General features: G+C 35.2%; 1 protein-coding gene across 2 annotated transcripts; it reads right to left on the minus strand.

Annotated features, from left to right (window-relative positions):
• Window positions 1–80,606: 80,606 nt before the first annotated feature.
• Window positions 80,607–214,189, minus strand: LOC143222439 (neurotrimin-like). 2 transcript variants are annotated; one of them, XM_076448965.1, is made up of 8 exons: window positions 213,760–214,189; window positions 134,699–134,901; window positions 120,034–120,244; window positions 116,969–117,265; window positions 104,071–104,249; window positions 90,860–90,983; window positions 83,931–90,508; window positions 80,607–83,791 (listed from the first exon to the last, which is right to left on the minus strand). In XM_076448965.1, the coding sequence occupies exons 1-5, from the start codon at window positions 213,890–213,892 to the stop codon at window positions 104,119–104,121; spliced, it is 975 nt and encodes a 324-aa protein (XP_076305080.1). In that variant the 5' UTR covers window positions 213,893–214,189; the 3' UTR covers window positions 80,607–83,791; window positions 83,931–90,508; window positions 90,860–90,983; window positions 104,071–104,118. The 2 variants fall into 2 exon arrangements, with proteins under 2 accessions (XP_076305080.1, XP_076305079.1); XM_076448964.1 differs by having other exon boundaries at window positions 80,607–90,508.
• Between the last annotated feature and the right edge of the window lie 74,169 nt (window positions 214,190–288,358).

A 288,358-nucleotide genomic window follows, 5' to 3' on the forward strand; every position in this document is an offset into this window, starting at 1 on the left:
GGTGGTGATGACTAGCTGCTTTCCCTCTAGTTTACACTGCTAAATTAGGGACGGCTAGCGAAGATAGCCCTCGTGCAGCTTTGTGTGAAATTCAAAAAACAAACCAAGCCTTGTAATGTGTTGTTAAATGTTATTTTATTAGTTATTAAGCATCTCGCTAGATGGCAATAGCGTAATTACACTCGTCACGAACCGACCGAATCAAAATTCAGCATCACAAAGAGTAAAAGAGGTCGTAAACAATATAGTTGTTAATGTTCTCGACTGTAGATCCAAGGTTCGAGTCCCTCTGCCAAAAACGATAGTTGATCAGTTACCTTCCGTTTAGTGAGTCATTCCAAAATTACGGAAGCTGTAACTTGGAAAGCCCACTTGTAGGTTTTTAGAATTTCTACAAATAAACTGCAGTAGTTTTTGTGACCAATGAAATGTACTGTAAAAAGTTCTATAAGTTAATACCTATCTCCTATTTCTTGATATATCAAATAGTTAATAAAGCAGTAATATATTGTTAATGACTAATATATATTTTATTATTATTATTATTTTACGTTCGTAACCATCAAGCTTTCTTTCGTTTAACATTTTAAAACAGTCTTTTGTGTGAAACCAGAATTCCATTGTTATTGTAAATAATATAAAAAGCTCCAACTCTACATTCAGAACTTTGTGCAAATAGTTTAATAGTGTCTCTTTATATCAACATTTTTTAGCATCTATTTTGAACCTGTTATTTATCCCTTTGCACAACTATGATTCTTCAAAAAAAAAAGACAAAGATGACAGAAAAAAATACTATTATTTTAAAGCATTTATAAATGTTATTCCTGAGCGACTTTTAGAAAATGAAACCCATTAACGTTGTCAGTTTCAATTTTCGTTGTTTGCGTTGAGGAGTATATAATTATTTTCCTCCTTATTTCAAATATCAGTACTAGATGGCAGCACAAAGAGCATATTGCATTTTTTTTTTATAAAATAAAATAATTATTTATTTGTTAACCAAATTAAATATTTTTAAATATTTAAATATTTATTATAAAAATTTACTTCGTTATAAACGTGTTTGATTAATAACACAAAACTTACTCACTGATGTTGTAAACTTAAATTACTCTTCATATAATTTAAGTATTGTAATGCGAATCGATAAAGAAACTTTGCTTTAACACTTTCTGTAGAACTGCAAATGAGACAAAGCATAATACTTGTTTATTATTATCAGATACAGCAGTGGAGCGATTTCTAAAATAGTTTACACAATACTTCTCTCACGAACGTGTCAACGAATGTGGATAACACTGGGAAAATGTGTCTTTTAATGTCTTTAATTATCAGTGCTTGAGTAAAGACGAATGTATACTGCTTTATATTACAGCCATAAAATCGGACGTTGATAAAGAGAGACTTACGTGAACATTATCAAGCTGAAAATGGTGATAATTAAACAAGAGAGACATTTATTGTTAGTGAAGTTAGAACTGAGTGTGTGAAGAAGGGATTATAAGGGTAAACACAATTTCGGACTATTTACATGAAAATCTCATCTACAGAATACAGATTTGACCAGTTAGAGGTTTGTTTGGCTTCGTTTGTTCTGAATTTTGCGCAAAACTACATGAGGGGTATCTGCACTACCCGTCCCTAATTTAGCAGTTTAAGACCAGAGGGAAGGCAGCTAGTCATCACAACCCACCGTCAACTCTTGGGCTAATATTTTACCAACGAATAATGGGACTTACGGTAACATTATAACGCCCCAACAGCTGAAATGGCGAGCATGTTTGGTGCGACAGGGACTCGAACCTGCGAACTTCAGATTACGAGTCGAACGCCTTAACCCACCTGGCCATGTCGGGCCTTATATATAATGATGATAGCAGAGGTTGAGATTACAGGTTTGATATACATCAGCATATTCCTAAACATTGTTTCAATTAATTATGTGTGCTTGATTATATGTTTGATTCAAAGTGATGTTGTGAAATCGAACCCCGGATTTTAGCATTGTGAGCTCATAAACTTAACTTTTACCCACCAAGAGTCTTTTATGCATACAATAAATTACTCTATAAGTTTATCTAATTAAGGACTATGTTAGTTTTGCCACTAGAAAACAACGTATTAATATACGCATGTATTTCGTGCATACGTATAACTAATAGTAGTTTCATTTTGATGCGAATGACCTGTGTATCAACAACACCATAATGACATACATTAGGACGCACCGAGTCGGAATGGCTAAAACAATAATGACGAATATTGTGACGTAATCATCCAAACAACCAGGATGTGCATTACAAGCTGAAGAAAAGAAAACCAGTGTTTAACTTTGCGTTTGGTATGGTGGGGATTCGAACCCGTGACCTTCAGATTACGAGTCGATCGCTCTAACCACGTGGACATGCCGAACCCGCTAAAGAGAAAGACTATTTAAATAAACGTTCTAAAAGTGTACTGTATCAGAAACTGCTACTAAAACTTGAATTAGACATTGTACTGTATCAGAAACTGCAACTAAAACTTGAATTAGACATTGTACTGTATCAGAAACTGCTACTAAAACTTGTCCTAGCTTTAAAATGATCTCTACAACTATCTTACCATGAACTAGTTTTCACTTAAAACTAACAATGAATTAATTTTACTGTTATATTACACAACGGTGCAGTCTACGAACGTAACAATGAAAGTTAGCTAATCTACGGTGTGTTTGGAAAGTCACTGTGCACTTATATATTTATTAACAGACATGTTTCAATATAGAATACAGGATGTAAATATGAATGACAATTATAAACAATGTTGAAAGTGACCCCTGTTGACATCAATACAGGCCTGGATTCTTCTTATTTTGTTTCTAAACACCGCTATCAGTTGCTGGTTCGAAATAGACTGAATAAAATATGATTACAAAACTGCACAGTGACTTTCCGAACACCCTGTAGAAAACTGATATTTATAATTTAATTTATTAATATATCGTTAATTTCCTCAAAATCTTGAAAATCAAGTACATTTATTTGCACAGAACCTTGTTTTGTAGCTTGGCGAGAACAATTTCAAACTTTTTCCATTTTGAAAAGTGTTAGACAAGAAATTTGCTTTTGTCGAACATAACGTGCAGAATAACATTTATTATTATTTTCTACGACTTACCACAGAGCCAGGGGAATGTAGTTATGAAAACTACAAATAAATTAACAAGGCTTAAAACAACCTAGGCCGAAAATATCTATTTATCTTTTAAGGACAGCATCTATTTTCTGTTCTTAACAAAACACGTACACTTCTTCCACGTTAGGCGCTCGTGAAGAGGGTAGTGCGAGCCCCACTTTCACGACCCACCCACACGATACACGATGTCTTTTGTTTGTGAAAAGCTATTTTTTTAATATTTAAACAAGACTCATAGAAAGAAAGTATTTTTTTCTATTAGTAAAAACAATGATGAAAATCGTAAGATATGTGTAGGATGGTGAAACTTGTAAGGCAGAACAAAGACATGTGTAGGATGGTGAAACTTGTAAGACAGAACAAAGACGTGTGTAGGATGGTGAAACTTGTAAGACAGAACAAAGACGTGTGTAGGATGGTGAAACTTGTAAGACAGAACAAAGATATGTGTAGGATGGTAAAACTTGTAAGACAGAACAAAGATATGTGTAGGATGGTGAAACTTGTAAGACAGAACAAAGACGTGTGTAGGATGGTGAAGCATGTAAGGCAGAACAAAGACGTGTGTAGGATGGTGAAGCATGTAAGACAGAACAAAGACGTGTGTAGGATGGTGAAGCATGTAAAGGCAGAACAAAAGATAGAACAAAGGGTGGTGCAAAGCATGTAAGACAGAACAAAGACGTGTGTAGGATGGTGAAACTTGTAAGGCAGAACAAAGACGTGTGTAGGATGGTGAAACTTGTAAGACAGAACAAAGACGTGTGTAGGATGGTGAAACTTGTAAGACAGAACAAAGATATGTGTAGGATGGTGAAAGTTGTAAGACAGAACAAAGATGTGTGTAGGATGGTGAAACTTGTAAGACAGAACAAAGACGTGTGTAGGATGGTGAAACATGTAAGACAGAACAAAGACGTGTGTAGGATGGTGAAGCATGTAAGGCAGAACAAAGACGTGTGTAGGATGGTGAAGCATGTAAGACAGAACAAAGATATGTGTTGGGTGGTGAAGCATGTAAGACAGAACAAAGACGTGTGTAGGATGGTGAAACATGTAAGACAGAACAAAGACGTGTAGGATGGTGAAACTTGTAAGACAGAACAAAGATGTGTGTAGGATGGTGAAACATGTAAGACAGAACAAAGACGTGTGTAGGATGGTGAAACTTGTAAGACAGAACAAAGACGTGTGTAGGATGGCGAAACTTGTAAGACAGAACAAAGATGTGTGTAGGATGGTGAAACTTGTAAGACAGAACAAAGACGTGTGTAGGATGGTGAAGCATGTAAGACAGAACAAAGACGTGTGTAGGATGGTGAAGCATGTAAGACAGAACAAAGATATGTGTTGGGTGGTGAAGCATGTAAGACAGAACAAAGACGTGTGTAGGATGGTGAAACATGTAAGACAGAACAAAGACGTGTGTAGGATGGTGAAACTTGTAAGACAGAACAAAGATGTGTGTAGGATGGTGAAACTTGTAAGACAGAACAAAGACGTGTGTAGGATGGTGAAACTTGTAAGACAGAACAAAGACGTGTGTAGGATGGTGAGCATGTAAGGCAGAACAAAGATGTGTGTAGGATGGTGAAACTTGTAAGACAGAACAAAGACGTGTGTAGGATGGTGAAGCATGTAAGGCAGAACAAAGACGTGTGTAAGATGGTGAAACATGTAAGACAGAACAAAAGATATGTGTTAGGATGGTGAAGCCATGTAAGACAGAACAAAGACGATGTGTAGGATGGTGAAACATGTAAAGACAGAACAAAACGACGTGTGTAGGATGGTGAAACTTGTAAAGACAGAAACAAAGATGTGTAGGATGGTGAACTTGTAAGACAGAACAAAGACGTGTGTAGGATGGTGAAACATGTAAGACAGAACAAAGACGATGTGTAGGATGGTGAAACATGTAAGACAGAACAAAGACGTGTAGGATGGTGGTGAAACTTGTAAGACAGAACAAAAGACGTGTAGGATGGTGAAGCATGTAAGACAGAACAAAGACGTGTGTAGGATGGTGCGAAAAAGTAAGACAGAAACAAAGATGTGTGTAGGATGGTGAAACATGTAAGACAGAACAAAGACGTGTGTAGGATGGTGAAACTTGTAAGACAGAACAAAGACATGTGTAGGATGGTGAAACTTGTAAGACAGAACAAAAGACGTGATGTGTAGGATGGTGAAACCTGTAAGACAGAACAAAGATGTGTAGGATGGAAACATGTAAGACAGAACAAAGACGATGTGTAGGATGGTGAAACATGTAAGACAGAACAAAGACGTGTGTAGGATGGTGAAAACATGTAAGACAGAACAAAGACGTGTAGGATGGTGAAACATGTAAGACAGAACAAAGACGTGTGTAGGATGGTGAAACTTGTAAGAAGAACAGAAAAAGATGTGTGTAGGATGGTGAAACTTGTAAGACAGAACAAAAGACGATGTGTAGGATGGTGAAACTTGTAAAGACAGAACAAAGACGTGTGTGTAGGATGGTGAAACATGTAAAGACAGAACAAAAGACGTGTGTAGGATGGTGAAACATGTAAGACAGAACAAAAGATATGTGTAGGATGGTGAAACATGTAAGACAGAACAAAGACGATGTGTAGGATGGTGAAACATGTAAGACAGAACAAAAGACGATGTGTAGGATGGTGAAACTTGTAAGACAGAACAAAGATGTGTGTAGGATGGTGAAACTTGTAAGACAGAACAAAGATGTGTGTAGGATGGTGAAACTTGTAAGACAGAACAAAGATATGTGTAGGATGGTGAAGCATGTAAGGCAGAACAAAGACGTGTGTAGGATGGTGAAACTTGTAAGACAGAACAAAGACGTGTGTAGGATGGTGAAGCATGTAAGGCAGAACAAAGACGTGTGTAGGATGGTGAAACTTGTAAAGACAGAACAAAAGATATGTGTAGGATGGTGAAAGCATGTAAGACAGAACAAAAGATGTGTAGGATGGTGAAAGTTGTAAGACAGAACAAAGACATGTGTAGGATGGTGAAACTTGTGTAAGACAGAACAAAGACGATGTGTAGGATGGTGAAAGTTGTAAGACAGAAAGAAAGACGACGTGTAGGATGGTGAAACCAGTAAGACAGAACAAAGATATGTGTAGGATGGTGAAACTTGTAAGACAGAACAAAGAACAAATGTGTACGATGGTGTAGGCAGGTGAAAGATGTGTAGGATAAGTGAAACAGAACAAAGACGATGTGTAGGATGGTGAAAGTTGTAAGAGTTGTAAGAAGAACAAAGACGTGTAGGAGGATGGTGAAGCCATGTAAGACAGAACAAAGACGACGTGTAGGATGGTGAAACTTGTAAGACAGAACAAAAGATATGTGTAGGATGGTGAAACATGTAAGACAGAACAAAGACGTGTGTAGGATGGTGAAACTTGTAAGACAGAACAAAGACGTGTGTAGGATGGTGAAAGCTTGTAAGACAGAACAAAGACGTGTGTAGGATGGTGAAACTTGTAAGACAGAACAAAGATATGTGTAGGATGGTGAAAGTTGTAAAGACAGAACAAAAGATATGTGTAGGATGGTGAAAGTTATAAGACAGAACAAAGATACGTGTAAGAGGACAAAGATGTGTGTAGGATGGTGAAACTTGTGAAACTTGTAAGACAGAACAAAGACAAAAGATATGTGTAGGATGGTGAAGCCATGTAAGACAGAAAAAAGATGTGTAGGATGGTGAAACATGTAAGACAGAACAAAGACGATGTGTAGGATGGTGAAACATGTAAGACAAGAACAAAAGATGTGTAGGATGGTGAAACATGTAAGACAGAACAAAAGACGTGAAACATGTAAGACAAGTGAAAAGACGATGTGTAAGACAAGAAGAACAAAAACAAAACGTGTAGGATGGTGAAACATGTAAGACAGAACAAAGACGATGTGTAGGACGGTGAAACCTGTAAGACAGAACAAAGACGTGTGTAGGATGGTGAAACTTAGGATGGTAAAGACAGAACAAAAGACGTGTGTAGGATGGTGAAACATGTAAGACAGAACAAAGACGATGTGTAGGATGGTGAAACATGTAAGACAGAACAAAGACGATGTGTGGGATGGTGAAACTTGTAAGGCAAACAAAGATACGTGTGGATGGTGAAACTTATGTAAGACAGAACAAAGACGATGTGTGGGATGGGTGAAACTTGTAAGACAGAACAAAAATATGTAAAGGCAGAACAATATGATGTATGAAAGTTGTAAGACAGAACAAAGACGATGTGTAGGATGGTGAAACTTGTAAGACAGAACAAAGACATGTGTAGGATGGTGAAACTTGTAAGACAGAACAAAGACGTGTGTAGGATGGTGAAAGTTGTAAGGCAGAACAAAGATATGTGTAGGATGGTGAAACCTGTAAGACAGAACAAAAGATATGTGTAGGATGGTGAAAAGAACAAAGACGATGTGTAGGATGGTGAAAACTTGTAAGACAGAACAAAGACGTGTGTAGGATGGTGAAAGTTGTAAGACAGAACAAAGATATGTGTAGGATGGTGAAAGTTGTAAGACAGAACAAAGACGTGTGTAGGATGGTGAAACTTGTAAGACAGAACAAAGACGTGTGTAGGATGGTGAAACTTGTAAGGCAGAACAAAGACATGTGTAGGATGGTGAAACTTGTAAGACAGAACAAAGACGTGTGTAGGATGGTGAAACATGTAAGACAGAACAAAGATATGTGTAGGATGGTGAAGCATGTAAGACAGAACAAGACGTGTGTAGGATGGTGAAAGTTGTAAGACAGAACAAGATGTGTGTAGGATGGTGAAAGTTGTAAGACAGTTGTAAAAAGAAACGCAAGTCCAATGTTCCCAGAAATGCACCACCTAGCAGATATTAATTTTCTATATGTATTCAAGAACCTGAGTATACATCACCTGTGACAGCATAAGTTTATTAGATTATGTAATTATTTAATATTTTCTCTCACGTGCGTCTATAAAAATATCTGACTAGGTTATCCTTTAATAAATGAGGTTGGTTGCGTTTCTTTGAGCTTCACTCAACCATATTTAAGGAGTATATACTGAGCTATTATTTATTTTATTTAGTTCGTAGAACGTTAACACCATTAATCACAAAATTTATTTTGCTACCTCGAGCAGAATATTAAAATTAAAAGTTAAGAAAGAAGGCAGTGATTTGACAACCAATTTGAGAGTGAGTCTTCTTGTGGTTTGATTAATTTCAAATGTATACGTAATGAAGTCCTCTTGCCAGAGACAAGACCAAAAGATGAAAATGTAGTAAACGATGAATATTAAAGTACAGTTACTAGAACTCAGTAGATGAAAAGAATCTATCTTTGTGTTAATACTTTGAATTATTCAACGAAGATTAGTAGAATACTTTTCATTACTTTGAGGTAATCAATTGAAAGACGTTTCCATAGAAAGAAAGTGGATGCAAAGCATCTGTTTTGTTTTACATATGAAAGGATGCGACTGAGAAAAAGGCTGATGAACAAAAAAAACGATTTTACCCACAGTTTAAGTTATCGTTTTCAATTTGTTTTCTCTAATAAGGTTCTCGTCGAACATATATTTTTGCTATTTTTTTACTTAACAATTCTACCCCTCATAGCCCGTTTGTTAGTTGTTGTTTTTTTGAAAAATTAGAATTTTTAATAATTGTGAAATTCTAATCATCCCATTACGTTTTAGAAGAACAAAGAGACCTAGTTACATTAGTGTGTAGAAAAAAAAAGACAACCAACGAACAAAATATATCAAAGGGACAAGTAAGAGTGTGCCTGTTACCTTCTTTGTAGGGATAACGAAAACAGAAGGAAATTATTACTATCTTTTAAAAGTAACCCTTCTCAGTTCAACTTTGAAAACAACTTAAGGGCATCCCTTTTATGTGTGTTGCTTTAGCAGAGTAGAGAAAACTCTGTCTTTAAAATATTTCACGAAAATAAATCGAAACAGATTCTCCTTTTGTTTTCACTTTTGTAATCACGTTGCACAGATCCAAGGTTAAAATTAGTAAGAGTAGAAAGGCATTAGTAATATAAATTAATGAAGTTTCCACCAGTCTGTTTGTTTGTTTGTTTTGAATTTCGCGCGAAGCTACTCAAGGTTTATCTACGCTAGCCGTCCATAATTTAAAAGTGTAAGACTAGAGGGAAGGCAGCTAGTCATTATCACCCATCGCCAACTCTTGGGCTGTTATTTTACCAACGAATAGTGGGATTGACCGTCACATTACAACGCACACACGGCGCATGTTTGGCGCGACGGGGATGCGAACCCGCGACCCTCGGATTACGAGTCGCACACCTTAACCCACCTGGCTATGCCAAGCCAGGGCTGATCTTAAAAGACACAAGTAACAGGAAATTCAGGATTTTTCTCTTTAGTTTTAAAGTTTACAAAAAACATGTACCTTCTCCAGGAATACTTTGATTGTAAGAACTTTCAAGGTAATCCGCTAATTAATTAATTGCTTCTACGATATTTTATTTAGTAATTAGCTAAATAGGCCTAACTTGTGAGGTGTTCTTGGGATAAAGGCCGAAAACACCGCTAACAGTAAAGATACTTGAATGGTAATTGGAGGAAGAGTGGTCGTAGAAGTTTTATGATTAAAACTAATTATTATTAATTGTGATTTTTACTAAATGTTTAAAGAACTATCCAGATAGTAGTTATTTTATTATATGAAGAACATTACTTTAACAGATTAATGTAATAACATGGGAAAGGAAATAACCGTGTCTATTAGAAGTTACTAATCCGAAGAGAGACAAGTTTTACTTCATAACATTTTTGGTCATATTTACCAATGAGACCATGAAAACTCGAGTTTATATGTAATAGCCTAAAAGTACTACTGAATTTCTACAAAACAAAACAAAACTTAGTAAATAAAAATCAGCAATCTTATATAATGGCTCTGCTTATTAATTCATAGACATGAACGTATGTAGGTCTTTGTTTTTAATTCGTGTTAGTTCGTGATGAAGACGTAAAGGAATTTAAATAAGTTTTACCAAAGGCCAACACCGCTCTCTTTCAGCAACTGAGTTGGTGTTTTTAATTAATTATTTGATTGGTATTCGCTGTTCTAGATATGTAATGAAAGCACAGTTGTAGTCAAGGTTATGTGACTATGTTCGGGAATTTATTCTTTGGTTGAATAAAAGAGCCTTAAACTGACCAGACTCAAAGTTCGTTGGAGCAAAATAATTTTGTTGACTCAAACATTTGATGAAAACGAATCAATCAATAGTCAGTCCAAGTTTGAATTTAGTATATGAAGAAGTAAGTAAGTCAATTGTTAATATTAATTATACATTCCAATATAAACTGGTGTTGGGTACAGTATATCAGAAAACTAAGATAATTTCTTGATTTTTCTACGTTTTATTGTGATCTGGTATACCGTGATGATTCCATTTTGATATACGTGGCTGTTTTTCTCTGGTAGTTCTGTTTTGAAATATCACACGTACTAATGAATGAATAATCTGGTTTCAACAACACAAAAATATATATTGTAGAAAAATACTATTGTAATTAAATTTTAATTGAATACAACTGGGAGTACAAAATAATAATATCACTTGGTTTCACCAGATGGCGCCACTACCCAACTTAGAAACGTTCTGATCATAGTAATAATAACAATATGTAGAAACATAAATGTAGGTCTATGTGATTGAATACTGTGTTATTATAGCTTAGAGTTCTTCCTCTTATGGCAGTAGTAAAAAACTTATACCTTTATAACCAATTGAAAATAATGAAATTAACAATTATATTTTATTTAACAGAGACAAATTAATGAACTACTTTTAATGAAAATCATGAATTTATCTTAAACTACTCGTTAAAGCTGTTTTTAAATCCCATCAGCTATAGTACGTTTGATTAACACTTCCAAAGCATTATAAACGCTAAGACATCACTAATTTACATGGGTACCGTATATTAATGATTGAATGAAAATATAAGGTCTAGGAGGTGTATGGTACAGTGTTTAACATTGCGGGCTGCAGACCGGAAGGTCAAAACTTGAGCCACGACTCAACGCTAAATACGTTTCGCACTATAAAAATGAAAATAAGTTACGATGTTTCGTTAAGTGCATGCTGTGAATGTTGTTGAGTGATTGTTCTTTCTTTAGTCAGCAGTTCTTTGTTCTGTTTACCTAACTGTTCAGCCCTAATGTAGTAGGTACAAAGTGCCGTTGGGTTGAAAATATCAAATATTATAATAAACTGTCTTGTGACATCACTTTATTATAGGATGACTTTACTGGATTCCCAATTCACTTTCCTTACTTTTATTTACTTATTTATAACAGGAATTGACCTTATCAAGTTTAATAATAACAAAATTTTGTTTATTTCTTTGTCACTGATACATCACAAACTAAGCAGCGTATTTTAATCTGTTTCTTTCTCTCTATTTATTTGTCTGATCTTACGTCTTATAATTCTTCTTTCTATCGTAGATATATTTGCTTTTTTATATCCTCTCTAAACCACACCAACCACACTTGTTTTCCTTATATCGGATTAAAATGTCTCGTAATTGTGTGGCTTCTAAATATACTGAACTTAGAAAGTACGCAGCTCTTTCAATAACTGACCTTATTGGACTGACCAAACGTACGGCACTCTCTTATCTTCCTCAATTAAAACCAATCCTTACACCGAACTTTATAACAAATATAATCCCATAATTCAACACGCTTGTTTTTGGAAAAAAACAAACTCCCTGAATAAGTTAAGCACATGCTTTGTAGAATGTACGTGGAAATTAAAAGTGTAGGATTGTAGAGAGGCAAGTTTTAATGAAATTATTCAATTAATGTATCGTTAAAGTGTATAAAACTTTAACTTACATTGGCTGGGTTTTAGAAAAAAGAAAAATCGATGATAGAGCATGAAAACTGTCAGAAGTTATACAGAATTGGGTTATCATAAAAAACATATCAAACAACATATTATTGAGCAGTTTAAACTCATTAAGAACGAAATTTTGGGATTGTTTGTTTGTTTTTGAATTTCGCGCAAAGCCGTCCCTAACTTAGCAGTGTAAGACGAGAGGGAAGGCAGCTAGTCATCGCCACTCACCGCCAACTCTTGGGCTATTCTTTTACTAAAGAATAGGGGCTGACCGTAACATTATAACGCCCACACGGCTAAAAGGACAGGCACGTGTGGTGTGACGGGGAGTCGAACGCCTTAACCCACTTGGCTATGCCGGGCCGTTGGTATTCTTTTCATTAAAAAAATATGTGATAATGCAGACAAATGTGCTCTCGTAAACTTTAGTGAAGTAGATATTACAATTAACTTCACGACTGAATTGTTTGTTTCCTCTCTTGTAAACATTTTTCAGATAAAATTAAAATATTTTTGTTTACAAAATAAAAGTATATTTTGGGCCGTGTAGCTTAAACCATTTCTTATTAAATATACAATTTATAACTAAATATAGTATACGTACTCGAGAATAACTACATCTACATTTATAGTTTTGCATATATTTATGAAATGTATTTTGTATGATGAACTTAATTTGTGTTTTAACATATTTTGGCTCAAATTTAGGTCTGATAGCTGCAAGCTGGAACATAATAAATTATTAAAATAAACATTAGAAGGAAGATAGTAGTGACGTATATCTCTACAAAACAAAGTTTTGTTTTAATCTAAATATCACGATAAACTTATGCACTTGTTTTTGTTTCTCAGATCAGGTTAATGTATATAACCAGTTTGTTTGTTTGTTTTGAATTTCGCACAAAGCTACTCGAGGGCTATCTGCGCTAGCCGTCCCTAATTTAGCAGTGTAAGACTAGAGGGACGACAGCTAGTCATCACCACCCACCGCCAACTTTTGGGCTGTTCTTTTACCAACGAATAGTGGGATTGACCGTCACATTATAACGCCCCCACGGCTGAAAGGGCGAGCATGTTTGGCGCCACGGGGATGCGAACCTGCGACCCTCAGATTACGAGTGTAAAGTGTATGTTTGGTGTTATATTAGCAGTGTATAAAAATAACTATGAACAGTTCATATACATGATGTTAAAAATGACTTTCAACTTAATGGTATACAAAATATCGAATCTTTATTAACTCTAAGTAGTTGTTTATTCCGAAATGTGTAAGAGCATAATCAAACAAAACCGTATTTATATCAGGATTTTTCTATTAGTTCATTGTATTTAATACTTAAGCCGAAGAGTTATCCATTGAAGACGTAAACTCTGAGTGTTTACCAATGAAACATGTTTTTAAACTGAACAGAGACAGTTAGCTCGCTCACATAAGTCGGTCATTTGGACGTTCATAGAAGTCATTTGTAATAAATTATTTAGTGATTTGTTTTCACGCAGACGAAAAGTTTCGTTTCAGGAACGTAAGTTTTGTTATGTACTTCTTTGTTGCGAGAAGACGAATGGGTTTGTTTGGTTTTGAATTTCGCGCAAAGCTACACGAGGGCTATCTGCGCTAGCCGTCTCTAATTTAGTAGTGTAAGATTAGAAGGAAAGCAACTAGTCATCACTACCTACCGCCAACTCGTGGGACACTCTTTTACCAAAGAATAGTGGGATTGACAGTCACATTATAATACCCCCACGGCTGAAAGGGCGAGCATGTTTGGTGTGATGGGGATTAGAACCCGCAACACGCGCATTACCAGTGGAACGTCTTAACCCACCTGGTCATGCCGGACCAAGACGAATGGGAATCTAATTAGTGTAATTACTGTTGTTAAGTGCAAACAGTTTTAAACTACATGTTTGTTTTATACACGTACAACTACCTACTGAAGGTGTTAAACATTACAAACTTAGACGTAATATTTACAAGTGTGCTTAACTTCTAGTGTGACATAACAACAAATTGTAAAAAAACAAAACCAAAATATATTAAGGCTTCAATCTAAGACGTCATAAGTTGAAAACAGATAGTTATATTTTGAAAAAATAAATGTAGATAGTATGAAACCAGTATGTAGAGGCATGGGACTGAATAGTTTGGAATTTATTTGACCTGGAGAATATAGGGTGTTTTGTTAGGCCCCCCGCTAGTACAGCGGCATGTCTCCGGATTTACAACGCTAAAATCAGGGGTTCGAGTCTCCTCGGTGGACTCCGTAGATAGCCTGATGTGGCTTTGCTCTAAGAAAAACACACAAACACACATGCGTTTTGTTAACTGGATCGTGCCAAGTGAGAAACGTCCACAGTGTTCTGTTATATTGGCTACACGAAATGATACGTATTGTGTTTTATTAAACAGTTGTACCAAGGGTAAAACATGTACAGCGATTTGTTAAATGTTCATGGGTTAATTTTGTCTGATAGTACAGTTGGATTTGACAGTCACACCTACAGTGCACTCATGGACATCAAGTGCAGAGTGAGTTTTTCCGGTTACAGGACGCGAAATCTAAATCTTCAGCTCCACAATCCGGCTCAGTTAACAAGGCCTGGGAAGAGCCTTTCAGAAAACGATTTTGTTTTGTTTTTGAATTTCGCACAAAGCTACACGAGGGCTATCTGCGCTAGCCGTTCCTAATTTTGCAGTGTAAGACTAGAGGGAAGGCAGCTAGTCATCACCACCCACCGCCAACTCTTGAGTTACTCGTTTACCAACGAAAAGTGGGATTGACCGTAACATTATAAAGCCCCCACGTCTGGGAGGGCGAGCGTGTTTGGCGCGACGCGGGCGCGAACCCGCGACCCTCGGATTACGAGTCGCACGCCTTACGCGCTTGGCCATGCCAGGCCTTATAGAAAACGAAATTAGCTCGTCAAACCTGCCTAAAATACATTTTGTTTTAGATGCAACCCTTCCATTCGGATCGGCGTTGTGCTCAAAGGCTCATAACACTCAAAAGTCGAGTTTCGATAATTGCGGTGGCCAGATTACTCATTGTGTAGCTTTTTCCTTTACAACAAATTAATTTTAGACACACAAGTCGAGTGTAAAATAAATAGAGGTCTCATAAAGTCACAAAATAAACACCACTAGTAAAGTCACTTGTCAGTGCACATGGTCGATTCTTCCGTGGCCATTTCCAACTCAGGAAATGGAACACAGCAAATGATAGTCGCCAATAAGTAAGTTTTACAAAAAATAACCCCAACGAAAACATGAATACAAATCATCCTTATGCTAGACCCTTAGGAACTTTCAAGAATTAAAATATAACACCATAATTATTAGGCCTATTATAGTTTTAAAGCAATATTTTACATCTAGACCCTTAGGGACTTTCAAGAATTAAAATAGTATATAACACCATAATTATTAGGCCTATTTAGCTAAATAAATCAAATACTACTTACTGCCATGGCATCAAAACAGCCGATATCGTACGATTAACAACGAATCTCTGACTCAAACGAGAGCACGTGCAGTATTTTAACTCCGGAAGGAACATTTCCGTTATTTCCTCAACCAAATAAGGAACCAAAAAAATGTCCGTCAATAACTTAAAAACTCGAGAAGAAACAATAATTGCATTTTTTCTGGCAAAACGAAGAATTTTTTTTTTCTCTTTTGTTTACAAAACTCTGCCTGGCGACATGATGTTATTATAAAACAACATTTAAAGAGATGTAGATGCAATTATGGAGGAACTGTTGGAAAGAAAACAAGGCGTAAAAAGTGGTCAAAGGAGAAATTCCGTTCGCTATAATAAAATCCCAAAGCGGTTGAATGAAGCGAGTCTACATGCAAATTGGATATGTTCGCAGAATCGGAGGAAGACGAGAAAAGTCAAGGCCAGACCAGAGAGAGTGGTTACCTTTGGGACACAGCGCAAGACTCGTCAGATTAAAACTGTAGGACTCTATGTTCTATTTCGACTTTTCTGCATTTTCGAAATTGCACAATTGGTCCAACTGACTCACAGATTTGCAGGTAATGCGCTTCTGTCCAGGAATTCTAAATTATGTGTATTTATTAACTTCATCTACATATTTTGTAAAGACAAAGCTATTTTCCTCAATTTAACTAAAGAAACAAATCGCTTGAGCAGGGGCTCTAATGATCTGGATTAAAACGTGGTTTAGGGCTCTCAGGTTTAATTGGACAAATCTTTCCTAAAACATTTGTCTTAATATGTGAAAAAACATTTAAAATGGTAGTCTACATTCAGTGTCTGGAAATTTTCAAATCTGAGTCTCCGAAGTGAGTATCAAAGTAAGTCTAGATCTTCTCACCTGTGTGAAAACAGACATTGTGAAAAATAACTTTTTATGTTTAGATTTTCGAAATCATCATACATTATCTCAAGCGAGGAATTAAGGAAACTTTTGGATTCTTAAGATGTGTTGTATGTTTTACAAGGGTCTGGCATGGCCTAGCGCGTTAAGGCGTGCGCTTCGTAATCTGAGGATGGCGGGTTCGCGCCCGTGTCGCGCCAAACATGCTCGCCCTCCCAGCCGTGGGGGCGTTATAATGTGACGGTCAATCCCACTATTCGTTGGTAAAAGAGTAGCCCAAGAGTTGGCGGTGGGTGGTTATGACTAGCTGCCTTCCCTCTAGTCTTACACTGCTCAATTAGGGACGGCTAGCACAGATAGTCCTCGAGTAGCTTTGTGCGAAATTCCAAAACAAACAAACAAACAATGTTTTACAAACGTGTGTTGTATGTTTTAGCTAGTCATCACCACCCACTGCCAACTTTTGGGCTACTCTTTTATCAACGAATAGTTGGATTGACCGTTCCCTTCCTTCTAGTCTTACACTGTTAAATTAGGAGCGGCTAGCTCGTGTAGCTTTGCGCGAAATTGAAAACAAACTAAAGTAAACCAATATTTATAACTGAAGGATGCTGCCTAGAAACCATTGTTGAAAACAAACATTTGTCCTTTGTAGATATTCTTGTTCTGAGAGATAACGTGTAGGAACTTTTAAAATAAAATAACACAAATACAACTTCCACTAAATAGTTTTATTTTGTCTGCCAATTGCAGTCTCTCCTATTACGCAACTTTTTATCACCCTATAAATTATTATGAAATATTCCCTAGTGATAAAAGTACTTACTAAAAGATGGAAATAAGACTGAAAGTTCCATTTAGAGGCGGTAAGAGTTGCCTGATTTACCACAAATCTATAACAAAGCTTTTAAATGTTAGCTTACATACAAACCTAGTGGCTGAGTTGAAAACCATTTCCTGAATTGCATTTTTGGTAAAACTAGTGGATCTGTCCGGTAATATCCATAATTTTAACCGACTGATCAGAGGGAAGACAACCAGTCAGCAACACAATTCTACCCCTCATCCACGTTAATGGACTGACTGTTACACTTATAGCATTTCTACAGCTTAAAATGCTGGAAACATTTGTGTAGCAATGATTCGAACATGGCTCGCTAGCCTCCAAATACAGAGTTTTACTGACAGATCCATCCCGTATCTGACTTCTCATTGGAAGTTTGTTTATTTGTTTCTTGAATTTCGTGCAAAGCTGTTGACATGAAATGTGACAAGAAAAGAAGCTACTGAAAATCACCCACCGCCAACTCTTGGGCTACTCTTTTATCAATAAATAGTGGGATTAGTCGTTATGTCATAGCGCTCCAACGGCTCAAGGAGCGAGCATGTTCGGTGAGGGGATTCAAACTAATGATCTACAGATTTTGAGGCTAGTACCCTTAACCACCAGGCTATGTCAGCACACTTATCTGAAGAAATATAATTTTATATAAACTGCTAAACAACTTAAGTTGAAACACAAGCTAAATAACGTAACCGTTTCAATGACATAAACACATTACACGCTTACTCTGTAAAATACATAAAATTATTTTAAATTAGTGTAAATATGTACATCAGTGATTACGCATCAATGTAATTTTTATTGGAAATCCACATATTTTATTTATGTACTATAAACTCTATTATATTTTATGAAATGGTGAAGAATATTTATCATTTACTGCGAGACCGTAAAATAAGTTTTAAAAATGTGCGTAATTAATGACAATAGTTTGAAACTTGATTTTCGTATTGAAATAACAAATTCTAATATTGTTTTTAACTGTTTAACTGTTCTATTGATAAACGTGAAGGCCCGGCATGGCCAGGTGGGTTAAGGTGTTCGACTCGTAATCTGAGGGTCGCAGGTTCGAATCCCGGTCATACCAAACATGCTCTCCCTTTCAGCTGTTGGGGCGTTATAATGTGGCTGTCAATCCCACTATTCGTTGGTAAAAGAGTGGCCCAAGAGTTGTCGGTGGGTGGTGATGACTAGCTACCTTCCTTCTAGTCTTACACTGTTAAATGAGGAACGGCTAGCGCAGATAGCCCTCGTGTGGTTTTGCGCGAAATTCAAAATAAATGATAAAGGTGATACGTTCTTTTCCCAGTTGTAACATGAAAGAAAATGTTGAAGCAAAGAAACGAAACTTTACAAAATTAAAAGTGTCATTTAATATATATTTTTTTTATTATTGAAAGCAATTGCTATTGATGTGCTATTAGCACTCGCTACGAGCTTCAAAGATTTCCTTTTAGTTTTTCAATTTTTTCCATTACATCTATAATTACTCCAAGAAGGGATCCGTTCCTTAAAACAAATGCCATTGGAGCACTCGTTTGGTCCCCTAGTGGTGGTGGTATAAACTCAACATTAAACATTTCGCCCATGAGAGAGAAAGGGTAGAAACATAAAATTCGGACTCAGCGACCAAGAAAACATCATCTCTTTTTAAATGTAGGGGACTACACACTACATCGACTAAAACACCTCCAGGCTTATCCTGATCCCACCTCCTAATTTTGAAGCAATATACTAGTGAGAAGGCAAATAGCCAACGCCACCCGGTTCTTAGACTGCTATAATCGAATAGCGTGATTGACTGTCACGTCATAGCACTCGCAAGTTTGAAAAAAACAAACATATTTGGTGATCGGATTCGAACCCGGATCAGCAGTCATCGAGAGGGGTATAAACAAAATAGATCAGTGGTTGAAGACTTTTTATGAAAATGACTCTATTTATCTTGATAACGAAGAAATGTTAATTAAAAGTAATTACTTGAGATACGTATGAATAAAATTAGTGGTAACAAAATAAAAAGAAATTAAAATTATTACCAAACTTATGAATAACAAGATGTACTATAATAAACTGGAAAACCTTTAAAAATCAAACAAAATTATTGTTCCAACTTTCTGCACTATTTCAGACCGCCTGTGGGAAAACGTAAATTAATATAAGGATTCTTACACGCAGGCAACAGAACACTGGGCAATGATGCTATTACTGATATTCCTTTCGGTTACCATGGTTACGATCATGTGTGCGTTATCGAAATATTCATATTACTCTTATATGACCCCTTAAACAAAAAAGTAGCCAAGCTGAGTACAACCGAAGGCTATTTTAACTTGTAGCAACTGGTTTAATTTGTTCGAACACAACATAAGTATTTATGCTACCATTAAATACAGTTGTAAACAGTACACACAACACTGCCCTCGGTGGATTAACAGTAAACTCGAAAGCTTATATCGTGAATATTCGGAGAATAGTTATCCCGTTACGTATCTTTTTGCTTCAGAACAAACAAAACGACAAGCCTTGTCCGAGAGAAAGAGAGAAAAAGGGAGACATCTACCGGTTACTTTTCCAAAAGCCACATTTGTTGTTAAATAATAACATTAACGTATAAACTAAATAAATGGGCAATTTTTCCAAACGATTTGAAGAAATTTCAGTAACGGACCCATGGAAATTCGGTAAGACGATTCAAGTGACTTTGATTCTTTATTTTTACATACCTTTGAAAGTGTCAATTTCTTTTTACAATTTGTTGGTGACAAGGAAGCAACGTCAGCTCTTAATAAATATTGAAGAGTCAAGATGCGAATGATATTGAAACACAATCTTATTGTGTTCCTTCTCAAGTTAAGGTGAAGACATATCCAAAGCTTATTCATATCTTAGTATTAAGTTTACTATTGTATTGCTTAATTTGATGTGTGTTGGTGAGTAACATTTTTAAAAGTTATTTTAATGAATTCGGGAAGAAGTTCTTTATGTTGTTTGAGTTTTGTAGAATGTGAGTGAAACATAGGTGTGAAATTATGAAAAGATGTTTCTTTATTCATAGTATAGAAAAAGATAGATACTAAAAAAAATTCTTAAGTGGTAATTAGAAGCCAAGTGTGGCCAAGTGGTTGTCTAACCTGATCTTTAGATCCGAAAATCCATGATTGGTTGTGACAGAACCACGCTCCGCCTTTCGTAGGTGTCAAAACAATGACGATCGAATCTTACTATTTGGGGAAACATGAACAACCTAGGTGTTTACGGTGCTGTTCAGTAGCCGCCGTCTCTTTGGTCTTCAGTCAGTCCAAAATTAGAAATGGCTATGTGACACAGCCCTTCTGTAGCTTTGCGCAAAAGTTCTGATAAACAACAACAAAAGTAAAATCATATTAGAAAACGTTGCATTCTACAGGATGTTATATGTACCTTGGAATTCATATAAAGTTGATCGCTTTTATATCTAGGACGAACTAGAGAAATAGAATTTTGTGTAATGGACCGATTTTCACTGATGTCAAACTTCGAGAATCGTCTTTAAATTTAAAACTAAGAAGACAGCATATAATATTGAAAAATCATATGTGTCAAGCACGGACACGTTTTAAATGTGGTAACTTTAACTGCAGTTATACCTTTAAATTCCTAATGCCTCTATAACTTCTTTAACTGTGCTTTTCGAGATCAGAAATCGCACGAGGCATATGGGATTTTGAAATTTAAAATTAGCTGATAAAAAATAAAATATGAGTTTTTTTTACGATCTCAACGTTTTATTTTTGGTTCAGCACAGCTGAATAGCAGACAATTACTGTGGCTCTGAGTGCTTTACATCCTTCAAGATATTAATATCAAATGAACGTTTCTTGCCTTGGTTATAACATCTGTTTCCCAACGTTGTGATGTATAGCCTAACATATATGTATTGACTCTAAGTTCTCTTATCGCTGAGCTCCGTGAGTGGTTTGTTTTTAACGCTTAAAGCTATTTACGAAACGAAAATGCATTGCATTTTGTTATCTTAGTTGCACGTGATAAACAGAAGGTACGAGACAGTTCGCTCGTAAAGGGTGCAGTGTGGTTCGCTTGAAGGTTAAAACCTTAAGTAAAGTAAAGCTTAAAACTAATCTTCTATACTTTCTTAACTTCGAAATCTACTGTACCGCAAAGCTTCGCCATTACGAGCAGTAACGCACCATGAACCATTGATAGCTGCCTCACTGTTACTATTAAACAGTAAATGCAGAGGTCTTTCGTTATATTGGATTTTAACAAACATAATAAAACAGCATCACAGGCGTTGCTCTTAATACAATAACATGTTACTTATAAGAGTTGGCCCTTGATTTATTAGTAAGGAAGATAAAATATGGTGAATCTTTTTAAAATTCCTCTTTACTTTATGCAGTGTTAGCCCCTAAAAACAAAAGCTCGAATTACGTTCTATTTCAACATGTCAGTAAAAACCAAAAGTGTCAGTACGAATTTGTTGTTTTAGAACAAAGCCGAATTAGGTTATATGTTGTGTCCATCGTATGGGTAGATGAACTCCGGATTTTAGCGTTGTAACTCCGTAGACAATTCATCTATGATAGTCCTTCGCTGGTACAGCGGTAAGTTTACGGATTTACAACGTTAAAATCAGAGATTCGATTCTCCTCGGTGGACTCAGTAGATAGCCCGATGTGGCTTTGCTGTAAGATCTCAGGAATTATAACGCTAAAAACTAGGTTTTGATACCGGCAGTGGGCAGAAAGTAGATACATCATTGTGTAACTTTTTTGCTTAACGACAAGCATTTATAATTTGCTCAATTTGAGAAAATATGACTTGTTTTTTACTCTCCCATACTTTGATACGACCAACTGTAATCTATTCGATACTTTGTTATTATTGTTTTCGTGTTTCTTATACAGCGTTGCCATGGTTGTAGCACGGTCCTGTGGGAGAGCTACGTGTCGATTATACCAGTTTTAATTTTTCGTTCAATTTTTATTTAACGTTATCACGGTGCTGTATGAGAACTCTCTACGTGTTGATACGTCAATTATATTTCTCCTTTTTTTCATTTACGTTTTAAATCTTTAAATGGATAAGCTTCGATTATGATATTATGAGCACGTACACCGTCTAGGCTAGGAGCTTTGGCAGATGTACATATTAAAGCAAATGATGTCTCTCTATATGGTTTTTGTCCTGATATTAGCCAGTATTTTTATTGTGGTAAATTAAGTGCATGATGGGATAATATAACAGACATTCTTACAGGACATTCTTCACATGACAGAAGCGGTCACGTTTTGATACTTGGTTTGTCCCCCTGTGACACAACGATACGTGTACGGAATTAAAATGCTTAAGCCGGGGGTTCGATTCCCGAGGTGGACACAAAATACAATCCGATGTGTCTTTGTTCTCGAGACAACAAAGGTTTTGGGGTTCATTCACTTATACAGAGCTAAGTTTACGAACTTGCAATGCTGAAATTATAAAAAAAAAATTGGCCCGGCATTGCCAGGTGGTTAATACACTCGACTAGTAATACGAGGGTCGCGGGTTCGAATCCCCGTCACACCAAACATGTTCGCCTTTTCAACTGTGTGGGCGTTATACACGACGGCTATCTTCGGTAGCCATCCCTAATTTAGTGGTGTAAGACTGGAGGGAAGACAGCTAGTCATCACCACCCATTGCCAACTCTTGGGTTACATTTTTACCAACGAATAGTGGGATTGACCACCACTTTATAACGTCTGCACGGCTAAAAGGGCGAGCATGTTTTGTGTGATAGGGATTCGAGCTCGCGACCCTCAGATTACGAGGCGAGTGCCTTAGCCACCTAGCTATGCCGGACCGAACTCAGAACTCTACAATTTCATTATTTAATTAATATATGGACACTTTCGGAATACTCAGTCACTCTTGTAATGTTACTGTATTGAACAGTAAGCAATCAAAAGCAAAATGACACCTAATTATCTGTTTTCGGGTAATTTTACGTGTTTCTTTATAACCCATTGTAATTAATAATTGACACATTTTTCTTTTATCAAACTTTACGAAAGTAAGATTATTTCTTAAAATTAGAATCGACTGGGTTTCGATCCCGGGAGACCGATTTGCGAAGAGAAGTTTTTTATTTACTAAAATACAGAAAAGCAGATAGGAGCACTTTTATTTCAATTTGTAAGTGAGGAAGACATTTTAAAGAAACGTTTTTTATTTACTAAAATACGGAAAAGCAGATAGAAGGACTTTTATTTCAATTTGTAAGTAAGGAAGACATTTTAAAGAGACGTTTTTTATTTACTAAAATACGGAAAAGCAGATAGAAGGACTTTTATTTCAATTTGTAAGTAAGGAAGACATTTTAAAGAGACGTTTTTTATTTACTAAAATACGGAAAAGCAGATAGAAGGACTTTTATTTCAATTTGTAAGTAAGGAAGACATTTTACAGGATTTTTGAATGACGCCAATCAACTTCAAATTTATTCTAGCTTTTTCAATATGGTGGAAAAACCAAGATAGTGTACTTAATTAAGGCACAAGAATGTGTACTCCAAAAAAGTTGTTGCACCAAACATGCTTGCTCTTTCGGCCGTGTGGGCGTTATAATGTGACAGTCAATCCCACTATTCGTTGGTAAAAGAGAAGTCCAAGAGTTGTCGGTTGGTGCTAATGACTAGCTGCCTTCCCTCTATTCTTACACTGCTGAAGTAGGTACGGCTAGCGCAGATAGCCCTCGAGTAGCTTTGTGCGAAATTCAAAAGAAACAAAAAGTATTTCACTGGAAACATCTTCCTTCTCAAGGTGAATGCAGATGGTCAACAGTAACCCTTAGATGACGACCGCAGTATAGTAATTTGCGCTTACATTTAAAAGCGTTTTTTTTATTTTTGTCTTCATTGTGTGTGACGCTTTCCGGGAGAAATTAAACCTGGCAGAATGTCCATACCGATCTGTAGGTTCTACTTTTGTTGTAACATGTACTTCTTATTTTATAAGTTGTTTTGTTTGTACGAGTTTATTCTTCTTTCCGCCATTTTTGTTTGAAAAATTTGTTTTAAAATATTATCAAAGACAAAAGACTCTTTCAAGCTTTCTTTCCTTTAGAGGTTAAACTTAGCATAACTGTTGTGTAACTTATACATGGAGGGTTTGCTCGCTGCTAAGCTCAAAGCTTAGAACGTTGGTAATCTGCTCACAGCAGGCATCGAAACCCGATTTTTAACAAGTCTTCAGGCTTACGGCTGAGCCATTGAGGAGGGGGGGGAAGGCTACATTAAAGGAACAATGTAGAAAAATGCCCTATTATTAAATAGAAAAAGGAAATACCGGAAAAGCTAGAAAGATAATTTCTTTTAGGAAACAAGACATCAGCTCCTTAATGACCAACTGAACCTTAGTTAACAGCTGCAAGACCGTTAAGCTAAAAGAAAAGTATTATAGGGTATAATATGAAATGTATCACATCATTTTTATCATCATTGTAACCGAAACAGAGAGAGTAAATGAAGATAAAAAAGGCGTTATTCGTGTCAGATAACTAACTGTTGATGTTTAATGTGCTCAGAGCTACTCCAGGAAACACCGGCGATCGCTTCTTAATGATCGAAAAACAACAACAACTCAGAAGTCTTAGAAATTATTTATTTTTAGAAGATTAATGGTCATTCTGCTTTGTCTAGATTTTCTTGAAAACTGACATCTTTCCGTGATCAGCTTGACATTTGTGTTGAAGAACATATTTTTATTAGTTCCTGAATCAAATTGTATATACTTAAATCACGTTTTTGTTGAAAACAATGTGTTAATTAATAAAACAGTCTGGTCAGGCAATTAGTGGTTTTCGTGTAAAGCCGGTATTTACAGTGATTTGAATCTCGGCTGTTCGGAACGGAAACAAATTTAAAAAAATCACAGTCAGTTCAATTATTCCGTCGAGTGCTGCAGACCAGCTGCTCTCTATCTAGCTAGAAGCAATTTAAAATTTAAGTCATCTGTAACAACCATAAGGTTTGCTTGTTTGTTTTTGAATTTCGCACAAAGCTACTCGAAGGCTATCTGTGCTAGCCGTTCCTAATTTAGGAGTGTAAGACTAGAGGGAAGACAGCTAGTCATTACCACCCACCGCCAACTCTTTGGCTACTCTTTTACCAACGAATAGTGGGATTGACCGTAACAATATAACGCCCCTACGGGTGAAAGGGCGAGCATGTTTGGCGCGACGGGGATGTGAACCCGCGACCTTCAGATTATGAGTTGCACGCCTTAACACGCTTGGTCAAACAACCATAGGATCTTTGACGTGACCTTTTATCGTATCCGCATGTGTCACACGAAGTGTCTTTCACGTTAAAATATACCTACATGAATTGGCTAGTATATAAAAAAATGTCGTATTTCTTAGTATTTGTTTATGTGCTTGTTAAACTACACTTAGTTTGAAAAGGTTAACTGATCGCTGAGAACCGGATTTGACAATAAAAACAAGAGAGGTTAATTCGTATTTTGAATTACTGTTAAATAGATGCTTTATTATTTTATTCTCTATTTAATATTACTGAACTAGTAAAGTTAAATGGATTTTACTTCTATGTTTTTACGATTTGTTATATATGAGACTGGTAATGGCTTTGAAATAAATCATCAGAGAGCTATATAATCATAGAGATAGAATAAGAGAAAATGATATAAAGAAGAATCATGGAGAGGATTCAGTTCAGTAATATTAAATAGAGAAGCCAGTCGAGGTGGTATGGCCTTGTGAAGCGAATTGTTAAAGAAGGGTACTCGACTAAATAAATGGAGTGGAAACCATTTGTAAAACGGCCCCATTAGAAGACTAATAGTGAGACAGAGACAAATTATTGAGTAATCATTGGAAATAGAGGAACCTCATTGGAGGAACGACAACTGTGTTTGGATAGAAATATGTCGCGAAGGTTTGTGGAATGCTAACAAATTTTAGCCGAACTGCACGACGAGGAAACGAATGATAAAACACTAAGTTAGTGAGCAGTTTTCAGGACCAGATGGTGCTCTTAGCGCCACCTAGATTATGGTGAGACGACTTAGGTTGGTCTTCCAAGCCTATTCACGTACTGTGTTGTTGGGAAGTACCCAAGGCTATTGGGAATTTTCTTGTTCAGGCTGTTAATTCAGAACACGAAAGGATAAAAATATATGTATTTCCTACCCAAGTACTATATTACACCTTTGATTTATATCGTATTAGGTGAATCAGGCTAGAGTGAAATCTTTGTAGTTTTAAAATGCACCCGTTCTACTTTGACCATAAGCGTATCAATACAGTCTGAGAGACTGGTGTAGGAAATGAACTTAAGTGGTACAAGAGTCCATGTGTATTAGCCACCCAGTGGTACAGCGGTATGTCTGTGGACTCACACTGCTATAATCGGGTTTCTGTACCCTTGGTGGGCAGAGCACAGATAACCCATTGTATAGCCTTGTGCTTAATTCTAAACAAACAAATCATATGGATTCCACCTAGATTTATCAGCTACGAAATGTAACTGTGGCCTTACATTCCGAGCGATGCAGTTGGTAAATTAATTAATTATAGTAACAATGCGCCTTATGATATAGTGCATTCCAAACTGTTGGGTAAAACACACGATATCGCAAGTCCGCACCGCAGTATGCAACAAGAACAAGTATAACTAGAGATCACACAAAATTATTATTTATTCCTTATTCTAAAAAATAAATAAAAATAAAAATAATGATTTGTATTCAGTTATCAGCCTGTTTAAAGAACGTTCGTTTTGATCATAGCTATAAACAACTACAGATTTTTATAAGTAAGATAATTATAGACAGAGGAAAGAACATAAAACGCACTTTAAGTAGACTTGAGATCATTTTTCGACTGTTTATACTTTCAAGATATAAAAAAGTGGACATATATTACTGATTAGCTTTAACACTTGTAAGACTCTTCTTGTGATTGGATAAACCAATTAGAAGTTTGCAATGACGTAACATCGATCTCTTCAACAGGGAACGGAGAGATAAACTATGAAAAATGTTTAAGTTTTATTTCATTGATTTCTTAAAAATTCTGCAATCGATCAAAGTATAACAAACTTGAAATAACTCTGTGTAATGTAACATATAATACTATATTGGAAGTAAAATAACTCTGTGTAATGTAGCATATAATACTATATAGGAAGTAAAATAACTCTGTGTAATGTAACATATAATACTATATTGGGAGTAGCATAACTCTGTGTAATGTAGCATATAATACTATATTGGAAGTAGCATAACTCTGTGTAATGTAGCATATAATACTATATTGGAAGTAGCATAACTCTGTGTAATGTAGCATATAATACTGTATAGGATGCAGAATAACTCTGTGTAGCGTAACGTATAATACTATATTGGAAGTTGAATAACTCTGTGTAATGTAACATATAATACTATATAGGATGCAGAATAACTCTGTGTAGCGTAACATATAATACTATATTGGAAGTTGAATAACTCTGTGTAATGTAACATATAATACTGTATAGGATGCAGAATAACTCTGTGTAGCGTAACATATAATACTATATTGGAAGTAGCATAACTCTGTGTAATGTAACATATAATACTATATTGGAAGTTGAATAACTCTGTGTAATGTAACATATAATACTATATTGGAAGTTGAATAACTCTGTGTAATGTAACATATAATACTATATTGGAAGTTGAATAACTCTGTGTAATGTAACATATAATACTATATTGGAAGTTGAATAACTCTGTGTAATGTAACATATAATACTATATAGGATGCAGAATAACTCTGTGTAGCGTAACATATAATACTATATTGGAAGTAGAATAACTCTGTGTAGCGTAACATATAATACTATATTGGAAGTTGAATAACTCTGTGTAATGTAACATATAATACTATATAGGATGCAGAATAACTCTGTGTAGCGTAACATATAATACTATATTGGAAGTTGAATAACTCTGTGTAGCGTAACATATAATACTGTATAGGATGCAGAATAACTCTGTGTAGCGTAACATATAATACTATATTGGAAGTAGCATAACTCTGTGTAATGTAACGTATAATACTGTATAGGATGCAGAATAACTCTGTGTAGCGTAACATATAATACTATATTGGAAGTAAAATAACTCTGTGTAATGTAACATATAATACTATATTGGAAGTTGAATAACTCTGTGTAATGTAACATATAATACTATATTGGAAGTTGAATAACTCTGTGTAATGTAACATATAATACTATATTGGAAGTTGAATAACTCTGTGTAATGTAACATATAATACTATATAGGATGCAGAATAACTCTGTGTAGCGTAACATATAATACTATATTGGAAGTAGAATAACTCTGTGTAGCGTAACATATAATACTATATTGGAAGTTGAATAACTCTGTGTAATGTAACATATAATACTATATAGGATGCAGAATAACTCTGTGTAGCGTAACATATAATACTATATTGGAAGTTGAATAACTCTGTGTAATGTAACATATAATACTATATAAGAAGTAAAATAACTCTGTGTAATGTAACATATAATACTATATAGAAAGTAAAATAACTCTGTGTAATGTAACATATATTACTATATAGGATGCAGAATAACTCTGTGTAGCGTAACATATAATACTATATTGGAAGTTGAATAACTCTGTGTAATGTAACATATAATACTATATAAGAAGTAAAATAACTCTGTGTAATGTAACATATAATATTATATAGAAAGTAAAATAACTCTGTGTAATGTAACATATATTACTATATTGGAAGTAGAATAACTCTGTGTAATGCTCGCCCTTTTAGCCGTGGAGACGTTATAATGTTACGGTCAATCCCACTATTCGTTGGTAAAAGAGTAGCCCAAGAGTTGACGGTGGGTGGTGATGACTAGCTGTCTTCCCTCTAGTCTTACACTGCTAAATTAGGGATGGCTAGAACAGATAGCCCTCGAGTAGCTTTGTGCGAAATTCAAAAAACAAAACAAAACAAGAATAATTCTGTGTAGCGTAACGTATATTACTGTATAGGAAGTAGAATAACTCTGTGTAATGTAACCTAACACTCGTAACATGAAAGGAAAAAAATAACATTATATGTTATATAAATGATATTATACAGCAAAAGGAACAAATAAATGTGTGTATATATATATATAGATATATTTAAAAGTCACGGCGGATGTGAAGAGGGAAATACAACCACTCCACTTCACTGTATACTTTACCTTCACAATTTATAGCTATCTGAAATAAGCAAATGTTGCGAAATGAAGTTTGTTCAGAAAGAGGCAAAAAAGTTCAGATGAGACAGCCAAACGTTAATAAATGTATTTGTCAGCCAATGAGAATTATGATCATTCATTAAATAAATCTGTACCCGCTTAATAGAATAATTAGTGGTAAGAATCAGCTCGATTAACCACTTCTATTATATAGAGAAAACAGTGCATTTTGACAACATAAAATGTTCCAACAATATCTGTTATGTCGTGTTGCTTATTATTGTTTGTATGTGTATCAAAACATACTCGGGTTTGAATCCCGGTCGCACCAAACATGCTCGCCATTTAAGCCGTGGGGGCGATATAATGTGACGGTCAATCTCACTATTCGTTGGTAAAAGAGTAGCCCAAGAGTTAGCGGTGGGTGGTGATGTCTAGCTGCCTTCCCTCTTGTCTTACACTGCTAAATTAGGGACGGCTAGCGCATATAGCCCTGGAGTAGCTTTGCGCGAAATTTGAAAATAAACAAACAAACAATAAATCGTGGGATAATTATATTTGATACTGCTAATATATTTGTTGTTTTATCAGAATTAATGATTTTATATTATAGTGAATTAAACAGCGCAAACAAAATTTATTTTAAAAAGGTTACTAGTTCATACCAAACTCTACTAAAGTTACTGAATTATAGCAGTTTGCAAAACTGCTATATGATAAAGCCGAGCTTAGCACTACACAAGTAAGCCTAACTTGGCCTCTACAATATAAACAAGTCACATCCGAAGAGAGAAAGTTAGTTCTAATTTTGACTTGTTTAACTTGGCTCATTATATGTAAACCTCAGGTTTTATATAGCTGACCCACTTTTTCTTCCAACTGTTCGTGTGAACAGGTTAGATGTTTGTATATTGTATTATAATTGTAAGTAACAATAAGAGTACTAGTTAATTTTAAGTTGTTTTTATTTTTAGTAGTGTCGTGTCTTGCAAATAGAATTATTTACTTATTTTAAAAGTTAATATTTAATATTTTGGACAGAATCTGGCCCAACAATTTGAGTGTCTGTCTGTAAATATACGGGGTTTATAGATTTCGTCCCGTTACAAAAAAAAATATCGAATTGGGCTCTTAAGGTGACGTCAAATCTCATTCGTAGATCAAAGTAGGTGATGACTGTTGTTGGTTAGCTGTCTCTTATCTAGTCTGTCAATGGAAAACTAAAGATGGCTTAAGCAGATGGCCTTTGAGTAGCTTTGCGCGAACTAATGGTAACGGAAACAAGTGAATTTAATACAGCATTGTGGAAATTTTAAGATAATATAAAATATGATTATAATTTCTGTGAATATAAAGGAAATAAAAAATAAATCATAACAGTTATCCCTCTTGTGGATAAAGCTATAAGTTTTTATATTTCAATTATTATATAATAAAACAATAATGCACTTTTCCTCGAAAGGAGTAATGCACTTGTTTGAGTGTTTTATTTTTAAGCAGAAATATGCACAATGGTTTATCTGTATTATGCCAACCAATCTGTACTATGTTAATCCAGAAATTCTGCGATACCGTAAAGTTGGGACTAAATTTTTATATCATGTCATAAGAAACTATTTCCTTTGCCTTCCATCAGTACGGTGCAATATTGAACGTGTAGGAAGACAAGAAAATTCATTTCATGTGCACTTAGGTTTTTATAATGAAACAGCTGTCCCTTCCGACCACATATTTTATAATTGTTGACCATACTTCGCCATCAGAGAGAACTTAGTACGCCAAATTACGAAAAAAGAATAAGAATACAACATGTTATATTTTGCAATGTAATGAGTAGAAAACGAAGTATATGCCCTTTTTTTATTTTCCAAGTGTACACGCAATCTGTACAGTAGTAAAAGTGATATATCGCTTTAATAAGAGGAAAAAGTTTACCATGTTGGTAACCTGTTTGGAAGTTCTTGAATTGATGTTTTCGTTAGGTAAACACGTGTTATGCTTATCTGTTTGTTTTAGAGCAAAGCCACATTGGGCTTGCTGCTGGGACCACCGCAGGGAATCAAACTTCGGATTTTACAGGGGGAATAGGGCAAGGAATTGAACTTCAGATTTATCAAACACTAAGAGGACGTTCACAGCATTAAATAAAAAGGCATTTTTTTTTTTTTTTTTTTTAAACAGGTTGAAACAGTTTCGTAAAAATAATCATAATAGAGTGAAAAGTTGACTAATTCTAATTATTTGGTTTCAGAGAATTATATTAATTTTGGTAAAATAATTTTGAACCAGGAAGTTCTGACGAGATGAGAGGCTAAATGTTCCTAATCACTCATCAAACAGTTGTGCAAACGCTTTTGTTTAACAAATTAGCTCCTTTCAACTTGTAATTTCCACATTCTTCAATTGTGTTCGAATACAGAATTAGTTACCTGTACAAGAGATACAGAATTTAAGAAATGTGTTGGCACTTTTTTTATTTTAATTAGCATCATTTGTGAAATATATTAAACAGTGATTTATCTTTTGGTTGATCTTTGTTTGCTGTTCCTTGAATCGCTGTCTTTAAAACAAGAAAGAAACCAATAAACTGCTATTTGTTCTTGATGCGTGGGTTCGGATCTTATTCGGTTTACTTCTCAGAACTTATTACGAGAAACTGTTACTGAGAACTGACAGTCCTAGGAAGAAGAAAAGTCTGTCAGTAAATGGATCGAGAGTCTCAAAATGATAAACAGGGCAACACTAACTTAACAATACTCTAACACTAATTTAACAATACTCTAACACTAATTTAACAATACTCGAACGCTCTGTATTATTTGCGAATATTGTAGGCCATTGGAAGAAATCACAGAATTGTGAAACTTCAGTATGTTCGTTCATGGCCCGGCATGGCCAGGTGGTTAAGAGTTCTTGATTCGTTATTAGAGGGTTGCAAGTTTGAACCCCGTCACACCAAACAGGCACTCCCTTTTAGTCGTGGGAGCGTTACAATGTGACGGTCAATCCAGCTATTCGTTGGTAAAAGAGTAGTGATGACTAGCTGCCTTCTCTCTAGTCTTACACTGCTAAATTAGGGACGGCTAGCACAGATAGCCCTCGTGTAGCTTTGCACGAAATTTGAAGAAAACAAACAATACGTTCGTTAAAGTTGGTAAAAATGATTATTTTACCCGATACATAAAAATATTTTTTTCAAAGCAAAACCATACATTTCTCATGTGTGTCTTCGTATTATACGCTTTCCTTTTTTTGTGATAATTTATACTGACACACTTGAGTAACGTGTTTTAAATAATAAAAATATACCAAGTGCAAAGAGATGATAGCAGGGCTGTTATTTATATCATAGTTGTATAACACTGAATATCTTTAAAACATCGTGTTACAATACAGTCGCTATCGTCAGACGGATTAAATGTCATAGTCTAATAACAGAATATGTAACGCTTGACAACAGTTAAAAAAGTAAGGTTGCTAATGTCACGTTCACACGTCAACGTAGAAATTGTACGTAGGCTATTGTCACGTGCATATCACAACGCCACCATTAATCTGAGACACTTTTAATTTTCCGCAAAATTCTGAAAGAAAACAGAGAAAAAATATCTTATCCTAAGTTGATTGTTATTGACAAACATTATTCATACATCAACTTCAGATATTGACAAACATTATTCATACATCAACTTCAGATTTAAACATTCAGTTTGATAGCCGAAACGTTAACATGTTTTTATCAAGACACAAACCAGCGTATCTATTTATATTTAATATGTGTAATACAGGTAGTTAGGGCGCTCGATTCGTAATTTGAGGGTCGCGGTTCGAATCACACCAAACTTGCTCGCTCTTTCAGGCGAGGGTGCGTTATAATGTGATGGTCAATCCCACTATTCTATGGTAAAAGAATAGCCCAAGAGTAGGCGGTGGATGGTGATAACTAGCTGCCTAAATTAGGGACGGCTAGCGCAGATAGTCCTCGCGTAGCTTTGCGCGAAATTCAAAACAAACAAACAAAAATCTTCCTTGGAAGAAAAGTACATACCTATTAAAGTATAGGTCTAAATGATAGAAATAGAACTTCAGAAGAGTTCAGTTAAAAAAAAACAGAAACCATACAAGCTTCATAGATCAAGACAAACGTTAAATTTTTGTCAGTTCGCTTTTTTATGATTCTAATAATAAAAGGTAAACGTGTGATTAAAGATATGATTTGAATATAAGAAGACAAACTAGTATCCCATGCATATTTGATAAACCAGAATCACTTGTAAGTTTCTCATTAGATGTTGCAAGCTAGAATTATTCCCAACGTATGCAGTGAGAGCGATCAATAAGTGTACATGTCCTTCGGAATGTACAAACTAGAAAATGCCTGAGGGCGTCAATAATGACAACGAATGACGGGAAATATATTTATCGTGGCGTAAACTGCTTCGTGAAACGTCCGATTGCACTTTTTTTCGGTACCATAACGTAGAGGTTACTTCATAACTTTACTTAAAATCAAATATGAAAAAAGTATATTTATTTAAGAAACAGTAAATATCGTTTTACAGCTGTATGGGGGTTGGGGTCAGTCGTGTCAAGTCATTGACAGTGCTGTCCAGAGGATTTCAGACTCACGCCCCGTTCCCGAAGAATAAAGGTGGAATTTGACTGTAATTCTTACACATGACCCCAAACTGCAGAGCGCTTTTTTTTTTTTTTTTTTTATTTCGCGGTAATAGGACGCAAATTACGGATTATCAGATCCACAGTCCGGAATGTTGACCACTGGGTCACGATCGAATCCCATTAAGACAAGGGTAACCTAAGAATTAGCAGAAGATAAGTGTTGTTAAGTTACCTCCTTTCCATCTAGTCTGTTAATTTGAAAATGGGAACAGCTGGCGTAGCTTGAATGGGTTTCAGTTTCGATTAAAACAGGAGAAATGATTGATAGAAAGATGTGAGAATCAATAACAAAGAAATATACTGATGGATTGATGGAAGTATATGATACGTAGATAGATGCATTTATGTTAAGAATACCTTGAAGGCAGGATATTTGCTTAAACGTTTTTGGTACAACATACATGTCACTTACCTAAAACATTTCACTGTATTAGCAAAGCAAAGAAAATAAGATGTTTACAAATTAAAATGGGTCAACTACGAAGCTTCAAATTTTATGACATATTTACGAATAAACAGCTATACTCCATACATTTATGGAGTATATAATATAATTTATGGAGTATATAATAATTTCTATTATACACAATTGTGGTCCTGTTCAGACTGCACTGTGCATGTGTTTTTTTTTTCTTATAGCAAAGCTACATCAAACTATGTGCGAAGCCCACGGAGAGGAATCGAACCCCTGATTTTAGCGTTGTAAATCCGTAGACTTACTGCTGTACTAGTGGGGAGAGTCTGTAATGTTAAGAGTATGATATGGAGAATACTAAACAACTAACATGATTTTAAAAGTAATCGATCGAAGGAGTGAATTATAAAAAGGCTTTCTTGTAACGTCAAAGGTTAGAGCTATATTGTTCTTGAAACAGATGTCAACCTAAACATGGCACGAGGCTTTTGTAATGTGAACCACATGTTCGTTCAGTTCCAAAGTTTGTCAGTGCAGAAGCTAGTCACTTCGCCAAAGATAACAAATCGAGAAACATCTACTCCATTGTGTGCTCAACCAGCTGTGTAAAAGAATGGTACGAAGCACATATATCAACTACGTGTTGTAAGCTTTACGAAAACAACAACAACAGCAGAAGCATAGGTGTGGATATAAAATAATCTCACTCAAGTGTTTTCTAAAGGCATAACAGAAGTAGTTGTTTGATTCTTATGTAAATTTTGAGACAATCAAACGAAATATGATTTATCGTAAATACGATTTCGGAATTTTCAAAACGTCATTTACGAATGAATTACTACAACCAAACAACGCTTCTGGTATTTTCTGAAGCACATGAATGAATGAATTAATTACGACAATAAAGTCATATCTTCGGTACCTTCCAATAGTTACACGTAAATGACTTACTGTGTGTGTGTGTTTTCCTTATAGCAAAGCCACCGAGGGGAATCGAACCCCTGATTTTAGCGTTGTAAATCCGGAGATATACCGCTGTACTAGCGGGGGCAAATGACTTACTACAACTAATCTACGCGTATGGTACCTTTTAAAGGTTACACATAAATAAATTATTACAATTAAGCTACGTCTCTGCTATCTTCCATAGGTTACACATAAATAAATTACAACAAGAAAACTACGTCTCTTGTATCTTCCAAAAGAAACGCATAAAATATTTTTTTTTATTGTTATAGTTTGCCCAACAAATACAACTAGGACGTAATATAAATACGTTGTTCTGTGTTTTTATATAAATAACAACTCTAGAATCCGAGCTTTGTTTTTCATACCTTCTACCACAAGTTCACCTACCATGTGTTTCTGCAGCTTTTTGTACACATCAACTTGTAGTGAAAGACTGTTTTGTTTCGCGAAAAGTAATGTTTGTTTTGAATTTCGCGCAAAGCTACATGAGGGTATCTGCACTATACGTTCCTGATTTAGTAGCGCAAGTCTAGAGGGAAGGCAGCTAGTCGTCACCACCTACCGCTAACTCTTGCGTTACTATTTAATCAACGAACAGTGGAGTTGACCGTAACATTATAACGTCCCAAAAGCTGAGAGGGTGAGTATGTTTGGCGTGATGGGGATTCGAACCAACGACCTTCAGATTACAAACTGAGTGCGGAAACTGATAATAGAAAATAATAAAGAGTTTGTTTGTTTGTTTTTGAATTTCGCACAAAGCAACTCGAGGGCTATCTGTGCTAGCCGTTCCTAATTTTGCAGTGTAAGACTAGAGGGAAGGCAGCTAGTCATCACCACCCACCGCCAACTCTTGGGCTACTCCTTTACCAACGAACAGTGGGATTTATTGTCACTCTATAACGCTGCCACGGCTGAAAGGGCGGGCATGTTTGGTGCGAAGGGTATTTTAACTCGAGACCCTCGGATTACCTGTCGAGTGCCTTAACCACCTGGCCATGCCAGGAAAGAAATAAAAATTTGAATAATAATAGAAAATAACAACCAAGAAAAACGAGTGTAATCTGTCAAGTACTTAGTAGTTAGAGGTTTCTAGATCTACTTATGTGTGATTATGTGATACCTTTTTTTACATGACGTTACGAAATCTAAACATGTACCTTAATATGTCATAGTTAATTTCTTGTAACACAGATGAAGCAGGTCTACTGTTTTACCCAGGAGTAATGTGATTGACCATCCATAATAACGCTCCCAACGTCTGTAAGATCGAACAAGTTCGGTGGTGGGTAGTCGAACCCGAAACCCACAGATTGCCAGATCCATGTCAGGTTTTTCTCACCTACAAACGCAGGTTTATGTTTTTTATTTTGTATGTAATAACTTGAAACTTTTTTGTTAAATTGTAGGTCGAAGAAAAGGAAGCTTATTAATTTACTGCTCGAGTTCTTTCAGCCAGAGGGCGTTAGTAGCAAAATGTAGATATAAAAAAAAAACAGTCTCAAATTATCAAAGTGGTAATAATTAAAACCTCGGTACTGTATATATATAAATATAATAGTACTGTCCATGTAACTACTTATCTATATAAATATAATAGTACTGTCTGTTTTACGTCCATGTAACTACTTATCTATATAAATATAATAATACTGTCTGTTTTACGTCCATGTAACTACTTATCTATATAAATATAATAGTACTGTCTGTTGTGTGTTCATGTAACTACTTATCTCTATAAATATAATAGTACTGTATGTTGTATGTTCATGTAACTACTTATCTATATAAATATAATAATACTGTCTGTTGTATGTCGATGTATCTACATCGCAGGGAACTTCACCCAAATTTGTATGAAAGCTCCTTAGGTCCATGATGGGGTACATATACATTTTCAACTTTACATTTTACGTTTTTTTAGTTAAGTTACTGAGATCTTTTTACTGCTTTGCACCCTGTAGATGTATCTTCACTGAATTTAATATGGAGGTGTATTTGAATCCTGGGAGTTATGCTTCCAAAGTTGCGGTTCTACATTTTGTTTTGCAGTTTTTATGGAGGTTTTGGTCTGATGTTTTTTACGTTAAATATAAGAGAAGCAGCCGTCCGTGTCCTGAGATAACCTTTCATTAACCGCGAATTTACGTAATTTGTGTCTGTGAGAGGATCACTTCAGCCGGTTATGAAAAGTAGTGAGTATTCGAACGGTATATAAATAATATAATTTTGTATTTATATTTTCTGTCAAGAGATGGCAGTGATCATATTATTATTGTTCACGAGAAATTAGTCTTTGTGATTTCAGTTCACGTGTAAAATAGAAAACTTTGTATCTTCATAGGATACATCATGGACCTAATGTCAGATTTAGGAAAGAAATGAAACTTACTTTCAGTGGAGTATGGCAGAATTTGCACTAATATATTTGTTTCATAGGGTTTTGATGTCTATTAATTATCTTTGCAACCGTGAGCGTGTGGTAAAATAAACCAACGTAAGATCACTCACAATAGTTCACTCTCAAGTATCTTTTTTTTTTGTGTTAACCCTTAAATTCAAAACCATTGAAAATTTTCAGTTACGATGGTAACCTATTTATAAACTGACTAAAACGTAGACTTCAACTTTTCAATAGTGGTGGTCGTGACCTGTTAATTATGGGACCGGACGACACGTCGTGAGGTCCATATTTTGACTCTTTGATATGCCATTGGCACGTTATAAAAGTGACAGTTAGTTAACATTTTCGTTTTATGGTATCTGCATAGGCAATAGCTACTGGTGATTCATTGCCCATTCTCAAGGTAACAGCTTTGAATTACAAACGGCTGTGCTTGAACCAATCAGGTGATGTCGAGAAAACCCACTTGTAGAGAAATATGTATGCAAAAACAGCTGGTATTGGTTGAGAAAATATTTTACGTAGAAGAGCGAACAACGTGATACAATGTGATAACTGCCACGACTTCTATATTGGAGAAACAAGTAGAAAAATGGAAACCAGATTCAAAGAACATAAAAAGTCACCTTTACACGTTTTCGAACACTGGAAGTCAAATAAACACAACATAACCATAGAAAACACTCAAATACTAAATAAAGAAACAAACATAAACAAACGCAAAAGTAAAGAAGCCTTACTTATACAACAACGTAAACCCAAAATACCTGTATTAAACCTGTATTTTATACCTGTATTAAATATAATAAAATAAAATTATATATTCAAACATCTAACACCGCCCTCTACATTCCAACACTCAGTTACACAACCCCTTCCAAACATGTGGTCAGCTTCCGGTCAGTTACCTCTTTCTTTGTGAACCTGACGATGACCGAAGAAGGTCGAAACGTTGTTCGCTCTTCTATGTAAAATATTTTCTCAACCCAAACGAGCCGCTTTTTGCATATATATGCTTGAACCACATTATTATAAAAAACGCCATCTATTTTGGAAACACCAAGTAATAAAATTCAAAGCTCTGTAGAAATAAATAGAAAGGTAATAATAACTACACTTTAAGTAAGTTTTAATTTTGAAGAAATCATATATTTACATGTTCTAGTTAAAGCTCAGTTTCGTTACAGAAATACGCATACATATATATGTACCAATGTTAGTAAGAAAGGTAAACTAACGCTCTATGAAGGGTATATATGTTTGTTTGTTTGTGTATCGACGTGACCGTACATTAAAATACGTAATTCACTGATTAATATTTTTGACATTATAAAGTTTATGAACTCGAAACAAATGAGGTTCATACCATCATAACTGTACTGGCTGAACAAAGAACGCTATTGGTCCTCGTTGTTCATACTTATACGTAACAACATTATTTATATATATGATAATAACTAACAGACATCCAGTAGGACAGCTGTAACTCCACTGCTCTGTAACGCTTAAATCGGAAGTCTGATTCCCCTCGGTAAAAACAAGAGATAGTCCAAAGTGTCGTTGCTATGTGAAAACACACACATGATAATTAACATGAAAACAATACTAATAAACATGTTATCTTGATGTCCGAGGATAGAATTTTGAAGTTAGCATAATAACCTACTTGTAAGACAGTATCGGTTTTAAAACACTTATTTGTAGAACTAAGTGTAATTCGTTATTAAGAGAAAAAAAGACCCAACAAAACCCAGCTCGTATTTCAAGTACATCTATTCCGCGGTCAATATGGTGGTGGTGGTTTGCTAAAAAAAATCTTCAATAAAATAGTAACCATATAGGAACTGAGGATTATTACGAGTTCTCTCAGAAGAACGCTCTCCGAGGATCAGACTGAAGTTCTGTTGTTGAATACATAGATCTCTATATGTGATCCATTAAGAGGAAAGATACATGGCGAGTGATAACCTCTCTCTTCACTCTTTCCACTTAAACTTCTGCCTATCTTAAAAACTTTGAAGTAAGTATGCCACTTGAATTTGGCACGCCGCCAAAGAGGCGGCGAAACCTTGAAGCCAGGCGCCCCGACATCTGTCGAGCTGTCGTGAGAAATTTATGGTAGCGCTTGATGTAAAGTCAGTATTTCGATATACCCACAACCAGTACGGATTAAAGTTCTAGGTAGGCGAGAATCCAGGCTGTAGAAACTGACAATGTATGGCTGAAGTGCATTCCGTTTAATATACATACGTTCTGCATAAATACCGTATAGAATCTGTGAAATGCTTCTAGTAGTAAGATATCCTTCTCTGGTTACATTCTTTAGACCAATAAAATGATTTCTAACCTTCCCAGCAGGTGGTCTAACGTTGTTGTTCTGATATTAGCGCCCTCTTCGTCAGCCAGTTCTTGGTGAAAAAGAGTCTTCATACATTTTCCTGGCAAGTTCACAAAATTTTACTTGGTATCAGGTAAGAACAGTCTCCAGGTCGTTTCCATGGTGACTAACGTGGATAATAGATTGTTCTCACGACATTCTCGTTGTAAGCAACATGTTATACTGAGACACCGATGAGATAGAACTATAAAACGTATCAGTTCCATTTGCGACATTTATTTTGTTGTCTTCCGCGAAGATGGCGCCCTTGTTCGTCACACGCGGACACCGAGCCGTATTATGAAAAATTGAAATGGCTGTCAATCAAATAAAATAAGAAAATTAGTAACACAAGGTGTTATAGAAACCATATGGACCCACCCAAGAGCCCCTAAGTTTTTCATGGCGATCAGAGATAGGGACGTATAGACACTAGCCGCTTTATAATATATACAAGGAATTGGATCGAAGACGCGGTAACGCTGGTTAGGTTTTCAATGAGGCGTGGGGACAGAGTTCAAGATTATTTGGCCATGACGAAATAAAACAGTTATTTTTGGAATAACGAAATTATCTCAGACATTCATTACTTATGTACGTAGTACACTATTGAAAACTTATTACAAAATTTATCACCAGTCCTACTTTTACATTCATACGAAAGGATCGTTCGTTAAATTACGAGTCTAACTCGTTATGTTTGCAAATCTTAATGAGATGATAAAATATCTAATACTCAAGTTACTCGAGGGCTATCTGCGCTAGCCGTCCCTAATTTAGCGGTGTGAGACTAGAAGGAAGGCAGCTAGTCATCACCACCCACCGCCAACTCTTGGGCTACTCTTTTACTAGCGGATTGACCGTAACTTTACAACGCCACCCACTAGTACAGTTAACTAAAACTGTTTCTTTATCCCTTATATAACGACTTATTCACTCTGTTTCCTACTTAGTGACTCACATACGCGTCAATTTCGTTTATAGAAAACATTGTTTGACTGATGTAGTGGATCATATAAGATATTTTGAGAGTTTGGTCAAAATAATATCGTGTTTGTTACATTTTATACTTTAAGTACAAGTTATCATCGGGTACAACAACGAATTATATAAGTTAATTGAAGAGCGTTTCTATTTATGGCCCCTTTTCACGTAAATAAGAAAAAAATATGTACCTATTAACTGCTTTTATTGATCCATTCACAACGAACACAGCTACGTTGTGCAAATTAACTTACCCCGCCAGACATTGCAAATTTGTTGTCTTCGTCTCAAACTCAATTACAATATTTACCACGCACATCATTTCGTTGAGGAAAACCAGACATCGTCCCCGCTTTTGATGGATAATTTTTTCATTAACTTTGATGAGAGAAGTGGTAAAAATGTATCGAGACACTTAAAAAAAATCTTTTCTTACGTCACACAACGTCAAATTAGATAGAGGGTAAAACAGTTTGGTTTGGTTTGTTTTGAAATTCGTGCAAACCTACAGGAGGGCTATCTGCACTTGCCGTCCCTAAGTTAGCAGTGTAAGATTAGAGGGAAAGCAGCGAGTCATCACCACCCACCGCTAATTCTTTGGGCTACTCTTTTACCAACGAATAGTGGGATTGACCCCACTATTATAATGACCCCACGGCCGAAAGGGCGAGCATGTTTTGGTGTGACGGGGATTCGAACCTGCGACCTTTGAATTACGAGTCGAGTGCGTTAACCACCTGGCCACACCAGGCCGAGCGAAACAATAGACGTTAATTCTATCTTTTCTTCAGTAGAAAACGCAACACATAAAGAAGGAAACATTAATTCTTGACAAGGGAGGATGAAGCCTAGAAAACATCAGTTCTCTCTGGTACACTCTGGACACAGTTCAGGATTATAAAAACCAAATTCACAACTTTTATTGGGGGAAGATTCAGTAGCTGAAGATAAATTGAGGATATCTGGGGAAATAGACCTCAATAACTAACTTTCTTCTGAGGAAAATGTATGATTGGAAACAACAGTGGATATCTAAACTCTTATACTGAACTCTTAATGTTATTTATTTCTTTACTGACTCCCAAAACACTTTGAGCGAGTTGAAAAAATAAAACTGCGTATTTTCACTTTCAGTGGGAAAAGAGAAGGAAACTAGAAGATCGAACACCATTTCTGTCTAGAGTCCATAATTCACTAGTGATAAGGGTATCCGTAAACTTTGAAATATATATATATATCTACAAGATGCTCACGTTTTTTTTTAATTAGAAAGTAAAGAAAGCTGTTTTTCTAAGGAGCACCTATCGAATTTGTTTGTTCATCACAGCCTATCGTTCTGATATTTCGTGGTTACTAGTTACTTCTATTCTAATAAAAAAACAGGTTTTATAAGACATATTACTTAACTAATAGGGTAAAGAAAACTTAGAATTTATATATTTATAGACAGATGAAATGTTTTCCACTGTTGTTAATAACCTATTGTTGTGGCATTCATGCATTCATTGTCACCTTGGATGATTTTCTGTAACGAAGTAGGTGCACATTGCACACGATGCTTGAGTATTGGTTTTATCATAAAAATGTTTGGTAAGTTCGAGATTGTGCACACTAGTAACATGATTGTTAAGTTTATTTGGTGATGTATGTAAGTCATTTCGTGTATCTATTACTTTAAATTGTCAGTAGGTAACACGTTAACGTATAATATTAGGATCATATTCAGGATATGTTAAAATATACGTAAATAAAAGGCTGGTCTATCTGCTACTAATTGCCTTTATTTAGACTGCATTAACTTTTATTTTTATTCTTCAAGTTAATTTACAGTTTTTTTATTTAATCTTCAATATTGTAATCAATTTCGCCTTGGTTTTTTTCATGTTTAGAGATATGGAGCTTTATTTTGAAAACTAGCTTCCAGAATCAAACTTTAATACGCCCCCCAGTGTCTCAGCAGTATGTCTGCGGACGTACAACGCTAAAATCCGGGTTTCGATACAGATAGCCCATTGTGTAGCTTTATGCTTAATTCAAAAACAACAAGGCCCGGCATGGCCAAGCGTGTTAAGGCGTTCGACTCGTAATTTGAGGGTCGCGGGTTCGAATCCCGGTCGCACCAAACATGCTTGCCCTTTCAGCCGTGAGGGCGTTATAATGTGACGGTCAATCCCACTATTCCTTGGTAAAAGAGTAGCCCAGGAGTTGGCGGTGGGTGGTGATGACTAGCTGCCTTCCTTCTAGTCTCACACTGCTAAATTAAGGAGAGCTAGCGCAGATAGCCTTAGAGTAGCTTTGCGCGAAATAAAAAAGACAAATAAAAAACAACATAAACAAACCTGAATAAAACTGAAGTAACCGTGAAGAATGGAAGGCATATGGAAATCAAACAGAAAGTTGAAATGTTAAACAAAAATAAACACAGAGGAAGACATTCAGTGATGTCGAGAAAACCCACTTGCAGAGAAAAATGTGTTTGTAAAAACAGCTCGTTTGGGTTGAGAAAATTTTGTGAACCTGACGGTGACCGAAGAAGGTCGAAACGTTGTTCGCTCCTCTACAGAGAAAGACATTGCATGTGCATGGTGAATTACAGTAGCTTCCAGGAACTTAAGACTAAATCGAATTTTATTCGGATACAATGAATAGATAGCATGGCTATGCGACATCTTGTATAGGAAGCTGAGATTTAAATAGGGTTATAATAGCATATTTCTCGTTCCAGCTCGCGCAGATGAACGAAGTTATGTCGTATGTTTCAGTGGCAAAGAAAGTACAAATCCTTTGAAACTTGCCTGGTATATTCTAGACAATGAAGTTTGCTGAATACAAGGCTATTGATTTCTATTAGAATATATGAGTAGCGACCATAAAAACAAACTAGTATACCATCCAGGAATGATTTATTAGATACTTGAATGAACACAAACCTTTGTTGGTTCTAATTATTGAACTTTAGAGCATCAACCATTAATTTTGGAGATCTAACAGTAGAATATTTTTTGTCACAGACAACGTTTTCGACGTTTGCATTGTTCGATGTTGTGTTCAAGCTTTTTAGATTACACATCATATTAGTCTGCAGACTAAAGATTTATGTAAAGGAAATTTCTACCACAATGCTTTATAAAGCCTTACAATGGCTTTAATGAATTATTTCCTATACAATTCATGTTAAAGGTTTGGAGGCGCTTAAAATATATCTCGGGCCCGGCATGGCCAAGCGCGTTAAGGCGTGCGACTCGTAATCTGAGGGTCGCGGGTTCGCATCCCCGTCGCGCCAAACATGCTCGCCCTTTCAGCCGTGGGGGCGTTATAATGTGACGGTCAATCCCAACTATTCGTTGGTAAAAGAATAGCCCAAGAGTTGGCGGTGGGTGGTGATGACTAGCTGCCTTCCCTTGAGTCTTACACTGCTAAATTAGGGACGGCTAGCGCAGATAGCCCTCGAGTAGCTTTGTACGAAATTCAAAAACAAACAAACATAAAATATATCTCCTCTTGATTGCGCGTGCTCTTGACCGTTTCAAGTCAGATTGTCTCGAGCCATACTTTGTGATAGCCATCTATCGTATAATACCTTCTACATTATTTTAAGATTAGAAAGTTAACCATTTCAATTGCAAATACTAAAATCATTCAACCACCTACAAACTGTAGCATCCCTCCCCCAAAAAAGAAAACAAAATATTACAGAGAAATAAAGAAATATCGAACTGGGCTATATAATACACGGATACTGTTAAATCCAAACAACTCAGAACCAGCGATAACGAGAAAATCCACTTGTAGGAAAAAATATATATGCATAAACGGCTGATTTGGGTTGAGAAAATGTTCATGTAGAGGAGCGAACTCTACATAAAAATTTTCTCAACCCAAAACCAGCCGTTTTTACATATAACTCAGAACCACTAGATTTTCCTTAGACAAAGTTTATTGTAATAAAGCAATATGCAACGTTCGCTGAACTATAAAGAGACCGAAATGATCAATAAACTTCGTAGAATAGCACAAGTTAGTTATGTAGTTTCGAGGACCATTTAATAAGAGAAATCAGTATTTCTTTAACTTCCTCTCTCTTACTAAAAACTGTTGTACTCTGTGGTTACTTTAGATTCTGCTCATTACAGCATATCAGAAAGACCTCCATATGATGATGATAGCTAATTAAAAGATATATATGAATAATATGTTTGAGTGTTGTGGCCCTTACATGGTATATTTATTTAATTATAATTATGAAAGAATTTAATTTATATTTTTGACAGATTAATCAAAAAATATTTGCACTGGGATAAGAAAAACAAAATTAATAATTTTTTTTCCAGTTTCAATTAATTAACAAAATATGTTTATTAATGAATTATAGTTGTCGCAGTACATAAAGCAGGAATGTCTGTCGAATGTTTTCTCCTTAAAACGAAGCAAGGAAGAAATAGAAAGTTTTAAAACAAACTGATTTTGTGTCGAATTTTATTCTTATAAAAATAAAGGACCAGGAGAGATGGTAAAAATGAAAGCTCATGATTTTCAAAATGTTAACGGTTTTGTTCTAAAAAAACTCATTCAAGGAGATGATGTGTGAGTTCTAACCTTGATTTATCTAGCGTTTTATTTTTCTTTAGAATTAAATCATCTGGAAGGCCTTATATAAACATTATCTCATTTAATAAGAACTGAACTATTTGTCAAAATACTGAAATATTACACAGGGCCTATCTGTAATAAACTGCAGTTATATTATCTTTAAATTCGATTAAACAATACCAGTCTGTTTGTTTGTCTGGTAATTAAGTACAAAGCTTCACACGAGGCTATGTGTGCTTTGTCCACCACGAGTATGGAAACCCGCTTTGTGGCGTTGTAAATCCGCAGACGCACTTCTGTACCCCTGGTGGGCAAAATAATATCAATAGATTTTTTTTTTGTATAAAATAATAGAACATGCACATCGTATTTATTTGAAGGAATTAATCCTGTTTTAGATTTTATTTTAAGTTATTTGTTTGTTTATTTTAGAAAAAAAGTTACGTTAAGATGTCTTTTGTGTCCACCGTGGAGAACAGAACCTCAGGATTTTAGCATTGAAAGTTCATAGACTGACCCACAAGGGAACTTTATAATATGCAATAGATTTTGACAAGTTTTATCACTCTTTCATCTGTTTTATTCTCTCGGATTTGTTTGGCACTTTCTCGAACTAAATGTGGAATAATGGTTAGCACTTCAGACATTCATTCTATTAGAAAGCTTAAGGTATGATTTACAATAATGTACTCATCACAGTCAATCTTACGAATCTATTGTGTTGTTAAGTGGGTGAACTACCTCTGATCAGTAGTTTAAAGTCAGAGACGACTGTCTGACACTGAGGTATTTGAACTGTCCTATGTGTCGGTTAAGGTGCTTCTTAGATTGAAAATAACAAATACCAAATCTTTCTCTAATCACGATCAGAATAGCCCAAGAGTTAGCGATGGATGCAATTGGTTAGCTACGTTTCTCTCTAGACTATCACTTAAAAATTAAAAATGGGCAGCGTAAACAAACCTCGTGCAGTTTCCAGCAGTTAAATGAAGTGTTGTGTTTGTGTGTTTCCTTACAGCAAAACCACATCGGGCTATCTGCTGAGCCCACCAAGGGGAATAGAACCCGCTATTTTAGCGTTGTAAATCCGAAGACATACCGCTGTAATAGCGGGGGGCTCATTTAAGTGAAAAAAAAACTAGAAGCTACTTTATTTTTGCCATGCTGTTCTACTGATCTGAGATGAAGTGATGAAATATAAATGACAACGATGATTTATTTGCAGTTGAGGACCCGGCATGGCCAGGGGGTTAAGGCGTTCGACTCGTAATTCGAAGGTCGCGGGTTTGCATCCCAGTCGCACCAATCATGCTCGCCCTCCCAGCCGTGGGAGCGTTATAATATGACGGTCAATCCCACTATTCGTTGGTAAAGAGTAGCCCAAGAGTTGGCGGTGGGTGGTGATGACTACCTGCCTTCCCTTTAGTCTTACACTGCTAAATTAGGGACGACTAGCTTTGCGCGAAATTCAAAACAAACTCTATTATGTAGATATGTTTGTTTGCTGTTAATAAATATTTCATCCGATAAACTTACTGTAAACAATAATTAACTAGCACATATCCTTACTTTAAGTTGTGTTATTCTACTGAGGTTGCGTGTGTGTGTTTTCATAGAGCAAAACCACATCGGGCTATCTACTGACTCCACCGAGGTGAATCGAACCCCTGATTTTAGCGTTGTAAATCCGTAAACTTATTGATGTACTAGCGGGGGATCGTGAGGTTGTGAAGAAATTGTTCATTTATATATTTTATTTGTTTTAAGAGATATTTTATGATTGCTTATAAAAGGTATTTATATCAACATCTGTAGTACGTTGTTGAAAAAATTATTTGGGTTTTTATTTATTCTGAAAATAAAACACACCAACTAAACACGTTTACGATATCCCAGGGGCATTTAATGCAGTTAGTGCTTTCGGATATAAAATGGTACCATAATACATCTTCAAGTTTTATCATGGCAGGTGTTTGATCAAACGGCTGAATAAATTTTGTTACCAACAAACATTTGACTTTGACACCGAAACGCCTTCTTCTTTAGTCTCAACTGCAAATGTTTGTTTTGTTTTGAATTCCGCGCAAAGCTACTCGAGGGCTATCTACGCTAGCTCTCCTTAATTTAGCAGTGTGAGACTAGAAGGAAGGCAGCTAGTCATCACCATCCACCGCCAACTCTTGGGCTACTCTTTTACCAAGGAATAGTGGGATTGACCGTCACCTTATAACGCCCCCACGGCTGATAGGGCGAGCATGTTTGGTGCGACCGGGATTCGAACCCGCGACCCTCAGATTACGAGTCGAACGCCTTAACCCACTTGGCCATTCCGGGCCTAACTGAGGTCGTTATAAAGCAATCTTTATGTAATAATAATAATAAAAACACGAAATTCTCCTTCATTATAGCAATTAATACTATCTCATCAAACTGACTCCCTCGGGGGATTGTACTGCAAATTAGTCTCGAGGTAACGCGCATTACCTAACAATTAATTAATTATTCAATGTTTAGTTACTAATTAATTTTGATGTTTTTAATCTACTAAAACGCAATTAGAACATTTTTCAAGATGGTTATCTTGCTTCGATGCTAATTAATATAAATTTGCTATCTATATTTTCACAGCGAACTAAGTCTTTCAGTGCAGGATTTCTTTGGCCTTGACGATTGAACGAACAGCACATTTGTAATTCTGTGTGGACTACAAATGTAATGAATGCCCAAAATGCTATAAATGCTTATTTTAATTAAAAATAACTTCTATCAATTTCCAAAACAATCCTGGTCGTGACAGATCATTTAATATATTTTTGAATACAACTTGCACATAATAGAATTAGAAAAATAAATCATAAATCAAAAGTGAAATGCTCTTAACATTTTTGTATTATTGGTTGGAAATGGACGTTTGACAGAAATTGAGCTTTGAATGACCTATAGCAAAATACAGCGAAGAAAACCTAATATATTTAATTATTTATGGCTTGTAATAAATTACAACTAAATAAAAAGGCAGAGCATTTCATTTGTAATGGCATTAAACAATGAAACGGCTTGTGTTATGATAGTATTAGTCCAAGAAGGTAAATGAAAAACGATCGAAGTTTTTATAGAACCAATATTTTCAGTTGCATATGAATTTACCAACAACTATATAAACTGTATCAAACTTTATGTGGTTCTTTTGTCCAAGGGTTTTAGAAGTTAGCTCATGACTTGTGAAAGATTTGTTGTTGGTGGTGATTGTTTAGCGTGTAGGTACACAATGGATTATTCGTTCTTTGTCCACCAAAAGGAAATGAATCCCACATCTTTGTAAGTCCGGAAAACTAACTACTGACTCTCCAGGGGGTTTTTAGAAGAAAGAGAGGAAAACTTTTGTTGTGAAATATGTATCGAAAGTCCTTTAAAACATCTGAACATTTCTCAAGATATAATTTTCTTAAATACCTTGCGCTATAAGGTTTGGATTGAGCTTCCAAAATAAAATAAACGATAGTGGCGTGTGCGAAAGCGACATTAACTAGTTGGACCTCAACCTGTATATTTATACTAAGCACTAAAAGTATCCATAATATAATGTTCAGAACAAAGAAATTTCAGTATTACTTACAAAGATTAAGTTTCACGATCTTGCAACCTCAGATGGCGCAGTGTTAAGTCTGAGAGCTTATAACGTTAAAAGTCAGGTTTCGAAACCTTCGGTGGGCAGGATACAAATAGCCCGTTGTGTAGCTTTTACAAGAATACTGTTTGTTGACATTGTTATTCAATTCTGCTAAACTACGCCAGCTATGATGAGGTTTTCAAAAGAGATTCAGTTCATTATCTTGTTATTACTGTTTTCACACACACACACGTAACTAAAGATACACTAATAATGTAAATCTAAACTTGTTCTTTATTATCACTGTCTTCACACGTACAACAAAGATACACTAATAATGTAAACCTAAACACATTCTTTATTATCACTGTTTTCACACGTACAACAAAGATACACTAATAATGTAAACCTAAACTTGTTCTTTATTATCACTGTCTTCACACGTACAACAAAGATACACTAATAATGTAAACCTAAACACATTCTTTATTATCACTGTCTTCACACGTACAACAAAGATACACTAATAATGTAAACCTAAACTCGTTTTTTATTATCACTGTCTTCACACGTACAACAAAGATACACTAATAATGTAAACCTAAACACATTCTTTATTATCACTGTCTTCACACGTACAACAAAGATACACTAATAATGTAAACCTAAACACATTCTTTATTATCACTGTCTTCACACGTACAACAAAGATACACTAATAATGTAAACCTAAACACATTCTTTATTATCACTGTCTTCACACGTACAACAAAGATACACTAATAATGTAAACCTAAACACATTCTTTATTATCACTGTCTTCACACGTACAACAAAGATACACTAATAATGTAAACCTAAACACATTCTTTATTATCACTGTTTTCACACGTACAACAAAGATACACTAATAATGTAAACCTAAACTTGTTCTTTATTATCACTGTCTTCACACGTACAACAAAAATACACTAATAATGTAAACCTAAACTTGTTCTTTATTATCACTGTCTTCACACGTACAACAAAGATACACTAATAATGTAAACCTAAACTTGTTTTTTATTATCACTGTCTTCACACGTACAACAAAGATACACTAATAATGTAAACCTAAACACATTCTTTATTATCACTGTCTTCACACGTACAACAAAGATACACTAATAATGTAAACCTAAACACATTCTTTATTATCACTGTCTTCACACGTACAACAAAGATACACTAATAATGTAAACCTAAACACATTCTTTATTATCACTGTTTTCACACGTACAACAAAGATACACTAATAATGTAAACCTAAACACATTCTTTATTATCACTGTCTTCACACGTACAACAAAGATACACTAATAATGTAAACCTAAACACATTCTTTATTATCACTGTTTTCACACGTACAACAAAGATACACTAATAATGTAAACCTAAACACATTCTTTATTATCACTGTTTTCACACGTACAACAAAGATACACTAATAATGTAAACCTAAACACATTCTTTATTATCACTGTCTTCACACGTACAACAAAGATACACTAATAATGTAAACCTAAACACATTCTTTATTATCACTGTTTTCACACGTACAACAAAGATACACTAATAATGTAAACCTAAACACATTCTTTATTATCACTGTTTTCACACGTACAACAAAGATACACTAATAATGTAAACCTAAACACATTCTTTATTATTACTGTTTTCACACGTACAACAAAGATACACTAATAATGTAAACCTAAACTTGTTCTTTATTATCACTGTCTTCACACGGACAACAAAGATACACTAATAATGTAAACCTAAACACATTCTTTATTATTAATGTTTTCACATATATTCAAAGTGAGGTTGTTTGCAATTAAGCATAAAGCTACACAATGAAGTATCTACAATGTGCTCATTAAGGGAATGTAAACCCAGTTTCTAGCGTTCCAAGTCAACAGACTTCTCGTTGTGTCACTTAGAGTCCAAAATCAAAAGTACACAAATAACTAATAACATTAATTCCAACTTATTTATATATTCCCACTGTTTTCACACACATTCAAAGACACACAAACACGAATAATATTAACTTCAATTGTGTTTTATTATTATTATGGTATTTTCACGTATATTTATTAAAACATCAACGTTCAATAATATGAATTTCAACACGATTTCTCTACTATTATAGTTTTCACACTTATTCAAAGATAGAACAGTTATCAGTAATATGTGAGAAGTGGAAAAATAAAACCGTGACAATATGGCGAGTTTTTGAATTATTATGCTAATATAAAACAATTTTATATTTGACCAAATCACATCTTTTTGTTTTACGTATTCATGAGTTCATTATTATTCAAACTTTAGATTCGTAATTAACTAAACTACATTGAATTATATAAACCTCATTTTAAAAAGACAAAATTTTTAATTTGATTACTATATTATTCGGGTAATTTGAGTAAATTTGTTTTACTTCAGTTTTCCATTTAAACACGTTTTGTTATTGAAAAATATCTGAGTTTAAAGTTATGAACTTTATGTAGTTTATTAACCTGAGTAACAAATTGCACAGATAATATTGATAAACAATAAAAATTGACGTAAAAAACCCTAACATAACACTATGTAACACAAATTTTTGTTCCTGGATAGTATGTGTTATTTCTTAACTGCTTGTGTTGTAAAAGTACAGAAAATGGCCATTATTCTCTTCAAACTTTGCTTATGTGGCCTGGATAATGAAATAATTAAATTAACCTGTTTTCTATGTGAAAACGGGCAAATTTGCACATTTTCATTTACATAATGTCTGAATAAAACAACATATGAATCAAGATTTACATGTATTTATACTAAAGTTATACAAAAATGTTTAGAAGTGAGTAGTTTTTCGAGATTTGCGACTGTAATGTAAATCACTTTCACGTATCATCCCCCAAATATAGTCTCCCATCATGTTTTGTTATACGCTCCCAGGTCACAAAAGCAAAGTTTGAAGACAGAAATAGGTCTTTTCCATTTACTTTAGGCATAAGTAATTAGGAAATAACACTTTCTGTCCAGGAACAATAAAAAATAAACATTGTGTTACATAGTGTAATGAAATTCCATAATGACATGTACTGTATTACACTAATTAATTATATCTCTCACGAATAACCATGTTAAATTGTAGAAATTAATGTTTTTATAACATTTGACTTTGAAAAATCACTCTATGTTGTAGACTAAACTGAATTAAAGAGAGTACGCAATATGGTGTACAGAATATTGGTTTTCATCATTTTTCACTTTAAGCGCAGATTTCTTTTCAGAAAGCCAAGCAATGTTTTCGACTATGTATTAATTTTAGTCTTCCTCCAACGTTGAATAAAATCATAGTTTGTTCACATTTTGTAATTTATTTTGCATCTTAATATAACTCGTAAGGTTAAAATAATGCGTTTAAGATATTAACAAAAACGATTTTTACTATATCTTATTTACGAAATGTGATCTAATCAAGACGCCATCTTTGTTCTAGCTCACGTGCCCCATCTTAATATGTCTACGTTATGAATTATTTTGAGAAAGTTTAAACTCGTTTTTTTATATAATTACCTTCTAACCTTTTTTTTATAATTTGAATAAATTCTCTTCGCTAGCTTCATCAGTTTGAAACACGAACAGTTATTTTGGAAACTTGTCACAGACCAAACTTCATTTCTTTTGAAAATTGGGCTGTTTATTTTATTTAGAAAACCTAGTTTAATATAATGAAGTCACTTATGACTTCTAATACTTACAAGGGGCCGATACATTATATCAAAACAATTTAAATACGTAACTCGTTAAGGTCCCCCGCTGGTACAGCGATAAGTCTACGGATTTAAGACGCTAAATTCAGCGGTTCGATTCCCCTCGGTGAACTCAGCAGGTATCCCGATGTAGCTTTGCTATAAGGAAAGAAAGAAACAAACAAACAAAACTCGTTAAGTCACGTCATAATTACAGCCGATACAAAGTCGTGATGGACATTTTGATCTTTTGAGAATGTTTGGCGTAGATTGACAGTGGGATGCCACAGATTTTTCATTGTTTTTGAATGGATTCGTGACAGTCCTTAACGCAAATGCATGTGCCAAATTGTTCATGTTCGAAATACAAAACTCTAAGGATTTTAGCAAATAATTTTGGCTACAGAAACGTTTTGTTGATTTTTAAGAAATTTGTCCTAAAATATTTTAATATTGAAAAGTGGTCAATCAGAACTCTGAAAACCAGAAATGACAGAGCAGTTTTCAATGGAAACTACGATATGTACTATTGTCTGGATGACGGATTGTCAGACAGAATAGGACTGGAAGCGGCAACATGAGCTGTAACAACATGATGGCACTCCAAATTCGTCATGTACTCATCTTCTTCATCATTAATTTAATTTAGGCCATTGAAACAATATCTTCAGTATCAGCAAGTATTGAGTTCGTAAATGGTTCACAAGTGCTATCCATGAAATATAAATAAAGAACAAAAACCAGATTCATGTTGTTCGTGTCAGTTCTCTACAAGGATATATTCTTTCTAAATAGCAAAATTTGCTAAATGTTTTTAGCTTCATCAGTGATTCCACTGTCAACTTTATTGTTAAGAAGAGAATTTAACCGAACGTTGCCAGTTTGAAACTGTTATTAGACTCATACCTTCATTCCAAAATGAAAGGTTTGCCAAGCGTTGTCAGTTTGCAACTGTTAAAGAGCATTATTTTCAGTTTGTTTTTGCTGACTAGAAAAGGACTTTCAGTGTGAATACACAACGTTTGAAATATTATTGGCCACATTATTTAACTTTCAGAACTATGGAATTGATAAACGTTGCTTGTCTACAGTAATTTGTGATTGCTATTGCTAATATGAGAATGGCCGTGTCCCACTGGTTACCTTTGAAATCAAAAGGTTAATACTTCATAACCCCTTGTTGCAGAACAATGTTTCTTACATTGAAGCCGAAGGCGCGAAGTAATAGCGGCTATCAAATCATACCTATCTGGCAGATAAGAGTAGCTCAAGAGTTGGCGGTGGTTGATGTTGACGAGAGAGAACGAACAGCTATGAGAAATAGCTTTTTGTAAAGTTCTGTCGAAAGTTCTGCACTGAACAACTGTAAATGTACAAAAGGTTTGAATAAAGTTAATTTATTCTCACGTGATGAAAAGTCATAATTGTTATCACACGATATTAAACAAAAAACACAGAATAGATGGTCACTCTCATAAAATAGAGGGATTGATGGTCACTTTCATAAAATAATAGAATGTAGGGATTGATGGTCATTTTCATAAAATAGAGGGATTGATGGTGATTTTCAGAGAATAGAGGGATTGATGGTCATTTTCATAGAATTGAGGGATCGATGGTCACTTTCATAGAATAATAGAATATAGGGGTTGATGGCCATTTTCATAGAATAGAGGGATTAAAGGTCCTTTCCATAGAATAGAGGGACTGATGGTGATTTTCATAGAATAGAGGGATTGATGGTCATTTTCATAGAATTGAGGGATCGATGGTCAGTTTCATAGAATAGAGGAATCGATGGTCATTTTCATAGAATAGAGGTATCGATGGTCACTTTCATAGAATAATAGAATGAAGGGGTTGATGGTCATTTTCAAAAAATAGAGGTATTGATGGTCATTTTCAAAGAATACAGGTATTGATGGTCATTTTCATAAAATAGATGTATCGATGGCTACTTTCATAAAATAGAGGGATCGATGGTCATTTTCAGAGAATAGTGGGATTAATGGTCATTTTCATAGAATAAAGGGATTGATGGAAATTTTCATGGAATAGAGGTATCGATGGTCACTTTTATAGAAAAGAAGGGTTGATGATCATTTTCATAGAATAGAGGGATCGATGGTCATTTTCGTAAAATAGAGGTCTCGATGGTCACTTTCATAAAATAATAGAATGTAAGAGTTGAGGGTCATTTTTCAAGAATAGAGGTATCGATAGTCAATTCACAGAATAGAGGTATCGATGGTTACTTTTATAGAATAGGGGTTGATGGTCAATTTTTATAGAATAGAGGGATTGATGGTCATTTTCATATATTAGAGGGATCGATAGTCATTTTCATAAAATAGAGGGATCGATGGTCATTTTCATAGAATAGAGGTCTCGATGGTCACTTTCATAAAATAATAGAATGTAGGAGTTGAGGGTCATTTTCATAGAGTAGAGGGATTGATGGTCATTTTCATATAACAGATGGATCGATGGTCATTTTCATAAAATAAAGGGATTGATGGTAATTTTCAGGGAATAGAGGGAATGATGGTCATTTTCATAGAATAGAGGTATCGATGGTTACTTTTATAGAATAGAGGGGTTGATGGTGATTTTCGGAGAATAAATGGATTGATGGTCATTTTCATAAAATAGAGGAATCGATGGTCATTTTCATAGAACAGAGGGATCGATGGTCATGGTCACGTTCGTAGAATAGAGAGATCGATGGTCAATTTCATAGAATAGAGGGATAGATGGTCATTTCCATAGAATAGAGGTATCGATGGTCACTTTCATAGAATAATACAATGTAGGGGTTGATGGTCATTTTCAAAGAATAGAGGTATTGATGGTCATTTTCAAAGAATAGAGGTATTGATGGTCATTTTCATAAAATAGATGTATCGATGGTTACTTTTATAGAATAGAGGGACCGATGGTCATTTTTAGAGAACAGAGGGATTAATGGTCATTTTCAGAGAATAGAGGGATTAATGGTCATTTTCATAGAATAAAAGTATTGATGGTCACTTTTATAGAATAGCGTGGTTGATGGTCATCTTCATAGAATAGCGGTATCGATGGGTAAATTTCATAGAATAGAGGGATTGTTGGTCATTTTCATCAAATAATAAAATGTAGGTCATTTTCATGAAATAGAGGGATCGATGGTCATTTTCATAGAACAGATGGAGGGATCGTTGGCCATTTTCACGTTCGTAGAATAGAGAGATCGATGGTAACTTTCATAGAATAGAAGGATCGATGGTCATTTCCATAGAATAGAGGTATCCATGGTCACTTTCATTGAATAATACAATGTAGGGGTTGATGATCATTTTCATAGAATAAAGGGATTGATGGTATTTTCATAGAATAGATGTATCGATGGTTACTTTCATAAAATAGAGGGACCGATGGTCATTTTCAGAGAATAGAGGGATTAATGGTCATTTTCATAGAATAGAGGTATCGATGGTTACTTTTATAAAATAGAGGGGTTGATGGTGATTTTCATACAATAGAGGGATTGACGGTCAATTTCATAGACTAGAGAGATCGATGTTCATGGTCACTTTCGTAGAATAGAGATATCGATCGTGACTTTCATAGAATAGAGGGATAGATGGTCATTTCCATAGAATAGAGGTATCGATGGTCACTTTCATAGAATAATACAATGTAGGTGTTGATGGTCATTTTCAAAGAATAGAGGTATTGATGGTCATTTTCATAGAATAGATGTATCGATGGTTACTTTTATAGAATAGGGAGTTGATGGTCATTTTCATAGAACTGAGGGATTGATGGTCTATTTCATATAATAGAGGAATCGATGGTCATTTTCATAGGACAAAGGGATCGATGGTCATGGTCACGTTCGTGGAATAGAGAGATCGATGGTCAATTTCATAGAATAGAGGGATAGATGGTCATTTCCATAGAATAGAGGTATCGATGGTCACTTTCATAGAATAATACAATGTAGGGGTTGATGGTCATTTTCAAAGAATAGAGGTATTGATGGTCATTTTCATAAAATAGATGTATCGATGGTTACTTTTATAGAATAGAGGGACCGATGGTCATTTTCAGAGAATAGAGGGATTAATGGTAATTTTCATATATTAGAGGGATCGATAGTCATTTTCATAGAATAGAGGGATCGATGGTCATTTTCATAGAATAGAGGTCTCGATGGTCACTTTCATAAAATAATAGAATGTAGGAGTTGAGGGTCATTTTCATAGAGTAGAGGGATTGATGGTCATTTTCATATAACAGATGGATCGATGGTCATTTTCATAAAATAAAGGGATTGATGGTAATTTTCAGGGAATAGAGGGAATGATGGTCATTTTCATAGAATAGAGGTATCGATGGTTACTTTTATAGAATAGAGGGGTTGATGGTGATTTTCGGAGAATAAATGGATTGATGGTCATTTTCATAAAATAGAGGAATCGATGGTCATTTTCATAGAACAGAGGGATCGATGGTCATGGTCACGTTCGTAGAATAGAGAGATCGATGGTCAATTTCATAGAATAGAGGGATAGATGGTCATTTCCAGAGAATAGAGGTATCGATGGTCACTTTCATAAAATAATACAATGTAGGGGTTGATGGTCATTTTCAAAGAATAGAGGTATTGATGGTCATTTTCAAAGAATAGATGTATCGATGGTTACTTTTATAGAATAGAGGGACCGATGGTCATTTTTAGAGAACAGAGGGATTAATGGTCATTTTCAGAGAATAGAGGGATTAATGGTCATTTTCATTGAATAAAAGTATTGATGGTCACTTGTATAGAATAGCGTGGTTGATGGTTATCTTCATAGAATAGAGGTATCGATGGGTAAATTTCATAGAATAGAGGGATTGTTGGTCATTTTCATCAAATAATAAAATGTAGGTCATTTTCATAAAACAGAGAGATCGATGGTCATTTTCATAGAACAGATGGAGGGATCGTTGGCCATTTTCACGTTCGTAGAATAGAGAGATCGATGGTCAATTTCATAGAATAGAGGGATAGATGGTCATTTCCATAGAATAGAGGTATCGATGGTCACTTTCATAGAATAATACAATGTAGGGGTTCATGGTCATTTTCAAAGAATAGAGGTATTGATGGTTATTTTCATAAAATAGATGTATCGGTGGTTACTTTTATAGAATAGAGGGATCGATGGTCATTTTCAGAGAATAGAGGGATTAATGGTAATTTTCATGGAATAGAGGTATCGATGGCCACTTTTATAGAAGAGAGGGGTTGATGATCATTTTCATAGAATAGAGGGATGGATGGTCACTTTCATAGAATAATACAATGTAGGGGTTGATGGTCATTTTCAAAGAATAGAGGTATCGATAGTCAATTCACAGAATAGAGGTATCGATGGTTACTTTTATAGAATAGGGGTTGATGGTCAATTTTTATAGAATAGAGGGATTGATGGTCATTTTCATATATTAGAGGGATCGATAGTCATTTTCATAGAATAGAGTGATCGATGGTCATTTTCATAGAATAGAGGTCTCGATGGTCACTTTCATAAAATAATAGAATGTAGGAGTTGAGGGTCATTTTCATAGAGTAGAGGGATTGATGGTCATTTTCATATAACAGATGGATCGATGGTCATTTTCATAAAATAAAGGGATTGATGGTAATTTTCAGGGAATAGAGGGAATGATGGTCATTTTCAGGGAATAGAGGGGTTGATGGTGATTTTCGGAGAATAAATGGATTGATGGTCATTTTCATAAAATAGAGGAATCGATGGTCATTTTCATAGAACAGAGGGATCGATGGTCATGGTCACGTTCGTAGAATAGAGAGATCGATGGTCAATTTCATAGAATAGAGGGATAGATGGTCATTTCCAGAGAATAGAGGTATCGATGGTCACTTTCATAAAATAATACAATGTAGGGGTTGATGGTCATTTTCAAAGAATAGAGGTATTGATGGTCATTTTCAAAGAATAGAGGTATTGATGGTCATTTTCATAGAATAAAAGTATCGAAGGTCACTTTTATAGAATAGAGAGGTTGATGATCATTTTCATGGAATAGAGGGATCGATTGTCACTTTTGTCGAATAGAGTAATCGATGGTCATTTTCATAGAAGAGAGGTCTCGATGGTCAGTTTCATAGGGTAATAGAATGTAGGGGTTGATGGTCAATTTTAAAGGATATAGATATTGATCGTCGTTTTCATAGAATAATAGAATGTAGGGGTTGACGGTTATTTTCATAGAATAGAGATATCGATGGTCATTTTCACAGAATAGAGGCATCGATGGTTACTTTTAGAGAATAGGGGTTGATGGTCATTTCATAAAATAGAGGGATTGATGGCCATTTGCATATAATAGACGGATTGATGGTCATTTTCATAAAATAGAGGGTTTGATTGTCATTTTCATAGAATATAGGGATCGATGGTCACTTTCATAGAGTAGAGGAAACGATGGTTATTTTCATAGAATAGAGGTCTCCATGGTCACTTTCCTGCGGTAATAGAATATAGGAGTTGAGGGTCATTTTCACGGAATAGATGTATCGATGGTTACTTTTATAGAATAACGGTTTGATGGTCATTTTCATAGAATAGAGTGATTGATGGTCATTTTCATAGAATAGAGTGATTGATGGTCATTTTCATAGAAAAATAGAATTTAGGGGTTGATGGTCAATTTTAAAGGATAGAGATATTGATCGTCTTTTTCATAAAATAAAAGAATGTAGGGATTGAGGGTTATTTTCAAAGAATAGAGGTATTGATATTCATTTTCATAGAATAGATTTATCGATGGGTACTTTCATAGAATAGAGGGACCAATGGTCTTTTTTTTTATGGAATAGGGGGTTGATGGTCATTTTCAAAGAATACTAGAATGTAGGGATTGATAGTCATTTTCAAAGAATAGAGGTATTGATGGTCATTTTCATAGAATAGATGTATCGATAGTTTCTTTCATGGAATAGAGGGACCAATGGTCATTTTCAGAGAATAGAGGTAACGGTGGGTCCTTTTATAAAATAGAGAGGCGTATGGTGATTTTCAGAGGATAGAGGAATTGATGGTCATTTTCATAGACTAGAGGGATCGATGATCATGGTCACTTTCGAAGAATAGAGAGATCGATGGTCACTTTCTTAGAATAGAGGGATCGATAGTAACTTTGATAGAATAATACAATGCAGGGGTTGATGGTCATGGTCACTTTCGTTGAATAGAGGAATCGATGGTAACTTTCATAGAATAGAGGTATCCATGGTCACTTTCATAGAATAATACAATGTAAAGGTTGATGGTCATTTTCAAACAATATAGGTATTGATGGTCATTTTCATAGAATAGATGTATCGATGGTTACTTTCATATAATAGAGGGATCGATGGTCATTTTTATAGAATAGATATATCGATGGTCACTTTCATAGAATAATAGAATGTACGGGTTCAGGATCATTTTCAAAGAATGTAGGTATCGATAGTCATTTTCACAGAATAGAGTTATCGATGGTTACTTTCATAGAATATAGTGGTTGTTGGTCATTTTCATAAAATAGAGGGATCGATGGTTATTTTCATAGAACAGAGGGATCGATGGTTATGGTCACGTTCGTAGAATAGAGAGATTGATGGTTACTTTCAAAGAATAGAGGGATCGATGGTAATTTTCATGGAATAGAGGGATCGATGGTCACTTTCATAGAGTAGAGGAAACGATGGTCACTTTCATAGAATAATACAATGTAGGGGTTGATGGTCATTTTCAAAGAATGTAGGTATTGATGGTCTTTTTCAGAGAAGAGAGGTATCGATGGTTACTTTTATAGAATAGAGAGGTTGATGATTATTTTCATAGAATAAAGGAATTGATGGTAATTTTCATGGAATAGAGGTATCGATGGTCACTTTTATAGATAAGAGGGGTTGATGATCATTTTCATGGAATAAAGGGATCGATGGTCACTTTTGTCGAATAGAGACATCGATGGTCATTTTCATAGAAGAGAGGTCTCGATGGTCACTTTCATACGGTAATAGAATGTAGGAGTTGAGGGTCATTTTCACGGAATAGATGTATCGATGGTTACTTTTATAGAATAACGGTTTGATAGTCATTTTCATAGAATAGAGTGATTGATTGTCATTTTCATATAATAGAGGGATCGATGGTCATTTTCATATTATAGAGGGATCGATGGTCATTTCCCTAGAATCGAGGTATCGATGGTCACTTTCATAGAAAAATAGAATTTAGGGGTTGATGGTCAATTTTAAAAGACAGAGATATCGATTGTCATTTTCACAGAATAGAGGTATCGATGGTCTTTTTTATAGAATAGGGGGTTGATGGTCATTTTCAAAGAATAATAGAATATAGGGGTTGATGGTCAATTTCAATAAATAGAGGTATTGATGGTCATTTTCATAGAATAGATGTATCGATGGTTACTTTCATGGAATAGAAGGACCAATGGTCATTTTCAGAGAATAGAGGTATCGATGGTTACTTTTATAGAATAGAGAGGTTTATGGTGATTTTCAGAGGAAAGAGGGATTGATGGTCATTTTCATAGATTAGAGGGATCGATAGTCATGGTCACTTTCGAGAAATAGAGAGGTCGATGGTCACTTTCTTAGAATAGAGGGATCGATGGTAGCTTTCATAGAATAGAGGTATCCGTGGTCACTTTCATAGAATAGAGGGGTTGATTATCATTTTCGTAGAATAAAGAGATGGATGGTAATTTTCATGGAATAGAGTATCGATGGCAACTTTTATAGAAAAGAGGGGTTGATGATCAGTTCCATAGAATATAGGTCTCGATGGTCACTTTCATAGAATAATAGAATGTAGGGGTTGAAGGTCAATTTCAAAGAATAGAGGTATCGATGGTTACTTTCATATAATAGAGGGATCGATGGTCATTTTAAGAGAATTGAGGGATTATTGGTCATTTTCATTAAAATAGAAGTATCGATGGTCACTTTTATAGAATAGAGGTTGATGATCATTTTCATAGAATAAAGGGATTGATGGTAATTTTCATGGAATAGAGGTATCGATGGTCAGTTTTATAGAAAAGAGGGGTCGATGATCATTTTCATAGAATAGAGGGATCGATGGTCACTTTTGTAGCATAGATGGATTGATGGTCATTTGCATAGAATAGAAGTAACGATGGTCACTTTTATAGAATAGAGGATTTGATTATCATTTTCGTAGAATAGAGGTATCGATTGTCACTTTCATAAAATAATAGATTAGGGTTTGATGGTCATTTTCATAAAATAGAGGTATCGATGGTCACTTTCGTAGTATAGAGGGATCGATGGTTACTTTTATAGAATAGGGGTTGATGGTCATTTTCATAGAATAGAGGGATTGATGGTCATTTTCATATAATAGAGGGATCGATGGTCATTTTCATAGAACAGAGTTATCGATGATCATGGACACGTTCGTAGAAAAGAGATCGTTGGTCACTTTCATAGAATAATACAATGTAGAGGTTGATGGTCATTTTCAAGGAATAGATCGATCGATGGTCATTTTCATAAAATAGAGATATCGATGGTCAGTTTTATAGAAAAGATGGGTTGATGATCATTTTCATAGAATAGAGTGATTAATGGTCATTTTCAGAGAATAGAAAGATCGATGGTCATTTTCATAGAATAGAGGTTTCGATGGTCAATTTCATAGGGTAATAGAATGTAGGGGTTGAATGTCATATTCACATAAAAACGGTATCGATGGTTACTTTAATTTAATAAAGGGTTGATGGTCATTTTCATAGAATAGAGGGATTGATAGTCATTTTCATATAATAGAGGGATCGATGGTCATTTTCATATAATAGAGGGATCGATGGTCATTTTCATAGAATAGATGTATCGATGGTCACTTTCATAGAATAATAGAATGTAGGGGTTGAGGGTCAATTTCAAAGAATAGAGGTATCGATGGTCATTTTCACAGAATAGAGGTATCGATGGTTACTTTTATAGAATAGAGGGGTTGATGGTCATTTTCATAGAATAGAGCGATTAATGGTTATTTTCAGATAATAGAGGGAGAGATGGTCATTTTCATAGAATAGAGGGATCGATGGTCATGGTCACTTTCGAGGAATAGAAGGATCGATGGTCATTTCCATAGAATAGAGGTATCTATGGTTACTTTTATAGAATAGATGTATCGATGGTCACTTGCATACAATAATAGAATGTAGGGGTTCAGGATTATTTTCAAAGAATAGAGGTTTCGATGGTCATTTTCACAGAATAGAGGTATCGAGGGTTACTTTTATAGAATAGTGGGTTGATGGTTATTTCATAAAATAGATGGATTGATGGCCATTTGCCTATAATAGAGGGATTGATGGTCATTTTCATAAAATAGAGGGTTTGATGGTTATTTTCAGAGAATAGAGGGAATGATGGTCATTTTCATGGAATAGAGGGATTGATGGTGATTTTCATAGAATAGAGGGATCGATGGTCATTTCCCTAGAATAGAGGTATCGATGGTCATTTTCACAGAATAGAGCTATCAATGGTTTTTTTTATAGAATAGGGGGTTGATGGTCATTTTATAGAATAGAGGGATTGATGGCCATTTTCACAGAATAGAGGTATCGATGGTTACTTTCATAGAAAAATAGAATGTAGGGGTTGAGGGTTGTTTTCAAAGAATAGAGGTATCGATGGTCATTTTCACAGAATAGAGCTATCGATGGTTTCTTTTATAGAATAGGGGGTTGATAGTCAATTTATAGAATAGAGGGATTGATGGCCATTTTCATATAATAGAGGGATTAATGGTCATTCTTTTAAAATAGAGGGGTTGATTGTGATTTTCAGAGGGTAGAGGGATTGATAGTCATTTTCATAGAATAGAGGGATCGAAGGTCACTTTTATAGAAAAGATGGGTTGATGATCATTTTCATAGAATAGAGGTCTCGATGGTCTTTTTCATAGAATAATAGAATGTAGGGGTTGAAGGTCAATTTCAAAGAATAGAGGTATCGATGGTTACTTTTATAGAATAGAGGAGTTGATGGTCATTTTCATAGAGTTGAGCGATTAGTGGTCATTTTCATAGAATATAGAGATCGATGGTTATGGTCACTTTCGTGGAATAGAGGGATCGATGGTAACTTTCATAGAATAGAGGTATCCATGGTCACTTTCATAGAATTGAAGGATTGATGTTCATTTTCATATAATAGAGGGATCGATGGTCATTTTTATAGAATAGATATATCGATGGTCACTTTCATAGAATAATAGAATGTACGGGTTGAGTCATTTTCATAGACTAGAGGGATCGATGATCATGGTCACTTTCGAAGAATAGAGAGATCGATGGTCACTTTCTTAGAATAGAGGGATCGATAGTGACTTTCATAGAATAATACAATGCAGGGGTTGATGGTCATGGTCACTTTCGTTGAATAGAGGGATCGATGGTAACTTTCATAGAATAGAGGTATCCATGGTCACTTTCATAGAATAATACAATGTAAAGGTTGATGGTCATTTTCAAACAATATAGGTATTGATGGTCATTTTCATAGAATAGAGTGGTTGTTGGTCATTTTCATAAAATAGAGGGATCGATGGTCATTTTCATAGAACAGAGGGATCGATGGTTATGGTCACGTTCGTAGAATAGAGAGATTGATGGTTACTTTCAAAGAATAGAGGGATCGATGGTAATTTTCATGGAATAGTATTGATAGTCACTTTTATAGAAAAGAGAGGGTGATGATCATGGAATAGAGGGATCGATGGTCACTTTCATAGAGTAGAGGAAACGATGGTCATTTCCATAGAATAGAGGTATCGATGGTCACTTTCATAGAATAATACAATGTAGGGGTTGATGGTCATTTTCAAAGAATGTAGGTATTGATGGTCTTTTTCAGAGAAGAGAGGTATCGATGGTTACTTTTATAGAATAGAGAGGTTCATGATCATTTTCATGGAATAAAGGGATCGATGGTCACTTTTGTCGAATAGAGACATCGATGGTCATTTTCATAGAAGAGAGGTCTCGATGGTCACTTTCATACGGTAATAGAATGTAGGAGTTGAGGGTCATTTTCACGGAATAGATGTATCGATGGTTACTTTTATAGAATAACGGTTTGATGGTCATTTTCATAGAATAGAGTGATTGATTGTCATTTTCATATAATAGAGGGATCGATGGTCATTTTCATAGAATAGAGGGATCGATGGTCATTTCCCTAGAATCGAGGTATCGATGGTCACTTTCATAGAAAAATAGAATTTAGGGGTTGATGGTCAATTTTAAAAGATAGAGATATCGATTGTCATTTTCACAGAATAGAGGTATCGATGGTCTTTTTTATAGAATAGGGGGTTGATGGTCATTTTCAAAGAATAATAGAATATAGGGGTTGATGGTCATTTTCAATAAATAGAGGTATTGATGGTCATTTTCATAGAATAGATGTATCGATGGTTACTTTCATGGAATAGAAGGACCAATGGTCATTTTCAGAGAATAGAGGTATCGATGGTTACTTTTATAGAATAGAGAGGTTTATGGTGATTTTCAGAGGAAAGAGGGATTGATGGTCATTTTCATAGATTAGAGGGATCGATAGTCATGGTCACTTTCGAAAAATAGAGAGGTCGATGGTCACTTTCTTAGAATAGAGGGATCGATGGTAACTTTCATAGAGTAGAGGTATCCGTGGTCACTTTCATAGAATAGAGGGGTTGATTATCATTTTCGTAGAATAAAGAGATGGATGGTAATTTTCATGTAATAGAGTATCGATGGTAAATTTTGTAGAAAAGAGGGGTTGATGATCAGTTGCATAGAATATAGGTCTCGATGGTCACTTTCATAGAATAATAGAATGTAGGGGTTGAAGGTCAATTTCAAAGAATAGAGGTATCGATGGTCATTTTCACAGAATAGATGTATCGATGGTTACTTTCATTTAATAGAGGGATCGATGGTCATTTTAAGAGAATTGAGGGATTATTGGTCATTTTCATTAAAATAGAAGTATCGATGGTCACTTTTATAGAATAGAGGTTGATGATCATTTTCATAGAATAAAGGGATTGATGGTAATTTTCATGGAATAGAGGTATCGATGGTCAGTTTTATAGAAAAGAGGGGTCGATGATCATTTTCATAGAATAGAGGGATCGATGGTCACTTTTGTAGCATAGATGGATTGATGGTCATTTGCATAGAATAGAAGTAACGATGGTCACTTTTATAGAATACAGGGGTTGATTATCATTTTCGTAGAATAGAGGTATCGATTGTCATTTTCATAAAATAATAGATTAGGGTTTGATGGTCATTTTCATAAAATAGAGGTATCGATGGTCAATTTCGTAGTATAGAGGGATCGATGGTTACTTTTATAGAATAGGGGTTGATGGTCATTTTCATAGAATAGAGGGATTGATGGTCATTTTCATATAATAGAGGGATCGATGGTCATTTTCATAGAACAGAGTTATCGATGGTCATGGACACGTTCGTAGAATAGAGAGATCGTTGGTCACTTTCATAGAATAATACAATGTAGAGGTTGATGGTCATTTTCAAAAAATAGATCGATCGATGGTCATTTTCAGAGAATAGAGGGATTAATGGTCATTTTCATAGAATTGAGATATCGAAGGTAACTTTTATAGAAAAGATGGGTTGAATATCATTTTCATAGAATAGAGTGATTAATGGTCATTTTCAGAGAATAGAAAGATCGATGGTCATTTTCATAGAATAGAGGTTTCGATGGTCAATTTCATAGGGTAATAGAATGTAGGGGTTGAATGTCATATTCACATAAAAGCGGTATCGATGGTTACTTTAATTTAATAAAGGGTTGATAGTCATTTTCATAGAATAGAGGGATTGATGGTCATTTTCATATAATAGAGGGATCGATGGTCATTTTCATATAATAGAGGGATCGATGGTCATTTTCATAGAATAGATGTATCGATGGTCACTTTCATAGAATAATAGAATGTAGGGGTTGAGGGTCAATTTCAAAGAATAGAGGTATCGATGGTCATTTTCACAGAATAGAGGTATCGATGGTTACTTTTATAGAATAACGGTTTGATGGTCATTTTCATAGAATAGAGTGATTGATGGTCATTTTCATATAATAGAGGGATCGATGGTCATTTTCATAGAATAGAGGAATCGATGGTCGTTTACCTAGAATAGAGGTATCGATGGTCACTTTCATAGAAAAATAGAATTTAGGGGTTGGTCAATTTGAAAGGATAGAGATATTGATCGTCTTTTTCATAAAATAAAAGAATGTAGGGATTGAGGGTTATTTTCAAAGAATAGAGGTATTGATATTCATTTTCATAGAATAGATTTATCGATGGGTACTTTCATAGAATAGAGGGACCAATGGTCTTTTTTTTTAGAATAGGGGGTTGATGGTCATTTTCAAAGAATACTAGAATGTAGGGGTTGATAGTCATTTTCAAAGAATAGAGGTATTGATGGTCATTTTCATAGAATAGATGTATCGATAGTTTCTTTCATGGAATAGAGGGACCAATGGTCATTTTCAGAGAATAGAGGTATCGGTGGGTCCTTTTATAAAATAGAGAGGTGTATGGTGATTTTCAGAGGATAGAGGAATTGATGGTCATTTTCATAGACTAGAGGGATCGATGATCATGGTCACTTTCGAAGAATAGAGAGATCGATGGTCATTTTTATAGAATAGATATATCGATGGTCACTTTCATAGAATAATAGAATGTACGGGTTCAGGATCATTTTCAAAGAATGTAGGTATCGATAGTCATTTTCACAGAATAGACTTATCGATGGTTACTTTCATAGAATAGAGTGGTTGTTGGTCATTTTCATAAAATAGAGGGATCGATGGTCATTTTCATAGAACAGAGGGATCGATGGTTATGGTCACGTTCGTAGAATAGAGAGATTGATGGTTACTTTCAAAGAATAGAGGGATCGATGGTAATTTTCATGGAATAGAGGTATTGATAGTCACTTTTATAGAAAAGAGAGGGTGATGATCATTTTCATGGAATAGAGGGATCGATGGTCACTTTCATAGAGTAGAGGAAACGATGGTCATTTCCATAGAATAGAGGTATCGATGGTCACTTTCATAGAATAATACAATGTAGGGGTTGATGGTCATTTTCAAAGAATGTAGGTATTGATGGTCTTTTTCAGAGAAGAGAGGTATCGATGGTTACTTTTATAGAACAATACAATGTAGGGGTTGATGATTATTTTCATAGAATAAAGGAATTGATGGTAATTTTCATGGAATAGAGGTATCGATGGTCTTTTTTATAGATAAGAGGGGTTGATGATCATTTTCATGGAATAAAGGGATCGATGGTCACTTTTGTCGAATAGAGACATCGATGGTCATTTTCATAGAAGAGAGGTCTCGATGGTCACTTTCATACGGTAATAGAATGTAGGAGTTGAGGGTCATTTTCACGGAATAGATGTATCGATGGTTACTTTTATAGAATAACGGTTCGATGGTCATTTTCATAGAATAGAGTGATTGATTGTCATTTTCATATAATAGAGGGATCGATGGTCATTTTCATAGAATAGAGGGATCGATGGTCATTTCCCTAGAATCGAGGTATCGATGGTCACTTTCATAGAAAAATAGAATTTAGGGGTTGATGGTCAATTTTAAAAGATAGAGATATTGATTGTCATTTTCACAGAATAGAGGTATCGATGGTCTTTTTTATAGAATAGATGTATCGATGGTTACTTTCATGGAATAGAAGGACCAATGGTCATTTTCAGAGAATAGAGGTATCGATGGTTACTTTTATAGAATAGAGAGGTTTATGGTGATTTTCAGAGGAAAGAGGGATTGATGGTCATTTTCATAGATTAGAGGGATCGATAGTCATGGTCACTTTCGAAAAATAGAGAGGTCGATGGTCACTTTCTTAGAATAGAGGGATGGATGGTAACTTTCATAGAATAGAGGTATCCGTGGTCACTTTCATAGAATAGAGGGGTTGATTATTATTTTCGTAGAATAAAGAGATGGATGGTAATTTTCATGGAATAGAGTATCGATGGCAACTTTTATAGAAAAGAGGGGTTGATGATCAGTTCCATAGAATATAGGTCTCGATGGTCACTTTCATAGAATAATAGAATGTAGGGGTTGAAGGTCAATTTCAAAGAATAGAGATATCGATGGTCATTTTCACAGAATAGATGTATCGATGGTTACTTTCATATAATAGAGGATCGATGGTCATTTTAAGAGAATTGAGGATTATTGGTCATTTTCATTAAAATAGAAGTATCGATGGTCACTTTTATAGAATAGAGGTTGATGATCATTATCATAGAATAAAGGGATTGATGGTAATTTTCATGGAATAGAGGTATCGATGGTCAGTTTTATAGAAGAGAGGGGTCGATGATCATTTTCATAGAATAGAGGGATCGATGGTCACTTTTGTAGCATAGATGGATTGATGGTCATTTGCATAGAATAGAAGTAACGATGGTCACTTTTATAGAATACAGGGGTTGATTATCATTTTCGTAGAATAGAGGTATCGATTGTCACTTTCATAAAATAATAGATTAGGGTTTGATGGTCATTTTCATAAAATAGAGGTATCGATGGTCAATTTCGTAGTATAGAGGGATCGATGGTTACTTTTATAGAATAGGGGTTGATGGTCATTTTCATAGAATAGAGGAATTGATGGTCATTTTCATAAAATAGAGGGGTATGATGGTGATGTTCCTAGAATAGAGGTAATGATGGTTATTTTCATAGAATAGAGGTATCGATGGTCATTTTAAGAGAATAGAGGGATTATTGGTCATTTTCATTAAAATAGAAGAATCGATGGTCACATTTGTAGAATAGAGAGGTTGATGATCATTTTCATAGAATTGAGGGATTGATGGTAATTTTCATGGAATAGAGGTATCGATGGTTACTTTCATAGAATGGAGTGATTGTTGGTCATTTTCATAAAATAATAAAATGTAGGTCATTTTCATAGAACAGAGGGATCGATGGTTATCGTCGCGTTCGTAGAATAGAGAGATTGATGGTTACTTTCATAGAATAAAGGGATTTATGGTAATTTTCATTGAATAGAGGTATCGATGGTCACTTTCATAGAATAATAAAATGTAGGGGTTGATGGTCATTTTCAAAGAATAGAGGTATTGATGGTCATTTTCATAGAATAGATGTATCGATGGTTACTTTTATAGAATAGAGGAGTTAATGGTGATTTTCAGAGAATAGAGGGATTGATGGTCATTTTCATAGACTAGAGGGTTCGATGGTCATGGTTATTTTCGTAGAATAGAGAGATCGATGGTCCCTTTCGTAGAATAGAGGGAACGATGGTCACTTTCATAGAATAATACAATGTAGGCGTTGATGGTCATTTTCAAAGAATGTAGGTATTGATGGTCATTTTGATAGAATAGATGTATCGATGGTTATTTTCATATAATAGAGGGATCGATGGTCATTTTAAGAGAATAGAGGGAATATTGGTCATTTTCATTAAAATAGAAGTATCGATGGACACTTTTATAGAATAGAGAGGTTGATGATCATTTGCATAGAATAAAGGGATTAATAATAATTTTCATGGAATAGTGTATCGATGGTCACTTTTACAGAATAGATGGTTCGATGGTCATTTGCATAGAATAGAGGTATCGATGTCACTTTCATAAAATAATACAATGTAGGGATTGATGGTCATTTTCATAAAATAGAGGGATCGATGGTCACTTTCGTAGAATAGAGGGATCGATGGTTACTTTTATAGAATAGGGGTTGATGGTCATTTTCATAGAATGTTTTGATTGATGGTCATTTTTATATAATAGAGGTATCGATGGTCATTTTCATAGAACAGAGTTATCGATGGTCATGGACACGTTCGTAGAATAGAGAAATCGATGGTCACTTTCATAGAATAGAGGGATCGATGGTCATTTCCGTAGAATAGAGGTATCGATGGTCATTTCCGTAGAATAGAGGTATCGATGGTCACTTTAATAGAATAATACAATGCAGTGGTTTTTGGTCATTTTCAAATAATAGAGGTATTTATGGTCATTTTGATAAAATAGATGTATCGATGTTCACTTTCATAGAATAGAGGTGTCTATAGTCATTTTCAGAGAATAGAGGGATTAATGGTCATTTTCATAGAATAAAAGTATCGAAGTTTACTTTTATAGAATACAGAGGTTGATGATCATTTTCATAGAGTAAAGGGATTGATGGTAATTTTCATAGAAAAGAGGGATCGATTGTCACTTTTGTAGAATAGAGGGATCGATGGTGATTTTCATAGAATAGAGATATCGATGGTCATTCTCACAGAATAAAGGTATCAATGGTTACTTTTATAGAATAGAGGGGTTCATGATCATTTTCATAGAATAAAGGGATTAATGGTCCTATTCAGGGAATACAGGAATAGATGGGCATTTTCAGAGAATCGAGGGATTGATGGTCATTTTCATAGAATAGAGGTATCGATGTTCACTTTCATAGAATAATAGAATTTAGGGGTTGATGGTCATTTTCAATGAATAGAGGTATTGATGGTCATTTTCATAGAATAGATGTATCGATAATTACTTTCATAGAATAGAGTGGTTGATGGTGATTTTCATATAATAGAGGGATCGATGGTCATTTTAAGAGAATAGAGGGATTATTCGTCATTTTCATTAAAATAGAAGTATCGATGGACACTTTTATAGAATAGAGAGATTGATGATCATTTTCATAGAATAAAGGGATTGATGGTAATTTTCATAAAATAAAGGGATTGATGGTAATTTTCATGCAATAGAGGTATCGATGGTCACTTTTATAGAAAAGATGGGTTGATGATCATTTTCATAGAATAGAGGGATCGATAGTTACTTTTGTAGAATGGATGGATCGATGGTCATTTGCATAGAATAGAGGTGTCGATGGTCACTTTTATAGAATAGAGGGGTTGTTGATCATTTTCGTAGAATAGACGTATCGATGGTGACTTTCATAGAATAATAGAATGTAGCGCTTGATGGTTCTTTTTAAAGGATAGATGTATCGATTGCATTTTCATAAAATAGATGTCTCGATGGGCACTTTCCAAGAATAATAGAATTTAGGGGTTGAGGGTCATTTTCAAAGAATAGAGGTATCGATGGTCATTTTCATAGAATAGAGGTATCGATGGTTACTTTTAGAGAATGGCGGGTTGATGGTCATTTCATAGCATAGAGGGATTGATGGCCATTTTCATATAATAGAGGGATTAATGGTCATTTTTATAAAATAAAGGGGTTGATAGTGATTTTCAGAGTATACAGGAAATGATGGTCATTTTCATGGAATAGATGGATCCGGGTCACTTTCATAGAGTAGAGGAATCGATGGTGATTTCCATAGAATAGAGGTATTGATTTTCACTTTCATAGAATAATAGAATGTAGGGGTTGATGGTCATTTTCAAAGAATAGAGGAATTGATGGTCATTTTCATAGAATAGATGTTACGATGGTTTCTTTCATAGAATAGAGGGACCGATTGTCATTTTCAGAAAATAGAGGGATTAATGATCATTTTCATAGAGTAAAGGGATTGATGGTAATTTTTATGGAATAGAGGTATCGATGGTCACTTTTATAGAAAAGAGGGGTTGATGATCATTTTCATAAAATAGAGGGATCGATGTTCACTTTTGTAGAATAGATGGATCGATGGTCATTTGCATAGAATAGAGGTATCGATGGTCACTTTCATAGAAAAATAGAATGTAGGGGTTGATGGTGGTCATTTTCAAAGAATAGAGGCAACGAAGGTTACTTTCATAGAATGGAGGGGTTGATGGTCACTTTCATAAAATAATTGAATGTAGTTTTTGATGGTCATTTTCATAAAAAAGAGGGATCGATGGTCACTTTCGTAGAATAGAGGGATCGATGGTTACTTTTATAGAATAGGGGGTTGATGGTCATTTTCATAGAATAGAGGGATTGATGGTCATTTTGATATAATAGAGGGATCGATGGTCATTTTCATAGAACAGAGTTATCGATGGTCATGGTCAAGTTCGTAGAATAAAGAGATCGATGGTCATTTTAAGAGAATAGAGGGATTATTCGTCATTTTCATTAAAATAGAAGTATCGATGGACACTTTTATAGAATAGAGAGATTGATGATCATTTTCATAGAATAAAGGGATTGATGGTAATTTTCATGGAATAGAGGTATCTATGGCCACTTTTATAGAATAGATGGGTAATGATCATTTTCATACAATAAAGAGATTGATTGTAATTTTCGTGGAATAGAGGTATCGATGGTCACTTTTATAGAATAGAGGAATCAATAGTCCGTTCCATAGAATAGAGGGATTGATGGTCATTTCCATAGAATAGAGGTATTGATGGTCATTTTCATAGAATAAATGTATCAATGGTTACTTTCATAGAATAGAGGGATCGATGGTCATTTTCATAGAATAAAAGTATCGAAGGTCACTTTTATAGAATAGAGGAATCAATAGTCCGTTCCATAGAATAGAGGGATTGATGGTCATTTCCATATAATAGAGGTATTGATGGTCATTTTCATAGAATAAATGTATCAATGGTTACTTTCATAGAATAGAGGGATCGATGGTCATTTTCATAGAATAAAAGTATCGAAGGTCACTTTTATAGAAGAGAGAGTTTGATGATCATTTTTATAGAATATAGGGATTCATTGTAATTTTCGTGGAATAGAGGTATCGATGGTCACTTTTATAGAAAAGATGGGTTGATTATCATTTTCATAGAATAGAGGAAACGATGGTCACTTGCGTCGAATAAAAGGATCGATGGTAACTTTCATAGAATAGAGGTATCGATAATCTTTTTCATAGAATAATAGAATGTAGGAGTTGGTGGTCATTTTCCAAGAATAAAGGTATCGATGGTCATTTTCTCAGAATATAGGTCTCGATGGTCACTTTCATAGAATAATAGAATGTAGGGATTGATGGTCTTTTTCAAAGAATAGAGCTATCGATGGTTACTTTTATAGAATAGAGGTATCGATGGTCAATTTTATAGAAAAGAGGGGTTGATGATCATTTTCAAAGAAGAGAGGTATCGATGGTCATTTTCACGGAATAGAGGTATCGACGGTTACTTTTATAGAATAGAGGGGTATGGTCATTTTCATAGAATAATGGAATGTAGAGGTTGAGGGTCATTTTGATAGAATAGAGGGATTGATGGTCATTTTCATAGAATAGATGTATCGATGGTTACTTTCATAGAATAGAGGGAGCGATGGTCATTTTCATAGAAAGAGGTATCGATGGTTACTTTTATAGAATGGGGTTGATGGTCATTTTCGTATAATAGAGGCATTGATGGTTATTTTCATATAATTGAGGGATCGATGGTCATTTTCAAAGAATAGATGTATCGATGGTCACTTTTATAGAATAAAGAGGTTGGTTAAAGATCATTTTCATACAATAAAGAGATTGATTGTAATTTTCGTGGAATATAGGTATCGATGGTCACTTTTATAGAATAGAGGAATCAATGGTCATTTGCATAGAATAGAGGTATCGATGGTAACTTTCATAGAATAATAGAATAGAGGGATAAATGGTCATTTTCATAGAAAGAGGTATCGATGGTTACTTTTATAGAATCGAGGGGTTGATGGTGATTTTCAGAGAATAGAGGGATTGATGGTCATTTTCATAGACTACAGGGATCGATGGTCATGGTCACTTTCGTAGAATAGAGAGATAGATGGACACTTTCGTATAGTAGAGGAATCGATGGTAATTTCCATAGAATAGAGGTATTGATGGTCACTTTCATACAATAATAGAATGTAGGGGTTGATAGTCGTTTTCAAAGAATAGAAGTATTGATGGTCATTTTCCTAGAATAGAGTGATCGATGGTCATTTTCATAGAATAGAGGGATGGATGGTGATTTTCAGAGAATAGATGGATTGATGGTCATTTTCATAGAATAGAGGGAACGATGGTCACTTTCATAGAATAGAGGAATCGATGGTTATTTCCATAGAATAGAGGTATCGATGGTCACTTTCATTAAATAATAGAATGTAGGGGATGATGGTCATTTTCAAAGAATAGAGGTATTGATGGTCATTTTCATAGAATAATACAATATAGGGGTTGAGGATCATTTTCAAAGAATAGAGGTATCGATGGTCACTTTTGTAGAATAGAGGTATTGATGGTCGTTTTCATAGAATAGATGTATCGATGGTTACTTTCATAGAATAGAGGGATGGATGATCATTTTCATAGAATAGAGGGATTGATGGTCATTTTCATATAATAGAGGGATCGATTGTCATTTTCATAGAATAAAGGGATTGATGGTTATTTTCAGAGAATATAAGAATTGATGGTCATTTTCATAGAATAGAGGGAACGATGGTCACTTTCATAGAATAGAAGAGTCGATAGTCATTTTCAAAGAATAGAGGTATTGATGGTCATTTCCATAGAATAGAGGTATCGATTGTCCCTTTCATAGAATAATAAAATGTAGGGGTTGATTGTCATTTTCAAAGAATAGAGGTATTGATGGTCGTTTTCATAGAATAGATTTATCGATGTTTACTTTCATTGAATAGAGGGATGGATGATCATTTTCATAGAATAGAGGGATCGATGGTCATTTCCATAGAATAGAGGTATCGATGGATACTTTCATAGAATAACAAATTGTATTGATTGATGGTCACTTTTATAGAAAAGAGCGGTTGATGATCATTTTCATAGAATAGAGGCATCGATGGTCACTTTTGTAGAATAGAGGCATAGATGGTCATTTTTGTAGAATAGAGGGATCGATGGTTATTTTCATAGAATAGAGGTATCTATGGTTACTTTCATAGAATAATAGAATGTAGGTGTTGAGGGTCATTTTCAATGAATAGAGGTATCGATGGTCATTTTCATAGAATAGAGGGATTGATGGTCATTTTCAGAGAATAAAGGTCTCGATGGTCATTTTCAGAGAATAGAGGTATTGATGGTCATTTTGATAGAATAGAAGGATCGATGGTCATTTTCATAGCATAGAGGGATTGATGGTCATTTTCATAGAATAGAGGTGTCGATGGTCACTTTCATAGAATAATAGAATGTAGGGGTTGATGGTTATTTTCATAGAATAGAGGGTTTGATGGCCATTCTCATAGAATGGAGGGGTCGATGGTCACTTTTATGCCCCCCCAACACACACACGTTAACAACTCGGCCCATTAAATTACCATGATCGAGAAACAACAACATATAATTCAGCCACATGTCGTTCCTTTTTGTCAGAACCCATGTTATTTGATAGCGCGCGTTTTTGTTTGTTTTTAATATTTTGGACTCTCTTTTCAAACACTTTAGTTTTTGGACTCATAATATATGAGGGAAATTCTTCAGTTTCATGGTTTATTCATATAAAGTTTAGCCAAATAAATTCGGCCACATAAGAAATTAATTTACCACAATAAACATAATTAAATATTGGAATAATGAATCATGGAAAAATTCGGCAAAATAATAACATATCACCTTACCTAGAGCATATTACAATAAATATTCCCTTATTTATTATAAGTATTATACGTATAAGTTTTATCCTGATTGTCCAATTCTCATATTTGCTTTTGAAATAAATTATTGGCTATTTATTTGTAAATGTTTTGGCTAATTTATGCTTGCTTTCTATGGAAAATAATTAATTAATTACAGATGGCGAGATTTTAAACCAACAATAGCATTAAATCGTTTGTCTCACGTAGTCCCCCAATGGTAAAAGGATATGTCTGTAGACTTATATTGTTAAGAATCGTGATACCCACGGTGAGCAGACCACAGATAGCTCAATGAGTAGGTGTGTACTTACCTTCAAACAAACAACTGGCCCAGCATGGCCAGATGGTTAAGGCACTCGACTTGTAATTCGAAGGTGACGGGTTTGAATCCCCGTCACACCAAACATGCTCACCCTTTCAGCCGTGGGAGCGTTATAATATTACGATCAATTCCCACTATTCGTTGGTAAAGGAGTAGCCCAAGAGTTGACAGTGGATGGTGATGACTAACTGCATTCCCTCTAGTCTTACACTATTAAATTAGGGACGGCTAGCGCAAATAGCCCTCGTATACCTTTGCGCGAAATTCAAAACAAACCAAACGAACAACTATCATGTATAATATTCGTGTTTTAGAGACAGTTCGTTCAAAAAAAATCAAAGCACTTTCGTTTTAAAAAGTCAACCATCAAATAACATTAATTTGAGAATAGTCATATGTAAGGCTTTGACAAAAGAAAACAATTTGTGTTCATTTTCCATGGCGATTCGCGCGGAATAACACGCAGACATGTTACCTTGAGTGATTGTTCACTTATTGTCGAATTAATCACAAACAGATTTCATAATGATTGCTGCAGATGTTTTAAGATGAATCACAACTAGTAATACCCTGATATTGTTATAGACTGATCATTCAAATCGTAGAGTACACGTCTATGTACGATCTACAATACCCAACACCTAAAACATGAACCTGGAACGGACAAACACGCAAGTCATGTTTGGACCAGCTGGAAAATTGCAGAACGTAGAGGCATGTCGGATTTCGAATAATTTATTTGTTTTGTTGTTAAGCACAAAACTACACAATGGACTATCTGCACTGTGCCCACCATATGTACCAAAGCCAGGTTTTTAACAGTGTGAGTTCTCAGACTTGTCGCTGAGCGAGTTGGAAGCGAGATTTCGTATCGTAACTAAAATCTATTCAGCGTCGGTTAAACGCCATCTGCGAAAAGAATGTTTTTAATTTTAATTTATTATCATATTTTCTTAAAATATCATTTTTTATTAATATATATTTGTATTTCATTCTAATTAACAGTTTTTATTCACCCTATTTCTTTAGCTAATGATGATTTGTAGTCCATTTTTATTTCTGTATTAGTTTTCAAAGTTTTTTTGCTACAGTTTTTCTCAACTTATTCTTTCACTTTATTTAATATTGTTTTTCTCACTTTTCATTTTCCGCGTTTTTTTCTCGTCTTTTCGAACTTTAGAAATCAGTAGCACCTGCAACATTCCCACTGAAAGCCATTTTCAGGGCTACCTTGTTGTCATGGTGAGCTGCTATAAACCTGTGACGTAACAAATCATTTCACTAATTATCACATCTCACTTATTGCCAATTCACCCCTCAAGATGAAATGACTATATTCCAAAAGCTCTCTGGTTATCGGGTTTCTTGATGCTTGAGTTTGAAGTGGACTTTTGATGTAATGTTGCTCATGGAATTGCAAACATTAAGCTACCAATTTTAATGGCACGGCATGGCCAGGTGGTTAAGGTGCTCGACTCGTAATCTGAAGGTCGCTGGTTTGAATCCTGTCACACCAAACATGCTCGACCTCTCAGCCGTGGGGGCGTTATAAGTGTGATCAATCCCACTATTCGTTGGTAAAAGAGTAGCCCAAGAGGTAACGGTGAGTGGTGTTGGTTAGCTGCCTTCCCTCTAGTGTTGCACTGCGAAATTAGGGACGGCTAGAGCAGATGGTACTCGTGTAGCTTTGCGCGAAATTCAAAAACAAACGAAACCAATTTTAATGGAGAACTTTATACCATCCTGAAGCTATAGCGTGATAACACAACCAATAACGTAAATAATCTACATAATTATTGTAATCTCAAAACAGTCCACGTTTAGTCTGTGTTTAGCCTACAAACCACTTCATTTCCTGAAGATATAGTTTGGTTTGAATTTCGAGCAAAGCTACACGAGAGCTATCTGCGCTAACCGTCCCTAATTTAGCAGCGTAAGACTAGAGGAAAGGCAGCTAGTCATCACCACCCACCGCCAACTCTTGCGCTACTCTTTTACCAACGAATAGTGGAACTGGCCGTCACATTATAACGCTCTCAGAGCTGAGAGGGCGAGCATGTTTTGTGTGACGGGGATTCGAACTCTTGACCCTCAGATTATGAGTTTAGTGCCTTAACCACCTGGCCATGCCGGGTCGGAAGAATATGAGAACAAAGTATTGTTCACAAACTTAAAGATCGAATGCATGAACAAATTTAAAAAATTTTGAAGAAAATATCAAACAGTAAGAAACTCTCTCTCTCTTCACACCCTGTTTTTATACGTACCTACCTTTCCGATATTGTGTTTGAGAACATTTACACCAAGACTTCACACCTTCTTATCATATCGACCTTTAACATAATTTATGCAGACGCTTAATGAATGATTCCACCAATAAGATTCGTCTTAATATGCCGCCTATATGGATATTTTTTCACACATACTTCTAGTGTAAACACGATCGGCGGTTTATTATTACGTCACTGTTCTTTTGTGATAATTGAAGCTGCTAAGGTGTTTATACTTGTAAATGTGCTGTTTTTACAGTTGTTCACATATCCGCTCGGCGCGTGAAGTCACTAATGCACTTTTGAGTAAGGTAATTTGCGATAAATATTCGCAAACATCAACGCAAAGCTACTTTAATTGATTGCGTTCATCGCAACGTCAAATTCTTATAAAAAACTCTTGTTTATTGTAAAGACGACGAGTCAATAAAACAAACAGATCTGATGAATATCTGGTTAAATTTAAATTTTAAAATTACTCGGCTTCCTTTTGTTGTAAAAGAATTATATCATTTATATTCTCAATAAAAAAACATTTTACATAAAAAATGTTCTCATATTTTATATAACTGACAACGTAAGAGAAATTTGAAAATCTATAATATTTCAAGTGGAAAAAAAAACGTCTTAACATCCATTGTGTTGAAAAGAGAAATTAACGCCAGGGGGATATAATTTTTCTCCATGTACCATTGGGTCACATGCACTTATCACATTTAATGTTTCAGAGAAAGCAATACCTTACAACATTGTGATAGCAAAGTAGTGAGGAGTTTATTTGAGAAAACGTTTTCAACGTAACGAATGCTATGTTGTTACACCGGAAGTCGTTTAAATACGTGTTGTTATGTCATTGCTACATACGATCATTGAAACACAACTGTTGTTCATGATTTTAATAAGTTACTGATGTAAAATGAAACAGGCATATATTTATTGACATATATGCTTTAATAACAAACACAAATATACACTTGTTGCTTTCCTTACTGGTAGTCAAGGTTCACAAAAGCAGACTCCAAGTTATACACCAACATCAAATTATTACATTATATATAATATATATTCATTCAAAGGTATATATATATATATACACACACATCTTAGCTGATTTATGATTCTCATCCTAATGACTTAAGAATTCTTCTTTCTCGTGTGCACATCTGTACAACGTATATTTCATTTGATAATATATATATTTCTTTCATAAACTCAATTTGGTATGATATATCTTATTTCGTTGTTGTTTTTTGTATCTGAATCAAAACAAATTAAACTTTATACGTTTTTTGCTTGTTTTTTTAGGATTATGTATTTCAAATGTTGACACGTTTAGCATTCATTTAGATGACTAAACAGGTTCGTCTATATTTTAGAAAATACAGATAACGATATAATAATTAAAACCACGCATTATTTTAGCAAATAATAACAAGTAATCGATTTTATTTAATCGATTTGAATATTTTAATTTATTTCAAAGTGGCTAATCTATAAGAAATAAAACTATCGGAAAAATATGGAAACCTGAGGAAAACAAAGGAACAGTAAAACATTAATCGTAAAGAACTATCACTTCTATTATAAAGCAAAATACTGTTTTGACTAACACTTGTATCTTAAAAGAAATAACTTAACTAGGATTTCAGCTAGTGCGTGATATTATATATATATATAATTATAAATACAAATATATTGCTTGTTTACACAACTAAAATACTCTAAAAACGGATATCTCCTGAGACAGGTTGAAAAACAAGGAACCTTGTGAGAAATATAACAAATAAAATGTTAACTCTCTTAACTCAATATTTCAGAAAACTTGATTAATTGTTTGTGCAAAAATCATGGGCTGTACAATATAAAATATTAATGTGTAATTGTAATTAGGCCTACTATTATTCATTCGGATCGGCAGTTTTGTGATGACAGACCAGAAAACGAAATACCACATTCGTGTGTCAACTTTAGGATGCACTGACTGTAGGTATGTCAGCAAAATAATGTTTGTGCTGTAGAGGTAGTGAATGATGTAGTAATGACGTCATCAACAAGTGAACTTTAATAAAAAAAAATAAAAATTCGCCTGGTGACGTCGTTCGCTAAAGGATGAAAGATTTAAAGCTGTGTTATGTAAATATTTTCAATTTCATGTTGGTGTTATTATTATTTTATATTTCTAAGTAATTACGAAAACGTGGAAAGCAATTGTGATACAACGGTTTGTCAATTTCACTTCTTAACTTCGTTCGATACACGAAGAATGTCGAATTAGCTTAATCTATCACACACTTCAGAAAATATGGGTTGTTAATGTTGATATGTATTGTCCAGTTATATGGAGCGAAACTGAATGTAGAGACGGACTAGAGTCCATCAGATAAATATATGACTAGAAACAGGAAATGTATCAGAGCATCAAACCTTCATGTTGTCACAACTGAAATTACATTATTTGATATCGAAGAACGAGAATTACGGGAAATGGTAATACAATATTACATTAATCAGTAAACACAAACAAAACAATACTAAAAATATTACATCGTGTAAAGGTAAAACTGAGTGATGAGACGGTAAAAACATTTATCCGAACTACATAATTTTGTAAATTAACTATATGATGCTTTTAAGTTTGCTGTTACCCGTATAGTGTGGCTTTACTGAGTAAAAAATAAATAAATAACTTAAACATGTAACCCATGCAGACTTTATCCTTTAAACGACCTTCACTTTGGGAGTGTAATACAAAAGAACTAATAAACAGAAAATGGACGCGTTATTTTAATTTTTCTTATATCTTACTTCATGCGTGATGTTCAAAGGTCACCTGTTCTTTATGTAGTACTGGAGACAATCATTCTGTATGTTCAGCCGTTCTTATAGATACAAGTAAAAACTTTTGACATCTTTTTATAACTTCATAAGGTATCACTGCAGAGGTATTTCTTGTAATACGTAACACGTCTACTTTCAAATTAAAAATACAAGCACACGCTGAAATACAAAGCCATATGTTCTATGTTTCTGTAGTTGAAAGCTAACCATAACTGATTGTTATAGAGGATTTCAGGTTGTACCCGGAATCTGTTATATTTTTAGAACATCTAAGAGAACCATTTGATTCTGAGGAGACCGAAGATTTTTTTTTTTTAGATAAATAAACCAAAGCTGAAACGTAGAGCTATTCATAACGTGGCAGTTTATTTAAAAGGAGTGATTTCGTATGACTTATCAGAAAAGAAAGTTTCACCTCTAGCGCGTTCTATTTCTTCGTTCGAACATTACCGTCTGGTGGACGCCGACCTCAAGTTGTCCTTCAAAACGGTTTTCCGTAGTTCTCGACGTCATGAAAATTTGTACTTGCAATAGTAGCAAATACAATAAACGCAATTTTGAATAAAAATTTAAGACCTGGATAAGATTATTAATATTTTTAATTAGGAAGCACATTTTCACATTGATTTAGTCAATGTGAATACTGTTTGATAATAAATTTGTATAAAAAAACAACAACTTAATCGGAAATCACAATTAACAACATTTCAAAATCACCGACAGCCATGATGCTGGAATACAAACCGAACGAAGCGAATGATAAAACCAAAATGTGTTCTTGTTCCAAATCAAACTAGCGAAATGCGTTCAAATCTATTCACTTTACAAAATCGCACCTTCAATACAGCATTTGTTTGTCTTCTTGGTTTCACTTATCAGTAAACGAACTATTTTCAGAACTTAATGGTAGAAACAACTCTAACGCTTTCACTTGGTTATATACAGTTCTCTCAAAAGGTTCTATGCAGTGAAGGAAAAACAAATTAATGTTGGTGATTCTTTTGTTCCTTAGATTTTTTTTTACAGGTCAAATGCGCGGTTCTTCAAGAATTTTGTCAAGGTCTATTATACTCCTTGTCATTTCGAAATGTATAACAAAAGTCTGATGTAATGATTCCAAGTGTATGATGGTACGCGTACTATTTGGTGGTACGTGGAGATAATGGTGGAACGCCATAAAATTAATGTTAAAGTTACAGAATTTGTAATAACGCTAATATGATCTTCTCGTACACATATACGCACAGCTTTCCTCACTCGCCCTATGCCTGCATAGTACCTCACTTCTAGCCTCGCCCCATGCCTGCATAGCACCCACTTCTAGCCTCGCCCTATGTCTACATAGTAACTCACTTCTAGCCTCGCCCTATGTCTGCATAGTAACTCACTTCTAGCCTCGCTCTATGCCTGCATAGTACCTCACTTCTAGCCTCGCCCCATGCCTGCATAGTACCTCACTTCTAGCCTCGCCCCATGCCTGCATAGTACCCCACTTCTAGCCTCGCCCTATGTCTGCATAGTACCTCACTTCTAGCCTCGCCCTATGTCTGCATAGTACCTCACTTCTAGCCTCGCCCCATGCCTGCATAGTACCCACTTCTAGCCTCGCCCTATGTCTGCATAGTACCTCACTTCTAGCCTCGCTCTATGCCTGCACAGTATTTTATTTCCTTCAAGTTGACAAAATTTTCGCCACAATCACATCCTTCCATTTAGGCCCGGCATGGCCAAGCGTATTAAGGCGTTCGACTCGTAATCCGAGGGTCGTGGGTTCGAATCACGGTCGCACCAAACATGCTAGATCTTTCATCCGTGGGGACGTTATAAGTGACGGTCAATCCTACTATTCGTTGGTAAAAGAGTAGCCCAAGAGTTGGCGGTGGGTGGTGATGACTAACTGCCTTCCCTCTAGTCTTACACTGCTAAATTAGGGACGGCTAGCCCAGATAGCCCTCGTGTAGCTTTGCGCGAAATTCAAAACAAACAAACAATTAACGTAGTATGCCCCAATCCAGTTACCTTCGGATGACAATACATATTTAGGTTGAGAGGAAGATATAAAAAAAGATATTGTACTAAAGATATGAGACATTTTGCTGGGATACAGGAATAACAAAAATGTCAAACGAGAAACCAGATCGTACATGAAGATTCAAAGTAACATCAGAATCACATGTAATAAAATGTTTTTTACTCTGGAATGATGTCCGCTTCGAACAATAAGTGAAAGGTACAAAACATTTCAATCTACGTAAGATAACACCACGTAACAAAATGTTTACTTTTTCTTGTTCCCGGGTATAAAGTGTTATTTCCCAGTTGGTTATGCCTAAAGTAAATGGAAAAGACCTATTTCTGTCTTCAAACTTTGCTTTTGTGACCTGGGAGTGTACAACGAAAACATGATGGGAGACTATATTTGGGGCCTAATACGCGAAGGTGATTTACGTTACTCACTTCTAAACATTTTTGTATGACTTTAGTATAAACACATGTAAATATTAATTCATATGTTGTTTTATTCAGACCTTATGTAAATGAAAACGTGCAAATTTGCCCGTTTTTGCATAGAAAATAGGTTAATTTCTATATTTCATTATCCAGGTCACAAAAGCAAAGTTTGAAGGGAATAATGGCCATTTTCTGTACTTTTACAACATAAGCAATTAAGAAATAACGCATACTATCCAGGAACAAAACTTGTGTTACATAGCGTAATAGTTAAAACTACTCAGAGGATATGGATGTAAAATGCTATTCAATATGCAAGGATATCGAACAAATAGCACGTTATTCTCTGGGTGATAAAGTCACAGAAAGCTGGAGATTCTGCTAGAATAATGTTAATTTTTTTTAAATTAATTAACTTTCTTTATTAGGTACTAAACATGATAAATATAATTTATTTGAGCTTGTTGCTACGGCAAGGAAAATAAAAAAAATGCTTTAAAATCAAATAAATAAAGTTAAAAGAATAAAGTTAATACTTTTAATGTGCATAAAAAAGTGACTTCTAAGGAATTTTTAACATACATAACTATTTGGAAAATTGCTCATTAAAGTAGACAGAGTTGAAAATTTGATTTAATATTCGACCACAAAAATGATACAAATTTGTACATAAGTTCTGTTATTTCTTCTTTAGTGCTCGTTTCAGTAATTTACAAAATTCTGGACTATTTGAAACTGTGTGAAACGTTATATATTCTGGTTATCACTCACTTTGTTCACACACAGTTTCAACCCGGTTGTCAAGGCTCTTAAGTTACATGACAGCGTTACCGAAGTTTTCGGTTCTTTGTCTACTGCGGAGATGGATCTCCGAATTTTAGAATTACGTAAGCTTAAGATTACCGTTAATCCATCGAGGGATGTAATTCAACTTGCTCTAAAACTGTATCATAAGACAGCTGGTACAGGTATTGAAACTTGTTTTTAAAATAAAGTGGAAAACAACATTTCGACCTCCTTAGGTCATCTTCTGTTGAGCGAGGCCCGCCATGGCCAAGTGTGTTAAGGCGTTTGACTCGTAATCCGAGAGTCGCGGGTTCGAATCCCGGTCGCACCAAACATGCTTGCCCTTTCAGCCGTGGGGGCGTTATAATGTTACGGTCAATCCGACTATTCGTTGGTAAAAGAGTAGCCCAAGAGTTGGCGGTGGGTGGTGATGACTAGTTGCCTCCCTCTAGTCGTACACTACTAAATTAGGGACGGCTAGCGCAGATAGCCCTCGAATAACTTTGTACGAAATTCCAAAAAACAAACAAACAGACTGTTGAGCGAGGGAAAAAAAAGTATATTGAATAACGCGAAGGTTCGTTTGGACATTCGACGTCAAAATAACCAGATATGAAATAATATATAATAATAATAATAATCCATTACGTAAGACGAATCAAGCAATGATTTATTTTCTTCGGTAAAAGTTTTTTTTTTGTTGCTAGAACGCACTACATCCTAAAAATCGAATGGTTTGCCATATTTAAAATAACCACAAAGATGTAGAGTAATTCTGTATTTCATACGTTCTAAAGAAAACCTATATTATGTTTATAAAAAAAAACCAGGAAGGTTTAGAAATAGTTATGTTTTTCATGCATTCTAAAGGAAATCTACACCAAGTTTATAAAAAACCGAAATGTTTTAAAGTAGTTCTGTATTTCACTGGTTCTAAATATATAACCTATACCTTTTTTTTAAAACGGAGAGATTTACAATAGTTCTGTATTTCACGGGTTCTAAATGTATAACTTATACCTTTTTTTTTAAACGGAGAGATTTACAATAGTTCTGTATTTCACGGGTTCTAAATATATAACCTATACCTTTTTTTAAACGGAGAGGTTTAAAATAGTTCTGTATTTCACGGGTTCTAAATATATAACCTATACCTTTTTTTTAAAACGGAGAGATTTACAATAGTTCTGTATTTCACGGGTTCTAAATGTATAACTTATACCTTTTTTTTTAAACGGAGAGATTTACAATAGTTCTGTATTTCACGGGTTCTAAATATATAACCTATACCTTTTTTTAAACGGAGAGGTTTAAAATAGTTCTGTATTTCACGGGTTCTAAATATATAACCTATACCTTTTTTTTTAAACGGAGAGATTTACAATAGTTCTGTATTTCACGGGTTCTAAATATATAACCTATACCTTTTTTTTTAAACGGAGAGATTTACAATAGTTCTGTATTTCACGGGTTCTAAATATATAACCTATACCTTTTTTTTAAACAGAGAGGTTTAAAATAGTTCTGTATTTCAAGGGTTCTAAATATATAACCTATACCTTTTTTTAAACGGAGAGGTTTAAAATAGTTCTGTATTTCACGGGTTCTAAATATATAACCTATACCTTTTTTTTTAAACGGAGAGATTTACAATAGTTCTGTATTTCACGGGTTCTAAATACAGGTTTATAAAAATATAAAGATGAAAATAGGTACATGATGCTAATTATATCATGCATGTTTTTGAAAGCAAAACCTTCTATCTTGTAAACCCTTCATCCAATTTTGAATTTTTAAAAGTAGAAATATACATTACTGTTGAAGACGATTATTAATTGACACCTTTATATATTGCACACAGTAAAACTATTAAGAATTTAAAGAAAACTTAAATAGGGAAATTGCAAAACATCCATATATAATCAAAACCAAAGTATAAGCATTGGGGTTTGGTTATGAGATATTTAAATTCTTTCACATTTAATTATTACTGCATTTAAAACAATATAGAGAGAAGTACCTCAGAGGCTAATGTGATATATTTTTGTCTTTTATGCAATAATAAAGATTTTAATTTGGATTAAAAAATTAAAACCAGCAACAACAAAGGGAGAGAAAGCTATCCGTATTAAGAGCTAGCTGCACGTGTGCATACATAACATCTGCTCTCTAGCTCTGCAAACTAGGACTTCCGTAATGCGGAAGAAATTGCCTTTAGTTAATGAACTATAAAGCTGTTTATTAACCAAGTACAAAAGGTGAAAAATGCGTAATTTGTTATTTCACGAATTATAAATAATTATTATCTGTGTGACAAGGATCGTGAAATATTTGTAAATTAGCGAACTGGAATGTACAATTACCTGTCTAGAGAACTGCCACGTTACATACTCATAATTATTAAAGGTCATTATTATTAATTACTATTTGTTATAATTAAGTTCGTTACAATCTCGAAATTATTCGTTTTTTTAAAGGTTTCTAGCTGAGATAGACATTGATTTTCAAAATAATCCTCTTTTAATTAATGAAATATATATTCAGTCTTCGTAAGTGGTTTCGATTCATTAAACAAACGACGAAGCGTAAAGTTATAATTAAAACTGATGACATGTAAGATTGTTAGTTACATGAAGTAGGTACCGGAGCGAATTTACTATAAACAATAAAACTGTTTCTTATAAACATACCATTTAGTCACATGCTTTCAAAGATAAGTCCCGAGGCTACTGAGTTATCTAAGAAACTGGGTTTGTAGAGTTTAGATACAGTTAATATCGTTCGGTTTCGTATTTCAGGTTATATTTAGTGTGTGTTTCTTTACCACTCGACGCTTTAACTATTCCCCAAAAACGTACTGAGCGTGTCATTCGTGGCTTCTCTCTTCATAATTTGCTTTGGAGTTTTAGTATTTCTTAACTTACTGTGAAATGACATTGTGTGAAGGTTTGATGTAATAATTTTGTGTTGTTTATTTTACCTTTCTTTATCTCATCAGTTATATCAAATGCACGAGCGATATGGTTCACTGTTCGCGTTCTTTGCCTACTTACAGTAAACATTAAATTCCATTAGAAAAAGCCAAAACTTTAGACTTACGTGGAAAGTTCGAGGGGTTTAATTATGTAAATCATACTTTATGTATGGGAATATTCAATATATATATATATATATATATATATATATCTTAAAGTACAAATATATATTAAATGAAACAATACTGATAACAAGTGAGAAGTTTGTCTGTATTTAGCTGTTTTTAACAGAATTACAAACTAGCTATTGTGTTAATGTAGTTAAATATGAATGAAATATATCCAGAATAAACTTTGGGGCACGTGTCAGTGCACTGTTCAGTTGAAAACTGTAAAACTGTACGTCTCGACTGTTTATATTTCAAAAAAAGAGAAATGATTTATATTCAAATGCAATAGGATAGTTCGTATACGCGAGAGGTGCATATTATCAAACAAACAACAATTTGTATTTCATATTTAAATTCTAGGAGCGTCCGCATTAGCATTAATAATAAACTATGACCACAAAACACACTGATTAAAATTCTTTAGTTTGGTTAACTTGTGCCACCTCAGATGACTACGAGGGTTTTTTTTAGTGTTTTTTTTTAAAGAAATAGATACGATGAAATGATTATACACACTGTATGCATACACAATACGAAGTAAAAATATCGTACTTAAAAACAACTAATGTATGATATAACATATTAGTAATACACTGAACATACAACTAAATAAAGTTATACATTTCCAAAAGCGCTAGTATTTTCTTAGTAACACCCATGTTTAACCATTTTGGAACAGGTTTATACTATGGACGATAACTGTAAATTCATCACTACACATTACCTAATTACTAAATTTAGATATGAACGACTGTGTTTTAAATGACTCATTTATTATTTTCTGCAGGTTCATATCTACATGTCTATTTCACCATCTGCAGGTTCATATCTACATGTCTATTTCACCATCATCACTATAGATTTTTTCCGCACCTTGACTTATCTTTTCCTCCAATGAACGTTATTTTCACATCCAATGCTTTTCTTTTCCTCCAATGAACGTTATTTTCACATCCAATGCGTTATTTTTTGAACGTTATTTTCACATCCAATGCTTTTCTCCAATGAACGTTATTTTCACATCCAATGCTTTTCTTTTTCTCCAATGAACGTTATTTTCACATCCAATGCTTTTCTTTTCCTCCACACTTCACAGACTTTTCACCCCAATCACTTGGAAGTGTTTCAGTGTTTACATCTTCACACTATTCTCCTAGAAACTACTTCAAACAGTTTCATTTTATCATGCATACAACGAAGGAATAAGATAACGTTTCATCGAATATATATATACATTTTCTAACAGTAAAATTTTGATTTCGAACGGTTTTAAAACCTTACATACACCCGCCTTAAGAAATGCATATTTACACTAAACTCAAGTTCTATTATTTCAGTTTTGCCATTTCATTTGAATTTGTAAGATGAATTTTACATAAGACCTAAGCTTGGGACTTTCTGCCTATGTAAAATAAACAGATATATTAACTTTCAGTATTATTCGTCATATTACAGTATTATACAAACAAACAGAAACTGGTATTAAACTAAATAAATCTCATCTACTCTAAGTTTCAGTTGTCAGGTTGTCGGAATTCTTGTAGATCTTATGCAAACGAAGTCAGTAATTAGAAAGTCCGGACAGTCCACCACTCCACAAGTAAAGACATCTGTCTAATAAATAATGTTCATACAATATAATTAACTGTTTAGCTGGTGCAGTTCTAATGGTTTGATTTCAAATATGACTATGACTTACATTTTATGCTCTATTAGACAAAACATCTCTATGGGTGTCTATTTACTAATTTTAATAGCATTTTGAAGTTAAAACAAAGGTAAGAAAATAATAAAAAATAAAGCTTTATAGCTCTGTTTCACCCGTATTAAATATAATATTATATATATATATTCCAAAATGGCCACCATTCTGTAATCGATTTACTTCTAAATTTGAATCGAATTATTATCATTTCCTTCCACAACAATTTATAGAATATTAAACAGTTTATAAGTAATTCTTACCTGCTTCTAGTAAAATAAATGGAACATATTGTTGCTGAGATGACAGAATATTAGTGACCTTGGAATGTTATATCAGACAACTCTCAAAAACCGGTCGTGTGCGCATCGGAATTCCAAGCACCATCTGTAGAAGAATATCGGTCATTAACAAGTACATTGAAGTGCCACCTATAGGGTAAGTCATTAACAAATGGATCCAAACGTTATCTATAGGATAATATCAGTCATTGATAAATGGATCTAAGTGCCATCTATAGGAAATAATCAGTCATTAACAAATAGATCCAAACGCCATCTATAGGATAATATAAATCTTTAACAAATGGATTTAAGTGCCATTTATAGGAAATAATGAGTCATTAACAAATAGACCATATCACCAGAATAAACAATTTTAACTATACGTAGAATATATCTTTTTTTATACCATTTCTTTTAATGCACGAAATGCACTGACAGCATGGTCTTGCTAGCCAAGACAGGTTAATCCCAGGTTACACCAGGTCTATATATTAGAAATAAGCATATGTCTGTATATTATGAAATAATTTACTGAAAATGATATATTATACATAAATATTTTTATATACTAAATACATATTGATAAATATATTTTTTAAAAATTTGTTTAATTAGTACCATGCACAATTTATATGAAAGTATCCGTATTAGAATATTAATAAATAAGCAAACAACGATCTATATAAATTGTAAAAAGATTTATTTTGGGAGAACTTACCAAACGTTTCTTCTACTCAGTAGGCATTTGAAATAAATAAATATTTAAATAAACAAATAAATATTTTTATTTCTTACTTCGCCTCAGGTAAGGAGATATCAGGTTAATGTATCTATATTTCATCTTTTGAACACCTTCTAGTGGCACATTGAAGAAATTAATTTTTATGTTTTGTTGTACAACAACTACAAGCTTTAATGATACAAATCTTTGTTTATTGTACTTCGAAAAACAATAGAAATTTCAACACGTAAGTGTACACTGATAGCTTTCAACTCGTAGAAAACGAGAAATGAAAAGTTGAATACCAATTTCCCAAATTCACAATTTGAAAAAAAACAAAAACAACTACTCACTGAAAATTGTACACATTTGTATAACTTAGTTATTTACAGCTCCAGAATACATGACTTTTTAATACATTTGTCATTACCTATAATTCACAATTCAGGTAACTGATTAGAACATTCTATACCAGAAGTTCACATCTAGAGAATAAGTCCAAACCAGTTTCAATACATTTGTCATTACCTATAATTCACAATTCATGTAACTGATTGGAACATTCTATACCAGAAGTTCACATCTAGAGAATAAGTCCAAACCAGTTTCAATACATTTGTCATTACCTATAATTCACAATTCAGGTAACTGATTGGAACATTCTATACCAGAAGTTCACATCTGGAGAATAAGTCCAAACCAGTTTCAATACATTTGTCATTACCTATAATTCACAATTCAGGTAACTGATTGGATGTTCAACACATGTGACCATACAACACCATGACCCTTCATCCTTCTGAACAAGGGTAGTCAACCATTCAGAAGTATTCGCGTTTTGGGTGTTGTTTTTTAATTCATTGCACCCTTTATGTGTGAGCCTTTGTGATAACCATTTATCAGAATATGAACATATCAGTGATTTAACGCAATGCTCAAAATAAAGTTTAACGCATGTATTTGCACCAAAATTCACACTTTATGGTGGTGACCAATCAAAAGTCTAATACAGTTTTCTATGTCAGCAAAATCTTTATGATGGTGTGCTAAAAGGCAGGTGCTAATTGATAAATAAAAGGACACTTTTTAGCATCTTAAAGCAATGTCTTTTTTTGCGGGGAGAAGGGGTTTAGGGGAGGCTATGCGGACTATGGGTTACCTCTGGCTCACGTGGGGTGAAAATCCACTAGAAGGGAGGAACGAAATCCTATTTTGTCTCTATTCAATCGTTCTTTACCACTAATACAAAATGGCGATTCTTACGTATTAACACGTAATACCTTATAACAATTATTTTTTACTGTAAAGACATACAAGTTCTTGTTTTAACCGACACCTTAAAACTGAAATATTTTTACGTATTAACACATAATACCTTATGACAATTATTTTTTACTGTAAAAATCTGCAAGTCCTTTTGTTCCGTTTACCTTAAAGTTGAAATATTGTTCTTTCAAATATCTCACAGCAGGAAAACTTATCAAATCAGGCTGTCGATAGTTCTTTGTGACAAAGAAAAGTTGATGTATTGGTTGTTCTGGTTCATGTGACAGAACTTTGATGACACTTTTAGATACATTTAATATATTATTTTTTTGTGTTCTAGCACTTTAGTAATAACAATACTTTAATGTGTATTGTTTTTACACGTTAAATTAACTCACTTTCTTTCAAATATATATTTATATTAATATCTAAAAAAACAAGAGAAGCAATTAACGTATTAATTTGTCGATAAAAAATCAAGTTAGAAAAATTGTTTGAAACAGTAAATAGTAAATCAATTATCGTGTTTATCACACAGAAGCTGAAACCTTGAAAGCAAAACCTTCTATCGGGCCCGGCATGACCAAGCGTGTTAAGGCACTCGTAATCTGAGGGTCGCGGGTTCGAATCCCCGTAGCACCAAATATGCTCGCCCTTTCAGCCGTGGGGGCGTTATAATGTGACTGCCAATCCCACTATTCGTTGGTAAAAGAGTAGCCCAAGAGTTGGCGGTGGGTGGTGATGACTAGCTGCCTTCCCTCTAGCCTTACACTGCTAAATTAGGGACAACTAGCGCAGTTAGCCCTCAAATAGGCTTATGCGAAATTCCAAAACAAAGAAGACTTATATTTTGTAAAAAAAAATTAAAAAATACACCCAAAAGCATCCTTATAATTGTTCTCAAGTAGCATTTTCAGTTTTACAAAATATACATTTAATAGCATAAATAATTTAGATATATTACACAGAAGCATGCTATGTAATTCCAAACAAACAAGCTCTCTGTGACTCGTTCATTTAAATTTATACAGTGTCTTGATGGCTTGTATTTTTAGGCGCGAAAAGTTGGCACACTTTACACTTCTTAATTTGTTTTATTTACGTAGTGTTCTTTTTTTTTTCTCAAGAGTCTCAATTTATTTACAAAACAAAAGGCGTATATTAGAACTGCGCCATTGAAGGTTAAATACTATTTTAATAAAGCAGTAGGTTTATAACCCTCGTCCTAAAATACACCTAACCCTGTTTAACTGCAGCATTAGTTTTTCCAGTACTACGTGTGAGTGAGTAGATTCAAATCTGTAGGTCAAACTAATTTGGCAAAGGAACTCGAAGATCAGGTTTAAATAAATTAGACAACTTAATGTCGCCAATGATGGCTATATGGATTAAGGAGTTCTGTAACAAAATATAATAAGCTGAGGCTAAACGGAACTGATGTTGAAAGCCATATGTTTGTTTTGTTTGCTTGTTTTTAAAGTTCGCACAAAGTTACTCAAGGGCTATCTGCGCTAGCCGTCCCTAATTTAGCAGTGTAAGACTAGAGGGAAGGCAGCTAGTCATCACCACCCACCGCTAACTCTTGGGCTACTCTTTTACCAACGAATAGTGGGATTGACCGTCACGTTATAACGCCCCCAGGGCTGAAAGGGCAAGCATATTTGGTGTAACGAAGATTCAAATACGTGATCCTCGGATTACGAGTCGAGCGCTTTAACCACGTGGCCATGCCGAGCCATGTAACGCGTACACTGGTTATTATACGAAACATTCTTATTACTGGAATGAGTTACAACTTTTCGGTACATAGAAAACAACTGAATTTGTAATTTTCATCTTTTTTTTTTGTATGTACAACACTATATCAGCGGTTGTGTGAGACTGTTGAATAGTATCATATTTTAAACATATTTGTTGTATTTGATAAAAGTCTATGTTTACATTTTTTTTAAATAACATAAACGGATCTCGAGGTTCCAATGACCAAATAATCCCGTTCGGTTCTTAGTTGTAAACGTCATGATCCGTACAAGTTTTATAAAAGCGTAGAATTCAGCAGCTGGCGAAACACACGCCATGTGGATGTTGTAAATCAAAGCCCAGATGAGTTACGCCATTGAGAGAAAGACCTTGTCAGCTACGACATGCTAGCAAAAGGTATAATTAAAGTGTTACCGTACATTCTACTTACTGCAATGAGGTATTAAACAAGTTAATAATAATGAGGCTTTCAATGTTACTGCTGTTGGTTATTTATGTTTTTATTTTTCATAACTTTCTCTCGCTTGTGGAAGTTGGCTGTTATAATGCTGATGGCAAGTGGTTATTGCGAGAATATATGTGCCTTATTCATTCCAGACATCTTTAAAACAGCAGTAAGTTATATTAGAATTTTCCTTCTCTCTCATTTATCCTATTTGAAACAGAATAATGTACTAAAGCGCCTGATATAAACATATTATCTCTTACTTGCTAATTTATTTATCACCTGCAACTTGGTTAATTAATTTAGATTAATGCGTGCTTAATTATTTTCATTTTATTTTATTATTCTAATTATGTTTCATTTATGGGACGTTTCATCGATTGCGAATTCTTTCTCTTTGATTAGGGAACTAATATGTGTGATAAATAACATTCACGTAACAAATCAGTACAGTTTGTAACTATGGCAAATCAGTTTTCCTGGAACCTCAGGTGTTTCTACGTCATTGTATTAACTTTATTGATATATGTACTTACATCCTCGGACTGGGTGAGGATCTGGAGGGCTACTTGCTCGTAATTAACGTCCAAGGATTAACGGGTTCGCGTCCGATGGAAAGAATGCATTCCATATTTTCAGACCGTAGATGTGTGTTACTAGAGTGACAGTCAAATCCCAATGTTAGGTTAGACGAAAGCACAGACGATAAGTTGACAGAGTGAGTTCTTGACTTCCTAGCTGCCTTCCTTCCAGTCCATCAGCTCGAATTTAGGAATATCTGTTTTGTATGTAGCAATGCGCGAAAATTATAAACAAACAAATGCACTAGTACTTCATATACAAGTCCTTTCACAAGGATCCGAAGACAAAAGGTGGAACTTACAAAACATCGTCCTCAACACTTGTGTTTCTACAACAGACAGTAGCCATTCATTCACTCAGTTTCATTTAGCCTTGTTCAGATGGTGCCGTCAATTTTACATTGACGTAAAAAAAAAAAAAAAACTCTGTGGGTCTGACCTTCACTTTTAATCTTTTGAAATGATTTTCTTACGAGCAGAAAATTAGGCGTAACTTACAAATAAACTTGACGTATTGATACACTAAGTGCTCAAGTAAATAGTTCGTGTATATGTGTGTTTTCTTATAGCAAAGCCACATCAGGCTATCTGCTGAGTACACCGAGGGGAATCGAACCCCTGATTTTAGCGTTGTAAGTCCGTAGAATTACCGCTGTTCCAGCGGGGGACAGTAAATAGTTCGTGTGTTCTTTTGGAGTTATTAAACTAAGTTTGTATTCATTGAATACACAAATATCTAACACTTAATATATTTCAATTTTATTTACAGTATTTCAGTTGCTTTAATTGTTTGTTTGTTTAAAATTATAACAAACTAATAATTTTATACGCAGTTTCGTATCTTTATTTCAGGTAGATAATACTGGATTAGCCAAACCATTTTCAGCGTGTCGTGTAATGTAATACCTGCTTATCTATAGATAACGTATAAGGATTTCTGTGACATTTCTGATCGATCTACAAACAACGTGCTCTTTCAACTTTATGTTTCTCACACTTCTAATTATATTTACTTCAGTTAACTCATCCACTCCGTTAATGGCGTTTTACCGTTAAGTTTAACAAGTTAAAATAAATTGCCAATATGAACGTGTTGTGATTTAGATTTCCGAAGCGTGTAATCTAGTTTAAAGTGTCCCTTCTTGATGCTGAATCTATAAATAGCTAGTCCGTTTCCATAGTGAAAAGTTATGTTTACACAGACGAAACTTTTTTGGATTTTATGTAAGAAGGGTTTAAAATCAAACGGTAGTAGATAAGTTCCTAAGTATATCTATGGTTTGAAGACAGTGAGGTGAGACATTTTGTGAAAACTGTGGTTAGAAATTTTCCAGTGTTTGTTTAGTTAGTCTTGGGTAATAGGTAAATTTTTGTGTCAAAAAACCGCGCCAGTTTTAAACTATGCTTTGTAACGCTGAGCATTATTGGTCGAACAGCTGATTTATCGAACATCTTTATCTAAGGTTTTAGTTATACTATACGTGTGCTACTAAACTATTCGTTGCAACGCTGAGCATTATTGGTCGAACAGTTGATTTATCGAACATCTTTATCTAAGGTTTTAGTTATGCTATGTCTGTACTAAACTGAAAACACCGTTGATCAAACAAATATGTTATTTGCAGTAAGATAAGTAACAACGTTTTTATCTTTCCACATCGTACAGGTCTTATTTTTATTATTTTGTATTTTAGACACTTCATTATAGAATATTTACTTCAGTTTTTATTGAAAGTGAATGCGAAGAAGACAGAATGAGGACCGACTGTATAGAATGTAATAAATTGTGGATATTAAATATGATGCCAATGCTAGTGTTGAAGAGCAGAGCAACTGAGAACAAGGTTTCGTTTCGTATCATATATTAGTGAAAATAGTTATATTTTAATGAAGTTAAATAGTAAAATCACAAGGTTTTGGTTTCGTTTTTGAATTTCGCGCAAAGCTACATGAGGGCTATCTGCGCTAGCCGTCCCGAATTTAGCAGTATAAGACTAGAGGGAAGGCAGCTAGTCATCACCACCCACCGCCAACTTTTGGACTACTCTTTTTACCAACGATTAGTGGAATTGATCGTCACATTATAGCGCCCCCACAGTTGAAAGGCTGAACATGTTTGATGGGACGGGGATTCGAACTCGCGACCCTCGCATTACGAGTCGAGTGCCTTAACCACCTGTGTATACTGCGCCAAGTTAAATAGTAAAATGACAAGAAAGGACTGCGTTAGAAACAGCAAATCTAAACCTCTCACTGGTTATATAATTTTTTATTTTAATTCAAATTTTGTTTTGGCCTGTTGTTAAATAAAAGTAACAAATGATACAGACACATAAAGGTGGAAAACAATTTTTGGGCTTAAAAAAGATGTGATAAAGCGTGTTGCTTTCGACGATTTCTTACATCTTAATTCACTGATAAACCACTACAATTAGTTTGTTTGTTTTGTTTGTTTTTTTGAATTTCGTACAAAGCTACTCGAGGGCTATCTGTGCTAGCCGTCCATAATTTAGCAATGTAAGACTAGAGGAAGGCAGCTAGTCCTCACCACCCGCCGCCAACTTTTGGACTACTCTTTTTACCAACGAATAGTGGGAGTGACCGTCACATTATAACGCCCCCACGGCTGAAATTGCAAGCATGTTTGGCGCGACGGGGATGTGAACCCGCGACCCTCAGATTACGAGTCACACGCCTTAACACGCTTGGCCATGCCGGGCCCACTACAATTGGAAAAATATTGTTCTGATTAAAACTGGGCTCCAAGAAAAGAATCATAAGACTCCCTCGAGTATATTAAAAGTTGTTGTTTCGAAACCGGGAATTTAAGAACACTTGGTCGCACGTGCTTAGCTATGCACGCTTACAATATTATTAAAGTGAGCAACCACTTAGTGAAGAATCTTACATACTCCCTTAGGCAATGAATAAAGATGATATCTTATTTTGGAATTATATTTTAAAAGTTAATTACTTTCGAAAGCGAGGCATATACGTAGATATGAGTACATTAAAAACAACGGACTAAAATTGCTTCAGAGATTTTTTAAAGGGCAATCAGTTATTATTCAATTTTCCATCATTCATTTCTGACAAGGAATATGAAAAATAGAGCGAACGTGTACTGTAGTCCAATAAAGACCTTTCTTGAGAGCAACATATTCTAAAAAAAATAAACAAACTTCCATCAATAATGAAAAATAGAACTCATGAAAGTAAAAATGTTTTTAAATAGCTTTTTTCAAGATTTTACGTATTGAAAAGATCCGGCATGGCCAGGTGGTTAAGGCTTGCGACTTGTAATCTGAGGGTCGCGGGTTCGCATCCCTGTCGCGCCAATCATGCTCGCCCTTTCAACCGTGAGACGTTATAATGTGAGGGTCAATCCCACGATTCGTTGGTAAAACAGTAGTCCAAGAGTTGGCGGTGGGTGGTGATGACTAGCTGTCTTCCCTCTAGTCTTACACTGCTAAATTAGGGACGGCTAGCACAGATAGCCCTCGAGTAGCTTTGTGCGAAATTCAAAAACAAACAAACAAACCACACCAAAACACTCTATTTTGGGTTGCTTTTATGTTTTACATTTTGGGGTGAAAAGAAAAGTTGCGAAAGCGAAACCTAAAATATATCGAAACACTTCGTTTTAGCAAGCCCATGACATTCCAATCAATAAGAAGTGTTTATCGCGGTATTACAAAAACGTTTTGAACATCGTGACACCAGTTTATCGAACAAGTTAACAGTAGACACTTTAATTAATGGCAGTTGTTTTCCTTTATCACTAAATCTTCTGCTAAATAAACATAAAAAGAAGAAACTACAAGCCGTGTATGAAGTTTAGATGTAACTCAGACGAGATAAGTGGTAATGATTTATTAGTTTTAAGTTTTTCATTTGTAGTTCGAATAATTTACATGATTAATTTTCAAAAAATGTTCTTACCCTAACATTATTTTCAACTACAGTTGTATGACAGACGTTTAGAATCTCACGGTCTATAAATGAAGTATTCCTCATGTCTCTTCTGAAGAGATACCGAGATTCTGTGAAGGTATTCCCTGTGACCTTATATCATTCCGTGATTATCGTGTATTCCAACAAACGTATAGAAATTTGCATAAATTTTCCTATAGCACTTCATTATTAGATTCAAAACATTCCCCAGTGAGGTTAATGTGATAGTTTAATGGCTCATCAAAGTGTTACCCAGCCAATATTTTGCTATTTACATGTAACTCGGTATAACCGTTCTGCTTTGTATTTTCCAGTTTATTTTTTTGGCGTAGTTTAAATTAGTTTTGTTTGGTTTAAATTTCGCGCATAGCTACACGAGGGCTATCTGTGCTAGCCGTCCCTAATTTAGCAGTGGATGACTAGAGGGGAGGCAGAGCTAGTCATCACCACCCACCACCAACTCTTGGGCTACTCTTTTACCAACGATAGTGGGATTTACCGTCACATTATAACGCCACCACGGCTGAAAGGGCAAGCATGTTTTATGTGATGACGGAGATTCGAACCCGCGATCCTCGGATAGTGCCTTAACCACCTGGCCATGCCGTGTCACCAGAGAAATATTTTTAAATTAGTTCGTAATGACGAGAAACCTACTAGAAGTAAAAATTTATTTCAAAGACGTCTGGTATGGGTGTTAAAAGTTTTATTAAAATAAAGTAGAGAACAACATTTCGACCTTCTTAGGTCATCTTCGTGTTGACAATGAAAGTTTGTTATTTGCTTTTAGCAGTTTTGTTTCTGTAAATTGTAGATTTTGTTTGTACACTGATTGAAATTCTTGGATAGTTTTACCTTCACAAAGTTAGGGATTAGTTTTTCCTTTCGGCATTATTGGATGAAATGAATATCATTTTTTCTCTTGATATATTTTTGGTTTACTTTTCTAATTTCTTTAGGATCGCATTAGTGTGTACGGTTAACCATGGCATAATGTAGGTAAGTCCAAGTGTAACGGTTTAACCTGTTGAGTGCCAAGTATTTCAGCTGCTACAATACAACTGTAATGCTTCTTCATTTTGTAGCTTTTTTGTGGCGCCATTTTGGATCGAAAGTGAAACAATTTGTAAGTAGGTCAAATGCGTGTATGGTGCTGACATCTCGCGTTGAAGTTAGGTATTATTGAGAATGAATTAACTCGTTCGTGGCACTGTGTCACCGATCGGCTTGGACGAGTTATCTCGTCTACGGCACTGAACCATGATGAAGTAATTGGTGATTACAAGAAACCATTTTGAAGTAAAAATGTATTCTTGAGACGGCTGGTTAATTTAAAGATGACTTAAGAAGGCTGAAAGTTTGTTCTCTACTTTATTTTACTAAACGTCTTTAGAAAACAGTTTAAAACAATGTTATTTCTTATTTTTAAGTTTAGTTTCTTATTACTTTGTTGTTGTTTTTCCTTCAATATTTTGCACAAAGCTTGACGAGTGGTGACATCTACGCATAGTGGTCCCTATTTCGAAGTGATAGCCTAGTGGAAAAGTAGCTATCCGACAACACTTTCACCACTAACTCTTGGTTGTTTAATTGTGATCGAATAATGATATATGACCGTCACTTTTGTAGGTCATCGATGACCTCAGAGCGCATTTTTAAAACAAAGGGGCACCGGCTATGAAATTTCGGATTCACAGTTTGGACTCTAACCCTCTTGTCCGTGTCTAGCCTCAGAGCAACTAAATAAATTAATTGAAAAAAGAACAACACTGATTTGTTTTTATTGTATATCTAAGGACTGTAAGGACAACTTTGTGGAAACAATTATGTCTCTACGAGGATAAGTCTTGAAATAGATAATGTTAACTGGAGACACGAAGTAAAGTACCATAATGGAAAAGGAAACGTAGGAACCCGGTTTTGGAGAAAGGGAGATCACCATTTTTAGTCGACGGAAACAATTAGAGCAGAACAACAGCTCAGTGACCTGGTATCTCTGGAGCCACGTATGCCAACTACATGGTTCTAAGTAATGACATGAAGAAGAAAGTGTTTCTTAGAATATGATTGTTAAACGTGTTTTACTGTTAATAGTTCATAATGTTTTGAGAGCCATCACGAAGTTTTAGAGACTAAACTCATGGAATTAGATTCATACTTAGGACAAAGTGATAGATCCTCTGAAAGGTATTTCATGATGTTTTAGAGAATTGTCTCTAAGTTTTCGTAAGACACAGTCGTGGAACTAGATTGCTACTTAGAGCTAAGTTCCTCAAACGAAGGTATATTGGGCGAAACTTCAAAACCATTAATTCATTGAAATAATATTTATATCTGTTAAGATTAAAATATGAAAAATAAGCAAACTTGGAGATAGGATTATAAGGAATAATTTAGGATTATAAGGAATAATTTAGGATTATAAGGAATAATTTAGAATTATAAGGAATAATCTAGGATTATAAGGAATAATTTAGGATTATAAGGAATAATTTAGGATTATAAGGAATAATCTAGGATTATAAGGAATAATTTAAAATTATAAGGAATAATCTAGGATTATAAGGAATAATTTAGGATTATAAGGAATAATTTAGGATTATAAGGAATAATTTAGAATTATAAGGAATAATCTAGGATTATAAGGAATAATTTAGGATTATAAGGAATAATCTAGGATTATAAGGAATAATTTAAAATTATAAGGAATAATCTAGGATTATAAGGAATAATTTAGGATTATAAGGAATAATTTAGGATTATAAGGAATAATTTAGGATTATAAGGAATAATCTAGGATTATAAGGAATAATTTAGGATTATAAGGAATAATTTAGGATTATAAGGAATAATTTAAAATTATAAGGAATAATTTAGGATTATAAGGAATAATTTAGGATTATAAGGAATAATTTAGGATTATAAGGAATAATTTAGGATTATAAGGAATAATCTAGGATTATAAGGAATAATTTAGGATTATAAGGAATAATTTAGGATTATAAGGAATAATCTAGGATTATAAGGAATAATTTAAAATTATAAGGAATAATCTAGGATTATAAGGAATAATTTAGGATTATAAGGAATAATTTAGGATTATAAGGAATAATTTAGAATTATAAGGAATAATCTAGGATTATAAGGAATAATTTAGGATTATAAGGAATAATTTAGGATTATAAGGAATAATCTAGGATTATAAGGAATAATTTAAAATTATAAGGAATAATCTAGGATTATAAGGAATAATTTAGGATTATAAGGAATAATTTAGGATTATAAGGAATAATTTAGGATTATAAGGAATAATCTAGGATTATAAGGAATAATTTAGGATTATAAGGAATAATTTAGGATTATAAGGAATAATTTAAAATTATAAGGAATAATTTAGGATTATAAGGAATAATTTAGGATTATAAGGAATAATCTAGGATTATAAGGAATAATTTAAAATTATAAGGAATAATTTAGGATTATAAGGAATAATTTAAAATTATAAGGAATAATTTAGGATTATAAGGAATAATTTAGGATTATAAGGAATAATCTAGGATTATAAGGAATAATTTAGGATTATAAGAAATAATTTAGGATTACAAGGAATAATTTAAAATTATAAGGAATAATTTAAAATTATAAGGAATAATTTAGGATTATAAGGAATAATTTAAAATTATAAGGAATAATTTAAAATTATAAGGAATAATTTAGGATTATAAGAAATAATTTAGGATTATAAGGAATAATTTAAAATTATAAGGAATAATTTAGGATTATAAGGAATTATTTAGAATTATAAGGAATAATTTAAAATTATAAGGAATAATCTAGGATTATAAGGAATAATTTAGGATTATAATTAATAATTTAGGATTATAAGGAATAATTTAGGATTATAATTAATAATTTAGGATTATAAGGAATAATTATTTTAAAGGCAGAATTTTACTTCTTGACAACTTGAGATTTAATGGCCGAAAATGAAAACAATCGTGATTCATTAAGTAGACAACACTGAAACAAGGGGGGCTGAAACAAGTTCGTATAACTATTTATACCTAAAGTCAATAGTAATAATCTTCAAGTACAAGAAACTGCTGTATGGTTGTCTATCATCAAATAAAGATGTTTGTTTGTTTGGTTTTAGATTTCGCACAAAGCTACTCGAGGGCTATCTGTGCTAGCCGTTCCTAACTTAGCAGTGTAAGACTAGAGGGAAGGCAGCTAATCATCACCACCTACCGCCAACTCTTGGGCTACTCTTTTACCAACGAAAAGTGGAATTGACCATCACATTATAACGCCCCCACAGCTGAAAGGGCGAGCATGTTTGATGAGACCGGAATTCGAACCCTCGACCCTCAGATTACGAGTCGAACGCCTTAACCCCTCCCCTGGCCATGCCGGGCCAAATAAAAATGAAAGCAAACGAAAACTTGCTAAAGAAAACACTTACAAAAACATTCAAACAGGTTACTTTCCATCATCTCAGCAATTGTTTTTGTCACCTCCAACATTCGTCATTAATCAGATAAGTCAAAGATAGAAGCATAGGAAATGGCATGGTCAAAGGTCGAGACACTCCTGATGGTATGGAAAGACCTCCATCATTCTGAACAGCAGCCGGCTCCTCGCCTGCACAAGAGGTGGAAGAAACCGTATTATGCTTTACATAGAAACTATTATTATGAACAATTCTCTGACAATATTTTAGGTGTTAAGCACATATCAACTTTAATTTGAAAATTAGTTTCGTTTATTAATGATGCCTGTGGTACATGCAAATAAAATCCGACTTACAAAGTCATATTGTTGATATCAGTTGATGACATAAAACTTAAATCAGATAGCTACCCGATTTCGCATAACAATTTAAAATCGAGAGATAAAGTGAAACACGTGGTTGAGCTGCACAGTGCATTTTCTAGAAAGGGATCAAAGACAATGTGTCATCCACGTGTTTTGACAGAAATAGATTATAAATAGTGTGTCATCTACATGTTTTGACAGAAATAGATTATAAACAGTATATAGATTTATACACCCATTTCGAGTTTGTGTGTTTTCCCACATTGGGCTGTCTGCTGTGTCCACAGTGGAATAGAACCACTGATTTTAGCGTTGTCACTCAATAGACTTACCGCTGACATGGATAGTGTGTCATTTACATGTATTGACAGAAATATATCATAGATAGTGTGTCATTAACATGAATTGACAGAAATAGATTAACAATAGCGTGTCATCCACATGTATTAACAGAAATATATTATAGAGAGTGTGTCATTAACATATATTGACAGAAATAGAAAGTGTGTCATAACATGTATTGACAGAAATAGATTAACAATATGTCATCCACATGTATTAACAGAAATATATCATAGAGAGTGTGTCATTAACATGTAGAGAAATAGTGTCATCCACATGTATTAACAGAAATATATTATAGAGAGTGTGTCATCCACATGTATTGACAGAAATAGATTAACAATAGCGTGTCATCCACATGTATTAACAGAAATATATTATAGAGAGTGTGTCATCTACATGTATTGACAGAAATAGATTAACAATAGCGTGTCATCCACATGTATTAACAGAAATATATCATAGAGAGTGTGTCATCCACATGTATTGACAGAAATAGATTAACAATAACGTGTCATCCACATGTATTAACAGAAATATATCATAGAGAGTGTGTCATCCACATGTATTGACAGAAATAGATTAACAATAGCGTGTCATTCGCATGTATTGACAGAAATATATCATAGAGAGTGTGTCATTAACATGTATTGACAGAAATAGATTAACAATAGCGTGTCATCCACATGTATTAACAGAAATATATTATAGAGAGTGTGTCATTAACATGTATTGACAGAAATAGATTAACAATAGCGTGTCATCCACATGTATTAACAGAAATATATTATAGAGAGTGTGTCATTAACATGTATTGACAGAAATGCATATGAGGATACTACTGATGATGTGCTCATAATCGGGGATTGGACCTCGAATTTTAATGTTGTGAGCTCTTGAGTTTATTCGTAAACCGTAGGGAAAATATGTTAAATAACTGTTTATGTATTTAAACTTCTAAGACAAGGGGGAAGGCATCTAGTCATCACCACCCACCGCCAACTCTTGGGTTACTTTTTTTACCAACGAATAGTGGGATTGACCGTAACATTATAACGCTCCCACGGATGAAAGGGCTTTAAGTTTTGGGATACTCTTTTACCAACGAATAGTGAGGTAGACGGTCACATTTCACGCTATCACGGTTGGAAAGGTTGGTATCTTTGGTATGGTACGGATTCGAACCCGTGACCCTCAGATTACGAGTCGAACGCTTTAACTCACCTGGCCAGGCCGGACCTCTTTAGTACTCAAAGTACCTTATAACTTCTTTACGCGTTTTTCTAGTGAAAATAAATTTGGAAGTAAAACGTTGGATTTGCATACAGGAATGTCTTAATTGTCTACAACAGTAAATATTGTGTACCAGTGTCAGTCTCCTCACTATAAAAACTAACAAATCGTTAAAATGTGTTTTCTCTCAGGTAGCTTTTTGATTTAACGTGTACACAAAATATATTACGTTCAGCCTCGTATCTAGCTTGGAGCGTCTACAAATCTGATGCTCATTTACAGACAAGTAATCTAGTTTTGTGTTTTTAGTAACGATTGCTCGAATCAACCGTGTGGCTAGCAACTTCACCAACCTACTAAAAATAAAAGTTATCACGTGACTAAACAGATGGTGTTATATGAAGTGAAACCTGAGGTTTCCCGTCCAAATCTTTTGTTCTTTACAGTTTTTGACACCTTAGGGGAAAATGTATGACTCACCTAATTCAACAAAAGAATGGATGTACCGAGTTGCCTGTCTCGTCATTAGAAGCTTGCGTTCGACAATTCTGTTCTTTTTTATTCTGTATATGAATAACTTTAACAAGGCATGTTAGCTTGTTTCCACCGATTCGTTTAATACCAAAATAGATGTCAGCAAACATATAGTATATCCTCACTTTGGGTTATTTACAGACACGATCCCAGGAGACATAATGCATGTACGTATCAGATGCACTAAAAAGGATACTGTCTCCTAGCAACCGTTGTATTTTCAATTTCATACAGTCTACGATAATATAATCTCAAGAGTATTTCTCTATCTGTTCAGCCAGGGTTTCTTTATTTGACTTTGACATCAGGTAAGCCTTCTCTCCTGTCATTTGTGGGACTGAGTAACGCACTTGAACTGATAATGAAATACATGGTCTCCAAAGCAAGTAGGACATCTCCGCACGAGAACCTCTATTCGTTAATATATTAAAGTGTTCAGTTTAGTTTTCTTCTCAAAATATTGGAGAAAAAGCACTTTTTCTGTTTCATTCAATTAGTCCATAACTTCAGTTTTTAAAAACATATTTTAATATATCGAATACGTAATTACGTTGATTTGTTCGTTTGTTTTCGAATTTCGCGCAAAGCTGCTCGAGGGCTATCTACGCTGGCTGTCTTAATTTTACAGTGTAAGGCTAGAGGGAAGGCAGCTAGTCATCACCGCCCACCGACAACTCTTGGACTACTCTTTCATCAACGAATAGTGGGACTGACCGATCATTATAACGCCCTCACGGCTGAAAGGGCGAACGTGTTTGGTGCGACCGGGATTACGTTGAAGGTTACTGAAAAATATTATATTGTTCATACTTTAACTTTAAAGAAAGGGGAAAATGTTACTTGAAGAAGTGTGTTAGTGATTCCCCACAGTATATTGTTATTTAATGTATATAAAGTTTTGCCAAAGAAGTGTGTCAGTGATTCCCCACAGTATATTGTTATTTAATGTATATAAAGTTCTGCCAAAGAAGTGTGTTAGTGATTCCTCACAGTATATTGTTATTTAATGTATATAAAGTTCTGCCAAAGAAGTGTGTCAGTGATTCCTCACAGTATATTGTTATTTAATGTATATAGAGTTCTGCCAAAGAAGTGTGTCAGTGATTCCCCACAGTATATTGTTATTTAATGTATATAAAGTTCTGCCAAAGAAGTGTGTCAGTGATTCCCCACAGTATATTGTTATTTAATGTATATAAAGTTCTGCCAAAGAAGTGTGTCAGTGATTCCTCACAGTATATTGTTATTTAATGTATATAGAGTTCTGCCAAAGAAGTGTGTCAGTGATTCCCCACAGTATATTGTTATATAATGTATATAAAGTTCTGCCAAAGAAGTGTGTCAGTGATTCCTCACAGTATATTGTTATTTAATGTATATAAAGTTCTGCCAAAGAAGTGTGTTAGTGATTCCTCACGGTATATTGTTATTTAATGTATATAAAGTTCTGCCAAAGAAGTGTGTTAGTGATTCCTCACAGTATATTGTTATTTAATGTATATAGAGTTCTGCCAAAGAAGTGTGTCAGTGATTCCCCACAGTATATTGTTATTTAATGTATATAAAGTTCTGCCAAAGAAGTGTGTTAGTGATTCCTCACGGTATATTGTTATTTAATGTATATAAAGTTCTGCCAAAGAAGTGTGTCAGTGATTCCTCACAGTATATTGTTATTTAATGTATATAAAGTTCTGCCAAAGAAGTGTGTTAGTGATTCCTCACAGTATATTGTTATTTAATGTATATAAAGTTCTGCCAAAGAAGTGTGTCAGTGATTCCTCACAGTATATTGTTATTTAATGTATATAGAGTTCTGCCAAAGAAGTGTGTCAGTGATTCCTCACAGTATATTGTTATTTAATGTATATAAAGTTCTGCCAAAGAAGTGTGTTAGTGATTCCTCACAGTATATTGTTATTTAACGTATATAAAGTTCTGCCAAAGAAGTGTGTTAGTGATTCCTCACAGTATATTGTTATTTAATGTATATAAAGTTCTGCCAAAGAAGTGTGTCAGTGATTCCTCACAGTATATTGTTATTTAATGTATATAAAGTTCTGCCAAAGAAGTGTGTTAGTGATTCCCCACAGTATATTGTTATTTAATGTATATAAAGTTCTGCCAAAGAAGTGTGTTAGTGATTCCCCACAGTATATTGTTATTTAATGTATATAAAGTTCTGCCAAAGAAGTGTGTCAGTGATTCCCCACAGTATATTGTTATTTAATGTATATAAAGTTCTGCCAAAGAAGTGTGTCAGTGATTCCCCACAGTATATTGTTATTTAATGTATATAAAGTTCTGCCAAAGAAGTGTGTCAGTGATTCCCCACAGTATATTGTTATTTAATGTATATAAAGTTCTGCCAAAGAAGTGTGTTAGTGATTCCTCACAGTATATTGTTATTTAATGTATATAAAGTTCTGCCAAAGAAGTGTGTTAGTGATTCCCCACAGTATATTGTTATTTAATGTATATAAAGTTCTGCCAAAGAAGTGTGTCAGTGATTCCCCACAGTATATTGTTATTTAATGTATATAAAGTTCTGCCAAAGAAGTGTGTTAGTGATTCCCCACAGTATATTGTTATTTAATGTATATAAAGTTCTGCCAAAGAAGTGTGTCAGTGATTCCCCACAGTATATTGTTATTTAATGTATATAAAGTTCTGCCAAAGAAGTGTGTCAGTGATTCCCCACAGTATATTGTTATTTAATGTATATAAAGTTCTGCCAAAGAAGTGTGTCAGTGATTCCTCACAGTATATTGTTATTTAATGTATATAAAGTTCTGCCAAAGAAGTGTGTTAGTGATTCCCACAGTATATTGTTATTTAATGTATATAAAGTTCTGCCAAAGAAGTGTGTCAGTGATTCCCCACAGTATATTGTTATTTAATGTATATAAAGTTCTGCCAAAGAAGTGTGTCAGTGATTCCCCACAGTATATTGTTATTTAATGTATATAAAGTTCTGCCAAAGAAGTGTGTCAGTGATTCCTCACAGTATATTGTTATTTAATGTATATAAAGTTCTGCCAAAGAAGTGTGTCAGTGATTCCCCACAGTATATTGTTATTTAATGTATATAAAGTTCTGCCAAAGAAGTGTGTCAGTGAAAGAAGTGTGTCAAAGAAGTGATTCCCCACAGTATATTGTTATTTAATGTATATAAAGTTCTGCCAAAGAAGTGTGTCAGTGATTCCCCACAGTATATTGTTATTTAATGTATATAAAGTTCTGCCAAAGAAGTGTGTCAGTGATTCCCCACAGTATATTGTTATTTAATGTATATAAAGTTCTGCCAAAGAAGTGTGTCAGTGATTCCCCACAGTATATTGTTATTTAATGTATATAAAGTTCTGCCAAAGAAGTGTGTCAGTGATTCCCCACAGTATATTGTTATTTAATGTATATAAAGTTCTGCCAAAGAAGTGTGTCAGTGATTCCCCACAGTATATTGTTATTTAATGTATATAAAGTTCTGCCAAAGAAGTGTGTCAGTGATTCCCCACAGTATATTGTTATTTAATGTATATAAAGTTCTGCCAAAGAAGTGTGTCAGTGATTCCCCACAGTATATTGTTATTTAATGTATATAAAGTTCTGCCAAAGAAGTGTGTCAGTGATTCCCCACAGTATATTGTTATTTAATGTATATAAAGTTCTGCCAAAGAAGTGTGTCAGTGATTCCCCACAGTATATTGTTATTTAATGTATATAAAGTTCTGCCAAAGAAGTGTGTCAGTGATTCCCACAGTATATTGTTATTTAATGTATATAAAGTTCTGCCAAAGAAGTGTGTTAGTGATTCCCCACAGTATATTGTTATTTAATGTATATAAAGTTCTGCCAAAGAAGTGTGTCAGTGATTCCCCACAGTATATTGTTATTTAATGTATATAAAGTTCTGCCAAAGAAGTGTGTCAGTGATTCCTCACAGTATATTGTTATTTAATGTATATAAAGTTCTGCCAAAGAAGTGTGTCAGTGATTCCCCACAGTATATTGTTATTTAATGTATATAAAGTTCTGCCAAAGAAGTGTGTCAGTGATTCCCCACAGTATATTGTTATTTAATGTATATAAAGTTCTGCCAAAGAAGTGTGTCAGTGATTCCCCACAGTATATTGTTATTTAATGTATATAAAGTTCTGCCAAAGAAGTGTGTCAGTGATTCCCCACAGTATATTGTTATTTAATGTATATAAAGTTCTGCCAAAGAAGTGTGTCAGTGATTCCCCACAGTATATTGTTATTTAATGTATATAAAGTTCTGCCAAAGAAGTGTGTCAGTGATTCCCCACAGTATATTGTTATTTAATGTATATAAAGTTCTGCCAAAGAAGTGTGTCAGTGATTCCCCACAGTATATTGTTATTTAATGTATATAAAGTTCTGCCAAAGAAGTGTGTCAGTGATTCCCACAGTATATTGTTATTTAATGTATATAAAGTTCTGCCAAAGAAGTGTGTCAGTGATTCCCCACAGTATATTGTTATTTAATGTATATAAAGTTCTGCCAAAGAAGTGTGTCAGTGATTCCCCACAGTATATTGTTATTTAATGTATATAAAGTTCTGCCAAAAAGAGTGATTCCCCACAGTATATTGTTATTTAATGTATATGTTCTGCCAGTGATTCCCCACAGTATATTGTTATTTAATGTATATAAAGTTCTGCCAAAGAAGTGTGTCAGTGATTCCCCACAGTATATTGTTATTTAATGTATATAAAGTTCTGCCAAAGAAGTGTGTCAGTGATTCCCCACAGTATATTGTTATTTAATGTATATAAAGTTCTGCCAAAGAAGTGTGTCAGTGATTCCCCACAGTATATTGTTATTTAATGTATATAAAGTTCTGCCAAAGAAGTGTGTCAGTGATTCCCCACAGTATATTGTTATTTAATGTATATAAAGTTCTGCCAAAGAAGTGTGTCAGTGATTCCCACAGTATATTGTTATTTAATGTATATAAAGTTCTGCCAAAGAAGTGTGTCAGTGATTCCCACAGTATATTGTTATTTAATGTATATAAAGTTCTGCCAAAGAAGTGTGTCAGTGATTCCCCACAGTATATTGTTATTTAATGTATATAAAGTTCTGCCAAAGAAGTGTGTCAGTGATTCCCCACAGTATATTGTTATTTAATGTATATAAAGTTCTGCCAAAGAAGTGTGTCAGTGATTCCCCACAGTATATTGTTATTTAATGTATATAAAGTTCTGCCAAAGAAGTGTGTCAGTGATTCCCCACAGTATATTGTTATTTAATGTATATAAAGTTCTGCCAAAGAAGTGTGTCAGTGATTCCCCACAGTATATTGTTATTTAATGTATATAAAGTTCTGCCAAAGAAGTGTGTTAGTGATTCCCCACAGTATATTGTTATTTAATGTATATAAAGTTCTGCCAAAGAAGTGTGTCAGTGATTCCCCACAGTATATTGTTATTTAATGTATATAAAGTTCTGCCAAAGAAGTGTGTCAGTGATTCCCCACAGTATATTGTTATTTAATGTATATAAAGTTCTGCCAAAGAAGTGTGTTAGTGATTCCCCACAGTATATTGTTATTTAATGTATATAAAGTTCTGCCAAAGAAGTGTGTTAGTGATTCCCCACAGTATATTGTTATTTAATGTATATAAAGTTCTGCCAAAGAAGTGTGTTAGTGATTCCCCACAGTATATTGTTATTTAATGTATATAAAGTTCTGCCAAAGAAGTGTGTTAGTGATTCCCCACAGTATATTGTTATTTAATGTATATAAAGTTCTGCCAAAGAAGTGTGTCAGTGATTCCCCACAGTATATTGTTATTTAATGTATATAAAGTTCTGCCAAAGAAGTGTGTCAGTGATTCCCCACAGTATATTGTTATTTAATGTATATAAAGTTCTGCCAAAGAAGTGTGTCAGTGATTCCCCACAGTATATTGTTATTTAATGTATATAAAGTTCTGCCAAAGAAGTGTGTCAGTGATTCCCCACAGTATATTGTTATTTAATGTATATAAAGTTCTGCCAAAGAAGTGTGTCAGTGATTCCCCACAGTATATTGTTATTTAATGTATATAAAGTTCTGCCAAAGAAGTGTGTCAGTGATTCCCCACAATATATTGTTATTTAATGTATATAAAGTTCTGCCAAAGAAGTGTGTCAGTGATTCCCCACAATATATTGTTATTTAATGTATATAAAGTTCTGCCAAAGAAGTGTGTCAGTGATTCCCCACAATATATTGTTATTTAATGTATATAAAGTTCTGCCAAAGAAGTGTGTCAGTGATTCCCCACAATATATTGTTATTTAATGTATATAAAGTTCTGCCAAAGAAGTGTGTCAGTGATTCCCCACAATATATTGTTATTTAATGTATATAAAGTTCTGCCAAAGAAGTGTGTCAGTGATTCCCCACAATATATTGTTATTTAATGTATATAAAGTTCTGCCAAAGAAGTGTGTCAGTGATTCCCACAATATATTGTTATTTAATGTATATAAAGTTCTGCCAAAGAAGTGTGTCAGTGATTCCCCACAGTATATTGTTATTTAATGTATATAAAGTTCTGCCAAAGAAGTGTGTCAGTGATTCCCCACAGTATATTGTTATTTAATGTATATAAAGTTCTGCCAAAGAAGTGTGTCAGTGATTCCCCACAGTATATTGTTATTTAATGTATATAAAGTTCTGCCAAAGAAGTGTGTCAGTGATTCCCCACAGTATATTGTTATTTAATGTATATAAAGTTCTGCCAAAGAAGTGTGTCAGTGATTCCCCACAGTATATTGTTATTTAATGTATATAAAGTTCTGCCAAAGAAGTGTGTCAGTGATTCCCCACAGTATATTGTTATTTAATGTATATAAAGTTCTGCCAAAGAAGTGTGTCAGTGATTCCCCACAGTATATTGTTATTTAATGTATATAAAGTTCTGCCAAAGAAGTGTGTCAGTGATTCCCCACAATATATTGTTATTTAATGTATATAAAGTTCTGCCAAAGAAGTGTGTCAGTGATTCCCCACAATATATTGTTATTTAATGTATATAAAGTTCTGCCAAAGAAGTGTGTCAGTGATTCCCCACAATATATTGTTATTTAATGTATATAAAGTTCTGCCAAAGAAGTGTGTCAGTGATTCCCCACAATATATTGTTATTTAATGTATATAAAGTTCTGCCAAAGAAGTGTGTCAGTGATTCCCCACAGTATATTGTTATTTAATGTATATAAAGTTCTGCCAAAGAAGTGTGTAGTGATTCCCCACAATATATTGTTATTTAATGTATATAGAGTTCTGCCAAAGAAGTGTTAGTGATTCCTCACAGTATATTGTTATTTAATGTATATAGAGTTCTGCCAAAGAAGTGTTAGTGATTCCCCACAGTATATTGTTATTTAATGTATATAGAGTTCTGCCAAAGAAGTGTTAGTGATTCCCCACAGTATATTGTTATTTAATGTATATAGAGTTCTGCCAAAGAAGTGTTAGTGATTCCCCACAATATATTGTTATTTAATGTATATAGAGTTCTGCCAAAGAAGTGTTAGTGATTCCCCACAGTATATTGTTATTTAATGTATATAGAGTTCTGCCAAAGAAGTGTTAGTGATTCCCCACAGTATATTGTTATTTAATGTATATAGAGTTCTGCCAAAGAAGTGTTAGTGCACAGTATATTGTTATTTAATGTATATAGAGTTCTGCCAAAGAAGTGTTAGTGATTCCCACAGTATATTGTTATTTAATGTATATAGAGTTCTGCCAAAGAAGTGTTAGTGATTCCCACAGTATATTGTTATTTAATGTATATAGAGTTCTGCCAAAGAAGTGTTAGTGATTCCCACAGTATATTGTTATTTAATGTATATAGAGTTCTGCCAAAGAAGTGTTAGTGATTCCCCACAGTATATTGTTATTTAATGTATATAGAGTTCTGCCAAAGAAGTGTTAGTGATTCCTCACAGTATATTGTTATTTAATGTATATAGAGTTCTGCCAAAGAAGTGTTAGTGATTCCCCACAATATATTGTTATTTAATGTATATAGAGTTCTGCCAAAGAAGTGTGTTAGTGATTCCCCACAATATATTGTTATTTAATGTATATAGAGTTCTGCCAAAGAAGTGTTAGTGATTCCCCACAATATATTGTTATTTAATGTATATAGAGTTCTGCCAAAGAAGTGTTAGTGATTCCCCACAATATATTGTTATTTAATGTATATAGAGTTCTGCCAAAGAAGTGTTAGTGATTCCTCACAGTATATTGTTATTTAATGTATATAGAGTTCTGCCAAAGAAGTGTGTTAGTGATTCCCCACAATATATTGTTATTTAATGTATATAGAGTTCTGCCAAAGAAGTGTTAGTGTTATTGTTATTTAATGTATATTTCTGCCAAAGAAGTGTTAGTGATTCCTCACTGTATATTGTTATTTAATGTATATAGAGTTCTGCCAAAGAAGTGTGTTAGTGATTCCCCACAATATATTGTTATTTAATGTATATAGAGTTCTGCCAAAGAAGTGTCAGTGATTCCTCACAATATATTGTTATTTAATGTATATAGAGTTCTGCCAAAGAAGTGTTAGTGATTCCCCACAATATATTGTTATTTAATGTATATAGATTTCTGCCAAAGAAGTGTTAGTGATTCCCCACAGTATATTGTTATTTAATGTATATAGAGTTCTGCCAAAGAAGATTGAAATCTTACAACACTGAAGGTTGTTACAGAAGTGTACGCTTGAGGTGCAAGACTGGCATTTTGCATCAGTGAGTCAGTGCACCTTGGAAACAGTCTAAAATGTCATTGAAACCGTATTAAAACAAAAGACTCAATAAACGTCTAAATAATGAATCAGTATTCAGTTGAAAAATAATTTAACAAGGTCATAGTATACAGAGAATATCACCAGAGTGCTCTGGTTGATGTTCGATCGTATGTCGAAAGGTTCACATGTGATCATTATCTCATCAGATGAAAGGAAATGCATGGCGGCTGCGTACTACAGACTCAGTTACGCTTAGACACAGTACATGCAGACCAAGAGTAGTAACTACTGATGCCATAAAGCCGCCTTGTTAATATTCGTGGCATTTGGGCAGTATCTATTAATTGTTTTCCGCCGTTGCATAATTGTATTTATTGTTGTTCTGAAGCAATTTTGGTAGTTTTGGTTTGAACGTTATATTTGATGTGAGATGAATTTTAGTCAAAATATCATCAACGTAAATGTATACGAAAATTACCTGGAATAACATTGTCTTTGGACAGCCCCATGGGGCCTCACTTCATACCACTAACATCTTTTTTTTCTGTCCTTGTGCCAAAATATATTATGTTTGCAACCATGGCACCAAACTTGAGTTTTTCAAACCGACAACATTTCAATAAAATGGAAACTAAATCATAGGTGAATATTATTTGACATATTAAATGTTGATATATAATGTCTCTTATACTGTTAAAACTAAGAAAATGTGGTCATAGGTATAACTCCACTTAATGTTTCTTTAGTATAAACAAAATTTATGAAGATGTATGTGTTTTTCTATAACAAAGCTACATTGGGCTACCTGCTGAGTTCACCGAAGGGAATCAAACCCCCTGATTTTAGCGTTGTAAATCTGAAGACTTACCGCTGTACAAGCGAGAGCCGTTATGTAGATGGATATGTGTGAAGTTACAACAAGAAGTTTGCTTTACCATTAACAGCATTGAAATTTAAGAATAATTTACCGAATTTTAAAATACAAATTGTGTTGTTTTAAGAACTTTAATCCTTGTCGATATTTTATTAACTTCGAACGTGAAGAGCTCCATGGCTTTCGAATAAGTAAAAAACTTGATGAAAGCAACCACATTCAACACATTTGTTGAAAATTTAGAAATGTACAAACTGTGTGAAAAGACCAGTTCTTTCTTTTCAAAAGTTTGACATTTATTCAGAGTTATAGTTATTTTTAGACTACTCGGTAATAAAAACCCTGCGCTAAGTGTACATGCAAACGTTCTAACCTTTCTTGATGTTTCCCAAAATAATTTAACGAAGGAGTTAATAAAAATATTATATATCTCTCATGCCCCTATAATTATATTCGAAATCCTTGAAAATAAATAGAACATCAAAATAACAAAAAACGTTGTTTATTAGATTATTTTATGTAACATGAACTACTATAGCAATAAAAGACATTTGTTCTAAGAAGCAAGTCCCCCTCTGGTGGCTCGGAATAAGTTTGACAGCTTATGATAACGCTAAAATTTGGGGTTCGATCCTCCCAACAGTCACAGCGCAAATATTCTAACGTGTAACTGTACGTTCAAACAAACAAATCTCTGAGATAAAAAAAATGTTATCTTATTCACCACTGTTGTATTAGCTAACGACGTAATAAATGAGTAGCAAAGATTTGGTCACAGCACGCTCACCTTTGATGACGTTCACAAGAATGCTGACTGGATTTGCGTTTGACGGTGAACACGTGTAGTTCCCTGAGTCAGAAAGTTGGGCATTGTTTATGTATAGACTACTAAAGGCTGTATTTTTGGGAGCTTTTCTCACGGTAATTTGTCCTTCAATAAAGTCATAGTTGATCATTCTTTCGTCATGATACCAGAACACGTACACTGGAGGCTCCGGACAATTACTGATGAAGCACGTGATGTTGATGGAACTTCCAGGTTTGAAGAAAAGTTCTCTACCCTCCAGTATCTTAGCAAGTGGAACTGCGTGAAAGGTTGTTTTTTTTTACATCACAGATATGTCATTCTGTTACCTTAAATGTTGACTGGTATCTAAACCAGTGGAAAATATACTATGTCTTTAAATACACAGTGTATCTGATTTTTTAATGATTAACAGAACAATGCGATTTAGAAAATATGTTAATATACCTACAAACAATCATTGGAGGATTGAACTGATAACGCCACTATAACAATGGAACTTAACTTATGACGACTTTTAGTTTTCATTACACGTTTTATACAAAAAAGTTTGTAGGAAAATCGTGAAGTTAAGTTTATTCTTGACGATTTAAAATATATGTTTTATTTTATCATCTTTTTTGTCATTATGAACTTCGAATTCTAAGATATTAAGGTTCGTTCCTTTCAGATAATTACGGTAGCACAATAACAAATGTTATTAGAAAAAAACAATATAGAAAGGACTTGAACTATCTTCTATTAGCTGTAATGTGAAACTATATGGTTATAGATTACACTATGTAACACAAGTTGTGTTCGTGGATAGTATGTGTTATTTCTTAATTGTTTATGTTGTAAAAGTACAGAAAATGACCATTATTTCCTTCAAACTTTGCTTTTGTGACCTGGATAATGAAATTTAGAAATTAACCTATTTTCTATGTAAAAACGGGCAAATTTGCACATTTTCATTTACATAAGGTCTGAATAAAACAACATATGAATCAAGGTTTACATGTATTTATACTAAAGTTATATAAAAATGTTTAGAAGTGAGTAGTTATTCGAGATTTGCGACTGTAATATAAATCACTTTCACGTATCAGGCCACAAATATAGTCTCCCATCATGTTTTCTTTATACGCTCCCAGGTCACAAAAGCAAAGTTTGAAGAGAAAAACAGGTCTTTTCCATTTACCTTAGGCATAAGCAATTGGAAAATAACACTTTCTGTCCAGAAACAAGAAAAAGTAAGAATTTTGTTACATAGTGTAACAAAAGCTTCTCTGTTATAGTTATTACAAGAACTAAGATATTATTTAAAACTATTTATTTTATTTGCTAAATAACAGGAACTAATGATTATTAAAACACGTGGCACAATTTTTATATTTTATTAACCAAATGTTTCACAAAATATTCTGCACAAATGTGTTTTCAGATGATTATACGCATAGTTGATTAAGCTTTTGGAAAACAAAGGTTTTGTTCGTCATGCGCATGCGTATAACATAAACGAGATATAAACGTCAAGTATTCTGATAAACATAAACCTACACACTTCTAATGTTGCGTGAAATATTTCTGTTATTCGTTTTCAGCAAACTGGCTTAGCTGAAATATTATTTAATATTTATTCTCCGCTCTTTGAAAATAGATTGAAAGAATTTGAAGAATTGATAGAATTTGGTAAACGGTGATGTCATAAAGGATAGCTTTGGATAGCTAGTAGGCTACAACACATGTTTGTGTCATGCAGGATAGGACTAAAAGGAAAATAGGATTTGACACGTGATGGTTTCATACAGGATGGGATTAGGATGGAAAATAGGATTTCACACGTGATGGTTTTATACAGGATGGGATTAGGATAGAAAATAGGATTTGACACGTGATGGTTTCATACAGGATGAGATTAGGAAGTAAAATAGGATTTGACACGTGATGGTTTCATACAGGATGGAATTAGGAAGTAAAATAGGATTTGACACGTGATGGTTTCATACAGGATGGAATTAGGAAGTAAATTAGGATTTGACACGTGATGGTTTCATACAGGGTGGGATTAGGAAGTAAAATAGGATTTGACACGTGATGGTTTCATACAGGGTGGAATTAGGAAGTAAATTAGGATTTGACACGTGATGGTTTCATACAGGGTGGGATTAGGAAGTAAATTAGGATTTGGCCCATCGTGGGTTCAAGACTTGGACAAATAGTTGGAGTTGGCGAATGCTGATGTCACACAGGATAGGAGTTGGCAAGAGGTTGTGGAATGGACAGGAGTTACGTGTTGTGATCCCAAGCAAGATAGGAGTTGAAAGGAGAATAACTTATGGATACTCACTGACAAAAAGATTCAGTAGAAATATACTGTCCAAAATACGACAACAATACTAATTATAAAGACATCACGAGAAAGGTATCTATTTTATTATTATTTGTGTTTTAGTTGATTACGCTTTTATTACATTCTGTGTAGCTCTAATGAAAATAGTTTAAGTTGTTTTTCACTCGTTCGTTATCACTTAATGTAGTAAAAACTAAATAAATCCATGATTTTAAATTTTACATTGTAAGCACTTATATTTTCACTTTGATAGTTATTTGTAGGTTTTCGAATAACTTCTATTATTATTCTGTTTTTGAAGGAAAATTTAAATATTTGAAATTAGGATAAAAGAGACAGATTATTTTCAGAGATACCAAATTTTTTTAAATGTATTTTGCGTTTCAAAAAAACCTAATTTAAAAAGTGTACACGTAGAATTTTTAGAATTACCTTTTTTGGCATCGTATGACCACGTGAGCCTTATTTGGACAGGAAAGAAAACCTAATTTTTTTTCCTTCATAAACATTAGACAAATGAGTCTTAGAAAAAATGCTTGAAAATATAGTTTACGAAAAATAAATTAGTCAGAATAAAATTTAAATTTGAATTCCGTAACACAAGATATCAAAACATTGTATTCGATAAATATCTTAGATGCGAAGGATAGTTAACTTCTGTATTTTCTATAGTTAACTTCTATATTCTGAATGCTCTTCAAGTCTTTCGACTCACCTACAACGTGTAGGTACACGTACTGACTCACAGGGTTGTCGGACGTTAGCTGACACTCGTACAGGCCTTCGTCTTTCTGTTGCACATTCTGTATTTTGAGAGCCCAGTCGTTCGAGAAGTCGGTGTGATACGCTTCAAACCGTTCGTCTGTTGTGTACGTGTATCTACCAATAGTAAGGACATGGAAATCGCGTAGACGAATCCACGAGACCTGCAGAAGAAAAGGGCGATAGACAGTGTAATCTTAGAATAAGAATTCCTCAAATTACCCAGTGTATGGTAGAATATTACTTGTATCATTTAGCGATTGATTAGCGCCAATAAATAATAACAATAAAAACCAAACTTATTACACTGAGAGCTTATTTTGTGTTGTTTATATATCTCAGCAGAAATGTAGAGCCGAAATAGAATAAAAGCAGAAAAAAAAGACTCCCACCCCATGGTACACTGGTATGTCTATGGACTTGCAACTTTAAAAACCGAGTTTAAATACCCGTGATGGGCAGAGCACAAATAGCCCATTGCATAGCTAGCTTTGTGCTTTATTACAAACAAACTAAAAAAAGTACAATTTTAAAACTGACCTAAGCTAGAAATACGTTCTAGTAGCATTGTAAAGCAATAGCTTTGTTACTAACCCCCTTCCGAAATCTAATATTGTTAACACATGTTTTCTTGAACAATAATAGAAAATTTAAATAACATGACATTGCATGTTAAAGTTATACGACAAATAATCTTTGTCAATAACTTACTGTTAAACGTAACAATAAATGCATTTTAATGAACGTAACATCATTGATTTACAAATATCATGTAATTACTAATAAGGAAGAAATGAAGATTAGTCATCTAAAAGGACAAGACTTATAAGGGCCTGGCATGACCAAGTGGGTTAAGGCATTCGAATCGTAATCTGAGGGTCGCGTGTTCGAATCCCCATCGCACCAAACATGCACCCCATTTCAGTCATGGGGGCATTATAATGTGACTATCAATCCCACTATTCGTTGGTAAAAGAGTAGACCAAGAGTTGGCGGTGGGTGGTAATGACTAGCTGCCTTCCCTCTAGTCTTACACTGCTAAATTATGGACGGCTAGCGCAGATAGCTCTCAAATAGCTTTGCGCGGATTCCAAAACAAACAAACAAGACTTATATTTTGTAAAAGAAACAAACAAAATACATCCTTATAATTGTTCTCAAGTGGCATTTTTAGTTTCACAAAATATACATTTAATAACATAAATAATTTAGATATATTACACAGAAGCATGCTCGCAGAGCTGGTACCATACAGACGAAGAGGAAAATCCTTAGCACTGGCATAAACTTCTGATATTTCGATTAAGTAACAATAGATATAGTTGGATATATTTACCTTTATTTAATTGTTTCACAGCACAATTACTTAATTAATAATTTAACAATAACATGATTATGGCTACTTCACATCGGAAGTATTATCAACATGTTCGTTATTTGAAACATGGCTCTAGATGTTAAGATATTCCGTATAAAAACGCTAACAATTAATAAAACACGTACTTGGATAAAACATTAGGTGTCAGACAAGATTACGCTAATATTATTTTCAGTGATAACATCTTTTTCTGATACATTTTTATACAGTATAAAAAATAAGCACAGTAAACCACAGGTGATATATACACGCAGGATTAGCAAACAACAAGTTATTATAACTAAACGGTCCGTTTGTCATTAGTATAATATACTGTTATAAAAAATCCAATTGAAACAAATGAGTACAATGCGTTGAAAGATCGTATTTGTTTCGAACAGAGCATTTGTTTTTTTTTTGGAATTTCGCACAAAGCTACTCGAGGGCTATCTGTGCTAGCCAACTCTTGGGCTACTCTTTTACCAACGAATAGTGGGACTGACCGTCACATTATAACGCCCCCACGGCTGAAAGGGCGAGCATGTTTGGCGCGAACGGGATGCGAACCCGCGACCCTCAGATTAGGAGTCGCATGCCTTAACACGCTTGGCCATGCCGGGCCTATCGAACAAATAAAACATCTTATTTTTAACTTTATAAATGTTCGATTGTGAAATAACGTTCCAGATTTGTTCCTGTTCTTCCATAGAATTCAGCAAATTGTAAGATTGCCGATTGATTTTCTCACTTTCTGGATAAGACCATACATACAATCTTTGCAACAGTGGTATTAAAAATTTGTGCTGACAAAGCAATGGTTACAAATATTGCATCGTAACTTTTCAATTTAGGATATCTCTTCATCAGGACTTGCTACATGTTTGGATCACTATCTTGCTGTCTGTGGTAGAGATGAAAATCCGATTTAACCTATTATTAGTCAGGATGCCATCAATTCTGTGTAGATCTCTAAACCTGGTGGTTTGTAGAAACCTTGTATTGATTCCACAGAATGTTTTACCCTACATGTTGTATGTTGACCAACGATGTTGGTATCTATTCTACCATCGAAAAACTACTGTTGATTTTCTCCAAACAATTTCATTTTTATTTAAAAATAAAACGTCCCCCAATATTTTGTCAACCTATTATTGAAGTCGAATATCCATTTCAGATGTTTGGTCTTGTCTCTCTCTCTTGAATAGTCGTTTGTGAGTTGCTATACATTGATCGAGATATATTTGTGATAACATAAATCTGGAGATAATTCTCAGATTATTACTTACAGCTAGTTCATTGTTATTCTGAAAGCAACATTCACACCGTCACTAACAGCTAGTTCATTGGTATTCTGGAGGTAACATTTATATCGTAACTTACAGCTAGTTCATTGACATTCTGAAAGTAGCATTCCCTCACACCATTTACCGCTAGCTCACTGATAATATCAGTAGTGGATTGTTCGTGACACGAAAAAAAAACTTACCACGATTGTTTTAACAGTTAACTTTCCATTACCAACAGTACAAGTATTACATAATCTCTTATGAGTTTCTATACAGTTAACTCTTAGTGAAACATGAAATTCCTTCTTAATATTTCACATGGCAAAACTTTGATTTCTCAGTAAGTCTGTGATTTTACCGGCAACACGTTAGTAGAACACTATTTGATTAGATGACAGAGTAAAGTAACACTGCGAAGTTGCTATCAGGAATAGTTCTGTTCCATACAGTAGAAGGGAAGTGAAACAATACCGTAATGTCAGCATTTAATAGCCATGTTATTCACCGTTTCCATAATTATTTCTCATACCATATGTATATATCGAAATTGAAACTTATTTGGTCTAATCTGACGTTTATAATTCGAAGACAAATCAACAGAAATATACGATGTTTGATAGATAAGCAATCATCACAAAATGGCGCTGATGGATATATTCGCACAATGAATATGTTAACAACATTCGTTCACTGTGACCACCATTCACAATACATGGCTGAATAATGCTGTATTTTTAACTGTTACACTTTACTTGTTCTAGTATGGAATATTTGTCATATTTCTCTGATGTGTCGAGGTATGGAGTGCGTACGATGAATCAAAAACTTAGGGTGTTCGCATAAACCAAAATTGACAAGGGTGAAATGAGGTGATGGGTGTGGAAAATGTCTTTGGACTACTTTATCCATGAAAGCATGTCAGAACAAGGTGGGGGTGGAGTTCCATCTTGCTCGAAGACTGCTTCATTTAAAAACAAACTCTTCTCTTTCTCCAAGGACATAAGAATGTACGATAGCACGTGCCAAGTTACATCATCAGTCGATCTTCCTTTCTCAAATTTCTTTATCTTCCCCTAAGCCTCGTTGTTTCATGGCACGTTCGCCTCTTCCATGTCGATAGTACTTTAATACTGCACTACAGTTATTACTGTCCATGACTGTAGTAATACGTTACAGGAAAATTTCTAATATTCAGAAGTAAACTGTCAGAAACAATTTCTAATGGTGGAATAAATTCGGACACGTTCGATGCTGCTTTTATACAGTCAGTGGTATGCAAACCATGTTACAACACCACTTACTGAAAATTATTTTGACACTGAAATAGCTCAGATCATCGTATTATCAATTTATCCACAAAACATGGCAATTCTTTTTTGATTAATATTTGAATAAGGAATATCAGAATAGACCATCTAACACAATAACTCTGTAAGTAAATAAATATATGTTATATAAATAGTATAATTTTACAATATATTGTTACAGTTTAATATCACGAACATGTATTTGTTGGCACGTGCGTCCATAATTAAACTGTTTCACGTAATTTATCTTATAAGTTTGTTTTTGAATTTCGCACAAAGCTACACGAGGGCTATCTGCGCTAGCCGTTCCTAATTTAACAGTGTAAGACTAGCTAGTCATCACCACCCATCGCTAACTCTTGGGCTACTCTTTTACCAACGAATATTGGGATTCACCGTCACACTATAACGCCCCCACGGCTGAAAGGGTGAGCATGTTTGGTGCGACGGGGATTCGAACCGATGACCCTCAGATTACTTTAGTGGATATTTCGTACAACAACGTACTAAAAGCTTATCAAAATTTTTAAAAATGTGTAACTTTAGGCCATCGAATAACATTATTAGTTTACTATTTGGTAGTATTAAGCGCAATTACGTTTAGTCCTAACTAAACTAAAACACAAACGTGCAGATGCTACAAGGTTAATTTACCTCTTTATCTAACATAGGTCGTACTTAATAAAAGGCTTAACTAATCTTAGGCCTAAAACAAGTGGACTCGTTGATGTCGAGGTCTGCAATTAGAATATTTTTCTATTATTCTAGAAAGTATATATTTGGTTTTTTGTTTGTTTGGCGTTTATTGTCGCAAAGCAACTAGCACTGTCTGCGTTAGATTCTATGTTTAAAGAAGTTTTTATTTCATATTAAGTACAGAGCTACATAAAGGGCTATATGTACTCTGCCCGCTACGAGTATCGAAACCCAGTTTCTAAAATAGCAAGTACACAAATATGCCGCTGAGCCACTGGGAGGGGAGGGACTTTTAAAAAAAATAGAACTGCAGTAAGGATGCTAGTTTGAATGGAAATATTTTGGGGACTCCCATAGTGTTATAAAATATTAAAATCTTTTAAAAAATTCATCTATTTGTTTAGTCATAATTTCGGTCTGAAAATATTTCTTATAAACCTCATTAATTTGAGGTATGGTGGGTATTGAAGAGTACAGTAAATATGTGAAGTGCTTAGTGACAACCAATTTAAAATGTATATTGATTAGCGTTTCAAGAAAATTCGATAACAACAAGTTCTAGGAGCTACAAGTTACTATGGTAACAGTTCAACTGATTATGCTAAGAGATGAGATCTTTAACATAAAATGGAAGCAACCAGTTACTATGGCAACAGTTTAACTGATTATGCTAAGAGTATTAAGATAAACTTACTAAAATTTAGTCTTTCTTGGAAAATTGGCGCCAAAACTGGCTAACTATCTTTTCATTTCCACATTATCCTCTAAAATTAGCGCCATCTTAGCTGATAGAGTTAAGTAACATATAATATTGCATTGCTTTTGCATTCGAGTTCTTCATACTTATAACGGTATATCAAAGATCTTTCCGCATAACTTTTATGAATTCAAAAAGGATGACGAAAATAGCAAACATTTCCAAACAAATTAATTGCAAAGAATTTAATAAATTTGTAAAAACTCACAGAACTGAAACCCATATGTATCCATACAGTCTGGGCCGAGTCTGCTCAGCTCTAATTCCTATTTAAGTTTTTGTGTTAGACCGTTGCTGGTTGGGAATACACATAAGTTTGTTTGTTTTTTTAATTTCGCGCAAAGCTACTCGAGGGCTATCTGCGCATAGCCGTCCCTAATTTAGTAGTGTAAGACTAGAGAGAAGGCAGCTAGTCATCACCACCCATCGCCAAGTCTTGAGCTACTCTTTTACCAACGAATAGTGGGATTGACCGTTACATTATAACGCCCCCACGGCTGAAAGGACAAGCATGTTTGGTGCGACCGGGATTTGAACCCGCGACCCTCGGGGAATACACATAAGTTAGAAAACATGAAAGAAAATAGAGTTTTAGAATAGGGTGGAAACAGTAATATTATTCTTCGTCCATCAAGGAAGATTCAATATTTTCAGTCTAAAGCTTACAGAAGCCTAACAAAGTTTTGTTTTTCTAAGCGGAACTCTTGTTAAACCAATGATTCCTTTCTGAGAATTATCTTTCACCCACTCGTACCAGAATTAAGTTTACGTATCCTCCACTCTTAGCTTGGTTTGACAACTTACTGACATTATGACAAAGTAGTTTTCTTGTTCGAGATGGATAGTAGAAGGGTTATTTGTAAACACAGTAAAGAAGGCGTGTCACGTGCGAGAGACTGCAGCTAGAAGTTTGTGAGAGAATATTCACTTTGTCCATACAGCGAACTCCCGTACTTATATTTCTGTTCCATGATCTCACATTTATAACACGATTTCCAACATGTTAAAAATGCCATAAGCTTTTACCTTGATTACAAGTAGCACTATTGTTTTCTATAATATAATTCGTTACGCAGTATTTAGTTGAGTAAACGCTCTGAAACTTTGGTTCTGAGACTTAGTGTATAATAAATGTTCACGTTGTTTCTTTCGTAAATATTTCATTTCTGCTTTTTGGAGGAAATAAGGTTATTTAGAATTCATACTAAATAAATCACTAGTTATACAATACACATCGTGATGTTAAAACTCTGACTTATCTCGCATCATTTCCGTCACGTACATGAGATTAAACGAGATCTTTGATATTTTATCATGTGACACAAAATTTCTAAACACAAAAAAAATATATTATACTTATGGATACGCTGGTGGTAAGATCGTGTATATTGATCAAGTCTGTGCGTATTTGTTTTCTTATAACAAAGCCGCATTGAGCTATCTGCTAAGCCCACCGAGAGGAATCGAACTTCTGATCGTAGCATTGTAAATCTGTAGACTTACCGCTGTACTAGCAAGGATCAGGTCTAGTGCCACTTTATGTACTTTATAATTCCATGAAATTCTCAAATTCCAACTACAGATTTTGTAATTATGTATCTTTTTCTTAAAGCAAAGCCACATCGGACTATCTGGTGTGTCCACTGAAAGGAATCGAACCCCTGATTTTACCGTTGTAAATCTTTAGACTTACATCTGTTCCAGCGGGGGACAATTGTGATGATTAATACGATGGTTGTAACCTGGGTAAAATAGATCGGATCTAATAGGAACTGTAATAACTGTTCTTTAAATGAAGGTTTCGAACCACAATTTCACAAATGTTCGCAATCATAAACCGTACATAACCACGATACTTTATTAACACAAACTGTAATATTCTGATCATCTAAACTTAGCAACAAACTACATGGGACTATTCATACATATTTGTTGCCTAATAATTTTGTCATAGTAACCTTAGAAACTGATAGTCTGGAATGAAAGCAGGAACTATTTTTCAGTGAAGGGCTAGTCTCATCTGATCGAATAGTTGGATTTCGTCAATTACCCAGTAGCAATAGACAACTGCTTCGATTGCTTGATTGGCTTATCCACCACTATGTCAAAATCCTTTCCTTCAATCGCTTCTATATTATACGTAACATCCAAAGTATGATAATTCATATGTATTATATTGCTCTTATCATAATTAAAAATAATTTGACAGATGTTTGTGTACCACTTTTATCACAGCTAAAAAAATCCAATAGTTAGTTTGAGGTTAGGAGTGAACTTTATTAATTTGACAGTAATGCCTATTTCAATGTCGTTACTAATAATAATGGAAAGAAAAGTCCCAAGTAATAACCCTTAAGTTGCTAAACTGTCACCAGGGGTATTACTTGCAGTTTTACATGAAAATTTTGTAATAAAGAAATATTCCAATCAAAATTTGAAACATTTGTTGCCTAAAGACACAGTGATGCAAAATACGTGGGCCACATGGACAGATGAGTTAAGGCACTTGACTCGTAATCTGAAGGTCGCGCGTTCGAATCTCCGTCGCACCAAACATGCTTGCCCTTTCAGCCGTGGTGGCGTTATAATGTGACGGTCAATCCCACTATTCGTTGGTAAAAGAGTAGCCCAAGAGCTGGCGGTGGGTGGTGATGAATAGCTGCCTTCCCTCTAGTCTTACAGTGCTAAATTAAGGACGGCTAGCACAGATATCCCTCGAGTAGCTTTGTGCGAAATTCAGAGACAAACAAACAAACAAGCAAAATACGTTTGTTTTGAGTTTTTCGCAAAGTTACATGGGGGCTATGTGGGCTAGTCGTCCCTAATTTAGTAGTGTAAGACAAGAGAGAAGGCAGATACTTATAGCCACCTACCGCCAACTCTTGGGTTACTGCTTTACCAACGAATATTGGGAATGGCCGTACAATTATAACACTTCCACAGCCAAAATGGAGAATGTCTTTGGTGTGACGGGGATTTGAACACGCAACCCTCAGATTACGACTCAAGCGCCCTAACCACGTGGCCATGCCGGGGCCAGCAGTGTATGAAATAAAAGTATGAAACAATAATAACAAATATTTTTTATGACGACATACGGATAGAGAGATATCACATCTAGTTTTGGTTGAAGAGCAAATAGAAATGTGCAATTATTACCAAAGCTATATACTTTGTTTGTAATCATTACTATTCGACAAAATGTTAGGCTTAAAAACATAAATTTTTCTTTGGCCATAAGTTTATTAGCATATTTCAGGTCGCGAAATACTACGCATAATATCTCATAGACCATTTGTTTTTAAGAATATTAAGTTTCCAGATAACATACACCATGAAATGTTTTTGTTTTTGATCGTGTTAAAGAACATGCGATTGGAAAGCTGCACTTGTAAGCTTTATCAGCCAGAGCATGCAGTCAAGCGACATTATCTTCGTTAAGAGATTACTAAATATAGCAAAGCACCTTTCTGAAAAAAATCTTGTTAACGAACAGATTACTTTCTGAACTGAAAACGTGAGTCACTCATGTCTGAGCAATGTTTATGTTTTATCAACTCACAGTTTGAGTTGATACGCACTGACACCAGTAGAGAGCGTTCTTTCCTGTCACGGCTTTGTTCTGGATAGCATGTTTTCGAGCTTTATTTGTAGAGGCATTAACGAAGACATAAGCGGTGCCAAAGACTGATGCAAAAATTTATAGAAGATAATTCAATCTGTCTACACGACTAATCCTCGGAAACTAGATAGACAACTCATCGCTTTTCCCTGACGTTGGTTAGTTTTACACACGTGTAAAAACTAACAGCTCAATTACAAGGCTTAAACACATCAGCGGTTTTACTCCTTCTTGTGTTAACTTACAGTAAATTTTAATTTCTATGTACATTTTCTATGTGGTTAGGGTATTCGACTCGTAATCTGAGGGTCGCGGGTTCGAATCCTCATCACACCAAATATTCTCGCCCTTTCAGCCGTGGGGACGTTATAACGTGACGGTCAATCCCACTAGTTGTTGGTAAAAGAGTAGCCCAAGAGTTGGCCGTAGGTGGTGATGACTAGCTGCCTTCCCTCTAGTCTTACACTGCTAAATTAGGTAGGGCTAATTCAGATTGCCCTCGTGTAGCTTTGTGCGAAATTTAAACTAAAGTAATCCTCGATAAGTGTTTGAAACACTTCAAAAACAGTGCTGGATTTTCCAGATGAGAGTGCCATTCCAAGATGGCCGAAACGAGCTCTCGTAGTAATTTTCTTCAGGTTCTTTTTCTTCTGAGACAGAAACTCGTTTTTTTGTTAACCTTTCATGTAACCTACTTTATGTGCTTTATGCGAGTTTTATTTTTTGTAATTATGTGACTTGTAGTAATATAAAAAAACAAAAAAGGAAAAAAAAACGCCAGTTTCACGCTCGAAATTAAGGGGCTGTGTCAAAAATAAAATCTTTAGCGAAATGTGATTTTGAACACGGTTGACATATTTAAATGGCACTGAGTACCTTAGGAGATTTACACAAGAGTAACATGTACATAAATAGCGTTTCACAGAGAGTTTTGGCACTCTATGAAAGTCCTCTTTGATAGTATAAGTAAAATACAGATATTGTATTTTTGTAGATCTTCAACTTGAAATTACGAATAGAATATTGAAGAGAAATGTGTTAAAGTTTGTGTAATTTTCAAAGTCAAATAAACCTTAAAACAGCTGTTTTTCTATCGGAACATTATTTTCGTAAATAAACCACTAGTAACTAAACAGTAAGACAAGCCACAGTTCTAAAGCCAATGTTATAGCATATCCTTAGGAGATATTGCTTTAAACGAATAATTAGTATTGAATAATTTTTTATCCATTTGTCATTCAAATATGAGGGGTTTTATCGATTTTTTTAAAACTTAATAACCCGCAATAATAAAGTATGAAACCGTTATATTGTTTTATATTTTGCATTCATTGTTTGTTTGTTCTAGAATATCGCGCAAAGATACACGTGGGCGGGCCATCTGCGCTAGCCGTTTCTAATTTAGCAGTGTAAGACTAGAGGAAAGGCAGCTAGTCATCACCACCCACCGTCAAATCTTGGGCTACTCTTTCACCAATGAATAGTGGGATTGACCGTAACATTTTAACACCCCCATGGCTTAAAGGGAGAGCATGTTTAGTGCGACTGGGATTCGAACCCGCGACCCTCAAATTAAGAGTCGAGTGCCTTAACCACCTGGCCATGCCGGACATTTTTGCATTTATAAAGAATCAGTCCAAGCCTTGCAAGTAGTGTACCCGAATTGTGATTCCCAAGAATTACGGTTCGTGTCCCGTTTCGCATAAAAGTTTCTGTCCAAGGTTGGACTGTTGGTGCATTATAAGAGTGGCAGCGAAATCCCATTAGTTGGTTAGACAAGAGTAGCTCAATAGCTGGTGGTAGGTGCTTTCGCCTACTTTCCTTATCTGTAGTGCATTAGTTCAAAATGAGGGAGAGTTACAAACAGATAGTATTTTTGAATCGAAATATAAAACTAATAAAGAAGCTAACTTCGATACAATATCGTTAATTTATCAGTTGAATGTCGTTTAAAACTTACAAAGTGACGCAGCATAGATTCGTTGAAAGATGTATTTTTATAATCTACCTTTTTCTTAATATATTACGGTTACAATGTCTCTTCTGAGGAGTCAAGTGCTAGCGTGCTAGTGTTGACTAAACTATAGAATTGTGTAAAATGATAAAACACTCCAGAAAAATTCACGCTCGAAGATTGATTTTGTAATTTCTTCCCTTAGATTAAACGCTTACGAAGGTGTGCGTGCGGTATTTAGAAGTTCAGGTGGAGATGATAGATTGAGGTGAGTGACGTAGAGAGGACAAGGCATCTTTTCCTACTTTGATAAGATGAGCATGGTTTTTACTCTTACAGCTTACTTGCGCGTGTTCTGTCAGGATGGCAATCAATGCAACGTGTGAGATATATTAACGTTTTATCTACTAGAGGGACCATGTATTTTCTTATATATTTTGGCAGCTATTTAAGACCCAACTAGCTCTGGAGGGTTTCGAGAAGTATCGTTGTACGTGATCATCTAGAGTAAAGAGTATTTGTTTTAAAGAGATTTCTATTAACGCTTCACTTTACATCTCACGTTAAAACTCGTGAACGTGAGTTTACGATGCCTGTGATAACAGACGCGAGACAGAGAACTATTATAAACCATAAGGTGAAACTAAAACTAAAATCCATAAAAAAATAAATCGCTCTCTGAGCATTATGATTAGCGTATGATATATAATTGGGCGATAAGACTAAAACTGTGAATCGTTAGAGGAAAAAGAGATCTCTTCACAGGAATAAATTTTTAAAATACTTTATTCTACTCGAATAAAGCCCCAGTAATTATAATAGGACAGTAGGTAAATATGATCAACCATTAGAGTACGAATTTACATGTTCCCCAATGGCACGGCGTATATCTACGGACTTACAGGGCTAGATATTGAGTTTCGATACCCATAGTGAGCAAAGCACAGATAACCCATTGTGTAACTTTATGTTTATTTGCAAATAAAGAAATTTACATTAAATATCATCAAAGTATTATAGAGCTGTAGTTTAACTATTAACAACCTAACAGTACGACTGTACAGTTAGAATAATCAACGTATAGAATGTTGTAGTTTGAATATTAACAACGTAAAGATAGGGCTGTACATAGATAATTAGTCTGATATAGGGTTGTAGCTTATATATTAGCAATTTTAAAGTAGGGTTGTATATTAAAGATAATTACTTTGTAAGCATTTGAATATTTTGACGACTGAATCATATAATCCACAATCACCTATGATGTATAAAAATACACAAACCAAACTTTAAAATAACAAGCATCCCGATGAATAGATCAAATGAAAATCACCCATAACGAGCACTGAAATATTTCTTAAAAACTTGCCTTTACGCAATATTGTTAAAATCTAAAGGGAGAATATGACTTACAAATTATTTTAAAGCTTTCAAAAGCTCTTTATAAAATCATTTTATATTTCACTACCAGATGATTTGTTATGCAACCCACATTTTGTATTTATAATAACTCTGATGTCTGAAAAGTGAACGGTAAGAAACTTTGCTTCATTGCGATGTGGAGTTTGAAACTCGGTAGGTGGCATTAGAATAGCAGATTGCTTCTTTTTTTAATTTTGCGCAAAGGTACACATGGGCTATCTGCGTTAACCGTCTGTAATTTAGCGGTGTTAGACTAGAGGAAAGCAGCTAGTCATCACCACCCACCGACAAACTCGTTGGCTACTCTTTTACCAAAGAATAGTGGGATTGATCATAACATTATAAACCCTCCACGGCTGAAAGGGCCAGCATGTTCGATGTTACGGGGATCTGAGCCCCCAACCCTCAGATTGTGAGTGGAGCCGTTTAACCACCTGGCCATGTCGGGGCTCAGAATAGCAAAACTTTAGTTGGATTGTTTTCATGAAAAATTTAAATATAGCACTTCTTTGAAAAGATTTCTTAAGCCTAGAAATTTTGGTTATGTTGGTCTACAATCCCACCGGACTGGGACTCTCCTGTCTTTCTTCTTTGTGATTACTTGAAAGTAGCTCTTACAACATATTAGTTGAAGTGTGTGTGTTTTCTTATAGCAAACCCACATTAACTATCTGATGAGTCCACCGAGGGGAATCGAGCCCCTGATTTTAGCGTTGTAAATCCGTAGGCTTATCGCTATGCCAGCGGGGGACGCCTAGATGAAGAATCCTTCCGTTGGACTAGATCAAATAAACACTGGTTTGTACCAGAGGATAGGAAATTGTGATTTTTTGTTTAAAATAATAAATATTAAACGTGCCATAAAAATGTACACCCATGTACCAACACTAAAAAGAAAAACATATTATTTTCAATAATTATGTCAATATAAAATTAGATGGAACTTCTAATTCATGACCTTTCTCATGTCATCCTATATCGCTGTTTGAAATTGGAATTGATCAAAACTTGAGGAAACGTGTAGAGAACAGATGGCTGAAAGGTGCGAATAAACAGACAAAGCCTTGGCTGTATATATTAGGTAGGTGCCTAGAAATTTAATTGTTTTAGAGGTGTATTAATTTTACCAGAACTTACCTTATGGTATTGTGGTTAATTGTTTAATTTATGACATCACAGGAAGGAAGACATAATGAATATTTAGTTTCACTCCACTGAATCTCTCAAAAGTCTAGTGTAATGTAGCCAAGGATAGAGTTATCAAGAATATAAAATGTAGGATGTATGGAAATGCAAGGTTTTACGAAATAAGGCTCTTCTCCCCACTTTCGATAAAAACAATGATATTACTTTGAAACGAATGAATAAGATGCGTAATATTTGTCATATAAGAAATATAACAACGTCATTTGAGGGTAACACAGATTCTTCGTTATTACAACAGGCGTGTCTTTAAGAGCTTGGAAATTGGCCCTAATATGATTGATTTCATCATTTTCTAAATTAGGGACGGCAAGCACAGATAGTTCTCGTGTAGTTTTGTGACGAGTTCCAAAACATAAGCAACATTACCGTATTATTCCGGCTTTCTCATATGTATGGGTTCATCAAACATAAAAGTACGAACAGCTTTAATTTTAACGTTAAGTTATACAGTTAGAACAATTACTGCAAACTGTAAAGTTTGAATTTCGTGGAAGGAAAGTCAGAACTGACTTACAAACGAAAACTCAATACTTCCCACGAGAGGTAGTGCAAAATCTCAACAGCCTTTCAAGACCAAGGACATTTTAAAACTGTTGAAGTAACTGGAGTTGATTTTGATACATAGTTTTTGTAAATAAATGAAGTGAGTTCGAAAAAAGGTAGTAAGTATATATTGTTTTTGAGCGTAAATTCAAATTTTGTGGTTTGTTAACTTCAAAAAGATCCACTGAATAGTTTCAGTAGATATATTTATATCAATTTCGTGATTTTTATGTTGTGAGTAGGCGTACATATTTTCACTCAGAACCATAAAAGTTGATACAAAAAACTGTGGCATTAATATATTAATATACAAATACCAAATGGAAGAAATTACTCTAATTTACTTATTTGTCCAATCTTTGAAGGCTCAGCCGTGATCTTCAGAGATCACAGGGATCAAATCTCGAATTTGATCGCCCATAGATATCCAATAATGTAACTTTCTTACTGAAAAACAAAGAAACTTACGGTTTCTCCTCCTTGAGGGTCAAAAGGACAATGAAGGTAAACGGTTTGATCCACTTGAGTGGTCATGTTTCTTACATTCACTCCAGATAAATCCACTTGAGAGTGACTCTTGATTTTTGTACTGTGATAGAGACTTTTCAGAGGCTCTACCATTTTCCACGTCTTTGTTACCTCTTCACCAGTTAGCTGTTGCCCATGGACAGCTACAAACCAAAACAGAATTGAAAAGCGTTGTTCATACTAAATAAGAATTGAAACATGAATGATTATGAGGTTTCTAACCTCAAATTGTAATCTTCGTTGTACGTAACAAACAAATATTTATAGACAATCCTATAAACTAATGTCAAATTCACACGAGAAAGCTTTGTATCATTCTCACAGAATAATGTTTTTAATAACTAGTGATGGCAGTTTGTGAAAAGGTAAAATAATATATACTCGAATTACTACAACAAGGTCACATCTGTTTCAACATATCTTATCGAAAGATATAAAATCGGAACAATCACCGGCGGATTTCATAGGATTTCTTTTACCGAAACAAAACGAGAAAGAATGTAAGCCTAAAGTATGAAAGTGACATGAAGGTGGTCAGAAAGTTTTCATGTGGCTCTAATTGCGTGCATTTGTGTTTCAAAGGTCAATCAAGAGACTTTATATATTAAACAGAGTTTTACTAGCACTATGTAATGTGGATCTCTAAGATATTTTTGTTACCATTTACAATAACTTATATTTATTATAAAAACAAAATAATGCCAAGATCCATTATAATTTATTTCAGTCCACGTTATTTGGTTAATGGTATACCTGTGCAAACATATATTGTATATTGCTTTTGATGTACAACACAATCATATTATTTTGCTGCGAAATACTACCAAGTGTGCAAAATGTTCTAAGAATTTATTTTCCATCAAATAACTATTTTTTTTTGGCCAACTTACAAGAGTGATAAATTTGTCCAAGGTTATAGGGTTAAGGGTTAAAGGGAAATTTTAAGGAAATATAATTTTATTTAACGATATATGACGAATTCTTTCATTTTTAACTCACTTCTAGAGTTATTACAACTACTTCATTATAAATCATACGGTTCGATTTAACTTCGGTTCGTAGCGTTCCAAGATATAAAGTCATCAATGAGACGTGATATGTAATCAAAATCAGGTAAGCATGAACCTCCGCTAGGGGATGGGATGAGGGTTTAGTAGCTCATCTAAACCTAATTATATATATATATATATATAAGGTACTTCAATTCGCGATTCTGAAACTTTTGTTATTCGCTAATTTTACTTTTCAATTCCTCACTTTCTTTTGTTGATGGAAATTTTTCGTGCTATAGCGTAGGCTAAGAAAATCCATTTTTTTAAAGTACGATTTCAGAAACTGACTTTTATGATGTCGAGAAACCGACTTAAAGTGAAACTGTATTCTAAAGTTGGTATTGGTATTACAACTTTTATTAAAATAACGTATAGAACAATGTTCCGACCTTCTTAGGTCATCTTCAGGGCAACAAAAACCGATTTTGTTTAAAAAAAATAACATTTTATAAGTCTTTAGAGCGTTACCAAAAGCATTCTCGTTCACGGTTTCAGCAAAAGTAGAATAGCTTGTTCTCGATTCTTGGTCGGTGGTTTCGAGAGTACATAAATGTCTTTTTATTCTTTACTCTTTACGCCAAGCTAACAATATTATCAATAACAGAGAAGTGATGAATCGAAATCTTTACTAAATAATATTTATGTAAGAAGCTTAACCACCCAAAGTTGATGACGAAGTAATAAACATGCAGATGGACAAAGTACAACACCCTCCAACAGCGATTTATAATGTACAACAAAAAGAAATCGATCCTTGTACTATTATTACCCTAGCTACGAAGAATGCCAACCATGATAAAAAAAATAAAAAATAACTTAATTTATCCTTAAAATTAAACTTCAACGTGTTCACGAGCTAAAAAAATGTTTTTTTTTCTCGTTCAAAGACAAAATCGTCTTCCAATTTGAATGCTCGAATCTCAAATAAGAGTATATAATACAGACAGCCAGGATACAAGGATACAACGAAGACCGAATCTTTAAAAGAGGGAAATCTCACTTTAGGAGCAAATTATACGCTGAAATACATAAAAAGCTCATCGAATAGAAAGAAACCAGTCCTTCTAGATACTTCTGAAAGGTTGAGATGAGAGAAATCTGAATACCCTCATAACTAGTAAACCAGCAACCAACGATTGGGAACTCGGGTTTCCAGTTTTGTAGAACGTTAAAAACGAAAGAAACATGCAACTAGGTATTTCTTAGTTGTCTTTATCAGAAGAAAAAATCTCCCCTAAACCTAAGATCAAACAATTCTGTTTGAAGTATTTGTTGATTTAAATGACTGTTTAAGTTTTTGTTATTTTTAAAGTACTTTACTTTTATTTATTGCTTTTTAAAGAAGGTTTTAGCGAGTTATTAATAATTTGTTTGTTGTAGTGCAAAGTTACATAATAGGTTCTCTGCGCTTTCTCTACCACGGGGAATTAAACTCCAAATTTTATCGTTCTGAGCCCGTAACTCTAATGCTAACGCATTGAGGGACATTATCTTACAAAGAGTAGTAATATTAAATGGTTACTTTTAAAATATATTCTAAAGCACTATGGGAGCTATGCAACGTAAAGCATGTGTTAGTGTCACGTATTTTGTGGAACTCCTCCAAATGATAAAGAATAAGTTGGAATATCGAATAGATTTGGTTCAGTTTGTTTTGAATTTCGCGCAAAGCTACTTTAGGGCTATCTGCGCTAGCCGTTCCTAATTTAGCAGTGTAAGCCTAGAGGGAAGGCAACTAGTCATCACCACCCACCGCCAACTCTTGGGCTACTCTTTTACCAAAGAATAGTGGGATTGACCATCACATTATAATGCCCCCACGGCCGAATGGGTGATCATGTTTGGTGCGACAGGAATTCGAACCTGCGACCCTCAGATAACAAATCGAGTGCCTTAACTATCTGACCATGCCGGGCCATATCGAATTGAAGAAAGTAAATGACTGATAGTTTGGCCAAATTCAGTGCAAACATCTTAGTTTGGAGTTCGTTTAAAATCTAAAATACCCCCTGTTAATAACTTTGGTTTTTTTATGCATTCTACACACACGTTTAATTTATTTTCTTTAAATCCTGTATAAACTTGCGTGTTTCTATATCCCGTTAAATCAGCATATAGACCTTCATACGCTTGCTTCGAGATGTGAGTTTGCTGTGAATTATATTTCATGCTATTAAAAAGAGCCTAAAACATGCTATTACCAAACTTATTTTTGTTTTTGTATTTTTGCAACGTCGAATACGCCGTATTAGTACGAATACCCCAATAATTTGTGGCAGTAAAATGTTATATATACTACAGTCACACCACAGAATGTGATAAGTGTTGAAATAACGAATAACAAACTCTAAATAACCAGAAAGAAATAATACTAAGTTTTATTTCTACTTTTAACTCAGAACTATTTATGAACATCGATTTGTGAAACCATATTTTGTCTATTGAATTTTTAACACCTAATGCATACCTCACGGTGAAAAGAATTCCTCATATAATGTCCATTTTAACGTTAACTGCGAATTTTGAACATTGAAATAGTATAGTATTTAGTACTAAAATGGAACAACGAGAAATATTTTCAAGGTCGTTTTTATTTTTATTTATTAAGTGTAAATACTTGAAACTTTATGATCGTTTGAATATTCCAATTACCGGGAACATATTTACAGAATCCATAAAGAAACACCTTTAAACAATTACAGAATAATGATGAAACACATGAAAACAAGTAGACAGTCCATAATGAAACACTTCCAACAGGTACACAGTCCATAATAAAACACTTCCAACAAGTAGACAGTCCATAATGAAACACTTTCAACAAGTAGACAGTCCATAATAAAACACTTCCAACAAGTAGACAGTCCATAATGAAACACTTCCAACAAGTAGACAGTCCATAATAAAACACTTCCAACAAGTAGACAGTCCATAATGAAACACTTCCAACAAGTAGACAGTCCATAATAAAACACTTCCAACAAGTAGACAGTCCATAATAAAACACTTCCAACAAGTAGACAGTCCATAATGAAACACTTCCAACAAGTAGACAGTCCATAATGAAACACTTCCAACAGATTCACGGAATTTAAATAAATTTATTTGTGACTTGTAAAAAGTCGAAACCAAATGACTATATTTCACAGGATCACCTGTTACAGTAGTTATTTATCTTAACATACAAACTACGGTGTTGTCACATGTGACAACTTGTTAAACAAGTGTGAATTTAAGTCACAAATTTTAAACTATTAATCTTTGTTATGTTGTTTTAACAAAAAAAAATCTTAAAATAAAATACACATAACTATTCCACAACAATACAGGTGGCATACCTCGCGTAAATCATGCTATTGAACACAGATGAAAGTTAAAACTTCTTCCAAATCCTTAGTTTTAAGAAATGCAACAAATACGAATGCGCGTCGTCATAAACTTTCTTATTTCTGGGCATTGCCGTTACCTTTAAAAGTATGTTTGTTTGTTTGTTTTGAATTTCGCGCAAAGCTACTCGAAGGCTATCTGCGCTAGCCGTCCCTAATTTAGCATGGTAAGACTAGAGGGAAGGCAGCTAGTCATCACCACCCACCGCCAACTCTTGGGCTAATCTTTTACCAACAAATAGTGGGAGTGACCGTAACATTATAATGCCCACACGGCTGAAATGGCGAGTATGTTTGGTGCGACGGAGATTCGAACCCGTGACCCTCGGATTACAAGTCAAACGCCTTACAAGTCATCACCACCCACCGCCAGCTCTTGGGCTACTCTTTTACCAACCAATAGTGGGATTGACCGTCACATTATAACGCCCCCACGGCTGAAAGGGTGAGCAAGTTTGGCGCGACCGGGATTGAAACCCGGGACTCTCGGATTACGAGTCGAACGCCTTAACCCACCTGGCCATGCTGGGGCCCTTTTAACAGTAAATTCCCACTACTGTGATAAATAACGGCCAGAAATTGTTCAATCAAAGTGTAAAAATCTCTCACGCAAAAAAGTGTTGCAAGTTTTATTTATTGGTGATAATTTGTATTGTTAAGCTAATTTTAATAATTTATTATTAGGCTTACATTTTAAGATAACAATTTTATTTCCGGTTTATTGGTTCCTTCTAATACATAACAAACAAAATTGACCAAAATTGGTAATTTTTTATTTTTAAATATTCTTTCAGAATAATAAGGCCCGGCATGGACGAGGGTTGCAGGTTCGAATCCCCATCACACCAAACGTGTCCCTCTTTCAGCCGTGGGGGCGTTATAAAGTGATGGTCAATCCCACTATTCGTTGATAAAAGAGTAGCCCAAGAGTTGGCGGTGGGCGGTGATGATTAGCTGCCTTCTTTCTAGTCTTGCAGTGCTAATTTAGGGACGGCTAACGCAGATAGGCTTGGTGTAGCTTTGCGCAAATTTCAAAGCAATTCAGAATAATAAAAAGTATATAAGTTACTGTTGAATTATTCTATCAATTCTGATTTTGTATTGAGACCGAAATCATATTTTTATCCATAATTCAGGTTGTTTTAAGCGCAGAAACAAGTGAATCATCAAAACAATTTAGTCACTTTATTAATCAAATTAATTAATTTATTAATCAAACACAGAACTCCAAAGAGTATTTTCAATCAAACAAAATCGAATTATTCAGGATATGTCAAGGAATTTCTTATCCACACTGAAAGTTATACTGACACAAACACGTTAAAAACAATATGATGGCTGGCTAGTGACGTAAATAAATTAGTTTTAGTTACATAGCATTACCGACATATAATTCTGAGCATCCAAATGATATATATATTATAGCCATAAAATATTCAAGCCATAAACCAAAACACATTAACATGAAATAAAAAACTAATTACGCTGCACATTAAAAAAAAAAAGAGAGATCCTAGGGTACAAACTACAACGTGGGATTATAACATGTATCCTAGGTTTTGGAGGTGACCAGAGAAATAGTTGCCACATTGCGGTGGGGATACGCTGTCTATCAGTCTTAACTTACACGCTAGACTCACATAATAAAATTAGAAATTAGGAAAGTGAGATGTGGGTTCTCAAGCCTACAACGTCCCACATTTATATCACCCTTCACTTTCTGCAGACAGTTGTGGGAAGGTGACTAATCTCCCAAGTTGGAATGGTTTATGGCTTGAATATTTCATGGTTATAATATACTTAATCAGAGATTTGGATTTACTGTTTCTAACGCAATCCTTCCTCGTGATTTTGTTTAGTCATTTAACTTCATTTAGCTATAAATTATTTAATTTCAGTAATATATGGATATATTCATTTTTAATTTTAAATTAAAGATACTTTAGTCCCGTAATTTTGCAATTTTTTACACAATCGGTGTTTTGTCAAATATGTTTATGAACTAAGACAATTTTTAAAAGGAAACAGGCAGTCAACAACTGTGAATGAACGTTACAATGTATATATAAATCTTAGGTCTGGGGCTGAATTGTTCTTTTATGATCTATGTGTTTTTTGTTGTTTTCCTTGTTATTTAGATACGTTGCTCCTAGATGATAGATGTCTCTGTGTTTCTATGACTCAGCACAAAAAACATTTACCATCCTCCCGATTTTGTCCCCTGAAGGGATAATGGTACGTTTACGGATATAGAAAGCAAACGTTCAGGATTTGCTTCTCTCCAGTGGACACAATAGATAACTCCCAATGTGGTTTTGCTATAAAAAAACAAAAAAAAATCCTAGCGTTTCAAATATAAACTAGAGACATTACAACGCTAAACTTTTGAGCTCAATTCATGTGATAAGCAACAGAAAGCTAAAACAAAACGTAGATAACATAAATTTAAAAAAAATTCAGATATAATCAGTCATAAAAGATTATTTTACATGCCATACACATTTTAACATATGTATATATACGAAGAACTTTAATAGACTAAATCAAAAATTTAAATATTATATAAGATTTGTTTGTTTCTCTCTTTTTTTTAATTTCGCGCAAAGCTAATCGAAGGCTATCTGCGCTAACCATCTCTAATTTAGCAGTTTAAGACTAGAGGGAAAACAACCAGTCATCATCACCCACCGCCAACTCTTGGGATTCTCTTTTACCAACGAATAGTGAGAATGACCGTCATATTATAACGCTAACACGGCTGAAAGGGGAGCATGTTTGGTGTGACGGGGATTCGAACCCGCGACCTTCAGGTTATGAGTCGAGTGCCTTAACCACAGGTCATGTCGGGCCGAAAAGTTGGTCTTCGGTATTTTAAAATATATCTGCAAAACAATCTTTTACCAGCTTTAAAATTTATTTTGTACACTGTTAATAAGCAACCTACGTCATATATGAAAAAAAGTTACTAAGAATTTTGTTTAACTTTCCCTCAAAAAACAAAACAAATTAAAATAAAAATATATCATCTTTATCTAATGAAATTTAGGTTTCAGGTTATAAGTGATTTTACAGTTTCTGGTATATAAAACTTACAACATACGTGGCTAAGCGTAAACGTAAATTAATATCTATTCTCTTTAGCAATAGGGCCTGACACGACCTGCTGATTAGGAGCACTCCACTCGCATTCTGAAGACCACGGGTTCGAATCACCATCACACCGGACGTGATCGCCCTTTCAGTCTTAGGGATGTCAATTCCACTATTCGTTGGTAAAAAAGTAGCGCATGAATTGGTGGTGTGTGATGTTAACTTGCTTCCTTCCTTCTGGTCTGCTACTACTAAATTAGGAAAGGCTAGCACAGATGTCCCTCGTGTAGTTTTGCGCGAAATTGAAAACAAACTTCAGGTATAGAACTTTGAAAGCTCAAAATTTCTGTACGTCACAATGTATATAATTAGACAGTGAAAAGAATCTAAAAGTGTTTCTATCTTCTGGTACTTTTCAGCACATCTAATAAGTGACCCATTTTTTACAAATTTGCACCTACAATTATTGAACACTTTGAATTTGGTTTTGGTTTTGTTGAATTTCCCTCAAAGCTGCACGAGAGTTACCTCTGTTTATAGTCCCTAATATAGAATGATAGACCAGAAGAAAGGCAAGTTTTGGTTTACTCTTTCACTAAGAAATGGTGATGTCGATCATTGCATAACAACGACCCTCTCTCAGGCTGAATTGCGAGTCGAGTTCCTTAACCACTAGGCCACAACAAGGAGAGTAATGCTTGTGTTGTTGTTAGTTCTTAGGCTCCAAGTTTCAACAACAGCTGGAAGAAAACTGCACACGCTCAAGATACAAAAGTTCCATAAAATATTGAGACGAGATAACTTGCATGTTTGTTATGAGACATTTACCTCTAGATATGTAAATAAAAATTTACGGATTACCAGAACATTTAATATCATGTAGCGAGGACTTCAGCGATAAAGGCTAAGCTGGTTAATTACTTTTGAAGAAGAGCAGACACGTACAGTCATTTGTTGAATACTGATGAACAAAGTAGCATACAAGATGATCAGTGTAAAGCTGAGGAGTAATACACACGAATTCATTAACATCCCATTATTTTCATCCCACTTAATCACTGAGGTCTAAGGCAGAAATTATTCCGCGGTAAAATATAAGTACCCAATATGATACGGATTTGATGATATGTGTTTGAAATGCAACAAATTACACGGTAAACACGACAACGCAAAAGTTCAAAAAACAGTATTCTATGATGTACATTTAACATCCAATAACCTGTATGGTAAATATGACAACTGAAAAGAAAACAGGATGCTTGGAGAATAAACTTCTCTCATATACGTTTAGCAACAGTCTACACTGCACTGATTTGAATTTTGCGCAAAGCAGCTCGAGGACTATTTTCACTAGCCGTACTTGCAACTTATCAGTCATTACTATCCGCCGCCAATTCTTACATTACTGTTTTATCAACGAACGATTGGTATGACGATCACATAACGCCCTAACGGCTGACAAGCAAGCATGTTTGATGGGACAGAGATTCGAACCCACGACCTTCAGATTACGAGACAAGCACTCTAACCACCTGGCTATACCGAGCCTCAACGCTGTAAGTATGCTAGTTTAAAAGTAAACAACTAAAAGTTACCATTTACGTTTATAACGGATAAAATGTATGTTAGTATTGTACGATAGTAAGCGCGGCAGGACCAACTTCCATCTAAATACCTGTACAATAATACATTTGTTTGATGTCATTCGGCTACATAGCATTCCTTCTGCGATACGGATCACAGAGCTATGATACATTTAAATGAACAGTTAAAGTATTAATTTCGCAAGATTTGACGTTCGTAAGGTTCGAAATTCTGAGTCGTGAATAACTTAGACGTGTCCAAATATAAATAAAACTGACAAAACTTTATTTAACAAATACACGCACAACCATTGTGAACTGATGCACAAACACTCTCTTTATCCTCACGGTTATCTGCTCCATGATATGAGTTTGGACCCCAACACAATACATGACAAATATGGTCAGATTTGCTTAGAAATATATTATTGCAAGTAGAGTTCCAATCTTCACTATGATTTCCAGAATATCTCCTTATTTATCATCAGGACAGCTATATTAACCAAACCAGGAAGATCTGATCTACTTATGTCTCCCTAGAGTTATCATGTCAGTAAACTTATCAATACGTTCTTAATTTACAATCTAGAAAGTCTACAGTTACAAACAACAGATGAGCAAGTTCTATAGGGCGCAAACCCGTGGGATCATGGTTCGCGCCCTATATAAGCTTTCAGTTTGACCCATAGTAAATAAATTGAAATTCTTTTTCATTGGTGGTGTCTAATAGTCTGATATTTAAATACTTGACTTTAGAGATTAAAAACTACCCGTCTAGATATACCAATACGTTTCTCCAGTATCATACAAAAGTCGTTATTGTTTTTAAAGCAATTTTGACCAGTTCTTCCTTGATTAAATGTAACATACCAACTGAACCACGATTAACAACAACTAAAGACAGGAAAACTAGACCTATAACACTTCTATAACTGGACAGGACTGAAAAACAACCAAGTTTTACTAATGATGAAAAATACAGGGAGAATTATCTTTCTAATGACAGATCATTCGGTGCTACAAATGTTGTAGTTACATCAATGAATACTCTACCATGCTCTGAACCCGTTGGGTCATGGTTCGCGACCTATAACCGTGAAAAGAATACTAGCTTTGCGTTTTGTGATCGCGTTTACATTATCGGAATGAAAGTCAAATCACTCTATACGATTAGAGGAGTCTAGACAGGGCTATTGGTGCAGTTAACAAGTCTAGTTTATTAGTTACAAATCAGAGAAAGCAGGTAGCACTTGTGTAGCTTTGAGCAAATATTCACAACAAATAAATATATATATAGATAGTAATATGAACAAAACAACTACTGTTCTATTACGAGACCCACTTCAAAGTCCATCATCAGTTAATAACTTTTGGAGTTCAAAGCAATTGCGAAACATTCGTAATTACAGATGTACGTGGTATTACCGTATTTTTAAGCCCTATTATACAACTTTTTATTTGCAGATTCATTCTTTATTAACATATAATATTCATTGGTGTTTGCGATAACATAGTAACGGATGTAATGTTATCAAAACAACGAGTAATTAATTTGTTTTTAAAGATAGTATTTTGATTAGTAATGACTTAGAAGACAGGCTGTGATCTAAATAAACATATAAGAGGTGTTTTACGAAAGAAAACAGTAGAAGTAACAGATGAAACATTAATCGTCCTGGCTAAACATGCTGTTTCTTATTGAGCACAAAGTTACACAATGGGCTATCAGTGCTCTACCCACCACGGGTATCGAAATCCGGTTTTAGCAGTATAAGTCGGAAGACATACTGCTTAGCCACTGGGGGACAAATGATTATTTGTTGTTGTTTTGAATTAAGCACAAAGCTACACAATGAGCTATCTGTGCTCTGTGCACCACGGGTATCGAAACCCAGATTTTAGCGTTGTAAGTCCGCAGACATACCGCTGAGCCACTGGGGAGCAAATTATTGTTGTTGTTGTTTTGAATTAAGTACAAAGCTACACAATGGGCTATCTGTGCTCTGCCCACCACGGGTATCGAAACCGGGTTTTAGCGTTGTAAGTCCGCAGACATACTGCTGGAAAGCAGGCTAAATATGTCACGATTGTTCTGTATTATGGTTAGTCCATATTCTTCAAAAGATATTGCATTTTTTAAAAAAAACCTATGCGGTGGTACGGATGTTATATCTTTATCTTGAGAATGACTAACTACACAGTGAGTTAAATTAAAGTTAAATTACAGAAAGAGGTGTAAAAGTGATAATTTTAATAAATATAATTCCATTTGCTGGTAATATTCTCAGTGAAGCTGATCAGCCTCAATCCAGATGGAAAACTTATGAAAATACGAGATTCCCGCAAGGCATGTTGATGAGCTTTACTCTCCGAACATCAAATCGCGTTAGAAACGAGCTGAGAAAGTTAACTAAGAAGCAGTAGTCATTCGAGTGTTGAATCTTGCTTCAAGCATACATGTAAATCTAATTATAGTTGTGAACACAGATGACTGGGGGTTAATTTTCTATGGAAAGACGTTATGTCCACCCACTTTGGTACGTTTTCTACCTTATATGATTTTTTGTTGTTTTTTTTTTTTGGTTCCGTAAGATAAACAGAAACATGTACAGGCAATCAAAATCACTCACTTTCATTTTCTTTAGCTGGCGAAAACACTCAAATATTCGATCTCTTTAATTAAAACGAACCCTGAGGTTATTGGCCTCTAATAAACATCTTTATCTCTCCGCGAACAAAAAGATATCGTGGTGTAATTTCTCACAAAACTAATGTTTGTGTCTGGTAAAAACTCGACTCGTGGCCCGGCGTGGCCAAGTAGGTTAAGGCGTTCGACTGGTAATCTGAGGGACGTGGGTTCGAACCCCCGTCGCACCAAACATGCTCGCCCTTTCAGCCGCAGGGGCATTATAATGTTACGGTCAATCCCACTATTCGTTGGTAACACAGTAGCCCAAGCGTTGGCGGTGGGTGGTGATGACTAGCTGCCTTCCCTCTAGTCTTGCACTGCTAAATTAGGGACGGCTAGCGCAAATAGCCCTTGAGTAGCTTTGCGCGAAATTCAATACAAACAAACAAATAGTGCGAGAAGCGAACCACAAATTCTCGAATTCACAGTCCGGGCATGCTAACAATAGTTAGCATATTGGCTAGCTGGTTCCTATATTCTATGTTATAATTTTGTTAACATTTATGTATATCACAAGATTAGGCAATAGAGAATAGTACCTAATTATGTCTCAAGAATAAATGTATTTCTTATTCAAATAATCATCCTAAGATTGTTCTAAGTATGATTTTGTTCATAAAATTTAACATTACTAATTGTTTTTCTTTAATATACTTAAAGAAACAGAAATACGTCTGACGTGCTTTCTTTGCTTATAAGAACTTCAGCGTTTCTGTTTCCATAAATATTTTGTAAATCTTTTTTATATATAACCGAAAAAAAAACAGTTCTATATTTTTCATTTCTGAATTCCAGGAATATGGAGTATCATATATTTTTTAGGAAAGTCTGTGGAATTCAATTAGTGAGAAAAATGAGATGGAAGAGCCGGTAATGTATTGGAGATAAATATGCACTAATGGTGTCTTTCCTGGTCACTGATGACAGACGGAGAAGCATTACAGTTCAGGGAGTTTGGAGACTGAAAACATATACTGAAACCTAAACCTAACACGATAAGCTTAACAGTGTTTAGCTGGACCACACTGTATGACAAGGCATTTCTCACTTATGGTTTCGTTTGGAAATGTCTTTCGGTTTGTGTCAGGTTTTAAGATCCCAGTTGTCTCTTGTGTGTGTGTGTGTGTGTGTGTGTTTTTTTTTTCTTATCCGGAGCAGAAATTCTACTCTCAATAATATAAGTATAAATATTCGAAAAGCTGGGTAAATTACCCTAATTTATCGGGAATTGAAACTATAGGTTACATTATCACTTAAATCCAATTCTCAACAGGTTTTCGAAATTCCATAGAATTTTATCCTTGAAATACTAAAGCAATGAGGGGGTTGAATACGAATTTATTATTATTATTGTTTACTCATACGTTGGTTCTCATTCTTAATATGCATTAATTATATATTTATCAACTCTGAACATTTGATGGTCTGCGTAAAAATTGTAAACATTTTAACCACCACAATTAGGACAATTAGTTAAGACTGAGTCTCTTTTCAGTTGCACAGCGGACTTACAACTCTAGAAACCTGATTTCGATACTTGTGGTGGGCATAGCGCAAATAATCTATTGTGTAGCTTTGTGCTTAACTTCAAACAGAATAAAATATTTTCTGCTCATTTACGCTTCATAATTGGAGTTTCTGTAGTTTATTGACTTTTGACTTTGAATTTAAAGATTCAAATACTTAATTAGCTAAATTAGTCCATTATTATCTTTCAAATTATGCAATTAGCAACGAAGTCATTAGAGATTTAGTAACAGAAAAACCAATGAAGGAGCACGTGGTTTAACATTGTCCATTATCCAATTTTCGTTTCCTTAGTTCCCCGCTGATACAGCGGTAGGTCTACGGATTTGCAACGCTAAAATCAGAGGTTCGATTCCCCTCGATGGACTCACCAAATAGGCTGATGTGACTTTGCTATAAGAAAACACACACACACACATTAGTTTCCTTAACTGGCACCTTCTGCTAGTTTTAATAACTATAATAACTCTATTATACGACTTACTAAATGGTACGATACTCACCATGCTTTACAGTAAAATGACTTTCAAATTAGCTATTGAGCCTCAAAAGACTCATCTCCGTCGCAACTGGGTTAGTGAAACTGACATTAAATAGGATTTTGTTTCTGGTTTTCGTGCGAAATTACACAAGGGATTAATTTTGAACTGGTAGGTTATAGAGAGAAAGACTGCAATCAAAACCACCCACAGAGATATTCATATAATGAAACGACGGCTCTAAAGTCTGAAACGATATCTCGTGATTACGGAGCGCGAGCCAAGAACACTTGGATTCATAATTCAATACGATGACAAGTAGGCCACAACCGACCTATACACCGAACAAAATAAGTAACTCAAGAGTTATTTTACGAAATTGTTTCAGAGTTATATCTACACCAATGTCTTATACGTAAATGCAAATCACGTATTGTTTATTTTGGTTTTCCGGCTTGAACTTCTTAAGTTTAGCCACTTCCCATTTGGTTTGACAGAGATTAAGGTTTACTGGGTTAGGTAGAAAAGTATTTTTCGAAGACGTTTAGGAGAACTCAGCACAGAATTCAAAATGGAGTCACAGCAGTGAAAGTAAGGAATTCAGCTCAACATTCAAAACGGAATCACTTTAGTGAAAGTAAGGAACTCAGCACAGAATTCAAAATGGAGTCATTTCAATGCCAGTGAGGAACTCAGCATAGAGATCAAAACATTGTTCATCTTGTGTCTGGAAAAAAAAAATCCATTCAGTTTTAAAAACGTATTTTCAATTAAACTGGAGAACCAGGCACAGAATTCGGAACATTGTCATCTCAATGAAACATTAGACACGAAGGAGAACCTTAAAGAAAAACCTATTGTAACATAACTAATAGCAGTATATTTTCGTTGACGACAATCAAAGAGAAACGAATCCTAATAATATCTTTATCTCGAGACTTTCTTTTAGTCCTATGATATTACGTGTTATCATGGGGCTTATACGCGACCACTAAATCAGTTAGATTTAGAGTCAAAGGAACAGCCAGAAAACCAGGTGGACAGATAAGAATCTACGATACCCATATAGAAGAGGCTGTCAGCAGCTGTGAAGGAATTTATCTTTAACAGTTTCCTACTGCAGCTGAGTTATTACCCAATGTTACAAACTGCTGTCTACGGTTCTGAGCAAAAGGAAAATACCTTTATTAATCATACGGATAAGAAAAACTTTCTAACTTTTTCAAAGTTTTACTTTAATAAATCGTTACTACGAAAGATCGAGAATGGAAAACATTCCTTTTATTGGGCATGAATCATTTTAAAGGTCTGTTGTATCTTTCTCGTGTTTAGCTATCACCTAAACTGTAAAATATAGTTGAATAATACTTTATAGGATAGACAAGTGTTTAAATATAAAATAGAATAAAATAATATTTCTCCTTTTCACATTTACTCCAAGCACGTAGAATAAATTTTGAACTTTGTGTTGATCTTCAGAGCAATATTTGGCCCGGCATGGCCAGGTGGTTAAGGCATTCGACTCGTTATCCGAGAGTCGCAGGTTTGAGTCACACCAAACATGCTTGCCCTTTCAACCGTGGGGGAGTTATAAAGTTATGCTCAATCCCACTATTCGTTGGTAAAGGAGTAGTCTAAGAGTTGGCGTCGGGTAATGATGACTAGCTGCCTTCCCTATAGTCTTACACTGTCAAATTAAGGACGGTTAGCGCAGATAGCCCTCGTGTAGCTTTGCCCGAAATTCAAACCAAACCAGAGCAATATTCAAGAGAACAAGGTAATGTACAGAGAATATTAATATTATCGAATTTAACATTTATCTAAAAAAAAATAAAAGTATTTTCTAGTCGAAAGCAAAATTAAATAAGTGAAAAATTATATAAAACAACGTTTTGTCTGTTGACATAACATTCTTACCTCGATCAATCAAACCTGTTACATCTTAATTATTTTGAAATTTAAGAAAATTACATAGAAAAATATTTGTGTAATTAATTATAGTAATTAACTAATTGTTTTCATGTCTTTTTGCCTCCACTGCTTAAAGGGCGAGCATGTTTGGTGCGACGGGGATTCGAACCCGCAATTTACGAGTCAAACGCCTCAACCTACGTTGTCATGCCGGGCCTAATGCTATTGCAACAAATTTGTTTAGCAATTTGAGAGTAATAGTGCATAGAAATAATACGTGGAAATTAGTTTACTTCGTAAGCAAGCTCTTGTTTGTTTTCAATCAAAAATTATTGATTAATTGTTTGTTTTTGTGACTTTCGTGCAAAGCTACTCGAGGACTATCTGCGCTAGCCGTCCCTAATTTAGCAGTGTAAGACTAGAGGGAAGGCATCTAGTCATCATCACCACCCATCGCCAACTCGTGGGCTACTCTTTTACCAACGAATAGTGGGATTGACCGTCACATTATAACACCCCCACAGCTGAAAGGGCGAGCATATTTGGTGTGAAAGAGATTCGAACCAGCGACTCTCGGATTACGAGTCCATAGCCTTAGCACACTTGGCCATGCCGGGCCTTTATTGGTAAAGTATACCTAATTCAAATTCTTATTTTTGTAGGTCAATTGACATAAAACATTGTTGGTGACAATAACTTGAACAATTGTAATAGATTTATAACAATATTAAAAATATATCTCATATTATAACATTTTGTATTGGGCATAGTTATTACACACGTTCTTTAACATGTTAAAAACATTAATAAATTACTGAGTTTCCTGCTACGTTAATAACGCTAAATCGGAGTTCCTATCGCTAAGGGTTGAAATCCTTATCACACCAAACATGCTAGCCCTCTGAGCCGTCGGGGCGTTATAAAGTGATGGTCAATCCAACTGTTCGTTGGTAAAAGAGTAGCTCAAGAGTTGGCGGTGGGTAGTGATGACTAGCTGCTTTCTCTCTAGTCTTCTACTGCTAAATTAGGGACGGCTAGCGCAGATAACTCTCGTGTAACCCGAAATTAAAAAACAAACAAACCTATCGGTTAATCACATTTTACCGACTCTTCGGAACTCTATTTGTGACAGTTAACTGTCTTTAGATTTACGTGGTCAGAATATCCATTGTAACTGAGAATAGTTGAGTGTTAACTCATGTGTTAAAAATGTTTCATTTCATCCAGGTCCTCATGGTAATGTCATCACGCAAAAGACAAGTAGAATGTATTTTTCCAATTTTGAAAGCTCATTTTAATTTCACTCTAGTTCCAAATAACATTTTGCTTACGACTTCTTTAATCTTTAATATTTTTCACCACAATTTGTGTTGTATTTATTTATTGTAACCAACGAAAATTTAAGCTGCTGTCATTTGTAAAACTCAGTTACTTTGGATTGTTTTTTTTCCTGAGCTGATTTCGGGTGTAATAAAGTGAAAACGTTAAACTCGTGCGCAGCAGCAGAAAAATGTGGGTCTTACTTTCATGTTATAGCAAAAGGGATGAAACATATAAGTCACACCGAACATGCTCGCTCTTACAGCTGTAGGGGCATTGTGGTGTGACACTCAATTCATTATTGAGTTGGTGGTGGGTGATGTTGACTCGCTGCTCTCTCTCTAGTCTTACACAAACAAGGAAATATTTATATTTTTGATTTAATAAAAGTGTGTTTTAGAAGTTATATTTTATTATAGTTAGTCGTAATAAACACTAGCACAAGTAAATAAACAAACAAAATAAAATATATTATGGCTGTTTGTTTGTTTTGAATTTTGCGCAAAGCTACTCGAAGGCTATCTGCGCTAGCCGTCCCTAGTCCGTGTAAGACTAGAGGGAAGGCAGCTAGTCATCACCACCCACGGACAACTATTGAGCTACTCTTTTAGCAACGAATAGTGTGATTGACCAAAACATTATAATGCCCCACGACTGCAAGGGCGAGCATGTTTGGTGGGACAGGGATTCGAACCCACGACCTTCAGATTACGAAGATATTATGATCTTTTAAAAAAAACGAGTGCTACTAATAGGGAAGTCTCATCGAATGTTTTTTAATATTAAAAACAGATTCCATCCTTTTCAGCCTCCCGCTAGTACAGCGGTAAGTCTAGGGATTTACAACGCTAAAATCAGAGGTTCGATTCCCCCTCGATGAGCTCAGCAGATAGCCCGATGTGGCTTTGCTATAAGAAAACGCTTAAACGCTCCATCATTTTTATGATTTTTAAGTGCTATTTATTCGCTTTATTTAGTACTTAATGTATGCATGTACTGTAGAAAGATTAAACTTTGAAACTCAGCGTGACCTTTCCATTGCATTTCAGTTGGATGAAGCGTGCGTGGTTACGGAAATCTGCAGAAGAATAGCATAAAAACATGGAAATATAACTCGATTCACAAAAGAAGAAATAATCGTTTATTTATATGAGTGGTGTTGCTGTCAGAGTCTTTAATACACTTCGTGCAGTGAATTTGGAAGAGTTTGCATTACGGTGTGCGAGTCATTAGTTATCTTGTCAGACTCTGCGAAAGCTGGGATAACATACATCTGATTTTGTCCGGTTGATGGATTTTCTGTAGAAAACAGGATTTTACTTCGTCAACATTGGTGTATAACAATTTCCTATTTACTTTATTCCCAGCTAGGGCTTTATATTTTTCTTCGCGTCATTATTGTCACACAGGAACATTAAAAGACAGCAAGAGACCCCTTTCTTCGCGCGTTTATCACTTAATAGCGTTTCGATGCACCACAAACAGAGCAAAAAAAAAAAAAACCCTCCTTAAAATTTGCGCGAGAAAAGATCAGTACGTGTTTTATTTTAACTAAAAAAGTTTCTCGATATGTGCAACAAAATTGGAGGCATTATTAGATAAACAAAATCATGTTTTCATAATGCTCAACTTCGACATAACTAGGCACAAAAATGAAAGTGTGCGATTATATTTTCGCTTGAAAATGACGTTCATTATGATGTAATGATGACGTGTAGTTTAAAGTAACCGTTCCTACCTTTCCCCGTTCTTGTACGACAATTATTACAACTGGAATTCCAATTTATTTATTTCTACAAATATTTTACTAATGACATATAAGTGTGCAGGAATGAATTAACTTCCGTCTTTCTCCGACTGCTATAACTTTTTATGAATCTTTCCAAGTGGTGCACATAGAAAAACATGTCAGCCTTTGTCTGGATGCCATCAAATAAAAGCATTGAAAGTGAACTTTTCATTGAAGTGTCTATTTATTGGTTTTACGAAATTCTTGCCTGAATACTAACAAATGGAAATAAGTGAGAATTAGTATAACAATGGAGTGTTGGTTTATTTTCTCCTACGAAACCCTTAACTGTATATCAACTATTAAAAAGAACTCACACTGAAATTCTTAGTTTTCCTTTTCAATATGTTTGTTTGTTAGTTTGTTTTGAATTTCGCACAAAGCTACTCGAGGGCTATTCTGTGCTGGCCGTCCCTAATTTAGCAGTGTAAGACTAGAGGGAAGACAGCTAGTCATCCCCACCCACCGCCAACTCTTGGGCTACTCTTTTACCAATGAATAGTGGGATTGATCGTAACGCCCCCACGGCTGGGAAGGCGAGCATGTTTGGCGCGACGGGGATGCGAACCCGCAATCCTCAGATTACGAGTTGCACGCCTTAACACGATTGGTCATGCCGGACCTGTTTTTCAATATGAAACTTTTGCTAGGATATCAATAGATTACAAGTTAGCAGTGGAATATAGGAAGGATTCTTCCTTTTATAAAACATGGCGTAATTGTAATGACAAATTATTTCTCATTTTCTTTAACCTGTTTTTATATCTATATATATGTATATATATCTTTACCAAACTTCTGAACGACAATTTTATTCTATCAAAAATCAGTCAAAAAAGGGATTAATCATAAGTTGAAATATTTGAATTTCAGTTTTTTTCATGGTCATATACTGACCAAAGCGACCCCTGTATTCAAATAATGTTACTTGGTTAAGGTTACTTTGTCTGTAATAATCTTTTCAGTTGCATACGTTTCTTCAGAAGTTTGTAGAATACAAGTCCTAGGAAATGATATTTTTCTTAGAGAATAGATATTAATATTAATATCTCTTGTTAACTTAGTGATCTTAAAACAAAATAAAACACAACAATATTTGGCATCAGACCTTGAAACAAAATAAAATACAACAATATTTGACATCAGATCTTAAAATAAAATAAAACACAACAATATTTGACATCAGATCTTAAAACAAAATAAAACACAACAATATTTGACATCAGACCTTAAAACAAAATAAAACACAACAATATTTGACATCAGACCTTAAAACAAAATAAAACAACAATATTTGACATCAGACCTTAAAACAAAATAAAACACAACAGTATTTGACATCAGACAGTTAACCAGTAAAATTAGAACTTTGTCAGTTTTTACCTGCACGACTTTTTATTATGTGAAATCCATTCAATAGCTATAATCCACAACTGTAGAGTTAATAGAAGGTTCCCTTTAATTTGGTGTAGAAAAGGCCTAAAAAAAAGGACCAGTGTTTTTTTCTATACCACTTTCATATTCAATGGGCATGGTTCTAACTATTCCTTTTGGCGCCAGCTGTATAGACACGAATCAGTACAACGTTTAGAACGACTGTGGAACGTTGGAAGGATGGAAAGCAGTCGGGTTTATCTCTTCGATTTTGCCTTTTATTAACCCTATCTTTTTACTTACTTCGGGCTGACTAGCGAACTTAGCTCACAGTTTTCAAATGTGCAATTTATAGTTTTTGTGATAAAGTTAAGAATATTAAATCAGTTGTCGATTTTATTTCTTTTTAAACCTATATATAAAACCACTAAATCTTCACTTCTCAGTTTAGTCTAAAAATAACTACAGTATCTACACTTCTACCTTAAAATTCTACTTATAGGAAAATGTGTTAACTTAGTTTTATTTATTCAACTTAGCTCTTTCTGCCGTGCCCGGCATGGCCAAGTGGGTTAAGGCGTGCGTAATCCGAGGGTCGCGGGTTCGAATCCCCGTCGCACCAAACATGCTTACCCTTTCAACCATGATGGCGTTATAGTTCCACGGTCAATCCCACTTTTCGTTGGTAAAGGAGTTGCCCAAGAGTTGGCGGCGGGTTGTGATGACTAGGCTGCCTTCCCTCTAGTGAATCCCATTATTCGCACGATTCCACATTTCTTGCTCCATAATAATAGAGGACGACATGATGAAAGATCACAAGGGGAAATGGTCCCCCGTCACGCCAAACATGCTCGCCCTTTCAACCGTGAGTGCGTTATAATGTGACGGTCACTCTCACTATTCGCTGATAAAAGAATAGCTCAAGAGCTGGCGGCGGGTCGTGATGACTAGCTGCCTTCCCTCTAGTCTTACATTGCTAAATAGGGACGGCTAGCGCAGATAACCCTTGTGTAGCTTTGCGCGAAATTCAAAACAAACAAACAATCCTTCTCCCGTGCCTCCCAGTGGCACAGAAGTATGTCTACGGACTTACAATGCTAGAAACCGGTTTTCTATGGCCTTTGTGGGCAGAGCACGGATAATCCGTTGTTTAGCTTTGTGATTAATTTCAAACAAACAAATAAATTCTCTGCTACTGGTTGTTTTTCTTGAGACAGGTGTGAAGGGTAAAGCAGATACAAAACAAATCGTTCAAAATAAAACAAGCAAAGTAGCTCACAAGAAACAAAATCATAAAATTAATACTAATTTTAAAGTCGTAATACTTAACAAACTATATTGAAAGTCCTATATTTTTTACAACGGTCTGACATTGGAGCATTCGACTCGCAGGCTGTAGATCATGGAGTTAAATCTCCATGGAGTCAAACACATATGCTTTTTCAGCCGAAGGTGCGTTATGATAATCGATCAATCCCACTCTTCGTTGGTCAGAGAATTGAAAGAATTGGTAATGTTAACTTGCTGCCTTCCCTCTAGTCAGTCTATCATTTCAAAATTATTGGCTAGTCGCCAATAAGTTACATTTTACACAGTAATATAGATATTGCTGAATTGAGAAAACGTGTTCCTACATGCTTTATGTTGCAGAACATCACCTTACTATTAAATATTTGTAAGAAATGTTGCATTTTACTTTTTCTCTGTTTATTTCTGACGTCACCCAAAACATGCTCGCCCTTTCAGTCGTGTGGGGGTTATAAAGTTAGGGTCAAACCCACTATTTCTTGGTAAAATAGTAGCCTAAGAGTTGGCGGTGGGTGGTGATGACTAGCTGCCTTCCCTCTAATCCCACACTGCTAAATTAGGGACGGCTAGCGCAGATAACCCTCGTGTAGCTTTGCGCGAAATTCAAGAACAAACAAAGAAACAAGCCTCTAATTTGTTTCTTTGCGTGAAATTCTAGAACAAAAACAAACAAAAACTGCAACTTAAATAAAAACAAATTTAACATTTTTTTCCAAGAAGTAACAGTGATAAAATAGCATCAGATACACCACAGCGTTTGGAGGAATTATTTAAAATGTTCAACAAAAGCTTTTAATAAACCATAATAAAAAACGTTCTACGCTAATTAAACCAAAACCTTTGGGATAGGCTTTTAAGTTTTAAAAGAAGACTAGGATATTATCACTCAAACTCGTTTTCAAACAGTCCACGTGCAAACAAACAAAGTAAAAAGAAAATATTCGGTTTAATGGCCACATAAAAGCACGAGAAAACTTCCTATAAATAAGACTTTTTTTCTGTCGAAAGAAGAAACTTATTTTATATCTCTAGAGATGAGGAAAAGACGATTTGATGTTCACAGTTTGTTTTCTAGAAATTTGTTGACTTGTCAGATATTGAATTCCAATGGTTAACGTATGTACGAAACAAAGATATGAATAAGACATGAAATTGATGAAAAACTAATCTAACTTACTTACCTCGCCATCTGTGATAAATAGAATCGTAAATTTTACGAACAGGTGAACTAAGTATTTTCGTTTACGTTCAGAATGAAGATCGAACATTAATTAAAATTAATTAATATCGACTAGCCTCTAATTCTCATTAAAGACTTCATTGAGTGTTTTTATTTTTCCATTTGTTATATTTTCCTAATGCGAGTTTGTTTGTTTTTGAATTTCGCGCAAAGCTACACGAGGGCTATCTGCGCTAGCCGTCCTTAATTTAGCAATGCATGTGTGTTTTCTTATACCAAAGTCATATCAGGCTGTCTGCTGAGTCCACCAATGGGAAAAATTTAGCAATGTAATTCTAGAGGTAAGGCAGCTAGTCATCACTATCCACTGCTAACTCTTGGGATACTCTTTCATCTAGGCCCGGCATAGCTAAGTGTGTTAAGGCGTTCGACTCGTAATCCGAGGATAGCGGGTTCGAATCCCGGTCGCACCAAACATGCTCGCCATTTCAGCCGTGGGGGCGTTATAATTGACGGTCAATCCCACTATTTGTTGGTAAAAGAGTAGCCCAAGAGTTGGCGGTGGGTGGTGGTGACTAGCTGCCTTCCCTCTAGTCTTACACTGCTAAATTAGGGACGGCTAGCGGAGATAGCCCTTGAGTAGCTTTGCGCGAAATTAAAAAAAAAACTCTTTCACCAACGATTGACTGTTATTTTATAACGCCCCACTGCTGAAAGGACGAGCATGTTTAGTGTGATAGGGATTCGAGCTATCGACCCTCATATTACGAGTCAAGCGCTTCAACCACTTGGCCATGTCAGGCCTTTCTGTGATCTAACGATAGAATATTTTTTAAAACACTTTGATAAGCTTTTCATATGTTGTTGTTTAAAATATCTACTAAATTATATTTGCATCTGTCTTTTTGTGTACGTCCGTTAAGAAAAAAAGGGCGCGCATATTCGCATTTAAATAGTAAGGTGCACGCGCATTTTCAAGACAAACAAAACTAATTGTTATTATAATACATGGCCAAGCGTGTTAAGGCGAGCGACTCGTAATCTGAGGGTCGTAGGTTTGCATCCCCGTCGCGCCAAACATGCTCGCCCCTTTAGCCGTGGGGGCGTTATAATGTTACGATCAATCTCACTATTCGTTGGTAAAAGAGTAGCCCAAGAGTTGGCGGTGGGTGGTGATGACTAGATGCCTTCCCTCTAGTCTTACACTACTAAATTAGAGACGGCTAGCACAGATAGCCCTCGAGTCGCTTTGTGCGAAATTAAAAAAAAAAAAAATACATGTAATAACACTAATCAAACCTCACTTCCATTCTTCAAAGAAGAAATAGCTTTAAAAATAACTTTTCTCAGAGATTTCAAGTGTTTATATTACTCCTCCACTAGGAACCAAAAGTAATTACCTAATAATTTCTTGAAATTATAAATTTGTAATTTATTTAATGTTTGTAGCAGATATGGCTAGATGTTTAAACAGGTGTTTTTTATTTGCTCATTCTTGTGAATTGATATGTCTCAACAACGCTTATAATAGCAGCGTTTGTTTTTTACCAGTTTTGATCGTTTCACTGGTTTTCGAACGTTGTTATCACATTGCACGAGTATTTGTGTGATCTTATAATAAAGAAAAAGGTGTTAAAAATCGTTGTGTTGAAGTACGTTCCTGCAGCTCTGTGTTAAAACACCTGAAACAGGAACCGTTGTGAAATAAACGTGGCATCTGTGTATAAAGATAACAATGATTTAAACTAAACTAAGCGATAAAACCAGGAAAACTTCATGAGGCAGAAAGATATATTTTTCATCAGGAAATGATAACCACTAGTTTTTGTTCCTGAAACAGACCAACGTTTTGCGCCTTTGATTATTTGAAATCAAACACAAAACTACACAAAGGTCTATTTGCGCTCTGCCCACCAGGTGTATCGAAACCCGGTTTTTAGAGGTATAAGTCCGCAGACACGCCGCTGTGCCACCTGGAGGCGCTTTAAGTATTTGAAACAAACACTAAACGCAACAAAAGCTTGCTATTTAAGCTCATGGAGTCAGTGTTAGAATATTGAAGAAATATGGGAAAAATGAATTCTTTTCGTTCATTAAGAATGTCTACACGTGCTCGAAGATTCTAACGTGAACCAAAGTGAAACTGTAAACTAATTAATGCTATTCGTTAAACGGAAAGTAATATTACCACAGCGAAAGGTGTTTGACTTGTTGAAGTTAATAGGCACTTATGTAGCTAATCTTAGATTTACTTGTATATTTGTTTCTGATTTCCGTGTAAAGTTACAAAAGGGCTATCTGTGCCTGATTTTCAAATAATATATAGACTAAAAGAACTGAATTCTGTCAACAGCACCCACCACCAACACCTCTCGGCTACACTAATCAAAAAGTGATTTACTATTGGTATTTCCGACTTTAACTCAGGGGCTAAGCGACCAGATCAGATATCTCAAGGCGCAGACATGGCCGCAGTGGCGGGTGTGTCTTCTAGGAGGGATGAGGCAAATTACTGAACTTCAAAATCCGACATGTATATGTAATACTATATACCAAAAGACCAAAGATTATCCCCCACCGTCACAGCGTTGTGTCCGCAGACTTACACAGTTGGAAAGCAGGTTTCGATACTCGTCGTGAGCAGAGCATTGTTTTGTTTTGTGCTTAACTTCAAAACAAACAAACCAAAGATTAGTTTAAATAGCTCAGCCAGTAAAGTTTGGTTTCGTTTATTCTGAGTTATGATTGAAATGTGAAACTAAGCTCATTTCATAGCAGTTATGCCTTTCACTTCTGTATCTATATTTGTTTATTTGTTTTGGAATTTCGCGCAAAGCTATTCGAGGGCTATCTGCGCTATCCGTCACTAATTTAACTGTGTAAAACTAGAGGGAAGGCAACTGGCCATCACTACCCACCGCCAATTATTGGGCTACCAACGAATAGTGAGACTGACCGTCACTTTATAATGCCCTCACAGCTGAAAGGGCAAACATGTTTAGGGTGATAGGGATTCGAACCTGCGACCCTCAGATTACAAGTCGAATGACTTACCCACCTGGCCATGCCGGGCCCAACCAGTAAAGGAGAAGAATGTTATTTATAGGTAGGCACAAAGGTACACATGAGCTATCTGTGCTCTACCTATCACGGGTATTGAAACAAGTTGATGGCAGTATAAGTCCGCAGATATATCACTGTGCCAATATATACAAATAATAATCTACTACAATCAATCATAGCTGCCCCCAAGTTGCTCAGCGATATGTCTGCGGACTTACAACGCTAAAAACTGAGTTTCGATACCCGTGGTGGGTAGAGCACAGAGAGCCCATTGTGTAACTTTGTGCTTAATTCAAAACAACAACAACAATCATAACTACTCTAATATCCGTTTGGCAAAAATAAAACAAAGAGAAAAAAATAAATTTAATGTATAGAAAATGAACAATTAACCTGAAGAAAGGATGAACATGAAATAACATAATTAGAAAAATATAACCCAAGAGTCGATCTTTGGTTAACATGCTGTCTCCGGATTTACAACGCTAAAATCAGGGGTTCGATTCCCCTCGGTGGGCTCAGCGGATAGCCTGATGTGGCTTTGCTCTAAGAAAACACACATACACATACATACATGGTTAACATGCTGGTTATAAAAACAAACAAATGAAAACTGTCAACATTGAAAATTAATCTATGATTATTTATTAAATGAATACATTGGACTTAGATTTAGGCTTCAAAACCCTACTTCCAATTTTATACACCAAGACCTTCGTGTTATCTAACAGATTCAGACATTAAAAAGTTGAAATCTTTATTTGATTAGGAAACGCACGTTAGATAAACAAACAATGGCGGAGATTTCCGTGATATATACATATCACAAAGGTACAAAACTTTTAAATCTAGTCTAATAATAGCACATAACTGTTAGATCACGGAACGAATGACTTGACTCATGTTTTTAACCGTGGCATAGTAGCTCATAGAACAGCTGTAAGTGTTTTTCTTCAGATACAAAATGTTAACTCGTAGCTCCATATTTTCACTTATTTGAGGCCCCCCGCTAGTACAGCGGTATGTCTCCCGGTTTACAGCGCTAAAATCAGGGGTTCGATTCCCCTCGGTGGGCTGAGCAGATAGCCCTTTGTGGCTTTGCTATAAGAAAAACAAACACAAACACACACTTATTTGAGATCTGATTACAGCCACGACTTGAGGATTCTCTCTCTCTGTTGTTTTCTAAGTGTGTTTCTTTCTCTTTTTTTTCTTCCATTTACATTTCAGATGCTACATGGAGGGGAGGGGCTTGGATGTTTATGGTGAGCAATATATTGTTCCCTTCATACTCTTATGCCACTAGATTCTTTGATTCAAATATATTACCTAAGCTACACTAATCAAACCTAATGTCCAGTCTTGAAAGAAGAAATAACCTTAACAAAATCACTTTTCTCAGAGATTTCGAGAGTTTATATTACTTCATTAGGAAACAAAACAAATTACCTGACCATATTTCTTAAAATTATAAATTGTCTATTGCCAAAATACCTGTGTTTTCACGTGACTCCAGACTATCAGACATCTCCATTCAGATTATGTTTTTAACATTTCCGGATTAAAAACAAGCATATCCATCTATATCCATCTATCTGAAACCCAAACATGATCGCTCTCTTAGCCGTGAAGGCGTTATAATGTTACAGTTAATTCCACTATTCGTTGGTGAAAGAGTAGCCCAAGAGTTGGCGGTGGGTGGTAATGACTAGCTGCCTTCCCTCTAGTCTTACACTGCTAAATTAGGGACGGCTAGCGCAGATAGCCCTCGAGTAGCTTTGCGCGAATTCCAAAACAAACCATCTATCTGCTCATGTCCTACGTGTAGCTTAGGATCTCTGCTGAATGCTTCATCAGGTCTGAGAACAAAAATAAAGTCCACAATATCGTCTTCAATAAAACCGAACAGACGGTAGAAAACTATTTGACTTCTAGAGAAAACAGATATGTCTATCGAAACCATTTGTAACATTCTGGACAGGGTTCATCTCTTTTGATAACGAAGCAGTAATGTGAGAAAGGTTTTTAACACGAACATGAAGCTAGTCTTCATTTATAACTTACTAACTGGTGTACCCTTTACAGTTTGCCCCTGGACAAGAAAGGTGAAACTTTATAAGGTTTCTGTTTAATTTATATCAAGACTATTTTATCTTTACTTGTTTTTCTAACATCATGGAGTATCCTTCCATTAGACGACTGAAATAAAAACTTGTTTGCCAGTATGATTTTTCTTAACATAATAAAGATTAAAATAGCAAAAAAATGTATAAAGGTTTCAATACTGAAAAAATAGATGTACTATTTTCAAAGATTCTATCAATATGAAATTAGACGGGGGGGCCATTTCCCCTTGTCACCTTTCATCATGTCATCCTCTATTATTATGGAGCAAGAAATGTGGAATCGCATAAGGAACAGATACACACACATATTGATGTTTATTTATATAGAAGATGGGGGTCCAACCCCCCACACTTTCATTACTTTCCTCATGACATCCTATATCATTATGTTAAGTTTGGTGCTCATTGACGAAAGAATGTGGAAAGGTATAAGGAAAAGATACACAGGCTTACTGATGTTTATTTATATAGAAGTTGGGGGGGGTCCAGCCTTAGCCCATTCATGATATTCTTCGTGTCAGCTCTATTACTATGTCACGTTTGGTGCTGATTGCTCAAGAAGTGAGGAAACGTATAGGGAACAGATATGAAATGATAGATAAATGACCCTGTATTTTTTTTCCAGATACACACTTTGTTCTATATATAAATTATAATATCTTTGAAGGAAAGCGATGTTGAAGTCGTGTTTCAAGAATAATACATAAAAGTCCGAATGGACTAAGAGTTCATCATTTCAAACAGGCCAGAAAGGATGACCAGGTCGCATTTTCAAGCAGGCCAGAAAGGATGACCAGATCGCATTTTCAAGCAGGCCAGAAAGGATGACCAGGTCGCATTTTGTTTGTTTATTTTTTTAAAGCAAAGATTCATTGAGTTATCCACTGTTCCCAACCCAGTGAATTAAACCCTGGATTTTAGCATTGTAAGTCTATACACTATCGCTGTCTCATGTGTGAAGCGCCACCTTTTGAAACTGTTTCAGTGTTCGCACAGCTGGCTTTCATTGCATTGTTGTCTACACAAATTTTCGTTTTTCAGAGAGGTGAATGGTCTGCTAACATGCAGCTGATCAAGGTATTCAAAATGATTTAACTAGATTCTTACAATTTTGTTCCTAATGCTAGTTGCTGGCTACCAATTCTGAACACTAATGATGCTTTAGAAGCTGTGAATCCTGTTTCAAGTAATTTACGTGTTAGATATACAAAATAGATACACAGATAACTGTTAACTTGACAGTAAGGTAACTACATAAAAATAGTTCCATTTATCGATAATATATCAACATAATTAATCGCTAGAGACAGAGAGATCACAGATTACTTAAGAATTTCTAACATGTAGGAGGTATTTGGATTTTTTATTATGTAATATTTTTTACACGAAAGTTTCAAATATTTTGAAAATTTAATACGAAGATTTAAGTTTACGAAAGTGTAATTAAAAGCGAGTTGTTTTCGCCACGGACTAATTAATGTCTGAAAAACAGGAAATTCGTCAAGCTTTGTAATTGTGTTTCGGAAGCCACCTAGTGACAACAGCGGTAAGCTTGCAGGCCATAAATCAGCATCTGAGTCCAAGAGAAAAGAACAAGAAATTTTATTACGCACACGTTAAAGAAAATATCTTTGTAAGTTATAAACGTAACCAGAGTTTTATCATTTTATCGTGTACAAATAAACAATTAGAAAAAAAAAATGTTGAGTCCAGGAAATAAATTGTCGTGTGGTATTGTTGTTAGTATCATAAATTACTTTTAGAAATCCGTATTGTTATACATTTTTCTCTTGTCTGAAATCTATTTCTGAAGAACTGTGCAGCGGCTCTTTGGTAATTAACTAAAATAGAATAAACGTGGAAAGTTCGAGAAACACGAACCTTTGTTCTTTCTCTCTTGGCGCCCTGCAATCGGGATTGCTTGCAATTATGGCTGGTAAGTGCTGGAAAAGTTTATGTAGCACATCAAGCGTGGGGGAATCCACTTGTTACACGATACATTGGATTTTCAGGCACTGCTGATGTAAGAGCAGGCGAATAGACGAAATAGGTTTCTTATTTTAGACCGGATACATCTGTAATCACTTTTACAACTTCAATCGCTCTTACAGCCCAGTCGTATCCTCTAGTCGTATTATCTGCCTAGCGACTCAACTTCACACATCAATTGAAACAGAAAATTTCCACGCCCAGAAAGATAATCTATGTGAGTTCTATGGCATGCTTGAGAGGGGGGAATTTCCGTATTCTGTTAACACGAGTGCTTTTTCGTTGTTGTTGTTGTTGTTTTTCCAGCTTAGACTCAAACAAGAGGGAGTCTTCAGTAGCTTCAATGGTACTTGAAATCCTATTATGCAGGATTAAAGTAAAGACCTTGGGCAGAGTCAAATACATCAATCGAAAATGTTTGTATTCCTGAGTCCAAAACGATACTTAAATTTTAAGTTTGTCACGAGATGACAGATCTATGTGTTAAAACTCAGAGCCATTCCGTGGACCACCATGTCGTGGCTGGCCCGACGTGGCCAGATGTTAAGGCGCTCGACTCGTCCGTAATCCGAGGGTCGCGGGTTCGAATCATTGTCACACCAAACATGTTTGCCCTTTCAGCTGTGGGGGCGTTATAAAGTGATGGTCAATCCCACTAATTGTTGGTAAAAGAGCAGCCCAAGAGTTGGCCGTGGGTGGTGATGATTAGCTACCTTCCCTCTAGTCTTACACTGCTAAGTTAAGGACGGATAGCGCAGATAGCCATCGTGTAGCTTTGCGAGAAATTCGAAAAATAAATAAATAAATGTCACGACTAAAAATAATTTTAAATTACTATCTTTATCTCTGCCTCCTTCCCCTGTGGCACAGCGGTGTGTCTCCGCAGTTACAACGCTAAAAACCGATATTCCTGATGGGCAGAGCACAGATAGCCAGCCCTTGGTGTATCTACGTGCTTAACAAGAAACATGCTTATATCGCTATGAATTACATAAGTTAGCAGATTCTATAAGTAAATTTTTATAGAACTTTAACCGTTCATTTCTTTTTTTAGATTTTGATCTATAATCTATTGGTTATGAGAACGTTTTATTTAAATACTTAGATCTACTAAAAATGTTTTTCCGCTAGTTGACAAAGTAAGTATACATGTACTTGAACATTTTATGTGGAGCGAAAGTGAACTATGAATTTATTGTTAGTATTAAAATAGGTGCTAATTAAATCTTTTCGCTAAATGGCAAGTAATGACAGTGACCATTGAAGTATTTTAAAGTTTGTTTTTTTATAGTTTTCAGTTATTTAGTTTCTTTAAGTTTAATTCTACCTTATTTGATTAAAATATAATTTGTTTTCATTCATTTTCTACTCATTTGGAAAAGTTTGATAATGAAGTTTGGGTCACGAACCTCTTTGAAAGATTTACAGCTCCGTTATTTACGGTCGTGCTTTGGAGCGACAATGAATCATAAGTTAATTATTTATTCACAATACTTTAAACACATCGATTGAATCACGTGATTCTGTCTATGTCTTGGTATTGGCTAACGTGAGCACAAGTGTATAATCTGGTGTTACGAGTTCCAGATTGTGATATTACTATTACAGTATTTATAGACTAGGTCAATGCTTTACAAGGTGATTTTAGTTGTGTGTGGAGTTGGTTAGAAACACCTTTAGAAACCTTCGTTTATTTAAAATCAAACCAGAAGAGAGAAACACCTCCAGTCTATGGTCATGAGTGTTTATAAATGAGAATTACTGAAAGGTTAAAAAACAAACCATTTTAATAAATGAAGGGCGCAGGCAATTTGAAACAAAAAACAAACGCATTCAGTGAATATTAAAGAAAAGTTTCGCTCTCGTTGTTTGCACGAGGCTTACAAAGACTGAACTGTTCTAAACCTACTTCTCGAAGACAGATGGTGGAACATCTGCTTCTTTCTCTTTGAAGCGAAACTAAATAAAGTTGCCTGAGAGATTTTTCCATTTAAAGAAGAGAAAAAATATGTAATCTATAAATGTAACGTGTAGAAATTTCTGAAAATTATCCTTGCCATGTCTACAAGAAAAAGTCGATTAAAATGTCTAAAACTTAATACTCTTAAAACTTATGTAAACAGTTTCATTCAAATAAAACTGGCAACCGATTTCGTGACGTCAATGTCAAAGTTATGACCAGGTAATGCTGATAGCGTTTGTATAACTTTGCCCGATATCCAGCAAAACAAAAACCACACAGGAGTTACTCATCTAGAATAGTTGGTAAAGAGCAGTATTAGACACTTAGTCTATACTTAAACACAAAGCTACACAATGGGCTATCTGTGCTCTACCCACCACTGGTATCGAAACCTAGTTTCTAGCAGTGGAAGTCTACGAACATACCGCTGTGCCACTGGGTAGGGGGTTAAAAACTATTTATGTAAAACTTAGAAGTAAAATATGTAAGTAAACACAATGTAATAAAGTTAAATGCGACAGCAAAAGCAGTTAGCGAGTGAAATGTGAAACTAAGCTCATCTTATAGCAGTTATACCTTTTACTTCTGTATCTATATTTGTTTGTTTGTCTTGGAATTTCGCGCTAAGCTACTCGAAGGCTATCTGCGCTAGCCGTCTCTACTTTAGCAGTGCAAGACCAGAGGGAAGGCAGCTAGTCATCACCACACACCGCCAACTCTTTGGCTACTCTTTTACCAAAGAATAGTGGGATTGATTGTAACTTTATAACGTCCCCACGGCTGAAAGGACAAGCATGTTTGGTGCGACCGGGATTCGAACCTGCAACCCTTGGATTACGAGTCGCACGACTTAACACGCTTGGCCATGCCGGGCCACTTGGAACTGAATATTTCACTGTTTGTGTAGCTGTGTAGAAGCATATATCTCTGTTCAACTTCCACAGCACGCTCGATATCTTTTGGTGGTGATGATATATGAAGGGCGTACGCGCGATTAATAATCTATTAAGTTTATCTTTCATTTCTATAAAAAAAAACACTTTTTTTGGCAGTTACGAATTCTACGTGTCTTTGACTGTTTGTCTGTTCCAGTGTGACACGCGCATTTATATACATCAATCGATTTCTAAGAATTTTATAATGCCATTCCGAATACGACGTCGTGGCATTGACAATAGCAACATTTTGGTGTTAATAGCAAATCTACTGACGTCATTTATTTTGTATTTATTATAATTATTCACGCCGTAAACTTTGTGCATACGTAACAAAGCGTCAGGAAACTTGAGTGAGTTTAATAATTATAGTTTCCTTCACATGTGGTGACTGTTTGGGGTGACTTAGAATATTAGTGTTAATGGATACTAATTAATTCTTTGTTAATTAATGCTGCAAAAAACAATAATTGTTCGGACAATAATTAAAACTGTCCGACGCACTGTATGTAAGTGAAACGAAACAAAAATTTATGACGGGTTTATGACTATCTCCAGCCCCCCCCCAACTCCCCCAGTGGCTCAGCGGTATGTCTGCGAACTTACAATGCTAAAAACCGGGTTTCGATAGTCGTGGTGGGCAGAGCACAGATAACCCATTGTGTAGCTTTGTGCTTAATTCAAAACAGCAACAACAACAACGACTACCTTTAAAATATAAAATGTGACAGAACTCATGGTGACAGTCGCATGTTGCGAATGAATAATACACCAATAGAATATAGTTGATTTGAATGAGAATCACATTTCAGGTAAGCAGTCACACAATAGTTTAGGCCTACCTGAAATATCTTCTTATTGAGGTAAAACTCGTGAAGATATACAAATATCTTGGTGAAGTACATTTTATTTTGGTACAAATATAGAGTATTAAATCATGCACTTTAAACATGCAAAAGAAAAAAACAGTGAAAGATTACTTCCCGTTTTTAAATATAGCTTAAATCTGTGAATTTTTATCTTCGACTGATCATCTGCCTTCTTAGAATCTCAAATGATTCTATGCTTAGTGATAGAGTAAACATTTTAACTGCGTAGGTGTAAGTTTTTGGTATTCCTTCTTGACTTTATATGGCTAATATTTAGTATGTGCGTAAAAAGGAATATATAACCTGCGCAGTAGAATAATCTAAAGGGAACGGTAAGGAAATTGAGCAAAATAATTCATTTTAAATGTACTTCGAAATAGCTCTAAAACTTTGAAAATATTTTAGGAATTTGGCATCGATCGATATCTTTGGGGGCGTGGCATGTTTGTTATTAGTGTTGTGGTGGTTCAATGTCAAAACAATTTCGATAAATAATCAAATAAATAATTACGACGATGGTGTTTGTTTCTTGAATTTGGCTACGCTTACTAGCTGTCCCTAATTTTTAATGTGGAAAATAATACTGCTTACTGCTAAATCGTGGGCTACTCGAATCAGATAGCGAGATTTGACTGTTATTCTTACAAAGCACTCGTGGCTCTAACAGTTATGGAAATTTCAATTAATTTGATTCGTTAATAAAGTATTGTACATGTAATGTTTCTAATAAGATTTACATATATAATACTTTAGTGAAAATATTTAGTAATACGACACTGATAAACCTTTTTTTTTTTTTTTATTCCGTGCAAGAACGATTAAGGTTTTTTTTTAGGTACAAACTTTCAGGTCATAACGTAATCTTTTGGCCTATTTAAAATCTTTTTACAGCCGCGACTATTGAGGATTCCTTTTTGGTTTTCTTATATATTTTACCAGTAATGTTTTATGAGGTTATTTGTGACTTCACTGTGTGCTTTCAAAAAATTAAAAAAAGATTTATTTATAACTAAGACCCGAGACACTCTACAACTATCGAGGTTTTATAGTTTGTTTGTTTGTGTTTGAATTTCGCACAAAGCTACTCGAGGGCTATCTGTGCTAGCCGTCCGTAATTTAGCAGTGTAAGACTAGAGGGAAGGAAGCTAGTCATCATCACCCACCGCCAACTCTTGGGCTACTCTTTTACCAACGAATAGTGGGATTGACCGTCACTTTATAACGCCCCAACGGCTGAAAGGGCAAGCATGTTTTTGGCGCGAGGGGGATGCGAACCCGCGACCCTCAGATTACGAGTCGCACGCCTTAACACGCTTGGCCATGCCGGGCCAGGCTTTATGGACATCTTAGCTTTGATTTATTATTCAATGAGTAGCTCGAGAGGACCCATTCAGTTTTCTTAAATAAGCTCCTTCCCTCTAGTCTTAAACTGCCAAATTAGGGACGGCTAGCGCAGATAGCCCTCATGTAGCATTGCGCGAAATTCAAAAACAAACAATCTAAAAATCGGTCGTTTCATGTCTACTTATTTTCATTACCTTTTATTAATATAAACTAATCGTTTACTTACATTAAGAATAAACTTTAAAAAGGGGATACTGTGTGTATTTTTAAACACACATTTCGTTTGTTGACTCGTTCCTCTGACCCCACTCCTGTGTATGTGTAAGCCATTTCATCGTTCTACGTCCAGCATATAAATAATTTTTTCTATTTTTGTAAATGCGTTTCATCTATCTCTCTTTCTGTCCATCTAACAATTTAGTTATTTATTTATCAGCAAATAATCAATGAGTGTAGCAACGTGGTCAAACTCGTTAAAGTTACTCATATATCGCATATCCTTTAGGGCGTGCGCTTCGTAATCTGAGGGTCGCGGGTTCGCGCCCGAGTCGCGACAAACATGCTCGCCCTCCCAGCCGTGTGGGCGTTATAATGTGACAGTCAATCCCACTTTTCGTTGCTAAAAGAGTAGCCCAAGAGTTGGCGGTGGGTGGTGATGACTAGCTTCCTTCCCTCTAGTCTTACACTGCTAAATTACGGACAGCTAGCACAGATAGCCCTCGTGCAGCTTTGCGCGAGATTCCAAAGAAAGAAAGAAACGCATATCCTTTCCATTTGTTTTCAACGCACTTTGCACAAAACTGGACAGTGATCATCTGAATTGAATCTTCTCTAATTTTGAACTGGTCAGCAACATCCATCGCTAACTCGTGATGTACTACAGTCTGATCGAATGGTGGGATTTGAACGCCACTCTTATAGCGCATCCACACTCTAATATACAGAGCACTTAATACGTAGCAGTAAGACACAAACCATAAACCCTTAGATTTGCAGTCTGGTAACGGTAATTATAAGGCCACATTCTCCAATTAAATAATATATGTTTTTTACTCCAAGTTACTAATTCATAAAACAAGTCATTACCTTGCCGAAACGGGTACTTGGTGAGAGATATGAGTTTATTTAGTTTTTATTTTGCTTTTTAAATGTCGCGCAAAGTTACACGAGTGCTATATGCGTTTTTAATTTAGCAGTGTAAGACTAGAGGGAACGCAGCTAGTTATCACCATCCACCGCCAACCCTTGGGCTATTCTTTTACCAATAAATAATGGGATTGACCATCACATTATAATACCCCACGGCTGAAAGGGCAAGTAGGTTTAGTGTGAAAGAGAGAGCATGTGTGGTGTGACAAGAATTCGAACCTGCGACCCTTGGATTACGAGTCGAGTGCCTTAACCACCTGGCCATGCCGGGTCCCATATATACGTACTCAGTCCTTCTGTGAAACTATACATACAATACCGACTTCTTTGAGATAATTTTCATGTTAACATTATTTGTTTTCTTATCTTGCCATTAACGAGTTGATTTTCATAACCTAAATTAGTATCAAAAATGTGTTATTGTGTTTCGTGAAAACTTTATTACATATATATATCATCTTTTCTGCGTAGTAGCACACAAAGACTGTTCGATTGAAACGACAAACTAGTTAGCTATTAGCTGCTGAAGATCGACAACAAGTAGAGTGGGAAGGAAAGAAGAAAGATAACAGACGTAAAGTTGAGTGGAGCTATGAAAGATTGGGCTCAAGGACCAACAGGTGGACAAACCAGGGGTAATAACATGTATAATGCACTGGACATGTTTTTAAGTGAGGCCAGATAAACCAAAAGACAAGGGTGTTGATTTAGAAATTAATGAATGTTTGGACGTATATTAATGGGTGGGTGAGAGGACAGATGAACATATAGGTTGGTGGTAAAACAACCTACCAGACAACCGAAGCTATTGATTGATGGAAAGACGAACAGTTCGGTGGAAAGACAAATAGTTTGATGACAGTTCTATAAATGAGAGGGCAGTCGAGATATAAACAAATGTTAAACTGAATGACCGACAGACGAACGCACGGTAAAAGAAAAGACATGAACATGGATTGAAGAAATAACTTGAATAAATTCATGTTTGGAAAACATGATTTTGTTTTCGATACAGCTCAGAGGAACTGAGCATAAGCGTATATGTTTATTGTCTACTTACTGCCTGTGACTACAGCGAAAACCTTAAGCTTCATAAAGGGTAAAGAAAACATGTTTATCTTAACGTTGAATGTCAATATTTGTATAAAAGATTTAAATGCCTTTTGGAAAACTAGCTCTGGGCTATTGATATTTGATTAAAATATCTATGATAATTTATAGCACATATTTAAATAGACTTTCACGTAGAGGTAAATAACCGGAAGAAACGTAAACCAACTACACACGTTTCGTTAGAAAATAATCGGTAGACCCATAAACCAACCACACACGTTTCGTTAGAAAATAATCGGTAGACCCATAAACCAACCACACACGTTTCGTTAGAGAAACTATACCGAAGCTTAAGCCTATAGATTATTAGAAGTTAAGATTTAAATATTATATGCTACTTATATTCTGTCTACCTGAATGGTATGGTATTTGTTAGCTCTTATTTCTGGTTCGAATCCCTGTCCTACCAAACATGCTCGCTCTTTCAGCCGTGAGGGCGTTATAATGTGACCATCAATCCCAATATTCGTTGGTAAAAGAGTAGCCCAAGAGTTGGCGGTGGGGGGTGATGACTAGCTGCCTTCCATCTGATCTTACACTGCTAAATTAGGGACGGCTAGCGCAGATAGCTCTCGAGTAGCTTTGCACGAAATTCAAAAACAATCAAAACAACATTTCCGCTTGGTTTAAAGGGAAGTCGGGGTGGAGAGTCCTTCTTTAAAGGGCCCGGCATGGCCAAGTGTGTTAAGGCATTCGGCTCGTAATCCAACGGGTGCGGGTTTGAATCCCAGTCGCACAAACATGCTCACCTTTTCAGCCGTGGGGGTGTTATAAGTTACGGTCAATCCCACTATTTGTTGGTAAAAGAGTAGCCCAAGATGTGGCGGTGGGTGGTGATGACTAGCTGACTTCCCTCTAGTCTTACAGTGCTAAATTAGGGACGGCCAGCGCAGATAGCCCTCTTGTAGCTTTGCGCGAAATTCAAAAGAAACAAACCTTCTTTAAATACTTTTTCCAGTCACTAAAAGTCTGTGCTGCGATTCTAGTACTAGTTACTTTAAGAAATTGGACTGGGCTAGTGACATGTTTTAAATTTCAAATAATTCAACCATTCTAAATTATATTATTATATCTCTAATAAATCGCCAGCAAAGTGCCTGACTTGTTTAAATTCACTGCGACATATTTCTTCTTGACATTTAAAATTTAATTTCATAGCTTATTAATTAACGTTTTAAAGCTCTAAAAAAACCCTATGGGTTTTGTTACCACGATATAATTTTCTTGACTTCGTTGATGTTTTCATATGTTAACTATCTCTTTGAAATTAGAAATATTTTTTTCACCTAACAAACAGACCCTCAGTAAATACAGTAATGACGCCTTGGACTTATTAAGAGGAATTTGGCTTAATTTGAGATGTGTTTTTATTATTCATTAAACACCAGAAAGTAATTTCAGTGACAATTTGTACATGCGTCTAGTGTGCTGGTTACCCTTCTGTACAGAAGTCGTAAACATTTTTTTTTTCATAAATGACTTTCTTTCATAGTTATTATTTACAGCCTTAATATAAGGTCTTCATTCATGCTCACGTTCTTGGAAACATATTAAAGAGACCACTTCTCTGTGATTAATTGGATTCCAGTTAAACTGGATACGTGGCATTTCAGAATAGCCACGTCATGGTTTTGTTGTGATAACCCTTGTTTTATCTCTTATCATTATTATCGATATCTTTGCTGAGTAAAGGGCGAATTTAAAATGTATTTTCATTAGATTATTTGTACTTATACTTGTATAAAGTGAAAAACGGTTATTTCACAGCATCATGATCCAGTAATCTCAACATAAATTCATAATTTAAGCAAACTAAATTATCAAAACTGATACGACGAGTTGAGAAGGGAAAAGTTACTTTCAAAACTGTATTTGTGATACAAGTGTCCAGAAACGTGTCTAAGCTTCAGGAGCCACAAAATATATAAGAAACCTTAAGTTATTTTTCAAGTGAACTATTTTGAAAAGTTGTAAGACAAACATGTCCATAAAGCTCACAGATTTTCCTCGCAACGTTGTTTGTACTGATTCTTAATTATTTGCAGAGGTTTTAAAGTGGATGGAAATGTCCGGTATTGTTGTCTGTACCATCACCTGTAAGACTTTACCAGAGGGTGGATGATAGATGGTAAGATAAAGATTGGTGACATTGTAAGAAGAATAATTACTGAAACTCGTATAACATTAGTTGCAGTTATGTAAGTCAATCACCAGCGTGAAGAATGCACTAAAAGATATTTGTAGAAGTATTATTACATATTTAGGCCACTCATCGTATGAGCACAGATACAAAGCTAAAAAGGTTGAACCGGCTTGAGAAAAAAGTAATTTTAGATAGCTAATAATAATAATCTAACGATACTTTATACCTTTGACGCTACTGGTGAAATTAGAGACATCTCTGTAAAGTTATTATTATATATTATAGTTATAGTAACAATGTTTTTTTGTATCACAAACTGTATGTTGTTAAATTTCTAAAACGATTCTCAGCAGAGATTCCTGATGACGAGAAACCCACTTGAAATAAAAATGTAGCTCAGAACTGTTGGTATGGGTATGAACACTTTTATTGATAAGCAAATATTTTAAATGTATTCTAATTATTAGTCATAACTTGTAAGAGTTCTGCTCGATGCACTGTAAAATTCCTGAAAATCTTTCGTCATTGTAAACCATGCTCAGTCTGACGGCCCTGATAACGCACACTGCATTTTCCATTGCAACGAGCTTCCGTAAAGTAAGAAGATACTTGGTTTGTGTGCAAACTAAAGCCACAAAAGTCTATTGAAGATGTACAGGAAGATATGTGTGCTCGAATAATACCATTTTGGTTTCAGTGTATTTATTTTTTCGTACTTTTTCCCCCCACTAAACTAGTGTTAATTTAGAGGTGTGCCTAAGTGCTCGTGAAACTTCAACACTTGAAATTTTTTGTTAGTTTTTCTTCTGAGCTACACCGCCATTTTTCCCTGTGGGACAGCGAAAAGTTTACGGACTTCAAACGTAAAAATCCGGAGTTCGATTTTCCGCAGTGGACGTAGTACGTAGCCCAATAATACAGTCTTCAAGAAAATATTTATTCTTGAGATAACTCTCCATGGTATCTAGTTATAGATGGAAAACCAGTTCTATAATTGTTATTTTAAAAGTAGACCCTGTATGACCAATTGGCTGGGGTAATCTGAAGGTTTCTGGTTCAAATCGTCGTCACACAAAATTTACTCGCCCCTTTCAGCCGTGGGGGAGTTATAATGTGACGGACAATCCCGCTATTCTTTGGTAAAAGAGTAGCCGAAGAATTGAAAGTGGGTGGTGATGACTAGCTGCCTTCCCTCTAGTCTTACACTGCAAAATTAGGAACGGCTGGCACAGATAGCTCTTGTGTAGCTTTGTGTGAAATTCAAACAAATTTTAAAGGCTCTATGAGCTCACATAGACATCAAATTATAATATATATTTAATTGAAAAAATAAAATATGGAACTTATTTGATTACAATGTACAACTTAAAAGGTTGGTTCATGGCAATTGGTCACCGAGAGATTTTTTTTTTGCGATTTCAAACTGGTAAAACAGAATAATTTCTTATTGTACAGTAATGGCTCCCCAGTGGCAAAGCGATATGTTTGCAGATTCATGTCCTAAGAAACCGGGTTTCGATACTCATTGTAAAAAGAGCACAGATTGTGTAGATTTGTGCTTAATTCAAAGTAATCAAACTACAGTAATGTTAATACTTCAACGTCTTTCACTTAAATATTATAAACACTTCTGAACGCCGTTTTCTCGTTTAAAGAGAAAGAACGTATTATCCACATATCTTTTGGAATAATACTGTGACGTATACGCACGTGGACACTGCTGTAGCCATATTTTCTCGTGGTAACCATGGAAACATGTTATCTAAATAAGGGGCTAATTTTGATTCCTTCCTTTTGAAAGAAAACAGTTTAAAAATAAACCTAAAACTTTAATATAAGTTGATGGCTGTCAAAACAGAGTTCAATAAAGAAATACAGAGAATAAGCAGTTAAAGAAGTTAGAAGCCTTGTTCCTAGAACCAGATCTCTTTAGGTGTAACTTGTAATCGTGATCATTTGTTTTGTTTTTTAATTTTGCGCAAAGTTACACGAGGGTTGTTTGCGCTAGCCGTACCTAATTTAGCAGTGTAAGACTAGAAGGAAGGCAGTTGGTCATCATTACCCACGCCAACTCTTGGGTTATTCTTTTACCAACGAATAGTGGTATTGACCGTCATACTATAACGCTCTCACGGATGAAAGGGCGAGCATGTCTGGTATGACGGGGATTCGAGCCCTCGACCTTCGGATTACGAGTCGAGCGCCCTAACCACGTGGCCATGCCGGGCCTATAATCGCCTGTCAGGTGAAATTCTTTGTAGTCAGTACTTAACAATTATTATTTCTGTTAACTTATTTCATTATTTATAAACGAACGTCATTTCTCTGGCTACGTAGTAATGTATGTAATTCTTTATTATTTCCTTTGAAAAGCAATAAACCTCTGCAACGCTCGTGTCCGAAACATAATAGATATTATACATAACTCTACCGCCACAGAGACCATAAATAAAGTCAACAGAAACACATGTTAAATAACTACGCGTTGTGAGTGGACGAATTGCATCTCTAGAACTAATAATAAGAAACATTAGATGGCAAGAAACCGTATGAGGACGGTCTAATATAAGACGGATGAATATTAATGATACTATACACAAACTAATAATGTGTTTTATAATTAATTATGCTTGTCATAGAATGTTAGTGTTAAGCCTATAATATCTTTAACACAAAATTCTGTATTTACTTCCTTAACGTTTTACGAGAAGAAGAAAGTACAACAAAATTTTAACCACACGAGAGATAAAAATAAATACGGATTATCAGACGTTAGTGTGATTAGATAGAAAATAAATACAGATTATCAGACGTTAGTGTGATTAGATAGAAAATAAATACAGATTATCAGATGTTAGTGTAAATAGATAGAAAATAAATACAGATTATCAGATGATAGTGTGAATAAACAAAAATACAGATTATCAGATATTAGTGTAAATAGACAAAAAATAAATACAGATTATCAGATGTTAGTGTAAATAGGGAAGAAATACATATTAGCAGATGTTAGTATGAATAGAGTCTTACAAATATTTAAAGAAAAATCACAATTTCAATTTTCCAGTATTATAATAACAAAAACATACTAGGATAAGGATATGAACATCAAATTCGGTTCGTAAATCTGGGAGCTCACTAGGGCCTCTTGCAGCAAGAACGCACTCCGAACGAATATAGAGCCTTGGGTGTGCTATAAAAGTGATGACTCGATCGAATTATTTAATTAAATAAAAGTGTCTCAACATTTGTTGGTGGAAACTGTTGAATAGCTGAATTTCTTGTAATTTCTCAGTTTAAGTATTAGAGATACACTACGCGGCTAAAAGTATGGGGACACCCCTTCTTATTAGTGGGATAGGCTAATTCAGCCACACCCATTGCTAACAGGTATATAAAATCAAGCATACTGCCATGCAATCTCCATAGACAAACATTGATAGTAGAATAGGTTGTGCTAAAGAGCTCAGTGACTTTCAGTGTGTGGCTGTCACAGGATGCCACCTTTTCAACAAGTTAGTCCGTCAAGTTTCTGTCCTGCTAGAGCTGTCCCGGTCAACTGTAAGTGCTGTTATTGTGAAGTGTAAACGGCTAGAAGCAACAACAGTTCAGCCAAGATGTTGTTACAAAGTTACAACGCCGAATTCCGGATTCGATTCCTCGCTGTGCAGACAGCAGATAGCTCAATGCGGTCTTGGTCTGAAACAAACAAACAAATTCACCGTATTGTGCCGTAGTCGGATAACGGTTACATTACAGACTTCAGGAGGTAAGAACTCAAATTCTAGTTTTCGCGTTGTAACAGATAGCCTGATGCCACTTTGTTCTCAAACAAATAAACATATTTTCCATAGTACTATAAAATTAAATAAAATAGGAAGATGCAATATCTATATTTTATAATTACCAAAACATCCTTTGCTTCTCTTATAAACTTGCTTAAAAGTCTTCATCTCGTTTTTTAAATATGAGGCGTTCTCGACTCGCAATCTGTAAGTCACAGGTTCGAATCTCCCTTACGGAACATGCTCGCCCTTTCGGTCACAGTGGGTTTTATAATGTTACGGTTGATATGTTGGTCAAAAAGTATCAAAAGAGTTGTCAGTGGGCGTTGTTGACTAGAGTTCCATCTCTCAAGTCTATCAGTGTTGAATTGGGCACGGTTAGCGCATATGCCCTTTGAGTAGCTTTGCGCGAATTTCTAAATAAGGTATATGTGTGTGTGTGTGTGTGTGTGTGTATCACTGTTAAGCGGATCTTTATTGTGAACACGAACTAATAGTGCGATCGTGCACAAATTAAAGTAATGAAAGTACAATAATTTTGTATTACCCTGTGAATTAGATATGGTACAAAAATAGTATATTAATTAAAACTACTGACAATGGTCAAAATTTAGCATACTGTGAGTAGTGTTTGGTTTGTTTTGAATTTCGCGTAAAACTACACAATGACTATCTGTGCTAACCGTCCCTAATTTAGCAGTGTAAGACTAGAGGGAAGGCAGCTATTCATCACCACCCACCGCCAACTCTTGGGCTACTCTTTTACTAACGAATAGTTGGATTGGCCGTAACATTATAACGCTCCCATGGCTGAAAGGGCGAGCATGTTTGGTGCGACGGGAATTCGAACCCGCGACCCTCAGATTACGAGTCGAACGCTTTAACCCACCTGGCTCGTGTTTTATTACGGAAGTAGTTGTGTCTACTTTTCTCATATATGTTTGAGTATAGTTATTGTTTATTTGAGTGTTTTTACAAAACAAATACTTGTTATTGTTTGTTTTGTTGTAAGGAGTGTGTGAGTTAAGAAAACTACTGTTTCGTCGACTTTGTGTCCAAATGACCATAATATGGAAGAAGAGGTCCAAGGGTTACGCTACAGCTACTAAACACGTTCCGCATTTTCAGCCATGGTTACAAAGTCGGTCAAAGATTTTGTAGCTGTGGGCACTGTTGACTGACAACCTAGGTCCTTGTCAGTAGTCAAAATAAAAGACAGGTATGCCGAAGTTTTAAGGGGTTCTGATCTGGCTGGTTTTTTTTTTTTACGTTTAATGTTTTCACTGGCAGTTTAATTTGAGGTTTCTACCGTTTTATTTCAGTGCATGTTACATGTGATACGTTAAAATGTGTCAACGCATTTATCATAATAACCGAGGTAAAATTTGACGTTGAGTCATTTAACTTCCAATTCTCAGTTTTTACATCTTGTTCTGCTGCATTCAGAGAAAGTCTCGATAAGAAATTTTTTTTTCTATCATTCACTTACTAAATACACTAGCTAAGCCTAAACTTGTTCACTTCTTCCTTCTTCTTTATCACCCAGGATCGTCTTTCGAATCTTTTCCTTTGACATCTTGCTAACAGAAAGAGGCTTGAGAAGCCACCTTATTCGTTAAAACTTCAAGAATTTTGTATTTACAAAGAGGTATCGTAAAGGCAAAGAGTGCAATGTACGTCACAGCACGTTAGCAAATGACAAACGAGTAAAAATATAAAAGACACGCCTCCACTGGGTTCAATACTCTAACGATGATATAACGTCTTATGATCATTAATTACGTCATTTGAGGATCTTCCTTTTGTTCAGTATCACTGGGTCATAGCACAGACCCCTGTTACCATGGTGATATTCTTTTATTTCGCATACCAGAGGCGCATGCTTAGTGTGCTCTCGAAGTTTTTTTTGTTTTTTGAAATTCGCACAAAGCTATTGAAGGGCTATCTGCGCTAGCCGTCCCTAATTTAGCAGTGTAAGACTAGAGGGAAGGCACTAGTCATTACCTCCCACCGCCAACTCTTGAGGTACTCTTTTACCAACGAATAGTGGGATTGACCGGCACATTATAACGCTACCATGGCTGACAGGGCGAGCATGTTTGGCGCGACGGGGATGCGAACCCGCGATCCTTAGATCACGAGTCGCACGCCTTAACATGCTTGGCCATGCCGGGCTGCTCTCGAAGTGCTACGTTATAATATTTAGGGTGTTAGTGAAGTTTCTGTGTGCGCGTGTCGCTGCCGAGTCCCAGTTTTGCATTTCAGTTGAGATGCACAAAATAAATATAACATTTGGGAACAGAAGCGTGAAATGGTAAACTTCTGCAAAATGTTGTCAGGCTTGAATAACTTCAGTTTGTTAAAGCTATGAATTGCAAGGGGACATTTCAAAAACATGTCTAATGTTGTCTAGAATGAGCGAAACTTCTCTCACATTTTTTATTTGTCTTTAAACATGAAACACAAGTCTCGATTCCACAAACACACGACACGACACAAGAAGACGAGCAATCAGCAGATCGCGTGTCTTTGCACTTTGACCATATTCGGTTCTTTAAAAAATACGAAAATGTGGTAGTATTTCGTCGTTATCAACGGACACAGACCATTTTTGATAGAACAATGATGAATAATATTCCATACGTGTCCATCAACTTTCATGAAATCCACTCATGTTATTGAGTTATAGTGTGAAAAACTGATCCTCATAATGATAGATAGAGATTGGGGGTCATGACCTTGACCTTGATAGATAGAGATTGGGGTCATGACCTTGACCTGTGATTTTGATCATCCAAGAACTAATCAAGTTTAAGTTGGATCCAAGTTAAATAGAATACTAACTTTCGTCTAAATCTATTTAGCCGTTTTAGAGAAATCTTGCTGAAAAACATACAAACAAACAAACACACACACACAGGGGTGAAAACATAACGCCCCCTCCGTTTAACTTGGACTGAGGTTAATTAGTCTGTTTGAGGCATTCACTGATAACTTACGAGCAACTGAAAGTACTTTGCCCCACCCCAAAATTTAAGATTCAATCGATATATTTTCCTTTGCTTAGGATATGCTCATATTACCCTGATTCATTACTTAAGACTTTCAACATTCCCAACGCACGCTGTTTTAGAAAGATCTGGAAATACAGTCAGCATTTTATATTCATTATTGCAGTTTGGTGTTTTATATGATAGAAAAACTTTATGTAAACGACACTGTGTGAACATATTAGCCGGTAATATAGAAAGAAAAACAAAATACCTATCACTATTGAGCCACATTATTATGCATTAGCTATAAAGAGAAAACGAAAAAAATAATGTTTTAAATGCACTATTATGAATTAGGCAAGTTTTAAGAAAATAAAACTTAACACCTATTTTATCTGCTTCCTGTATCAACCTGCTTCAGGCCAGTTGTGTGTTAATGTATCATGTACAGATCTTTCACGAACCATCATAGGTAATTTTACGTAAGTGAATCATTTTCATTAAACTCGGATCATGTTTTGTTACACTTAAAATGTTGACAGTCACTGGCTGTAGATTTCTCTAGACCAATCACAACGAGAGAATCTTACAAAGCGTTTTAAAACCTGAACATAAGAAACATAACAATTAAAAATGACCATCGAGATAAACGAAATAATAATTTAATTGTAAAAAAAATCATTACGTGATTACAAAAGGAATATTACTTTCGAAATCTGCGAAGATGAATTATGGAAATTCTTTTATTAAAGCCAAATCAACTTTTATCATGTTCGTATTCAGAGGCCTGTGTAACCCACGGCGTTCAAACAAAGAATTTTTTTTCATGTTTTTGTTTGTTTTGAATTTCGCACAAAGCTACACGAGGGCTACCTGCGCTAGCCGTCCCTAGTTTTGCAGTGTAGGACTAGAGGGAAGGCAGCTAGTCATTACCACCCACCGCCAACTCTTGGGGTACTTTTTTACTAACGAATAGTGAGATTGACCGTCACGTAATAACGCTCCCATGGTTGAAAGGGTGAGCGTGTTTGGTGTGACGGGGATTCGAACCCGCGACCAACTTTTTGAGGTATGATAATGAAGGATATAAGTTGTATACCCGAATGCTTGCTTGAAGAGGAAGAACATGTAATGTTCTAAAATCATATAATAATTACTATCAAATGTGAACCAATGGAGTGGAAAAGATAAACAAACTATGCATTATAGGTATACAGAATGCGTTGCTTTATAAGGGTTAAAATAAGTTTTTAACATATTGTTATATATTTAAATAATGGTTCTAACATATTCCGATATACTTAAATAAGTTTATTATTATATATTTAAATAATGGTGAGCTACTTGAGATGTATTTTTCAGGACCGTGAGCAACATTTCCTTTCTGGTACTCAGACTGATTTTCAGACGTGTAGTTTGTCTTCCTGAATAACAAGACTGTATTAAAGTGCACCAAACCTGAAGTTTCAGAACGGTTCCTGCATATCAAGTGATGACCAAATCAAGCTGAAAGACTAGACAAAAAATAGTGAAAGCATCATCTGAGATCGGAGAGCTCAAAGTGATACTTATATATATATATATATATATATATAATCACGAAACATAAAGTATAATTAAAATTATGACCGTTTGTTTGTTCTAATCCACGGTTACACATACACTTACACGTGTATCTAGTTTTGTGTTTTTCAATATAAAATGAATTGAGATAATGAGATAACTTAACCTCATACGAAACCTCTCTCTAATTTTACATTATGATCAGTGTCACGTTCCTGCTGTCTTCATAGTTTATAGTTGTATTTATGCCATTAATCAATGGAGAAATTGACCCAATTTTATATCCTCGAGAAATCGCTCGTACAAAGACGTCTTTCATCTGAACGTGGTATAAAATACAACGTTATGTAGTAATAAAACAACAGCACACCTATAGAAACCGTTAGTGTATGATTTTTTTTGTTCTAAAGTGGTTTATAGCCTAAATAATGATGCTCAGAAAACGTTTACTCTTCAATTTTACTTCCCTATTTAAATGTTTATTCACTGTTGAAGCGTACCTTGAAGAAACAATATTTCATGCTGTTGTTGTATATAAAAATCTATTTTTTCTTTTATACTATGAATGTTAATGATGTGACAGTATATGGTAAACCATAAACATTCAAAAGGAACATGAAATTTTAACGCTATTATTTTCGATTTTTAATAATTTCGCAAGAGTTATTAATTCCTTTGTTAGGTTAACTGCGTTACAGCGATAGTAGTAGCACTTGATGTTTTATTTTATATTAATATTAAAACCAACTAGTATCTTTAATGCCATTTTTCCTTATGTACTCGGTTGTTCGTTTTGTGAAGTTATATCGATATTTAGCGTCCATGTTGCAGGTTTATTAGTACTTTTTAGTCGGTCGTTCATACGTAATAATGTGGTTTATAATACTGTTTGGTGATTCGTTCATAAATAATAGTACAGTTTATAGCACTGTTTGGTGGTTCGTGTCGTAGATTTACAGTGCTGTTATGTATTGAAGGTGTACGTCAGAATTTGAACCAAAAATATAAACGAATCATATCAATGGAAAATTTTATCTGAATTACATCACGCTGCTCACGAGTTCGGTTTTTTTAGTTCTCTAATGTTGTACTACGTCTTACTAATTTCAGATTACAATGTTGTTATTACACGTTTACATCTCAGATTACAATGTTGTTATTACACGTTTACATTCCAAATGTCTACAGTTCTCCCTCAGTTATTGCTGTGTATGCATGGCTCAGCGGCAGGTCTGAATACTTATAATACTAAAAAACCAGATTTAGACACCCGTGGTTGGCGTAGCACAGATAAACTACTTTGTAGTTTTGTGTTTCACCACAACTAAACGTCGACAGAAACAAAGTATTTTGCCCGAAGACAAAGTTGAATGTGAATTTTGATTGAGACACGGAAGATTCAGGATGTTTACAGATAGGAAAAATACGAGGTAGTTTTGTTTTTCTCCAGACAAAGCATGGCGGCAAGAAATCTCTCGTGCCGGTTTTGAATAGGGAACTAAAAGACTCCCGACTGGTCTGTTTTCTTTATTTTTAGTGAACAGCGAAAAAACCTTTAGAATAGCTTAAATAATAGAACAATATGACGTTAATATTACAATACGAAACTAACGTTACGATACAGAACTGATATTATAATATGATGCTAAAATTACACTAAGAAACTAACGTAACGATACAATACTGATATTATGATCTGATGCTAACATTACAAGGGTGTATTTATCATAGAATACACCGTATACAACCGTAAAACAACCTGTTTTTTAACCTGAACAGCAGAAACAACAACAATAACAACAAACAAAACGAATACTAATTTATTTTGAAACACATGAAATGATGTTTTTATTCCATGTTGGTTTCCACTCAGTTTCCAAGCTTTCGATCATATGTCAGTTGCCAAAACTAGAATCAAAAGTCAGAGAACCAATGTGGAAGAAATAGATTGGATTTTGTGTGTTAGCTTGTATATCTAACCTACTCGTGTTATGAACATAATCAACACCTAAGAACTTTGTTAATCCTAAAAAAGGTTTTGTTTGTTTATTTTTGAATTTAGCTCAAAGCTACACGAGGGCTATTTGTGCTAGCCGTACCTAATTTTGCAGTGTAATACTAGAGGAAAGCAGCTACTGATCACCACCACCGCCAACTCTTGGGTTTCTCTTTTACCAACGAATAGTGGGATTGACCGTCACATTATAACGCCCCACGGCTGAAAGGGCGAGCATGTCTTGTGCGACCGGTATTCGACCCCGTGACCCTCAGATTACAAATCGAACGCCTTAACCCATCTGGCCATGCCGGGGCCTTCCTCAGAGAGGTAACACCAGGAAAATATAATATAATATATACAACATAATTAATAATCAAATCTAAATCCATTCACCTGTCCTAAACCCTTTTGGCACATAATAATAAAGAGAGCGGCTCTATTTATCTATAAAAAGTCTCATAAATTATACACATTTCTCTTAAAGTTTCTTGTCGTGTGACGCAAAGAAAGAAACTTAATTCAACGTCTATGACAACCAAAAGAATCTCACCTATCAAAACTGACTGACAATATCACAGTGCCACAATTATGTATATTGTCATAAGTTGGATTGTTTCCAATAACCGTGTGTTATAAATAATTGTTCTATTATAATATCATTGTTGATACTTCTTTAAGCAGTGTAAATTGTGGAGAGAAAATCATAGGAATAATATGACATTTATGTCTCAGAAGTTTTCTCTTGACGATGACTTGGTAAACGTCGGAAGTGTCGAGTCTACATTTCAGAGGACAAAAACTGTCTTCAGTTAACAACGTTTTTAATTTTGTATCGATTTTAACGTTGAGTGTTAGTGATTAAATGTTTTCACTGGAAATCATATTAGAATAAATATGACCACAAATGAATAAAACTTTTAACGTGCTACACGTATCGACTGTCGTTTTTCTTCGGGTCCAGATAGCTACAGTTGAATCAGTTCGAACGTACAATCCAAGTGGAACATGTTGTAAATACTTATCGAGATATAATTAAATAAAGCAACTGTTATAAATAACACTTCTGTTGTAATATTGTCTTCATTGTTGGTGTTTCTTTAAAACATGACAAAATCAAAACATTTGTGACAAATAACAATTGTTCTATTGTAACATCAATATCATTGTTGGTGTTTCTTTAAAACATGACAAAATCAAAACAGTTGTGACAAATAACAATTGTTCTATTGTAACATCAATATCATTGTTGGTGTTTCTTTAAAACATGACAAAATCAAAACAGTTGTGACAAATAACAATTGTTCTATTGTAACATCAATATCATTGTTGGTGTTTCTTTAAAACATGACAAAATCAAAACAGTTGTGACAAATAACAATTGTTCTATTGTAACATCAATATCATTGTTGGTGTTTCTTTAAAACATGACAAAATCAAAACAGTTGTAATAAATAACAATGGTTCTATTGTAACATCAATATCATTGTTGGTGTTTCTTTAAAACATGACAAAATCAAAACAGTTGTAATTTATTAATCATATTAAACGATTTGTTTTGTTTTGAATTTCGCGCAATGCTACGCGAGGGCTATCTGCGCTTATACTAAACGAAGCTTTAACTTTATGAAAGCTGATTTTTTCCTTCTTACAAAATTTGAACAACGACGGTTGCGTATCTATTTGTTGTTGTTTTTACGTTATGCAGCGCCTAATTATAAAAAAATGTGCATAATGCCTTGAGTTAGGCTAAACTAATTCCCCCCCTCCTTTTATGCATTGTCGAGAAGCAACATATATCTTTCTCTTCCAGGAGAAATAAATATAAAGTAGGTATATGTAATCAGTGCATATTTGTAACAGTGTTAATAGGGCATTCACAGGTACGCTTTATCACGTGTTGGTGTAGATAGTTAATCTGTCTTGAATACAGAACTGAGACGGTATTCATGCGCTATTATTTTAATGCATAGCACAACTATGACACGAAATTAAAAGGAAATGCACGAAAATTACTGATCGCTTCAATGTACAGAAAGCTTATAAGTCTGTGCGTATAATGTATTTTCCATAATTAATTAATGTGAAATTATGACATAAGCCACGTTTCGAGTCACAATGTTTTTTCAATGGAAGACATTAAAATGGCGTCCTGTGAAATATATATATATATATATACAGCTTGCATACGTAATGTTCAAGTAAAATACATTGTTTGTCATCCACGCATGACAAATGGAAGCGCTATTTCATAAAATATTGAAATTATTGTGACGTTAATGCGCGAAATCAAACCTCTAACGCGTATAAAGCGTATGACAAATTAAAGAAAATAACGTAAAACACGTAGTTGGAAACATGAACGTTTTTAATCAGTCTCCAAGATCATGCCACTGATCAGAACGGTACAGAGAACACCAGCTGAGTCTGAATGAATTGTGTTGGCTGGAACGTGCGGTTGTTTGTATGAAGGGTATACCGCTGCTCTGCCATTAGATATATTAAAAGAGTTTCGTATGAACAAAATAGCAAAATGCCATTTAAAATCCGTATAATAAAATTAAGTTAATATTTATATGTATATATAATATTTATATGTATATACACCATGTTCAGTCAAGAGAGTTTTCTTTACATAAAACATTCGGAAAAAAATTGTTAGAGAAGAGAACAACAACTTCTTTCGTTACATAATGCTATACAAAAGCATCTTTAAAAACGTTACGACAGCAATATTTTTTGTTGTATCATGTTACAACTTCTAGTGTTAGAATTATAAATTGTAAGTGTATACTTAGCGTGGTAAGTGTTAATTTGTGTTCGTTAGTAAAGCAAAATTTCGTTTATTCGCGAGCTGTTTGTTACTGTTAATTTCCGGAGTAAAAGTTATAATATAATAAAGTTATAATAAAGCATATAATAAAAGTTACGTTTTACATAACTGACCATCACAAACATTTTGCTCAAAGTTTAAACTTTCTATACCATTCTTCAAATAACGTGTTATTTTGAGACCAGTGTTCCAATTTCGTGATATACAATAAATTTGCACCACGCCCTGTAATATGAAAACATAATATGGTAAATATGCATGATCGTGTTTTTTTATTTGATTTATTCTTAGCATATATAGAGTCAATTAGTTTGCAGAAAACTGATTTTTCTACTTTTCTTTCCATCTGTAGGAACCAACACAGTGAATTGTCTCTCATTTCTTTTCAGGCACCGGTATGGCCAGGTGGGTTAACGCGTTACACTTCTAATCTGAGGATCGCAGGTTCGGATCCCGGTCGCACCAAACCTACTCGCTTTTACAGCCTTCGGGACTTTATAATGTGACGGTCAATCCCACTATTCGTTGGTAAAAGAGTAGCCCAAGAGATGGCGGTGGGTGGTGATGACTAGCTGCCTTCCCTCTAGTCTTACACTGCTAAATTAGGGACGGCTAGCGCAGATAGCTCTCGTGTGGCTTTGCGCGAAATTAAAATGTCATTTCTTTTTATAACTTTTCACTTTTGTTTCATACGTGAGGCAAGGAGGCTCGGCATGGCCCGGTGGGTTAAAGCGTTCGACTTCTAATCTGAAGGTCACAGGTTCGAATCCCGGTCGCACCAAACCTACTCGCCCTATCAGCTGTGGGGATATTATAATGTGATGGTCAATCCCACTATTAGTTGGTAAAACAGTAGCCCAAGAGTTGGCGGTGGGTGGTGATGACTAGCTGCCTTCCCTATAGTCTTATACTGCTAAATTAGGGACGACTACGCAGATAGTCTTCGTGTAGCTTTGAGCGAAATTCAAAAAACAAACTTTTGTCTTATACCTAAAGTAAGAATTAACTGGCTAAGTTATCTCTATGTATTATATGTATATACACACACACATATATATAAACGACATTTAAGTCATCAGTGTTATAGGTGTTCGGTATTTGACACATCTGCATTCGCTAATCGAGAATTAGCTGTGATGATATAAAGTTAAACGGCCTCGTATCAGTGTGTTAAACGTACATGTCAGTATGTTACAAAAAGAAAAAAAGAAAAAAGTATATTTATTCAGAAAATTCGCCTTCATGTTATATTTCTGAAAGGTTTACCCAATAACAAAAATACATTTAAGATTAGGCACATTCGACATTCAGTCGTTCAATATCTGTATGCCTAAATCAGTTTAGGGTTTTGGTGTTTTTATTTCAATACAGGTCGTGGTACCAGTACCATAGTTAAGAAACTGGTACCACCCTTTATGTTATACATGCAGATAATTTAAAGAACTTCAAAGCTGAGGAGATCGAATCTGGCTTCTCGTAATGGTAGCCAATACTAAACATAATGAGCTAACAGAGGAATACCCCCCATTACCTGAACGCTAAGTCTGAGAGATATAACTCTAAAAATCGGTTTTCGTTGCCCGCGGTTGGAAGAGAACTGGTAGCTTATTGATAGAATGGTGCAAAACGAAAAATAAATATGATAATAGTGAATGACAAATAGTAGTGGCCTAACGTATGAACTAATATTTCTATAAATAACATACATAATTAAGTGTATACATACATATATATATATACGAATCGTCCGGACTATTTTCTACCTTCGGTCTTTTGGAAATATATAAATATCTAAAAAAAATGCACAATTTAGCTTTTATTATCGAAACCAGTTTGATCTAATGGTTTCACGCCCATAAAAAAAAAAAAAAAGAAATTACAAGCGCTGAAAGATGAAAAAACAGAGAAAACATATAAAATATTTATTAGCCTAATTTAATGTGTTATTCGGCGGTTAAAGTTTTAACACAGGCGTCTTTTAAATACGACAGTATAAATTGTTTTCATGGAGTTGTTTGTAACAATAATAATTACAATAACAGAGAGCACAGTGGTCGAGTTTAATACCTGAACAATCAAAAGAAGTGGCCCCGTGATGTCACGGAAATACTGTTAAATGTAAAAGTAAATACACGAGAATATAGGTCGAAAGTTTCGGTTTTGGTTATTGTTTTTGTCGCTGATCGATAGAACGCTGCATGTTATTTCTTTTCGTTTTGCTGGATATTTGGTCTTATTTCTTTATTTCAAGGTAATATCCGACATCAGTTCTTCTATCATAACTCGTATTACGAGCGCGTAAGTCCTCGTGATCGACAAAGTTCAGAGGAAAACGCAACAGCAAAAAAAAAAAACAAAAAAAAACACCACAGTGGGAGGCTGAACTGTTACGAATTGGCCCCGAAAAACACACTTACATTCCCCCGTCCGGAAAAGTCAGAGAAGCTGGAAAGTTATGAGCTTAACACCCAAAATATATGCACGTGCTTACATCGTTCAAATGAGAAAATTCTCATTAAATTACTTCTAACATTCGGAATTTCGTTCTATTAAACAAATCAGCCGTTTGCTGTACCTAAGTTTTATAATAGGAACAAAAACAATATTCAACAACTCTTCATTCCTGCAATAATAATTTGTTGCTGACATTACAATTTGTTTTTAAAGACTATTCTACTTGAAGTTTATTGAAGTTAAATTACTTTAACGCTTAAAAAATGAGTTTATATATTTTTTTACATATTTATATACAAATATATCTATACGCGTACGAACTGTAAATGCCACAGAGACAAGCGAGTGCATTGTTGGTATAATTTAGAGAATGAACTTTGAAACCAGTAACAAAACATCTTATTGTAATTTCACTAGCACACAACTCACAATGTTTTTCAATAAAACATATACTTGTATATCAGTTTATCTAAGTTACATGTATTTTACATAATTATTTTGTACACATCTCTTTTACCAAGTAGAGAGAAAAAAAAAACAAACACATCCTGAAAACCAAACAGATATTTCCGTGTGTCGCTAATAGGAAGATCTGAATCAATAAAACTGACATACGTGCTAAGCTACTTTTATTTCTGTGTAAGAGACAAATATCTAACGTAGTAAAAATTCATGTTTGTTTTAACACTTGCGATTTTGTTTTTAAATTAGAAACTCATTAGAAAAATAGAAGACGTCTTGCTTATGTTGCTTTTGTTGTTGTACCTTCGAAATTTCCAGGTACACGATTTAAACATTTAAAGTCTCGATCAATACATAGTAATCAATGTAAGAGAAAAGCTTTCACATGGAACGTAATACTACACGTCCTGTCTATTCTTAGATTTAATGTACAGTGTTGTAAATAAAACTGTAAAGAATGAACGTGGCTTTATCTTAATGTGAGCTTTAATAGAATAATTATCTTGTACAGGTTAATGAAGAGACAGGAAAACAACTAATGCGTTTTTCACTTGTCAACGCCGTTGTTTCCATATACCTAGTGTTTTTGTCTTGTTTTTGGTGGCATTCTTATGGTAATACGAGACGAGCTATTGATTTTTGTAGGCTTTTGTTTAACGGTTTCTGTCTTAGTACCTATATAATTTACCATGTAATATATTAACAGTAAAAACAAATACGTACAATCATTGATTAACTGGTTCAAGTATCATTTATCCACCGTAGACAATAACGTTTTTAACAACTTTAAGTAACGCCAAACTTCCAGAGTGACGGATAACTGAGTTCATTATTGAACCAGTATTTTTCACTTAAAAGTTTACTAACTTAATGGGTGGTTTGCTCGGGTTGTGAATCTCGGATTCAAGATTTGAGTCCTGTTTTTGCTAAAAAAAAACAACAAACGTGCTTCGTAATTTGAGGTCATGAGTGCACTGTGAAAATAGGGTCTAATCTCACTTTTCAGTCGAGATAAATAGTCCAAAAGCTTGTGTTGGGTGTTGTTGGTTATCAGCATTTCTATCAATCAAGACTTAGAGACAGCTGGGTGCGAATAGCTCACGTGCGACTGTTCTCGAAAATTCTAAAAGAAACACATTAACTAATTAAGAATAAAGATATGGAAATTGTACATTCAGTATCTTGAGATAAATATTTTTTAAAGAAATGGAAGTTGGTATGTGTGAAACTTTTTTATAACGGACAAAGGAAAATTGTCTTGCTAAATAATTTAATCGACACATAAATAAATGAAACCAGTTGTGTAGTTAAATGTTTCGTGTTAAAACCAGTTTTTTATTCTTCGTTTATCAGAGCTAGTGCTTACACTAATTATTGTTTGATATTATATTTTGTTAAAAGATAGTATAGATAGAACAACTTTTCAATGTTTCTGTAAGAATTCATTACACGAATTTTCGAATGCGTTGAATGAAATGATACATAACGAACTGGTAAGGTGTGAAACATCGAATTTTTATGTCAGCCTTCTGAGCGTCTATAGTATAACATCTGGGATCAAATTATCAAATCTAATATTTGCAGAACTTGGCACAGAGCCAAAAGCTAGCACAATCTACCCTTAGGAGAAATGCATATACAAAGTTTTATCTAAAAATAAAAGCACAGTTGTTAAGGTGGAAAAAATTAGTAACAGTGCTCTGAATTTACGTGTCTTTCAAACAAATTAAGCACATATTTCACAGCAGTGAATTATTTTACTCTTTTGTTTAATATTCTGACACTTATAGTGTTTAATAGGTGTCTCTAATTATCCACGGTTGTTGAAATTTATTTGAGGGCTACGTTCTGAAGTCTCCTCTGCTTGGCCCTGTTGTGAGTCAATAGTAAATTAACGGGGGATCGACTCCCCCCAGTGGACAAAGCCCAGATAACCCGTTGTGTAGTTTTGTGCTAAAACAAAACTTCTTTAGTCACGGCTACCAAATAGAAAAGGTAACACGTTAATGTGAATAATATACAGTGTTTTTTAAATAGTTTTTGTTTTATATTTTAAACTAAGGTAAACATCTCAGAGTTCTTTTATTTTGTATTTCTCTACGGCACGTACTCTTCCCGTTCCGCTGAAAATAGTTTAGCAGATTTCAATCGACATTTGTTACAATGTGATGTACCTCCCAGAGGTGTAGCGATAACATCGAAGTCACAGCAGAACTGATCTGTCAGCCCCCAACAAAATGTCAAACAACATCGTATAACGTGTGTGAGTTCCAACCATAACATTTTCTGAAATATGGAATAGTTCTAATGGATCCGCCCCTATTAACTCAGCAGAATAGTTTCGGGCTTACAACACTAAAATTCAGTGTTCTTTTCGATTGCCCAGTAAAAGATACAGTAGAGATAGTTCACTGCGCAGATATGTGCTTAAAACAAAACAACCAATTGGATCTCATGTCTGGTTTCTAATGTACTCTGTGAAGCACCGGTTCCTTCCTTAAAGAATACATGAAAACCTAAATGTTATTTATTAATAATTCACAACCGTGAAGTTCCTGTTAAAAAAAAACACAACTTATATCATTTATATATGTCTCCATTTCCGCAAGACGAATGCACACAGTAAACTAGAAATAGTTAGCGTTATCCAAGAATATTTTTGACGGTTATGAGACAAGGAATAATAAATATTTTGTAATTACATTGCCGCAAGTCTAAGGATTTACAACGCTAAAATCAGGGGCTCGATTCCCTTCGGTTGACTCAGCAGATAGCCCGATGTAGCTTTGCTATAAGAAAAAAACACACACACATAATTACAGTTCCTTTTGATATTATGTGGATGTGATCCGAACGGCACGTGAACGCAAGTTATTGATCAAAAGAATGTAATACAACCAAACTACAAAGCCAAGAGAACCATGAAAGTCTGTGAAGAGAAGTAATAAAAAACTGTTACAATGTCAATCAGCCATATATCCCACATAAGGATTCACTTATTCAACATAAAAGATCTAAAGTACTAAAAATGATTCTAAAGAAACGTCTTCTATAACAATGTTGTTCTAGCATTAGTGGGAAATAAATTATTACCTGGCATAACAAAAAATAGTATTATAATTACCTTTGAACTGAATACGCTTACATGAAACGCTTATTAAGAAGTTTGTTTGTTTTGGATTTCGCGCAAAGCTACTCAAGGGCTATTTGCGCAAGCCGTCCCTAATTTAGCAGTGTAATACTAGAGGGACGGCAGATAGTCATCACCACCCACCGCCAACTCTTGGGATACTCTTTTACCAACGAACAGTGGGATTAGCCGTCACATTATAACGCCCCCACGGCTGAAAGGGCGAGCATGTTTGGTGCAACCGGGATTCGAACCCGCGACCCTCGGATTACGAGTCGAACGCCTTAAATATTCACTTAATTATCATCTAGTGTTTGGGTTTTAACTATTTCATTACAAAAACATATTCTAATTTTGTTTTTAAGGTCTGATTCTTAAGATTTGAAATATCGTATTTTGTAAATGTATAATGAGTTAATTAAAAAAAACAACTGATTCAAACTAGTAATTTATCCAATTATTTGTGCCTTTTTTTTTTTTTACAATTGCTACTTCAGCTATTTGTTGTGACAAAGCGTTGAAAACAAACTTCATGTTCAACAACCACAACTATAAACAAACAAATGGCCTAAGCATGGGCAACCCAGTATCACCAGTTCTAGCCAATATGTTTATGACAGAAGTTGAAACACAAGCAATTAACACAGCATTGCATCCACCACTATACTGGTACAGATATGTAGATGACACGGTTGCGGGATTCAGATCTACAGAACACACAATTTTTTCAATCACATTAACTCTATACAGCCCAATATTAACTTCACATGTGAACAGGAAGAAAGCAATTAAAATTGCATTGCTTAACCTCAAAATTACAAGAACCAATAACCAATTTAAAACAGAAGTTCACCGAAAAATAACCCATACTGGACTATACATTCCTTGGGACTCAGCACATGAAACAAAAGAAAAACTGAACATACTAAGAAACCAAATAAACACAGCCATAAAACTATGCTCACCAGATAAAATTAACGATGAAGTAGACAAAATAAAACAATACTTCATCAACATCAATAAGTTTCCTCCACAAACTGTAGAAAACATTATACGCACACACCTAGACAGAAAGCAAAATCAACCAACAAAAGTAAATATGTGTCACGATTTAAAAAATCACGAAACCATATACTGCTGTATACCATATATTCCCGACATCAGCAGAAAAATAACCAACATTTGGCAAAAACTAGTAACAAAATATGACATTCCAGTTAATACCAAATTTATTCAAAAACCAGGCACAAAACTGAGGTCTATACTATGTAAAAACTACACTGACAAACACCACACCAACATTATTTATAGAATACGATGTGATAACTGCCACGACTTCTATATTGGAAAAACAAGAAAAATGGAAACCAGATTCAAAGAACATAAAAAGTCACCTTCACACGTTTTCGAACACTGCAAATCAAATAAACACAGCATAACCATAGAAATCACCCAAATACTAAATAAGAAACAAACATAAATAAACGCAAAATTAAAGAAGCCTTACTTATACAACAACTCAAGCCTAAAATAAACCAATACAAAGGAACACCTTTATACTTACATTAATAAATATAATCAAACATCTAAGCACGCCCTCTACATTCCTACACTCAATTACACAACTGCCTTCAAACATGTGGTCATCTACCGGTCAGTTACTTCTTTCTTTCTTTGTGAACCTGACGATGACCAAAGGAGGTCGAAACGTTGTTCGCTCCTCTACATAAAATTTTTCTCAACCCAAACCAGCCGTTTTCACATATACATTTTTATCTGCAAGTGGGTTTTCTCGTCATCACTGATGTGACAAATATTGTTTACCCTTCACAGAAATCGAGTTAAAACGAAAACAGGTAGTTGAAAAGGTAACGTAATACTTTCGAAAATAAACAACACTCGTCTTAGAGACTTATTTTAATCTATGAAGTCATTGTCTCTGTAAACAATATTATTCTGTAAGCCTTTGTATCTTATGGCGGAGTAAATGCTATGCATTTTAAGGGTCCATGCATTGTTTTAGCAATCTGTGCATTTGTAAAAGATCTAGGTTCTGTAGCTAGAAGGCAAACCCTTTATTTAAAATAAGTTACATAAAGCCCACATATACTTCAGTGATATAAAAGGTGGATTATCTTGCATTAAATGGACAATATTTTGCTGTTGACCACAGGCAAAAAAACAACAACAAACCTTGTTTGTGTCTTTATTATCATAGCTTCGAAAGAAACCTGGTTGTTTGTCTATTGAAAAACAAACCTGACAATGATATATTTCCTGTGTGTGTGTATTATACATTAAAGTAAAATATTTTATTACCTTACATTCTTACTTACTTTTACTTCGTGCCTGTAGCAGTAATATTACCCCACAACTCATTCTTACCCTAGGGCAACAATAATATTATTTCACAACCAATTCTTACCCAAGAGTAACAGTAATATTATCCCACAACCCAATCTTACCCTAGGGCAACAATAATATTATTCCACAACCAATTCTTACCCAAGAGTAACAGTAATATTATCCCACAACCCAATCTTACCCTAGGGCAACAGTAATATCTCACATCCCATTCTTACCCTAGGGCAACAATAATATAATCCCACATCCCATTCTTACCCTAGGACAACAGTAATATTATCTGACATCCCATTCTTACCCTAGGGCAACAGTAATATTATCCCACATCCCATTCTTACCCTATCCATACTTTCATTATGTTTTTCACCATTACAGAAAATCGGGAAAATAAGTGGCTAGCAAAATATCGTCTCAGTCCTTACTTCATATACTTGGTTTGTAACAAACTGATAAATTAAAGAAATCTCCGTGTAGGGGCCAAAAGCAGTTGAAAATAATAACATTAAATATCTCACACGTCTTTTGTATCAAGTGCTTTGATTGGAAAGTAGAAGTTGAAGATATGAACGACAAGAAACGTAAGATTTCTTACTATTGGTCAGAAAACATGAGTGAGGTTCGAACAATAGTACCTTTCCCTTCCTGCTCGAGCTTTGCAGCCATCCAAATGATTGACGTAGGACAAACAGTCGATAGAGTGCTGAGAACACTTCTTGCGCGTTTTTGTTTCTTTCTCTTTTTTTGACTAAATCTCCCGGTACATATAGTTAAATACAGCCCCTTGTCTGAAGGCCTTTTATTCAAGAGTTCTTAAGGCATTTACAATACACTAATACTGCGTACTTAGAAGAAAAAAAAATGTCTTCACGTCTCAATGAAAGTAAATTCACCCTTACAAGAAAAAACATTGACCCAGGGCTGATGGTAATTGCTGTGTCTGATTTGATTATTAGCTTCATTTCTTTTCCTGTTTGACAGGGCACATTTTAACGATTACAATAGCACTTATAAGCCACGATTTTGCCCTTTTAGTTGCAAGGTCAATAATGAACAAATATTGTAAATCACGTGATAAATACAAATAAATTTAATCCATCTTGACGCTAAGTAACGGAATAAACTGGAAGGAGTTTATTAAGAAACAATGGCGTGGAATGTAACATGTAATTATTAACATCACTGGTAAGCACCTATTTTATTAAGTTCGTCGACTTTACATAGAAATAAACAATCCATACACTTATTTTTTTTCGTCCTAAGTAAGTATTATATCATGACATCAGGCTCTGCATACTGTCGATAACATTTGAAGAAATACGACTTCGTTAAAACAAGTTCTGATATTAAGCCTTAAACTAGAGCGTACTGTTTGGAGAAGGCCATCCATAATTTAACAAAAATCATAAAATATTAAACCACAAACGTTCAGCGCGTTGGTTTTCATTTGTTAGAGCAAATATTCAACATTCTGTCATGTTTTCATCACACTTTATGAGTTGTTGTTTTTTTTATTCAGCCGTCAGATATAAATATCTTTTATGCATTTAAATCACACGTTTGTCATGGGTACTTACAGTTTTATTGGGTAAAGGTACAGCTACGACGCTGGCACTTCCATTGCAATTTAAATGAAAAACAAACGAGAGTAAGTAGAAATAAACAGTAAGTGGAAAAATCTGAACTATTTTGTTTTTTCTCTCTATGTATATATATATATGTATGTGAACTGTTTTTATGGAGGTGAAAAACAAAACAGCTAATATTAATTCTTACATAATTTTCAAATACAAACAAATCTTATAAAGTTTAGTTTGTTTTGAATTTCGCGCAAAGCTACGAGAGGGTTATCTGCGTTAGCCGTCCCTAATATTGCAGGGTAAGACATCAACACCAACCGCCAACCCTTAGGCTATTCTTTTACCAACGAATAGTGGGATTGACCGTTCATTATAACGCCCCCACGGTTGAAAGGGTGAGCATGTTTGGTGTAACGGGGATTCGAACTCGCGACCTACTCGGGTTAGTGCCTTAACCACCTGGCCATGCTGGGTCGTCTTATAAAGACTGATGTGTTAATAAAGTGTTACTATATAAAATTCTACAGGATGACGTATTGTTACACGTGGATGATCCATCATTCTATTCGTATCAAGTTTGTTTATTCTTCCATTCCGAAATCTTACGTTTAAGAATCAACGATCAAGATACCGCCTAATTTTTCATCAACTGCCTATCAAATGCAACTCCTGACATCACTGTGATAAACAATCAATGCAGCCTTCACCCATTTGGCAGGAGTTTTGTGTACACAAACAGGCAGCGACTATTCACAATTACTCAAAATACACAAACACAAAAACATAACATTAGAGGGAGAGAGGGCTACATAAGAAAACAGCTAATTTACAATAGACAGTAAGACTATGTTACAAGGATCTTAAGAATATGTCACTTTCAGTTAATTAGGGTTTCGATTCTTTGTCCACACAGATGTCAGTGAAGCTTCAGTTTTGTTATGGAAGTGAGCCAACAACTGTGAATCGTAAATTGCGTTATTTCAGCGAGACTGTCTTACTTTTACCTTTTGTTGGCAGTTTTCTGAGGGAATTTACAAAGAAAATTTGGAGTTTTATCTAAAACTTTTAATTCAAGGTAGTATGCATTGAAGGGTGATATAGGTGTGGGACGTTATGGGTTTGAGCATCCATATCTCACTCTCCTAATTTTTATTTCCATATATATATATTGCTACTCTTTATATCTTATGTGAGACTGGCAAATGAACGTTAAGACTGATAGACGGTGTATCCCCACCGCTATGTGGGTCCTACTTCTTCAGTCACCTCCATAATCTGGGGTACATTTTATAATTCCACATTGCAGCTTGTATTCTGGGATTTTTCTAGTCGATGCAGCGCTTTTTGTTTTTGCTTCCGCTTGTTTTTGAGTTAAAATAACAAACTGATTTGGATTTACTCTTTTTAGCGCAGTCCTTTTTTGTGATTTTTTATTTTACTATTTAACTTCATTAAAATGTATTTATTTTCACTAAAATATATAAATATATTTGCCACAAGAGAAAACCCATACTATATCACATTTATGTTGTAACGTAACAACTAATTAGTTTAACGTACGTAGGAAAAGAAGCGACGTAAAACATTGTTATCTTTACATAGATTCACCTTTCAGTACGAATAAAGTAGACAGAAGGACAATAAAATAGTATAAATGTTTTCACGATAACGTTATCAGCTTAAAAATATTGGTTCATGAGTTAAAAAAATCTTTTCAAATAATTATAGAAGATATATTTATATATTCGAACAAAGTTACAGTTGGACTTTTCTAGACTTGAACTGTTTGTTTGTTTGTTTGTTTTAATTTCGCGCAAAGCTACTCGAGGGTTATCTGCGCTAGCCGTTCCTAATTTAGCAGTGTTAGACTAGAGGAAAGACAGCTAGTCATCACCACCCACCGCCAACTCTTGGGCTACTCTTTTACCAACGAATAGTGGGATTGACCGTCCCATTATAACGCCCCCACGGCTGAAAGAGCGAGCATGTTTGGCGCGACCGGGATTCGAACCCGCGATCCTCAGATTACGAGTCGCACGCCTTAACACGCTTGGCCATGCCGGGCCATAACAGATAGAAACACTTGTATATATGTATATGTAAGATATTTTATAATAAAGTGACATTTTCATAAATGTTAAAAGACTTTAATTATATTTTATGTTCCACAGATTAATATTTGAAGTTTTTTTTAATTTTACAATAAATATAATTTTGTGAATTACAGTTACTATTTTTTTTTCATTTTCCTTGGATAAATAAACGTATTAACTATTTATAGTAAAAAACACTTCTAAATCTAAGTATTAGTGTACTACTGACAATTTGTTATGTTGTTGAATTTCGTGCAAAGCTATAGGAGGTAATTGCGCTAGCAAACCCTAATTTTGAATTAATAAACTAGAAGGATAACAATTATGAATGTCACAAACCACGAAGATGTGAATTTTATTCAGTTTTTGGAATAAAGGGACAGAAACCATGAATCCTTTGTTCGGCACGATAGCCGCTGGACCGACACACTCGGTGCATTGTGAGAGATTTGATATTCGAACTAAAGGGTCGTTAGTTATGGATTAACCAGAAGACATTGTAGTGCAATAAAGGCACATTTGTTAGACTCGTACATTGTTATGTTAACCAATCTTTGTTTAGAAAATGTAATTCAGAACATGAACAAATCATATCGCCCCTCAGTACTACGTGTAATATTGTCGGAAAGGAATACCTCAAGTATATGTTCCATTACAGAGCATTAAGGCTTTGCTTATGACTGAATGCACGCAAATATGGCCATAAAACGCACGCAAGAATCCATCATCAAGTAAATGTGTAGATCTACACTCGTAGTCCCATGATTTGTGTTTTATTGTTTGTTTCAGATATACCTTACATAAATCCCTAACTTCGAAGTATCAGAGAAGAGTTGTTTGTTTGTTTTGAATTTCGCACAAAGCTACTCGAGGGCTATCTGTGCTAGCCGTTTCTAATTTAGCAGTGTAAGACTAGAGAGAAGGCAGCTAGTCATCACCACCCACCGCCAACTCTTTTACCAACGAATAGTGGGATTGACTGTAACATTATAACGCCCCCACGGCTAAAAGGGCGAGCATGTTTAGCGAGACGAGGATGCGATCCCGCGACCCTCAGATTACAAGTCGCACGCCTTAACACGCTTGGCCATCAGAGAAGAGAGAAAGCATTTAACCAACACCACGTATTGTCACTTCTTGGGCTGACACTACTCGTAAAGTAGGCTTTGAACCTCAGTCCTATAACGCAGAAAAAATTGCTAAACACAATCGTGGATCTATAAACTATTAAGCCACTCCCTATCCTGCGTTATGGTATTAAAATTTTTAGTATCTTTGTTTGGAAAAAAACAACTATGCGTACATTCAAAGTTAAGTGCTGAACGTAAAGGTGAATTCGAATAGGTAAAGTTTTTTGTTTGAATTTTGCGCAAAACTACATAGGGCTATCTGCGCTAGCCGTCACTAATTTTGCAGTGTAAGACTAGAGGGAAGGCAGGTAGTCATCACTACCCACCGCCAACTGTTGGGCTACACTTTTATTAACAAATAGTGGGATTGACCATAAGATTATAACGCTCCCATGGCTGAAAAGGCGAGAATATTTGGAGTAACGGAGATTCGAACCCGCGACCGTCAGATTACGAGTCGAGTACCTTAACCAGCTGGCCATACCGGGCCAATAGATAAAGTCTAATTTTAAATCAGCCAAGAAACTGAAATATCATACATAATCGTTACAGCATGCACTCTTTCATACTTTTTGTTTGGAATATAAAAGTTCTTTTTCCTCATAAAAATCTGAAACGCCCCAACATGTAACATATGCAATTTAATCTCTATACTCTCATATAGAAATGTAAAATGTTCAATACATATTTGCAAAAGACAAACAAAAGAGCAAATAGACGGTAAAAATTGAATAGAACCAATTTTTCGTCTTTTCTGCGAAATATACTGAAAATAACAGTACACCATGAATGTAGGGCTTTCGGTTGAAAAATTTGCCCAGAAGGAAAATTTAAATGTAGATTATACGTTACCATTTATGAACAATATGGACATTGTAAGAACGAATTGTTTTGATTGTTAGTCCTTTCTAAAAAGATCTTTGTTTGTTTGTTTAAAGTGAAGTACAAAGCCAAACAGTGAACTATCTATGCTCTGTCTGTCACGGGTATCGAAACTTGGTTTCTAGCGTTGTAAGTATGCAGACATACCGCTGGGTCATTTGGGAACTGAGAATATCTCAATTAAAGAGTTAGAGAGGAGAATATTCTTAGGTAACTAATGTCAATGAAGACTTCTCCTTTCTAAATGGCTGAAGGATGAGTCTAAACAATAAAATCCAGGTTTCGATACCCATTTTCGCACAGCATAAATAGTTCGTTGCGTAGCTTTGTCTTTAGTAACAAACAAACGCAAATTAGCCAAAATCGAAATTGAGAAATGGCGACAGGCAAAAATATGAAATTCTATAAAGTTTGGCACATCTTAAAATCACAATTATATATGTTTCCTATAGAAGTGTCCATATAATTTTTTGCTGATGGATCTACATTCTGTTGTTAAATCTTCGCTTTTGTGTCCAGAGTCAAATGCGACTGTACTTTTATATTCTAGTACAACATTAATCAGATATATTTTGTTGACAAACGGTTTAAAGTGGAATATTATTGAAAATAACCTACCCACCCAGGACTGAACAGAATTCATCCTTTAAGGATTTCATGAGGAATATAATACAGTGACTATTGTTGAGGCTCGTAACTTAAGTTAAGCCGGTCAATGTATGATTTTATCATATTATCAAACCCAGCGAGGAAAAATACAAGACGTCTACCAGAAGTAAACGAATCATGCCTTGGATTTTAGGCTTAAATAATGTCTACTAAGACCGTTTAGTTCTTATGTGTAAGAAAAGAGACACATGAGCAAAACTTTATATTCACTGTAGTGTGTATATATATATATATATATATATATATTTGTGTTCGATACTGCAGTTTGATTGGACGTTACTCAATGCTCTTGTATATTGTATTCTTCTGGGTGGAATAGACGTTCTCTTCAGTAGTGATTTCATAAAAAAAAAATCTTCAATTTCATGGAAAAGCACGTGCTAGGCTGTGAAAATTCAATAAAATTACTATGCAACGAACAAAGAACCATCCTCTGATACAGATGTTAAAATATACACTTTTCATACTCAAAGAATATAGTTAAAGAAAGAAATGAGATACGTTTTCTGAAAGAGAATGCAGTGTTAGCAAGTGCTGTGCAACTCTTTTAAAAAGGCGTTTAGTGAATTGTTAAGAAATCATCCAACGAATGTGTATTTAAAAACAAATTTCAAACCTTCGTGACAATTTAGGCATAAATTCCACGTGTTTCCTGCCCTAAGCACAGTTCAATTATATTAGTTATCCCTTAACAACCTTATGTTCACTGAGCTGAACTATATAATTCGTCTGTATTATTTCTGTAAGAGCATAAGATGTTTTACCACACACATCTTAAATAAATGAAAAATTTAACCTGAAAAGCCCTCGTATTTACGTGGACTAGCCCCAAGGTCATAGGTCATTAAGGTTCATATATAATATTTCCAATGTTTAATAACTGACTAGATGGAAAACATCCAGTTATCAACAAAATTCGTCACAAGAGCTTTAAATCGAATTTATGATGTAAGTTAAAGTCTTGATACAAAATGGTGAAAACCCGAGCGCTTTCGAAAGACTGACTTTTCTTCTTCAGGGACAGAATGATAGGAAGAACTGTTACTTTTATAACACACAGAAATCTAACATGAGAAATGTATTTAATGACATCGAGTCTCGAACTCTAGATTTTACGATCCATAGCCTAAGACGTTAACAACTACGTCACGCTTAGACCAATTTTCTTGTGCTATAAACATCTTATTTCCAAGCTGTAAGGCATATTATATAATTCTTTGCCATAAGCTACACAAGTTATTCAAGGACCATCCATCCTTTGAGATATATAATTTTTCCAATGATTATCCTTTAAGCCACATTATTTGATTTGGTTTGAATTTCGCACAAAGCTACACGAGGACTATCTGCACTAGCTGTCCCTAATTTTGCAGTGTAAGACTAGAGGGAAGGCAGCTAGTCATCACCACCCACCGCCAACTCTTGGGCTACTCTTTTACCAACGAATAGTGGGATTCACCGTCACATTATAACACCCCCACGGCTTAAAGGGCGAGCATGTTTGGTGTGACGGGGATTCAAACCCGTGACCCTCGAATTACGAGTCGAATGCCTTAACCACCTGGCCATGCCGGGGCCTACATTATTTGCTCGAAGACTATCATTTTAGCTTAATAATGCTTTGAGGGACCATCTTTTTAGTCAATGTTTTAATTAAAAAAACAACATTATTTTATGTTGACAGCGGTTAATTACAAGTAAATGTATTTTTAAATCATAAGATATTACTAGATTGCAAATTTATAATAATAAATTTCACGTTAAACCAGGTTTTCTTGGTAAGATGATGAGCTGATTTTTTTCCAATCCCTTTTCCGAACCTTGTTTTCCATTGGCAAAGGTGAATTGTATGAAATAATGAGACTGTTGCGTAAGTAAAAATAAGTTGATAAGCTGTCTCGATTTTCATTCTCAAAATATACAAATCAATTTTATTTTATCTGTATCTCTATGTTCAGAAACGTTGTTGTTATTGCAAAGTAAGCACAAAGCTACACAATGGGCTATCTGTGCTCTGCCCACCACGAATATCGAAACCCGGTTTTTAGCGTTTTAAGTCTGCAAACATACCGCTGAGCCACTGGGGGGGGGGGGGCTTGACGAGATGATGTTTATGTAAGAACGTATTTAAAACATGAATAAGAAATGGACACAATTCGCAGTAAGTTAGAAATACAACTATTTCCAAATTACTTTGATTTCATTTATTTTTGTTAAGGATACTCGCTTAATAGCTACGTTGGACTTAACGTCTTTAATAACTTCCTTAACTGTCTAATAAAAACAGTTTCAAAAGTCGCAGAGCACATTGGTTATCGGATAATAGCGCGGCTCTATTTTTAAACGTAAGAGCTTAGATCATTGAAAATAAGTCCTACTATTCTGCCTTAGACCCGATCTAATTGGTATTAAGATTCATGTATCGATAGGAAACTGCAGAAATATTACATAATTATCGTTAAACCTTCTGAACACTATTCACGTAGGTTACAACTAAATGTCAGTCTTGTAATTAATATAATCAATTTAATAGATCATTGAAATTAGGGAGATCCATTTCAATAAAACTGAAACATATATTGATAAGAAAGCATTTGTTCGTCGGTTGGGTATCTTTGGCTCATTATTTCTTACGAGGCTAGATCGACTTTGTTATAAGTCTACTTATGCAACCTAATTTTTACAATAAAGATATAATAATAAACATCGTATTTATTAAACATCTCATCCAATTAAATATACTGTTGACGTGTACGTCTTTCTATTCATTATGAGAAAAACCTACACATTATATAAGTGAAGACAAAGTGTCATTGGCCACTATTCAGTCTTCATATTACATAGCCGAACTATAACAGATGATAAATAAACGTAGTATTGAGAAAATTATATTATCTAGGAATCTAAGTTCATGAGAGATCCAGTTAAATATACACTTTGATCAACATGTGTTATTTGTTGTACTAGTGTAGGACAATTCCAATCCTTATCATTAACTCTACACACAAATTACCTGGACTTATATCATTATGCAAAGTGTGGAAAGTAATGGAACACTAAAATGTATTTAGTTTATCATATCCAATACTGTTAATAAAACAGACATTAAAGAGTTTGTTTGTTTTGGAATTTCGCACAAAGTTACTCGAGGGTTATCTGTGCTAGCCGTCCCTAATTTAGCAGTGTAAGACTAGAGGGAAGGCAGCTAGTCATCACCACCCACCGCCAACCGCCAACTCTTGAGCTACTCTTTTATCAACAAATAGAGGGATTGACCGTCACATTATAACGCCCTCACGGCTGAAAGGTCGAGCATGTTTGGCGCGACCGGGATGCGAACCCTTGACCCTCAGATTACGAGTCGCACGCCTTAACACGCTTGGCCATGCCGGGCCGACATTAAAGTGAGAACAGGATATCTTTCGCGTATTTGTCGAGGAACGCAAATATACACGCTGAACTAACTGATAAAAAAACGACTATTTACAAAAGCCATACTTGTAAGTTTGAAAGGTAAATTTAGAGTATCGTGTTTTTGTTTTGATTCAGACCTCTGGGACCTTTTCTGTATCGGTTGTAAATATTAGCAAAATAAATAAAAATACAATTACTTTACTTTTTAAATGATGTACATGTGAACTGAAAGAAAACAACTCATTGCAAATTAAAACATATTTTGTTTTTTGTTTTTGAATTTCGCACAAAGTGAAATTTGTTTGTTTTGAAATTTCGCGCAAAACTACTCGAGGGCTATCTGCGTTAGCCGTCCCTAATTAAAGCAGTGTAAGCCTAGAGGGAAGACAGTCATCACCACCCACCGCCAACATATTTTCTACTAAAATGCACTTATAGTTGTAAACATTTATTTTTATCGTATACAACAGTCCTTCACATGGAACAAATTTAATTAAATTTACGTCAAAGTGATAAAAAATATATTTTTACATATTAATCATATCTCTAACTAAAAACATAACAATCAAATTTCGTTTAGAAATCAAACGTCCTTAAACTAAAGAGTAGGTTTCATTATTCCAATTTCAAATAGGTATTAATACATCCAGAGCAGAGGGAAATTAAAAAAGCTTTTTTTCAAATACATAAATGTATTAGCCTTGAAGAAATCTAAGAAGTGTTGCATAGTTTACCGTTTGTTTTTCTTTTACTCTGTCTGGTGATATTCAAACACAGAGTTGTACAGACGAAGACGTTCTTATTTTTGTTTTGTTTTTGAATTTCGCACACAGCTACTCGAGGGCTATCTGCGCTAAACCATCCCTAATTTAGCAGTGTAAGACGAGAGGGAAGGCAGCTAGTCATCACCACCCACCGCCAACTCTTGGGCTACTCTTTTACAAACGAATAGTGGGATTGACCGTCACATTATAACGCCCCCACGGCTGAAAGGGCGAGCATATTTGGCGCGACGGGGATTCGAACTCGCGACCCTCAGATTACGAGTCGCACGCCTTAACACGCTTGGCCATGCCGGGACCAAGACGTCCTTGTAAGCGAACAATTACTGGTATGAATAACTGGTTCTTACTACGCATGTGCGTCTGATCGTTATAAAACCATGTCTGAAAGGATGAAGTCGGTTAAATACTAATAAAAAGTAAATTAATTGTTTGTAGTTTAGCACAAAGCTATACAAAGGGCTATCTGTGATCAGCCCACCACTAGTATCGAAACCCGGTTTTTCTCGTTGTAAGTGCCACTGGGTAGGGGGGGAAGGGTAATAAAGAATAAACTGACACACGCTAAATAAAAACTTTTTATAGTTTATTTTGAGTAACGTTTTGAATAGAAACCAGTAACACGTGTCTTTGCTGTTATGAAAACAAGCCACTTGACCTACAGTGGGATAGGTATATCTCTGGGCTTACGACGTTATAAACTAAGTTTAGATACGTAATGGGCATGGCACAGATAGCCCTTTGTGTAGATTTGTGCTTAGCTTGAAATGAGCAAAACATACCAAGCTATTTAAATAAAACGAAATAAATGCTACTCATTAGGATAAATTATAATTTTCAGAATCTCCGCAGAAAGCGCTGTTGTCTTAAAAGACGAGTATATAATAGCTTTGAAAATCCCATTTTTAAGAAGAGACAACTTATTAGAAGGTACTAAACAATTAACAAAACAGATTGGTACTCGTAAAAGCTTATTTTGAGTTCTTATGAGACACTACATCACTTAAAAATGAGAACTGCTTGTGTGCATGAAAACCAGACATCGTGAGAAATACGACAAACTTACGCAGACATCGTGTGTAAGATGAAAAGTTTTTCGCACACCCCGTAAAAAAATTAAGATTTACGTAATATTTTACTTAAGATGTTTGAGTGGATGCGTTTTAATGTGAGTCATATTTAAACAACGCAAATATCAAAAATAAACCAACTGATTTAATTCTGAGACTCAGGAAGTGAAACTGACGTTTTTCCAAGTTCACGTGATCGTTGTATTTTGTAACCAGTACCTCAAGACGGCTGGTGTGGTTATTAGCATTTTAATTAAAGTAAATTAGAGAAAAACGTTTTGACCTTTTTAGGTCATCTTCAGGTCCTGAGAATGCATTTTTACTTCAAGTGGGTTTCTGGTCGTCACGAATTACTTCAGCAGCCTGAAGACGACCTCAGAAGGTCGAAACGTTGTTGTCTACCTTATTTTAATTAAAGTTTTAATACCCATACCAGCCGTCTTGAGAATACATTTTTACTTCAAGTGGATTTCTCGTCCTCCGTAATCAGTGGTTCGCGGGTTTGAATCCCCGTCACACTAAGTATGCTCGCCCTTTCAACCGTGGGGACGTTATAGTGTAACAGTCAATCCCGCTATTCGTTGGTAAAAGAGTACCCCAAGAGTTGGCGATGGGTGGTGGTGACCAGTTCTCTTCCTTCTAAATTTCCACTGCTAAATTAGGAACTGCTAGCGCAGATAGCCCTCGTATAGCTTTGCGCGAATTACAAAAACAAATAAACAAACTTCTCGTCATCACAAAACTATACCTAAAATAAAATGGCTTTCGGATTTAATTATATCTAGTTCATTGTTATTTTCTTTTTTGTTCCTTCCTAACCTATAATTAAATGATTAGTGAAATACCAATAGCCACTAACCCTTTTAGTGACAGACACTTAAAAAATTAAACCATTCGTGATAAAAGTTAGAGTAATTTGCCAGAAGATTTGTTGTCTCGTGAAGATGACTTCACATTTTTACTTCGGTGTTATATTATTACAGTTAAAACAGTGCTGAGTTCGTAAATACTGAGAGGTTATAAACTTCATTCTGTGTCTATTCGCACACAGAGAACTTTATTGACCGTGAATAGAAAATGTCACCAGTGTAACTTGTGCATTCTGGCGTTTACTAAGTTTACAGCTTTCAGATCAATGTCACAATTTATATATGCAAATTACCTTACTACGTTTCAATCATTTGCTGAATAAAGTCAGAATATAATACAGAGAGAAGCTTCACTTTCTATACATGTAATAGCACTTTAAAGCTTTTAAGCAGTTTTAAAATTCATATATGTAAATTACCGTACTCCGTTTCAATCATTCACTGAAGAACCTTAGAGCATAAGACAACGAAAGCTTCTCCTGCAATCTATGTAATAACGTTAGCATTATGAGATGAGCAGTAACTGGCTTTCGCGTGCTCCTAACAGAGAACGGACGAGATCATAGGACTTCTGTTATTGAGATTATTTACCTAATGATTAAGTCGCTCTACTAGTACTCTACTGGTGGCGGGATCTAAACCCGTCACTGAAGATTCTCGCTATTTTAATTGTTGGGTCGTCGTAGTCCGAGAGTTTTGGGGTCGATTAGCTGCCCTCCATCTAATCTATTAGAGCAAATTTTAAAATAACTTGCGCAGTTAACCATGGAAGAGTTTTACGCGAAGTTTAACAAATAAACTAATTATGAATAGCACCGTAAACATTTTAAAACATACTAATTTTCTCTATTTATAATGGGCCCGGCATGGCCAGGTAGTTAAGGCACTCGACTCGTAATCCGAGGGGTCGCGGGTTCGAAACCCCGTCACAACAAACATGATCGCAATTTCAGCCGTGGGGGCGTCATAATGTTATAATCAATCCACTATTCGTTAGTAAAAGAGTAGTCCAAGAGTTGACGGTGGGTGGTGATAACTAGCTGCCTTCCCTCTAGTCTTACACTGCTAAATTAGTGCAGATAGTCCTCGTGTAGCTTTGCGCGAAATTCAAAAATAAGCTATTTATGATATCAATTCATCATAATATAGAATAAAAAATAAATCTGAAAAAAAATTAATCTTTACCTCACGCGAGTATTTAGTTAATATTAAATGATAAATTTCAAACAATAATTTTTGGTTCTGGGGGTAAAAAATATAACAGTTTCGAAACTTCTATTTCGTTGCAACTCGTCAGTTTTTCATTTACAAAATCTACTGAAAGTTTGTTTTTTTATTTCGCGTAAAGCTACACGAGGTCTATCTGCGCTAGCCGTCCCTAATTTAGCAGTGTAAGACTAGAGGGAAGGCTAGTCATCATCATCCACCGCCAACTCTTGGGCTACACTTTTACCAATGAATAGTGGGATTGATAGTAACAGTATAACGCCCCCACAGCTGAAAGGACGAGCATGTTTGGTGCGACGGGGATTCGAACCCACGACCCTCAGATTAAGAGTCGAACGCCTTAATCCACCTGGCCATAACGGGCCTCACTACTTTTGATGCAACGGAATATTGAGTCAAGAGATTAATACCACATAAAGATCTGGCGAGTGTTTCTAGTGAATTTGGTGCTGATAAAATTCTGTTTTTATTTGCTAAGCCTACTTACTATATTGATCAAACTGCTGGAAACCTTAAGATAAGAGAAATTGTTGAAAATAAGCGGATATTTGGGTTAGCATATCATGGGGGCTCAATGGAGCTCAAAGTTTAATTCGTGTTTAACTATCTGTTCTTGAATTCAAAAACGTGATTCTCGCGAACCATAAGAAATTCCCCTAGTGGCACAGCAGTATGTCTGTATACCCACACTGCTAGAAACCGGGTTTCGATACCCGTGGTGGGCAGAGCACAGATAGCTCATTGTGTAGCTTTGTGCTTAATTCCAAACAATCAATCAGACCATTAGAAATATGTAAAAATTAAAAACAAATGAGATTTTAATATGTTTGTCAAAGCATCAAAAAAGAAAAACACGGAGAGAAGTTATGTGCTAACGAAACGTGTTTGTTACAAATATAACAGATAAATAATGCCAAGCATGTCGAAAATGTATTCACAAATAACAAAAAAAAAGCAAAATTAACAAAAAATTTCCAATAAACTTAAGGTGAACAAACTTAACATAATAGTTGTTTATCTTGAATGCCGTGCAAAATTACAAGAGGGCTATCTGCGCTTAGCAGTGTAAGTCTAGAGGGAAAGCAGCTAGTCACCACTACCCACCATCAAATCTTAGGTTACTCTTTCACCAACAAATAGTGGAATTGACCACACAATTATAGCGCCCCCACAGCTGAAAGGGCGAGAATGTTTGATAAGACGGACGGGGATTCGAGCCTAGGACCCTAAGATTGCGAGTTGAGCGCCCTGACCACTTCGTCATGCCGAGCAGTTAACATATTAGGTCTTTCTTTATTTTTTGTGATAGCTCTACTCATGTTCTACGTTTTGCTGAGGCAGCACATTCCACTTCTAGATGAGGTCGTCTCTGACAGTCGCAGTAACAACTTGTCTCTTTCTAGCAGGTCTCACACGAGCGCAATCAGATTTAGTTTTGGTGACGTAAGAGGCCAAACTAGTACCTCCATTTCTTCATCGTAAAAAAAAAAATATTGCTTAATTTTGGCAACGTTATGAGAAGGATTATCCTGCTGATAACCACAGTTGGTAGATGGATATCATCCACGTAACGTCTTGCTCTCAAAGATCACCCATCCACCACCTGTTGGTCTGTACGCCACTGCTTGCAGATGCCACCTTAGACCATGGTTATACCATCCTCAAAGTCATTGTGGTGAATAACATTACAGGACTGACATCGCTTTCCTCTACGTCTCCAGACTCTCATGCATCCATCGCTTGAAAAACCAGCTCTCTTCTGCGAACAGCATAGGGTTCCACTGCTGAAGGATTCACAGTGTGACACGTTCCAATGTAAACACATCTAGTGGTACAGCGGCATGTTCTGCCGGCTTATAACACGAGAAACAGGTTTTCGATACCCGTGGTGGGCAGAGCACAGATAGACCATTGTGCACCTTTTTGTTTATTTTCAAACAACTACATCCTGTATAGACCCCAGCCGGGGTGTTCGATGCCATCGGCTTAGCACAGAGGCTCTAAACGTGAATGAAGTCTTGTGGATCACGTTTCTCACTGTTGAGCAAAATATACGTACTCTATAAGCTTGCTGAAAATTATTCTGGTGACTCCTAGCACTGCTGATGCAGTTTCTAACGGTTACATTCTGCAGATATTGGTCTTATATTGCACTTGTATTCCTTCTGTGACCCTGGTCTGACTTACTGGTGACAACCTCGTGATCTCTCCCACCTCAGTCTGGATGTGACCATCGTTACGGCTCTGCTAACTTCTATCTCTGTTAATGCGTTTCTAACAGTTTGTACATTATGAATACCAGCAATAAATTAATTAATTAATTCATAAAGATAACGTTATCTCAACAGTAAACGCACTTACTCATTATTCAAAACTCGACATTTGTTTTGCATAATTTAAGCCATTTCTCACAAAAGCGTTTCACATAAAAAATCATCGGTGTGTAAACATAAAAACCTTAGGTATATTAGTGTAAACCCTACGTAGATTAGTGTAACCCTCTACAACAGGCATGCTAAAAAATAGAAATTTTAAGAATATGCAAATTTAAACAAACCCCATTATCCTCAAATTTTCTTGAGTGGTGCGTTTTAAACCGAGACTTGAACCGTGCGGGTTTGTTCGTTCGTTTGTTTTGAATTTCGCGCAAAACTACTCGAGGGCTATCTGCGCTAGCCGTCCCTAATTTAGCATTGTAAGACTAGAGGGAAGGCAGCTAGTCATCACCACCCACCGCCAAATCTTGGGCTACTCTTTTACCAACGAATAGTGGGATTGACCGTCACATTATAACGCCCCCACGGCTGAAAGGGCGAGCATTTTTGGTGTGACCGGGATTCGAACCCGCGACCCTCAAATTACGAGTCGAACGCCTTAACACACGTGGCCATGCCAGGCCACGTACGGGTTCAATACAACATTTCAAAATGCTGTATTCGCTAATAATTATAAGTCATCAATTTCATTTTTATATACGGCTTACACCTTTAGGTACCGTGAACTGGTAAGCTATATCATGGTGTGTGTGTGTTTTTCACATTTTCATCTAAGTTATTGACATAACATATTGTGTTATAAAAATAGCTTATCGAGAAAAATTTTTCTTCAATTGTGATTTTAATCTTTCACCTCTGATGACAAACAAACATCTGTAGCCATCCGAGATAGATAAGGCCGACTAGCATATGTTTCTTGATAGAATATTTGTATTAAAATATTTCGCTGAACCACGAAATGTTGTATGAAAGTTACATTGCTAAGTTACAAAACTATTATAAACGTTCAAGAATTAGAATGACGTATGCTCTAGCAGAACTTAAAATGCAACAATACTGGTTAATTAGTATTAATATACTGCTGAATTAGCTACATAACCTATAGGTTTTGTTTGCAAAGCGTAACGCTCCAGTGAAGAAATATGTTCCATAATTGTTTATCTATCCAAACAGTCTGTCAAAATAAGCTCTTCCCGCTTATACAGCGACACGTTTACGAATTTACAACGTTAAAATCAGGAGTTCGATTCCTTCCCATAGACTCACCAAGATAGCTCGATTTGGTTTTGGTATAAGTAAACGTAGACGCTGACACTAATTTTTCATTTTGTCATTCAAATTAAATTTTGTTAGAACTGTATACATCTCCCTTATACTAAATGTTTAAGTTTTGTTAAATATTTCGAAAACAAAAATATAGAAACACGTGGGAAATAATAGAGATTGTTGAACTGTTACACTTTTTACACAGTTTACTGAACGTTAGAAGAGTTTAAAAAATGTGATTCCAAACACGTTTTTCTTATTGATAGCAAGTAGTGATGTAATGTTTTCTAAGCTTATTTGATCTTACGATGCAGAATATATATATATATATTGCATAACGCGGTAACTCTACTTTCCATATTTTACCTCATTGTCTGCACATCACTGAATATATTATAAAAAAATTACATACGATAAAGATCTTTATCTGTATAGATTTTGTTAGTCATAGAAAACAAGAGTAACCTTGATATTTATACGTATATAAATACTGGAAAGTTCAGCGACCCTTCTTGAATACCCAAATAATAACTTTATGCAGTGCAACATCTGTAGAAATAAAAACCGCTAGACGTTTACATAACATAACTTACAAAACAACAGTGAATTACTTGTTCCATAGGTTTGACATTCAGGTCGTCAGTTTACGATGTTTTCTATTGAAGCTCAATTGTTTATAGGTATTGCATTACATTTTAACGAGAACAAAAATGCGAATAACTTTAGATAAACAAAGATTCTGAATTATCTAAACAATCATATTTTCCAACCAGAATAAACCTACCTGTTAGAATCCACACAGTAAAGCCCCAAAGACAGAACTGATAACCGGATCGTGTGGATGATTCTAAGGAAGATTCCAATCGAACAGATAGCGCGAGAGCAACCCCTCGATAAAAGTCCTGTAGCATAATCATTTCGATATCGTAATAGCAATTTTGAATAAGCCACTAAGAGCATACACTTATATGTTATGTAATGTATATATATATATATATGCATATATATAATTACTTTATTTTAGTGTTTGTAGGGGTCGTTCCTTCTAATTCTCACCAGCTACTCGTTTATTTAACTCCCATCAGGGTCCACATACACTTCTTAATTATTTCAACAGTGATAACTGCATAAAATGTCCGTGACACTGGTTGATCCACTTCGCTGCCCATCTGCCGTCTCGTCTGGCATCGCGTGCAGGATGTAATCTTACTGACGAGGAAGGTGCCGGTAGGCGGCAGTCAAATCACGTGACTATGGCGCGTGCCTGGATGGGTTAAGAGATTGTCATCTGGCAAACTTCCCACTTGTCCCCCTGGAGGCTGGTTTCTCCGAACCTGGGATTCATTTAAAGACACAGGTTGCTCGTTCTGCTCCGAATGTCAACCTTGCGAAGCTAATTCAGAGATTAAGTTACAAAAAAGCGAACTGGTTTGCGCATGACAATCAAGCACAAGTTTGTTATTGGATTGTAGTTCTATTAACCGTTACTCGAGGAGGTAGGTAAAAGAAAGAATAGGAAATTACGGTCAATGATATGGTGTTAAAGAGGCCTGAATAACTTAATTTATTCTCATAGTTTCTTTTCAACAAACTGTGTCCACTCTGTCAAAGCTATAACAACAAAAATGCCAGTTTTTGTGTTTCGCACAGTGAAATAAGTAGTTGTTCCGGCCAACCAGGTTTGGAAACATACAGTTGCCCACATCAGGGCTCGTGATTGCAGTGCTATCTCAGCTTATATTAAACTCCAACTACTATAAAATACATTTAGTTTTAAGCTTAATATTAGTCATAAGAAAGCGTGTTTAGACAATGTCTTTATTTGAGAAATAATGTAGTTCAATAGCACTAATATATATATTTGTTTTAAATACTAAACGCGTTAAGTACCTTCCAGAGCATAGACGGTAAAAAAACACACAGCAACTTTTTTGCTCAGAATTGACGAGAATTATATTGGCAGAGAGTTAAACAGATGTTATGGTTTATAGTGTTAAATGGCGTTTATTTAGTTGTTAGTGAAACAGGTGCGAATTCCTGAGCGAAACCTGTTGGCATGTTTGTCTTTACTTCTTCGACGCAAGCTTTCATTGGGCTGTCTCGTTTAATCTAACCATTTGACTAAGTGTTTCTGACAATACCTCACCCATATGTGTACGTGTGAATATAAGCATGCTGAATATAAATAAGCGTTTCTTTAAGTCATGTGTATGTATATGTTACTTCAGCTTGTGTGCATGGTGTATATATATGATGGTGTGTTTATGTAACCACGTGTGTCGAATTGTTTCTATAATTTACTAATCACAGCTCTTGTGATTTTAAGGTTATGTGCTTATTTACTGAAACTACCTGCGTATTGTTCATTTCTAAACGTTGCACCCTCATCAATTCGTAGGCCCAAGATTATCTTGAGTAATGTCGAAACACAGTGGCTTCCTCCATCAAGTGGGATTTCACGACATTGTAAAAATCTCACTCTTAGTTTCGTTAGTCAACACGAAAAGCGTTCCAGACTCCCTGTCGTTAAGGTCTACGGTTCCAGGTTGCGGTATGTCGCTGAGTGAATCTCGTACTTTCAGCTGTAGTCTCGCTATAATACTGACAATCAGTGCTACTGATCAGTTAATAGCAACCACTTAGACTGTGAGTGCTGGTCAGTGGTTGTTCTCCCTGCGGACAACAGACCATATTCATGGTAGCTATGCCTGTGGGTGTCTGCCCTGTACGTTGAACTTGTGTATCGCTTAAGGTACCTTTTAGTTTGAAAATACTAAAAATAACAATCTTAATGCGATATTTTGTCCCAGAAATGAAAAAGAAGAACGCATTAATTAATAATTATTATAGTCAGAATCAACACATTAATTAATAATTATTATAGTCAGGAAAAACCCATTAATTAATAATTATTATAGTCAGAATCAACACATTAATTAATAATTATTATAGTCAGAATCAACGCATTAATTAATAATTATTATAGTCAGGAAAACACACTAATTAATAATTATTATAGTCAGAATCAACACATTAATTAATAATTATTATGGTCAGAATCAACGCATTAATTAATAATTATTATAATCAGAATCAACACATTAATTAATAATTATTATAGTCAGGAAAACCCATTAATTAATAATTATTATGGTCAGAATCAACGCATTAATTAATAATTATTATAGTCAGAATCAACACATTAATTAATAATTATTATAGTCAGAATCAACGCATTAATTAATAATTATTATAGTCAGGAAAACACACTAATTAATAATTATTATAGTCAGAATCAACGCATTAATTAATAATTATTATAATCAGAATCAACACATTAATTAATAATTATTATAGTCAGGAAAACCCATTAATTAATAATTATTATAGTCAGAATCAACGCATTAATTAATAATTATTATAGTCAGGAAACATATTAATTAATAATTATTATAGTCAGAATCAACACATTAATTAATAATTATTATAGTCAGAATCAACGCATTAATTAATAATTATTATAGTCAGGAAAACACATTAATTAATAATTATTATAGTCAGAATCAACACATTAATTAATAATTATTATGGTCAGAATCAACGCATTAATTAATAATTATTATAGTCAGAATCAACACATTATTTAATAATTATTATAGTCAGAATCAACACATTAATTAATAATTATTATAGTCAGGAAAACACATTAATTAATAATTATTGTAGTCAGAATCAACACATTAATTAATAATTATTATAGTCAGAATCAACGCATTAATTAATAATTATTATAGTCAGGAAAACACACTAATTAATAATTATTATAGTCAGAATCAACACATTAATTAATAATTATTATGGTCAGAATCAACGCATTAATTAATAATTATTATAATCAGAATCAACACATTAATTAATAATTATTATAGTCAGGAAAACCCATTAATTAATAATTATTATGGTCAGAATCAACGCATTAATTAATAATTATTATAGTCAGGAAACACATTAATTAATAATTATTATAGTCAGAATCAACACATTAATTAATAATTATTATAGTCAGAATCAACGCATTAATTAATAATTATTATAGTCAGGAAAACACATTAATTAATAATTATTATAGTCAGAATCAACACATTAATTAATAATTATTATGGTCAGAATCAACGCATTAATTAATAATTATTATAATCAGAATCAACACATTAATTAATAATTATTATAGTCAGGAAAACCCATTAATTAATAATTATTATGGTCAGAATCAACGCATTAATTAATAATTATTATAGTCAGGAAACACATTAATTAATAATTATTATAGTCAGAATCAACAGATTAATTAATAATTATTATAGTCAGAATCAACGCATTAATTAATAATTATTATAGTCAGGAAAACACATTAATTAATAATTATTATAGTCAGAATCAACACATTAATTAATAATTATTATGGTCAGAATCAACGCATTAATTAATAATTATTATAGTCAGGACCAACACATTAGTTAGTACCTATTATAGTCAGAATCAACGCATTAACTAATAATAGTCAGGATCAACACATTAATTAATAGGAATTATAGCCAATATCAAGGCATTAATTAATACCTATTAATCAATAATAATCAGTATCAACACATTAATTAGTACCTATTATAGTCAGAATCAACGCATTAATTAATAAGAATTATAGTCAGAATCAACGCATTAATTAGTACCTATTATAGTCAGAATCAACGCATTAATTAATAAGAATTATAGTCAGAATCAACGCATTAATTAATACCTATTAATCAATAATAGTCAGGATCAGCACATTAATTAGTGACTATTATAGTCAGGATCAACATATTAATTAATAGGAATTATAGCCAATATCAAGGCATTAATTAATACCTATTAATCAATAATAATCAGGATCAACACATTAATTAATAGGAATTATAGCCAATATCAAGGCATTAATTAATACCTATTAATCACTAATAATCAGGATTAACACATTAATTAATAGGAATTATAGCCAATATCAAGGCATTAATTAATACCTATTAATCAATAATAATCAGGATCAACGCATTAATTAATAGGAATTATAGCCAATATCAAGGCATTAATTAATACCTATTAATCAATAATAATCAGGATCAACACATTAATTAATGACTATAATAGTCAGGATCAACACGTTAATTAATAGGGATTATAGTCAGGATCAACACGTTAATTAATCGGGATTATAGTCAGGATCAACACGTTAATTAATAACGATTATGGTCAGGATCAACCCGTTAATTAATAACTATTATAGTTAGGATTAACACGTTAATCAATAAGATATATAGTCAGGACCAACTGTGGGGCTACTCTTTTACCAAAGAATAGTGGGATTGATCGTACATTATAACGCCCCCATGGCTGAAAGGGCGAGTATGTTTGGAGCGACCGGGATTCAAATCTGGGACCCTCGGATTACAAGTCGAACGCCTCAACACGCTTGGCCATGCCGAGCCGGTCTACTTCTTAATCGTACTTTTCTGGTACAAAAAATATCTTATACTAGTGTCACCTGGTGGCAGTATTTGTAATTTTCAATATCAGTTTAAGCTCCGATGAATTTTTAAGTGCCTATAAAAATTATTACTGCAGAAATTATGTACCTTGAGTCGTATTTTAGCAATATTAGTAATTACGTTTTTACCTCTTCGTGACATTAAATTAATCTCCGGATGACGCTAAAGAAAACTTGAGGATGTACGACGTTAGAAAATGTGATTCGATCCCAAAATGAACACAACGCAAATAACTCGTCTTCCAGCTTTGTTCTAACATGAAACGAACTCTAAATTAAGTGAAAAGATAAACATTTATGACATATCTCCTTATTGAAGGGGCCCGGCATGACCTGGTGGGTTAAGGCATTCGACTCCTTGTCTAAGGGTCACGGGCTCGAATCCCCGTCACACCAAGCATGCTCGTCCTTTCAGTCGTGGGGGCGTTATTATGTAACGGTCAATCTCACTAGGAGTTGGCGGTGGGTGGTGATGATTAGCTGCCATCTCTCTTGTCTTACACTGCTAAATTAGGGACGGCTAGCGCAGATAGCCCTCGTGTAGCTTTACGCGAAATTCAAAACAAATAAAAAACCTTACTCAGGTAGTACAGGGAAAAAACCCTAATTTCCCCCTTCGATTTTAACTTTACGTATGCGAGAAAGATTCTGAAAAACACAAGACGATATGCTTTATACAAAAGGTAAATTTTCTAAATAGGTAGAATCTTTTTTTTTTTTTTTTATACACCTATTTATGGAATGAACGTAGTCGGTCTTCTTAAGCACCTTGTAAATTAGAGTTCTACGAGATTACTAAAGAGGACAATGCTTTTCTTGTGTTGTTTTTTAAAATCTTGTCGTATCAGAATATAAACTGGTATTACAAGGAAAAGCGCTCAGTCAGAGCTCTGCAGAACAGACCAGGGCTTTATTGCATTAAGAATAATCCTCGTCTTACATCATACAGTTCGGAATTATTTCATCAGTGGCCTTTGTCAGGATGTCTGAACCACACCAAATTAATCCCATGGCTTCTTGACTGGTATGCTTCAACACATGATAAGCTTGTTAACAAGTCCTGTTTATATGTCAAGCCTGAGAAAAAGGCGGTGGTTTGAGCCTCTAAACTTTATTTTTTATTTTACCCGGCCGATATTCACTCACAACAACGTTGTGACTGCCGCTGCAACGTATATATATATATATATATATATATATTTCGTAGGTAGAACCAAGAGAGCTCATTGGGTCGCTCATTACGACGTCAGTTAGAAACACCTATGTAATGATGTGACGCATCTTGCATTTCTAACGAGTAAAACGTAGATGCTTATGTTTATGTTCTAAAGAACAATCATTTTATTGATAAAGGGGTTTGAGAAAGAACTCTGCTCAGGTTTCTTTGTTAATTGTCCCAACAAAAAAGTAGAAACAGCTATTAACCATCTCCACAACTAGCAAAACTAGCCATTAATCACAAACACAAAACAAGGAACGTGTTTCGTCAGTCCACGTGCAGGTGTTTACCATGAAGCTACTTAAATTTCAACTGGCTTGTGTGGAATACGAACTACCCGTGCTATATGTACGTATACAGAAAGGTACGTATAATGATTTTGTAAATGTAAACTACGGCTGTAAATGGCCGAGTATAAAAAATAGACTATTAATAGTGTGCACGTGTGTTCAATTTCTCTTTGGGCTTCTAATTGATCGATGTAAGTTATTTTGATAAAGTGTGTTTTCAGCAGTGTACATACGAGAAACGTTTCGAGTGTTTATTTCCACGGGTAGGACATGTTAAATATCTCAGCATCTCGTACCCTAAATCAGATATCTGAGTTATTGGTACTTCCACTGATGACAATAGTCTAACAGAAAACGTAAGACTGATTTACATTAACATAGTAAATCACGGGAAATAATTTTAGGGTGATTTCACAGTACGCGCACGTTGATTGCTGGTTAGTGGAATTAGTAGCTCCTTGAGACTACCTTTAAATACCTCGTACCCGAGGGATACTTGTACCACTGGAAGGAGATAATTAACGTACTTAATTAATGTACTTGAATTTCGCTCACGGTACACGATGGATATTTGCGTTAGCGTCCATAATTTAGCAGTGTACGACTATAGGGAAGGAAGCTAGTTATCACCACCCACCGCCACCTCTTGGGGTACTTTTTTTACCAACGAATAGTAAGATTGATCGTCACTTATAACGCCCCCACGCGTGAAAGGGTGAGCATGTTTGGTGCGACGAGGATTCGAACCTGCAACCTTTAGATTACGAGTCGAGTGCCCTAACCATCTGGCCATGACGGACGTTGCTTTTCTGAAACTATTGTTTATTTATAATTAAACATGAAGCTAAACAATGAGCTATGTGTAATCTGCCCACCACGGGTATCGAAACCTGGGTTCTAGCGTTGTAAGTCCGCAGACATATCTCTGCATCATTAGGACCCTTTCTGAAAGTAAACCAAAACGCGTTTATTAAAATAAATCCGCTGTTTTGGCTTACTTTAAAATATAAAAACAAAATATACATCAGTACAACCTGGTACTTTGTAATTTGTGGAAATCAAAGTGCAACAGATTGGGAATTAGTATTATGTTTATTAATTATGGTTTATTGCACACACCTAATGTTAACACTTTATCAGTAACTTACGTTTATTAAATAAGCGTTAAGTTGCCTTACAGATATTGAAGTTATATGACATATATTATTTCGTTAATTCCTTCTGAAGTCGTTTAACTTTTATTTGTTTCAGAATTTCGCGCGTAATGTTAAAAACAATTAATTATGGCATAGCAGCTTCTAGTTTTTATCTTATAGGTTGGTGTAAAAGCAGTTAATTAACTAAATAACAGCACCCATCGCCAACACTTGGGCTACTCTTTTCTAACAAATTTATGGGATTTGACTGTCATTCTGATAGTCTATTACTGCCATATTGCAGAGCACGCTCTGATATCGAGGAACTTTGAACCATGAACCCTCTAAATTAGATTCTGGCTTGCTAACCAGTGCGAACGCCTGTTCTTTAATGCTGCCAGATTGTAAAAAACGAATATTAAAGTGATAACCGTCGAGTGCATAACTAATTTTTGGATTTGAAATAAATCCATGTTCTACACTTACAGCAAGCTAAAGTAAATACTAATTGCTGATGGGTCGGAAAAGCACGTGAAAATTTAGAGCTACCTAAACAGTTCATTGGATGCTTTGGTATTACCACAGTACAAGTTGAAAGAAGAGAAGTGTTTATTTTGCCTATTAACTAAAGACAAAACGCAAATAGCCCACGAGTAGCTTTGCGCGAGATTCAAAACAAACAAACAAACTAATGATAATGTTATCTTTACTTTCTTTACCTTTTAGTGTGCTAGTGAAGTTAGGGTTAGTGAAGCCAAAGAATTGACGTGAATTTAGAAGAAGATCTACATAACTGTTCGTCTTTCATGGAAGGAACACAAGTAGGACTTCGTATTAAAACTTAATCGTTTTCGTGGAACCTAGCGCGGCCCAGTGGCTAGCGTACGGGGCTGCGTATTCGAAGATCTTTGGTTTGTTGCCCAGCAGTAACAACAACAAAAACCAAAATTACACATTTTAAAGCCACGGGTGCGTTATAAGAGTAGCGATCCAACCCTATTATTCAGTTACAGTAGTCCATGAATTTGTTGTCTTTCCTTAAGTCTATTACTTCAAAACTAAAGTCGGCTAGCACAGGTAGCCCTCAAACAGCCCGAGAAATACGACGACAACAACAGGGCTTTTTGTGTGTTTGAAAGCGATGATACAAAGAACTGGAACACGGAATGTTGCAACACAAGCAAAAATACTTTTAATTATTTTAATTATTGGCACGTGCTTTGTAAGAACGCTCCAAGAAATTTATACCTTTAATTCGTATTACAGTTAAATATCTCAAGAATTGGTGGTTTTGTCATCTAGTTTGGTTTGCTTTGAATTTCGCGCGAATCTACACAAGGGCTACCTGCGCTGGTCGTCCCTAATCTAGCAGTGTAAGACTAGAGGGAAGGCAGCTAGACATCACCACCCACCGCCAACTCTTGGGCCACTCTTTTACCAACGAATAGAGGGATTGACCGTCACATTATAACGCCCCCACGGCTGAAAGGGCGAGCATGTTTGATGCAACGTGGATTCGAACCCTCGACTCTTAGATTACGAGTCAAATGCCTTAACCACCTAGCAATGCCAGCTAGTCATCACCACCCACCGCCAACTCTTGGGCTACTCTTTTACCAACGAATAGTGAGATTGACCGTCACATTATAACGTCCCCACGGCTAAAAGGACGAGCCAGTTGTCAGTTAATGAATTACAACGATTATTACAACTTTAGTATTATTTTCTATTTAGCTATAAGAGTATATTCGCCTTTTCCGTTCAGTGGGTAGATTATCTACACCAATTTATGCTATATTTTAGTTCGGATCAACATAGCTGGATTGCTATGGTTACTTATAATAATAGATTCTCAACTCTTTTCCTGAAAACAAAGAAAGCTAAATGTAAAAACGTGATTTTTGATTATTGTGACTTTTTTATTTGCGAAACTTGTCTTAAGATAACCAACAACTTTTAAATACATCCAAAGCTGTATAATACGACCATGTGTTACAACAAGTAATCATTTTCAACCGTGCGTTTATTCGAGACTTCTTTCAAACAAAAATCATCACAAACAGGCGATGCTGAGACACGTGAACTGCGCGAGATATGCGCAAGTGTAATCATTTTCTGACACTCTTTTCAGAGAAAATATTCAGTGTATAACGCGTTAATATTTTCAAGCTCACAACAGCGAGCCAAGACACGATGAAATGGACACGCTAGACGTTTTGGTGTCCACAGTAGGAAATGACAAGCCTGAATAAGATGCGAGTCCTTAGCACATTTAATTCTATAGAATTTACAAAAGTAACAAACACGAAGACAAATAAAACGCTTATCATAGAAGGATCGACTTTGTTGGTTTTTCTTTTTTTAAGCAGCATCTAACATTTTCTTGAGATTCAAGAAATAATAGCACTCAAGAATTTCTCATAACTAGATTTTTGTTTCTGTTCTGTGGAGAACGAAAATTGATTCGAAATAAGCTAGACTGTTATTTTTCATTTTTTATCAAAGATGAAACATCTCAACTAGCAATCTCTGAAGTTCAATAGTGATGGACGTGAACAACTTACTGAACTTTTACACAGATTATAGACCGATGAACTGTTCTCTTTTAAAATAGAACGGGGCCTGGCATGGCCAAACGTGTTAAGGCGTGCGACTCGTAATCTGAGAGTCGCGGGTTTGCATCTCCGTCGCGCCAAACATGCTCGCCCTTTCAGCCGTGGGGGCGTTATAATGTGACGATCAATCCCCCTATTCGTTGGTAAAAGAGTAGCCCAAGAGTTGGCGGTGGGTGGTGATGACTAGCTGCCTTCCCTCTAGTCTTACACTACTAAATTAGGGACGGCTAACACAGATAGCCCTCGAGTAGCTTTGTGCGAAATTCAAAACAAACAAACAAACAATAAAACAGAACGTTTCGTTTATCTGCCCCTGATGATCGACAAGACAAATGACAGCTCGTCAACACCACTCACTCTTGTACCAGCGAATAGTGTGATTTACTCTCATGTTATAACACCTAGGAAGGTCGAAACGTTGTTCTCTGCTCTATTAGTAAAAGTGTTAATACCCACACCAGACTATTATGTTGATGCAACCATACTTTAGTGATCTTACTGGTGTTGTCTCTCTCACACTAATGTAAATAAGTCTTGGAAACAGGTTGAGAAACAAATCTTTCTTATATCTGTTTCTGTAGTACTATTCACATGATAATAAATAAACAAACATATTTTATTTAACAATTAACCATAACAAAATCTGTATATTATTTTCATTAGAAAATGATAAAAAGTTGACTTCAACGTTTGTGTTCTACAAAAGCACTATTTAAATTAACGTTCTTCATTAATTTGTTTTCTGATTATCGCCATAAAAGGCCCCCGCTATTACAGCGGTAAGTCTACGGATTTACAACGCTAAAATCAGGGGTTCGATTCCCCTCGGTGGGCTCAGCAGATAGCCTATGTGGCTTTGCTATAAGAAAAACACACACTATTGCCATAAAAATAAGAAAATGGAGAGATTTGTTTGGTTTTGAATCTCGCGCGAACCTACAGGAGGGCTACCTGCGCTAGCCGTCCCTAATTTAGCAGTACAAGTTCGTAGACGATGTGGCCATTAGGAAGGGTATACAAAATCCTGTTAACAGCATCACACAATGTACTTCCAATATTAAACGAAATATAATAATTCTGTGACAAATAAAGGATCAAAATAAACGTCCGTAAAACACAAGTAGCATTATTTACAAAACCAACTAAACAAAAGTAGAACGAAATTCTATCTGTATACAGATGGGACCCTCGAAATCGCCACACCTGCTAAATTCGTATAGTAATGCAAAACTAACGTGGTTTAAACATATTAAGAATACAAAAAATTCGGACGTGGCTTAAAGCGAGGTGTTTTGTGAGTCTCACGGGCAATAATCAACAAATTTCACCGCACACTACACTCAAAATATATAAAATATCCATTGGACCAGCCATAGAATGCGCCTGCATGGCTTTGTTAAACGTTTCTAAACGGCCCCTCCAGTGGCTCTGCGGTATGTCTGCGGACTTATAACGCTAAAAACCGGGTTTCGATATCCGTGGTGGGGAGAGCACAGATAGCCCCTTGAGAGGCTTTGTGCTTACTTCAAAATAACAGCAACGTTTCTAAACACAGAGGTGGAACATCTACTAAAATCACAAAACTTTAAACTCACAAAAGTTAATAAAGTGCCTCGTACAATAAGTTTTTTTTTACATGCTCAAGAGTTCCTCGATTATCTAACGGTCTCACTGAAAATTTACTCAAATATCTTAGGAAAAAGAAAAAACAAGACCTGACTTAGAGAAGTATATTATACATAGACAGAATCAAAAGCACCTCTCGCCATAAAACGTAAGAAAATAACGTTACTTAAACTGCCATTTAGCTCTATACATTACAGAATGCACCGATACATTTCTGAGTTCATTTTAAGCCTATTATTATTTATTTTAAAAAAAAGATATAACGGACTTACTTGCAGTTAATGGATCGAATTAAGTTTTTTTCAGATAAAGTTGTTTTAAATATCAGACTTCAAAATATTTGAAGTGTAAAACTAATAAATTAAAAACAAAATACTTAAACTGGAATTAGTAATTGAAAGCTTACTTTTAAATCAATTAAAACATATGCTTGCAAGTTTATGGGTGCATTATAAAAGACAAACGGCTTTAAATGTGATGATATATTAACTGAAAACAAGTTTCGAATACCAGCTTTCTTTTGTTTATGTTGCTTAGTTCCATGTTAGGACCCGGCATGACCAGGTGGGTTAAGGCGTTCGACTCGTAATCTGAGGGTCGCGGGTTTGAATCCCCGTCATGCCAAACATGCTCGCCCTTTCAGCCGTGAGGACGTTATAATGTGACGGTCAATCCCGCTATTCGTTGGTAAAAGAGTAGCCCAGGAGTTGGCGGTGCGTAGTGATGACTAGCTGCCTTCCCTCTAGTTTACACTGCTAAATTAGGGACGGCTAGCGCAGATAACCCTCGTTTAGCTTTGGGCGAATTTCAAACGAAACCATTTCCCAGAAATTCTCTGCACGTGCATTTCATGCACGAACTTTTCCTTAAAAACGACACGTGTTAATTAATGCAGTTTAATTTTGTGTTTGTTTTATGCTATAAAATGAACAACTCTGAGAAAGTCAGAACGTAAACATCCACGCATGGCAACCATTTTAACAGGAGGGGTAAAACTTATTCGTGCAAAGATCAGAACATGATGAGATATATAATACAGGTACCTCCTCCCCTCAGAAATAATAATCATTATTTTGATTTCAGAAGTCAGGTAAAAAAAATATTTTAAAGAATTGCTGTTTATTTGGATGTCTCATACACAGATGACGTAATATATGTGACGCTGGTGTGGCTCTCCACAGTTTCACATGTAAATCAATTGCTGTTACCATTGTATATTATTGTTAAAAGTTCTTTACATATTTTGTGTGTGTGTATCCCATAAGTGCTTCTCCCACCTTGAATTTATTGTGTTTCCACCAGAACAGTACAGAGTTTCTCGAAAACATCTTCGCAGTGTATCGTTTATTTGTAGTTAAGCCAAAGCTACACAATGGTCTATCTGTGCTCTGCCCACCACAGGTATGAAAACCCGCTTTCTAATGATGTTAAGTCCGCAGATGTACCGCTGTGCAACCATGGAGGGAGCGACTTATCGTGTTGCCATTGGGGGTGCATTGTGCAGTAACCCCTTTCTGATTCTTAAAAACCCTTTGAAATAAAACTATAAAATAGTATTCGAGAATTAATTAATTAATTAGCAAGAATGCACATGAGAAAAAATGCGGTTATAAAGCATTTATTATGCTAATAAAGAATGGTATTTCTCAGTTGTTTTATGAGTAATTTGAATCAAATTTCATTAGGAAAGATTTGCGATGATATATAAAAATATCTTAATATACTTTGATAAAGGGAAAAAAATAATTTATAAATGTGCTAATGCAATAGAAATAATTACGCTTTGGTGTAGTGGTTCTATATTGTAAATACGAGCTATTCGGATTTGGCTTTATAGACGCGTTTTATTTCTTCTTGCATGGACGGAAAATCCATTAAATGAAACGTTAACTGTATTAGTTCCACAAATATTTTCTTCACATATAATTTGTGGAACTGGTAGAAGGTTTTAACAATTGTACATACAAATCAAGTTGCTTCAAATTTATTTCTTCTATGTATGTAGATGGATGCATATGGTGTAAAATTACATTCACGATAATTCAAATTATACGTTTCAGTAAACTTGCTGTAGAAAATTAGTCTTCGCATATCGGCTCAAAGAACGTTTTATTTTTTAATGTTTCAAGTACAAAATTTTAGCTTATAGATTCATCAACTCTTGATCTATTTGAGATCCAATTACAGTTTTAGACTAAGGAGGTCAAACCTTTTAACTTGATGCACGTACCTACACCTATGGTCTCATTAATTAATTTATTCTAATCATACCTATAAGAATTTCAATATAAGTGTAGACTAGTAGACGTCTTGATAACTAATAGAATCGGATATACGTGCGCGTCACGTCTATTATTGCTGCGCACAAGAATATAACAAATAAAAAGAAAGGTAGGGGAGGGCTCTAATATTGCCTAAACTAATTTCAGATTTCGCGGCTATTGAGGATTCCCTCTTGTTTCGTCTCAGAGCGAATAACCTTGAACATTGCAGTCAGTGTATTACTTCTGATTTTAATTCATAAACAAAGAGTATGTAGTTAGGGCGCTCGACTCGCAATCCGAGGGTCGCGGGTTCGAATCCCCGCCACACAAAACATGCTTGTCCTTTCAGCCGTGAGGGCGTTATAATGTGACGACCAATCTTACTACTCGTTGGCAAAAGAGTAGCCCAAGAGTTGGCGGTGGGTGGTGATGACTAGCTGCTTTCCCTCTAATATTACACTGCTAAACTAGGGACGGCTAGCGCAGATAGTCGTCGTGTAGCTTTGGGAGAAAATAAAAACAATGGGTAATCACGAACTGATTAGAACAATACATTATTAAGAAACACACAAAAGTAAACAAGTTTCAATGGTATTATTATATTTATATTAAACCGAGTAACATATCTTTTTTATATGCTGCCAGGAAATCACCAACGTTTTATTGTTAAATATCCAAATGCCCTATTTACTCCCCAAAGTTTAAAAAAGTCGTTTGACTGTCTTTCGACCTTTTCAATTTTCATATATGCCCTAGAAACTTAACAATATAAATATCGCCACTTCATGCAGACCACCACACGATCACGAGCGTTCCTTTGGCTTCCTTTTTTTTTTTTTTTTTTTGCTTCCAGGTAAAGTTTGACATCATTTGATGCATACTTGGAATCATTGGTATCACTGCCTTGATGGAAGATGAATATCTGCTTAGTATCTCTGGCTCCTGAGGTTCTAAATGGATAAGAATCTTCTTGCACGTGTCACCAGTCTGAGTCCCATAAATTTTGTGTAGATCTCCGACACCATTGGCTAACACGTGGCCCACACACATATTGGCCTCTTATCATGCTCCACCGTAAATGTTTTACGTTAACAGTGATTTTTTTTTCATCTTTCAATCATTTTATTGCCAAACAACTTATATTCACGTTCACCTGTGAAGAGCACCCACCTACAACCTTGAAATATCATTGTTTGACGTTTGATGTCCACTTTAACCTTTTTCTACACTAGCAGTGTTTATTATTTCAGCAATAACGCACATCCACTGAGGTCATTTTCTGGATGTTCACTCTACTGTTATGTAAACCAGGAGCAAACTTAGCATCACTCACTTTTGAACAGTTTGGCTTTTTGCATCAACCAATTATATTATCAAAAGTATTGGTTTGAAATAATCGTTTTGAATTTCCATATAGCTTTTACCTGAGCATAAAGTTAGATGGAACAAAACGCAGAAACTGAAACTGGATTTCTATCATTTTATCATATGTCATTATATTCGTGGCCTGCCATGGCCAGGTGATTACAGCATTCGACTCGTAATCCGAGGATCTCTGATTCGAATCCTTGTCACACCAAACATGCTCGTCTTTTCAGCAGTAAGGACGTTATAACGTGACGATCAATCCCACTATTAGTTAGTAAAAATTAATCGAAGAATTGCTAAGTTAGTGCTTAGCACAGAGAGCCCTCGTGTAGCTTTGCATGAAATTCAAAAACAAATGAGCTTCATTATACTCGTCTCCCGCTAGTACAGCGGTAAGATTACGGATTTACAACGCTAAAATCAGGGGTTCGATGCCGTACGAGTGAACGCAGTAGATAGCCCAATGTGGATTTGCCACAAGAAAACACACACTCATTATACTCGTATGGCATTAATTGATTGGATAGCTGACGACCTATTACTGTGTAAACTACCGGCACGTGATACAGTCGTTAACATGTCGTACGTGGAGAATTTCAAATTTGATTGCATCATATTGTAAAAAGTTATACGTGTAATACAAAAACAATGCATTTCAAGAGCTCTTTATAAATAAATCTGTTTCTTTTTCCTCAGTACATGCAAAATATTTTGTAATTCTATGCTACAAGAAATGTTACCGAAAGTCAACATTCTGTTTAAAAAAAAAAAAAAATTCTAGGCTGATATATCTCTAGAAGTAAATATTTGCATTACTCAGGGAAACTATGTTTACATCGATATACAAATTACGAAGAATCCTCTTTGCGGCTTTATACACAACTTAGTCACAGTATTGCTTCATATGTGTGTAATAAAATCAACTTTGTTAATACGCCATAAAAATCAGCGTTTACTATATATATATTTATTTATTTATTACTTAACTTCTGTTGAAATTCTTGTGACAGCCATGAGACTTCTCCACCTGTCATCCTATAACTTAACCAATCGACATTACAAGTGCTCGTGCTGCCCCATTCTCCATCTTACTATTGGTATACTTCAAGTTTCTGTTTTATAAATTAAGCTATGCACATTACATTTGTTTTTGAATTTCGTGCAGAGCTACACGAGAGTTATCTGCGCTAGCCGTCCCTAATTTAACAGTGTAAGTCTAGAGCGAGGGCAGCTAGTCATCACCATCCACCGTTAATTCTTGGGCTACTCTTTCACCAGCGAATTGCACGATTGACCGTCACGTTATAACGCTTTACGGGTAAAAGGGCGAGCATATTTGATGTGACGGGGATTCGAATCCGCGAACGTCGGATTATGAGTCGATCTCCTTAACCACCCGGCCATGCCGGGCCAGGCTGACCTCTGTCTCTTTCGTGTTATGTTCGTCTATCAATATAGCCTTTGTTTTATTGAAGTTTGACATTAAAGGTTTCTCAATATTTTTATAATTCACTCCTTCGGGCAGTCTACTTAAAGGTTTCTTTGTTCGAATGTTACAAGTTACATTCACGTAACCCATTTTAGTTATTTATCAACCGTTTACTTTTATTTCTCCTTATCTTTCCGTTCTCTTATAATATCCTCATATAATGTTAAACGATTACGAGACATAACCCATCTCTAACAAATTCATTTTCCAATATTAGACTAATTTCAAATCCATCTGTCGTTACTAGCAGCTGACACCTGTCGTTTGTATAATTTTCTATGGAGATTAATAACTTATCTGAGAAATCGCATCATTTATACTGCCTCCTACATGTTTTCGTGTTCGACACAATGTAACACTTTAGTGTAAAATACAAAAGACATGATTTTTAGGACTTTTTTCCTACATATTCTCTACACTGTTCTATCATCAGCTCATGGTTCAAAATTTATTACCTGATTTCTTTCATTTATTTGAATCTATGTGCTTTTTCTGTACGTATTCTCCATGTTATCTCCTGTTATTTCCAACTGTACGTTTGGTAAGATTTATCTAGAATGCGAATTTAAACTACCTGTTCTATAACTTTCGCCAAGTTCCTCTTTTATGGTATTAGCTCAGAAACAGGTTTACCATCAGCCTTCGCACCACTTTTTTGGTTTGGTTTGTTTTGAATTTCGGGCAAAGCTATACGAGGGCTATCTGCGCTAGCCGTCCCTAACTTACCAATTCTTTGACTAATTTTTACTAACTAATAATGGGATTGATCGTCACATTATAACGTCTTTACTGTTGAAAAACAAGAGAGAAGGCAACTAGTCATCACTACTCACCACCAGCTCTAAGGCTATTTCTTTTGCCAACTAATAGTGGGATTCACTGTAACATTATAACGCCCCTACGGTTGAAATGTTATACATGTTTGATGTGACAGAGATTCGAACTCGCGACCCTCAGATTACGAGTCGAGTGCCTTAACCCACCTGGCCGTGCCAGGGGCCCACTTTTTTGTTGTTGTTGTTCTCGTATCTTGTTAGTTCAACAGATGTTTTTAGTAATATGTCTGCTGCTATTTCACCAATATCTGAGTTCAAAAAACCACCATCATTATGCGAAGGAGAAGAAAAGAAACAATTAGAACAATTGTCTGTTTGGTGAAAATAAAGAACAAAACACAAACCTCCCGTTTGAGCTGCTGACGTAGATAGTTTGTGATCTAGAGTCGAATGTTCATGAAGATTTTTGCTTTTATACGTAATAATATAATTTTTATTCGTTTGTTTGTTTTTGAATTTCGCAGACAGCTACTCGAGAACTATCTGTGCTAGCCGTCCCTAATTTAGTAGTGTAAGACTAGAGGAAAGGCAGCTAATCATCACCACCCACCGTCAACACTTGGGCTACTCTTTTACCAACGAATAGTGGGATTGACCGTCACATTATAACGCCCCCACGGCTGAAAGGGCGAGCATGTTTGGCGCGACGGAGATGCGAACCCGCGACCTTCACATTACGAGTCGCACGCCTTAATACGCTTGGCCATGCCGGATCAATTTTATTCGATTTATTTATATATGTTTAACTTATGACGGGTGTTACGTACGAGTCAATTTATAGTTTTTATTCATTTTCTTTTGCAAAGTTAACTTTGTTTTGGTTTGTTTGTTTGTTTTGGAATTTCGCACAAAGCTACTCGAGGGCTATCTGTGCTAGCCGTCCCTAATTTAGCAGTGTAAGACTAGAGGGAAGGCAGCTAGTCATCACCACCCACCGCCAACTCTTGGGCTACTCTTTTACCAACAAAAAGTGGGATTGACCGCCACATTATAACTCCCCCACGGCTGGGAGGGCGAGCATGTTTGGCGCGAGTCGGGCGCGAACCCGCGACCCTCAGATTACGAAGCGCACGCCTTAACGCGTTAGGCCATGCCGGGCCCCACAAAGTTAACTACAAGCATCACTGAGTTTATTTGTTTCTTTTCGATTTCGCGCAAAGCTACACGAGGACTATCTGTGCCAGCCGTCCATGAATAGGAAGTGATAGACTAGAGAGAATGGAGGTAGTAATCATTACCCACCGTCAACTCTTAGGCTACTCTTTTGCCAACAAATAGTGGGATTGATCCTTACGTTATAACGCCCTCACGGATGAATCCGCGAACCTCAAATTTCTAGTCGATCGCGTTAACCATTTGAACATGTCTGGCCGCATTACTAAGAAACCTTTCGAATGGGTGGATCGTTCGAGAAAGAAAATAATTCTAAGATAAAATGGAATATACAACATTAAAAGAAATATATTTTTCAGGCTACAGATGTTTTCGTTTTGGGTATTACACTTGTGCATTGATTAGATAACCTATTAATGAGCTTTAGAGGTTTATGATTAAAAATCTATCACCAGTAGCTACTCTTAACACATAATTTCAAATCATGTTAAGTACGCGTAGAGAATAGCTATTAATTTCCAAAATACAGACACAATGATTGCAGTAACTAATATTTAAAAAAAAATTCAAAAATGCATTCGATTGTCCGGATATGATTATTTTGATCGCCTACTGTACATTGATATCTGAGATTTGGAACTATAATCTTACGAATTTAACTAAATTTTAAATCTTCCAAAACCCTCTTCGTCACTTTCTAAGTAAGATTAATTTGAAAATTCCATTAACAGTAAGTAGTGAGTTAATTTTCAATTTTCTACAACTGAAGACAGATCGTGATATTCGAACCAATGTTTACAACAAAACGAACGAAAGAAAACCTGTCATTCCACATCTTTAACCACATCATTCGCTTTAGGTGAAACAAGAAACAATTATTGGATATCTATACAGAACTGACAGCATCTAGAACAGTGACAAGTAAGGGTTAGATAAGATATTATCCACGTACTATTCCATAAAGGATATCGTCTGGCTTTTATCTCTTGGTAAGAAGAAGGAAAGAAAATACGAAAAAAAATAATCCAACCATGTACAGTAGACAATTGAAATAATTATATCCTACGTCAATAAAAACTTTAGCAATCAAATTTAAGAGTTATTTTAAAAAAATTCAAGACTGGATATACAATTGATTTGTAAATTATACAAAACCTTTCAAACATTTTCGTCACTTATATAATCAGATCTGTTAAAACACTCAGCTCATATCCAAAAATTTAGTGTTATTGTTAACTGTGTCAACAGAAATGTTATATGTGAATCCGTGGTATAAACTGGACGTCCCATACACGTAAAATTGTAACGACAGTCTAGAGAGGTTACGTTAAGCACATATTGGAGAGAGTTACTGCAGAGTGACACGGTTAATATAGTATGGTTTGGTTTGTTTCAAATTTCGCGCGAAGCTGCACGAGGGTTATCTGTGTCCCTCATCCCTAAACAGGAAGTGTTAGACTAGAGGAAAGGCAGCTAGTCATCACCACTTATCGCCAACTCTTGAGCTATTCTTTTACCAAGTAATAGTGGGATTGACCATCACATTATAACGCCTCTCCGGCTGAGAGGGCAAGTATGTTTGCTGAGACTGGATTTGAGCCCATCTCCTTCAGATTACGAATGCAGTACCCTAACCACTTGATCTAATACAGTATGATACAAAGTTATATACAACCTCTTACTATAAAGGTTTCCTCAAAATGTCACAGTTTCAATGACATAAAAACAGAAGCAAGACCTTATTGATTCATCATTCAAACCACAAGCCAATAAAAACAAGGATTACTCATTTTAAATTGGCCTTGCATGAACAGGTGATTGGGACACTCGACTCGTAATCACAGGGTTGGAGGTTCGAATCCCCGTCACACCAAACATGCTCGCCCTTTCAGCCGTGAGGGAGTTATAATGTGACGGTGAATCCCACTATTCGTTGGTTAACCCAAGAGTTGACGGTAGGTGGTGATGACCAGCTGCTTTCCCCCTAGTCTTACACTGATAAATAAAGAACGGCTAGCACAGATAGCCCTCGTGTAGCTTTGCTCGAAATACAGAACAAACAAACATTTTAAATTGCTTTTTTCATATTCTGAGATATGAAAATTTATTTTATCTTAAATTTTTCTTTTGGATTCTTGGTTCTAAGTTAACTTATAAACTAAGTTTTCCAGTCTGTCAATTCATTAAATGTTCTTTCCCGCTGTCCCCCCTCGCGATATGTGTGCGAACTTAAACCAGTATTTTAACCAGGTTTCGATACCCGTGTTGTCCATGGGCCATTATGTAGCTTTGTGTTGAGTCCCAAACAAACATAATTGTTGTTTTGCTAAATTTAATTATTAACATACAACAGTTGTAATTGACTGTGTGAATAATATGTGATACTATCTTTGAGATTATTCAACCTAAAATGGAAATTCTTGAAGACGAGAAACCCACTTGAAATAAAAATGTTGGGTTTTAACACTGTTACTGATTAGTGTTAATACCCATACAACTGTTCTGAGATACAAAATGGAGTTTATTTCTAGAGATTTTTATTAGTTTAAATAAAATAATGATTTATATTTTATATAAAGTATCTTTATTAGTTCAATATTTCACTATTATGCCTTCATCCGGAGTCATTAATAACTTACAGAATTTGTTCCGAGCGCGTAAGGCGTGCGACTCGTAATCCGAGGGTCGCGGGTTCGCGCCCGCGTCGCGCTAAACATGCTCGCCCTCCCAGCCGTGGGGATGTATAATGTGACGGTCAATCCCACTATTCGTTGATAAAAAGAGTAGCCCAAGAGTTGGCGGTGGGTGGTGATGACTAGCTGCCTTCCCTCTAGTCTTATACTGCTAAATTAGGGACGGCTAGCACAGATAGCCCTCGAGTAGCTTTGTGCGAAATTCCCAAACAAACAAACAAACAAAACAGAATTTGTTGGTGTTAACCCACTGACTATAGGCGGTCTGAAAGCGTACAAGTCGTACACCGCATGCTGCACCGAAAGTAGACCGAGCTTATAGAACGAAATAGCAGTATCATATCAAAAGAAACAGAATTGCGAGATCAAATATTTTCTGGGAAGTTTTGTAATCTTCTACATAATTAGTTTATTAAATTTTGTTTATTTATATATTATGAATATTCTAATTCCCGTCCATACAGAAACTATAGTAATGAAAGGTTATGGCTTAAGCTGAAATTGTCTCACATCCGTCTGGGCGTGGCCAAAAGAATACTTTTATTGATTGTCAGCCAATCGCCAGATAATTCATTGGCGCGAAAGAAAATTCGAATTGGGAAAGGATAACAGCAAATCAAAGTCAAGCTTTTTATAACTGATGAAGTGCTGCTGTTACATTAGTTAATCAACTCCAGTTGTTGTAATTTACTGGCCAGGCTGCTTATTCACCCCATAAAGTCTAAATTAACTGAATTACTAAGCAACTAACAATCTAAGAACATGATACAGGATAGCCCGTAAGTCCCTACCCATTCATATGTTATCATGTTATATTCAATTACGCATGTATTATAAAGTTGTTTCTTTTTTCTTCAGAGAAACATGGCCGATGTAAGCCCATTTACTCTTGAAGAGCGTATTGTGACAAGTACGTGGATACATGAACACAAGAATACTGGTTACACCAAACAGATACACTGGATACGTAAGATATATGGATGGGTAGGGACTTACGGGCCACCCTGTACGTTAAACAGTAAGAATTTGGTTGTCTGGCAATTAACAGTTTTAAACATTAATGCATTCGTTGCCCTCAACGTCACAACGGCATGTCTGCGAACTCATAACGTCAGAAACTGTGTGGGGGGAGCTTAGCACAGACTGCTCATTGTGTAGGTTTGTGCATAACTACAAACAAAGTAATACAGTCGTTAAACATTAGGAAATTAGTTGTTTGATAGCTAACAATAGTAGGGTTTAATACACAAATAACACGGATTTTCTTATACGATAAGTAGCGACATGCGGCCCGGCATGGCCAAGCGTGTTAAGGCGTGCGACTCGTAATCTGAGGGTCGCGGGTTCGCATCCCCGTCGCGCCAAACATGCTCGCCCTTTCAGCCGTAGGGGCGTTATAATGTGACGGTCAAACCCACTATTCGTTGGTAAAAGAGTATCCCAAGAGTTGGCGGTGGGTGGTGATGACTAGCTGCCTTCCCTCTAGTCTTACACTGCTAAATTAGGGACGGCTAGCACAGATAGCCCTCGAGTAGCTTTGTGCGAAATTCAAAAAATAAACAAACAAACAAGTAGCGATATTAAATATATTATGTCGTAGGAAATTAACAGTCCGGTTTAACTTTTACTAAACACAAAGTTATAAAGTAAGCACTTTGTGCACCGTTCATCATGAATATAGAAATTTATTTTCTCAGCATCAAAGCTCACAGCCTTTCCATTGGGTCACCAGGGGTCTGAATTCGCAACTAGTAATATTGAAATGTATTAATCTAACTAACAAAAATTTTGTTAAACCCATTTTCTGTATCACTCCGCATGCAGAAGTAGCTTGGCAACTAACAAGCAAGATTAACCATGATTCCACATTCGTTTTCGTAAGCTCAAGTTTAACATAAATAAATATTTCTCAGCCAATGTTTTGGAGGTTGGTCTGGTTTGTTTTGAATTTCGCGTAAAGCTACATGAGGGCTACCTGTGCTAGTCGTCCTTAATTTAGCAGTGTAAGACTAGAGAGAAGGTAGCTAGTCATCACCACCCACCGCCAACTCTTGGGCTACTCTTTTACCAGCGAATTACGTGATTGACCGTCATTTCTATATTTTGTTATTAAAAATCGAAAACATACATGGTTTAAACCAAGCTAAATCATAAAATATCAAATTAGAGCTCTTTAGATTGAGGCTCCAAAAGATCTTAAGTATCTTCGCTAAAGCCATCTATCTAATTATTCAAAAAATCTAAATTCTAGTCGTTGTGAGATACCGTACTTACACTGCAATTTGTTCTTTAAATACAAAGTTGTGGTAAACAAAACAGAAGAATATTTGTTTTATTTCTTAAGTTCCACAGTGTGATTGTAGAAAAACAACAGTAATATAGTGTTAAACAATGCACAGAATGCTTTAAACTCGAAATTATTGGTTGAAAAATATCTGTTGGTGGAGACTAGGAAAATAAAAAAAATAAAATAAATTTCTATTGTTTTTTGTTTGTTTTCAGAAGTACATCGACATTCTTTGCCAAGCTTGGCTATATATTTTCACTTTTTTTTTTTCGATTTATATAACGACACATATGGACAACAAAGCGTTCGGTTTCATTCCTTATTGAAGAGGGCCCTAACATAAATGGGAATGTAGTGGAACATGCTACAAAGTAGGCCAATCTGTACAGCTGGATATCCTTGTAGCACGCATGTGTGACGCACTTGCAACCTTTACAATGAACCTTTTACAAAAAAATAACAAACAAACAAAATATATTTCTCAATCAGCATTTTCAGTTTGCTGTTTATATAAATAGTTTAAGTGATTTTAATTCTTTGTATCGTAAAATCTCCGCTACGATTTGATGGTTTAAAATAACAATAGTACTCTCAACAGGATATTTTCTGTTTTGTTTTGTTTGCGGTCTTACACTGCTAGAAACCGGGTTTTAATACCCGTAGTTGGCAGAGCCAAGATAGTCCTTTGTGTTGCTTTGTGCTTAATACCAAACAACAACAAACTTGAGACCTTATTAAAAAATTAATCTAGAAGTTAGCCAGTCAGTTAGTCGTTTGCATTCCCCTATTGGGCCCGGCATGGCCACGTGGGTTAAAGCCGTCGACTCGTAATCTGAGAGTCCCGGGTTGAAACCCCCCTCGCACCAAAAATGCTCGCCCTTTCAGCCGTGGGGGCGTTATAATGGGAAGGTCAATCCCGCTATTCGTTAGTAAAAGAGTAGCTGAAGAGTTGGCGGTGGGTGTTGATGACTAGCTGCCTTCCTTCTAGTCCTACACTGCTAAATTAGGAACGACTAGCGCAGATAGATCTCGTGTAGCTTTGCGCGAAATTAAAAAAATGTTCCCTATTGTCATGTTTTATTTATAAAAAATAACATTTTAAGATTTCTTTTGTTCGTGACACTAACCTCTGTGTCACCAGGGGGTATCTTAAAGAGATGATGTATCATATTTATATCAGGGCGTGCACTAGTTTGTTTGTTGGTTTTAAAATTTCGCACAAATATACTCGAGGGCTATCTGTGCTAGCCGTCCCTAATTTAGTAGTGTAAGACTAGAGGGAAGGTAGCTAGTCATCACCGTCCCCCGCCAACTCTTGGGCTACTCTTTTACCAACGAATAGTGGGATTGATCGTACATTATAACGCCCTCACGGCTGAAAGGGCGAGCATGTTTGGCGCAACGGGGACGCGAACCCGCGACTCTCATATTACGAGTCGCACGCCTTAACACGCTTGGCCATGCCGGGGCCACTCGTGCACTAGAAACGTGCATTATTGATTCATTGTTTTTCTGTAATTAAGCACAAAACTACACAATGGGATATCTGTGTTCTACCCATCACGGATATCGAAACTCAATTTCCAGCGTTGTATTTCCACAGACATGCCGCTGTGCCATTGGATATCGGAATACCTTCTGGTGACGCCAATAATACTATTACGACGACCGGTTTTCTCTGTTTATCTTCACAGCACACACTTAAATCACGCACTGAGTGATATTTTGGGAATAATCTTTTTGTAATAAAGTGACTAAAGTCTGAAATATTGTAAATCTAAAGTGTAAATGTTGCTTAAGATTCGAGTATAAATTATATAACGTGAGCAACTTCTCAGCGAAAATAGTGCCAACTAAATTCAAACTGATTGTTACAACTACACTTTACCTGGCTGGCCGTGGTAGAAGTGGTTAGTGTGTTGCATTTTGTCTCTATGTGGTTTAGTTCACTGTTGCACTTTGTCTCTATGTGGTTTACGATATCTGGAATACGATACGTCAAGCCTACTGAGCACCGTACATGTTTTCTGCTGTGAGCGCAATTGTAAAAAGCAATCGGTTGAGGTAGGGGGGGGGCGGCTGAGGTAAACTGTGGAGGGGCTTCCCAAAATGCCGTCAATATGAAGTATCGATGGTAAATTATAGTAATGTAAATACCAAGGTACAAGGTGTGTTATTTTGAACTGCGCTTTCAATGCAGTTTTCTTTGAAATCTTGTACTCTGATTAATAATTCATTATTACAAATTAGAAATAATCTGTTTATGAAAATATGCGTATATGTAAAAGAGGAAGCTCACCTAAATTCAACCCAAAGTAATACATAATAATAAAGAAAATCAAGATTAGATTAGATTGAACATTTAATATACCATTCAGAGTAAAGCTATAAATCAAAAGAAATATAGCATAAAGACATAGTTTACATAGCAGAAACGAATTATCCCATGTGAAGTTAATACACTCTGAGGAAAAGTAAGGTCACTATCAGTCTAACTATGTTTCATCATGTTGTGTTTATAGTCAATATTACTTCAAAACAATGCGCCTGTTCTGGTGATTGGCAGCAAATGTACCTATAACAGTATCAATATCGAGTTGTTTTGTCCTCCTAGAGTTTACTCATATGACAGCGAGGTTGCTGGTGCTGTTGTTACCACTGCTGTTGCGCAAGTATGTCTTGAGAAGCTTTAAACATGAGAAACTTCTCTCACAGGCAGCTGAAGTGACAGGCAGGGTCACAGCGATGCATACAAGTTCGTGGAGATCCATGAAGGCCTCCTTGTATGGCTCCAGCATGGTTGCAAGCTCCAATGGTGTGGATACTTCCTGCCCTTCGTCTTTCTTCCTGGCAGTTAGCCGGTTCAACTGGTGGACGTCCACTGCGAGGTCATTCTCTACCACACCATAGTTTGCTGCCATTCCTAAGAGTGCTTGCTTGTCCAGAAATGTGGAGTGTTTGGAGTTCAATGCAGTTGCACCCATCAGAACACTGCAGGCATCAGAGGAGAATCTTCTATTCAGCTCGTTGAGCATCCTGTCTGTGATGGCATAGAAGGTGTGTCTCCTGGCATCTGGTGTTGGTTCATCTCTTTGGCCAGTACTAAATGTGATTATGAATTCGTCCAGGTGTCTGGGGCAGATTGCTGTCCACCTTGACGCCCGTCTCAGTGCGTATTCCCACTTTCTTACATATATTCTCAGCAGACTCTTCCAAGTCTTTCCATGCTGCTTCAGTTCTCATTTCTGGGAGACCAGAGATGACAGATTGTATTAGGTTTCTTCATAAGTTCACGTTATTTATACAGGCCAAACTGTGATTGTGAAAGTGTTCTTATTATCATAAGTGTGACAAGCACCTGTTACAATAATGTAACTACTACATTACATTAAATTAGGCACTTCTAAATAGCCCAATGACAATTTCAAAATTCGTTCTAGAATTGTTTAGAAATATTATTTGGTTAGTTAACATGTAAGGTTATTATTCGATCATAAGTATAACATTAATTGGATTGTAAATCACAGTTTTAAGTGTACGCCACAATCATCAGTTCAATTTTGCATGGCTGATACACAATGCATTTGAATTTTATATCAAAAATTGAAAACAGAAGGGAAAACATACAAATATTTTATATTAACATGGAATCTTTCAGCAAAGTAAATACACCCAACGGATTATTCATGTTATATAATCTATCAGTACCTCAAACAGTTATATCAGCATATGTAAAGGCATTCTCTTCAAAACTTCTCTGACACTGGACAAAACAATCAGCGAGTTTGTCATTTACTACAAGAAATATGCCTTCAGGACACTCTTTTGTTTTCAGTGATGACGAGAAAACCCACTTGTAGAGAAAAATATAAATGAAAATAAAAATATAAGCAACTATAAATAAATAGTATATAATATCTGTGTAATACAGTAGTACATACTGTCTGACCATCCGCCGGTAGATCCATGGACTTATAACCTTTAAATCCGCGGTTTGATCCCCGCGGAGGACTTATCAGATGAATCAATGTTGTTTCGCTTAAAAAAAAAAAAAAAACATTATTATTATATGTTCTCAGCTTGAAACCGCAGCTTTCGCTACGTGAACGTTTTTCATCTGCGGTACATCGGCTCATAGAAAGATTGAATTTCTCCAAGTACAAACTTTTAGCTCATAGCTTCATCATCTCTTGACCGATTTGAGACCTAATTACAGTTTTGGACTTAGAGGTCAGACCTTTTCGATTGTTATATTTGACCACGCCTAAGGTCTCAAAGATTGCATTATTTAAATCCTGCCTAAAATAATTTCAATTTCAGGGCAGGTTATTGGAGATCATGAGTTTTAAAATTGATTCAAGTGTATGCGCGTGACATTATAGGTGTTACCGGCGCACAAAAATATATCTAATGAAAAGAGGGGAAAACGTTTCATAGATTAATTTACTCCAATCATGTTTAAAATAATTTCAAGTACTTCGGCTATTAAATTTTTTTCTTGCCTTTTAAAGGAGCTTAATCAAAGAGTTGTTTACTCACAATTTTCTCTGGAATCCCCCAGTGGCACAGCAGCATGTCTGCGAACCCACACCGTTAAAAACTTAGTTTCGATACTCGTGGTGGGGAAAGAACAGAGCCCATTGTGAAGCTTTGTGTTTAATTCCAAACAAACAATATTTTCTAAAAAAAATAAGTTTGATGCGGGTAGATGACATTATTGCAAAGTCCTCTACCATTCTAACTGGAAATGAAGCCCATACGCTTATTTATTTACAATTAAGGCCCGGCATGACCAGGTGGGTTAAGGCGTGAGACTCTTAATCCGAGGATCGAGGGTTCGCATCCCCATCGCGCCAAACATGCTCGCCCTTTTAGCCGTGGGGGCGTTATAATATGACGGTCAATCCTGTTACTCGTTGGTAAAAGAGTAGTCTAAGAGTTGGCGGTGGGTGGTGATGACTAGCTGCCTTCCCTCTAGTTTTACACTGTTAAATTAGGGACGGCTAGCACAGATAGCCCTCGAGTAGCTTTGTGCGGAATTCAAAACAAACCAAATCACAGTGGGTTTCTTTGGTAAGTAATTGTTAGACGTGCCCTTCGTACGAGTGCTAAATCATACAATATTTCTGTAATTGTTAAATATTAAAAAAAATTTTCTATACAATGTTGATTACATATTCCATCTAACAACACAAACCCAAGTGTGTACATCCAAACACGCATGTCAAACTACCCGATTATTTTCAAAAGCAAGGCTTCGTAACAATGTATGTCTGATTGTATGCACGCTAATTCTTTTACAACCAGTTTAAAAATTATTAAAATATTTACTTGTTGTTACTAAGTCTACACAAACACAAACTATAACAAATTTATATGAACCCATTCTTATGTATTTCAATGATTACAAACACCATATTCTGATGATGTGTCAACAACAGTTTCTAATTTTATTTTTAAGAAACGTTGGTCAACATAAATCGTTTTACTGGAATGTTTCTACTAATTTTATTTACAAGAATCTTTGATGTTATGATTTCAGATTTCACTTCTCATTATTTAACTTATTGACCTTAATCAACCTCATATTAGATTGTGCTTTTAGATATACAAAGAGGCCCGACATATCTAGGTGGTTAAGGCACTCGACTCCTCATCTGAGATTCACGCGTTCGAATCCCCGTCACACCACACATGCTCGACTTTTGTTACCACTATTCGTTGGTAAAAGAGTAGCTCGAGAGTTGGCGGAGGGTAGTGATGACTACTTACCTTCCCTAATTACCGTCCCTAATTTAGCAGTGTAAGATTAGAAGGAAGGCAGCTAGTCATCACCGCCAACTCTTGGGCTACTCTTTAACCAACCAATAGTGGAATTGACCGTCACATTATAACAAATTCACGGCTAAAAGGACGAGAATGTTTGGTTTGACGGGAATTCGAACTCGAGACCCTATTATTACGAGTCGAACTCTTTAACCACCTGGCCAGGCCGGGCCACTATTAAAAACCAAATATCTTTAAATATTATAGAATTTTGTTGTACATAAATTATATATGAATGCATATATAAAAGCACGTACGTATTTAGACAAAGCTATACCTAATAAGTTTATTAAAAGTAAGTATTTTAATATTTTTCTATGCTATTAGAAAAATGTGAATGTGTTATATCTTCAGTATGCAAGTCAGAAAGTCGCATAACAGCCGACATAAAGTCACGGAAGGCCAGAATCTAAGAGAATTACATTTAGATATCCAACGCCGAATCAGAAATAATTCAGGTAAAAGTAACAACGAATCTGCATGGAAACTTCTTTTTAATAATCTATTTTATACAATGTTTCTGTGAGACGCACTTTGTTAAACAGTTTATATCGTTTGCTTAGAAATTATATGTTCCTTGAGTTTGTCGCTTCATAAGCATTGTGGTGCCATCAAAATCAGTTGTGTTTGGAAAGGATATGTAACAACCTCTTCCCAAGTGAAATATTTATATACTGAGATCATATGGATGCGTTAATTAGGTATTTAGTATTTTAAATATGGTGTTATCCCCTGTACCTAATGACATTGCAAGATAAAAGAATAATGGATCATCTTGGGGTTTCAGGACTAATCAGAAAGAGACCTGCATAAAAGTCGTACTCTAGATGTGGTAAACAAAGTATGGAGTTTTGGACCAGGTAATTCATGAATACAAAGGTCGTTGGAAAAGTGTGTCCACTTGTCTCAGACAAAAGTATATACCATAATCAAAAAATATTTTCCTGTGCAAGTAAACAAGAATTTCTGTGACTTCGGACTATTGAAATGGGCACTGGAAACCAGTTATACTCATAGATCAGAGAGATGGAGTATGAAAAACATATATGGAATATATAGTACAATTTTTACTTGGTAGCCTAACAACAGAACTTCTTCTGAATGGGAACTAAACTTCTGAAATATTGTCATAATGCACGGTCGTCAGATATCGTATGACCGGACGTAGCAAATATGGAGTAAACGATGTGGTGAGGCTTTGAAATATCATTTAATTATAATGTACTAAACATCTGTTTCAGATAAATAAATGTTTTCTTTGTTAATCGAATAATTTATTTGTTCATTATCTACCAACGTCTAATTTAAAAGTCTAATACTACATGCACGTGTCAACTTCTTTATTTGCTAATTATAAAACATTACTTTATTTGTCTTTTTGCATCATACGTGATTCCAAATTCACCAAGAGGGCGTGACAGTAACATCTATAAAGACATTCATTTATCTATTTATAAACACACATCGACATATATCTATACATACACACGTTCATATAAACACAGAGATATTATTGTAAAAAGAAACACGTAGAATCAAACTATTTGATAAATCACAGAAATAAAATCATATAATCATCACGCTTTCAACAGATGAAAGGTTCAACATAAGGGCGTAGCATAGTAACTATTCATTCTTGAATTCATGAATTGTTTGTTTATTTTTTAATTTCGTGCAAAGCTACACTAGGGCTATCTGCGCTAGCTATCCGTAATTTAGCAGCTAGTCATCACCACTCACTGCAAACTCTTAGGCTACTCTTTTACCAACAAATAATGGAATTGATCATCGCATTATAACGCCCCCACTGCTCGAAGGGCGAGCATGTTTGATGCGACGGGGATTTGACCCCGCAACCTTGACATTACGAGTCGAGTGCCTAAACCACCTGGCCCGTCTCATGAATTGTAACATACGAGACACACCGAAATAGCTGTTTGTTTGTTTGTTTTTTAATTTCGCGCAAAGCTACTCGAGGGCTATCTGCGCTAGCCGTCCCTAATTTAGCAGTGTAAGACTAGAGGGAAGGCAGCTAGTCATCACCACCAACCGCGAACTCTTGGGCTACTCTTTTACTAACGAATAGTGAGATTGACCGTCACATTATAACGCCCCCACGGCTGGGAGGGCGAGCATATTTGGTGCGACCGGAATTCGAACCCAGCGACCCTCGGATTACGAGTCGAACGCCTCAACACGCTTGGCCATGCCGGGCCACTAAGACAGCTATCTCATGAATTATGTTCTTCAACCCTCGAAATAAGTAAGCTTGTGTTGAGCATCAGTACCGTGCCATGTCTGTGTATTTTCATCTTCGCAGGCATACTGCTACCTACATCTGGGAAGGCGATTACTAACTGTGGTTACTTTCTTCTGAACAAACATTCCTGACTTAATTGCACGAATGAGAATTTAAAGCTCTTGCATTACTTAATCATCAGGAACTATTGTTTCGGTCTTCGTTCTATCGAGACAACAGTTTGCGTTTTACGTTCGGTGGTAACGCTAAACGCAGACAGAATTGATATAATTCACTGCGTAAGTTCGATCGATTTTTCCGCAAATATAGGAAACAGATTTAATATTTAACATAATATTATGGCACAGAGAAACGTGATTTCGAAACCCACCTTACCCCATGCCGCTCAGTGTACTTTCAAATATAATGCTAAGTCGTTCTCGTATAAACAAGTGTTATACATGTTGAATGTCAACTCGACTATTCGTAGAGATGTTATGGGTCTATACTTAACGGGTTGCTTTAATGGTACGTTTCTTTGTTATGTAACTAGTTACATCGCTACTCTATAGAAACTACTAAGTATCTATTACGGATAGAGAACAATTCTGCATCTTATCGACAGATACTGGTAAGTTTGGTTAAGGACGAATTTGCAAAATATGCTATCTGTGTCAACCGCAGGAATCGAAGACTGAATTTTAGTGTTGCAATTTCTCTCCCTCCACCCAGTTTCTGCTGAACCAACAGAAGGGGTAGAATTACGCAATCATTCCATATAATGTGGGTTGTGTTCAATGCTTGACTGGATGACCTAGGTCGAAATGGACGTTTCGCTTGTTTAGGACTATTTTTCGTAACCACCTATTATTTTGAATTTATAAACCAGAGTAAAGGCAGTCAGTCGATATTACTGACAATTAACTCTTATCTCGTTAAATAATATAAGTATTATGGACCTTTGACCTTCCAAGTATGGCGCGTGTTGTGGCGGCAATAAGTTACAAAATCATTTGATATTTACATGGTTGGTTTTAGAACACACTTAGCCAATATACATAATGCAGTCTAACTCTACATGCAACAGAAATTCACTTATCAGAAACATAAAAATAGCTATTAATGAAATATTTATTTCACAGACTAAACAAAACATAAAACAGTCCAGTGATCTGATTTTATATGATACACATACATAACAGAGGGTCCGTCCGTCATGAACGCTCGAAGGTGGTCGCGGGGGCGTGAGGGCGAATCACGGTAATCTGTAAAGAGGTCGCGGGTGGTGAGTAGCCCTCGTCACACTGTTAAAAAGAACGGTTTTTAGCCGTGCTTTGCGCGAAATTCAAGAAACAATTAATGAACGGTTTATTTCTATGAAACAAATGTTTCTGAATTTACAATAAATGTGTTTTGATTGTTTTGAATTTTGCGCAAAGCTACACGAGGGCTATCTTCGCTAGCCGTCCCTAATTTAGCAGTGTAAGACTGGAAGGCATGTTATAGCTGCCTTACCCTAGGATTGACCGTCTTAACGCCCTCGCAGCTGGAAAGCATATTTGGTGTGACGGTGATTCGAACCCGCGACCATCAAACTAAGTCGATACACTTGGCCACGCCGGGCCGTGAAGAAATGTACAACGTTTTTACAAACGTTTAGCTTTGTTTTGTGGAAATTCTCGTAAACAATTAATGAACGGTTTATTTCACCAGAGTGAAACAAATGTTTATAAATTTACAAAACAACGTTTTAGCTATTCAGGTTTGTTTTGTTTTGAATTTCGCGCAAAGCTACTCAAAGGCTATCTGCGCTAGACGTCTCTAATTTAGCAGTGTAAGACTAGAGGGAAGGCAGCTAGTCATCACCACCCACCGCCAACTCTTGGGCTACTCTTTTACCAACGAATAGTGGGATTGACCGTTACATTATAACGCCCCCACGGCTGAAAGGGCGAGCATGTTTGGCGCGACCGGAATGCAAACCCGCGACCCTCAGATTACGAGTCGCATGCCTTAACACGCTTGGCCATGCCGGGCAGGTTACAAGTAATGTGGTTAACTCTGTGTGTGGGGTGAGGGATATTTTTCATTAATATTAATCTTCAAATATACTGTTTGATTGGCACGTATAGCATCACATTCAATACATTTCTGCTTTGTTATAGTTCCCTGGTGGAGCAGCGGTAAGACTTTGGATCTACGGATCTACAGTTAGGGTTAAACATTAGAATTACTTTCCCATTCCGGTGGACAGAGCAGGTAGCTGGATGCGGCTTTGCTATAAAAAAAACACAACAAATAAACTGTTTTGTTATAAAGCGAAATATAACATTAAAATTTTCACACAACGAAGTATCAGTCTAGGCCTAAACTTTGTAAGAACTTATAATAATATTATAGTTGCATGAGATTTATTTCATGACATCTTATAGTTTTTATAAGTTGTGAAACAGTTTGTCAATTGTCTCTTTAACATTTTTAAAAAATACGTGAGAAGCATTATATGCAATATACAGAATGCGCTAACTTTTAAAACACGCTAAAACACGTGATTAATAGGCCTAAATCACCAATACGAATATGATTTTTGATTCTTCAATACTATATTCCACGTCCATCAGAATGATATTTTTAGCAGTAATTATAATGCACATTTCTTTTTCTGCTTCAAATGAAATAAATGAATGCATATTTTCAAAGCACTACACCCTTCAAAGCATTTGAAACGCTTATTTTGAGATACCTTATTATAACTGGTAGTTTGACTCTTTCAAGGAACACATCTGTCGCTTGAGCCCAGGTGTTACACATCTGTTAGCTATTCTACCTCTAGCTTTTAAATTAATTTTTCACTAAGGGTTGCTATTTTATATAAATGTATACTTAGAAAAAAGAAAATGGGAAGAGAGCTCCAGTAAACTAAGTGGATTGTTGGTGGTTACTTAACTAAGAAAATACATTTTAATACACCGTACTTATTTGCTATAGTAGTTAATACTCCGTTCCAAATCACTGTATTGTCCCGATTAGAAGGCGTTTTTGTTGTTTTTTAAAATTAATAATCAGGTTGTAAAATTTTTAGTGGCCTTATAATGGCTGACTACAGGTCCTGTCGCATTCTTCAATCTCCAAGCAGCATCCGTGTATCCAAGCGCTCCACATGTTCGTTCAAGACCATCGCTAGTCCTTGCAAGTAATTCACCTGCAGACTGTTTAGTAAAAATATTAATTTTGCAGGTCTGAAAAAACTGTTATGGCACCTAGTTTCTTTCTTGCGGTTTCTTAAAATGAGGGTTTTCTTATACAAGTGATCGTCCTAAAATCGGGCCAATACTGTATTCCTGATATTTCACTCCTTTTCACATTACGTTTTGCATCATTTAGCTTTTTACCACATAGTTATATGCATCACTAAATAAGACTTGTATCATCGAGCTACAAATTATTTATATTGTAAATTAAATATGTTTTCCTAAAATAAATTTCAAAATTTTCTATTTTCAAACATCTGTTATGATAAACATGTGTCTTATGAAGCCCAGTATAAACACACAAACATGATACTAGCGTATTAAAATAATTTTTCCCTAAAGGTTCATTTATTTGTTTGTTTTGAATTTCACGCAAAGCTACGCGAGGACTATCAGCGCTAGCCGTCGCTAATTTAGCAGTGGAAGACTAGAGAGAAGGCAGAATGTCATTACCACTCACCGCCAACTCTCGTACTACTCTTTTAACAACGAAGAGTGGGATTAAATAATCACTTTATAACACCTCACGGCTGAAAGGATGAGCATTTCTGGTGTAAAGAAGATTCGAACCCATGATCCTCACATTGTGATTCGAGTACCCTGACCACCTGGCCATTTCCTACAAATGTTTTGCGAAGACAAATTATGCCAAGTCACATATTATTTACTAATAATATTTAGCAGTTAGCTCACAAAATTACTTTGCAATAATTTGAATATTTGGAAGTAATTCAGGATTAATTAATTAAGCAAACTAAAGTTTACGGTTTTACGATTTTATCCATACACAAAACAATCGTTACCAACGTCTATTTAAACATATTTCCAGTTTATTAATTCATTCGAACAAGAAACAATGGTTGCCAAAGTCTCTATACTAATTGTATTTGTTATTACTTCATCCATGTGTCCTAAAATAACTTTAAACGAAATTAGAAACAAACAAATTCATCCATACAGTAAACAATTTTTACCCAAGTCTAAAATAACTATTTTTATTGAACTAATTCTTCCATAGGAAAAACAAAAATACACCCAATCGTCACCCAGGCCTATTTAAATGTATTTGCTATTATTTACTATTTGTAAATGCTTTGTGCTAATGAAAATAGCTTTGGATTCTTAAAACATGAGTTCCAAGATATTTTAATTTTCTGAGATGAAAGTATCAACATTTATTTTTCTAAACATCTGTAAATGTTCAAAATAACAACTCGGTTAAAAATGTCTAAAATAATTGAATATTTTCGACAAAATATCTAACTTATTGTAATAACTTACTGAAATACATTCATTTAACGGTGTATTCCTAGATGACACGATGTAACAAAAATACAGAGAGTACTAAAATGAATATAGCAAAAAGAAAGTTTCAAATATGTTATAAGTTTTAATTTAATTAATTATTTTTATCACGTGTTTTATTGTAGATTTAAAGTTAAATAACAATTCCTAATTTCAACCAATTTTAACCCTTTGGATTTTTATCTTTGGAGTCATTGATTTTTTAAACGAAAGTCTATCATAACAAACAAAGGAGTCTTGAGGTGCTAAAACTTTTTATCTGCAATACTAACTTACCATTGCTACAGCTCTGTTGGAAAATGTGTTCTCCGGATTTGAACCCAGAATTAGACTGATTACAGCTAATGATTGTTTGTTTTTTGGAATTTCGCACAAAGCTACTCGAGGGCTATCTGTGCTAGCCGTCCCTAATTTAGTAGTGCAAGACTAGAGGGAAGGCAGCTAGTCATCACCACCCACCGCCAACTCTTGGGCTACTCTTTTACCAACGAATAGTGGGATTGACCGTAACTTTATAACGCCCCCACGGCTGGGAGGGCGAGCATGTTTGGCGCGAGTCGGGCGCGAACCCGCGACCCTCAGATTACTAAGTGCACGCCTTAACGCGCTAGGCCTTGCCGGGCCCACAGCTAACGATAGAAGACGTGTAGAAGCTTATTAATTAATTTAAGTGAACGTTACAGTCTTCAAAATATATTTTTTTAATTTTGTTGTCATCTCAAATAATACAAATTCAATTCAAGTTTCTTTATGGTATATGCTTTCTTGGGACATCCTGTATATTAGATCCAAATAATAGCTAAGAAAGATAATATTCATTCATTGTTGTTTTTTTTATCCGAACTGGAAATGCTAGCTGATTAATATACAACCTGTTTTCTTAGCATAAGTTGTTTAAGTTCCCACAAGTTTTATTCTTAGAGCTGAAGACATGTCGCGTTTCCTCCAAAGATTTTGAAAGTTTTGGATCTTAAGCAAATCATAATTTAAACTGGCTAACAGTGAACTGAATATATAATTACGTTTATTTTAATATTATGTTATCATGGATTGTTTATATATTTACTGTGTTATAAGTGATAATTTATGAAACGTAAAATTTAAATGAATAATACGATGCTTTTAAAAAGTTAAACATGGCTAAGTACGTCTACAAAGATAACTTTTAATGACTCGTTTCGCTAATGAAGTCACACATGGTTAGGAACATCAATGAATATTTCATAAATCAGTCTGCATGTGATGTTTTCAATTCATTACAAAATACGGTTTCATGTCTGTGAAATGTAATGATAAACATAATAAAATTTGATAAAAATAATGCTTGCTAAAGTTCATCACTTAGAAAAAAAACTGCCTATAAAACAATTTGAATCTCTTTGAAATTACCAAAAGTGACATGTAGTCATTGGAAATTTCTTTGACGATGAACGTGACTGAACACTGCACGTGCAGCTGTTACAGATGTGTATCGTATAAGTTCACGTCCACATTCATCATCTGCTTTACGTCACGTTTCCACAAAACGCTACAATGAATGTTATATTCCGTTTTCAAACGACGCTAAGATGAAAACTACGTCCAGTTACCACACCAACTTACAACGAATGTTGTATCCGCTTTCCATACCACACTATAAATAATGTTATACACAGTTTCAAAACCCACCAAAATCAATGTTACGTCCGATTTTCACACCAGGCTAGCTGATTACCGTACACGAAATAATTTGAACATTTCTCGAATATTGGTAATGTAATAAAATAATAGAATGGATGATCTACATACGTTCTTACTGATAAAATATAAGCAGACGCAAAACGTAAACAGAAGAATAAATATTAACTACCAAAAACTAAGGTAATATAACTCATTAACTCTCAATAACAGATATTAACAAACGTACATATAATGGATCTTTTTTGGTAGTGAAATTTCCTTAGCTTGAATTTCTAATAAGATGATGAAATATACGATTCGATTCCTGAATTTATTAACCAATAGGGATAATTTTCATCACACGTAGGACGTTTATCAACCAATAGGGATAATTTTCATCACGCGTAGGACGTTTTTTATTTTCTAAAAAAACACAGATTTAAAATTCATTATAGTGCAAAGTTTCTTCACTTTTTCAGTAGATATTAAATATTTAACTGTTAAATTATAATTAGATTCAAAATTCTGATGTGTTTATTTAAATATAATGTATTCTGAGATATAAATGTTCCTTACAAAATCAAATAATTCGTGGAAAAGCGGTGCCGTTTTATAAATTGGGTTTATTTACTTATTTCGAATATTTAAGCAAAGATACTCAATAGCTATTGACCCTAACTTTAAACTGATAGATTAGATAGAAGGCAGATAGTCAACAACATTCTCCGTTAACTTTTAGACCACTTTAATCAATTAGTCGAATCTGACTATTACACTTATAACGCGGCCATAAATTCTAAAGTAGCTAGCACAACTTTTCAGCGACAGAATGCGAACTATGGACCTACATTCTACGCCAAACCGAATTGATATTTTCATGTGTATATTGTCAATTTTATAAAATTAGGTTTTTTTTCAATATCATATTTGTGTTGTAAGATAGGGTCGAGTTATATATCTAACTAGAAAATGTGATTAGTTTTATTTCATTAAAAGACATGCGTGCTTGTTCAAAACCATCTTTGTACAAACGTGAAAAACAGACGTCATAATGATTACGTGTCACTATATAAGAACAGAGCAAAATCGCTTCAGCGTATCGCTGATGTGTCCAAAGAAACGATTCATGTCAATAGTTGACTGACTATTTACTGTTAGAGAATTAGCCCGTAGAAACTACGTTTCGCGCGTTGCGCTTCGCTGTTGAAACGGAGACAAGATGCACGTGCACATCAGTTATCACAGTTGTAGATAGTCCTGGCATATGGCCCAACCTACTTGTTTGCCGCACATTAGCAGCCCTGAAAATATTTTTTTCTTTGCTATTATTTGATTGGTCTACAAAGAAGCTACTATGTATAAATGGTGAGGTTCTGGCACCTAACTTACCAAAGTTGCCAAAACGTCGGTTTAATCGCCAGCATTTACTGCCATCTGCATTTGATAAAATAAAAATATTTTAGTTTATTTCTCGTTTGTTTTGAATTTCGCTCAAAGCTACTCGAGGGCTATCTGCGCTAGCCAACCCTAATTTATCAGTGTAAGACTAAACGAAAGGCAGCTAGTCAACGCCGCCCACCGCCAACTCTTGGGCTACTCTTTTACCAACAAATAGTAGAATTGACCGCACGATATAACGTCCCCACGGCTGAAAGGACGAGCATTTCGTTCTGAAGTTTCTTTTCTTTCTTCATAAGTTTTATTACGTAATAAGTTGACAGTATCAGTCCTTCTAAAAATATCAACAGGAAGTAAAATTATATATATATCATTCATCATCTTGTTATTTTGTCACTGATTTGAAGTTATATAGTTGTAAAACTTACACTGCGCTGGAAGACATTACAGTAGAAAATGAAGTGGTGTTTTTTTGTTGTTTTTTGCTGTTCAAACAAACGCTTCGTTGAACTTAACTAACTTATTCTATTATACTTGACAATAGATTTTTGCTGCAGGTAGATTTTAAAAAGTTAAATAAAAAATGTATGCATAGCCTAAACAAGCACGTGCAATGAATAATACGTTGTTTCTTTTCAAACGGACATTTTTTTTTCCAAATTTGCGCAAAGGGATATCTGTGCTAGTTGTCCCTAATTTAGCAGTGTAAGACTAGAGGGAAGGCAGCTGGTCATTACCACCCACCGTCAACTCTTGAGCTACTCTTTTACCAACGAATAGTGGGATTATTTTCTCTCCATTTCGTACTAAGATCATTTAATTGTTGGCTATTTGAATGTCCTATAATAGCAATCTTTTAATAATACTGAAGTATAAAGTAAGAAAGAGTTTCCAAAATCCTCACACAATGACAGAAATAAGCTTCAGTTTAACGTGTTCCTGAGTGATCTGGAACAGGCTGTTTTATAACTGAATTAATTGATGTTTCATCTCCATAAAATATATCTTTATATAGAAAACTTTCAGGATATTTATGACTGTGTTTCTAGGAATTCTAGATAAGATGTATTTATCAAGTTTCCTTCGTTACACCGATATTGATGCAAAAGTTACTAGACGTTCGAGATGCTATCATATCATACAATTGGAATACTTTTTTGAGATAGTGTTCAAAATGCTCGGGGATCAGATGATCACCTCCTTGAAATCCTGCTTGTATTTCTTTTATAAGCGTTTGTTATATTTGTGTTACTCACTTGAGATACCATTTTTCAGTAAAATTGTAGCATTAGAGCAACCTAGTAGAGAAATTGATTGGTTCTGTGAAACGAACAGAAATACGTTTCTGTTTAATTCGGTTCTGTACGGCTCTGTGTACACACATTCGGAACATCTGTAGCTCCATATATGGTGGCATTAAGTGAGGGGTTCTTATTCATTTTAAGTAAACCTTTTATATCATTAAACAAATATTTTTGTGAGTCCATGTTGTTCAACAGGAACAATACTACAAAGTTGTTTGCCGGACAACAGAGGTCAGTTGGAACATTGTCATTTATAAAAACCCAAAACGTTCTTTTATTGAATGTGTTAAAATGGTTTCAAGTGGCTAAAATATGATATAATTTACATTTAAAACATGACGTATTAAACCGTTACTTAACAGGTACATCTGTAATTATGAAAACATGGGGTCTCCGAACCATTAACTGAAATAAAATATTGTTTTTCATTTGAAATGGGCCTGGTATGGCTAAACGTGTTAAGGCGAGCGACTTGTAATCTGAGGGTCGCGGGTTCGCATCCACGTCGCGCCAAACATGCTCGCCCTCTCAGCCGTGGGGGCGATATAATGTGACAGTCAATCCCACTATTCGTTGGTAAAAGAGTAGCCCAATAGTTGGCGGTGGGTGGTGATGACTAGTTGCCTTCCCTCTAGTCTTACACTGCTACATTAGGGACGGCTAGCACAGATAGCCCTCGAGTAGGTTTGTGCGAAATTCAAAAACAAACAAACAAACATTTGAAATTATTAAATTATGAATGTTTTTTATTCGATTATTCATAGATCATTTACATGTGCACATACTGGCCAAACCATGATACCTTTCACTTTATATCCGCGAGCATCTGCTATTAATGAAATGAATTTTTTTTTATTGAGTAAATAATAGTTTCGTCTACACTGACTATTGGCAAGTTTTTAGATTTATGTAGATTTTTACACAGTACACTTTAGCTGAGAAAGACGTTAGTAATGAACCAATTTGTTTATTTATAAACATGTGTAACAATATTAAAAGTGTAGACTAATCTTGCGAAACTCTGAACGTGTATAACTTGTCCCTAGTGGACAAAAGTAATGGAAAAAGAGATATGTTCGTATTCTATATCAACGCCATCCAGTGGCACAGCAGTATGTCTGTAGACTTACAACGCTAGTTACTGGAGTTCGATATGCGTGGTGGGCAGAGTGCAGACAGCCCACTGTGTGGCTTTGTGCTCAGCTTCTAACGAGCAGACTGTATCAACGTTCTATCTTGGAAATGATGTTATAACGATAAGTTTAAGCCAAAAAATAAAATTAAACAGAATACGTTGTATATTTAAAAAAGATCATTGGGTACAAGTTACAGCGTGGAATTATAAAATGTATCCTAGGTTTTGGAGGTAACTATGGAAGTGGGACCCACATTGCGGTGGGGATACACCGTCTTTCAGCCTTAATAACCTCTAATTCGCTAGTCTCACATAAGAAGATAAGAAATTAGGAGAGCGAGATGTGGGTGCTTAAACCACATCTATAATCATCCTTCATGGCCTGCAGACAATTGTGGGAAGGTGACTGCCCTCCCAAGTTAAAATAAGAATAAGATAAACATAAAAAGATGAAAAAAAAGGAAAATAAGGTACTATCATTTGAAGGTGAATAAGATAAAACTTACCTCTTGAAGTTAGCATTCCTATCTCCAACATAGTAAAGGCACTGATTGACATGACGTCAGTAAAGTCATAGTTTACTCTGACTGTTGTGCATTTATATACTACTCAAGGTGTACATCCGCATAAAGTAGTGCCAAGTTATTAGATTACCTTATTTTTAACTAAAAATAATTTTTAGTACAATTTCTCTAATTTTATTTTCTTTGTATTTATTTAATACATATTTGTATTTATTACAGAATAATTTGATAATTTTATCTAATTTTTTTTATTAAATCCATTAGCTGTTAATTTTCGTATATCTGTATGTCAATATTATTAATAAAGTATTGTAATTTATTACAAATTTTACAATATCTGAATAACTGCGAAGATATAATGTATATAACAGATGAGTGTGGCGCATTACTACGTAAGGAGGGTAAACCATAAATTGAAAAATAAAAATCACAGCTACACGAGGGTTAACTACGCTATTCGTCCCTAATTTAGCAATGGAAGGCAACTAGTCATCACCACCAACTCTTGGGCTGGTCTTTTACCAACTGACCGTGGGATTGACCGTAACTTTATAACAACCCCCACGGCTGAAAGGGCGAGCATGTTTGGTGTGGTGGGGATTCGAACCCGCGACCCTCAGATTACCCGTCTAATGCCTTAACCACCTGGCCATGCCGAGCCTTTTATATTTATATCCTTTCTATCAATTATTTTAACTTCTAAATCTAAATAATGCGTATCTCTATTATAAATTGAAATATTTTTAATTTATAATTCTGTTGGATAAATGGTGTCAATAATGTTATATATTTCAGAATTATTTATTAATTATTAATTAAATGATCAGTTTATTTGTAAGTTAAAGCAAAATTATCTGGATTTGTATAGTTTTCAATAAATATATTTTCATAGTAACACAAATATAAATTTGCTACATAAGTTGAATAGTTAGTTCCTATAGGAACTCCTGTCACTTGTTTAAAACCTGTTTATTAAAAAAATATATAATTATTATAAATACAGAAACTTAATATATCTTTTGTGTATTTGGAACTATGTGTTTTTTTCTAGTTATATAGAAGGATAACAATATTGTTCTCTTAACGAATTTAAAACCAAAATCTGTTAATCGTATTATGGTATATAATGTCGTAAAACCAAATGTTTCAATGCTATTTACCTGCTCACACATTCTTAGACATTCTAAAGTCGGTTGGTTATTTCGTATTATCCAAAATGTATGTTTTTCATTGTTAACACTTTTTATATTTTATCAAGTAAAATATAAAGTAATTTATTTGACCATATAGCCGATTGTTTGGTAATTGTTTTTATTGAATTGGAAATAAATCTGAATTTAATTGGAGATTTATGTAATTCTGGAATAGCACAAAGAAACGGAAAATCTACATAAGAATTATGTTTAGGAGAAAGTTTTATGATAAGCTTTAACGAAATAATTAATTACTGTTTCTTTGGATTGGTTGACAAGTTTAAATTATTAACTACTGTTTCTTTGGATTGGTTCACAAGTTTAAATTATTAACTACTGTTTCTTTGGATTGGTTGACAAGTTTAAATTATTAACTACTGTTTCTTTGGATTGGTTCACAAGTTTAAAAGTTTGTGTAATATTAATTTCTTTTATCATAATTAATGCATAGAATTTTTGTTGCAAATTATACCAATATTATAGTGAGCTTTATCAATAGGAATTATAACATATTTTTCTTGTAATTCCTTAGTCTTACCCGGCATGGCTGAGCGCGTTAGGCGTGCGACTCGTAATTCGAGGGTCGCGGGTTCGCATCTCAGTCGCGCTAAACAAGCTCGCCCTTTCAGCCGTGGGGGCGTTATAATGTGACGGTTAATCCCACTATTCGTTGGTAAAAGAGTAGCCCAAGACTTGGCGGTGGGAGGTGATGACTAGCTGCCTTCCCTCTAGTCTTACACTGCAAAATTAGGAACGGCTCAGGTTTCTCCTCCTGGTTGGGGGTTGTGCGGTAGGCTAACAATCTACTCACTTAAAAAACAGCCTGTTAATGAATCCGCAAGCGATTGCGGCCCTATGTTCCTTCATGGAATCGAGAGGCATAATAATAAATAATAATAAGTTCCTTAGTCTTATTTTTAGCTCATTAAATAATAAAACTGTATGGCATTTTTTAAAATTTATGTGTGATAATTTTATTTTTATTTTTTAAATATATATAATTTCCATTATAAAAAAACACCTAGGTGGATAAGTTGTAATATAATCATCATTATTTTTCAAGAGATTTTAGAATATTATTTTATTAGACTTTTTTACTATTTTGTATTTAGCTTCTTTTTTATTATTTCGCGTAATATTTTGTCTTTTATAATACCTAAATAACCAATAATAATATATTTATGAAAAGTATAAACAAATAAACTATTTTCACATTCACAAGGTAAATTATTAACATCTACATTTAAATTAGCTAAAAAACCTTTATAATTGTATATTAATGGACCAATTGGAACTTCGTATTTATAAATGACGGCAGGTCTTAAATTTCTACAAGGAAAAATATTATTGTTTATAGACTGATGAATAATTTTAGAAATCTGTAAATCATTGAATATTTTATGTCTAAAATTAATTATCAAATATGAAGGTTTTATTTTTCAGTTCTCTTTTTCAAAACTTAAAACATTATTAAATTGTAATCGATATTTTATAATGTCTACAATTACGTGTTTGTTACGATCATTTTGAAATTTATATTCGTTTATTACATTAATTAATATTTCTATTTTGGGAAGATTAAGTGCATAAATCTTTTAAAAAATAGTTTACATACACTAATGCTATTATAGAAACTATTATCTAAATAACTGTACAATTCTGAAAAACTAACCCATTTTTCTTTATTATTTTCTTTATCTCTAGTTCTCTTATTTTTATGTGTGTGTGTGTTTTTCGTATAGCAAAGCCACAAAGGGCTATCTGCTCAGCCCACCGAGGGGAATCGCACCCCTGATTTTAGCGTTGTAAGTCCGAAGACATACCGCTGTTCTAGCGGGGGGCCTTATTTTTATGTTTGTTTGTTTGTTTTTGAATTTCGCACAAAGCTACTCGAGGGCTATCTGTGCTAGCCGTCCCTAATTTAGCAGTGTAAGACTAAAGGGAAGGCAGCTAGTCATCACCACCCAACTCTTGGGTTACTCTTTTACCAACGAATAGGGGGATTGATCGTCACATTATAACGCCCCCACGGTTGAAAGTGCGAGCATGTTTGGTGTGACGGGGATGCGAACCCGCGACCCTCAGATTACGAGTCGCACGCCATAACACGCTCAGCCATGCAGGGCCTCTTATTTTTATGAATAAAGTTAATATTAATAATAATTAATAAAATAATCATTACTCGAATTCAAACCAGTAGAATTATTGAAATCTCGTTTATTCCACAAAGATATAATGTTTTTAATTTTAAAATATAAAAATTTTCTCTTTGAAGTCAATTGGTGTGTTCATTAACTATTTCTAATATAGTTATCTTACCCGAGGTAAGAGGATAAATCCTGAAATGTTCTAATTTTGTAGAATTCATTAAATTGTTTTTAACTCGAGATCTATGCACTCTTATATGTATAAGTAATGGGTTTGAAGCTTGACCCACGTATTCCATATTACATTTAGAACGTGTTAATAAATAAATTATATATTTTCTATTTTACAAAATGAATTAGTGTAAGTAATAGGGTGAAACGTATGAAGAACAGGACACGTGAGACATCTTTTGCTATTACATTAGCAGCAATGTAATTACTATAACCAGCCTGCTAGGCTAAATTATAGTCTCGATTTAATATGTCACTAGTTAAGACTATTATACTTAACTTCATAAAGCTTGTTGTTCCTTTACTTTTATTATCACACGTATTGCTTATAAAATGTAGCACCAAATCGCTGTGCATATTTATTTTAATAGTATTAAACATTATTATTTAATACGTCAAAAGTCATTTTGGTAAGACTCGATTAAAATAATTAAGCCACATATAATTCGAATGTCGCTTTGTAGTTTTTCAATGTAAGTCCAAATTTGGTTTGTTGTCCTTCGAAAGCCGTGCGTCAGAGGTTGTTGACTGTGTCGCTCCGAGCGAACAAAATACCAGAGACGACACGTTTCACTTCTAGCCATCTACTTACCCGTGACAATTACAATAGTTAAACGCTGTCGAGAAAAGAATTCCCAAAGCGTGTAGTAAGAAGGAACTAGTTAAGAGTAGTCGAGCACAATGATAAAGGAAATTAATGGATCTCTGATCGAACTAGTACGATAATTAGTTCCGGAACTTGCTCGTGACATATTTCTAGGAAACAGCAAAAATAGAGGTGTTATTCTTAAACGTAAGCAATATTAAATGCGCCTGATGTACACGAAGAATAGCCTAGATTTGTTTTCGTCAAAAGGTTGTTACTATATATAATGATAATTGGCAAATATTTTATCTTGATGTGAAAGTTTCTAAGAAAAACAAAACCATTGAGTGTTGGCTACATGCCAGCACTGTAGGTATTAAGAAGTCGTTTTTTTTCCCCCTTTCAATGAAAGGAGTTTCTTGTTTAAATATAGTTTCTTTAGAAGGGAGTTAGACGGAGTAAATATTTTGACGTTGTGGCTATTTTTGAAAGTACTTAAGGGCAAGAATACAAAAAAATACGTGATCAGTTTCTTGAATAATAATATATTCAACCGATGTTTTGATATATATAAACAGAATCTGAAAAATCGATAACTTCTACTTACTGTGTTAAGAATTTTTAAAAGCGTATTGCAGATTAATTAGTTTTAATATTGAATATTTTTCGCAAGGAGTATTGTGAGTGTGTGTTGACTTATGGTATAAAGACCCATCGGACCATCTGCCATGTCCACCGAGAAGAATCGATCGTCTGATTTTAGCAATGTAAATCCGAAGACTTATTGCTGTTTCACAGAGGGACAGGTAAGGAAGAGAATGAACTAGGAGACGTATATATATATATACAGCGCAAGAATAAAATACCAGTTACCTAATTACAGCTATAATTACAGGGTACAGGCTATAATGTGAGATGTAAAATGTACCCTGGGTTTTAGAGGGGATTGCAGATGTAGGACCCGCATTACAGTGGAGATACACCATCTATCATGCTTAATCTCCATTCGCCAATCTCCCACAAAGAAACAAAATAAATAGATAGCAATAGTTTCTATAACGTCATTTGTTCTATGAAAGGTAGAGATTTTTCCTTTCAGACTGAAATTCTTTATTAGCTGGTTGCAAAACGTTATAAAAAATATTATATTTTGTGACCTTCGAGAATGTTAAACATTTCTTTGTACAGAGCTTAAGCACATTAATTACATTTTACTTCGGTATTACGTAATACGTTCTATTTGGATTGTTTAATAAAAGTTTCATTCACTGTTAACTTTGTACTTCAGAAATGCCTTTATAAGAAAAGTTTCTTGATATTAAATTTTATAAAACAATATTACTCAGTGATGACGAGAAAACTCACTTGTAGAGAAAAATATATATGTAAAAACGGCTGGTATGGGTAGAGAAAACTCTATGTAGAGGAGCGAACAACGGTTCGATCTTCTGACGATGACCGAAGAAGTCATATAAACAATATTACTACTCTGTTGTCTTTACTACTTTAGAAATGCCTTTATACGAAGATCTGTCAAATTTTAACGTTTGTCAAACTAGATTACGAATTAAATGTTCATAAACACTGATGCTGCTGTTTGGCAGTTTGTTTTCCGAAGTTAAGCACAAAGATACACAATGATCTATCTGTGTTCTGATCACCACAGGTAAAGAAACCCAGTTCCTTGGGTTTAACTCTGCAGAAGGGCGTGCTCCCGTTGGTACAGCGGTAAGTCTACAGATTTACAATGGAAAATCAGGGGTTCGATTCCCCTCGGTGAACACAGCATAATAGCGCGATGTGGGTTTGCTATAAGAAAGAAACACACCGTGGAAATACTGCTGTACCACTAAGGGGCTCTGATAAAAGAAGCTAGAAACAAGTCTTGAAATTCGTTATTCTATCTAAAAAAAAGGAATATATATGAAACCTATAACAAAATCCTAGTGTAAGAATTACTTTATACGTCACAAATATTTTCCTTCACTAACATTCTAGGTAACAAAAAGTAGTCGGAATGTCGTTTAAACTTTCACGTGTTTACCGCTGAAACACGTTTTGTGTTACATGTAAAAATATTTCTCTGCAGGCGATGTCACTTTCAAGTTTACCACATTTTGAAGGCAGAGCTTGATTTTAATTTTTTTAAAACAAGTCAGTTTTTGTTGAGTTATCTAAAAGGTTATTTATGCTTTCTTTAGGTTTTATAATTTATGTTTATATTTTTATAATAAGATTACATATCTTTTCAATTGAAAGTAAAGCGTTTTGGAATCCATTCGTGATATCGAGAAACCTACTCGAAATAAAAATGTATCTCAAGACGACTGTATAGAGAATAAAGTTCTCTACTTTATTTTAATAAAAGTTTTAATACCATACCAGCCGTCTTGAGATACGTTTTGAAATCCAATGTTTAATTTTTCCATATAAAACCTGCATCTTTTCGTATTATGGGGCATTTTGTGATATTCCATCTAAATAGATTTGGTAATACATTTCTTTAGTTGCTCTGTACATAATTCCGAAAAGAACAAATAACAGCATCTCGACCACAATCCAGTAAATTTACAAACAACGACATATATTTGTGTCGTAAGTTTATTTACAGGCCGGCCTTCAGATATTCCACATTTGACCTGTAATTGTTTTTTACGTAATCTCTGTTAATTCAGTTAAACTGTTCTCTGTTTGGAATTCATGTCACCTCATCAAAATTCATGAAATGTGGAAATACTACAGATATTTGAATGATTCAAGATAATGACTTTTACACTGTCGCTCCTCAGTAGATCAACAGTAAGTCTGTAGGCTTATAAAAAGTTGGATTTCGATATCCATTGCTAGCACATCACAAATAACCCAGGACTAACAACAAAACAAGTTTGGTTTTCTTGCTTCGCACGTCACTCTTTGTGTAAGGAACACAGATAGGTAACTGTGTCATCTCTGTAACTTTCATGTTTCTCACGTCACTCTTCATGTAAGGAACACAGATAGGTAACTGTGTCATCTCTGTAACTTTCATGTTTCTCACGTCACTCTTCGTGTAAGGAACACAGATAGGTAACTGTGTCATCTCTGTAACTTTCATGTTTCGCACGTCACTCTTCGTGTAAGGAACACAGATAGGTAACTGTATCATCTCTGTAACTTTCATGTTTCTCACGTTACTCTTCATGTAAGGAACACAGATAGGTAACTGTGTCATCTCTGTAACTTTCATGTTTCGCACGTCACTCTTCATGTAAGGAACACAGATAGGTAACTGAATCATCTTTGTAACTTTCATGTTTCTAACGTCACTCTTCATGTAAGGAACACAGATAGGTAACTGTGTCATCTCTGTAACTTTCATGTTTCTCACGTCACTCTTCGTGTAAGGAACACAGATAGGTAACTGTGTCATCTCTGTAACTTTCATGTTTCGCACGTCACTCTTCGTGTAAGGAACACAGATAGGTAACTGTATCATCTCTGTAACTTTCATGTTTCTCACGTCACTCTTCATGTAAGGAACACAGATAGGTAACTGTGTCATCTCTGTAACTTTCATGCTTCGCACGTCACTCTTCATGTAAGGAACACAGATAGGTAACTGAATCATCTTTGTAACTTCATGTTTCTAACGTCACTCTTCATGTAAGGAACACAGATAGGTAACTGTGTCATCTCTGTAACTTTCATGTTTCGCACGTCATTCTTCATGTAAGGAACACAGATAGGTAACTGTATCATCTCTGTAACTTTCATGTTTCTCACGTTACTCTTCATGTAAGGAACACAGATAGGTAACTGTGTCATCTCTGTAACTTTCATGTTTCTCACGTCACTCTTCATGTAAGGAACACAGATAGGTAACTGAATCATCTTTGTAACTTAAGGAACACATAACTGTATCATCTCTGTTTCATGTTTCGCACGTCACTCTTCTCACGTTACTCTTCATGTAAGGAACACAGATAGGTAACTGTGTCATCTCTGTAACTTTCATGTTTCGCACGTCATTCTTCGTGTAAGGAACACAGATAGGTAACTGTATCATCTCTGTAACTTTCATGTTTCGCACGTCACTCTTCGTGTAAGGAACACAGATAGGTAACTGTGTCATCTCCGTAACTTTCATGTTTCCCACGTCATTCTTCATGTAAGGAACACAGATAGGTAACTGTATCATCTCTGTAACTTTCATGTTTCGCACGTCACTCTTCGTGTAAGGAACACAGATAGGTAACTGTGTCATCTCTGTAACTTTCATGTTTCTCACGTCACTCTTCATGTAAGGAACACAGATAGGTAACTGTGTCATCTCTGTAACTTTCATGTTTCGCACGTCACTCTTCGTGTAAGGAACACAGATAGGTAACTGTATCATCTCTGTAACTTTCATGTTTCTCACGTTACTCTTCATGTAAGGAACACAGATAGGTAACTGTGTCATCTCTGTAAGTTTCATGCTTCGCACGTCACTCTTCATGTAAGGAACACAGATAGGTAACTGTATCATCTCTGTAACTTTCACTACAACAGTTCATTCAAATTAATTCTTTCGTATGATGTTTCAAATCTCTTTGCTTTATTAATGTCTGCCAGAAGAGATTAAACAAATATATCAGAAGTTTCTGTTTCTGTATTTATACACCCAAAATAATTATGGAAATTTACTTTGTTAGCGTTTCAACTCTAGCACTTTTTATACATTAACAGTTTTAAATATTTTATATATTTTTCTCTTTTTTTTTTAATATGAAATATTATGTCTGTATATGTTTCTAAGGCGAAGTTTACATAATATTTGTTCTGAGTGAAGTGTTTTTGTAGCCTTCCGTACGTCATGAATTTCTTTAATCGACTAGTCAATGGATTTGTTTATTCAATTATTTTTGTACAAACTTTTGCAAGTGTTGTCACTATCATTTCTCGCCCTGTCACATTTTTAAGGGCCTGGCATGGCCAAGCGTGTTGAGGCGTGCGACTCGTAATCTGAGGGTCGCGGGTTCGCGTCCCCGTCACGCCAAACATGCGCGCCCTTTCAGCCGTTGGGGCGTTATAATGTGACGGTCAATCTCACTATTCGTTGATAAAAGAGTAGCCCAAGAGTTGGCGGTGGGTGGTGATGACTAGCTGCCTTCCCTCTAGTCTTACACTGCTAAATTAGGGACAGCTAGCACAGACAGCTCTTGAGTAGCTTTGTGCGAAATTAAAAAACAAACAAACATTTTTAAGTTCGATTCTGTTTGACCCGAGAGGGTTAGGTACACCTACAAGCGCTGTCCACGCAAAACTGCCCACATTTTGAGCTCACAGACTATATAAGGAAGACAACACGCATTGGCAACTCCTGAACTATCCTTGTCTGAGGAAATAATGATATTTGACTTTCACTCCTATAACGGTTCCAACATTCGGAGAGTTGGTATTTGTTATATTACGTCCCAATAAGTCTGGATGTAATTGTTCTTAGTGGCTTTGTAATTAGGTCCTAGTAACAATAACATAATAGCATGTTACAGTTAAACTAATTATAATAAATATTTTTTCGCTTTTCACCTATGTAGTGAACATATCCAAACTCGAATGTGATATATTTTAGATAACTGTAATTAATTTTACATTTATAAAGCTGAATAGAAAAGGAACGAAATTTAACTACCTTTCACGTATAGATCTTACGCTCTAAGTGTGCCTCATTGTATACCGCTTAAGTCGACTACTGTTATAACGTTTTTTAAGCTGTAAAAATATGATTTACCAAATACGTGAAATATACGTTTGACGTGATATATTGTTGAGTATTAGACAGCCAATCCTTATCATTTCTTGTCCTGGGAATCGAACCGTGAGTCCATTAAAATCTTGACTCTCTGTGCTTTAAATTACCCGAAATATTTACGAAACAAAAAATCAAAATCAAGTGTGCTTTTGACACACGTTTCTTGAGGTCTATACGTCAAGAAGCGCCACACGGTGACTGTATTATAAACTTATAAAAGTGAGACTAAAATATAATAGTATAATTAGTGTAGAATGTCAGTACATTCTTTGTATGTATATATAACAAAAGATTTATTCAGGAACGTATTTTATTTTTAATAATAAATATATATATATATGTTCAAAGCAAACAAATTAGCCGTCATTTTTCATTTAAAATTAAGTGATGTCTACCAGTCACTGTATATTTTCAACAGTTTTTTTTATTCACATGTTTGACATGAAATAGAATATTGTATCACTTCGGAGGTCATTACTGGGGCTCAATTCATCTGGTCAAGAAAAGCCGCAAACAACTTTCTTACCAGTTTTTGTCTGTAATGTTTATATTATTTATATGTCTAAAAGTGATTCGATTGGTTTCAGTTATGCACTTGCACTTCATTTTCAGGTCCGGCATGGCCAGGTGGTTAGGGCGCTTGGCTCGTAATCTGAGGGAGGATCGAGGTTCGAATCCCCGTTACACCAAACATGCTGGCCCTTTCAGCCGTAGGGACGTTATAACGGTACGTTCAATCCCACATTTCGTTGGTAAAAGAGTAGCTCAAGAGTTGGCGGTGGGGAGTGATGACTAGCTGCCATCTCTCTTACACTGTCAAATTAGGAACAGCTAGCGAAGATAGTCCTCGTGTAGCTTTGCGCGAAATTCAAAACAGACCAAATTTCATTTTTACTGCAATGTCACTGACGCAATAAGAATTTAACTATGTTGCACGTTCGCTCGTTAATGCTTACTCTGTACGATTTTCACGTGCTGAGCCACGCGAGCAATTGTAATCGCGCGAGTATCTGTCTTATCTTGCAACACGTGTTTGTAAAAATTGATCGAATACAATCAACCACCATAGAATAACTTAGCTGTTCAGCCAACAAATCAGCAGTAAATATTTGTTCTGAGTTTGGTTTCCAAGTGTTAAGGTACAGGCTGAGTACAAAAATCAAAGTAATGTACATACTAGCAGAAGTAACGCATAATGGAGTTGTTGGGCTTTCTATAATCCTTCATATCTTTGAGTTGTTGGACTTGCTATAATCCTTCATATCTTTAAGACTCCAACACGTTAAGTTTCACAACGCTGTTCGTTTACTATAAGTGTAATAAGAACTATAAGAAAACCGTATCAAAAAATAATACGAAATGAAAAATTTGGACAATAAAACGACGAAACGTCGATTCTTCAAGCGTCAGATTTTGACGAAACGTCGATTAATGATAAACCATATTTAAATAACCGAACAGAATTCTCCAAAAACCTACTAATAAAGAGGGGGTATTTGTAAGAAACATACAAGCAAGGTATATGCCACATACATATATATATAAATATATATGAAAATATACAACATATTGGTTTTTATTTCATTGGTTCCTTTACATCAAATTCTTTGATTTTTTACGCCCATTCATCGCTCAGAAAAGAGGGATTTCTGTCTGCTCTGCTTTCCTATCTCTGCTCTTATGTCTTATGTATTTAGTTATCCATACTTAGTATTTATCGACCTAACTAAAATTAACAGAACCAATAAAGCTGGAAACCACGCTCATATTACAGGTTTTAATGCATAATAACGGCTTAATATGCTTCAGGAAACCTGCTATTTAGGCTAACGTTCAATATATTAAATTAATTTTACATAAAACAGACAGACCCAGACTCGAGTTGGAGTAGCAGTAATTAACTTAAGTTTGTTTAAATCAAATATAATTCCCGTGCTTATATTTTTAACATTCAGAGAAAGGCTGTGTTAGTGTGTAACGTTCGCAAACTCTGTAACTTTCTAATTGATACACTGATTATGTTCACACACCAAGAAGCTGCTGGTATACATACAACTAGATATGTAGAATTGAAAACACTTCTTATATCTCAAATGTATACACAATAAAATCTGACATTGTTACAGGTAGATATAAAAAGAATTTGTTGTTGTTTTTTTAATTTCGCGTAAAGCTACTCGAGGGCTATCTGCGCTAGCCGTCCCTAATTTAGCAGTGTAAGACTAGAGGGATCACCACTCACCGTCAACGGGATTGACCGTAACATTATAAAGCCCCCACGGCTGAAAGAGAGAGTATGTTTGGCGCGACGAGGATGCGAACCCACGACCCTCATATTACGAGTTGCACGCCTTAACACGGTATAAAAGGAAAGCAAATACATATGATTCTAATAAAAAATATTGTTTCTGTCATAAACGACTTGTTACCAAGTCAAACCAGCACACATTTGCTAATCTTCACTCTTTTGAGTTACTTGTCGTTATTTGACGATAGTTTTCAGGACTTTACTAATTAACATTTTAGTTAGATAACTTTTCAAATTAGTCTTATTAATAATTGAATATTGATTAACTACTAATAACTTCGACCCAGCAGGTAGCCCGATGGGGCTTTTCTATAAGAAATCACACACACACTAATAGCTTCAAATATAAATTATATGCTGAATTCATAATATAAATTAAACGTGTTTGGCAATATTTTCTTTAACTCTATCTAGTTAACGTAAAATATATAAGCTTTGTGGTGGACCCCTATGCGCCCCAAGTGATACAGCGGTATGTCTGTGGACTCACACCGCTAGAAACCGGGTTTCGATACCTGTAGTGGGCAGAGCGCAGATAACTCATTATGTGCCTTTGAACGTAATTACGAAAAAACAACAACACTACTATGAACGTACGAAAAGGTTTTCAACCTGCGATCAGCGACTAAGGCTAAATACAGTAAAATGTCGGTTTGTTTTAGATGTGTATCGAACAAAGGGTTGATAACACAGAACAAAGGCCTAACGTCGATGTTTCAACAAAAATTTCCTACTCTACTTTCCAGTTTTCACCTTCAAGTTTTTGTAACAAATACGATTGGAAGACGTTTTATTCTTCAGCTAACCAACTTTTCATGTGTCTTTTCTTATTTGATCGTAAATTAAATATAGAGGTTTAGACGTTTACCATTAATTCACATCAGTTACAACTTTTTTTCAACTAAGCAACCTTTCAAACGCACATTGGAAGTCTTGGCTTAAAAGAACGTATCCACAAAAGAGAATTTTACATTTAAAAGAATCACATTACGAATACTCGAAAGAACTTTAAAAAGCCCCGTATGAAAGCACTGTACAAAACCAGTATAACACAATATCTAACTGAAATTTAAATCTCTATCTACCTCGATCATACTGTTGTAGGTATTATAAAATAGGTTACAACAGGAATTTCAAATATTAATCCGTGATGACGAGAAAACCCACTTGTAGAGAAAATTGTATATGTAAGAACGGCTGGTATGGATATAGAAAACTCTATGTAGAGGAGCGAACAACGTTTCGACCTTCTTCATTGTTCGTTCCTCTACATAGCGTTTTCTCTACCCATACCAGCCGTTCTTACATATATAAAAATTTCAAATAATACTCTTGATATGAGGCACATCCAAAGGTTTCAAGATGGGGAAGAAAAGCCAGATATCCTGAAGTAAAGATTTATGATTCATCTGTTCGATTTTCAAACAGTTTTGCTTTCTGTAAAAAGTACATGGAACTTGACATAACAAGACGGCCTAAGAGTATTGTTGAGGTAACTAATAACACATTGTGTTTTGTGTAACTCATGTATAGTTTCGTAACCTCTTCTTTATCGGGATTCGGTTTATGTTTTGGATCAGAAAGGATCACACACAGACATAATCCTATTTTTACACGCATAACTTTTTTGCTATATTTGCGTCTAGGATTTAGCTAACCTTCCACTGTTTGGTCTATATATCTTTATTTAGAGGATAGAGGTATATAGGTCATGGTTCGTTATGTATTATACAACTCTCTAGTTTTCTCAAAATTTCGTTTTTATTAATATATTTCTAATAATTTATCCAGGAGAATGACCGATAGAGCTGCATTGTTTGAGTACTTGTGTAGAAGTTTTGATCGTGTAACTCTTAAATGTTTTCGTTAAAATATACAGTTTTACTTGGTGTAATTTGTTTATGTGAGTTTTTGATACATTTGTCCATGTTATACAGGTGTGACCTGTAAATGTTTACAATGTTTTCTGGTGAAGTTTGGCTTATTTGAAATTCGCACAAAGCTGCTCTAGGGCTATCTGCGCTAACCGTTCCTGATTTAGCAGCGTAAAACTAGAGGGAAGGCAGCTAGTCATCACCACCCACCGCCAAATTTTGAGCTACTCTCTTACCAACAAAGAGTGGGATTGACCGTAACATTATGACGCCCTCACGGCTGAAAGAACGAGCATTTTTAATTTGGTTTCTTTTGAATTTCGCGCAAAGCTACAGGAAGGATATCTGCGCTAGCTGTTCCTAATTTAGCAGTGTAAGACTAGAGGGAAGGCAGTTAGTCATCTCCTCCCATCGCCAACGTTTGAGCTACTCTTTTATCAACGAATAGTGGGGTTGACCAAACATTATGACGCCCTCACGGCTGAAAGGACGAGCATTTTTAATTTGGTTTCTTTTGAATTTCGCGCAAAGCTACAGGAAGGATATCTGCGCTAGCTGTTCCTAATTTAGCAGTGTAAGACTAGAGGGAAGGCAGTTAGTCATCTCCACCCACCGCCAACGTTTGAGCTACTCTTTTATCAACGAATAGTGGGGTTGACCAAACCTTATGACGCCCTCACGGCTGAAAGGACGAACATGTTTGGTGTGACAGGATTCGAACCCGCAACCCTCGGATTACGAGTCGAGTGCCTTTACCACTTAGGCCATGCTGGACCATTTTCTGGTGAAGATTCTTGGTTGTTGGCACTCAGACTCCAATGTAACTCGCTTTTTTTTCCCAGTTCTGGTTTTTATACCATTATCGTGTGATATCAAGTTCAATTTTCAGCCAAATGTAATCCATAAGGATGTTGATATTGGTGCTCTCTGTAAAACATCCGTCTAGATATAACTGTGGTATTAATTTACTTGTTTTGTACGCTTTTGTAAGTAATATAAATGTGTTTTTGTGCGCGTTAATCTCAATTTTCCGCTTATTACAGTACAGTTCTATTCTGTTTAGTAATTGCAGTTTATTTTATGTTGCTGTTGTTGGGTTTGGGACAATCTTTCAGACTGCAACATCATACGTGAACTGTGAACTAAAGTGTGGTTTGGATCTTTGAGAGGCATGCAAGATAAACAGGGCAGAGCTAAATACTCTTACTTGATGGATACTCGCCTTCAGAGTACAGCACTCGGAGCCCTCAACATGCTCTCTAACAATTCTATCTTTCAGAAAACTAGAAACCTAGCGAGAAACTTGTATGGGAACTACCAGTATGGACGGTTCTTTGTACAATACTATACTGAATGATTTTTCAACATCTAGGAAGCAAATGATTGTACATTTTTATTTATTAAAGCCGTGTATTATTTCTTCCGCTAATCTTATCAGATGGTTTATTGTTTTTCTTGCTTTTCGAAAGTCACTCTGTATTTCTAGAAGTATTGATTTCATTTCAGGGTAGTTTATGAGTCTAATTTTTTTTTAAGTAGGTTTTCCAGATTGCTTCTTAGATTTATGTTCCTGTAGTTTTCTTTTCTTCTGGAACAGAACATTGGCCTGCTTCCAAACTGTTGGTACGTATCCTGTTTTTAGAGATAAGTTCTATAAAGATGTAATACGTTCTAATAATCTCAGAAGGTTTTTTTCTGAGTAATACATTTTGAATTTTTCTTTTGTCCTGGTGCTTTTTTTTTTCAAAAGTTTTAGTGTTCTCTAACTTCTGCTACCGTGGTGGGTCTATTTTTGTTGTATAGTCACGTTCCGTTTCTGTTGCTGTGCTGTTACGATGAATGTTCTCACTTAGTAAAGTGAGTGTATTAAAATTGTGATATATTTATGTTCGTTAATTTTATATACGGACGATTGTACCAGGTATAACTTTTAACCACTTAATTTCAAGGTATTTCATTATATATCATTTCATGAAGTGGACTCATGTGTGAGTGTGTGTGTGTGTTTTCTTATAGCAAAGCCACATCGGGCTATCTGCTGAGCCCACCGAGGGGAATCGAACCCCTGATCTTAGCGTTGTAAATCCGTAAACATATCGCTGTACTAGCGGGGGACATTATTGATTCTGTCTGGGCGTGTGTTTTCATATAGCAAAGCCACCTCGGGCTATCTGCTGAGTCCAGCAAGGGGAACCGAACCCCTAATTTTAGCGTTGTAAATCCGTAGACGTGCCGCTGTACTAGCGAGGCACTGGACTCATGTGTCAGTTGTGTTATAAAACATTACGAATCTCGGGTTTTGTATCATACCCAGCAGCCGTAAGAATAAAAAACACATACAGGAGTTACAAGCAATGAATAATTACAATTTAATGGTCCATTGACTATTAGAAAATACACATTGTCGCAGAAAATTCCAAAGAAGAATGAATAACGTGTACAATACGCTACTATTTTCTATTTGCTTTAAATAGAGAAGAACCTCTTGCTTTAACGTGACCATAAGTTTATAAATATATGGTTTTGAAATATTTTCCAAATGAACAAGTTGGTCAAATTGTTTGGTTGATGTGTGACCCTATTAGTTTACACTTTCCCATTCTGTCTTTAAAATGTTTAGACCGTGACCTTTTACGTCTCAAATAATTGGTTGACCTTTTGTTCTTTTCACTTATCGTTTTACCACATTTGAAGCATGTCCGAGATAATTATCTTCATAAAAAATAAGCCCCTGCCCGACAGATCTTGTTCCAGAAGAAGTAGCATAATGAATAAGAATGTTTTTTTGTACCTGTCAACAGTCAAGGTGCCATCAATTTTTGTATAAATCACCAAAACCAGTGGGTGAGATGCAGCCCACAAACATGTATTAGTATCCCAAAATATTTTATTGTATGTGATGTACGTTAGTAAGAAAAAATAGCGTCAGCTTTTCTTGGCTTAACTTCCAAAAAAAATCTTAAAGGAAGTATATTTGAAGTATATTGTTTGTTTGAAGTTAAGCACAAAGCTACAAAATGGGCTATCTATGCTCTGCTCACACGGGTATCGAAACCCTTTTTATAGCGTTGTAGGTCTGCAAAGATACCGCTGTACCAAGGCCCGGCATGGCCAGGTGGGTTAAAGCGTTCGACTCGTAATCCGAGGGTCGTGGGTTCGAATCCCCGTCACACCAAACATGCTCGCCCTTTCAGCGGTGGGGGCGTTATAATGTGACAGTTAATCCCACCATTCGTTGGTAAAAGAGTAGCCCATGAGTTGGCGGTGGGTGGTGATGACTAGCCGCCTTCCATCTAGTCTTACCCTGCTAAATTAGGGACGGCTAGCGCAGATAGCCCTTGAGCAGCTTTGCGCGAAATTCAAAACCAAACAAACAAAACCGCTGTACCAATGGAGAACATTATTGTAAAATGATAGACTTCTCTTTTTACCAATCAGTTACAAAGTTTTGATTAGACTGTAATAATTGACACAACGTCATGTTATAATATAACTTTAAGAACTGTTTGTTTATTTTAGGAACAAGCTTGAGCTGTTTAATTAAACATGAAATTGTGAATAATTACAAAATAACTTAATCAAGCCTATCTTCTTTATCTTATGTTCTCTGTGTAACGATGTGTGTTACAAACACGGGATCAAAACAAAGCTACACTAGGGCTATCTGAGCTAGCCGTCCCTAATTTAACAGTGTAAGACTAGAGGGAAGGCAGCTAGTCATCACTGCCAACTCTTGAGCTACTCTCTTACGGACGAATAGTGGGAGTGACCGTCACATTATACCGACCCCACGGCTGAAAGGGCGAACATGGCTGGTGCGAGTCGAGTGCCTTAACCACCTGGCCATGCCGGGCGTGTCACGGATTAGAAGGTCATTGAAGTAATGAAGACGTACCCTCAGTGGCCCAACGATAAACTTAAATACTTATTGTGTTTAAATTCTATGTTCGATCTCTGACGCTGGTACAGCGCTAATATCACATTTTTCAGTTTTTTTACATACAAAACAAACATTTAAGGACATTTTTGAACAATATTAAACAGTGGCTTATTTTACTTATTTTGTTTCATTCTCTAACTGTTAAAACCTGAAAAATTAAATCTGGAAATATTGCATTTAAACACTCCAGAAAGTTCTTGTTACGAAATACTCGGAACTGACTATTGAGTGTTTTTTATTTCGTTATGTGAATGTATGGTTTTACGTTTTATTGTGAAGCGTATAAATATTGTGTATTGATTATTATTTAGAATACGTTAAACCTGTCACACTGTGTATCGGATAACATATAATAACGTTTTGAATAACGTAAAACCATGAATAATTTTTGTTTATGATGCTAAAATTCATGATGAGGCAAATGGATATTTTTTATACTCTGCATACATCATGTATTATATATCATATCATATATCTTCATTACTCAAACATTATTCATTCCTGAGATAACTTTCATTGGAACATTTTTTAAAACTCAGAATTACTAGCGTAAATAATATGGTTCGCGTGTATTATGTTTTTCATACAAACTTCAAAAGCTCTTACCCACGGGTCCCAAGCTGGGACAGCGGTAAGTCTACAGATTTACAACGCTAAAATTAGGGGTTTGATTATCCTCACTGGACACAACAAATACCCCGATGTTGTGGCTTTGCTGTAAGAAAAACACACACTCTTGCCAAGAGATTTCGGGCCTGGCATGGCCTAGCGCGTTAAGGCGTGCACTTCGTAATCTGAGGGTCGCGGGTTCGCGCCCGAGTCGCGCCAAAACATGCTCGCCCTCCCAGCCGTGGGGGCGTTATAATGTGACGGTCAATCCCGCTATTCGTTGGTAAAAGAGTAGCCCAAGAGTTGGCGGTGGGTGGTGATGACTAGCTGCCTTCCCTCTAGTCTTACACTGCTAAATTAGGGACGGCTAGCACAGATACCCCTCGAGTAGCTTTGTGCGAAATTCCAAAACACACACCCAGAGATTTCAGAAAAAGCGAACAGAAAGTCGCGTGGCGTTAACACGAAATTCGATCCGAATCCATTTGCATCTATTAAAACTAAATGTGAAATAGAAAACGTCGTGGTTCTGTCAGAGTTTATTTTTAGAGTTAAAAAAATTATTTATTAGTAGTTTATGGTTAAAGGATACGGTGTATCGGCTTGCACATTAAAGATACTTCATAGAACTTTCGCTTTTAGTAAATTTCTGTGTTTGATTACGAGCGCAATACTTCCAGCCTTAAATAATGGTATATATATATATATATATAAGGCTTTCAGAACATAGCACTTCTACGAAAATATAAGTAACATTATTGAGAATTATGACGGTGTTTTTGTTTCTTTTATGGTCGTCCATCTTTTCTCTACAACTAAAAACGTCATTTTTTTTCTTTATTATTACATCTGTTTCTGACGAGATTTTGAAAAGACACTAGAGTTTAGGAAACTTGGCTTTTAAGTATGGCACGATTCTCTGTGTGGTAGTCGTTAACACTACAGAAACCCAACAGTTATGTTAGTGAATGAAGACCTGATAGACGAACAAATACTAAGTACTGTAATTACTATAGAACAAGTTTTAAATTTTTGTAATACTGTTTTCGATCAAGAACTCGTGGTTAACTCTAAGGCGATCTGGCCAATCAAAAACAATAAACACGTTCTGTAAATCCATTGATTTCTATTACGTTTATTTAATTAAAACAATTTGGTCAAAGTTTGGTTAAATACCATTATTTAACTTGTCGTTTGTTTTAGTGTTAAAAGTGATCGATCGAATAACATTGAAACATATGTTCTCATTCTTACAATATCCACGCATATGAATAGCCTTTCTAGTTATAATTTATTTCATTTATCTTTGCGTCCGTTGTCATTAGTTTATAAAAAATTATTTAGCTATTTATTTCATGATTAATAATATAAAATTAATTATCAAGATGCTAATTTTATTTATTTGTATAGTCGGGCAAGATTTGTCATGTTGACTGCCAACTATTTCAACTGCTACAATACAACTCTAATACTTCTTCGTTTTGTAACTTTTTACGTGACGTCATTTTGGATCGAAAGTGAAACAATTTGAAAGTAGGTCAAATGTGTGTATGGTGCTGACATCTAGATATGAAGTTAGGTATTATTGAGAACAAATTAACTCGTCCGTGGCACTGTGTTACTGATCGGCTTGGAAGTTATCTCGTCTACGGCACTGAGCAGGTTAATAGTTAACTTGTAGGACTGTGAATAGAGGGTCAGTGACTCGGTCGGTTCTCTTTTATGCCGTATATGCGTTATAAAAATGTTGGCGGTGTGTGGTGTTGACTAGCTGACTTTCTTTCAGTCCATCATTCAAATTTAGGGATCTAACGCAAACACATTTTGTGTAGCTTTGCGCAAATATCCGAAACAAACAAAAAATTAGATGTAACATTATTTTCTAACGATTTCTTGCTTCCACAGAAACAAATTTGAATTACTTATCAACGTTTTGTACAATATTTTTGAGAAAATAAAAACCACTGTGGCTCAGTGGTAAGTCTGGAGTCTTATAACATTAAGATTTGAGTTTCGATACTAGTTGTGAGCAGAGCACGGTTAGCCCCTTGTGAAAAACACGTGTAACAGAAAAAGTGCTTGTTTTTTTATAGCAAAGCCACATGGGTTATCTGTTGAGTCCACCGAATAGAATCAAATCTCTGATTTTAGCGTTGTATCTCCGTAGACTTATCGCTGTACCAGGAATGTTATCCTCACGTTTAGGCTAAACATCTAAACTTTCGACACTAAAATCCAAAGACCTTTTTGACACACTAGCTGGAGTACCTTTCCATTGGATGGGTGAAATAAAAACACTTTTGTACTTTTATTGTTTGTTAACATAATAAACATTAAAAATGTGATAAAAATACTTAAAGTTACCAAAACTAAAAATAAAGATATATTATTTTTAAGAATTATTTCAATATAAAATTAGATGAGGGGATTCAGTCCCCTCATGTCATCCCGTATGACTATATCAAGTTGTGGTGATAAGGTTGTTTTTCAAAATTAGATGTGGGGATCCAACCCCCTCATCTCATCGCGTATCACTGTACCAAGTTGTGGCGATAAGGTTGTTTTTCAAAATTAGATGTGGGGATCCCAACCCCATCATGCCATCGCGTATCATTGTACCAAGTTGTGGCGATAAGGTTGTTTTCCAAAATTAGATGTGGGGATCCAACCCCCTCATGTCATCGCGTATCACTGTACCAAGTTGTGGTGATAAGGTTGTTTTCCAAAATTAGATGTGGGGATCCAACCCCCTTATGTCATCCCGTATGACTGTAACAAATTGTGGTGCTGATCGATCCAGAAATGTGGAAACATAACAAGGAACAGATGGTTTAATGATGCAAACAGACGCAAATTTAGCTTTATATTCATTAGACAAATACTTACAGAAACAATCACTTGAGAAGTGCATTGATGTTTCCAAAACACAATTTACAGTATTGTCACTGTGTCAGATTTAGTTCTCAATGATCAGGAAATATGAAAACATATACAAGGAGCAGACATAAGTACACACTGACGTTTATTTATACAGATTATACCACTTGCTTTCCAGTTACAGAGAAAGGGTGGCCAAGATAATAGTTTGTGTACTCATAATATCTACCCATAAGTATAAATCACACCCAATCAATATTATTATGTACTGCACGTGTGTGTACCTATCAGCTGTGAAAAACAGAATCGAGATCACGAAGTTTGTAAAACAATGAAGCCGTACAACGAAAATCGAGGGAGGAGTTTCTACAATTGGATTGGATTTTGTTGAATTATAAGTAGCGTGTTTGGTTTTGAAGCCCCAAGACTTCCCTGGATTTTTACGTAATCCTAAAAGCAAACGTTATCCGATTTTCATAATTTGGCTTGCTACGCATATTCATTGACAGCTTACAACCAAAAACAACAAAGCGAAAGACAAACTGGCTCCTTACAAAGCTAATCGTCCCCCGTTAGCACAGCGATAAGTCTACGGATTTACAACGCTCAAATCAGGGGTTCGATTCCCCTTGATAAACACAGTAAATAACCCGATGTGGCTTTGCTAAAAGAAACACAAACAAACAGAGAAATAATCAGAACATATGCACATGGGAAAACATGTTTATGTACTTGTGTATGTAACTAAATCCTGTTTGTGTTGGTACACCTTGACTCAGAACATGTCCAACCCTCCATAGTGGCACAGCGGTATATCTGCGGACTTAAAATGTTAGAAACCGGGTTTAGGTACCCTTGGTTGGCAAAGCATAGATAGTCCATAGTGCAGATTTGTGCTTAGCTACAACCAAACAAACTTAGAATACATTAATGCACATAACGTTTCATTAAATAATATTACAATACCTTTATATTCTGCTTTTAATTAAATGTGCGATCCAAGTCATCGCCCTGAACAGTAACTATCACCAAACCACAAAAATAAAAAGTGACTTCTTTTTTCTGCGGACTTTCAATGGCTGACACTTCTGTTTTACACGAACTGTATGGGATATATAAGGTGGTTATAGGATTTCTATTGCTTTTGATATAAATTATTACAAATAGCTCTTTAGCAGTTTATTGCTGTTTGTAAAAGTGTGCTTCAATTTGGGTGAAAAGACGTAACATATACTTCCTGCCACGAGCATCTGGACACTTCTAGAACATGTGACGTGGGCCACCCAGCGTGCTATGCAGGGTAACTCGGTGAGTTTGAAATATAAAGACACACTACATACTAGCGCGAAACCGTTGAACGGTATCAGAAGCTCGATATAATGTCACTTAAGAAACGTTCAAGCTGGGTAGAAATGTAGTCATTGCTTGACAAACGTTCACTTGTTGGGGTTGTGATAAAGTACAGGAAATCTTTTCCAAACGAAATTCGAAGTGATTTTTACTGTTACTAACATAACCACGTGTGAACAGCCGCCATCTGTTGGGACCTGTACAGCATGCTTCCAATAGATCTGGTTACTTAAAAAAGGCCCGAATATGCGTGCATACTGGTCATCTCTCCCATTAACGTTCACCATCGTTTCGACTGGTGTAAGACTCGTCAATAACTGAAATCTTAAAGAAACGCCGTTTCGTCTGGCATAAATCTCTTCAATACTAAAATCTTGAAAAACCACTGTTTCGCCTGATTAATCTGATTTCGTCAGTCGCGAAATTTTGAAAATATGTCGCATTGGTTTGGAGTTACTATAACTGCTTCTGTTGAGTTGATGGTGGATCTGGTAGCAAAGAAAATAGTGAATTGGAGCGTGATTGTGTTGTTTCATAGAGCTTTTAATTGGAGTACTATGGTGCGAATTTACAGCTTGCAGTATTGGTATGTGCGACATTTACACGAATTGTCTGCAAATTTCAATTTGTAGATTTCAGGAGCTCTTAAAAATAGTTTAGAGTGTCTCTGGAATCGTTATGGATCAGCGTGTTGTTCCAACATGGATACTGCCAAAAAAAAAATCTACGTTTGTTTCATGATCTCAAACTACTAATAACAACATCTCAGGACAGACAAGTTATAAACTTCTGTAGATAAAATCTATAATAGAAGGGATACTCAATTAACAAACCGATTTATTCTAATAATTATAGATAATATAATTTTTGCATTATTAATCGGCCCGGCATGGCCAGGTGGATTAAGGCGTTCGACTCCTAATCTGAGGGTCGCGAGTTCAAATCCCCGTCGCACCAAACATGCTCGTCCTTTCAGCCGTGAGTGCGTTATAATGTGATGGTCAATCACCCTATTCGTTGGTAAAAAAGTAGCCCAAGAGTTGGCGGTGGGTGGTGATGACTAGCTGTCTTTCCTCTAGTCTTACACTGATAAATTAAGAACAAATAGCGCAGACAGCCCTTGGGTAGTTTTGCGCGAAATTCAAAACAAACCAAGAAATAATGTTTTCCTTGTTGTTGTTGTTTTTTTCTCCAGTAGCAGTACTGTTCAAGTAACAAGAGAAATATATTAGCAGTACTAACATTTTATTGGTAACTTAAGTAGAAACCTGTTTTTCATGACTTTGCTGTACTAAAATCAAAATGGAAACTATCCTCATTTGTGCAGTACACTAGCGTCTGATTCAAAGGCTAGTGTTTCGATAAAATATCACTAGCAAGGCTGGCTGGTGCAAGACAGAAAAACATGTATTAAAATAAGACGATAGAACAACGATAGTTTATCAATATTAATAAAAATATAAAGGATTTTAACACTTTACCCTTAAGTGGATCGAAGTCTCCTTTTGATATGTCTTCTATCCGCCACATAAGAAGAAATTCAACGTACTTAAGAGGTTTTTAATTTTAGAACACGCTCGGGAAATTACAATGATATAAATTTTATAAAGACATTTGCAACAAATCCTTGTCCGTATTGAAACAGAATTTTCAACGTCGTAGATGTGTATTATTTGTCTATATTCCTAGCGTAGTTTTTGACAACTTTAAGAATACTAAATGGTTTATTAGGCCCAGTAGGCAACGATCCTTAAGCTGCTTTTATTATGAACCATATGAAATGTATATATACGGATTTGGGATGTAACTTTACTTGGAGACACTCGAAAGACCTTGAAAATATCCTGTTTCATCAGTTTCTAAGCAACACAGGGAAACAGTAGGCAGACGTAGAGATAAATTCAGGCAGCAAAATCCCACGCGTTTATATTCTAAACGTAGAATGCATTTGGTTTTGTTTTTTTGAATTTCGGGCAAAGCTACTCAAGGGCTATCTGCGCTAGCCGTCCCTAATTTAGCAGTGTAAGACTAGAGAGAAGGCAGCTAGTCATCACCACCCACCGCCAACTCCTGGGCTACTCTTTTACCATCGAGTAGTGGGATTGACCGTCACATATTAACGCCCCACGACTGAAAGGGCGAGCATGTTTGGTGCGACCGGGATTCGAACCTGCGACCCTCAGATTACGAGTCGAACGCCTTAACCCACCTGGCCATGGCGGGCCAGCATGCATTTATTACTTTAACACTCAATTATCATAATTGTGAATGATCGACTCTGTTATCAGTTCATGGTTTAATGCTCTTCCATTTAGAAACTGCTCTGTTTATTTCAGTTTCCAAAGTACAGAATTTAACTTTTCCAAAACTTGGTAGATAAAAATAAAATGTTTATTCACTGGGTTTCGCTTGTTTTATTTGCGACGAAACTTGTTTCTTATTTGATTTAGTTTTAGTTTTAGGATAAAAAATCATATAAATTATTAGTTGAGCTTGTGATACTATGCAATGACTGGTTTATTTTAGAAATATTATAAGTGTATTTTATTGTATGTTCACGTGTTTCGACTTAACAAATTCTGTTTTAATAAATATTTTCCTTTGAAATTTCCATTATCCTGATGTAACGGATACGACTTAGTATCTTTCATTAGGTATGTGAATTGTCCAGCTTACGGTTTCTCAATATTAGTGGCTGGTGGTCAATGTCATAAATATTATTCACAACAAGCCTGTTTTTTTGTTATTTTCTAGGACAAATTAGTTTGTTTGGTTTTGAATATCGCGTAAAGCTACACGAGGGCTATCTGCGCTATCCGTCCCTAATTTTGCAGTGTAAGACTAGAGGGAAGGCAGCTAGTCATCACCACCCACGGTCAGCTCTTGACCTACTCTTTTACCAACGAATAGTGGGATTGACCGTCACATTATAACGCCCCCACGGCTAAAAGGGGCGAGCATGTTTGGTGCGACGGGGATTTGAACCCTCGACCCTTAGATTACGAGTCGCGTGCCTTTACCACCTGGCCATGCCCGAGCCTTTCTAGGTCTAATACGAAATCGTTTTCTTCGTCTCTTCTTTAGTGTCGTTACGTGTTAAGAATAAACATGGAAATGAAACGAAAAATTTAGTCGATCATTCATTAGTTTGTCTAAACTCAAGATCATACAGTAGCGTATCTGTGAGGTACCAATCCCGAGTGTCGAAACACGATTTTTACCCTTCAGAAGTGAAGCTACGGCCCTGGAAAGCATTACTTGATAATAATACAATATTCAGAATTATTTCGGATATAGTATTGTAACATGACTCAACAGTTGCTAAGAATATGACGAGAACTAAAGATTTTATAAGTTAGGCCTAAAAATCATATTTAGTATTTACAGAAGTTTAGCTTAGTTTATGGATAAATCGCTGATCAAATTTAGATTTAGTAAGTTTCAAGTTTTATTAATAAACAGATAAATGTTACTGTTGAACAATGCAGTTAAAGTTAACATTCCTACTACCGAACTGCTAAAAAATAAGTTCAAGTACTCGTTTAACCACGTCTAGTAACAATTATAAGGACGTTTAAAATATCTCTAAAGGGTGGCCTTGGGTTGTCTTACTAAGTTGCGCTTCAAGAGTTTTAGATAGTGTCAAGAGATGTCGTTGTAATGCTTTACAGTTGCAACTCTTAGGGTACTATGAGTGATGCAGTCAATCCCAATGTTTGGAAAAGAATGAGGATAACCAGCAGTTCCACATGAGAAATAATGATTTAAAATGGCTAATAGTTTGATATGAATAATGATGATTCATGATGGCCAGCAGTTCCACATGAAGCATAACGATTCAGGATGGCCAACAGTTATACATGAAGAATAACGATGCTGGATAGCCAGCAGTTCCACATGAAGCATAACGATTCAGGATGGCCAACAGTTACACATGAAGCATAACGATTCAGGATGGCCAACAGTTCCACATGAAGAATGATGATTCATGATGGCCAGCAGTTCCACATGAAGAATAACGATTCTGGACAGCCAGCAGTTCCACATGAAGCATAACGATTCAGGATGGCCAACAGTTACACATGAAGCATAACGATTCAGGATGGCCAACAGTTACACATGAAGAATGATGAATTAGGATAGCCAGCAGTTCCACATGAAGAATGATGATTCATGATGGCCAACAGTTACAAATGTAGAACGATGAATTAGGATAACCAGCAGTTCCACATGAAGCATAACGATTCAGGATGGCCAACAGTTACACATGAAGAATGATGATTCAGGATAACCAGCAGTTCCACATGAAGAATGATGATTCAGGATGGCCAACAGTTACACATGAAGCATAACCATGGCCAACAGTTACACAGTTGGCCAACCACATGAAGAATGATGAATTAGGATAGCCAGCAGTTCCACATGAAGAAATGATTCATGATGATTCAAATGAACGATGGATAACCAGCAGTTCCACATGAACATAACGATTCATGAGAAGTTAACATGAAGAATGATGAATTAGGATAACCAGCAGTTCCACATGAAGAATGATGATTCATGATGGCCAACAGTTACACATAAAGAATAACGATGCTGGATAGCCAGCAGTTCCACATGAAGAATGATGATTCCAGATGGCCAACTGTTCCACATGAAGCATAACGATTCATGATGGCCAACAGTTACACATGAAGAATGACGATTCTTGAACATAGGAGCTTCTATTTGTCAGTTTAACCCGTGTCTTGCGTAAGGTTCCTTTCATATAAATAAATATAATAGCACTGTCTGTTGTCTGTTGTGTATTCATTTAACTGTTGTGTATTCTTTTATTAATCATGAATTTACATACATTCCGTCCCGAAGACAGATACTCCAGCTAGTAATCCATACACTAAAATGGGCAAAAAATGTTATATAGTCATTTCCGTATCAAGGATGCACAAGTAACTTTTGTAGCTACATTTTGTTGGCCCGGCATGGCCAGGTGGCTGAGGCACTCGACTCGTAATCCGAGGTTCGCGGGTTCGAATGCCGGTCGCACCAAACATGCTTGCACTTTTTGCCGTGGGAGCGTTACAATGTTTCGCTCAATCCCATTATTCGTTGGTAAAAGAGTAGCCCAAGATTTGGCGGTGGGTGGTGATGACTAGATGCTTTCCCTCCAGTCTTACACTGCTAAATTAGGGACGGCTAGCGCAGATAGCCCTCGTGTAGCTTTACGCCAAATTCATAAACAAACAATACCCTTTGTAGCAATTACATGGTTGTTTCAAAATATCGATACATTTCTTCTATAGTTCGATAAATAAATACAAATTTCCCATGCCACTTGAATTTTATCTACAACAAGGTGTATAAAACAGGTGTTGTTTACACTTTAGTAAACAGCGCATGATCAACAATGACCTCACAGTTTCCAGTGTTCAATTAGCTCCTGTTTTACGGATTAAGATTTATGTTTATTCGTTTTGGTGTTAAGTCACACAATAGACAATCTGAACTCTTCCACCTTTTAGAGTTGTATGAACTCAACACCGGTGACATAAGTGCTAAAAATACTTTAATTTATAACCATATTCAATATAAATTCATAAAATATCACTTTAAGGTATCGTTGGTAAGAGAGTAGCCTAAGAGTTGGTGATGTGGGGTGATGACCAATAGCCTTCTCTCTTATCTTACACTTCTAAATTAGGGACGGCTAGCGTAAATATAGCTTTGCGCAAAATTAAAAAATATGGCAAATCTGTATTCGATTTTTTTTTTTTTTTTGCAGACCGATAAAACAAAGTAAACACAGATCTGGATTCTTTGATTTCTGGAATCCACATTTCTTTCTCACTCCTTTATTGGATTAAATATTGTCTGTGAAATCAGGAGAGCTCTGCCGACCAATGAGATTCACACAAGATATTGAATTATATCTGGCAAATTGAAATCAGGAGAGCTCTGCCGACCAATGAGATTCACACAAGATATTGAATTATATTTAGCAAATTGAAATCAGGGAGCTCTGCCGACCAATGAGATTCACACAAGATATTGAATTATATCTAGCAAATTGAAATCAGGGGAGCTCTGCCGACCAATGAGATTCACACAAGATATTGAATTATATCTGGCAAATGTTGTTTATTTGATCGTTACTTTAACAAAGTCACAGCTGTTTTATAATCTCATTAACTTTACTTGCTATCCGGAATAGTCACATATACAAACGCGTCCTCTAGTGGCTCAAAATTAAGTCTGAAGAGATGCCGCGTTAAAAATCGTGTTTCATTTCCCGCGGTGAACAAAGTTTTGAGCTAATAAGATTTAAGTGAACAAACAAAAGTAAATAAATTCCCCAATTGAACACAGTTTCAAAATTACAACAGAAAGCAAGTAAAACTATTTAGAGAAATATTAGTTGTTTGTGTTGAAATTCAGTTCTATGGATTTTTTTCTCTCTAACGTGAAGCTTAGCGTTTCTTTGTAATGAGATTTATAAATTGTCTTTCACAAGAGCATTTGTCAGTAAGGGACTGTCACCGACAGAAATGAAAACCGGAGCAAACGTTCAGAATTTGAAAATATGTGACACTTCCGGTCATACTCTCTCCTTGGCGATCACATTAATTTATTTTAAATTTTTGTTCGGAAATATAGAATGTTCTCTCACAGCTGCAGCTCTATTGCTGGGTAGATCTAATCTGTAAGACCGTCGAAACTTAGGACTGAGGGGAGAGAAAGGAAAGTCACGAACGAGGGGTATTAAGCTAGAAGAACAACTTGTTTCCAATTGTTGACGGGGCGAAGGGGGATATCTATATCTCTGAACACCCCAGGTGGGAAGTTCATCTTTCTGTATTTTTGTTTTGTTTGTTTTTGAATTTCGCGTAAAGCTACACAAGAGCTATCTGCGCTGGCCGTCCCTAATTTAGCAGTGTAAGACTAAAGGGAAGGCAGCTAGTCATCACCACCCACCTCCAACTCTTGGACTACGCTTTTACCAATGGATAGTGGGATTTATCATCACATTATAACGCTCCCCACGGCTGAAAGAGCGAGCATATTTGGTGGGACAGAGATTCGAACCCGGGACCCTCGGATTACGAGTCAAATGCTTTAAACACCTGGCCATGCCGGGCCATCTTCCTGTAAAACTAAATACACGCCGAGGGATTTTTAATTGTTTGATGGAGACTGTTAATTGCATAGTAACTTTCTGGTACTCTTTTAGAGCGAGAGGAAACTTCCATTCATAATCAGACATGAGAAAGAATTCTAAATAAACAAATGACTGACACAATACTGTGGGTTAAATTTGTAAGCTGAATTTGTTCAAAATATTAAAGGTTGAATGTTGAAAATAAGTGGTTTTTCTGTACACAATTTATTCCTTGAAATAAATAAATCTAATTTTATATTCCAAATGAAGGCAACAAAATATACTTAATTTTGAATTTAACCTATAATTACACGAACTTTTATCAGTTTTTTGTTGTGATGTACACACAGTTAACCAACCAACACTTCAACGGTCCTATACTCTACCTTCCAACTTTAATTTTCAAAATACGCATATTTTTTTAAGTTTTCTTTTTAAATTCAGTGTGAAAGATAATGTCCGTCCTATTTACTGCCTTTTCACGTAAAGTGTTAAAAAATAAAACCGTCCAAAATTCCGTGTTATGAGCTGTTTTAAAAACATTGATTTTCTAAGAGCTAAAGCCCTTTAAGAATCTGTAATAAATGTTAAATTACTTCGATAAAAACTGAAGATTATACACTTTAACTATACAGGCCTTAATAATATAATATAGACTGCATAAAGGATATAACTGAGTAATGAATTGAGTTGTAAACTTTGAGAAGATGCATTAGGCTGTTATTAACACAGTTTAAGTGTAGCGATCTTTTGCAACAAAAACACACAAAATAATCTTTAATTACTGTTTATAATGAAGTGGTTAATTGAACAGGATTTGATGGTGACTTATCTAAACATTGTTTAAAAGTGTATCTAGGTTAAGCAAGACATACAAACAACAAAATTTAAAATAAAATGTTTAATGAACACTCTTATACTATATGATCATCAAAACATTATATGTTGTTTTCTATTAAGTAATTTGACACTGTGTATCAACAGCGAAGACAGACAGACGGAGAAATACCATGATATTTATTTCAGGCTTTGCAATTAAACACGTGTGTGTTTTGTTTAATTTTCACGCGAAGCTACACGAGGGCTATCTGCGCTGACTGTCCCTAATTTATCACTGTAAGATTAGAAGAAAGGCAACTTTTGGGCTACTCTTTTACCAACGAATAGTGGGATTGCCCGTCACATTATAACGCTCCCACGACGGAAAGGGCGAGCATGTTTGGTGTGATGGGTATTCAAACCCAGGACCCTCAGATTACGAGTCGAACGCCTTAACCCACCTGGCCATGCCGGGCCATTTTCTAACTGACAAAGGCGTTTCAAATAAAATATTAAAAAGCCCTTCACTGACTTCCGGTTTTCCTTCGAAGATTTTGTAAAAATACTTTGGCTGCTTGAGTTTCACTCATGCAACAAAGTGGTTTTATTTGCTCTAACTTATATGCTTAAAAATTACAGTTCTCTGGAGAAAGACCTGGTATGGCCAGGTGGATAGAACACTGGATTCATAAACTTAGGGTCCTGCTTAATTCTGCCTAAAACAGGATCATTGTCTTAAATAAATAAACTCACGTGTAATCCTACCCAAACCTGGATCATAATGTTAAATAAATACACTCCTGCTTAATCCTATCTGAACTAAATCATAATATCAAATAAATGCATCCATTTATAATCCTACTCGAATCTGGATTATAATCTTAAATAAATACACTCATTCTAATTCTACCTAATACTGGAACATAATGTTGAATAAATACACTAACGCGTAAACATACCCAAAACTGTATCACAATGTTAGAAAAACATACACTCGATGATTTGTTTGTTTGTTTGTTTTTTGAATTTCGCACAAAGCTACTCGAGGGCTGTCTGTGCTAGCCGTCCCTAATTTTGCAGTGTAAGACTAGAGGGAAGGCAGATAGTCATCACCACCCACCGCCAACTCTTGGGCTACTCTTTTACCAACGAATAGTGGGATTGACCGTCACATTATAACGCCCCCACGGCTGAAAGGGCGAACATGTTTGGTGCGACGGGGATTTGAACCCTCGACCCTTAGATTACGAGTCGCACGCCTTAACGCGCTTGGACATGCCGGGCCATACATTCGATTAACGTTGAATCGAAAAACCTGCAAACTTTCAGCCCAAAGAAATATCTGGTACACTACGTGGA

The sequence above is a fragment of the Tachypleus tridentatus genome, chromosome 8 (genome assembly GCF_004210375.1).
Source record: "Tachypleus tridentatus isolate NWPU-2018 chromosome 8, ASM421037v1, whole genome shotgun sequence".
Taxonomy (NCBI): domain Eukaryota; kingdom Metazoa; phylum Arthropoda; class Merostomata; order Xiphosura; family Limulidae; genus Tachypleus; species Tachypleus tridentatus.

Coding starts and splice junctions, on each gene's coding strand:
- LOC143222439 (XM_076448965.1), bottom strand. CDS start 213,892: ATGATTATGCTACAGGACTTTTATCGAGGGGTTGCTCTCGCGCTATCT. Junction 120,245..134,698: donor ACCCTCAAGGAGGAGAAACC/GTAAGTTTCTTT, acceptor TTTCTTCTGCAG/GTCTCGTGGATTCGTCTACG. Junction 117,266..120,033: donor CGTGTACCTACACGTTGTAG/GTGAGTCGAAAG, acceptor CCTTTCACGCAG/TTCCACTTGCTAAGATACTG.